The 227,301-nt window shown below is 46.9% G+C and overlaps 6 protein-coding genes, 1 non-coding gene and 3 pseudogenes across 13 annotated transcripts; 6 read left to right on the top strand and 4 right to left on the bottom strand.

Moving 5' to 3' along the window:
• Positions 1–17,835: 17,835 nt before the first annotated feature.
• CTSS (cathepsin S) lies at positions 17,836–39,095 on the top strand. Its single transcript, XM_040998476.1, has 8 exons — positions 17,836–17,952; positions 18,858–18,984; positions 24,924–25,046; positions 27,109–27,258; positions 31,656–31,883; positions 34,502–34,667; positions 36,087–36,189; positions 38,680–39,095. Exons 1-8 carry the CDS (start codon positions 17,927–17,929, stop codon positions 38,777–38,779), a joined length of 1,023 nt encoding a protein of 340 aa, XP_040854410.1. The 5' UTR covers positions 17,836–17,926; the 3' UTR covers positions 38,780–39,095.
• Positions 26,175–26,553, bottom strand: LOC121168682 (annotated as a pseudogene).
• Positions 39,096–44,380: 5,285 nt separating the features above from the next.
• HORMAD1 (HORMA domain containing 1) lies at positions 44,381–75,020 on the top strand. The gene is made up of 14 exons (XM_040999062.1): positions 44,381–44,464; positions 46,516–46,660; positions 49,197–49,260; positions 49,987–50,023; positions 51,896–51,916; positions 52,148–52,174; positions 56,132–56,199; positions 56,635–56,786; positions 63,341–63,600; positions 68,553–68,619; positions 68,698–68,774; positions 69,343–69,426; positions 72,390–72,458; positions 74,329–75,020. The coding sequence occupies exons 1-14, from the start codon at positions 44,381–44,383 to the stop codon at positions 74,404–74,406; spliced, it is 1,233 nt and encodes a 410-aa protein (XP_040854996.1). The 3' UTR covers positions 74,407–75,020.
• Positions 45,946–46,017, bottom strand: LOC121168902 (annotated as a pseudogene).
• A 758-nt stretch (positions 75,021–75,778) lies between the features above and the next one.
• On the top strand, positions 75,779–115,202 carry GOLPH3L (golgi phosphoprotein 3 like). Of its 2 annotated transcripts, XM_040998828.1 has the most exons (5): positions 75,779–75,953; positions 77,249–77,444; positions 103,217–103,348; positions 104,678–104,792; positions 114,774–115,202. In XM_040998828.1, exons 2-5 carry the CDS (start codon positions 77,262–77,264, stop codon positions 115,199–115,201), a joined length of 858 nt encoding a protein of 285 aa, XP_040854762.1. In that variant the 5' UTR covers positions 75,779–75,953; positions 77,249–77,261; the 3' UTR covers position 115,202. The 2 variants fall into 2 exon arrangements, with proteins under 2 accessions (XP_040854762.1, XP_040854763.1); XM_040998829.1 differs by lacking the exon at positions 103,217–103,348.
• Positions 111,468–111,574, top strand: LOC121168956. The gene has a single exon (XR_005885808.1). It is a non-coding gene; the product is annotated as a U6 spliceosomal RNA (small nuclear RNA).
• A 17,900-nt stretch (positions 115,203–133,102) lies between the features above and the next one.
• ENSA (endosulfine alpha) lies at positions 133,103–140,055 on the top strand. Its single transcript, XM_040998567.1, has 4 exons — positions 133,103–133,300; positions 134,843–134,968; positions 136,104–136,270; positions 138,954–140,055. Exons 1-4 carry the CDS (start codon positions 133,244–133,246, stop codon positions 138,967–138,969), a joined length of 366 nt encoding a protein of 121 aa, XP_040854501.1. The 5' UTR covers positions 133,103–133,243; the 3' UTR covers positions 138,970–140,055.
• A 1,499-nt stretch (positions 140,056–141,554) lies between these two features.
• LOC121168754 lies at positions 141,555–164,326 on the bottom strand (annotated as a pseudogene).
• A 5,701-nt stretch (positions 164,327–170,027) lies between these two features.
• On the top strand, positions 170,028–175,216 carry MCL1 (MCL1 apoptosis regulator, BCL2 family member). Of its 3 annotated transcripts, XM_040999322.1 has the most exons (4): positions 170,035–170,269; positions 170,717–170,837; positions 171,146–171,393; positions 172,056–175,216. In XM_040999322.1, the coding sequence occupies exons 1-4, from the start codon at positions 170,156–170,158 to the stop codon at positions 172,170–172,172; spliced, it is 600 nt and encodes a 199-aa protein (XP_040855256.1). In that variant the 5' UTR covers positions 170,035–170,155; the 3' UTR covers positions 172,173–175,216. The 3 variants fall into 3 exon arrangements, with proteins under 3 accessions (XP_040855255.1, XP_040855254.1, XP_040855256.1); XM_040999320.1 differs by having other exon boundaries at positions 170,034–170,837; XM_040999321.1 differs by lacking the exon at positions 171,146–171,393 and having other exon boundaries at positions 170,028–170,837.
• Positions 175,217–183,815: 8,599 nt separating this feature from the next.
• On the bottom strand, positions 183,816–193,577 carry ADAMTSL4 (ADAMTS like 4). Of its 4 annotated transcripts, XM_040998484.1 has the most exons (18): positions 193,492–193,577; positions 191,255–191,361; positions 191,039–191,093; positions 190,471–190,814; positions 189,713–190,265; positions 189,470–189,572; positions 188,228–188,364; positions 187,792–187,996; positions 187,442–187,614; positions 187,195–187,306; positions 186,922–187,107; positions 186,671–186,800; positions 186,231–186,435; positions 185,794–185,970; positions 185,365–185,568; positions 185,094–185,273; positions 184,699–184,843; positions 183,816–184,578 (listed from the first exon to the last, which is right to left on the bottom strand). In XM_040998484.1, the coding sequence occupies exons 2-18, from the start codon at positions 191,269–191,271 to the stop codon at positions 184,442–184,444; spliced, it is 3,063 nt and encodes a 1,020-aa protein (XP_040854418.1). In that variant the 5' UTR covers positions 191,272–191,361; positions 193,492–193,577; the 3' UTR covers positions 183,816–184,441. The 4 variants fall into 4 exon arrangements, with proteins under 4 accessions (XP_040854418.1, XP_040854415.1, XP_040854416.1 ...); XM_040998481.1 differs by having other exon boundaries at positions 187,195–187,614; XM_040998482.1 differs by lacking the exon at positions 193,492–193,577 and having other exon boundaries at positions 187,195–187,614; positions 191,255–193,453.
• Positions 193,578–227,301: the final 33,724 nt, after the last annotated feature.

Raw genomic sequence — 227,301 nt, 5'->3', positions numbered from 1 at the left:
TGGTGGAATAAAGAATGAACAAAAAAAGTCAAAAACAAAATGAAGACATAAGAGATTGGAGTGAAACAACATCTAGGAAGCATTGCACACACCCTCTTGGCTCTCAATCACCAGAATTTACTTAAAGCTTGGATTCGGTGAGTTTGGCAAATGAAGAAGGTAGGAAATGGTATTCCAGTACAACAAATAGTGTACTCACATGTGCAGGCACGCAAAAGTATGTGCATTCAGTAATCACACATTTAACATTTTTATGTATTTGAGAGAGAAAGACAGAGCACAGAGAGTTCCACCTGCTCATGGACTCCATAAATGGTCATGTTGGTTGGGTCACGGTCAAGAGCCAGCGACTTAATCGAGGTCTCCCTAGTGGGCAACAAAAGCCAAACCACATGAGCGTGAGCTGTCACTGCTGCTTGCAGAGTCCGGATTAGCAGGAAAGTGGACTCGAGCCCCAGGCGAGAATGGGTCCCAGGCATTTCACTGGTTCGCAGGATCTTACCCACTAGGCCAAACACCTGCTCCTACAGCAGGCAAATCTACAAGGAGTTCTGTTACTTTGATAGGGACTTTTTCCCTTCTGCCTAGAAGGATTTATTTTTGTTTGTATATGACAGCAACAGATTGACCCTATTCCTAAATGTATTTTGGATTTATTTCTCGGTTTATGATTCTAGTCCATCAATATGTACTTGACTAGTATCACATATAATTAGTGGAGCTTCATGAAGTTTTTTTTTTTTTTTTTTTTTTTGCTTTCCCTATAGTCCAGTTTTTTGTTATTTTTAAAAGATGGATTTATTTTTATTGCCAAGTCAGATACACAGAGAGGAGGAGAGACAGAGAGGAAGATCTTCCATCTGATGATTCACTCCCCAACTGGCTGCAACAGCTGAAGCTGCGCCAATCCAAAACCAGGAGCCAGGAGCTTCTTCCAGGTGTCTCACACGGGTTCAGGGTCCCAAGGCTTTGGGCCATCCTCAACTGCTTTCCCAGGCCACAAGCAGGGAGCTGGATGGGAAGTGGGGCTGCCAGAACATGAACCAGTGTCATATGGTATCCTGGTGTGTACAAGGCGAGGACTTTAGCCACTAGGCTACTACATCAGGCCCTCCTTTCCAGTTTTTGCTTCAATTTCTATCTCACCCATCTATTTTTCTTATTGTTTTACTTATTTGAAAATCAGAGCTACAGAGAAGTAGACAGAAAAAGATCTTCCATCTGATAGCTGCTGTTGTTAGAATTGAGCCAGGCTGAAGCCAAGAGCTCATTTGGGTCTCCCACACGCGTGGCATGGGCCCAAGTACCTGGACCATCTTCCACTGCCTTACTGGGCCCCAGCAAGGAAAATGCGGCCACAGGGAGTTGAACTGGTCCCCATCCCGGATGCAGGATCACCAGCAGTGGCTTGACTTGCTACGGTACAGCAGTTGCCCTGATTCTTGTCTATTTGTGTTAGTTAAGTCTTCCAAAACGATCCTGACGAAGACACTTGATTATTTTCATAGAGGGATTCAATTCTGTATGAACATGTAATTGATTTATCTAGTCCCCAATCAATGTACATGCTGTTTTCAGTGTTTTTTTTGTTTCCACAAGTCATAGTGTAGTTAGTGATGGGCATTTTGACATACATAGAAAAGATTTCAGTGATTTTACAATAAACGGTTTTAAGTCTCTTTGTAATAGCAAAATTGGCTTGCATGTTGAGTTTGCTAGGCAGCTTGCACTGTGTTAGTGCTATTCATTCTAGACCCTAGGATCCCCGCTTGAAAGCTTCCCCTTTCTACTACTAGCTCGTGGCTGAGCCATCACTCCTACCTGTTCATGTGCGTCTAAATAGCATGTTGAGCTTTCTTGGAGACTATTTCACACGCATCAGACAGAGAGGAATACTATGGAGCCACTGTCCTCATCCTCCCACAGCACCTGCTAACTTTGGCTAGTATTTTTTTCATGTATTCTGCTTCTACTTTTTTTAAAAAAAAAAGTACTTTAAAGCAAATCTCAGGTATTATTCTTAAGTACTTCATTATACATATTGTTAGCTGAATGAACTTTTATCTAAGTACAGTGTTCTTCGCACATGTAACAATCAACAGCTGTTTCTCAATATCATTTAGTATATAACCTGCTTCTCCAGTTGTTTAAAGTTGGCTTTTTCACTGTTAACTCAAACCGGAACCCAGTTGTACACGTTGCGTTTGGCTGTTGTTTAGCAGTAGCTTCCTTTGAACACCCTGCCCCCTGTCACTAACTGTGGATTCACTGGACTTTGTGTCCAGCAGCACGGCCACACTCTGGGATTGGCTCATTGCTTCCTCTTTCTGGATACAAGGTTCTAGTGTTCTAGTGTGATAAACTTTATTACTGCCATTCCTTTGCAAGAGAAAGAAGTGGAAACATACAAGTGCTAGCCCCACAGCGCCACAGGTGGAGAGCTAAAACCGCAGCAGTTTTATGCTGTGACACTGTATCCTTTGGGCTGCTTTGTGAGGATCTGCCATGGGGAGCCGTGAGCAGGGTGTGTGATACAATCAGGGTTTATCAAGCACTACAAGGACCTGGTACATCATCGCTAGTTCTTTCATAGCCTTAGATTATGGTTTCCTGAGACTCTCTGAGAATAGATTGGACCGAGGTGCTGAGCTTTTGCAGATGACCAGCTCTTAAACAGGGTACTGCAGAAAATTCTTGGAAGATAATTTAAAAGACAAGTTTATTTTGATGTAAAAGCAATTGAAATCCATGAATTGTTCTTTTGTAAGAGGCATTTGCCCGGAGCTATTAGAACACTTCGTGTATGGGTGATTCTGATGTATCCTTCAGTGTAGATGAACCTTGAAAACAACTGAAATAAGCAAAATGCAAAGGACAAACTACTTCCCTGTACTCACAGCATTTAGAATAGGCAAATGCATAGAAACAGGATGTATGGCTCAGGTCACCGGGAACATGGGAGGGTGGGGTGGATGTAGAGACATTGCTTCATGGTGCAGAGACGCTCTGGGAGGTGAGAGAAAGAGAAGCTTGGGTGTGTGGCAAGGAATACATTGAAACTGTAGCATCTCCTCAATTTTATTGTGAATCTAAAACTTCTCCAAGAAAGCATTCTGGAAATAGGGGTGATGGTTATACAGTATTTAAATATACTTACTGTACTGGATTATATACTTAAAATGGTTAAAATGCTGAAATTTACCACAAATAAAACATCATAAAATGAGAAATACCAGTGACTCTTTAAAGTTCTGCGTTTCATTCTGTGATTTAAATTAAACATTGCTCTATCCCTGTTTTGTTATTTGGGCTTTTATTTCCCTATAGGGTCCAGATTAGTAAATTCTCTCTCTCTCCCACTTCAAAGTATATGACGCTTGCCACTTCTGTCCACCTCCCCAAGAGCAGCCAGTTAGGTGCCCATCGTTTCCAGCCTGAGCTAGTGCAATAGCCGCCTACCATTCCCTGCAGCTCCATGCTGCACTCCACGCTGGAGTCTTCTCTGTATGGCGCCTCACCCCTCCGCACAAAGCCCTGCCACCACCTATTCATGTAACACACCGGAAGCCTCTGCTGAATGCTAGGAACATCAACAGTGACAAAATGCAGAATCTAGAGGCTTTATTTTAGTGAATTTGGGATGTAATGAAATTCCCAAGTGGCAAACAAGCATGGCCTGGTCCCAGCCTACTGCTCTGACTTCAGTGATAGCTCATGGTTCTACGGGGAGTGGTTACACAAGCAAAATTATAATTCTGTAGGAAAGGAAGAGGAGAATGATCGTGAATTTTTTTAAATGTTTATGCCATATAGAGGAATAGTTAACCAACGTCCCCTCCCCAGTGAGACAACCTAGGAGTCGATGTGGTTGCTGTGTTTAGACCAGAGTGCCTGATTGATGCAGTCTTCCTCCTTGGGTGTGGTTCCTTAAGGTCTGGGAAACTATGGCTAACTTATTTGTATCTGACATACGTAAGTGATTCTAGAATGGGGGTGATGAAAATATCACATCGTTATTGGGGATCTATAGCATAAACTGTGTTCAGCTTGAAGGGAATGTGGAGGTAAGTTCTTAGCAGAACTCTGGGCAGACAGTTCCTCGGGTGGCTGTCTGGGAGCCCCCAAAGTTGCTAAATTTGGCCCCGCAAGTCTAATCTCACACCGGGGTGGGCTTGTGATCCATGTGCAAAATAATAGGCAGCACATGGTTTTATCATTCCCTCTCCGGCCAGGAGGCCTCACTGCCTTCTGCCCTACCTCTCCCAGTCAGCTGATTCTGCATTGTAGAGTCTTTACTTGTGTCCCAAATGGACTTGTTGGCAACAAAGAGCGTGTGATGCAGGCGCTGCAGGGTATAACTGTGTCACACACTCATTTCTGAAGTAGTCTTTGTGACAAGAGAGATGCAAAACTTTGAGAGGTTAACCTTAGTACCCCCAAAGCTGTGGGTACAGCTGCTTTTTTTTTTTTTTAAGATTTTTATTTCTTTTTATTGGAAAGGCAGATTTACAGAGAGGAGAAACAGAGAGGAAGATCTTCCATCCGATGATTCACTTCCTAAGTGGCCGCTGAACTGGTCCAAAGCCAGGAGCCAGGAGCCTCTTCCAGGTCTCCCACGTGAGTGCAGGGTCCCAGAGCTTTGGACCGTCCTCAACTGCTTTCCTAGACCACAAGCAGGGGGAGCTGGGTGGGAAGTGGGGGCTGCTGGGCACCCATATGGTATTCTGGTGTGTACAAGGCGAGGACTTTAGCCACTAGGCTGCCGTGCTTGGCCTGGTTCAGCTGTGTTTATCTTAAGCCAGGAGTGTGTGTTTATGGGGAGGGTCCTTCATTTTAAAATCTGGGTGCTACTACCACAAGAAAGGGAAATGGAAGCCAGGTTGCAAAAACACTGCCCATTCCAGAGGTCCCTTAGTTCTCCACTTGCCCCAGTACTGGAGAGAACACAGATGTTTTTCAGATTCGTGGCCCATTTTTATGAACACACTCAGAATTATATGTATCTCCTCTATTGGAAAGCACACAACAAGGATCACCCAAATTACTCTAATTAACTCTTAAATATGTCCCTTGCAAATATTGATAATTTAATGTTAGTAACATGCCGGATGATAAAGGTGATCTTGGTTCTTAAAAAATTTTTTTTTAATTTATTATTTGAAAAGCAAAATGAGAGAGACCAAGAGGAGAGATAGGTGTCTTCCATCTGCTGGTTCACTCCCCAGACAGCAGCATTAGCTAGAGCTAGGCTGATCCAAAGCTAGGGGCCAGGAACTGCTTCCAGGTCTCCCACATGCGTGATGGAAGCCCAAGCACCTATCTCATATTCTGCTGTTTTCTCAGGCAAATTTGTAGGGATTTGGATCAGGAGTGGAGCAGCCAGGAGTCAAACCAGCATCCGTATGGGATGCCAGCATCACAAGCTACAGTTTTACCCACTACAGAGCAGTGCTGTACCCAGCTATCTCATTCTTGTCTCACATCCAAGAATTTCCACGTTGACAGGGACAGTGAGGAAAGAGATTTATGGAAAATAAGGAACCTCCTGCTGCAGCAGTCAGGAGGAGACTCCAAGGGAGGAGCTGGCGGAGGAGCTTGCCCTGGCTGGCCCTTTCATACACAAAGTGGCTCTCTGGTCCCTTTATGAAAAAGTTGAAAACCATTTTAGAGCAATCACCAATCAGGAGACCACAGTAATAACCAGTGAGAAGACAAGAATAAGAACCAATCAGTGAATGGGAACTTTATGCTAATAAGGGATGCGACATGAGTCAATCAGGGAACTGACACTGGAGTAGCCGATTTTACCCAAAGTCAATCAGGCCATTCTGCAACACTTGAACCTTGCATAGTTGCCTTCCCCACCATCACCACCTCTGCTCTCCAGCCTGCTGCTCCCTAGGGGTCGCTAAAGAGCTAACACACGTTTTTGTTTTGGACACGTTTTTCCTTCTCTTTCCTCTTATTTACCTTGTTCTAGAGTGCAGCTCCAGCCAGGTTCGGAGCTCGAGAAGGGTGCATGAAGTCGGCGATAAGAAAAGACATGAGCACTGTCACTTGGTGCCCTCTTGCTGCAGCTCAAGAAGAAGCTGTCCTTTTTGTTTACTTAGACACATCACAAGCCTCTGCACAAACGTTTCATTTTACTGTCTAACTTTAGAACTAAGCTAGCATGCACAGATGTTCAATTAATTTTTACTTCATGGTCAACCAGGTGCTCCTTAAGATAATTCTGTAAGTTATTATAATCAGTTTCTTTAAAGCAAGCCATTATTCATTTTTCAGAAGTGACCATTAGGTGACAGCCAGAACTCCAAGGCCAAAGCACAGATGGTTACCTACTAATCAGTAAAGCATTCCTACTACATTTTATTTTCACAACTTATCTATCACTTAGTGGGAGAAATACAACAAAAGAGAAAAAAACATAAAGATCCAAGACAAAAAGTTTCAAACATTAAATCCCCCTACAACTGCAGGCTCTACAGCCTCATAAACAATCAAACAATAATCCAAAGTATATCTCTATGATGTTAATAGAATCACCCTATATTTCCTCTAGTTAAAAAATATATGGGTCAGTTAAAAGCCCCAACAAGGCCTCAGTATCAATATACAACATTATGGAATTAATTATGGTTATGCAACAAGGTGGAGGAATCCACCATGGGGGGAGGGGTATGGGAGGGGAGGGGAGAATCCCCAGCGCCTATAAAACTGTACTACATAATACAATGTAAGCAACAATAAATTAAAAAAAATATATATATGGGGCCCGGCGCGGTGGCACAAGTGGTTAAAGGTCCTCGCCTTGCACGCCCGGGATCCCATATGGGCGCCGGTTCTAATCCCGGCAGCCCCGCTTCCCTTCCAGCTCCCTGCCTGTGGCCTGGGAAAGCAGTGGAGGATGGCCCAAAGCCTTGGGAACCTGCACCCGCGTGGGAGACCCAGAAGAGGCTCCTGGCTTCGGATCGGCATAGTATCTGCCCGTTGCGCTCACTTGGGGAGTGAATCATCGGACGGAAGATCTTCCTCTCTGTCTCTCCTCTCTGTATATCCGCCTTTCCAATAAAAAAATAAATCTTTAAAAAAAAATTATATGAAAGCAGGGCCCGGCGGCGTGGCCTAGCGGCTAAAAGTCCTCGCCTTGAATGTGCCAGGATCCCATATGGGCGCTGGTTCTAATCCCAGCAGCTCCACTTCCCATCCAGCTCCCTGCTTGTGGCCTGGGAAAGCAGTCAAGGACAGCCTTGGGACCCTGTACCCACGTGGGAGACCTGGAAGAAGTTCCTGGATCCTGGCTTCAGATCGGCACAGCACCGGCCGTTGTGGCTCACTTGGGGAGTGAATCATCAGACGGAAGATCTTCCTCTCTGTCTTTCCGCCTCTCTGTATATCTGTCTTTGTAATAAAATAAATAAATAAATATTTTTAAAAAACTATGAAAGCAGCTAAAACAACTACATTTTCTATGCTCTAAAGAGTTGCAAGGACAGGCTAACCTTTAAGGTCACAGTAACTGTATTTTTTGCTATAGCAGTTTCCGCTCATACTCCCATCACTTCCGTTACTTTGTAAAATTCTTATCAAGCCATTTCCCAGAAGGCATGCTGTATGTCTGGGCCCGATTTCAGGGCAATGGGTAAGCACACAATAAGGTGTCCAGAAGCGACATGGGTTTAATTGTACTCCTGTGCGCAGTTAAAGACATTATCAGTAACATTAACTCTCAACCTCAAGTTGGTTGCGAAAGCCATCTCACAGGGGCAAACAATGTCTCAACAGATTTCGAAATTCTTAGTGGGGTGGCTGAGTATCCATTCGAAATGGGGTGAAATTGTGTCAAGGTGGTCAGAGAGATATCCACCCTAGCCCTGACTAACAGCTGGAAGCTCTCTGGACCCTGCCAAGCAGGGAGCTGTTCTCTTCACACCTTTGTGTCATCCACACTTACTGCACGGACCCCAGCAACCTTGCAATTGATTTTTATACATCAAACATGTCACAAGCATAGTACACTCATCTTTTTGCTGTAAGGTGAGGGGCCTTTGGCTTTCCAAGTACTCCCTAGTGTGTTTGATTTCAGTGTCGTAGTAAAATCAGACTTCCTGCTTCAAGCACCTGTTCTCTCGACAGAGCATCCATGATAATGAAGGATGTCTACTGAGACCAAATATTTCCAGCAAATAATACACTAAGCAGATCATCTATAAGGGACTATTAGAAATACCATATGTTCAATTTAGAACATTTCTCCTTTTCCTAATTACTCAAAACTAACCTTTCCTTCCTTCTTTCTTTTCTTTCTCTTTCCTTTCCTTTCCTTTCTTTTCCTTTCTCTTTCCTTTCCTTTTCAGAAATTTGTAGGATCAACCTATTGCTTCATGCTTAGGATGCCTAAATCCCACATCAAAACACTGGGCTTTGATCCCTGGCTCAGGCTGTGACTCCCAACTAAGTGCTAATGCTAACCCCCAAAGGCAGCGATGATGGCCCAGACAACTGGGCTCCTGCCGCCCCTGTGGGAAATCTGGACAAAGGTCCAGCCTCTCAGCTTTGGCCACCTCCTCCCCGCCGCCACCTTGGGTTGTGTGGACATTTGGAAAATGAACTAGCAGGTGTCTCATGATGAGTAGAAATTAAAAGGGAGTGGAGGAGGAAAATGCTACCTGGGATTCTTTTTCCCAGTTTACTCCCTATGTGTTACTCTTTCAGTCCTCTGCCCCATTCTCCTATGAAGTGAGCTATTTTATCATGAAGATGCTAAGTTCCCAACACATATGGTTAAATGAACACGGTATAAAACTAACGTGAACATCATGCTAAAATTCAGAGTTCTTTAAGTAAAACAGCTCCTTAGAGAAGCCTAAAGCAGCTCGCCCTTCCGGGGACATTAAGACGGAGATGGTGATCCCCAAAGTTGCAGAAAGGGACCAACGTGGCCCAGCGTGTTAAGCCACCCCTGTGATGCCGGCATCCCAAATCAGAACACCGGTTCAAGTCTGTGTTGCTCTGTTTCCAGTCCTGCTCCCTGCTGACACTCCTGGGAGGGGAGTGACCTGGGCCTTGGGTCCCTGACACCCACGTGGAAGACCCACATGGGAGACCTGGGTGGAGCTCCTAACTCCTGGTTTCCACCTGGGCTAGGTTTGGCTTGTTTTGGCCATTAGGAGATTCATATTCTCTCTCTCTCCCCTTTCCTCCCTTGCTCTCTCTGTCTCTTTGAAAGACCACTATGCCTTTCAAATAGATCTGTATTTTAAAAGATCTTACAAAAAAAAAAAAAAACCCAACCCTCTAGAAGCTGCAGAAGACACAACCATACCAAGAAAGCACGTGGCTTCCTTATTCTGCTTTCATTTCTTCTTTCCCAGTTCACTGGGGGGAAATGTGTTTTGTTTTGTTTTCAATCTCCAGTTAGAAAGAACAGCAAATGTTTCAGGGGCCCTTACTCTGTAGCTTTTGTTTGTTGAAGGATGATTCTTAATTTTGTTTATTTTAATTTTAGAATGTTTATTTATTTGAGAGGTAGAGCTCCCACCAACTAGTTCACTCCCCATAATACTACAGCGACCTCTGGCTGGAGCTGAAACCAGGAGCTAAAACCCCATGCAGGTCTTTGTGGCGTGTGACAGGAACCCAGTATCTTAAGTCATCGCTGTGGCTTCCTGGAATACACACCAGAAGGAATCTGGAATTAGAAGCAGGGCTCCAGATCATACTCAGGTTTGGGGTGCAAACTTTTTTTATGGCAAATTTTTATTATTGTACATTCTTTTTGTTTGTTTTTAGTACACATTTTCTTTTTCTTCTTTCTGTATCTGGAGGAAGGGAGGATACAGAGAGAGAGATTATGGTCAGCCTCCCCAGTACCTGTTGTTCTCAGGGTTTCACTCAAGTGGTTTCGATAGTTCTGAGATGTTGTTAATATCACTGCTCCAAGGATGAGGAAATCCTTCCAAGTTCAATTGGCTGACATAGTCCACCTCACAGTCTCCATTCACCCAGAAGTTTGCTGTTGAGTTTCTCTGGGGTGGCTGATCAAGTTGTTCTGCTCTCCTGCTCTGCAAACCAAGTCAGAGTGACCCCCCCAATAACTCCTACTGGACTGGCTACCCACTCTGGTTCCTATGTCTGCCAGCAGGTGCATTGGACTGGTCTGTCCCACATCCCATTGAAATTTCATCTACATCATTGGGCATTGAGGTCTACCCCAATCCAACCTACTCCACCCTCTAGCCCACACTCATGCCAGCGAGTACCACTGCCTGTCTAGGTAGGTCCACCCCTAGTCCCGGTTCTCATGCTCACCAAGTGGGAATTGCAGCCCATCAGAGAGGTGCCCACAGTTTTCCTACTCTGCCCACTCCCTGCCCCAGATCTTACACATTCTAGGTGATTCTGTAGTCTAGTTTGGCAGGACTTGCCCCCATTCTGAACACTTGCCAGCTGATGTGATGCTATGGCAAAGCTCAACTGGCATACCCCTATTCTGGCTCATGCCTGTGCCAGTAGATGCAGTCGGATACTCCAGCCTGGCTCTCACACTAACCCAGTTCACATGTAGGCCAACTGTATTGTAGCCCTGCCCAGTCTGGTCTGTTTCTAGTCCCAGCTGTCATACTCACCAGCAGCAGCAGTGGTCCAGCAGGGGAGTACTTCCTATTCTCTTACCAGACTTGCACACCTCCCCCAATCTCACATGTGCGTGCTGTGGCCCAGTCTGGCATGGCCCATCTTACCTCTGAATTTGCCAGTGGGTGCTGTAGCTTGTCCTGGCCCGGTCTGCCCTTGTTCTAGCTCACACTGGCAGGTACTGCCACCCACCTGGCATAATCAGCCCTAGTGTCAGCTGTAATATGAGCTGGCTGGTGATGCAGTCAGAACCAGCTTGTTCTGCACCCCCTCCTGGTTCTCAGATCTGCCAGTGAGTGTTATGAACTGGCACAGCCTGGATGGCCCCCAGACCTGAGCCACATATATGCTGGCAGGTACTGTAACCCAGTCTGGTTTGGCCTACTCCTTGCCTTGGTTCTTGCACTCACCTGCAGAGACGGGGTGCAAACATCTTTTACAAGATTTCTTTATTATTCTTCTTTTTTAAAGAGATATTTATTTTTATTGCAAAGTCAGATATACAGAGAGGAGGAAAGACAGAGAGGATTCACTCCTCAAGTGGCTGCAATAGCTGGAGCTGCGCTGATCTGAAGCCGTGAGCCCAGATCCCCTTCCAGATCTCCCACTCAGGGTCCCAAGGTTTTGGGCTGTCCTTGACTGCCTTGCTAGTCCACAAACAGGGAGCTGGATGGGAAGTGGGGCCACAGGGATTAGAGTGGCGCCCAAATAGGATTCCTAGTGGGTGCAAAGCAAGGACTTTAGTTGCTAGGTTACCGTGCTGGGCCCTATATTGTTATTATTTTGGAGAGGCAGAGTTACAGACAGAGGAGAGACAGAGAAAGATCTTCCATACACTGATTCGCTCCCCAGAAGGCTGCAAGGGCCAGGGCAGAGCCCACCCAAAGCCAAGAGTCAGAAAACACTGGGAAAGGTGAGCACCTTGTGGCAATGAGCCAGACACTGTTTGGCATACCTGCATCTCACATCCAAGAATGGGGGTTTGATTTCTAGTTCTGCTACCAAGTCCGGCTTCCTGCTGGTGCACCCCTGAGAGGAGAGAGAGGCTCAAGTCCCCACAGGGAGGAGATCTGAAGCAGGGTTAAGGCCCCTTACTACAGCCTGGTCCAGGCCTTTGGCTAAGGGTATTTGGAAAGTGAATCAATGGATGAAAAATCTCTCTCTCTAGCTTTCAAATAGTAAATTTGAAATAGTGAAGAATTTTTTAAAAGAAAAGCAAAATATTTTGAGCTAAGCAGTAACAGAAATATATCAAAGTATGTGGGAATTCTATATCCTGAAAGGACTCCATTAGATTGTTTAGCAAAGAGAAGTTAGAAATCACTGAAACCACAAAATCTTGGTACCTCAGACCCAGCATGATGGCTCGGTGGCTAACCCTCACTTTGCAGGTGCCAGAATCCTATAAGGGCGTTAATTCATGTCCTGACTGCTCCACTTCCCATCCAGCTCCTTGCTTGTGGCCTGAGAGGGCAGCCGAGGATGGGCCAAAGCTTTGGGACCCATGTGGGAAACCCGAAAGAAGATCCTGGCCCCTGGCTTCAGATCAGCTCAGCTCCAACCATAGTGGGCATTTGGTGAGTGAGCCAGAGGATGGAAGATCTTTCTGTCTCTCTGCCTTTTCAATAAAAACAATCTTTAAAAAAAAAAGTCTTACCACTTCATAGAGAGGTGTTAGAATTACATTGTCCTGCTGTGTCCTCCCTTGTTTAGCTGCCAATAATCCAATATTGCTGAAGTACTGGACGCCTTGCTCACCATGGCTGTGTTAACTTACTTAGAAATGATTGCCTATAAGGCTCAGGGCCTTAAAAACAGCAGGTGGGTGGCAGAAACAGTACAAACGTCAAAGTTTGTAAAGTTGTTTTCTTTAATTGGATCACGTGACAACAGAGGAAATCAGAAGCGTTCAATAGTCACTCGTTCTTCTCCCCAGCTGCATGTACGCAGCCTGCCATCAGCGAACTCACACCTGTGCAGTCGTCAGATGTCCTCTACATCAAAGTGAAATCAGTGTAGCCTCCGCTTAATTCTAGAGTCTCAGGCAGGAGGAGGTGAAGTAGGGCAGTCCTGGAAAGGTCTGATTCTGAAACCAACTTCATTTCAAGAGAAATCTGAAACTCATCTATAGATTAAGAAAACGAACACGGGGAAGGTGTGGAAACAGCAGTTGCTGGGGCCGGTGTTGTGGTGTAGTGGGTTGAGCCATGACTTAGGATGCCACATCAAACTGTTGGGTTGTGCTTACGTGCCCTGCTTCTTACCCAGCACTTTGTTAATGTGCCTGGGAAAGCAGTAGAAGACAGTCCAGGGCCCAGTCACCCCCGCAGGAATCCTGGAGGCAGCTCCTGGCACAGATCTGGCTTCTGGAGGCACTTGGGGAGTGTGCCAGCAGATGTAAGCGCTCCCACTCTCTTTGGTGCTCTACCTTTCATAAAAATAGCTCTTTAAAAACAATCAGGAGGCGCTGCTCTGAAAGCTGCTTAGAGCACCGTCAGATAACGCAAATAACCAATCCCTGATGTTGTTTGGTAGAGGATTATCCAAAACAGAACACTTGCAGTGGGGCTGGCATTATGGCATGTGGGTTAACCCCTCTGCCAGTGGCAACAGCATATGATACAGCTGTGTTGGTTGAAGACATGGCTGATGTATTTGTTCTGATCCGACTCCCTGATGATGTGCCTAGGAAAGCAGTGAAAGATTATCCAAGTGTTTGAATCCCTAATGTACCAGTGGGAGATCCAGAAGACGCTCCTGGATCCTGTCTTCGGATCAGCTCAGCTCTGGCCATCATAGCCATTTGGGATTGAACCAAAAGATGGAAGATGGTTAAATTTATTTGGTAGTGATAAGAGGATAAGAATGAGCTGTAGAAGGATGAAGGAGTAGATGAGGAAATGAACCAATTAGCAGCTGGGGACCACATTCCTGGGCGTATTCTAAAACCTTGACTGAACCCTTCTGCAGCAGAACACCCCACCCCGCCACAGCCCCCAGCCAAGCCAGAAGCTCCCTGCTTTGCCCTCCCTGGGCCCACTCACCCACGGCCAAGGCAGGTGCCTATCGCAGCTCATGCTTTCCTTTCTCAAATATTCATAATAAAAAATGCTCGTGGGAGGTTGGGTGTTAGGATGCCTGTGCTCCACACTCGAGTCCTAGGTTTAACTTTGAACCCCAGCAGCGGGTTCTAGCCTGCCGATCAGGCAGACCCTGGAAGGCGGCAATGAAGGCTCAAGTAGGTGGGTTGGCTGGATTCCTCCCACCTATGTGGGAGACGTGCGTGGAGCTCCTAGCTCCCTGATTGTGGCAGCGTTTATTGTGGAAGAGATCTCTCACTCACACTCTCTCACCTCTTAAATGAAAATAAATTTTTTGTTATAATGCTGTCATGTTGGGGTGGGCCTTGTGATGCAGTGGCTTAGGCTGCCACTTGGCATGCTGGCATCTCATAACAGAGTGCCCGGGATGCAGTCCTACCTCTGCTTCCAAATCACACCCCTGTGAATGCCCATCTTGGGAAGTAGCGGATAGTGAATGGCTTGAGTATTTGGGTCTCTGTCCCATGCGGAAGAGAGCCGGATGGAGTTTCTGGCTGCTAGCTCGGGCTTGGCTAACTCCAGCTATTGTGAGCATTTGCAGAGTGAACCAGAATATGGAAGATTCCCTCTCTCTTTCTGTTTCTCCTTCTCTCTCTGTAACTCTGCCTTTCAAATAAATAAAACTTTTCTTAAAAAAAAAAAACTTATATGGTACTGAAGTAACAATAGGTAAAAAGAACAGTTCAGTCAACTTAGAAACTGACCCATGTATAAATTGGTTATTTGAAAGAAGTGGCATCCAAATGGCAAAACTAGGGCGAGCCAGCACTGTGACATATCAGGTTGGACTCCCACCTGAAGCGCTGGCATTCTATATGGGTGACAGTTCAAGTCTCAGCTGCTCCACTTTCAACCCTGCTCCTTGCTAACGCTCCTGAGAAATAAACAGAGAATGCACCAAGTGCCTCGGCCGATGGAGAGAGACTCAGAAGAAGTTCCAGTTTCCTGGATTCAGACGAATCCAACTCCAGCTGCTGAGCCGTGTGGAGAGTGAACCACAGGATGAAAGACCTCTACGTGTGTCTGTTTCTCTCTCTTCCTGTGTGTAATTCTGATTTCCAAATAAATAACTTACAAAATTACAAAATGAGTAAAATATGCTCCCTACTTACTCCATGAACAAAACTGCATTTCAGGTGGCCTAAAGAGGTGGATCTCTGCTCCAGCAGCCCGAGACGCCAAGGGCAGAGAAGGTCAAGGGGAAAGGTGTCCTCGGCCACTGCTGCCAGGAAGAAGCAGAGTAGAAGGTGGTGAATCCTGTTTGTGAAAACTAATTTTGGCATTAAGGGGCCAGCAGTATGGCTCAGCAGGCTGATTTTCCACCCTGTGGTGCCAGCCTCCCATATGGGCACTACTTGGGCCCCAGTTGCTCCATTCCCATCCAGCTCCCAGGGAAAACAGCAGATGATGACTCAGCTCCTTGGGCCACTCCACCCACGTGGAAGACTTAGAGGAAGCTTCTGGCCCTTGGCTTCAGATTGGCTTTTGTGGCCCTTTGGGAAGTGATCCAGCAGATGAAAGACCTGTCTGTCTCTCCTTCTCTCTGTAAATCTGCTTTTCAAATAAGATTAATAAACAAATCTTAAAAACACACAAACAAATTTTGGCACTGGACAGGACATCCAACCCAGAAGAGGCCTCACTCATTTTGTCACATGACCCTCCTACATTGTGCTACACAGTCAAGGGCCACCCTCCCTAAGTGGCTGAGAGTGCCTCCTGCCTTTGCCCAGCTCACCCAGGCCCTGAACCACCCAGTAGCTGCTCAGCTCTGCAAGGTGGACTGCAAGTTCAAGTCTGTGACCCGGAGAGGAAGCAAGAGAAGGCAGCAGAGGCTGCTGGTCCAAACCAAGGAGAAAGCTCCTCTCTCAGCAAGTTTAAGTCCTGTCACCACCATGATGGAGAATAAAAAGCCTTGGTGACGGTGATGATGACTGCGAAGGCCATGTGTCTCTACAAGCTGACTGTGTTCCTGCCTGCCCTGTGTCACAAGATGGTGGGTCCCTTGTTGCATCATCCAGGGAAAGGCCTGGCTGCAGTATGGGGTCCACAGAAAGACCTACACCACCTTCACCTTCACCCCAGGGGAGCCTTTGGAAAACAAAGGTGCTTGGCCTGAGCTGGTGAAGCTGCAGAACCAACTACAGCAATGGAGCTGATGAGCCCAGCCCACCCTGGAGAGACCGCATGCTGCATCCAACATGTCCACTTTTTTTTTTTTTAAGTTTTTTAAAATTTTATTTTATATCATTTTATGACACAGTTTCATAGGCTCTGGGATTCCCTTAGCCTCCTCCCTAAGCACTCTCCTCCATATTGAATTCCTCCGTATTATTACAGTAGTACAGTTCATATCCAGTCATGATTCCTTCATTGCGGGTATGCAACATGTCCACTTTCAAATCTGAGGGTCACATGGCCAGTCTGGACCTGGCCAAGGTCAAGACCGAGGAGCTCAGCATGAAGCTTGGGTAAATGCACAGAGTTTGAGTGTTCTGTGCCAACTGAAGATTCTCCCTCAAAAACATAGAAACAGAAAAAGAATAAAACTAATATATCTTTTATTTTTTTACCTCGGATAAAGAAAATTTTCTTTTTAAAAAATTTTACATCTTTTTATTTTTATCATTATATGATAGAGTTCCATAGGCCCTGGGATTTTCCTTATCCCCTCCCCAATTCTCTCCCCCATCACTGAGTTCCCCCATATAATTACTATAGTATAGTTCTTCATACACATTCATGTGTCCATCATTGCGGGCATGGACAATGGCAGAGAGTCCAGCATCCTATTGTCAACATATAAAACAGTTTCATTGGGAATCCATCTTTGTCTGGAAGTAGAGATGCAGACTGCATTGTATCCTCACATCTGGATATGATAGTCTCCATTACACAGTTACTATACATCCCCTTAAATGAAAAGCCACAAAACAAAATCAACAACAGGAAGAAAAAAAAAAGAAATTAACAGCACCATGAAGTTAAATAACATGTGTCGCTGAAGAAATGAAAAAGAAAATCAGGAACCTTTTTGAAGAAAATGTTGCTTCTGTATGATCTATGAGTCATTGAAGAATTTAATCAGAAGAAAGTGTTTTAAAGAGATGAAATAACAAAAAAACATAAAAATCCATGAGATATAGTTTCTGCTGATCTTTGTTGGTGAAATGTTTCTCCTGTAGGCAATAAATAGATGCTTTTTTAATCCAATCTATTAATCTAAGGTGTTTGATTGATGAGTTTAAGCCATTTACATTAATATGAATGGGTGATAATTTGGTCCTGTCATTTTAGCAATGGGCTGTTCATTGATTTAGTCTTCTGTTGTTCTTTTACTGGAATGTTCTTTGCATTTGCCTTTGGTTTTGGTGGGTGCTATTCCCTTTCTCTGTCAACAGAATATCCGTAAGCATCATTTGTAGGCCAGGTTTGGAAGAGGCATATTATTTTAACTTTTCTTGATTATGCAATGGCCAGAGCAAGGAACTCGGAGTCTCCTCCAGGTCGCCCATACAGGTGCAGGGTTCCAAGGCTTTGAGCCATCTTCGACTGCTTTCCCGGGCCACAAGCAGGGAGCTGGAAGGGAAGTGGAGCAGCCTGTATATGAACAGGTGCCCATATAGGATCCTGGCACGTGTAAGGCAATGACTTTAGCCACTAGGCTACTGCACCAGGCCCTCAATAAACTTTAAAAAAATCTTTTCATGCATGGCAATAACCTTGAATAAAGATTAAATTACACTTCCCCCCTTTTGTAGATAATGAATGAATTGTGCTAAAAGCAAGAGATGGTGTTCTTCCCTTTGAAATCCTAAGTCACTCAGATTTCAGTTCGATCTTTGTCTCTTCAAACCTTTTTCCATCTCAGAATGGTGTTTCTAATAAACATTTAGCAGATGATAATGCGTTTTAACAGTAAACTTGTACTGCCCTTACTTGCTGGGTCCATCCTGTTTTTCTCCACCAGGGACTCACTACACTCACGTTGTCCCCCTCGCCATAAGAAGTGCACTACAGGTAGCTAACTTAGTCAGATTTTAAATGAAACTGAAATGAAAGTTCACTTCCTCATTGTTGGAGGCCTCATGTGACAAGTTCCAATTTCTTTTTACAGTCAGTTCAGTTGGAAATCTCCGCGCTGCCCTTGAGATCTTTGAAGAAAGTCCAGCAAGCCAAGGACTCCAGCAATGGAGACACCTGCTCATTCTAGTGTGTAAGTATTATCGGTTTTGTTATTATTATTTTTGGTCCTTAAACACTCTTTGTTTATACTTTCAGCATGTTTGCCTACCAGGTTTTTAATCTTCGGTTTCAGGAAGCTAACTCAACAAGCATGCCATTCGGCTCGTTTGGCATAAAATGAATCGATTTTTGAAAAGTTAATGTGGGAGCGTCTGAGCTTGAGGCAGAAGCACTATATGTTGAAGGTTTTCTTGGTGAAAATTCCAGCTGTTTTTAGACATGGGAAAGAAATTACAATTTCATTGGTGGAAGTTCGTTACTGAATTTTTGTTAATAACTCTTTGTAGAGGCGGTGTTTGAAACAGCAATCACCTTCTTTGCAATAGATATTTGAGCCGTGAATAAAAAGGTTTAAAAAAGGAACGTGACCCAAGGATGCTAAGGCGGTGTGAGGGGCAGGGGTGTCTTCTAACCATCTCTAAAAACTGTGCACGTTTAGGATAATGAAAAAGAATTTGTGTGTTCAGAATTGAGGAAAGAAATGGATTTTTGAGAGTTTGTCCTCTTCCTGGAGAGTCTTTTTTCTTCTTTGAAAGGAGGAAAGTGGATTTCTCGGGATTTGATGGTTAGCCACGTCTGGGAAGTCCCTGCTTTTCCAACCTCCGAGATAGGTTTGGTTTGCCAGATACTGGAAAATCTCTGAAAAATCACTTTTTCGGAAAGGGTAACTGGGTGTTGAGAACAGTGTTTCAGACACAGCTGTGCAGCTTTGCCTTCCGGCTGTGCAGTGCAGACACCTGCCTGCAGAATTCTGCTTTACAGCCTCGTGTCCCCTTGGATGGCTTGGCAGCGCTGTTTCCTGTTATGAACCTGTGACTCTGGGGTCGTGATCCATGCAGCTGATTGCTGTGCCTTCCATTGCCTTGTCTCAAACAGAATCAAGTGGCTGCTTTGGGTACTCCTAGTGTGCTTCTCCAGCACGGCACAGCTGCACAAAGACCCCAGCCTGGACCGCCACTGGCATCTCTGGAAGAAGACCTACAGCAAACAGTACAAGGAAAAGGTACCCCGGGCTGCTCTGAAGCCACACACTTTCACGTCACCACCCTGCGTCCTCCTGCTCAACATGCTGACAAGTAGTGCTTTCAGTAAACACGGTATCCTTGTTTCTTGCCAAATCCTTGCTTGGTACTGTATGGCAGGACACAAAGTCCTTGGCAGGTGTTTATATCAGTGAAGGAGAAAAAAAAGAGATGTATATACAGACAAGCAGACATAGCACAGTAACCATGGCAGAGACGAACAGAGCAAGGCACAGAGCGGGAGAAGTGAGGAGCTGGCACGTGCGTGAGGTGGTCAGAGAAGGCCCCACCACTCAGGCGACCTTCTTGGAGAAGAGAGTCAAAAAGAGCCAGGCAGGGAGGTCACAGGCGGAAGAAAATGAGCGTGACATTGTGAGGAAATTGCCTACTTGGTTTATCAGAGGAACAGAACGCCTTTTCTAGTCCCTGGCCCATGGTAGGGCCACTGTACAGTCTTTCTTCTCTCTCACTTCCTACTTTCTGCTTTGTGTTTATTACAAAGTGCCCTCTTTTTAGACCTTAACTCTATGCTTCAAATGACTGAGTTTAATAACTATACGCTATTTCTCTGTTTATCAATCAGCATCATGTATCTATTTGGTGTTTTTTTTAAAAAGATTTATTTATTTTTATTGGAAAGTTAGGTATACAGAGAGGAGGAGAGACAGAGAGGAAGATCTTCCATCCATTGATTCACTCCCCAAGTGACCACAATGGCTGGTGCTGTGCTGATCATGCAGGCCTCCCACACGGGTGCAGGGTCCCCGGGCTTTGGGTCGTCCAACTGCCTTCCCAGGCCACAAGCAGGGCGCTGGATGGGAAGTGGAGTTGCCAGGATTAGAACCGGTGCCCATATGAGATCCAATTGCATTCAAGGTGAGAACTTTAGGCGCTAGGCTACGCTGCCAGGCCCTTGGCATTTTTGTATAAAAATGACACATAGCGGGTTATGCACTCCAAGTTTTCTGCTTCTTTGCGTATTCATTGTGAACAAATAAGGATATATATTGATGGGGTGCAATGCCATTTTATGCTACATATATGCATTGTGGGATGGTTAACTCAACCCAATCCACATATCTATCACTGTGCACACTTTTCTTGGTGTGTGTTTAGAAATCTACTCTTTTAGACTTTTGAAATACGCATTATTTTGGCTGTAGTTCACCTCTGTTGTTCAAGCATCACTAAAATTTGTGGATCAGTGGTTGCCACAACCTAGCCCAGCTTCTCCCACATCCACCCTGGCTCTTGTAAGCCACGCCCAGTGTGGCTCACTGCCAGACTGTCCCCACACACATGCGGAGGGATGCTGCAGCTGTGTTCTATCAGGTCCACCCCTATTCTGAGGCTCAACAGTGGGAACCGCAACCCAGCAGGGGCATCCCCTTAGCTCCCCTATGACATCTGCTCCCAGCCACAAATCTTGCACGTGCTGTAATTACTTGACCCATCTTGGCCTTTGCTATGGATTCTGCAACCTGGTCTGACCTGGCCTGCCCAGTTCCCAGTCCCAATTCTAGCTGGGGGATGCTGCAGCCTAACCCTTCCCAGCCCACCACAATCCCTGTCTTTCATGCAAATCAATAGGTGTAATAGCCTAGCCCAGCATGGTCCACACTCCATCCTGGCTCCTGAACATGCCAGTGTGCTATGGTTTGTCCTAGCCTTGCCTGGTCCACCCCTCTAGCCAGCTCACACACCTGCCGAGAAGTGGATCAGCCTTGTTGGCCTGACCCACACCCAACCTTGGCTCACCAGTGGGAGCTAATGCCCAGGAGGAGAGTTCCCTAAGTTCTCCCACCAAGCCCACTCCTGGTCCTAGGTCTCATGGATGCCAGCAGGTGCTAGCCCCCTACCTGAACTAGTGTGTCCCACAGTCCCAGCCTTTGTGTGTGCTTATGGATGTTGCAGCCCAACCTGCCCCACATCTAATTCTTAGGTGTGCCTATGGTTGTTGCAGTCTGGGCCAGCCCAGCCTGTTCCCAACCTCAGTTCCCATGAGTGTTGGCCCATCGCCACCCCAGCTCTTGTGCAAACTAGCTCACCCTCTGCAATCCTACAAGGGTGGGCCAACAAATCCCCCACAGACCTGATTTTCCCGTGTGCCAGTTAGTGTCATGGCGCAACCTAACAAGACCCTTTCACACGTCACTTACTGGTGGGTACTGTGGGCTAGCCCTGCCGGGCAGACCCTTCAGCCCTAGCTTTTGTGTGTGCCAGTGGGTGGTGGTCGATGCTAATTAGCCAAGTTCATGTCTCCCACATGGGTGGGTGTATTGATCTGACCCAGAAAGGTGCTCTAGTTTCCTTCCTCCAGATTACCCAGCCTCAGCCCGCTCATTTACCTGCAAGTACAGTGGCCTGGTCAGTCACTTTAAAAAAAGGGGGGGGGGAGAGAAGGAGCCATGCTGGCATACTGGTACAGTTAGCACAGAGTTGGCATGAACCAGGCCCAGGATGCCCACCAGCTATCGGTTACTTTTCTCCCAGCAGTGTAACACTTACCTAGGTACAAGGCAGCCTAGGCAGTTGCCTACGACTGGGAGAAACATTCTATTTTTAATTTGTTAAATTTGTTTTTCATCATGAAAGTAGGTAGAATTTTGTCAAATGCTCGTCTCACAAACTGGTATTGCAATGACCATACGGTTTTCTTGGTAGTGACAGACTTCAAGCTCACCCATCCTTTTTAGGGTTAGATGGGCAGTTAGCAACACCACCAGCCTTAGTGAATGTTGTCAGTCCTTGGCAACTCCAAAATCCAAGAAGAAGGAACAAGATTTTTAAACATCTATTTAGTTGTTTATTTGAGAGAGAACTCACGTGTTGCCATTCACTGGTACCCTTCCCACATGCTTACAGTGGTCAAAGTGGTCGGCAGCTGAAGTCAGAAACCTCCATCCAGATGGGAACTTTGTTACTTGAGCCGGCCATCCATGTCACCACTGCTTCCCAGGGTCTGTGCTGGCAGGAAGCTGAAAACAGGAACTGGGGATTGAACCCAGATGCTCTGCTCTGGGATGTGGGTGACTAACCGCCACCCCAATCAGAAGCTTTGTTTTCAGTTAGAAATTTTCTTTCTTTTTCTTTTCTTTTCTTTCTTTTTTTTTATTAGAAAGACAGATGTACAGAGAGGAGGAGAGACAGAGAGGGAGATCTTCCTTCCGATGGTTCTCTCCCCAAGTGACCGCAGTGGTCGGTGCTGTGCTGATCTGAAGCCAGGAGCCAAGAACTTGTTTCTGGGTCTCCCACACGGGTGCAGGGTCCCAAGGCTTTGGGTCGTCCTCGACTGCTTTCCCAGGCCACAGGCAGGGAGCTGGATGGGAAGCGGAGCTGCCGGGATTAGAACCGGAGCCTATATGGGATCCTGGCGCGGTCAAGGCGAGGACCTTAACTGCTATGCTATAGCGCCAGGCCCTTCTTGTGATTTCTAATCAAAAGGCAAAGAGAGACAGGGAAGACACACAGAGCTCTCTCCCCTGCTGGTTTGTTCCCCAGAAGCCTACAACCTCAGGGACTGGGCAGGAACCAAGAACTCAGTTCAGGTTTCCTGCCTGGTGCCAGGGACCCAGGTGCTTGAGCCATCACTGCTGCTCTCCAGGGCTTTCGTGGACAGGATGCTGGCATTGGGAGCTGGAGCTGGGACTCGAACCCAGGCACTCTAGTACATGATGCACGCATCTAGCATAAATGCCTGCCCTGAGCAGGGCTTTGGATAAGTATTCCTCCATTGTAATGTATCCTAAAGTTCACTTTTTTCCCCTGCCTAGCATAAAAGGTCTTTAAAAGGGCCATGGAAATGCATATCATAAAAAAGGATGTATAAATTGACAAATATTTTCCAAATAACTTTATCTTTGAATTTCATTTTTCTATGAACTTTTTGAAGGACTCCTGTACTTGACTGAACTTTTCTTTATTCTGTTTTTTTTTCCTTTCCAGTGGTTTAGAAGTGTGTGAACAGGCATGCCATTATGTGCACCCCTGGAATAACAGCAAAACCTTGTTCCAAGGGAGATGGACTTGCCTGCATACTTGTGCCCTAGAACCAGGCTCTGGGCCTGGGCTAACTCAGGCAGAGAAGAGGCAATGTAAAGCTGGTAACTTGTGCCCTGGAGTCACAGTTTACAGGAAACTCTGGCTTCAGTAGTGATGGGATAGGCTTTCAGCTATTCTACAAGACATCCATGCGCATTGTAGTCTATGCAAACTCATCACCTAAAGGACACACACACACACACACACGTCAGCAGCCAGCCCATGAAGTCACTGTGGTAAAATGAAAACAGTATAATTAAAAGTGATTTTCAGAGCTTTGGAGGAAGAAAAAAAAATCACCCACATTGATGAACAAAAAATTGCAAAAGTCGAAAATGGAAAGTATGGTCATTGAAATCAAAACACATTCAGGAGGTTAAACTCCAGAGTGGAAACAGTTGGATGCCACCAATAATCTGAAAAACAGAGTCATCTACTCTGAATGTAGTACACAGAAATAAAAATAAAAATCTATGCAAATGTATGTAAGAGAAACGAGAGAGTTTGAGGTTCTAAAACACATTTGGTTGGAATTTCTGATGAAGAGATTTAGTTGGAATTGTGAAGAAGTAATATGCAACTGCATATACTGGTAAAAATATTTTCCACATAGGGGCCTAGCACAATGGCTCCACTGGCTAATCTTCCCCTTGGTGCCAGTTCATATCCCAGCTGTTCCACTTCCAATCCAGCTCCATGATTGGGGCCTGGGTAAGTGGAAGAGGCCTTGGGACCCTGTACCTATGCAGTAGACACTGGCTCCTGGATTCAGATTGGCTCAGCTCTGGCCATTGCAGCCACTTGGGGAGTGAACCAGCAGATAGAAGATCTTTCTCTCTGTCTCCCCTTCTCTGTGTAAATCTAACTTTCTAATAAAAAAAAATCTTAAAGAATTTTCCAGATAGAAGAGATTCCAAGTCATCCTATCAAAAATCTGTAACAGAAGGTAAAGAAAAAACACCAGACCCTTGCAAATGAAATTCCAAAACATGCAAGAAAAAGAGAACATCACTAAAGCTGCTAGAGTGAAGAATGTGAGGCAGGGCTTGGGCTGACGGCAGACCGCTCATCTGCAACAACAGGTGCCATAAGAAATGCAGAAATATTTTCAAACAGCTGAAGAGAAATAGCAATGTATAATCAGCTTAACCCTTTTTCAAGAGTAAGGGTGAAAACACATCATATGAAGGTCTATAAAGTGAGTTTCCCATCTATAAAGAATACAGCTCAACAAGCAACAGGTTTTTATTTTTAAGTATATTCTTAAGTTTTTATTTTTAAGTATTTTTTAGTATAGTAAGGTGGAATTTTATTATCTATATTATAAACTGATTCTAATAACTATCAAAACAATTGAGTACAAGATTAAGAAAAACATCTGGGCTGGCGTAATAACCTAGCAGCTAAAGTCCTCGCCTTAAACACACCAGGATCCCATAAGGGCGCCAGTTGGTGTCCCAGTGGCCCCGCTTCCCATCCAGCTCTCTGCTTGTGGCCTGGGAAAGCAGTTGAGGATGACCCAAAGCCCGGGGACCCTGCACCTATGTGGGAGACCCAGAAGAGGCTCTTGACTCCTGGCTTCAGATAAGCACAGCACCAGCCATTGCAGCCACTTGGGGAGTGAATCAATGGCTGGAAGATCTTCCTCTCTGTCTCTCCTCCTCTCTGTATATCTGGCTTTCCATTATGGATAAATAAATCTTAAAAAAAAAGAATAACATCTGATTTTAACAGTTATATTGGACATATTCATTTATTTCCATTCTCCTGGACAGACTCATTTCTATTTTTGAATGTTTCCTAAAACTATTTTTGTCGTTACATATCAATTTGTCCAGGACACAATGTAACTATATTTTTCTTTCACTTGATACTTGAGAATGAAGAGGCTGCCCGGCGTCTTATCTGGGAAAAGAATCTGAAGTTGGTGACACTTCACAACCTGGAGTACTCAATGGGAATGCATTCATATGATCTCAGCATGAACCACCTGGCCGACATGGTAAGCACATCCCTAAGAAGCCTACTTCCGTGTCTAGGAAAGTGTGATTTCCACCCCACTCCTCACCCCTAGCCCAGGCTCAAAACAATTCAAAGTAACCAACACCACCAACAACGGAGGGCAAAGTTAAATGTGTGCTGAGTTAGAAAGCCAGTAGAATTTAGGCATACACAAATTTGTAAGGAAATTTCTGTTAGTATCATGTGCCTCATTGTAAAAATTATTGTTGGAAAGGCAGATATACAGAAAAGGAAAGACACAAAGAGAAAGATATTCCATCTGCTGGTTTACTCCCCCAGTGGCCACCATGACCACAGCTGAGCTCATCCAAAGGCAAGAGGGTCTCCCATGCAGGTGCAGAGTCCCAAGGCTTTGCACCATCCTCTTCTGCCTTCCCAGGCCATAAGCAGGGAAGTTGGTTGGAAGTGAAGCAGATGGGACACAAATCGGGACTCATACGGGATGCCAGAACTTGCAAGGGGAAGATTAGCCAACTGAGATATCATGCCATGCCAGACCCAGATCACTTTCTTACTCTTTTAAACTTATTTTATTTTTCATGATACCATTCCATAGGCGCAGGAATTTCCCTTCCACCCTCACCATTTTGCCTGTCTGCACTGATTTCCCCTATATACTATACAATAGTGTAGTCCTGCAATAACAATCACGAGTCCATTATTCTGCTATTTAATTGCATCCTGACATTGTAGGCATAGACAATGGTTGAAAATCCAGTATCCTATTGCAAACAGTTTCACTGGGAATCCATCTTTGATCTGGAAGTAGAGATGCATGGTGCAATGTATCTTCACTTCTTGGTATGACAGTCTGTATTATACAGTTCTTCTAGATGAATACATGTAAGTGCATGTTTACCTATGTATCTAGTTACCTTATGTTTTGCCAGATAACTTATGAGTTATAGCGAAATGGTAAACCCGTATACATTATTGCATTATTTATTCATATTTTCGGAAACCTAAAGAAAATGTCTGGAGTTTTATAGTAAATCAGCAAACTTACCTAAGTCTAAGTAGACATTTGCATGCATAATTCACTCTTAAGGCAAGGATATAGCTTTTTTATTTTTTCACAAGCTTTTCTTTTTATTGAAGAAAAACTGACCTAGTCAAAAAACCCAAAGCCCATGTCGACATCAGACTGGTTAGATTCTTCCTCTTTGGCTTCCACTTTCTTCTTCTTGGCTGGAGCAGCAGCAAGGGGGTGGGGGGGCAGCACCTGCTGCGGGAGCGGTTCCACCAGCCCCGACGTTGCAGATGAGGCTCCCAATGTTGACACTGGCCAGGGCCTTGGCAAACAAGCTAGGCCGGAAGGGCTCCACGTTGATGCCAGCTGCCTTAATGAGGGAGTTGATCTTGTCCTCCGTGAAGGTCATCTCGTCCTTGTGCAGGATGAGGGCTGAGTAGTTGCAAGTGAGCTCGGAGACAGAGGCCAAGGCGCTGCCCAGCGCGGTGCTCGTGGCTGGATAAACTGAGGGCCTCATCCCAGCGCGGCCTTAGCTTCCTCAGAAGGACTGAGCACCTTGGCAGCAGCTGTGGGAAAGGGCATAACTTTTCAAAACCATAATCTACTATGAATTTATAGACTCCATCCTATCTCACTAAACTTTACCACTGTGACCAAAGCTTAGAACCATAGTCCTTTTTGGAAGAGAACATCCTTGCAGAATTCCTCCTTAACTGTAGGGGTTGGTTTCTTTTGTAATTCTTTCCCACCAAGGAAACCAGTTTGGCCTCCTATCTTAACAACCATTTAGAAAATTCTACCTCATTGTAAACCAACCATTGGCTTCCTTGTAACTTCTGGTTGTCACCATTTTCTTTTTCTCTGTCCCAGTGAGATTGCCTAACTGGGAAGCTAATGCCAAGTGCATGACTATGGGAAACCCACGCTTTGCCCAACCAGATGGACAAGGGTGCCTACCACAGTCACAACCACAATTGGCTTTTCTAGATCCTAAAATATATTCACCATGATAGACATTGGGCTATAAAGAAAAGAAGACCCTAATTGAAAGGGCTGTGTATTTGCCTTGTAGACCAGTGAAGAAGTGTTGTCTTCGATGACTTCTCTGAGAATTCCCAGCCAATGGTCGAGCAATGTCACTTTCAAGTCAAACTCTAGTAAGAAGTTGCCAGATTCAGTGGACTGGAGAAAGAGCGGTTGCGTTACTGATGTGAAATATCAAGTGAGTAACCCAAATCTCTGTCCCTAGGGGATCCCCTGTCCCAGATGCTTAATCTAGTGACCAATTTCATGGGAAATCTCACAGTCCCTTCCTTAGCTATGGAATCAACTTTCTTTTTTTTTAATATCTTTTATTTATTTATTTACTTATTTGAATCAACTTTCATTATCCTCCTCTTCTTAAAGAAATTGTAAATGCCCATAGGGCAAGGATCACCTATTACACTTCACAGATAATCTCCCCAGGGCTTAGGAGCACCTGTGCCTGGGAGCTGCCTTTCACCAATGTGTGCACTGAGCCACCGGGGCTCTCAGATGAATTTTCAGGGCAGTGCTTTATTTTAGCTATTGGCTGAATTGATCTCCCATCAAGCCACTTTCCCCAAAAGGAGTGTCTGGCATGTGAGGAGCCTGCGTAAGAAGTTTCTCCATTCTCACTTGTAAATGTCAAGGCTAAAGGAGAAGAAACAGAACTTGGTGGTGGCTATCCATTGGACCGGAGAAGCACACAGGAGGCTAGGCTTGTGTGAACAGAGCAGGGATTGTGTGTTTTGTAAAATGGCTGCTCCTATATTGTCATTTAATTTTCTTACATTTTAAATTTTTTAAAAAAGATTTATTTATTTATTTTATTGGGAAGGCAGATATATAGAGAAAAGGAGAAACAGAGAGGAAGATCTTCCATCGCTGATTCACTCCCCAAGTATCCTCAATGGCCAGATCTGAGCTGGTCTGACACCAGAAACCAGAATCCACGCGGGGCAGGATCCCAAGGCTTTGGGCTGTCCTTAACTGTTTTCCCAGGCCACAAACAGGGAGCTGAATGAAAAGTGGAATTACCAGGATATAAATTGGTATCCATATGGATCTTGGTGGATGCAAGGCAAGGGTTTAGCTACTAGGTTATTGTGCTGGGTCCTAATTTTTAATTTTTAAAAATTAATTTAAAGTTTTTAAAAATTCATTTGTGACTGTTGCTATGGCACAGGGGGTGAAGCTGCCGTCTCCAATGCCATCTCATATAAGCACTAGTATGAGTCCCACCTGTTCCAATTCTAATCCATTTTTCTGCAAATATGCCTGGGAAAGCAGCAAAGGATGACCCAAGAACTTGAACCCATGCACCTACCTTTAAAATAAATAACAAAGAGAAGTCAAAAATGCAATTTAAAAAAATCTGAGAGGGCCCGGTGCCATGGCCTAGTGGCTAAGGTCCTTGCCTTGAACATACCAGGATCCCATATGGATACCGGTTTTAATCCCGGTAGCTCCACTTCCCATCCAGTTCCTTACTTGTGGTCTGGGAAAGCAGTCGAGCATGGCCTAAAGCCTTGGGACCTTGTGCCCACATGGGAGACCTGGAAGAGCTCCTGGCTCTTGGTTCAGATCGGCGCAGCACCAGTCTGTGAATCATTGGATGGAAGATCTTTCTCTCAGTCTCTCCTTCTCTCTGTATATCTGACTTTGCAATAAAAATAAATAAATCTTTTTTAAAAAATCCGAGGGCAAAAGGATGTATTTGTTTATTTAAATGTCAGAGTTATAGAGAGAGGGAGAGATCTTCCATCCACCGGGTCACTTCCCAAATGGCCACAATCGTCAGGGCAGGACACAGCTAAAGGTTTTACTGGTACCCCGAAGGTGTCAATACAAGCACTTGGGCCATCTTCTGCTGCTTTTCTCAGGCTGTTAGCGGGGAGCTGGATAGGAAGTGCAGCTGCTAGTATTTGAATCAGCACTCATATGTGATGCTGTCATGACAGGTGGCGACCCCACCTGCCATACCACAATGCCAGCCCTGGTTTGCTTGCTATGAAAAAGCTACCAAACTCCTCATTTTCTTAGAGATAACTAAGGGTAAAGCACATGTGAAACCTCAGAGGCAAGGGAGAAGAACCATAGCATTTGGAACAGCTGCCCCAGCTGTAGCCAAAGAAGAAGCAGAAATGTTCCAAAAATTGCATGATAAGTCTAATCTCTTACTGTTTACATCCTTTTAAATTTTTATTCTAATATAATTTTCTCTTTTTAAAAATATTTATTTTTTTGAAAGGCAGAGTTACAAAGAAAGGGAGAGACAGATCTGCCATCCATTGGTTTACTCCCAAAATGTTCACAGCATCCAAGGCTGGGCAAGGGCTGGGTCAGGCTGAAGCCAGGAGCCTGGAACTCCCACTGGGTCTCCCACGTCAGAGGGAGATGGGTCAGACATGGAACAGCTGAGACTCAAACCCGTGCCTATATGGGCTGCTAACGTTACAGGTGGCAGCTTAACCTCCTGCATCACAATGCTAATCCCATTCCTACCTATTTATTTTGTTTTCAACTACTCTTCGGTTTCTTACCCAAACTTCCATAATATAAAAGTTAGGAAGGCTCTCTATATAGTCAGATGTTAACTCAGTAATTTAGTGAGCTTGTGTCCCTGATTGTTTGAATTTTTAAAATTTGTATTGTTTGATTTATTTGAGTAGTAAAGAGAGGGAGAGACAGAGTTTTCTTCTGTTACACACACACACACACACACACACACACATAATTGTTGATGATCTACGTAGTTGAGAAGGATGCATTCCCATGCAGTCCCCCTTCCCACACACCCCCAAGCCCGCCTCCCAGGACAAACCACATGCACTGCGTCTGTAGCCAAGTCAGGCTCCGGGCCTGGTCTTCCCTCCTTGTGCGGAGTATGCCTCCTGGGGTCTGCCACCCCTACCCACTGTTTTACTCCCCAAATACTTAGAATTATCACGTTGGGCCAGGACCAAAGCTGGAAGCTAGGAACTTAATCTAGGTCTCTCATATGGGCAGCAAGAACATAATTACTTAAACTTTCAGCTGCTGCCTTCAGGGTATGTGTTAGCAGGAAGCAGAGCCAGGATGAACCCAGGAACTCCAATGTGAGATGTGCCGGGCATGTCAGTCAACATCTTATTTGCTAGGCTCAACTAGGCCAAGCACCTGCTCTCGCTTGCATTTTAATGGAAAATCTTTAACCAATAGCAGCTTGCTTTCTTTGGGAAAGGCAAAAGGAAGGGAAAAAGGAGAGAAGAAAAATTGTTGTGATGGTCATTCTACATCTTTTAAACTAAAGCGGATTAAAAGTTTTCTGTTTGTACCTTCTTGTAAAATGACATTTGATCACATCTCCAAGGATAACTGTATATGGAAAATGCTGAATTGGGGCCAGTGTTTGTCATAGTGGGTTGCAACACCAACATCTTATAAGGGGACTGATTTGAATCCCAGCAGTTCCACTTCCAGGCCAGCTTGCTGCTAATGTGCCTGGGAAACCAGCAGCGAATGGTCCAAGTACTTGGGCCGTTGGAACCCAAATGGGGCACCCAGATTGAGCTCTTATCTCCTTGCTTTGACCTGGCCCAGTCCCAGCCATTGAGGCCATTTGGGGAATGAATCAGTAGATGGAAAATATCTCCATCTCGGTGTCTGGGTATGTCTGTAAGATCTCTCTCTCTCTTTCTCACTCTCTCTCTTACTCTGTGCGTGCGTGCGTGTGTGTGTGTGTGTGTGTGTGTGTGTGCATGTCTTTCCTTTTTTTTTTTTTTGGTAACTCTGCCTTTCAAATAAACAAATAAATCTTTTTTTTAAAGGAAGGATTCCTATTCTTTTAAATTAAAATAAAATGCTTATTTGAAGTTAAACCTTTTATGTTCCAGATGCCACATGGGGGCATGGAAAGTATGTTAGGGCAAGGAGATCATCCCTCTCCACTTTAAAGTCACGTTATTGTAAGCATCTAGCCCCCTTACTTACGAGTGAAGACAGGAAGGACTTGAACATGTTCAGTGAATATTGTTTCTCAATATATTTTAATATGTCCCTTAGACTTTGAGCTCAGTCACTTGCAGGTCTTTTATGATGCTTCAAATTTATTTAAGAGGCAGGGGGATACACATGAAGAAACAGGGGAGACAGAGAGAGAGCATGTGCAAGCGAGTTCTAAGCTGGTGGTTGATTCATACCCCCAAATGTCAACAATGGTCATGGCTAGGGCTGAGCAGGGCCTAAAGTGAGAGCCAGTACCTCAGTGCAGGTTCCCCACATGCGTGACCTCAACTGAGGTCACCAGGGCTTACACTGGAGGCAAGAGACAATAGGTAGAGTCAGTGGTTATCTAACCCAGGAGCTATAAGATGCATCAAAGGCCTCTTAACTGGTGCCTAACCACTAGGCTAAATGTCACCATTTGCAAGCCTTCACCAAGGCTAGACCTTGTCCGGAGAACAAGTATTTGGTCTCCATTCCCATAGTCTAAGAGAAAAGGCAATAGTAACAGGACAGCTTTTCCTGGGAACTAGGCCAGCAAGTCCCCACGTGATGTTCTTGATTGTCAAACCTTGCTGATGCCTTGCCTTTGTGACCTGGTTTCTGTTTCAGGGTTCCTGCGGGTCCTGCTGGGCCTTCAGTGCCGTTGGGGCCCTGGAAGCGCAGCTGAAGCTGAAAACGGGCAAGCTGGTGTCTCTCAGTGCTCAAAATTTAGTGGATTGCTCAACGGCGAAATATGGGAACTTAGGCTGTGAAGGTGGCTTCATGACACGGGCTTTCCAATACATCATCGACAATAATGGCATCGATTCAGACGCCTCCTACCCCTACATAGCCAAGGTGCGTCACAGGCAATGGTGAGGCACCATGTCATGCCTGTCTCACCACCAAACCAATGGCTTGGGAAAGTGTGTGTGAGAGAACCCCATCAGGAATTCTGAAATTCCCGAGTTCTTAGACCTTTTCAATTTATCAATGGAATAATGTCCTTTTTTTTTTTTTCTAAGATTTGTTTGTTTATTTTAGAGTTACAGAGGAATGGCTTACTTCCATCTGCTGGTTCATCCCCCTAGATACTTACAACAGCTAGGACTGGGCCAGGCCAAAATCAGGAGCCAGGAATTCCAACAAGGTCTCCATGTTGGTGGCAAGGGCCCAAAAACACATGAGCCATTTTCCGCTGCTGGATCAGAAGTGGAATATCTGAGACTGAAACTGACACTCCGATATGAGATCTAGGCATTGAAAGCAGCAGCTTGAGGCTTGCATGACAGCTCAACTGGCTAATCTTCCACACAGGAGGTTAAGCCGCTGTCTGCAGTGCCATCCCATATGGGTGCTGGGTGGTGTCCAAGCTGCTCTACTTCCAATCCAGCTCCCTATTTATGACCTAGAAGGTAGCAGATGATGGCTGAAAGCATTAGGACACTGCACCCACTTGGGAAATCCACAAGAAGCTCTGGCTCCTGGCTACAGATAGGTTCAGCTCTGATTGTTGAGACCATTTGAGGAGTGAATCAGCGCATGGAAGATCTCTCGCTTTCTCTCTGTATCTTCTCTCTGTAATTTCACTTTCCAATAAAAACACATAAGTCATTTTTTAAAATTAAAAAAGAAGTAACAGCTTAACTTGCTATGCCATTGCACCTGCCCTAGAATCATAGTTTTAAACAAGTCGTATGTTTTCAAACAAACTTTAAGCAAAACATCCTTGAAAGTCTTTCTGTATGTCCACCTCATTTTTAAATGTTTTTTTTTTTGTTTTGAAGAATTGTTCATTTATTTTAAAGACAGAGTTAGAAACAGAAAGAGAAAGAAAGCTCTTTACCCATAAGTTCACTCGCTGGAAGGCTACATTTGCCAGAAGCTGAGCCAGGTTGAAGCCAAGAACCAAGAACTACATCCATGTGTGCAGTTGGCAGGGGCACAAACACTTGGGTCATCTTCTACTGCTTTGCCCAGGCCATTGGCAGGGACCTGAGTCAGAAGTGGAGCCCATCAGCAGATGCCAGTCTCACAGGCAGAATCTTTACCTGTAGTACAATAGTGCCAGCCCCAATGATTAAACTTGCCTGTACTGCAATGGTGCTAAACTTCACTTTCAGATCAGCAAGTATATCACTCTTCCCTTCCCCTCCTCTGCCTCACATGTCCATTACAAATGTGCCCATATTGCAGAAATATTTAGAAAAGAGGAAAATATCAATCAAAAAGCCTACCTCAGCCATGATTAATTTGGTTTATTTCTTTCAAACTCTTCTCCTGTTGTATATTTTAAAAAGCATTCCTGTATATACAATAATCATGAATTTGTACCTTCCCTTTGCCCAGTTAAAGTCTGTTTTCCATATTACACATCTATATAAACCAACATTTAAAGTGCAGATCATAAGGAATCCATCAGGCAAATTGGGATGTATAGTGGTAGAGTAATGGAGACTACCATATCCAGATGTGAAGGCACAATGCAACAAGCATCTCTGCTTCCAAACAAAAGATGGACTCCCAATGAAGGTGTTGGATGTATCTAGACAATGGAATGATGGACTGTCTGACATTGTCTGTACCAGCAATGTCGGGCACACTTAAATAGACTGATGAAAATGTAACTCCTTATAAAGAGTTGTTACATTATGGGAAAAATCAACTGGGGGGGTGGAAATTGGAGGGAGGGGGAATTCCAGACTATACAGAATTGTATGATAAATTTCAAAATTAATTAATTGATTAACAGCAGGTCTTGCAGGCATCACCTCATCAAAAAGATTTTAAAGCTCTAGAGTTTGTGGCCTTTGTGTTGGATTCCCTTGCATGATATCTCAGAAAAGACATTGTCCTAAGAAGTCCTGAATGGATGGAAATATTCATAATGTACACCAGTAGAATGACTCTGTCTTTCCTGTTATTGGTAAAATCCAGAATCGTTAAGACATGGAAGATCCGGGCCTGGCATGGAAGCCTGATGGCTAATGTCCTCGCCTTGCACCCGCTGATCCCATATGGAAGCTGGTTCTAATCCCAGCGGCCCCATTTCCCATCCAGCTCCTCCTGCATGTTGCCTGGTAAAGCAGTCGAGAATGGCCCAAAGCCTTGGGACCCTGCACCCAAGAGGGAAACCAGAAAGAGGCTCCTGGTTCCTGCCTTAGAATTGGTGCAGCTCCGGCAATTGCGGCCACTTGGGGAGTGAATCAATGGGCAGAAAATCTTCCTCTCTGTCTTTCCTCCTCTCTGTATATCTGCCTTTCCAATAAAAATAAATAAATCTTAAAAGAAAAAAAAAAGACATGGAAGATCCAATTTTTTTCTTTAAAAGGTAGGAGATCTAGACATTTGAAGAGTAAAGTGAAGGAAGAACTGTATTTCAGATCCAGACTCTGGATACTGGTGATTTACAAAGGAAGTTCAAGTATATTTCCTTATCTGATTCATATTTTATTTTATTGTTTTGTTTTGTACAGGCTGGACAGTGCAAGTATGACTCAAAAAACCGTGCTGCCACGTGCTCCGGATACGTTGAACTTCCCTCGGGCAGCGAAGAGGCCTTGAAAGAAGCTGTGGCCAATAAAGGACCTGTGTCTGTTGCTATCGATGCAAGTCATTCTTCTTTCTTCCTCTACCGAAGTGGTAAAGACTCACTTGGATCATTCTCTTATGATACCCTGCTCTCACACTGTACAAAAGAATATTTTCCTTTGCCGTCACTCTATACTCCTCCAGTTCACGTGTATTTTCAATCCAGTGACACTTAGCCGAGCTTCCTGATCTACATGCCAGGTGCTACACCACATGGTTTACCTGCTATATCTCACTTAAGCCTCACAATAATTGTAAGTCTTAAAAGATTTATTTATTTTTATTTGAAAGGCAAATACGGAGAGCTCTTCCATCCACTGGTTCACTCCCCAAATGGCTGCAATGGTAGGAGCTGAGCTGAGCCAGGAGCCACTTCCGATCCCCCACACAGGTGCAGGGGCCCAAGGATTTGAACCATCCTCCACTGCCTTCTCAGGCCACAAAGATGGAGTTATATTGGAAATAGAGCAGCTGGAACTAGAACCAGCACCCATACGGGATGCCAGCACTGCAGGAGAAAGATTAGCATGCTACGCCATTGTGCTGACCCCACAATAACTGTATTTTACAGATGAAAACATAACCAGAGGAGTTAATTTGCCTGAATTCATACAGGATAAAAGTGGTTGAGCTAGGACTGAAATGATATGACTAGACTACCGAGCTTGCCCACTGAGACTTTACAGTGTAGGCGTAGCGTAACAGGGTATAATATAACTATGCTAAACTGAATGGCATATTTTTAATCTAACCACTAAAGCTGCCATGGTGTTAGACTAAGTTGAAGGTTACAACTGTATGTGTTTTAAGATTTATTTATTTATTGGAAAAGCAGATTTACTGAGAGAAAAGAAACAGAATGAGGTTTTTCATCCACTAGTTCACTCTCCAAATGGCTGCAACAACTAGAGCTCTGCCAGTCTGAAGTCAAGAGCCAGAAGTTTCTTCTGGATCTCCCACGTGGGTACAGAGACCCAAAGCTTTGAGCTGGATTGGAAGTGAATGTGACAGGACTTGAACCAGTGCCCATATGGGATGCTGGTGGCACAGGCAGAGGTTCAGCCTATATGCCATGGAGCCTGCCCTGAAATATATATATATATATATATATATATTTTAATTTCACCTTAGAGAGCACTTACTTTAGGTAAGAGTGAAATGTGTGGAACAATTTAAAAATATATGCAAAAAAGCACAATAACTGTATAGAAGTTAAAATAATTAGAGAAAAGTGGTATATTATCAAAGAAGGCTTTTGAGGGTACTAAACTGATATGACTACAAGAAAATTGACAAATACAGCTTTAAGGCAAAGAATTTTAAACACGAAAGGGTTTGCGAGTTTATGTTCTTAACATAATTAACTTTGCCATATATACAAAAGAGTGTAATAAAAGTAGTAACATTGTCAAATGTGCTTAATTGCCATATAGCATTTAGCCTTCTTGCCCGCCCACGTTTCATTTGCAGGTGTCTACTATGAACCGAACTGCACTCAGGAGGTGAATCATGGAGTACTAGCGATTGGCTATGGTAACGCTGACGGGAAAGACTACTGGCTTGTGAAAAACAGGTAATCATTTGAATAATAACGTGGGGCTTTTTTTTTTCATTATTGGAAAGTCAGACATAAACAGAGGAGGAGGAAAGAGAGAAAAATCTTCCGTCCATTGATTCACTCCCCAAGTGGCCGCAACTGAGCTGATCCGAAGCCAAGAGACTCTTGTGGGTCTCCCACATGGGTGCAGGGTCCCAAGCCTTTGGGCTGTCCTTGACTGCTTTCCCAGACCACAGGCAGGGAGCTGGGGCTGCCAGGATTAGAATTGGCACCTGTGTAGGGTCCTGGCATGTGCAAGGCGAGGACTTTAGCTGCTAGGCTATAGCGCCGGTCCCCAATAATGGGTTTTTAATTAAACCAGGGATTCACAGTACACTGAATCAGTGCTCTCTTGTGATTATGGTAACGAAGCTTATATCAGCAATGCTAAACACTTTTACTTCCCATATAAAGTGACATTTCAAGTCATTCAGATTCCTCATTTCTTCACTTTTTATTTGACCTTCATATCTTTGTTTCCATGATTTATCTTGTGCAGTATTTCTCTAATTGTTCTTTTCTAGTCTCCCTTGTGAATACTTATTCTACTTCGTCCCTAAATGTTGATACTTCCCAGGGCTTTGTCCTCTGCTGATGGCTCCTCTAATTCTCCCTTTTCCTTGGGGATCATCATCTGTCCTTATGCCTCTAACTGTAACCTACCTATGCAAATGCAACAGCAAGTAGCACAGTTACCCAATAAAACAATGTGGAGCTATTCTGGATCCTTCCAGGTACAACCAAGCAACAAGTCAAACACATTGCACCTCCTATCTGTCCTTGATTCCATTCCTCTTCCACTTGTTTCTATTACTGATTAAATTCGGACACTCCTCGTCACTGTGTAGCCAGACTCCTGTACTCTCAGGCTCGATTTTATTGTTGCCGAAGTGCTGTGGCTCAGATATGAATGTGTCTGGCTTATAATTCTTTTGTTCCTTACTAGAGCATGTGTCTTCTATGTTATAGGTCTGATATTATGATATAATGCCTGATGAGAAAAGTCTTGCTGTCAGTTTAGGCAACCCTTCTCTTGCTCAATCCATATATTCCTGCCCACCCAGACTCTGAATCACGTGTTACGTGTACTTTCTGTTTTCCATCCCCAGTAGCCTTCCTGTAATTCTACATAGCTATGGCGAAATCCTAAAATACAGGGCATGCCAAACTGTGCTCAAAACTTCTCAAAAGTTCATCATTGTCATTAAAATAAAGTCTGAATTCCTGGCCAGGTAGCCAAAGCTTCTCCATTATCTAGTTCCCAACATAGTTTTCTAGACATTCCTTCTACTATATTCTCTTATATCACATTCACTCTGGCCGCAGTGAACTATAAGCTCCGTTATTCCTTAAATTCACAAATGTTAGCTGTCTCTGTTTCTTTATGTACATTCTTTCACCCTTCTAATGTCCTTGAAGACCATTGTCGCCTCCAGAAATTCCATTTGTTGAGGACCAAGGGAGTACTGTCATATATTCTAGCAGGAGAAGAAATGATTCGATTTATTCCTGAAAACAATGTGATATTGTAAAAAAAAAAAACACACACACATTTTAAATGTTTAAATTCTTTGTCCTGTCATTTTCATACTTGGATTTTATGTGAATAAAATCTAGGGAGTAAATCATCAGATGGAAGATCTTTCTGTCTGCCTCTCCTTCTCTCCATAAATCTGATCCAATAAAAATAAATAAATCTTAAAAAACACACACACATAGTCTCGGCGTGGCAGCTTAGTAGCGGTTAAGGTCCTTGCCCTGCATGTGCAGGGATTCCATACGGGTGCTGGTTCACGTCCCAGCGGCCCCATTTCCCGTCCAGCTCCCTGCTTGTGACCTGGGAAAGCAGTCGAGGACAGCCTGAAGCCTTAGGACCCTGTATCCACGCGGGAGACCTGGAGGAAGTTCCTGGCTCTTGGCTTCAGATCAGCTCAGCTCTAGCCATTGCAACCACTTGGGAAGAGAATTAGTGGATAGAAGATCTTCCTGTCTCTCCTCCTCTCTGTATATATAACTTTCCAATAAATAAATCTTTAAAAGCACACATATGCATACATAGAGCAAAATAAGATCTGAGAAGTATTCAGAGAGGGCTGACACACAGAATAGTTAAGGCCTCTAAAGCACATCTCCTTTAAATGATGTCACATGTCTTCCAAAGCAAACACATTTTCTCCACTGCTTGGGAAAACACAACTTCCCTTTGGGCCATGAGCTAACATGTGCACGGACTTCCTTCTCTCTGTGAAACTGATGTCAGCATTTCTTCAGCCCCAAACCAACTTCCTGTCCTTGTTCCTCATTGTGCCTCTCAGGATACCCAGCTTTCCTTTCCACTCAGTATCCTGCTGCTCACCCAACTCAGCAGTCATTGTTCTGAATGTCACACTTTTAATTGTATCCAACTCGATGCACTTCCCCAGATCTGCCCATTGTCACTTGTAACTTTGTGCTCTTTTTCTGAAGCTGGGGCCTCTACTTTGGTGAAAAAGGATATATTCGGATGGCAAGAAATCATGGAAATCATTGTGGGATTGCCAGTTACTGCTCTTACCCAGAAATCTAAGAGAATCTCTCTGCATAATCACTAAGCAAGAATGACAGAGCACTTCCTTTGTTTTTCATGCTGCATCCAGAAAAAAGAAGTTCCATGATCAACAAGCGTACTAATCAGAAAATGTAGCTTGATTCTTCACTTCTTATACTTAGTGGAACAAACTTTGCTAAGTCACTAATGATATACTACAGAGAAAACTGCATGAGGATTGTAAGGCAATACGCTGTATTTGTCCTTGTTTTATTTTGCACTCTTTAAGTCCCCTAACAGTCTTTTGTAACTTAATAGCTGAAAAATGTTTAATAAATGTGTCATTTTAAACTTCTATCATTGGCCTAGTTTTCTTATTCTAAGGTAACTGTCAAACTCTTATGAGAATATTCATGGTGATAGGTTGGTTGTGGCTAAGGCAACTTTGGTGGAAGAAAATATTAAATTGATAAATATTCTGAGGGCTGATATAACATATTTGCACATAAAAGGAATGAATGTTTTTCAATGAGAAGATGTATACAAGTCCTTAAAAGACTGTTTTTTCAAGCACTCTGGAAGCATTGGCTTGATGATTGACAGTATTTGACCTGGTCCTGGGTGAGCAGCAGTGAACATCCAACGGACATCTGTTATCCATCTTCTTGCATCCAGTCTTTTAGCCAAGAAGAGTGACAAGCCAGATATACACACACACTCATCCTTTGGTGGAAACTATCCAGCAACAGAAAGAGTCCGTTCCAACATCATAAAATAGGAGTTCCAGACCCAATGCAACAGCTCAATTGACTAATCATCCCCCTTGCAACTGCCAGGATCCCATATGGGCGCTGGTTCATGTCCCAGCTGCTCCACTTCCCATCCAGTTCACTGCTTTAGCCTGGGAAAGCAGTAAAGATGACCCTGGACCCATGTGGGAGACCTGAAAGAAGCTCCTGGCTCCTGGCTTTGGATAAGCTCAGCTCTGGCCATTTCAGCCATTTGGGGAGTGAACCGGTAGATAGATCTTTCTCTCTTTCCTTCTGTTTGTATATCTGCCTTTCCAGTAAAAATAAATAAACATTAAAGAAAAAATTAAAATTAAAAGAAAAAATGAGGAGCTCCTCCCCCCAAGAGCAAATGTCAACATGGGCTTCTCTGTAAATCTATGCCTTGACAGAGATTTTAGGTATCTTCTAATTTCTTGTCACCTATATTCCCTTGCAGAGAGCTCAGGACTATATCTTGCTTCCTTAAGTTCATTTTTAAATTTCCCATTGATACCCTAATTTCAAATAGCCCATGCTATCCGTGTCACCATGAATAACCTCTGTGTGTGTATATCCTTGACCCCTTTAAGATAAACCAGTTTGAACTTTCTATAATGGATGCTTCTACTGTATCACCATTTTCAGGAAGTTGCATAATTTGACAGCTTCTCATGGTTTATTTTCATTTCTTATACAATAGTAAAATTCTAACTCTAAGTATTATTTGAAAAAAAGATCAATGATATACTACTTAGTTAAAATTATTTTTAAGTAGTCACCTATAAGTCGACCAGAACCCTTTTAGAAAAAATAACTGAACTAACTTGAATAAAACACAACTGCAATTCTTTTTAAATATTTAATTAGACTTTTATTTTTCATTATTTGAGAGAAAAACAAACTAAAGCAAGAGACATCTGTGTGAGTGCTCCCACTCACTCTTTCACCTTGCAAAAGCCTGCAAGGCCAGGGCTGCGCCAGCCAAGAGAAGGAGCTGGGAACTCAATCCGAGTAGTTCACAGGGGTGGCAGGAACACCAGGCACTTGAGCCACCGCTGCACTGTCACCCAGGCTTTGCAGTAGCAGGGAGTTAAGGAGTCAGCAGCTGGAGATGAGTGTCAAACCCACACACAGTAATACAGCTCACGCACACCATGACCCCTAGGCCAAACCCCTCTGCACACTACTGCTCGTATTTCTATCAAATTCAGTTGAACCTTCATCACAACTTCTCTGGATTAGAAAGCTGGTTCTGAACAAGCAGCAGGAACTATTTTAAAATTTTATACCTATGTCATGAAAAAAGCATGTGGGATGTCATTAAGATGTCCTAAACTGATGAAACTAACCCCACTGTCTCTGGTTTCTTTTTCAGAAAGTACATTCTTTTATTATTATTATTATTATTATTATTTTAAGATTTGTTAATATTTTTTGAAAGGCAGAGTTCCAAAGAGGAGAGACAGAAAGATCTGTCCATTCCCCAAATGGCCACAACAGCTGGAGCTGAGCCCACCCAAAGCCAGGAGCCAGGAGCTTCTTCCTGGTCTCCCACATAAGTACAGGGTCCCAAGGCTTTGGGCCTTTGGAATGTGAGGAAGGTAAAAGGAATGTTTATTAGACTAAGGTTTTTGCTATCTTTGAGACTGAAGACAAAGAACTGCTAACTGAGAGCCTGTTGGCTGCTGGTGGGTGCCAGGCCGGGACAGTCTGCATGCTCAGAGCCCCGATTCCAGCCACTGCATCCTTGTGGTGACCTGTCTCTGGGCGGCTAGTGTGCCATTTGGCACCAGGCCCCCCTGCTGGCTGCCTGGGCGGCTAGCTCTGGGGTTTTGGGGCTTTGAATTGCTGTTTAGGTAGCTCCATGTTAAGCCCACTGTACATCTGAGATGTCAATCAATCCTAAAGACTCCCAATGACAGAGTAACTTTTCCTTTGAAGGTAAGGGAGGGTAATGAGACCTAGTAGGTTGGAGGAGAGGGACCACATGATCTTTATGGATAAGACTGATATACCTAACTCCTTTAAATCTACTATAGTATTTGCAATCACTGAACAATGATGACCACCAAATACCAGTCCATGCAAAAGCTAAGGCTTGGGACTTGTCTAGCAGGATCATATCCTATTACCTGTCATGACGAAGAATCAGGAAATGGATCATATTAGACAGGGCTATGACATTAACTAGCACAGGAGAGAACCACATCCGGGGGTAGATGCTGTGGGGGTATGTGGGCCAAACCCTGTGGAAATACTAGACCCACTGGTTAGCTCAAGAGTTGAAGGGGTGATGGCTAAACTAGGTGTGACCAAGGAGCTTGCCATCAATCACAGGTAAAGGAACCCACAACAGTCTGGACTGGTCAAGGCAGCAGCACCCAAATGTACATTCTGAATAGGGTGTGGGGTGGGCCAGGCTGCAATGTTCACCAGCTCAAACAAGGCCAATTGGAAGGCCAGACTTCGCCAGAACCTGGCCTAAACCCAGGGGAGAACTGGGTCTGGGAGTGGGTCAAGTGGAAGAACTTGAGAAACTCCCCTGGCTGGTCACATCTCCCGCTGGTGAACACATGGTCCAGACCTGGGGGTCGGACAAGCTGGGCAAAGTAGCAAAAAAGCCAGGCTGGGCTGATTGTTCCTACTGGCGCAAACAAAAATCAGAGTGAGTGAGGGTTGGTTGGGCTTAGTCACAGCACCAGTTGGCAGAAGCTGGCACTGCGGGCTAATTCTGTCAGGTTAAACCACAGAACCACTTGGAGAGTGCATGATTCAGGAGTGGGAGTGACCTAGGAGGGAAATAATGGGCTCCTCCCTCTTGGGTTACTACTCCCACTAGAGGACATGAAAACCAGGACAGGGGCTGAGGTGGCTAAACAGAGAGGCACCCAACAAAATCTGTGTGGGCTGGATAGTGGAGCAGGTTAGATGGACCTAAGCTTCAATACCATTGACATGTTTGAGAGCTGAATGGGATGTGGGACAGACTGGACTAATCTACTGCACATACTGGCAAACCAGGGTAGGGGGCGGGCCTGGTGGGGTTATTGTGGGTCGCTATGACTAGGCTGCAGCTCCCACTGGTTTATGTGAGGGTTGAGTGTGAACTGGGCAGAACCAGGCTGGACCGCAACACCCATTGGTTCCAGTGGAAGATAGTGCTGGAGACAGATTTGACCCAGCAGTTGCAGCCACCAGCTGATCAGGGCGATGGACTGTGCTGAACCCTATACTTGCTAGTAAACACAAGAATCTTGTCTGGGAACAAATCAGACAAAGTTTCTTTTGGGATCTCCCCAATCGAACTGCCAGACTCAGAACCCTAACCGTGAAGAGACAGAGGACAGAGCAAGTCAACCACCTCAGCCATATGTTCGCAGTGCAAAACAGGGCAAACAGAGACTCTAAGATGGACTATGTCAATCAGTGGATTCTTCAACGACTTCATTGTGCTTGGAGTGGCAAGACTGGCAGCAATTCATAGCTGTTGAACTGTCAAAACCACTTGAGCAAGAACCTTGGAGCATACCCTACATCAGGGACCTGGGATGGATGGGAAATTGGGTTGGGCTTCTCCCTTAAAACCCCCTTTTCCTCAGATACATGAAGGAAACAATGTAGAAATAATAGTCTTACTTGTTTTCCTGTAGCCCTTGAACCTTTTTACCCTAATTAACTATGTAAATATTGTCAAAAATATAATTTAAAAAATGGAAAAAGAACTGCTAACTGAATGATGCTGACAAATTTTTTTCACATTTAGGGTTGCCATTTTCTCCGCAAGGAAGATAAGGAAGATGCACCAAAGTTTGTTAATATGTGAATAAAATGAATGCAAGTTATTTGGATAATTAGCAATATGTAAATTAAAACTTATACCATTTGGCAATCTCCAACTATGTTGGTTCATTCCCCTGATGGCTGCAGCTGCTGGAATGAGGCTGAAGTCAGGAGCCAGGGGCTTCTCTTGGGTCTCCCATGTTAGGAATAGCAGGGGAATAAACACTTAGGCCATCTTCTGCTGCTTTCTCATGCCATCAACAGGAAGTTGGATGGGAACTGGAGTAGCTGGGACTCGAACTTATGTCCATCTGGGATTCTGGTGCCGGCAGCTACCTTTTTTTTTTCTTTTAAAGATTTATTTATTTTTACTGGCAATGTGGATTTACAGAGAGGGAGAACAAAGATCTTCTGTCTGCTGGCTTACTCTCCAAGGGACCACAATGGACAGAGCTGAGCTGTTTTGAAGCCAGAAGCCAGGAGCCTCTTCAGGTTCTCCTGCATGGTTGCAAGGTTCCAAGGCTTTGGGCCATCCTTTACCGCATTCCCAGGCCACGGGCAGGTTGCGGATGGGTAGTGGACTAACCGGGACACAAACTGGTGCCCATTACTTGCAAGGAGAGAATTTAGCCACTAGGCTACCATGCCGGGTCCTATGTTACTTTTAAATGAAGCATAATTTACTTTCAGAGTAACTCATGGACCTCACAGATCTAACAGAGCATCTAAGGAGGAGACTGCAGCTTGTATAGTAATGAAGACCTTGGAAGCCAGAATATCAGGTTGCAGTATGTGGTAGAACCACAAATCTTCACTAAAAAGAGAGAAAAAAAAAAAAAGCAAAGAATTGTCTATTGGCATGACGAGGTGCATGGCACCTAAGGTCACTAGATGACTGCGAGACGGCCCTGTGTAAGCAGGCTTCAGCCACGCGCTACTGGCGGGGCGCTTTTCTGTGACAAAACCTCCCCTCCCCGCGGCGTCCGGGGCTCCCAGCAGGCCTCGCGCCGCTTTTGGCGGGAAATGCCGCCTGGACGGCGCGTCAGGCGACGCAGACTCGCCAGGCCCGGCAACCGTTGAGGAGGCGCGCATGCGCACAGCGCCTCACGCCGCCTGGATCCGCCTCGCGCCGCCTCGCGCTGCTGCTCGCTGGCGCTGCTCCCTGAAGCCTTACGTAATATATATTTCTGGGGTTTTACCGCTTCATCTGTCTCGTTGTAGCGCTTTCTGTCTACTTTACAATTTCTTAAGGGCTAAATGATGGCACAGCGGGGCAGGAGAGGGCGGCGGAATATGTAACTGTTTTCCACGAAGGGTTCCTCAGGTTCGCTCTCTCAGCTAGTCCAAGCTTTATGAGGAGAGAGAAGCGAAAATGTTTCTGGTGAATCTCTTTTGTGGATTCTTCTAGTTTAATTTTCTACGTAGAAAAAAAAAATGTAATTAGAATAGAAGAAAAAAAGGCAGGGGGTACCTCTCAAAGTTACATGACTGGATCCCATCCGGCGCCCTGCTTGCGGCCCGGGGAAGCAGTGGCAGTTAGGCCAAGGGCTGCCGGCCCCGCCACTGGAGACCCAGAGGAGGCTCCCGGCTCCCGGCTGCCGGCTCCCGGCTCAGCCCCGGACATTGTGGACATCGTGGAGTGAACCAGCAGATGGAACATTCTCATTCTCTCTCTCTTTCCCTCCCTCCCCTTTTCTCCCTCTCTCTCCCGCTCCCATCCTCCCTCTATTCCTCTTTCGCTCCCTCCCTCCCTCCCTCTCTCAGTCTCTTTTCTGTAACTCTGCGTTTCCAATAAAATTGATTAGTTTATGAGGGATATGCTTGAGAAATAGAATTGGGCATAAAAATAATTTCTGTGGCCTTTTTATGGCCATTTCATGTTGGAGACAATATTTATATCTAGAGCCATGTGTAAAGTTCTGTGTAAGCAAAGCTGCCAGATTCATTTATTTTGAAACTTAAAAGAAAAAAAATCATTCAGGGAGTGGGAATTGGGAGGAAGGGAATCCCAGACTATATCAAACTGTACCATAAAATTCAAAATTTAAAATAAAAATTACCAAAAAAACCAAAAAAAAAAAAAAAACAAAACACCTTTTTTGGAGGGGGGGGAAAACTTTGGGGAGTTTAAAGAGTTGACCATGAACAATTTTCATTACTTTCTACCCAAGATGTTCTCATTCCTTGGATTCTGTGTAACGGAGAAAACTAGGAAGGTGGTGCTTTCTTTACAAGTTCTTTTGAAGCTCCGTTTGTGGGGCTTACAGTGAGGACCTCACTGGAAATAGTTGGACAGCAATATGGATCGCTCAGTCTCTGAAGGTCCCATTTTAAGAAACAAAAACAAAACACTCAAATGTGCTCATAGAACTGTTTTACTTTGCAGGTGCTGCAGTAGACTGTTAGAGATATTTACAAATCAGATTGGAAGGTAAAGCTTTTACTTGCGTCACAGGGGTGAATTGAAGAAAATACCCTATCAGAAGATGGCCACTGCCCAGTTGCGGAGGACTGCTGCCACGACTGCCGCCGCCGCTGCCATGGTACTTTGTGTAGTTGACAGTGGATCTGAGTCTATGCTCTTGATGTCTCAGCTACCTCCTGTTAGGAAGTTGTAGTCAAGTGTTTGAGGCCTGAGTGATAGTCAGCAAACCCCCTTGCACAGGGGCCATGCTAATCTTCACTGTGTCATTCCAATTTTAGTATATGTGCTGCCGAAGCGAGCACAGTCAGGAAACTCCATGTTTTGTGAAATGAAGATATTTGCAGAGCTTTTGAAGTAATGGAGATTTCTACTGGGTATTTAATATATTGTATTAATTTGCTGATTCGAGTTCTGCAATGGGTAATTCATGAATGCTGCTTTGTTATTTTGATAAAGTTGTGTATCAAGTGGACCCACAGGTGGTGAATGTCTGTGATCCTCTAAGGTAAAATTGTTACCTTTGCATAGGATTGTAACTAAGAAGAGATACAACAAATGATGACAATGAACAACAAATCTGCAGGAACATTGTTAAGATTTGTAATGCTTCAGGCATGTTATCTTCAGGCTCTTACCCTAGAAACAACTCACATTTTAGATGTCACCCTGACTTTCTGGGCATTTCTAACCACTTTGAGGCAGGATAGTGCTAAACATATGTAAAATTGGATCTTCTTTCTATCCAAAGGAAATTTATTTTTGATCGGCACAAATAATATGTTTTAATTCTTGATTTTTAGAGTACAGCAATATTTCCTAATAAGATATCAAATGAACAGGAATCTTTGACATTGGTGAAGCGGCTCCTAGCAGTTTCAATATCCTGCATCACCTATTTGAGAGGAATATTTCCAGAATATGCCTATGGAACAAGATATCTAGATGGTAATACACATTTATTTTAAAACCTAAAAAAATCTTAACTTTATTTTGACTTAAAGATTTTGCACTTAAGTAGTAGTTTTTTTCTGAATGTCTTCAATATTTTAATAGGGATTGTGGTGAATCTGTAAATTTTTTGTTGTTGTTGTTGTTGTTGCAAAGTCAGATATACAGAGAGGAGAGACAGGGAGAAAGATATTCTGCCTAATTCTTCGCTCCCCAAGTGGCCGCAATGGCCAGAGCTGTGCCAGTCCGAAGCAAGGAGCTTGGAGCCTCCTCCAGGTCTCCCACTTGGGTACAGGATCCCAAAGCTTCGGGAAGTCCTTGACAGCTTTCCCAGGCCACAAACAGGGAGCTGGATGGGAAGCGGGACCACCGAGATTAAATCAGTGACTATATGGGATCCTGGCGCATTCAAGGCAAGGACTTTAGCCTCTAGGCTACTGTGCTGTACCCCTTTAGTAGCAGTTTATGTATAATTCATGTATCTGATAATCCACTTCCTTATAGTGTACAATGTTTCAAATTTATTCACAGAATTGTGCCACTGTTATCACACTTTTAGAATACAGTGTCACTTTGCAGTGAAATCCCATATCCTTTACTATCCATTCTCCATCCCAATCTTACTAGGCAACTATTAATATTTTTCTCTCTGGCTGTTTTACATACAAGAGTCATAAAATATGTGATCCTTTGTGACTGGCCTCTAATTATCATAGCATTTTCAAGGTTTCTCCAAGTTATACTACAGATTAATATTTTCCTTTTGTTGCCACATAAAGTCCATTCAATGGCTGCACCACATTTTATGTATTTATTTATCAGCTGATGAACATTTAGGTTATTTCCTCTCCTTGGCTATTATGTAGAATGCCACATTTAATGTACTCATTTTTGTTTGTACATACAATCTTTTCCTGAGAAGATTAAAGGGAGAGACTTAGCCAGCCAGCCAGAGAGCTCTTACCTGCAGGCCCAATCCCCAGATGCCCACCAGAGGTGGGGTTAAGCCAGGCAAGGTGGAGAGCCAAGAGCTTGGTCTGGTTTACCCAAGCAGGTTGCTTGGTAGCTTAGCCACGCCCTCCTGCCTCCCAGAGTGTAGAGTGCATGTCATCGGGCTGTGATCAGGAATAGAGCTGTTATTCCCATCCAGACATCCCAAGTGGCACCTTAACTGCTAAGCCAAACATTTGCCTTGAGATTTTTTTGTTTTGTTTTGTTTTGGGTTTTTTTTTTTTTTTTGCCTATAAGTCTGTTCAGTACTTTTGAAAGTACTTAGAAGACTGTCGCTCAGTTTCTTAAGTAAATTTTACCTTATATTACACGATGAAGAAAATATGTAAAAATAATCTGTTCTTTATAACTGGACTGTGCTTGTGTATGCTTTTGTGCTACTTAAGGAAATGCAAAAATAATACAGTTTATATTATATTTCCAGAAATATAATCTGCACAACAGTATGTGCCAACTATATGCTGGGAGAAATGTTATACATTATGTTATGTAGAGTGCCTTGTTAATTTCATGTTGCAGTTATGTAAAGCAGGTGTTAGCCCTGTTTTTCAAATAATGACTCTAAAAAAAACAACTACAACAAAAAAAATAATAGTGATTCTGAGGCAGAGATGCTCTTGTCCTTCTCATTATTTTACATTTTGCTTCTTTGAAAAGATTTTGTCTATGATAGCCACATCTAACTTCTTGTCCTTTTATATTTATTTTATATGTATATTTTGTATTTTGAATATTTTGAATATTTTATTAAAATTTTTATTTAAAAATATTTAATATTATACACATTTTACATAAATATTATGCATATTCTAATACTTATTTCCTCTTAACACTTTTGGGTAGTCAGCAGGAAGCTGGAATTGGAAACAGAGCAGATGCTTGAACCAAGGCACTGTGACAGTGGGGTTCAGGTGTTCCGAGCAGTAGTTTCACACTGGACCCAATTTTATATGCCATAAATTTTTTTAAAAAGATTTATTTTTATTATGTTCTTATTGGAAAGGCAGATATACAGAGAGGAGAGACAGAGAGGAAGATCTTCCGTCCGATGATTCACTCCCCAAGTGAGCGCAACGGCCAATGCTATGCCGATCCGAAGCCAGGAGCCTCTTCTAGGTCTCCCACGCGGGTGCAGGGTCCCAAAGCTTTGGGCTGTCCTCTGCTGCTTTCCCAGGCCACAGGCAGGGAGCTGGATGGGAAGCGGGGCTGCCGGGATTAGAACCGGCACCCATATGGAATCCTGGGCGTGCAAGGCGAGGATTTAATCACTTGTGCCACTGTGCTGGGCCCTATGCCATAAATTTTTTTAAATAAATGTTTTCTTACTCACTAACTTGCATCTTAATCATTATGATGGCATTTTATAATAAAAAAGACTATTTCCAAATAGCTTTTTCTCTTTAATTAAGAATACCTATAATCTATAGCTTCATTGCCATAAAAAATTAGAAGAGGAAAATAATCTTGTAAACTTTCTAGTTTCTGTTTTTGAGTATGGTTATGTTAATCTTTTTGTATTTAGATCTTTGTGTCAAAATTCTGAGAGATGACAAACATTGCCCAGGAGCTTCACAACTAGTGAAGTGGTAAGTTAAAGAACACCTAAAGATAGAAATATTTAATCACATTTGTAGTATATTATATACTTTTCAATGTATAATCAACTTTTAAGGATTCATCCTTGAATACTGAATATCATTTTTCATAGGTTATGAGTTTTTACATTAAAATTTTTCTTTTTTCTGTGCGGTATGTGAGCACATTTCATTGATCTATTATTACTTACCATTAGTAAGCCTCCATATTTTTTCTTTCACCTCCTATCACTAGTTTATATTTTTAAAATATTTATTTTACTTATTTGAAAGTAGAGTAATAGAGAAAAATCTTCTATTTGCTGTTCATATCTACAGGACCAGTGCTGGGCCACGCCAAAGCCAGGAGCTAAGAGTTTAATCAAGGCACCCAAATATGAGGCAGGTTCCAAGTATTTGGGCTGTCTTCCACTGCCTTCCCAGGCACATTAGCAGGGAGCTAGATTGGAAGTGAAGAAGCTAGGACTCAAATTAATGCTCTGATAAGACTTATCAGCATTGCAGACTGCAAATTAAGTCTCTGTACCACAGTTCTGACCTCATCATTTTCTATTTCTTTCATATCCTTTTTATTTTGATGTAGTTAGTGATAAGGGAAATCTAATAAAAAATCTCATAGGAAAATCTAATAATAAGCAATGTGAAATGTGTAGATTTAGGAAATGATTTATTTTCTGAGCATTCTTTCAGTCTAAAAATATGTTCTATTTTTTTTAGGATGTTAGGGTGCTATGATGCTTTAAAGAAGAAATATGTAAGTTTTTGAAATATCACTTTGTTCTTTTTTTCCATTGTTTCTGTTGTTCAAACCTAAAAATAGTTACCATGTAATAAAACATGAACTTAGTAAACTAACTTGAGCATAAAGTTAGTCTTAGTTACTAAAACATACTAATATGAGAATATATTTTAAACCCTAATCTTCATTTAAAATTAAAACAATTAAGACTAAGCAGATTTTTTTCAAGTCATTGTTGGTTATTTAGCATTCATTTGTATTAATAGTATGTGTTGGGGCCAGTGTGATGGCTCAGTGGCTAAATCCTTACCTTTCGAACACTGGGATTCCAAAGGGTGCCAGTTTGTATCCTGGCTGCTCCATTTCTCATCCAGCTCCTTGCTTGTGGCCTGGAAACAAAGTAGAGAACAGCTCAAAGCCTGGGGACCCTGCACCCTCATAGGAGACACAGAAGAAAAGTCCTGGCTATGAGTCAACTCAGCAACAGCCACTGCAGCCACTTGGGGAGGAAACTAGCAATGGAAGATCTTTCCGTAAAATTTGCGTTTGCAATAAAAATACATCTTTAAAAAAAAGAAACAAATACATCTTTAAAAATACATACTAACATGAAAATTAAAATTGTTTTTTAAAGATATATTTATTTTTATTGGAAAGGCAGATTTACAGATAGGAGAGAGAGACAGAAAGATCTGTCTACTACTGGTTCACTCCCTGGAGTTGAGTCAATCCAAAGCCAGGAGCCAGGAGCTTCTTCCAGGTCTCCCATGTGGGTGCGGGTCTCAAGGCTTTAAGCCATCCTTGATTGCCTTCCCAGGCCACAAGCAGGAAGCTAGATGGGAAGTAGAGCAGCCAGGACATGAACTTGCACCCGTATGGGATCCCAGCATGTGAAAGACAAGGATTTAGTCACTGATCCATCACACCAGTCCCTAAATTTTAAAAACATTTTCAAAAATTAATGAGTTGAAAAGTTTTATAAAATAGCATTTTTAGTTTCACGTGCCTTTTATAATTTTAGGGTATAGTGTTAATGCTGATAATTAGTTTTTATTTGAGAGGCATAGCTCCCACTGACTGTTTCACTCCCCAAATACCTGCGCTGGCTGGAGCTCGGCTAGGGCTGGAGATCATAGATGGGAACATAATCCAGGTCTCCCTAATGGCTGGCCAGGGCCGTTACCTGAGCTCTTACTGCTGCTTCCCAGGATTGAAAGGTGGAGTCTGGAGCCACAGCGAAGAACCACTAGGCACTCTAATACAGGATGGAGGAGGCTAGAAAAATAGCTCTTAGGCCACTATTGTGATTCTGTTGGGAAATAACTGTGGCTCAGATCAGGATAGCAGAGGAGTTTCAGGCTAGATTTGGCAATAGAACAGTTTGTGTTTGTTCATGGATTGGTTATGCAGAATGAGGAAGAGATCACAATCCAGGGTAACTCCTGTTTTTCGTGTATCACTTAAGTCAAAGGCTTTGTTTCGTTTTGTTTCGTTTCTGGTTTCTGTAGTCTCCAAAGCCTCTTGCCTTTGTTAAACACATAGCCTCAAACACTATACTTTTTCTCTTTGCATATTGGCAAATTTTAGTGTGTTATTTAACAATATGTATTTACCTTGCAACTGGCAGTAATGTCCTGTTTGACCAAGTCAGGTAAGTAAAATTCTGGCATAAGTTTCAGCCATCAGTAAGTCCAGTGCAAATAGTTGTTTGGGAGAATATGTAGGCATAGTTAAGCTTTTGCCTTAAAGGCATGATTGCATTCTACAATGATTATTTGTTATTAGACATAGATGTTGAAATAGGACAAGAAATTCTTATGATCCATCATAAAAACCCATTTTATAGCATACAACTAAGTAAGATTTTTGCTCTTTGTTGTATTTCAGCTAAGGATGATTATTCTAGCGGTAAGTAACTCACTTGGCATTTCTTGCTTAAATAAAATGACACCATCCATTGTCACTGTATTCAAACAACTGACAACTGCTGGGGGAGAGGGGAGAAATAATAAGCTAACATTTCAGGGGTAGTTTTATTCTTTGTTATGTTTTACTGAGTTGTTTAAGCTTGAATGTAAACACCTAATTTAGTTTTTCTTGAGCACTTAGATAATTCAATTCTAAATTACTTTAAAATAGGTATACAGCAATCCAGAAGACCCACAGGTGAGTGTACTTTGGTTAATAGAGAAACATAAAACTTCTAATGTCAAAAATAACATAGAGGCATACTAATATTTGATCAGTGAATGGCATATATTTTCATGTCTGAATCTCCAGAAAAGGCTTCTGAGGTAAAGCAAATTTTATGTCTTGGAACAGATTAATACAATCACAATGAGAGATTTTGGGACTGATACTAGGCAGAAAAACTTACAAACTATTAGAAATAACCTGAATCACTTCACTGCTGGCTTTTACAATATTCTTTATCCAGAATTATGAAAGAGGGGGAGTTTAGGGAAAATGACAACCTCATCCTTGGTCTTTGAATATTCCTCCCAATGCAGTCACATCCACCTTGTTTACTGGCAATTATAGCAGGTAGAGAGGACCAGAAAAGAAAGAGAAACTCAGACAGTGTTCTATGTCAGGGTTCACTGTTTGGTACTTTTTTAATATTTTTATTACTATATATTCATCAGAACCATTCTAAAGTAAATAGCATTATCACTGCTATTGCACAGGTTAGAATATCTAGATACAGGATTTTTTGATCAAAGTCCAGAGGTGCAAATGTGGTAGAACTAGCATTTGAAATTAGGAGACATCACATTACAGTTATGGAGATGCAGAAGGAGAGGGGGAGTGCTGCTAAGGGCCATCTCCATGTAAGCACTGAAATGTAAAGGAAGCAATTCCCGAGGGTGGCAGTGTGGCTTTCCTGAGGTCCTCAACACCTGTGCTAATGCTTAATACACACGCACGGTCACAGAGATCGTTTGGGCAAAGGCTTTGAAGTCATTTATTGTTCTTAAAACTGATTATTTAGAAAAATGTTCATTTATTCAGAAATTTTTTCATTTTTAAATACATTTTATAGTTATTCATTTTGTCCTAACAGTAAATGAACAACCTTAATGATACACTGATAGTACTTATTGAATGTTTGCTGTGTGTCAGGCACTTTCAGTACTCTGTGTAAATTACCCTATCTGATAAATATTTATTTCTACTAATGAAATAGATACTGCTTTCAACTTTTTTAAACTGGGGAAATAGAAGACTTACAAGGCTTATGTGTGGTTGCAATGTAGCAAAAATTTAAGCCTTTATGCTTATATTTTCTGTTGGCTACAATTAAATACCAGGGACTGGCTATTTATACATAAAGGTCTATTCATCTCATGGTTCTAAGACTGGGAGGTTCAAGGTTGGAGACTGCATCTGGTGAGGGACCTCTGGCTGATGGCAGCTGCTAGTCTTGAGGCAACGCAGGGCATGACATAGTGAGAGGGGATGCGCACAAGAGGAGAGCCAAACTGACTTGTGAAAGACTCACTCTTGAGATAACCTGTTAATTCTATAATCCATGAGAGAAAGTAGAGAAATGATCAATTCTTAAAGGGATAAATTTATCCCACTTCTAGTCTCTCGCAATCATGATGCAAGAAATATCTTTTTAAAAGATTTATTTATTTATTTGAAAGATTTATGGCTTGGCACAATGGCTTGATTGGCTAATCCTCTGCTTTTCAATGCCAGGATCTTTCTGTTTCTCCTTCTCACTATAAATCTGCCTTTCAAATAAAAATAAATATTTTTAAATATGTATTTGCAGAGAAAGGGAGAAACAGAGAGATTTCCATCTGCTGCTTCACTCCCCACTTGGCTACAATGACGAGACCAAAGCCAGCGGCCAGGAACTTCTTCCTTGTGTCCCACATGGACACAGGGGCCCAAATTGTTGGGCCATCTGCCATTATTTTCTAAGGCACATTAACAGCTTGATCAGAAGAGGAGCAGCTGGAAATCAAACTGGAATCTGTATTCCAGGTGGTAAACTGGAATAGCTGTGCCACAATGCCCTGAAACTGTAACAGTATCTTTTTCAAAAGGGGGGTGGGGGTGGCAACATTGTGGTTCAGTAGATTAAGTTTCTGCCTGCAACAGTGGCATCCCATGTAAGCTCTGGTTCCAATTCCAGCTTTTCCACTAGCAATCCAGCTTCCTACTAACATACCTGGCAAAGCCCCTGCTACCCATGTGGGAAATTCACATGGAGTTCCAGGCTTTGGCCTGGCCCATTGTGGCCATTTGGACAGTGAACAAGTGAATGGAAAATCCCTTCGTATACTTCTCCTCTCCATAACTATACCTTTCAAATAAATCTTTTTTAATGTATTGATTCTTTAAATACTTATTTTGTATATTTGGAAGGCAAGTTTAGAGAGGGAGGTATAGAGAGATCTTCCATCTGCTGTGTCACTCCCCACATGGCTGCAATGGCTGGGACTGGGATGTCCAGGACAAAGTCAGGAGCCATGAGCTTCTTCCAGGTCTTCCATGTGGCTGGCAGGATCCATCCTCCTGCTTTACCAGGCATATTATCATAGAGTTCAACTTATTATTTTGATAAAAATGTTATCAAAAGTGGTCATCTACTGGCTCACACCCAGATGCCAGCCTCAGCTGGGGTTGGACACTGAGGCCAAATTGGGAGTTAGAAAAAGAAAATCAATCCACGTCACCCCATGGGTGGCATGAACTGAATTGCTTCAGTTCCCTCCACAGCCCCCCAGGGTCTGCAGGAAGCTGGAGGCAGGAGGTAGATCTGGTACTTAGATGCAGGAGAGGGCGTTTTATTCAATGCCTTAAGCACCAGTCTAAATGTCACTAGCCATAGTAATGTCTTTAATTTGTCTTGTGCTCCTTTAACAACCAAGTACTGAATGAAAGACAAAAATGTATTTATTACAATTCTAGAGGCTACACATTCAACACCACAAGGCTGCCAGTAACTGGTGAGAGCCTTCTGGTGTCATAGGGTAGAAACCAGAAGGGTGTATGCTCTGGTCTGTGAACTGAGGGAGGGGCAGCCTCTGAACTAGCTTTGGGATCTTCATACCTTGCCTTGTTAGCACATTTCTGTCTTACTTGATCTTATAATTCTCTAATAATAGCTAATGGGGCCCAGCATGGTAGCCTAACGGCTAAAGTCCTCACCTTGAATGTGCCGGGATCCCATATGGGTGCCATTTCTTATCCCAGCAGCCCAGCTTCCCATCCAGCTTCCTGCCTGTGGCCTGGGAAGGCAGTCGAGGACGGCCCAAAGCCTTGGGACCCTGCACCCACATGGGAGACCTGGAGGAAGTTCCTGGCTCCTGGCTTCAGATCATCTCTGCTCTAGCCGTTGTGGCTGCTTGGGGAGTGAATTAGCAGATGGAAGATCTTCCTCTCTGTCTCTCCTCCTCTCTGTATATCTGACTTTGCAATAAAAAGTAAATAAATCTTTAAATATACATATAATAATAGCCATGTATAATAGCTGGGTAATTTTTAAAGGAGACACATTTGTTTGTTAGAATCACAAAGACTGCAAAGTCCAAGATCGCATCTGTAACATCTGGTAGTTATTGTGTTCATTCGATGGGGAAAGGGGGAAGGCAGGAGAGCACCAGAGGTGGGAAGAAAAGAAGGGAAAAGTCCTGAACTCAACCTTTTCTCAGGTTCCCACTCCTACAGTAATTACACTATCCTGTGGTAATAACCAGCTCCCATAACAGCAGGATCAATTCAGTCATGACCACAATGCCCTCATGGTCAGGTCCCTTCCTAAAGGTCCTGCCTCACTTCTTGCACTGGGAATTAACTTTGTAGGACATGTTCAAACCGCAGCACTGCGGCACTCAGGGAAGTGTGCTGCACCTTTTACCTGCTTACTAAGGAGTTCTGTATCTGGTGTACAGAACATATATTGCCATGAGTCGGGGAATGCATTTCTGTCCATGGCTGAAGTCCCAAATTCCAGACCGTGGGAACTAACTATAAGGATTTGAAAGTGTCTATGGGGAAAAAAAACTATTGACACATATTAAGAATTACACAAAACCAGCATATAATTATTTGATAACCAGTACTATATAATCAGGTTTATAACTGCATTGTTTTTTTTATTAAAAGACAGTTTCAGAATGTTACCAATTTAAATTCAAGTATACTGGTGATGGACCCATTATGGATTTTGTAAGGTATTGTTCTCTTTGTGTTGCAGATAAATGGTTATATAGCAAAAATTTGGGATAAATTCTGAAAATTCTCAAATATCCCTAAATAGCCACAGAAACGTATCTGTCCAAAATATAGAGTGGTGGCTTGCAGAAGCTGCAAGATGGAATTCTGCGGCTAATTACATACTGTTTTACTGTAGAAACAAAGTTTTGATGACTAGAAACATAAGTTAAATCCATTTGATTCCTTTAAAATATTGCATAAAATTCATATTTTATTTATGTAAAGTATGTTTTGGTTTATAATGCTAATATTAATCATCCAAATTTTTATAATAATGATGTAAAAACACAAGTTAATGTTATAAAAAGAATAATACAAATACTTGAAACATGAAGTTATAATATTAAAATCAAAAGGTTTTAGGAAAGACATAAATGTTTATTCTTTTCTAGTAAAAATCAAAGCAATAGATCTAGCATGTCGTCTGCTGACACCAAGAAAGCAAGTATTCTTCTCATTCGGAAGATTTATGTTCTAATGCAAAATCTTGGACCATTACCTAATGACGTTTGTTTGACCATGAAACTATTTTACTATGATGAAGGTATGTCTTGTTTCAGTTGGTATCATTATGCTTTATTATTATTGAAATAATTTGTTTCCATTCCAAATGTTTCCAGCACCAAAACTTGTATACTTTTTTTGGGGAAAAATTACATTTAATACAATATTTGAAAAAAATTACAAAAATAGACTTAAAAAAAACAGCTATTTTATTTTTATTGGAAAGTCAGATATATAGAGAGGAGGAGAAACAGAGGAATATGTTCCATCCATTGATTTACTCCCCAAGTGGCTACAACAGCCAGAGCTGAGCCAATCTGAAGCCAGGAGCCAGGAGCCTCTTCCATGTCTCCCATGCAGTTACAGGTGCTAAGGCTTTGGGGTGTCCTCAATTGCTTTCCAAGGCCACAAGCATGGAGCTGGATGGGAAGTAGAGCTGCTGGGATCAGAACTGGAGCCAATACAGGATCCTGGCACATCAAGGCGAGGAGCTTAGTCATTAGGCTACTGCTCTGGGCCCAAAAATAGACTTTAAAATATACACTTGTCTGATTGAAGTGGAGTTGTCTTCTTGGAACATGTGTCTTTGGAATGCATGAAATATATTTTCTTTAAATTAATTTAAAAATATTAAAAGAATACCCTCTGTGGGCCCCGCACAGTAGCCTAACGGCTAAAGACCTCACCTTGCACGTTCCTAGATCCCTTATGGGTGTCAGTTCTAATCTGGGTGGTCCTACTTCCAATCCACTTCCCTGCTTGTGTCCTAAGAAAGCAGTCCAGAATGGCCCAAAATCTTGGGACCCTGCACCCGTGTGGAAGACCCAGAGGAGGCTCCTGGCTCCTGATCAGTGTGACTCCAGCCATCGTAGCTACTTAGGGAGTGAGTCAACAGATGGAAGATCTTCCTCTGTGTTTCTCCTCCTCTCTGTATATCTGACTGTCCAATAAAAAATTAAAAATAAATCTTTAAGGAAAAAAAGAATACACTTTGCACTCCACATAACAGAAATGTAAAAAGTGAACAATGTGGATATTCATATATAATCATAATCTAGTAAAAAGTAGTTAGGATTACTAAACTCCCCCATCATAAATGTTCTGGAATATTATCCTTCGTTTGTAATAGCAGATACAGTGAAATACTTTATAAGGCAAAGCACTTGTGGTTAGATGATGTGGTTTTATTTTACGCAAATCTTTGTAATTTGGTAATTTGTATATAATCTCCATGATAAGAGAATAGAACACTGGATTAACCTGAACACTGCATTTACTGACTATACCACATAACAGTTTACCAGACGTATGGCACCCAGTAGTATAAATGTACAAGAGGAGCATGGCTTTTCTGCAAAACATTGATTGTATTCTCGTTCTATTTCATGAACCTTCATGAACTGTTGAGGCTCTTTGTTCATGTTTTAGTTCCCTGTCCACCAGATTAGTCTGAATGGAACCTATTCAAATATAAATGTATGTTGAATTAAAATTTTTACACTAGGGCCTAATGCAATGGCCTTGTGGCTAAATCTTCACCTTGCAAGTGCCAGGATCCTGTATGGGCACCAGTTCATATCCCGGCTGCTCCACTTCCATCCAGCTCCCTGATTGTGACCTGGGAAGCAATAGAAGATGGCCTAGAGTCTTAGGATCCTGCACCTGCGTGGAGACCTGGAGGAAGCTCCTGGATCCTGGTTTGGATCTGCTAAACTCCAGCTGTTGTGGCCACTTTGGAAGTGAACCAGCAGATGGAGGGTTTTACTCTCTGAATCTCCTTCTCTCTGTAAATCTGCCTTTCTAATAAAAATAAGATACCTATAAAAATAATTTACACTAACAAAATATATACACTTGTCATTGATATGAACATATCCATGTGAAATATAACTTCTCTCATAATTAAAGAAATAAAGCAGTGAGATAAAAGTTTTCACCACCCGAATGGTAAAACTTGTAACTTGCACATTATTCACAAGGATGTAGGGATATGGGGAAGTATAAGTATATGTTGCTTATTTATTTGAATGGCAGAGTTAGAGAGAGATCTTCCATTCACGGTTCACTCCCCAAATGGCTGTGAATAGTAAGGACTGAGACAGGCCAAAACCCAGAGCCTGGACCTCCACTTGACTCTCCCAAATGGGTGGTAAGGGCCCAAACCAAGCACTTGAGCTGTTTTCAATGCTTTCATTAACAGGGAGCTGGATTGGAAGTAGAGTACTTGAAAAGATGTATTTGTTTTTATTGGAAAGGCAGATTTACAGAAAAGGAGATATAGAGAGAAAGATCTGATTCACTCCCCAAGTGGCCACAGCACCCAGAGCTGAGCTGATCAGAGTCTAGGAACCAAGAGCTTCTTCTGGTCTCCCATGTGGGTGCAGGGTCCCAAGGCTTTGGGCCATCCCTTATTGTTTTCCCAGGCCACAGGCAAGGAGCTGGATAAGAAGCAGAGCAGTTGGAACAAAAACCGGTGCCCATATGGGATCCTAGCACATACAAGGTGAGGATTTAGCCATTGGGTCAAGTTGCTAGATCCTATAAATTCATTTTTAAGGGATTTATTTCTTTCTTTCATAAGCAGAGAGAAAGAAAGATTGATCTTTCATTTACCAGTTCACTCCCCAAATGGTCACAGTGGCTGGGGCTGTGCCAAGCCAAAGCCAGAAGTCAGGAGCTTCTTTTGGATCTTGCATATGGTTTAGAGTCCCAAGTACTTGAGCCATCTTCTGCTGCATTCCCAGGTGTATTGGCAGGGAACTGAATTGGAAGTGGAGCAGCTGGGATTCAAATAGGTGCCTGTATAGGATATCAACGTTAGAGGTGGTGACAACCAGCTATGCCACAATACTAGCTGCAAATTTAGATATTCCGTTGCTAGAAAAATAAAATATACTTGCACAAATATATAAGGTTAAATATAACAGTTTTCATTATAGCATTTGCTAAAATGGGAATGAACAGAAAATGTGAGTGGCATGCACTGAGGATTGAGTAAATAAGTTATGGAGCATCTTGTATAACAATACTGTGCAAGCTCTTCGGAAGAATGGACTGATAAATATTCTAAGAGGTAGAAAAAGTAGCTAGGTACAAAGCAGTTTGATCTCATTTATGTTATAAAGGCTATGCAGAGGAAGGTAGGAGATTTCCTAAAATCCTTTTATTATATAAGTAATGTCTCCTGGAGATCCTAAAACAGTGAAAATAACAACATTTCTCAAATGCTCAGTGCTCTATTGTGAATATTTTACAATGCTTTAAGTCATTTAATACCCAACGTGATCTTATGAGGGAGAATACAATTATTTTCTTTGTTTAATGAATGATGAAACCAAATCAGGGCTCCCGGCTTCTGGTGGGTCTCAGGACGGGGCGTCTCATGCCTGGCTCCCAGACGACAGCCACCATGTGCACGTGGTGAGCTGTCCCCGGGCGGCCAATGTGCCATTTGATGCCAGGCTTCACTTGCTGGCCGCCCGGCCAGGGAGCTCTAGGATTTTGGTTCTTTGAGTCGCTGCTTAGGTAGCTCCAAGTTGAACCTACTGTGCTTCTAGGAAGTGAAGCATTTGTAAAGATTCCCAATGACAGTAACTCTTCCTTTGAAAAACTTGTAATCACTGAACAATGCTGACCACCAAATACCAGTCCATGCAGAAGCTATGGCTTGGGGCTTGTCCAGCAAATTATATCCTGTTACCTGACATGATGATGGATCAGGAGAAGGGTCACATTAAGCAGGCCATTACATTAACTAGCACTCGAGAACCATAACCGGGGTAAATTCTGTGAGGGAAGTGTGGGCCACACCTGGTGGAAATTCTAGCCCCGCTGGTTATCTCAAGAGTTGGGGTGGTGATGGACTAAGCTAGATGTGACCAAGGAGCCTGCCATCAATCACAGGTAAAGGAACCCCAATAGTCTGGACTGGTCAGGGCAGCAGCACCCAAATGTGCATCCTGATTAGGGTGTGGGGTGGGCCGGGCTGCAACATTCACCAGCTCATACAAGACTAAATGGAAAGCCAGACTTTGGCAGAACCTGGCCTAAACCCAATGGCATGTATGAGAACTGGGTCTGGGAATGGATTAAGTGGAAGAACTTGGGAAAATCCCTTGGCGAGTCATAGCTCCCGCTGGTGAACATGTGGTCCAGACCTGGGGGTCGAACAAGCTGGGCAAAGTAGCTCCAACAGCTGGCAAATGTGTCAATGGTAATGGAACAGGGTGGGCCGGGCAGGACTGAGCAAACCTTAGCCCACAAGCAAAACTAGAGACCAGGAGGGAGCACAGGTCATGCCAAGCTAGGCTCTTGCACCTACTGGTCTGCATGAGCCAGGAATGCTAAGCCACAATGTCTAAGGCAGAGGTCAGGACAGGAGAGGGACTGAGCCAAGCTGAGTCAGAGCAACCACTGGCATGCACATGATCAATGGCTGGGAATAGGTCCGGTTGGGGAGCTAAGGGGACACCCTAACTGGATTAAGGCTACCACCAAGGAGCGCATGTGGCCTGGAATGGGGGCTGCGTTCTGATCAGGAAACAGTCGAGATCTCCCTTGGCACAAGTGTGGACTGGGATTGGATGCACCGAGCCGGGCCAGACTCCAACACCGTCTGTTGTCCTGGAGGCCCAGGACAGATGTGCGATGGACTAGGCAAGGTCTCAAACCCCTACTGAGCCATGTGTGAGCCATATGTGGGTATGAACAAGCTATGGCTGGGCTGAAATATCCAACAGCAAGAACCAGATTGGGTTGAAGGCCAGTCAGGAAAAGCCACTGTTCCTGCTAGACAGGAGGTGAACTGAGTAGGGCTGGCTCATGGACCCAGTGGTATGCGTGAAGCCTGGCATTGGGAGAGGTTCTGATGGAGGAGCCTGGGCAACTCCTCTAGCAGGACACAGACCCGGCAGGTAAGAGCAAGAAACGTGATAGGAAACAGCCCAGAACAGGCCATGGAAAGTTACCCACTGGCATACATTTGTCAGGGGTTGGGGGAAGACCAGGCTGAATCTGTCCACGTCATCCACTGGCAAATCCAAGCGCCAGAACAGTGTGGGTCGAGTCAGGTTCGGGCGCAACAAAGATTAGTGCACAAAACGAAATGCCAAGGTGAGGTTGCCTGTACCGGAAAGGACCGTAGTGCCCAACCAGCATGCGTGAGAACAAGGAAGGGAAGGGGCAGAGCTGGCAGGGGAATAAGGGGTGGTTCCTTTGCTGGACAGCTCCTCCCACTGGAGAGCATCAGCTGGGATGGGGGCAGAACAGACTAAGCACAGCTACAATACCTATACGCCTCATGTGGACTAGATCAGGGAAAAGCCAGGCTGAGCTGATTACTCCTACTGGTGCAACAAAATTAGAGTGGGTGAGGGTTGTTTGGGCTTAGCCACAGCATCAGCTGGCAGAAGCTGGCACTGGGGGCTAGTTCTGTCAAGTCAAACCACAGAACTACCTTTAGAGTGCATAATCTGGGAGTGGGAGAGGCCTGGGAGGGAAATAGTGGGCTCATCCCTCTTGGGTTACCACTTCCACGGGATGGCATAAAACTAGGACAGCAGCTGGGGTGGAAAGGGGTGTGGGACAGACTGGACTACTGCTACACATACTGGCAAACCAGGGTAGGGGGTGGGCCTGGTGGGGGTTATTGTGGGTCGCTCCAACTAGGCTGCAGCTCCCACTTGATTATGCGAGAGCCAAGTATGTGCTGGGCAGAACCAGGCTGGACTGCAACACCCATTGGTTCCAGTGGAAGTCAGGACTGAAAACAGAACCAACCCAGCAATTGCAACCACCAGCTGATGGGGTGATGAACTGTGCCAGGCCCTGTACTTGCTAGCACATACAAGAATCTGGTTTGAGAACACCTCAGACAAAGTTTCTTTGGAGATCTCCCCATCAAAATGCTGGACTCAGAACCCTAACCAAGAAAAGAGAAGACAGAACAGGTCAACCAACCAACTCAGCTATGTGTTAGCAGTGAAATACGGGTTAAACGGAGACTCTATGATGGACTAAGTCAATCAGTGGATTCTTCAAAGACTTCACAGTGCTTGGAGTGGCAAGATTGGCAGCGATTCATAACTGTTGAAATATGAAAACCACTTGAGCAAGAACCTCAGAGCATATCCTACATGTGGGACCTGGGGAGGGTGGGAAATTGGGTGGGCCTTTTCCCTTAATACCCACCTTTAAACATGAAGGAAACTATATGGAAATAAAAATAAATTTAAAAAAATAACAAACAAAAAAGAAAATACACAGATAGAAAAGCACTTGATAAATATCTGAAATTAGTGTCATCAAATTCAGTGCATTTAAAATAAAGTTCATTACCTTTCAAAAATTAAATAAATAAATAAACCAAATCAGGGCTGAAAACAATTTTGCCTAAGTTCACACAGCCGGTCAAATAAAGAAAGCAAAGGTTACCTACAAGAATAAATTGGGGAGTTGGAAATAATAGGAGGGTGATCTTAACTTTGCAGTTTATATTTCTCTATACTATATTTGAAGCTTCTTTGATCTACATGTACTTTTATGATATTACATTTTCTTCAATTTATTAGCATCACAGTTTACACTTTTTTGTAGTTACACCCACAGATTATCAGCCTCCTGGTTTTAAGGATGGTGACTGTGAAGAAATGACATTTGAAGGGGAGCCTACATACTTAAACGTGGGAGATGTTCCAACACCTTTTCATGGCTTCAGAGTAAAAGTCACCACTGAGAAAGAACGAATGGAAAATATTAGTGCAATTCTGCTATCACCAAAACAAGTAAAAATACCATTTCACAAAATCCTGATGGACATAGATGACCTAGAAGATGAACGAGAACAGTCTATGAGTGTGAGTATACTTGAACAGCTAGAAGCTATAATAGTAACATGTTTGATTCCATTCTGAGAACGTTAGAGCTCTCACTGATATGGGAAAGGATTTTAATAGTAAAGTCTGATACTGTGGTTTTAAAACTTTTTACCTTCTTCTAAGTGATATACTTGGAAATTAAAAGTATAACTATTACTTTTTTCTAATTTTAATTTTAGGTTTTTTAAAAGATGTATTTTTTTAAGATTTATTTATTTATTGGAAAGTCAGATATACAGAGAGGAGGACAGACAGAGAGGAAGATCGTCCCTCTGTCGATTCACTCCCCAAACAGCCACAGTGGCCAGAGCTGAGTTGATCCAAAGCCAGGAGCCAGGAGTTTCTTCTGGGTCTATCTCGTGGGTGCAGGGTCCCAAGGCTTTGGGCCATCCTAGGCTGATTTCCCAGGCCACAAGCAGGGAGCTGGATGGGAAGTGGAGCTGCCGGGATTAGAACCAGTGCCCATATGGGATCCCGGTGCGTTCAAAGCAAGGACTTTAGCCGCTAGGCCATGCAGCCGGGCCCAATTTTAGTTTTTTAACATTTATTTTGCTTGAAAGAGTCAGAGAGAGAGAAGGAGAGAAAGAGATTCCATCTGTTCATTCACTCCTCATATGGTTGCAATGACTGGAGCTGAGCCGATCTGAAGTCAGGAGCCATGGGCTTCTTCCGGATCTCCCATATGGGTTCAGGTCCCAGTGTCTTGGCCCATCCTCTGCTGTTTTCCCAGGACATAGGCAGGGAACTGGATTGGAAGAGGAGTGGCTTTCTGTCAATATCTTCATCAGTAGAAAACGTAATCAATGTTTAGTGAGTTCCATCAGAAAATCTTTTCCTGACATCTAAATCACACTGATATTTTTGTAGCATTTTAAGGAATATTTAAGTTTCACCCCAATTGTAGATAAATGCCTAGGCTGCCTTGTTTGTACCTAGGCAAGTGTTACACTGCTGGGAGAAAAGCAGCTAATAAATAAATAAAAGCAGCAGGCATTCAGGGCCTGGTTAATGCCAAATTTGTGTTAACTCTAACAGTGTACCAGCACAGTTACCTATTCTTTCTCTTTCTCTCCCTCTCTCTTTTTTTTTTTTTTTTAAGATTGATGGAGAGCAAATGCCTGCATGCTAGCAGACAGGGTCTGGGAATTCACATGCAAGTACACATAGGCCCTGGGTAAGCAGGCAGGGCCCCAGGATGGCACAGCACACTGCTGGAGGGCCAGGCTTAGGGATGTACGTGCTCATGGTGAAGGAATGGGGAGTTGTGGGTTGCTCAGTAAAGGGGGCCTGGGAATGTGTGGGAGGGAGGACTGCTGAGGGAGAATGTGACAGATGAAGAGTGACTTCTGGAGGACTCCCACCAACCAGGCTACTGAACTTCCAGGTAAATGAGGGGGCTGAGATTGGTTGGTTTGGAGAAAGGAAACGAGGACCTTTCATGGCCAAACCAATACACCTGCCCACATGGGAGACGTGAGATGGGATTGTTGGTCTCAGCCACCACTTCCTGGCACACAAATCCATGGCTGGGGAGCTCAATCACAGCAACCGCCAGTGAGTGTTGGGGCAGTGGGTGGATCATGTTAGGCTGAGACATGACACTAACCAGCTCACAAGAGAACTAAGTCTGGGAGCAGATTCTTGGGGGGGTTGTGGGCTCTCCCCTGTTGGACTGCCATACCAGCTGGTTTGCTCGAGGGCTGGGGGTGGTGACAGGCTGAGCTAGGCATGACATGGAACTTAACAACAATCATGGGTACTGGGATTGGGAACAGACCGGGCTGGTTTAGACCACAGCACCCATAGGTGCACATAAGAGTTCAGTGTGGGTCAAGCCAGGTTACGACATTCATCAGCACACACAAAGGCTGAGACTGGGGGACAGGTTGTGTCAGGTAGGGGGCTAGCACCCACTGGCATGCATGAGACTCAGGACTGGGAGTAAGCTTGGTGGGGGAAATTCGGGAACTCCCCTGGTGGGCCATATTTTCTGCTAATAAGCATATTAGTCAGCTGGGTATTGGTCAGGCTGAGCAGAGCTGCTTCACTTATCAGCAGGTACATAGGTTGATTCCAGTGGGGGAAGAGAGAGGTTGCAAACAAGGCAAGGTAGACAAGGCCAGGAAAAAAAACATAACACACTGGCATGTGTAGGAACCAGGATGGGATCTAGACCATGCTGGGCTGGGCTGGGCTGGACTATCATACCTACTAGTTTGCATGAATTTGCCAAGGATGAGGGCAGACAGGATAGGGCTAGGCTGCAGCAGCCAGTGGCAAAGGCCAACCCAGGGGATGGGTTATGCCAGGTTGGTCAGAGGAACCACCAGTGGATACAAGATCTGTAATTGGGAATAGGCTTGGTCGGGGAGCTAAGGGGATGCCCTGGCTGGGCTGTGGTTCTGACTTGTGAGTGCAAGAGCTGTAATGGGGTCAATGAACTGGGCTGGACATGGCTGTAGCATCCCTCAACATGGGAGTGTGCATTGGGTCTGGGGTATGGCATACTAGGCTATGTTCTAGCACCCTTTATTTCTCACAGGAGCCAGGCTGGGTAAAGGACATGCTAGGCTAGGTCTCGGCACCCACTGAACTGTGTGAGCATTGGAAGCTGGTTCTGGGGGTGGGCCAAACATGGTTGGGCTGTAGCACCCAACAGTAAAAGCTAGAATGAGTGTGGGCTGGTCAGGCAAGGCTGCTGTACCTGCCAGGACAGGAGGTGGGCCAAGACAGGCTAGGCCAAGAACCCACTGGCATGCATGAGATCAACCTGATAGAGGAACTTGGAGAACTCTTATGTCAGTATGCAGGCCCTGCAGGTGGGCACAAGAACCAAGACTGGGAGCAGCCCAGGCCAGGAACGTTACAGCTGACATATGTGTGGGTCAGGTCTGGGTCAGTTCATAATACCCACTGGCAAATGTGAGAGCCAGGACGGAGTGCAGGACAGGCCGAGTTCGGCCACGGCACCAGCCGGTTCACTGGAACTGGGGAGCAATCCCAGTACCCATCAGCATGAGTTCAGATTGGAGGCAGACAGGGCCAAGCCAGGCTGCAGTACCCACTGATGAATGCCAAGGTGAGGCGAGCCATGCCAATCTGAACTGCAGCACCAACCAGCACATGTAAGACCCATGATGGGGGGCAAGCCCAATAGGAGGGCTACGGGGGCTCCCCTGCTGGCCCACTGCTCCCAGTGGTGAGTGTGAAAGCTGGAACTGGGGGGCAGACTAGGCCTACATGTAAGCTGGGTTATGGGGAGAGCCATACTGAGCTAAGTGACCATATCCACTGGTTTATGCATGAGCCAGAGTATGTGTTCCAGGGGCTGCAACCACCAGGGTGTATATACCCTGATATGGGTGATGGATTAAGCAGGACCCCATACTGGCTGGCACACACAGGAGTTTAGTCTGGGGTCACCGCTGGGCAAGGTTTCTTTGGGGACTTCTCCTCAATTGGACCACTGAACTCCAACCACAGGGAAAATCACAGCATTTGTGGTATGACAGTGGAGTGCATGTGTCAGAACTAGGTCTCATAAGTTGTTAAAGCCTGTGCAGTGGAAGGCATACCAAGATGCGTGACAGCCAGTTCATTGGGCCCTACAGAGGACATCTAGTAAGTACCATAGTAGAGGGTGGAGGGCAGAACAAATCGAACAGCTCTCCCAGCCAAGCTTTGACGAGTATCTGGGCAAATCAAGACTTTAAGGTGCACCATGTCAGCCAGTGGACCTTAGAAGGATTTCCTCAACACTGGAGCAAGGTAATCAACAGGATCTTATAACTACCAACACCACTTAAGCTGTACCCTCGGAACATGCTCTGCATCGGGGACACTAGGGAGACATAGTGTGGCCATCCCCCATCCCCAGGTACTGATGCAGTTGAGCTGCTGGGAGCAGCCCTCTCCCTTCTCTTCCAACTTTCTCCAGATACAGGAAGATAAAAGGAGATTAGAGGTAGTTGTCTTACCCACTTTCCCCATCCCACAATCCTCCCCACCCTAATCAGTGGTCCACATGGGCATGTATCCTTTTTTAACTTCTTAAAATGTAAACACTGTCAAAATAAATTTATAATAAAAAATGTTTAAGTCTCAGAACCAGCACTGTGGTGTTGCATGCTAAGCTTCTGCCTGTGGTGCTGGCATTCCTATATGGGCCCTGTTGAGCCACAGCTGTTCCAATTCCAATCTAGCTCCTTGTTAATGCACTTGAGAAACAGCCGAGGATGGCTCAAGTCCGTGCCTGCATGTGGAAAATCAAAAGCAGCTCCTGGATCCTGGCTTTGGACAGGCCCCACTCTGGCTGTTGTACTCATCTGGGGAGTGAAACCGCAGATGCAAGACCTCTTTGTTTCTCTCTCTGTAAATCTACCTTTAAGTTTAAAAAAAGAAAGTTGAAAAATATTTTTTCACAAACATTGCAAAAGGACTAGTATTTATAAAGTTGGCACTGCTGTTTTCATATCACCATAACTGAGTTTATCCTTCATCAGCTCCCTCAAGAGAGTTGGGGCATATTTAGATTGTAGGTTAAGATCTATGTGGAGATTCCAGAATTATACAAATTATAGCTTGTGTGAGCATGTTTAATTCAGTGCCCTCAAATAACAATGACGTCTAAAGGTTTTTGGAATCATCATCCATTTTTTAAAAATTGCATATTCATGTCATTTGTCTTTAAAGCAGTTCAAAAAAGAAAATGGTATTTTTGACTTTTCTTGGATAAATAAATTCGTGTTATGGTCATTTGTGATGGTAAGTTGTGTTATGATGCTAATTGTAGGAGCATTTTTTTAGGAAGCATAAAAGTAGCTCTAGTTTTATTTTATATGTAGCCTTCATATAAAGGAAATTTGTTAATAAGTACTGCTGTTTCCATTTCTTTTTTGAAATGTATTCATTTTTTTATGCATAATCATCAGGATGATTTTGACACTGAAGCTAAAATTGAAGAACAGGAAAAACTCTCTGGATTACCTGACTCTGGAGGTAAGATATGAATGAATACAAAGACTAACTTCTAATTAAATTTAATGCCATTTTAACTTATTTTTTTTTTTTTGGCAGAACCAAATTTGATTTGTGAGGAGGGAGAAATCATGAGTTGTAAACAAAGTCCAGATCTTTCTGTTTCTCATAATCAGGTACAAACTTGATGCTTCCATCACATTTATAATTTGTTCCTCAGATTTTCTTATTGTCTGTTTCTTAAAATAGACTTAGGTGTTTAGGACCTGGCACAATGGTTAGATTGGCTAATTCTCTCCTTTAAAGGGCCAGGATCTCATATGGGCACCTGTTAGTGTCCCGGCTGTTCACTTCCCATCCGACTCCCTGCTTAATGGCCTGGGAAAGCAGTGGAGGACAGCCCAAGGCCTTGGGATCCTGCATCCACATGGTAGATCCATAAGAACCTTCTGGCTTCTGGCTTTGGATCAGCTCAGCTACAGCTGTTGCGCTCACTTGGGGAATGAACCAGCAGATGGAAGTGCTTATTCTCAGATTCTCCTTCTCTCTGTAGATCTGCCTTTAAATTTCTTTCTTTTTTTATTGGAAACTCAGATCTACAGAGAAGGAGAACCAGAGAGAAAGAACCAACTCAAAGTTGCTGATTGTTATTAGTGCAATATGATGAGACTAAATTTTATGTTATTAAATTTTTATTAAGAATTTTATTGTTATATGTTTTTGTGTAATTCTTTCCTTCTCTAGGTTGAGCAGTTAGTCAATAAAACATCTGAACTTGAGGTGTCTGAAAGCAAAACAAGAAGTGGAAAAATATTTCAGAATAAAACGGTAAATATCTCCTTAGATTTATTTTCCATTCTAACTTTATAATTTCCCCTCACATGTGTTCATTTTGACACCTTGTTTATTGAGCCTATGTTTATTTAATATCTACTATCTATCAGATATTTCACTGAGTGCTAGGGATATAACCTGAAAAACACGTTGTTCCTGATCATATCTAAAATTTTAGTAACTAAAGGTAAACAAGCAATGTATACAGGCCTACTTGACAAGTCTGAATAATCTGATTGAAGCACCCAGAAGAAATGGTTAATTTGACTTAAGGGACACTGAGAGTAAAGTCTAAGAAGGGCTTTGAAAAGTGTTGCTATTAGCCAGACTCCCTTTGGAAATGTATTTCAATGCCAGAAAATCTCATGTTATATATAATAAAACATCACAAATTTAACTTTAGTATAGATCTTGTAGAAAGAGAATTTCATGTTCTTAAGCAAAAAAGGAAAGAAAAAACTCCCCTCATTTTTTGGGTTTGCATTATGCAAATTAGGATGTCATGCTGCATTTACAGTATTCTCAAAGGTTCAGAGGTAAAGAAAAAGTATTCTGGAAAATATGGCATAAAAATGTTGTACCCAGGCCCAGCGCGATGGCGCAGTGGTTAAGGTCCTCGCCTTGCACGCCCGGGATCCCATATGGGCGCTGGTTCTAATCCCGGCAGCCCCGCTTCCCTTCCAGCTCCCTGCCTGTGGCCTGGGAAAGCAGTCAAGGACAGCCCAAAGCTTTGGGACCCTGCACCCGCGTGGGAGACCGGGAAGAGGCTTCTTGTGCTCACTTAGGGAGTGAATCATCGGACGGAAGCTCTTCCTCTCTGTCTCTCCTCTCTGTATATCCGCCTTTCCAATAAAAATAAATAAATAAATAAATCTTAAAAAAAAATGTTGTACCCAAGCTTAGAGAGCAAACAGCTTGCTTTGTCAGTGGAGGGCTACGATATTTCTTCTCAATCTCCCATTCAGTGATGTCCTTGCTGTTGTTTGAAATTGAACAAGGTGGTAATATTCACATCTGGAAACCAGAAAACACCCAAGGCTTTGTTTCTGTTACAGAACTTGTTAAATATTTACCAGAGTAAGCACTGATTATAGTGAGGCATTCAGGGTGCTTTCCTTCCCTTCACTTTCTCAATGGAGGTTAGAACAGTTGAAATCAATATTCAAACTACTGTGCTGATGAAAGCAAAAGATAATAGAAAGTAAAAGATTTACAACTTTTATTAACAAAATGTTCTACTTAGCTGGTTTCTGTTTAGGATGAATATATTTAATAGCATATAAGGAGAAAGAGAACCATTTAAAATTATTAAACAAGGCTTCCTTGTAATTTAACATTTAGCAAGTTTATGAATGCAAATTCATTTGCACCCAGTGTGATAGCCTAGTGGCTAAATCCTCGCCTTGCATGCACCATGATCCCATATTGGCACTGGTTCATGTCCTGGCTGCTCCACTGCCCACTCAGCTCCCTGCTTACAGTCTGGGAAAGCAGCAGAGGACAGCACAAGAGCCTTGGGATCCGGTACCTGCATGGGAGACCCAAAAGAAGCTTCTGGCTCCTGGCTTCAGATCAGCTCAGCTCCAGCCATAATAGCCAATTGGGGAGTGAACCAGCAGATGGAAGATCTTTCTCTCCTCTCTGTAAATCTGCCTTTTAAAATAAATAAGTAAGAATAAGTAAATAATAAAATGTAAAAATAAATTAAATAAATAAATAGATAATAAAACAAATTCATTTATGAAATTACACATGGTTTTGGATATGAATTTCCTGATTTTGAGAATCATGACTGACTTACAGTTAGGAAAGGGCATTGTTAAGCATGAGAAAATAAGTATGTTCTTTTGAAAATAATATGATAGATAATTGTTATTTTCAAGATTAATATTTTTTTAAAGATTTTATTTTATTTTTATTGGAAAGGTAGATGTACAGAGAGGAGGAGAGACCAAAAGGAAGAGCTTCCATCCGATGATTCACTCCCCAAGTGGCTGCAACGGCCGGTGCTGCGCCGAGCCGAAGCCAGGAGCCAGGAACTTCTTTCTGGGTCTCCCACGTGGGTGCAGAGTCCAAAGGCCCTGGGTCGTCCTCAACTGCCCTCCCAGTCCACAAGCAGGAAGCTGGGTGGGAAGTGGGGCTGCTGGAATTAGAACCAGCACCTATATGGGATCCTGGCGCGTTCAAGGCGAGGACCTTAATCACTACACTATCGTACTGGGCCCAAGATTAATATTTTAACTGCATATATGACCTATTCACAATAGTGGAAAGGTGGGCAAAAGCTAAGTGTTCATTAACAGATGAACACTGATATAATTATACAGTTATATATTATTCAACCATAAAAATGAATGAAGCACCAATATATGCTACAAATTGAATAAACCATGAGAATATGCTGATTAAAACAAACCAATCACAAAAGTTTGCGTGCTACATGATTCCACTCATAGGAAAATCAGACTTGGAAAAGCTATTGAGACAGGAAGTCTTTTTTTTTTTTTTAAGATTTATTTATTGGAAAGTCAGATATACAGGGAGGAGGAGAGACAGAGAGGGAGATCTTCCTTCCGATGATTCACTCCCCAAGTGAGCCGCAATGGGATCCCGGGCGTTCAAGGCGAGGACTTTAGCCGCTAGGCCACGCCGCCGGGCCCTGAGACAGGAAGTCTTAAGGATAGTGGAGAATGAAAGGATATCAGAGTGACAATAAAGGGTTTGAAGCTTTTTGGAATGATGGAAGTATTCTAAAATTGTCTCTGGAGACAATTGCACAACTCAGTAAATGTACTTAAATTCATTGTTTTGTACACTTTGGGATAGATGATTCACACAATATCAGAATCTTTAGAAACCTGTTTTTAAAAAATTGTGTAGTTGCATTTAAGGTTGAAAAATTAAGTGGTGATTCTAATTAGAGAAATAACCAATTAGTAATTATTCTGTTTATGGAGGTAAATGGAAATGAACCAGAAAAATCTTCTAAAGAAAATCGGAAGAGAAACAAACAACCTAAGAAAACAGTAAGTTAAACTTAAGATAATGTATAAGTGGAATAAATGGATAAATAGCATTACTGTAAAATTCAAAATGAAATAATTTGATAATGTCCTTCTATATGTCTTGGAGTTCTGTTACTCAAATCTTAAATTATTTCCTTCCGAAACAACAGGCTGGGCAGGTGTTCGGGGCAGCAGTTAAGTTGTGCGGCCTGTTCTGCTACTTACTGATCCTGACTTTCAGCTCCAACACTCGGGCCCCTGTTACCCACGTGGGAGCCATTCATTTTGAGTTCTAGGCTCCCAGCTCTGACTAACCCCAGCCCCTGTGATTTGAGTCATTTGGGAAATGACCCAGAGGTTTGCAGATAATCTTTTCCTTTCTCTCCCTCATCTTCTTCCCTCTCTGTTGTTCATATATATATTGTTGTTCATATATATATGTGTGTGTGTGTGTATATATACATATATATACATAAATAAAATTCCCAAAAATTAAAAAAATGAAGTGATTTTGAAGATGCAATATATTAATTTTTTCTGTTTATCTTCTGTCTTGTTTCACAAATGATAATAATTAGATAAATTCATAAAATAGAAACCAAAGTTTAAAAAAATTGGTAGAATGAGAATGTTCAGCCCATTTTTTATATTCAACTGAAATTGGGCCTGAAATCTTATCTAAGCTGTCAATAGGCCACAAGTAAAGTAAAAATAAATTTGCAAATACATGTGTTTTCTAAAAATTGCATTTCCTGCTGACCTAAGACCTATAGTTATTTTATATTTGTAACCTTGTTTTACTAAAACAGATGATGTATTTGACATTTTTTGAGATAATTACTCATATTTTTCCAATTAAAATTTTTATTAGTAGTAGGTTGAAATTAGACAACTGAAAACTTAAGATTATTTTGTTAAAAATCAGATATTAAGATGACAATCTCAAAAATATATTTGGTTAATATTGCTGTATATTTATAGAATTTAAGAAGCAAATAGAATTATCTGATGTTACATTGCTACGTTACATTCTTCAATTTTCCCATTGTATTAAGTCTTGATTTTTTTCTATAAAATCATTATTTGTTATTTTCAACGAGTTTAATTTTCTCCAACAAACTAAAGTTTAGTAACTCAGAAATCTTTTTAGGAAGTCCCTGAATCATCATCCTTTTATTTATTATGAAATGTGCATTTGATGTCTGTTGTCAGGCACTGCTAAGTACCAGGATTATAAAAATTGAGACGTAAGTTAGGAGCTTGGCACCATGATGTACAGGCTGAATCTGCCTGAGATGTCAGCAGTCCATATAGGCGCTTTTCCAGGTTGAGTCCTGGCTGCTGCACTTCCAACCCAGCTCCCTGCTAATGTGTGTGGGAAAGCAGCAGTTGATGGTCCAGGTCCCTCCTGCGGGACCTGCAACCTGCAAGAAGCTCCTGGCTCCCAAGCCCTGGCCGTAGTGCCATTTGAGCCAGCAGATGAGCAGATGGAAAATTCTTTCTCTCTCTCTCTCTTCCTCTCTCCTGTCTCTGTAACTCTGTCTCTGAAATCAAACTAAGTAAATCTTTTTTAAAAAATTACTTCCACCATTTTTTTTCACTTCCACTGTGTAGAAAAAATAGAAGATTTATGCTTCCATAGTATCAGGGGAAGATATGTTTCTATATGTAATTCAATTCACAATCTCTTCCCCTTATTTGAGTATTTCGAGGATATAATGTAAAAATCTATCCTACTTCCAACCCCACAAGAGCTCTAAATGCAGACCTTAACTTTGAAATTGTGCATGTGGATGTACACCTTGAGCAGCCATTAGAAGTAATAAATTATTTTATCCTATATTTAAAGAATGCATGTATCCCGTTCTCAGTAGTTATTTTCTTTTGACAGGTACTCCATCACTTTGACTCTTCTAGCCAAGAGTCAGTCCCAAAAAGGAGAAAGTTTAGTGAACCAAAGGAACATTAGTAATTATTTCTTCTATGCATTTGGAAAGTTTCTCAACATTTAAACTGAAGGACACTGTATTACCATGTTAAGGTGTATTTTCCCTCCCTCTGAAAATGTGTGCATAGTTTTAAGCAGTTCTAACATGAAGTTTTTAACTATCATATTGTAATCCTTAATTTTGTGTCAGCTGAGTTGAAGAGAATTTTGTATACAACCAAAAATACAGCTGTCATAATTGATTTCACTCATTATCTACTCAATATTGATCTATCTTCCATTTGTGGTCACTTCATTTAAATATGTATTAATTTTTAAGATCCTCAATTCATTTTTGAAGTAAATAATGTTTTTGTATTAAAATATTGTAGAGGCTCACATCTTACATATGTTTAAACTATACAATTTAACTGGTTGTGTTTGTCATTTTGTTATAGAAATGTTCTTCAATTCTTTGATATAATAATATGATGTATAGGTGAAAATGGGTGCCTTATTTTTTTGCTTGTTCTTACAGTTTTTTTTTACTACAGATCAAAAATATGATTGATTTTGAAGGCCTAGCATTTGTAACAGAATAAAGTGTTTAATATGTGACTTCTTTGCTGGCTTCTAATTTTTATTTATTTTCATTTTGATAGATAGTATTTTACAGTAGCTAAGCACACTTCCTGGAACTCATGAAAGATATTGTGAAAGATATTGTGCTTTTAATGAGAAACATAGGAGCTAACTGCAGTCTTGCTGCTTTCCTTTGTCTTCAAGAAGGAAAACTTAAAACTTGGTGTTTATCTCGTGCTGTTTTTCAGCAGCCATTTCCTCAAAACATACATTATGCATAGACTTGTCAGTAACAAGAGATTATAGGGAATGTTGATAAATATACGAAAGACATGCACCTGTCCTTTGTGTAAACCAGATAGTTCCAGCCAGATCAGGTTTTTCTGGAACTCAGGTTGGGCATAAGATTACTGTCAAAACACTAATTTTAAAATGTTTATTTATTCTTACTTATTGCCTGGATCCCAGCACTTACCAACTCATTGTCTCAGTAAAAGAGTGGCACAGTAACACCTGCTACGTTGAAATTGACCAGCAGAAACTCCACTAGATTAGCAGTCCTCGTTAGCTCACTGGCTGCTTTGATTGGCCGTTTTGAGGGGGTGGAGAGCGCGGCCCTCCTTCCTCTCTTCCACCAAGGTTTCTCCATTGGATTGACCAGCTGTCAGGTTGAACCCAAACCTGCCTCCTTTCGGTTGTGTTTGTCTGGATCGCAACACAATAGCCGAGAGGGAGAGCCTCCCCTTGCAAGCTGTGATTGGCTGGACTCAACCGAGGGGGTTTCTGATTGGTCCAATGAAGAAACACCAAGGTAGGTTGCCTAGTGATTCTTAGGAAGCTGATGTGTTATTCCTTCTTCGCATCGAAGGATCAGGAAGTTTGTGTTCTCTCCGTGGCTAAGAAGTTGTTCACCTCCTAAGACAGGGGTGGGGGAGAGGGAACAGGTGCCCTCCTAAAAAGAGCGCGAACGACCGCCCTCGTGCAGCATAACCCAGGATTCCTATCAGGTAAGCAATGGCAAAATTACATTTCCCAACAAAAAACTCCTTTTTATTTCAGTTTTATGGGGAGAGGGAGATTTTCGTGTGTTTTGTGCCCTTTTAAATTAGATTTTTAACTGCTAAATGTCCAGTGAGTTCCTCAAAGGAGATGCCCCTCTATTGTTTTCCCAGAAGGTTTAAAGTTTCTTGGATTGGGTTAGGAAGCAGTCCCCATTCACGGTGCCAGATAAACTTAGTGCCCTGAAGCATTCATTTCATGGTTCTCTTCTTTCTTCCTTCTTTTCTTGCCTCCCACCAAAAGTGATTTTAAATATACCCTTTTGCAGATTATGTTCTGTAAGTCGCTTCATTTGTATTTCTAGTTTCAATGTTCAGTGCATTTGTCACTCATTTTAACCAGTATATATTTATTGAGCAGTTATAATGATTAAGATGCTAATTGGCTATGGAGAACATAAAAACCCAAGAAGACAGTGTGCCTCCCCTCAAGAAGTTTACAGTTGAGAGAGAGCCATACCAAAAGGACTCTAGTAAATACTTAAAGGAAGCACGTATAGATGAAGTTCTGTGAAAGTACAGGTGAGGGCGAGTTTAATTCTGGCCCATGAACATAGGAGAGAAGATTCACTTAAAGGCTCACAAAAGGTCTTCAGGGGCCCTGGAAAAACAGGTAGAATGGAGAGGAAGAGAAAAGGGAGAAAGCTACAGGAAGGACCAAGGGGCAGAGGCAGGAACAGCGCAGGGCATAGGTATTTGAGAGAGGTTGGATGACAGTATTTACAGGGAGAAAAAGGAAATACTGCCAGGCGGTAGAACTGGTTCCAATTATAGAGGCTCTTAAATATTGTTCTTTGTTTAAAAAGAAAAGATTTTCCATATGCAGTTGCAGCTTGAAAATTTTTGTTGTATGTCATTCTTAAAAATTAGCATCTAGATGTGTATAAAAGCTGATAACTTTAAGCTTTATCGCAGATGATTTAATGCAGTTTCTTTTAACAAAATTTCTTAAACTATGGCCCCTGGTATAAAAAGGCATTGGTGTTTTGCTTTTGTAATTGAGGAAGAATTTGTTATAGTTTAATATTGGCTTTCTGGTTGTGTTTGTTATCAACTGTTATGCAAAGTCTACAGGCTAGCCAGTCGCGACTGGGGGCACCGGGTTTGCTGACCGTGGAATCGCGGTGCATGATTTTCTGAATGTTGTGCTTTAGACAGGTGATCTCCAAATTGAATGTGTAATACGAGTCATTAGTCATTACACAAGCACACATACAGATTTAACTTTTCACCACTCCCTCTAGGAAACAGGTGAGAATGACCACTTTAACTCACCGGACTCGTCGCGCTGAAGTAAGCAAGAACTTTGAAAAGAAGGTAGAAAGTGAGGAAGACTTTTATCCAGAAAGGAAACCAGATGTAGAAGACCCTGGGGATTCTAAGGATATACGCCTCACCCTGATGGAAGAAGTACTGCTCCTGGGGCTAAAAGATAAAGAGGTAATGCTACTAAGTTTGCTGGGCTATCTCGAAGATTCAGATATTAGTACATTTTATGAAGTACCCTGAAGAAATATTTTTGTTAATGCTAAGTTGGCCTTATTGTGTACAATCATCTGGGAGAAGAGTTTGGGAGGGAGGGTGGTATTTTGAAATTAAAGTCCTGAGGTAGAATGATATGAAGTATAATTAGATTTTTATTTGTTTATTTGAAGGGTAAGGAAAGGGTTAGAAAAACAGAGAGTTCCTATCTAGTGGTTCGCTGCCCAAATGCCTGCAACAGCCAGCCCCAGACCAAAGCCAGAGCCCAGAATTCATTCTGGATCTCTCACATGTAAGTGCCAGAACCGCAGTTATTGAGCCATCACTTGCTGCCATACAAAGAGTACACAAAAGGCAGGAAGTTGGAATTGAAAAATGGAGTCAAGGCTCAAATCAAGGGACTCTGATAGGGGATTGCACTTCACCAAATGCTCATTTCTGAAGTGCAATTTAATTCAAAAATTACTCCAGGATTTTAGGAGATACAGATGAGAATAATATACTGTGTCATTTTAGTGCTTGTAGCCTCCCAAGTCGGTTTGATGGTGAAATAATAACTGCTTGCTTAAAAAAGAAACAGGGCCCACAAGTTGAAGTTGTTTTGAGCTTTGGAGAGAAAAAGTCTTAAATAAAAAGACAAGTAACAAGTGTGACTAGCTGTCTTACAGAAATAAATGATGGATAGATTTTTGTAATAAAACAAACAATTTTTTTAATTCTCAAAGATCTTTAAAAAAGTAAATGGCAATTTTAGAAATAAGAATGGTTAAATAGCTCCAGCTTAACATTTTCCCCCTTAATTTTACCTGTATTCCTTGAACATTTGGTTTATAGTAGAATTGGTCTTGAGGAGGTACGTCCTGTCACATAACCAAATATCTTCTGGTTTTTCTATTAATAGTTATCATCCCTTATTTGTTATTTAACTTTCTACTCTATTTTCCTGTCTGTGTTTTTTTCACATGAAGTAAAGAAGACATAGAGATATAATATTTTAAACATGTGGATGTAATATTTTAATTTTCCTTTCTAAGAAATTCTTTAATAAATAGATGTATACTTATTATTAACTTCAGTAGGGAAAACTTATAAAAAGTTAGCTTATATAAAAAAAAAAACCAGATTTGGTTTCCATTATTGTCCTTAGCTAGAAATGAATTGTCTACAAAACTCTAGTAATATATTTTTTTTCTACATTGATTCCTCAGATTTGCATTTTCATTAAATATTTTCCCTTTTTAATTTTTTTATCATGTCAGATTGCTAACCTGAATAAAACTTAAAGGGACTGTTGCAGTTTGTGCATTATTAAAATTAATTTTGGAGACATTTCCTTATGAACTTGACCAAGATAGTGTAATAGACTATTTTCATTCATGCATATGAGGAGTTTCCAAAAAGTTCATGAAAATGCACTTTGTGAAAGAATTGTAGATTTCATAATTTTTTTACCAAAACATTTAATTTCATTTTCCTTTGAACTTCTTACAGTACCCTTCTGTTAGGAAATCTTACCCAGAAGTATATTTTCCTCTTTGAAAATTGATAAGGCTTCAGTTTTATAAAAGGCAAGTAAATGAAAAGCAAACCAACTCTGCAGGAGAATGTCAGCATACCACCATAGATTAGATGGTATAAAACCTGTTTTGAGATGCTTACACAATGCTTGGGGAACATTCCCTGACAGTGGGACACTATAGTAGGACTGAAAGCTACTTGATTTTAGTTTTGAATAGCTAATTTTGATTAATGTCCCAAGGACCTGAACCAGACACTAGAAATATTGCTTCTTTGCTGTAGAGAAATTACCTTTTGACTTGCCTTTGTGTATTTATAAATTTATAATAGTTAATAATTAATACAGTTTTTAGGAAGTAAAAGAACCTAAGGTCTATGGCCATAATGAGTAATACTCAGCATATTGATGATATGTAATATAGAATGGGAAGGTAAAAGTTGTTTTATTTTAGAAGATAGTTGACAGATTTTTAGCTTTTGTTTGCCTCAGAAGGAATGAAATGATAAATCCTTAGATGTAAATAAATGACACATGTAGCCTTCTGGTTTATTTTAGTAGTAGTAGTAGTTACAAAATGTTAGTTACATAACCATATCTAAAAAATACCAAACTGATTTTCAAATCTTTCTCTTTTCCTCTATCAAACTTTTGCATATTTTTGTAATCAATATTTAGTACCATTGGGAACACCCATTTTGTGTTTATTACATCAAAAATTTAAATATAGGGTCCAGTGCAGTAGCTCAGCAGCTTAAGTTCTCGCTCTGAATGCATCAGGATCCCATATGGGCACCAGTTCTAATCTCGGCAGCCTTGCTTCCTATCCAGCTCCCTGCTTGTGGCCTTCCCAGGCAGTGGAGGACAGCCCAAGGCATTAGGACCCTGCATCCACTTGAGAGACCTGAAAGAGGCTCCTGGCTCCTGGCTTCAAATTGGCTCAGCTCCGGCCATTGCAGCTGCTTGGAGAGTGAATCATCGGACGGAAGATCTTCCTCTCTGTCTCTCCTCCTCTCTGTATATCTTCCTTTCCAAGAAAAATAAATAAATCTTTAAAAAATTTAAATATAAAATAGTATATACAGTTGTTGCCCTCAAAAAACTTGCATTGTAACTAAGGAGACAGCAGATTTCTTTTTAAAAGATTTGTTTATTTTAAAGTCAGAGCTACAAGGGGAGAGATAAACAAAGATCTTCCATCCACTGGTTCACTTAATGAATGGCTGCAACAGCCAAAGCTGAGCCAGTCCGAAGACAGGAGCTGGGAGCTTCTACCATGTCTCCCATGTGGAGGAAGGACCCCAAACACTTGGACCACCTTCCACTGCTTTTCCCAGGCCATTAGCAGAGAGCTGGATGGGAAATGGAGAAGCCACAACAGGAACCGGTAACCATAGAGGGTACTGGCATCACAGGTCGTGGCTTTAGCTACTACACCACGATGCTGCCCCAGGATACATTCTTTTTACTTGTAAGCCAAAGACCCATCAACAACAGGGACATGAAAAGAATTGCCCATATATTTAAATGAACATAAATATGTTTCCTGCGTAGAAGAGAATATGCTGCTATACAAACTATGTATTCTCACATAATATTTAATAAAGTGAGGCAGAAACAAATATACATTTTGTGATGGTAAAACTATAAAGAGCAAAGAAGGGGTTACTGTGGTCATTAGGATAGTGATTACTTTTATAAGGAGGAAAGGGGAAGGTAGGGGGTGTTAAAGATTAGAAATTAATTTTTGCATATTTTCTGTTTCTGGATCTGGAATAAGTTTCATAGATCACAATTTTGTTTTGGGCAACAATAAACTCTCTCTCTCCCTCTCTCTTTCCCTCCCTCCCTCCCTCCCTTCCATCATGTCTCCCATTCACTTAACCCTTCCACCATCCCTCCCTTTCGCTTAAAGCAAGGCAAGCCATCATCTGCTGCCTCCCAGTGTGCCTGATAGCTGGCGGAGGATCTGTGAATTGAATTTGATTCGCAAATTCAGGCATTCCAAGCAGGGTCTTTAAAAACATTATTTATTTATTTATTTAGTGATAGTTTCATTAAGTGATAGTTTCATAAGCTCTGGGATTTCCCCTCTCCAAAATCCCTCCCCCACTGATTTGCCCTTTATCATTACAATAGTATAGTCCTTCAAAAACAATCGTAAGGATGGACTGTCTGACATTGTCTGTACCAGCAATATTGGGGAACACTTAAATAGCAGACTGATGGAATTGTAACTCCTTATGAAGAGTTGTGACATGGGAAAAATCAATCGGGGGTGGAAATTGGAGGGAGGGGGTTCCCAGACTATACAAAATTGTATGATAAATTTTTTAAAAAACAGTCATCAGTCCATCGTTCTGCTATTTAAGTGTATCCTGACATTGTAGGCATGGATATGGCAAAGAATCCAGCATTCTATTGTCAAGATATATTTAACAGTTTCACTGGGAGTCCATCTTTTATTTGGTTTTGTTTTTTTTGTTTTTTAAAGATTTATTTATTTTTTATTACAAAGTCAAATATACAGAGAGGAGGAGAGACAGAGAGGAAGATCTTCCGTCCAGTGATTCACTCCCCAAGTGAGCCGCAACGGCCGGTGCTGTGCCAATCCGACGCCGGGAGCCAGGAACTTCTTCCAGGTCTCCCACACGGGTGCAGAGTCCCAAAGCTTTGGGCTGTCCTCCACTGCTTTCCCAGGCCACAAGCAGGGAGCTGGATGGGAAGTGGAGTCACTGGGTTAGAACCGGCGTCCATCTGGGATCCCGGTGCGTTCAAGGCGAGGACTTTAGCCACTAGATCACGCCACCGGGCCCCATCTTTTATTTGGAAGTAGAGATACATACTGCATTGTATCTTCACATCTCGATGTGATGGTCTCTATTATACAGTTCTTCTAGATGACTATATACATGGATGTTTACCTATATATCTATATATGTATTTTGCATGAAGATTGCCTTGTATCAGAGAGAACATATGCTATATGTCCTTTGGAATTGGCTTGTTTCACTGAGCATAATGGTCTCTAGTAGGAACCATTTTGTTGCAAATGGTAGAATTTCGTTTTTTTTTAGTGACTGAATGGTATTCCTTAGAGTACATGTACCACAGCTTCTTTATCCATTCCTCTTTCAATGGGCATCTGGGTTGTTTCCATGTCTTTGCTATTGTAGATTGTCCAAGCAGTGTCATAACCCTTACTACATTAAGTAAGTTATTATTAATATCTTTCAAGTCCTTTTATGCAAGTTCTTTGAACATAAGTAAATGTTTCTCTTCTTTCTAGCTCCATCATATCTATCTACCCTTATCTCTCATTGCTCAGTAGACTTACCACAGTCTCATTTTTTTAAGATTTTATTTTTATTTTAAAGACAGGATGTATAGAGAAAGAAAGGTAAGAAAGAGTGTGGTCTTCCATCAGCTGGTTTACTCCTCCAGTGCCTACGATGGCTGGAACTGAGCCAATACAAAACTAGGAGTCTCGGGCCTGGCGCGATGGCTCAGTAGTTAAGGTCCTCGCCTTGCACGCCCGGGATCCCATATGGGCGCCGTTTCTGGTCCCGGCAGCCCCGCTTCCCTTCCAGCTCCCTGTTTGTGGCCTGGGAAAACAGTCGGGAGACCCGGAAGAGACTCCTGACTTCGGATTGGCTCAGCTCCAGCCGTTGTGGCCACCTGGGGAGTGAATCATTGGACGGAAGATCTTCCTCTCTGTCTATCCGCCTTTCCAATTAAAAAAAAAAAAAAAAAAAAAAACTAGGAGTCTCCTCTGGGTCTCCCATGGGGGTGCAGGGACCTATGGACTTGAGTTGTGGTGTATCAGGTAGAGCCACTTTCTGCGGTGCTAACATCCCATAAAGAGCTGAATCAGAAGTGGAGCATCCGGACCTCAAGCCAGGGGCTCATATGAGATGCCATAGTTGTAGGCAGCAGCTTCACCTACTATATAAAAATGCTAGGCCCCTTTAAAAAATGTATTTGGCAATATTACCTCTCCTATAGTTTAAAAAGTCTTTTAAAAAAATATTTATTTGAAAGGCAGAGATACAGAGAGAGTCAGAAAAAGGTCTTTCATCCACTGACTCATTCCCTAAATAGCCACAGCAGCCAGGACTGGACTGGGCCAAAACCAGGAGCCATGAGCTTTGTCCAGGTCTCCCACATGAGTGCAGAATCCTAACCTCTTGGGTCAACTTCTGCTTTTTCAAGTGCATTAGCAGGAGCTACATCAGAAGTAGAACAACTAGGACTCAAACTGTATGAAATACAAGTGTTGTAGGTGGTGGCTTACTCTGCAACACCTGGCCCCATATTCTTAATTGAAATTATGCATTCCCTTTTAAACCCTTCACAAAATCAATACTAAAATATCCATTCTCTGAATTTCTTTTCATTTGTCATACCATTCAGTATATTTAGTTATTTATCACCTTTTATTTCCTAATATTTTTTAGTAAATAAGGCTTGGGAATCATATATTTACAATCAAGATTCATGTCTACCATTTACCAACTATATGACTTATCCTTAGCTTCCATAACTTTTTCTTTATCCTTTTTTAAAGAAAAAAAAATTTTTGTTCAAAAGACAGAGGGAGATAAAAAGGGATTTTTCATCCATTGGTTGATTCCCCAAACGTCTGCCAAGCCAGGAACCTGGAACTCAGTTTGAGTCCTCTGTGTGTATAGGAAACAGGGATCGGAATATTTGAACCATCATCTGTTCTTTCCCAGGGTGTACATTAGCAGGAAGCTGAAATTGGAAACAGAGGTAGAACTTGAACCCAGGCACTTTGATTCAATAAGTACTAACCATTATTACTATATTTTTGTTGTTTAAACTGTTAGCGTTGACACTCGATTATATGGTAATGTTCTTGTGAGCAAAGAAATCTTAGTTGCATGTTGGGCATAAATGTTCAATTTTGTTCTTTTTTTTGTTAAATTTTTATTTTGAATTTTTGAATTTTATGGTACAATTTTGTGTAGACTGGGATTCCCTCCTGAATTGCCACCCCTGACAGATTTTCCCCATGTTGCTACAATAGTATAGTCCTTCATAAGGAGTCGTAATTCCATCAGCCTGTTATTTAAGCGTGCCCCGACATTGCTGGTACAGACAGTGTCAGACAGTCCAGCATCCCATTGTCTACACATTTCCAGCAGTTTCACTGGGAGTCCTTCTTTGATTTTGAAGCAAGGATGCATATTGCACTGTATCCCAACATCTGGATGTGGCAGTCTCTATTACTCCATCACTATACATTCCCATAAATGAGAAGTCATGGAATAAGGTCAACAACCGATATGAATTAGAACAACAGCAACAACGACAAAATTATAGCACCATGAAAAAACGTGCCATTGAGTAACCAACACATGGTTACTTTTAATTGTATGTTGGGCATAAATGTTCAATTTTGTTCTTTAAAAACCTACCGGATAGAGGGAAGTTTTCAAAGTAGTTTTTTCTCATTTATCAGACTTTGAAATGATCACTTGCCTCAACTCTTACAAAGCAACCAGTAGCCTTTCTTCATCAGAATAGAACAATGTTGGAAAATGTTTCCTGGAAGACTTCCCAACCTAGTCTTCTTAAGTAATTTTTGACTTACAGATTTCTTCATACATAGTATGAAAAAATTGAAAATAACATCATTCACCATTTATACACACAAATACATATATGTAAAACATGTGCATATTTATACTTTTTAAATATATATATATATTTTTTTTGGAAGGCAGGTTTTGTAGAGAGGAAAAGAAACAGAGATAAAGATTGCCCATGTGCTGATTCACTCCCCAAACAGCTGCAATGGCCAGAGCTGAGCTCATCTGAAGCTGGGAGCTTCTTCCAGATCTCCCACATCTTTCGCTGTTTTCTTACTCGATGATGTACTGTTCTGCAGAGCAACTTTAAATTCCTTACGGATGTATCTGAGATTGAAAACCAACTTTGATAACTGGATTAGTTCTGTGTGGCTCATAGAAATTTTTGATGAATTAATGAAAAGGAAAAAGAAGAGAAAGTTTGTTTTGTTTTTGTTTGCCTCCCAGGGTTGGGTACTGATGACATCCAGATCTGGATTTTTATTCTCTTTGCTTTGGTTCTCTCCTTTCCTTTCCGTTTCCATTCTTGGTTTTTTTTTTTTTTTTAACTTTGTTACCTCTTAGCTAAACTATTTAATAAACAACTTTTTGAATCCCACCACTTCTGGATTTTGCTAATTAATTTGAGGTGTCTTCTACCTCTAAACTTCATCAGAAATAGATTAAATGAAAATATCCATCAGTCTGCCTGAATATTTCTAGCCAGCTTTTTAAATTTTAGATAGTTAACTTTAAAAGAAAATAACTAATTTGTTTCAAAGAGAAACAAAGAGACAGCGAGAGACCGAAAAAGGAGAGAGCTTCTGTTTACTGGTTTACGCCCCAGCCGGCCACAGCAGCTTGATCTGGGCCATGCTGAAGGTAAGAATGCCATTCTGTTCTCCCACATGGTGTATCAGGGGCCCCAGTAGTTGGGCCATTCCCCCACTGTCTTCCAAGCACATCAAGAGAGAGCTGGATTCAAAGTAAAGTAGCCAGGACTCAAAATCAGCATGCCAGTCTGAGATGCTGACGTTGAAAGGAATGGCTTTTAACCGACCATACTACACCAATAGCACCAGTAGTTTAGCTTTTGTGATAAAACTTGTGGCTGCTTAAAATTAAGTTTAATAGGGCTGACGTTTGAGCTACTGGTTAGGATTCCCCATGTGCCACATTGCAGTACCTAAATTCTAGTCTCAGCTCTGCCTTCTCATTCAAGCTTTCTCCTGCTGCACAAAAACCTGACAGGCTGGTGGTGATGGCTGAAATAGTTGGGGCCCTACTCCCCAGATGGGTGACCTGGATTAAGTCCCAGCTCTTAACTTCTGCCTGCACAGTTCCAGCTTTTGTGGGTTTGCAGGGAGTGGAATAATAAAAGTTCAGAGTTATGTTATAGACTCTTTTGTTGTGATACTGAGTGAGAAATTTAGATGTCTCCCCATAAGACCAAATTTCTTTGATTTTGTTGCAACTTTAATCTGGAATTCCTCAGTAGAACAGTGAGAAAAGTGTGCTCTTGTCTCAGAGCCTCTGCTTTGGGTGGTGCTTAGGGGTAGCCAAGGAGAATATTGAAGTACTTCCGCTAGTTCTGGGTGGGCATCTAGCTGCACTGATAAAAATCTTTCCCAATACTGTTACTCTTTGCTGTTAGAAGTATTGCTGTTAACATATTCACTTCATTTGTAAAGATAATCTAAAAAAATGGTGCAGGCCGTGAAATTGTAGAAATTCACACTTATTTTCTTTCTTTTTTTTTAATTTTTATTGACAATCTTTACATAGTTAATTAGGGTAAAAAGGTTCAAGGGCTACAGGAAAGTGGGTAAGACTTATTTTTTCCATATTGTTTCCTTCATGTTTAAAGGTGGGTATTAAGGGAAAAGGCCCACCCAATTTCCCACCCTCCCCAGGTCCCACATGTAGGGTATGCTCTGAGGTTCTTGCTCCAGTGGTTTTCATATTTCAACAGTTATGAATCATTGCCAATCTTGCCACTCCAAGCACTGTGAGGTCTTTGAAGAATCCACTGGTTGACATAGAGTCTCTGTTTAACCCGTATTTCGCTGCCAAGATATAGCTGAGATGGTTGGTTGACCTGTTCTGTCTTCTCTCTTTTCTTGGTTAGGGTTCTGAGTCCAGCATTTTGATGGGGAGATCTCCAAAGAAACTTTGTCTGAGGTGTTCTCAAACCAGATTCTTGTATGTGCTAGCAAGTACAGGGCCTGGCACAGTTCATCACCCCATCAGCTGGTGGTTGCAATTGCTGGGTTGGTTCTGTTTTCAGTCCTGACTTCCACTGGAACCAATGGGTGTTGCAGTCCAGCCTGGTTCTGCCCAGCACATACTTGGCCCTCACATAAACAAGTGGGAGCTACAGCCTAGTCGGAGTGACCCGCAATAACCCCCACCAGGCCCGCCCCCTACCCTGGTTTGCCAGTATGTGTAGCAGTAGTCCAGTCTGTCCCACACCCCTTTCCACCCCAGCTGCTGTCCTAGTTTTATGCCATCCCGTGGAAGTGGTAACCCAAGAGGGAGGAGCCCGGGAGGGGAGGGGGGGAATCCCAGTGCCTGTAAAACTGAAAATTCACACTTAGTTTCCCTTGTATGTTTTGGGAGGAAAACATAAAAATATAGTACATGCTGTTCATACAGAAGAAAAGCAATAGAAGTATAATTAAGTAAATAAGTCTTCTTTTCTAGAGATATTGTCAGGCAAATTTTAGTGTCAAACTTTTGCTTTCTCAAAATTATGACTAATTCTTGTGTTTTTATATGCATGTTTATAAATGTATAAAAATAGTATAATGAATTCTATGTAACCCACATCAAGCTGTCTCAGCATACATTCCGATAAGATGAAGTATAGTGAATTATGGTTATAAAGTAAAATATATATATCGTAACTTGAAATCATAATTTAAAAATTGGAAGTATGACAGAAAATGTTTGGGAGGGGTAAGTTTGTTTGAAAAGCAGAGTGACAGGTTGGGAGAAACAGAAAGACCTTCCATCTGCTGTTTCACTCTTCCAAATTCCTGTGACAGCCAAGGCTGGGCCCAACTGAGACCAGGTGTCAGGGGCTACATCTTTGTCTCCTACAGAGACGTAAGAACCCTCATGAGCCATCATTGTAAGTTGGATCCAGAGCAGAGGTGGGAGGCGATCATAGGGTCTCTATTATGGGATGTGTGTGTTCCAAATGGTGACTTAACCCACTGATCCCAGAGCCATCTGCAACTTTTATGTTTCATAGCCAGAAGTCAATTAGATAATGTCTAAAAGGAAAACATTTCCTTAAAAAAATGACCAGCACAGTAGCCTAGCGGCCTAAGTCCTCACTGGGATCCCATATGGGTACTGGTTCTAATCCATGCAGCCCCACTTCCTTGCCTGTGGCCTGGGAAAGCAGTTGGGGACTATCCAAAGCCTTGGGACCCTGTACCCACATGGGAGACCCAGAAGAAGTTCCTGGCTCCTGGCTCCTGACTTCAGATCAGCGCAGCTTGTGGAGTGAATCAACAGACATTTAAATCTTTCCTAATATTTGGGGAGTGAATCATCAGATGAAAGATCTTCCTCTCTGTCTTGCCTTCTTTCTGTGTATATGACTTTCCAATGAAAATAAAATAAACCTTTAAAAAATGGCCCCAACTTTGTAATAATCTCTGTTCTTAACCTTAGAAAAGAATATTTTAGGGAATATCTCTACTAACAAATGCTTAAAATTCAGTAATTCCTTCCATTTCACTTTGTTTTCTTTTATTAACTGTAAATTAAAATCTATTTATTACATTTTACTTTAGAAATTGCACGTGTAGGGACAGACCTTTGGAATAGTGGTTAAGACACCACTTGGGACACCCGTATTCCATATCACAGTTCCTGGGTTGGAGCTCTAGCTCGGCTTCTAGTTCCAGCATCCCGCTAATGTGTCTCGGAAGGAACCTGGCTATGGCTGCAGTGCTTGGGACCCTGCTATCCAATGGGGGATAATGACTGAGTTCCTGCCTCCTGACTTTGCTTTGCCTGTCCCTGGCTGTTCCAGGTATTTGTAGAATGAACTAGCAGATGGGAGATCGTCTTCATTCTCACTTTCTGCCTTTCAGTTAAAACAAATTAATAAAATTTAAAGATTTATTTTTATTATTTTTTCATTGGAAAGGCAGATATACAGAGAGGAGAGACAGAGAGGAAGATCTTCCGTCCGATGATTCACTCCCCAAGTGAGCGCAACGCCCGATACTATGCCGATCCAAAGCCAGGAGCCTCTTCCGGGTCTCCCGCGCGGGTGCAGGTTCCTAAAGCTTTGGGCCATCCTCGACTGCTTTCCCAGGCCACAGGCAGGGAGCTGGAAGGGAAGCGGGGCTGCCGGGATTAGAACCGGCGCCCATATGGGATCCCGGGCGTGCAAGGCGAGGACCTTTAACCACTTGCGCCACCGCGCCAGGCCCTAAATTAATAAAATTTTTAAAAAAAAGAAATGAGAAAGAATAAATGGCTACTGTTACCAACCATAAAAAATGTGCATGTAAGTTATCCATACATCTTGTCACTCTGTTGATCACTTGAATGTATGTAAAACCAGATTTTTTTCTATTCATCAAATATATATATTCTGTCCTCTAGCTACCTGTTTTCTTATCTGCTTCTCTTCTAACTCCAATTCTATGTAGAGAAAAGTATGGTTTTACATATACTCATAAAAATAGGGAAATGAAATTTATGGATGATTTTTATTTTAGTTTTATTTTTTTTCCTAAATTTTCTTCAACTTTGTAATCACAGAGGAAAATAATGTGATAAAAGTAATTTTACTTGAATTTGAAATAAAAAGAAAACATTAAACAATATTAATTTGCTTCATCACAAGATATCACTTTAAAACTAAGTGTAAGAGGGCATGGTGCAGTAGCCTAGTAGTTGAAGTCCTTTCCTTGCATGCGGATCTCATATGAGGATTGGTTCATGTCCCGGCCACTCCACTTCCCATCCAGCTCCCTGCTTGTGGCCTGGGAAAGCAGTGGAGGACGGCCCAAAGCCTTGCAACCCTGCACCTGCATGGGAGACCCGGAAGAAGCTCCTGGTTTCAGATCAGTTCAGCTTTGGCCATTGCAGCCCACTTCTCTCTGTAAATCTGACTTTCCAATAAAAATAAATAAATCTTTATTTTTTTTTAAAAAAAAAAAGGTAAGATTAAGAAAGAGCTTACATGACTGGCATTGTGGCACAGAGCTAAGTTGCCACCTGCCACACCAGCTTGCCATATGGGCAATGGCCTGAGTCCTGGCTGCTCCACTTTCCATTAATAAATAATTTTTTAAAAGAGAGAAGAAAAGAAACAGAAGATAATGTGTGGCCTTAATTCAAACAGACCAACTGTGAATAAAATAGTTTGACTTTTAAAAAAATATATTTATTTATTTGAAAAAGTAGACTGACAGGCCAGAGGAAGGATAGGGGAAGAGACCTCCCATCTGCTGCTTCGCTCCCCAAATGCCTGCACCTACCAGGGCTGGGCCGTGCCGAACCCAGGAGCCAGCAACTCCATCCTGCTTTCCCATGTGCGTAGCAGGACCCAGGCACTTGGAGACATCAGCTGCTGCCTTTGCAGGCAAGTTAGAGGAGACTGGCTCAGAAGTGGAGCAGCCAGGGCTTGATCTGGTACTTGCATGGGATACTGGCATTGAAGATGATGGCTTAACTTGTTACACCAGAACACACTACAGTATTTATTAAATAATGGAAGGAACATGAAGATTTACTGAATGCTTAATGTTATATTAGTTTGTATTCATTTTGTTAAAGTTTGATATTGGTATTACATTTTTTGAAAATTAAGTCCTCCTACTGTAAGCAGAAAGCAATAATATTTTATGAATAGAGTGATGTGTATAATAGCTGGTGATTACACAGCAATAGTCTGGGTTAAGACTGGCACTATGGGCCTGGCGGCATGGCCTAGTAGCTAAAGTCCTCGCCTTGAATGCGCTGGGATCCCATAATGGGCGCCAGTTCTAATCCCAGCAGATCTACTTCCTATCCAGCTCCCTGCTTATGGCCTGGGAAAGCAGTTGAGGATGGCCCAAAGCCTTGGGACCCTGCACCCTATGGGAGACCTGGAGGAAGTTCCTGGCTTCTGGCTCCACATCAGCACAGCACTGGCCATTGTGCTCCCTTGGGGAGTGAATCGTCAGATGGAAGATCTTCCTCTCTTTCTCTCCTCCTCTCTGTGTATCTGACTTTGCAATAAAAAAAAATCTTTAAAAAAAGAAAAAAAAGACTGGCACTATGACATAACAAGCTAAGCCTCTGCCTGGAACACCAGCGTTCTAGGTGGACTCTGGGTTGAGACACAGCTGCTCCTTTTTTGATCTAGCTCCCTGTTAATGCACCTGGGAAAGCAATGGAAGATGGCCCACATGCTTGGGGCTCTACACCCATGTGGGAAACTTGGAGGAAGCCCCGGGCTCCTGGCTTTGGTCTGATCCATTTCCAGCTGTTGTGACAATTTACAAGTAGGAAATTGGTGTCACTCTCTCGCCTTCTCTCTCTGTAACTCTGCCCTTCAAGTAAAAAATTAACATTTTTAAAAAATAGAATTCAAGAATGGAAACATAGGAAAAGTCTAACAGATAACAGTACTTTTGGTAGCTCTGTGGAAAAACATGTGAAAGGGAGTGCAGGTGTGCTGTGAGGTTAGCTTACCCAACAGTGTTCAATGTCATCCCTTTCAGAGGTGGGGAACTGTTTTCTGTCAGAAGTCATACAGAAACCAAAAAAAAAAAAAGAAGAAGAAGAAGAAAAAAAAAGAACATAAGAAAGGAAAAATTTTTAAAAGAACAAAAAAAAACAAAGAAAAAATTTAAAAAGCTGCACAGATCCTTACAGCAGCATTCATAGGTCATATAAAATTGTCAGCCTAAAAAGTAGCCCTCTGTGTGTGTGTGTGTGTGTGTGTGTGTGTGTTGGTTTTCTCACGAGGATGTTTCTCACCCTTGATATTCTCTGCAGGTGTAGGGGGGTACCTGGGACCAAGTTGAACTGCCTGTTCCCTTGCCTTTTTTAGGAATTGCCATGGCATCAGGTACCTGACGTGAATTGGAGCATCAGTCTTGTTCATTTGACTAGTACAGTTAGCTCTGGGTCATTGTAGTCAGTTACCATGTTGGTTATTTTTGGCTGGTACTGGTTCTAAACTGTGATTTTCCACAATTCAAAAGATGAAGTGAGGGGGGTACCTGGGGGAGTAGACAGAATCATAGGGGAGCCCCAGGGATCTCAGCTCTTCTTTGTTAGTTCCTTCTTGTGCATGTCACAACTACTTGAGCTCCCATGGTGTGCAGTAACAGGAAGCTGAAATCAGAAGTGAAGCCAGGATCTGAGCTCAGTTCAGTTAGGTGGTGCAAGTGTTTCAAGTGGAGTCTTAATCACTGTCCCAAGTGCTCACCCTTCTTTGGACAATACATAGCAATGAAACTGATTGTTTCTCATAACAGATTTGGGGGAAGTGGGAGAAGTATAGAAATTACTGGTTTGGGATCCTGAACTCATATTTAAATTTTTGAAAGTAAAATTTGGGGATGTCTTTACTGACCAAGTAAGATTTAAAGTTTACACAGTAGTACTTAGACATTATCATTTGCTTTTCTCTTCATTTTACTTCCTTTTCACTGCCAGGGCATTACTATGTCATTTTTATTTTCTGAACTTTTTTAAAGATCTGTTTACTTTAATTGAAAAGTCAGATTTACACAGAGAAGGAGAGACAAAGAAAGATCTTCTATCTGCTGGTTCACTCCCCAAGTGGCCACAACTGCCGGAGTTGAGCTGATCTAAAGCCAGGAATCAAGAGCTTCTTCAGGTCTCCAACATGGGTGCAGGGTCCCAAGGCTTTGGGCCATCTTCCACTGCCTTCCCAGGCATAAGCAGGAAGCTGGATTAGAAGTAGAGCAGCTGGGACATGAACTGGTGTCCATATGGGGTCCCAGCACTTGCAGACATAGGATTAGCCAGTGAGCCATCACACTGGCCCCAGAAAACCACATTTTATAGTAGACTTTAGGGGCCAGGGTGTGACTTGCAGGTTAAGCCAGCTCCTGAAATGCTAGCTTCCCAAGTAGGCATGAGTTTGAGTCCTGGCTGCTTCACTTCTGATCCAGCTCCCTGCTAATGACCTGGGAAAGCCATGGAAAATGGCACTAGTCCTTGCGCCCTTGACGCCCACATGAGTGACTTGAATGGGCCTATTGGCTTCTGGCTGCTGCCTGGCTCAGTCCCAGCTGTTGCGGCCATTTGAGGAGTGAACCAGCATGTATCTCCTTCTTTCTCTTTCAATATCTCTGTAATTCTTCCTTTCAAATAAAAATAAATCTTTTTTAGAAATATGTGTTAATTTTTGTCTACTTCAAAGGCAGAATGAGAGCTCAGCACAGTAGCCTAGAAGCGGCTAAAGTCCTCACCTTAAACTCGCCGGGATCCCATATAGGCACCGGTTCTAATCCCAGCAGCCCCACTTCTCATCCAGCTCCCTGTTTGTGGCCTGGGAAGGCAGTTGAGGATGGCGCAAAGCCTTGGGACCCTGCACCCACACAAGAGACCCAGAAGAGGCTCCGGGCTCCTGGCTTCAGATCGGTGCAGTTCCGGTCAATGTGGCCTCTTGGGGAATGAATCATCGGGCAGAAGATCTTCCTCTCTGTCTCTCCTTCTCTCTGTATATCTGACTTTCAAATAAAAGTATAAATTAAAAAAAAAAAGGCAGAAAGAGAGAAACATAGAAATATATTTCTTTTATTTTCATTGGAAAGTCAGATATAAAGAGGAGGAGACAGACAGAGAGGAAGATCTTCCGTCCACTAATTCACTCTCCAAGTAGCTGCAGTGGCCAGAGCTGAGCTGATCCAAAGCCAGGAGCCAGGAGCCTCTTCCACGCACGGTTTTAAGACCTTGGGCTGTCCTCAATTGCTTTCCCAGGCCATAAGCAGGGAGCTGGATGGGAAGTGGAGCTGCCTGGATTAGAACCGGTGCCCATATGGGATACTGGTGCGTTCAAGGCGAGGTCCTTAACCACTACACTATCGTGCCGGGCCCATGTTCCTCTTTTTTTAATTCAAGCAGGCAACTTTAAGACCTTTTACCTTCATAGTTGTCTTAAGGTGTGTCTTCAGGGAAGTTTAAATAAGGAAGGGCACTTTGAATCCTTGAGTAAACAGAAATTCAACATAAAGTGTTGACTGAAAAGTTGGCATAAAATGTTGCCATGTAAATTTATTGAACTTCCTTTGCCCAACCTTTGCAAGGGCAAAATCACATCATAAATTTTTTAAATGTATAAATCTTTCACCTCAGATTTTCTCCTAGGAACTTACTCCACAGAAATACGTAACCAAGTGAATCTTTTTACGGCATGGCTTTGTAATAGCAAAAAATTATAGCAAAGTAAGTGGACATTGGTAGGGATTGGGTAGTTGAATTATAGTGCACCTAAAATGCAATCCAGTGCAGTGAGAGTACTTTCAATGAGTGAGAGTATCTGTATTTACTGAAGTGAGGAGATATCCAAAATAGTGAGTGAAAAGTGTTTTTACTCAATGTAGTCTTTTTTTTTTCTCCAAAGATTTATTTATTTGAAAGGCAGAATGACAGAGAGGGAGACCAAAAGAGATATTCCATCTAGTTTACTTCCCAAATGTCTTGAACAGCCAGGGCTGGTCCAGGCTGAAACCAAGTGCTCGGAGCTCCATCCAGCTCTCCCAGAGTGACGGAGATCTCAAGTATTTGAATTGACACAGGCACATTATCCTGGAATTAGGCTGGGATCAGAACTGCCAGGACTCAAAGTAGCATTCAAATATGGCACACCAGTGTCCCACAGAGTGGCTTAGTCCACCATGCCATAGTGCCATCTCAACAGTGTCATCTCTTTTTATATTAACAAATATAAACTTGTAATAGACTGTGTATATAAAAATCTAGAAACAATATTCCCTGAGCTATTAATAGTGGTCATCTAGAAGGAATAAAATTACACTTTCTCAATTATACATTTCTGTAATGTAATTTTCCACCATTTTTTTACAGTCAAATATATTTCTAGCAAAGACAAAATAAAATTCACTACCCAAAAGAAAAAACTCATTCTCTCAATTCTAGAAGACTCTCCACTGATCATAAGACAGAGTGCAGTTTGATCTGTTTCTAATTTGTTCTCGAATTTTCTTTTTCCTTATATGTGTACCTCACACTGATTAAATGTAGTGTTTGAATGAATGGTTACATCTTCCTTCTCAGATATACCAAAGCATTGTCCCTTAATCTTTTTGTGGACGGTTGAGCATTTACTAAGGACCTTAAAAATGCAAAACACCCTCCTTTATCCCCAAGCTATTCTATGCCTGGATTGGTGTTGTAAATGTATTCTATTCTACAGCATAACCACAGACGATAAAATCATAACCTGTTTTAGTCATCTGTGCCTAAAGGACACGGAGGACATGTATGGTTACCTCCTTTTTTTCAGTGACTTTTCTTTCTTGTCTTTTCTTTGTACTATACAGTTATTCATTTTATAATGGTTTTCAAAAAATTGTATGTGTGTGCTTATAAATATTTTATTAGTGCATAATACTCAATAAAATGAAGTTTGAAAGCTCATTTAGAAAGTCTTATGTGTTTTGAAATGCTGTGATAAGCAAGGGCACAATTCAAAGTCACAATTTTTATATCCCACACTCCATGATAGCTTTATGTAAAGTACTTCTCATTTATAGTCCTGGTAACCGTCTGACCTCACTGTTACCGAAACAGACATTATATGGTCAGGAAGAAATGAAAACAAACACGGAAAACTTTCCTCCCCTTGCTTTAGTACTGGCTGAAAAGTTTACACACCTGCTGAAATGTATAATCACTTGAATTATGTGTAAGTTACATGTAAATAAGTTACACGTTCTGAAGTAAGTTATAGTTTAACTTTCATTGAGCAGCTAATTTATATCAAAATTAAATATTAATCTGAAAAAATTAGCCTGTCCCTTCCTGAATGAAGAGTTATAAATGTGACTCTTGGAGTAGCCATGAGGCAGTCTAGGCAGTAAACTAATCCCAATGTTGGGTTGCAGACCAGAGAAATTTGGAGCTGTCTAAGGGATATTGATGGCTTAGCCTGTACTTTTACCAAGTTAATGTGTATTTACTTTAAATCATATGTTTATGCTTTTAAGGAATGTTTATTGAGCAGATACTATTTCATAGGGGATATGCTAAAGAAATTTAAAATCAAGTGAGGACAGTTGATTGCAATGTAATATTCTGAAAGATTGAAGCGTATTTAGGCACACCTAGATGGGGAACCTGACCCAGAAGGTGGAGTGTAAGAGAAAATCATGGTAAGGGTGATTATATGGAAGATATGACCCTTGTACTGAATCCGGGAAGCACAGGAGCAGTTGGGAAAGGAAGAATATTTGCTCTTCCAGAGAACAGTGTGTGCAGAACCCAACACACTAAAATGATATATTGAGAGAACTTAAAATAGCTCAGATAGCCAGATTGTTCTAGGAAAAAGAAGCCAAAGGAAACAGCTGCTTGGTTTGGGTGCTCTAAGATCTTAAAGACTGAGAAGGATATTTGAAAGATTGTTAAGTAATTACACTGGAGCTCAAAGAGTATCTTGGCTAGAGTGGGGAAAATGGAATTGAAGGCAGTGTGGTACTCAGACTTTTTTTTTAAGATTTATTTTTATTGGAAAGACAGATTTACAGAGAGAGAAAGATCTTCCATCTGCTGGTTCATTCCCCAATGTCCACAGTGGCGGGAGTTGAGCTGATCCGAAGCCAGGAGCTTCTTCTGGGTCTCCCATGCCAGTGCAGGGTCCCAAGGCTTTGGGGCATCCTCAACTGTTTTCTTAGTGCACAAGCAGGGAGCTGGATAGGAAGTGAAGCAGCTGGGACATAAACCAACACCCATATGGAATCCATATGGGATTGCAAGGAGAAGACTGGCCAATTAAGCTATCATGCTGGACCCATGATCAGACTTCTTAAGAAGTTTTTTTAGGCTTATTTGAAAGAGAAAGGCATTTGAAGCAGTTCCATCCGTTGATTGCAGTGCTAAGCCAGCCTGAAGCCAGAAGATGGGAACTCAGTCCATATCTTCAGGATGGGAGAGTGGCAGGGACCTAATCCCTTGAGCCCTCACTGCGGCTTCCAAAGGTCTGCAGAAGCAGGAAGCAGGAGTGGCCCCAGAGCCTGGCACTGAACTTGCATGCTCCAATATGCATATCTTAGCTACTGAGCTAAACACCTGCCCTGCTGATCAGATTTTAAATCTTGAATAAGCTTAATTATAAGATATTGGATGGCAGGGATAATCCCCAAAAGCCCCCAAACACCAAAAATAAAAATATAAAATGAGTAATAAACTAGCATGGAAAAGATTACTCTAGGACAATTTAGCAAATCAGTCCTAAGATTTAGAAATTGGGTGATTAGGAATAACTCATAGATGAGATAATGTGAGGAACCAGGCTGGTATATATTCCCAGTTGTGTAACATTTTCTTTACTTTAAAAAAAAAAAAGATTTTTTGTTTTTACAGATAGAAGGAGAGACAGAAAGATCTTCCATCTGCTGGTTCACTCCCCAAGTGGCCGCAGTGGCCAGAGCGGAACCAATCTGAAGCCAGGAGCTTTTTGCAGGTCTCCCACATGAGTGTAAGATCTTAAGGCTTTGGGCTGTCCTCCACTGTTTTACCAGGCGATAAGCAGGGAGTCAAATGAGAAGTGGAGCAGCCGGGACATGAGTCATTGACTATATGGATCCCAGTGCTTCCAAGGTGAGAATTTAGCCATAGAGCCATTGCACCATGCCCTGTGTGGCATTTTCTGTTCTGCTCAGTAGAAGTAAATGCAGATCTTCCTCTCTGGAGGAAGATAATCTCAAAATATCATAGATTCATAGAAAATTAAATATGAACCCCTTAATTAAAGATTATCAGAAAAAAATCAGCAGAAATAACAAATACGTATCTCAACAAGTATTTAATACTCTGTGGGATAAGATGGTGACCAAAATCTGCTTTCTGCTCCTGTGGCCCTTGCCTTCGATTCCTCATGTGTGGCCAACAGTGCATCTCCATCCATATCACTGCCAAGTCACCAGACCATGAGAAGTGGAGATGACTCCTGTTCCATCTTCTTCCGTGGGAGCAGCAGTGACAGCTCTGCTTAGGACTGCGTGTTTGGAACTGGAATGCACTGTCATGGATGCAGGTCATGGAGGTGGCACTGACACCTGTAGCCACCTCTTCCATCTTGTGCAGCCCACCACAAGCAAGGAAGATGCTGCCAGTAACTATACATACAGACGCTACACCATTGTCAGGGAGATCATCAAACCTGTCTTATACCAAATGTATAAACCTGCCAACTGCTTCACAAGCTTGCAGGGCTTCTTGGTTTTCTACAGGTTGGTGGGGGAACTGGTACTGGGTTTACCTTCCTTCTGATAGAATGTAATGTTTTACATACCCAGCCCTGCGGGGTTCCACCTGTGGAGGCACTCTGCAACTCCATCCTCACCACGCACAGCACCCTGAAGTACTCTGCTTGTACCTTCAGAGTAAACAGTGAGGCCAGCTGCGACATCTGTCATAGAAAGTTCCATATGGAGACTCCAACCTCCATGTATATATAGCCAGGTTGTGTCCTGCATCCCTGCTTTCCTGAATGTTGACACAACAATTCCAGACCAACAAGGTTCCCCTGTCACCACATCCACCCATCTATGCCCCCATCACCTCTGCTGAGGAAACCTACGAACAGCTTTCTGTTGCAGACTGAACTAGCCAGTGTTTGCTTTGAGCTGGCCAATTACATGGTGACCTGTGACTCTCAGACATAGATTGTTGTCTACTGTACTGTGGTGCCATGGTTCCCAAAAATGTTAATGCTGCTATTGCCAGCACCAGGACCAAACAGCATTAATTTTGGGGAATTTTTCTCTACTGGCTTCAAGGTTGGCATTAATTATAAGCCTCCCACTGTGGTACCTAGTGGAGACCTTGGTAGGGTCTGGTGAGCCATATGTGAGCTTAGCCATACCACAGCCATTGCTGAGACCTGAGCTCTCCTGACCTGATATTTGCCGAGCATGCCTTTGTTCACTGGTGTGTGGGTGAGGGGATGGAAAAAGGAGACTTTTTCTAAGACTCATGAGGACATGACTGCATTAGAAAAGGTTTATGAGGAAGTTGATACAGATTCTTTGAGGGATAGGCTGGGGGAAAAAGGAAGGGAATACTATTTTTTCATTCCTTTCAGCACTATAGCATGTTATACTCCCTGAACTTCAGCTTCAGCGTTACTGACAGCCAATACGGATTTCCAGTTAGATTGTCTTCACTCATCTTCAGTCATATCTGTCTTTTCTACGTGTGCTCATAAAATTTTTCTATCGTTTCAGAAAGTAAAATGTGAAGAAAAAAAAAAGTCCTCAGGTAAATTCAAATTCTAAAGTAATCATAAAATAGTTGTGACATTTAAAAGGAATACAAAAAGTTTTAGCATGGACAGCAAAAAGCACTTATCACAAATAATTAGGATAATACAAAAAATAACTCAATAGAACTTTTACAAAAGAACTGTTGAAATCGAAATCACAGGATTTAGTTGAACCTGTTATATACAGATGAAGAAACCATTGATAAACTAGAAGCCAGACAGGAAATAACACTCCAAAAAGCAACAAAAGAGCAGGCAAACAGGGCCCAGCACAGTAGCCTAGTGACTGAAGTCCTTGCCTTGCATGCGTCAGGATTCCATATGATCGCCAGCCCCACTTTCCCTACTAGAAGCTTAGGAAAGCAGTCGAGGACGGCCTTAGGTCTTGGGACCCTGCACCTATGTTGGCCACCCAGAAAAAAATCCAGGCTCTTGGCTTCAAATTGGCCCAGCCCTGGATATGGCAGCCACTTTGGGTAGTGAATCAGCAGACAGAAGATCTTTCTCCCTTTATATATGACTTGCCAATTAAAAAAAAATTAAGGGAGACTAAATGAAAGACTAAAATCTCAGGACAAAAAAATAAAACAGATGAAACCCAAAAGTCTTAGAGATGAAAGCTGAGAACTTTTGAGAACTAAAAATAAATCCATATATGCAGAAAACACAGCATATCCCAATCAAGGTAAGTAGCTTCACATGCAATCATATTGTCATTGAACTGCAAAACACCAAGAGAGAAGGTCTTAGCAGAAGTGGGAGCACTGAGCCGTAAGATCCACTGAATATTTAGTCTAGCTCTGCCAGGGCAGCCTCAGGAGGGACTTGAAAAGTAGTAAATCTAAAACTCGCTACTTTTTTAAAAATATATTTATTTATTTTTATTGGAAAGTTGGATATTACAGAGAGAAAGATCTTCCATTCGCTGATTCACTCCCCAAGCTGCCTCACAGCCAGATCTGAGCCAGTCAGGAGCCAGGAGCCTCTTTGGGGTCTCCCATGCCAGTGCAGGGTCCCAAGGCTTTGGGCCGTCCTTGACCACTTTCCAAGCCACAAGCAGGGAGCTGGATGGCAATTGGAGCAGCAGGACACAAACTGGCACCCATATTGGATCCCAGTGCATGCAAGGAGAGAACTTTAGTCACTAGGCTATTGCTCCAGGCCCTGAAGCTGACTACCTCTTAAGCTGATAATTTTCTATGGCCTGTGAATATTGTTAGAAATATCCAAATGCTCCATTGAGAACCCTAGGATGACACTGAGTGACTGTCCCACATCCTCTGGTACTGGTGTGGTGGGCTGCTGGGAGTGGCTCTCTCCCCCTCTTTCTCCACTTCCTCCAAATACGGGAAGAATAAAAAGGAAGATTGGAAGCAGTTGTATCATCCACTTTCCCCCATTCCTTGATCCTTCCTACCTTAATCAGTGGTCCACATGGGCATGCATCCTTCTCAACTGTGTAAACATCATCAAACATAAAATAAATCCATTATGGAAAAAAAAAAAAAAGATTCCCCATCCCTGTACCAGAGGAGGGAAAATTGACAGCTCACCTAAGTGTTGGTGATAGATTGCTCCACTGCAGCAGTGGGAGCTAGAAGAGAACACAGTGCCCTCAATGCAGTTAAACTAATTTCATGTCCAGCGGCCCGGCGGCGTGGCCTAGTGGCTAACGTCCTCGCCTTGAACGTGCCAGGATACCATATGGGCGCCAGTTCTAATCCCAGCAGCTCCCACTTCCCATCCAGCTCCCTGCTTGTGGCCTGGGAAAGCAGTCGAGGATGGCCCAAAACTTTGGGACCCTGCACCCGTGCGGGACACCCAGAAGAGGTTCCTAGATCCTGGCTTTGGATTGGCATAGCATCGGCTGTTGCACTCACTTGGGGAGTGAATCATCGGACAGAAGATCTTTCTCTCTGTCTCTCTGTATATCCGAGTTTGCAATGAAAATAAATAAATCTTTAAAAAAAAAAAAAGAAAGAATTTCATGTCCGGAGAAACTATGATGGTAAGATAAAAGCATTTTGGATTAATCAAATAGATGCCTCAAAAACTTGCCTCCCACAAGTTTTCATTTAAAGAAATTCTGCTTTAGGATGAAGGAAAATAATACCAGAAAGGAGACCTAAGATGCAAGAAAGAATGGTGAGCAGATTGGTAAGCATCTGAACGAAACATGCCAGCTGGGTAAAATGATAACCATCATTGAAGTGTAATTCCTAACTTTCAAAAAAAATATTGGACAACTAGGATAGTGGTAACATTTTAATTTTTAAAATTTAGATTTTTGTCTTCATTTTCATTTGGTGATCATGCATGTTGCAATTAGCAAGGATAACTCCTGAATAAGTGTGTCACTTAGAATCCAATGAGTAGGAAAAAGTATAATTAAAAAATTTTTTAAGATTTTATTTATTTTTATTGGGAAGGCAGATATTCATAGAGGAGAGACAGAGGAAGATCTTCCGTCCTATGATTCACTCCCCAAGCGGCCACAATGGCCGGAGCTGCACCAATCCAAACCCAGGAGCCTGGTTCCTCTTCCAGGTCTCCTTCGCAGGTGCGGGGTCCCAAGGCTTTGGGCCATCCTGGACTGCTTTCACAGACCACAAGCAGGAGCTGGTTGGGAAGTGGAGCTGCCGGGATCAGAACCGGCGCCCATATGGGATCCTGGTGCGTGAAAGGTGAGAACTTTGGCCACTAGGCCACCACACTGGGCCCTAATTAAAAATGTTTGAATAAAAAATTCTTTGTTATTGTGACTTCTAATATGCTAGATAACCTTTGTAAAGCTTCATTTCATCATCTTTAACCTGTAGTAGTAGTAGTAGTAGCAGTAGAATTTCCTTTATAATGATGTTGTGAATGTACAAAACTGTGTTAGAACCTCCCTGCTGTGTCACTATGACGTCTAATGTTAGATGACCTTTGTAAAGCTTAGCCTGTAGTAGTAGTAGAATCTTCTTTATAGTGTTCCTTTGAGTGTACAAAACTATGTTAGAACCTCCCTGTCGTCCCTGTCAGTCTCTCTCGGCTCCTGTCTTCAGAGAGTCATACTAAAGCCAAATATAGCCTCAGAGCACTGGACAGTTCTGATCATTCCAGATCTTCCTTGATTTCATCATAATAAGTCCTTGTGCCAAACCTTCAGGATTCAAAGTGTGAATACCTCTCCTCACAGCCTGTCCCCCGCTCCGCTTGATATCACAGTCTCTCTTGAAGCCCTTGAATTGCATCTGCACAAACAGTTCTGAGTTCTCCCTCCTTGTCACGTTCGTTTAGAATTACCTTTCAGAGACTAGGTAGGTGCTGGATGATTCCCTTCTTCTGGAAGTCCCTACCTATTCTTTAAACGCCCACTCAAGTTACATAAAACATTTGTGCCTACTCTACCATCCCAACCAAACTTGTAAATCATTTATGCATATCTCTTCTGCTTCTTCAGTTGAGCTTTAAATAATATGCTACAGAATTCTCCTGAAGTTTATTTGTCACTCCCAACTAAGTCTTCAGTACCTAAGACAGTGGCTGTGTCTCATATGCTGTGCTAAAAGGAAACTTTCATGAAAGTGAATTCTGTATTCCAAACACTGTACTAAATGCTTTCTCTTGTGTTTCATCTCCTCACAACAACTCATGGAGACAGATACTGTCTCACTATGGTACGAATGAGGGCATTGCATTCTGGAAGGCTAAGTAATGTATCCTGAACACTTAACTAGTCAGTGACCAACGGGTTCTATAATACTTCCCATCAAAATAATTCACAAATGTCTTGAAGGAATAAAAGGCTTAGTTTATACTGTTTATTACATGTCTTATTCACATCCTGCTCAAATTTAAAATATTATGAAAATCAATTTGAAAAAAGCTAAGTTTCTTCTGAAAATTTTGACATGCCAGTGATTGTCAACCAAATCAGAGCAGATTAAAGTCAGCGACTCATTCTTGGAGGGCTTAGATGAGGGGTATTAAGGAGACATTGTACTCTCCCAATTCCATGCTTTGAATTCATGCAATGTGAAACAATTCCTAACAAAGTGACCCATTCTTAGGGTGCTGACTGGAAGTCAGTATCCCTTTCAGAACATTCTCTCTCTTCTATTTTCCCCTTTCCTAGGGTTACACATCTTTCTGGAATGACTGCATATCATCTGGCCTGCGAGGGGGCATCCTGATAGAGCTGGCAATGCGGGGTCGAATCTATCTGGAACCCCCCACCATGCGTAAGAAGCGACTGCTAGACAGAAAGGTACAGCATCCTCTCCGGGAGCATCCTCTGTGGAAGGGCAGGTGCCATAGTACATTTCAGAAGGGAAAGATTTGAGTCATGAGACAAGTCAATATCACTGACTCATGGTCCCATAATCTAAACAGACTGAATTTTAACCATAACTGTATGAAATAGAACATTATTTAGGGAGGAGGAAATACATGAGTCATGTTGGTCTTTGTTTAAACCTGGCTGTACTCGGACAGCTCTTCAGTTTCTCTCTTACATGAACCAATCCTTTCCACCATGTGCACTGCGCCCTTGTGTCCATTTTTGTACCAAATGTTTCTATTCACACCTTCTCAGCAACTTGTCTACTTCTCTAAGCACTGCACTGTCAGGCATCACCAGCTTCTTTTCAGTCTTCAGTTTATTTTGCTCTTTTAGCCTTTGTGGCACTTGACACTTTTGACTGCCTCTACTTGAAACTTTGTCCGTTCTTGCTCTTTGTTATATTCTCTGAGTGTCCTCTGTTTCCTTTCCTCCTCCATGCCTTCATAGCCGAGTCTCAATCTGCCCTCCCTTTGCATGCATTTCTGTCCTTTCGCAGCTCTCATTTACCTTAGCAGCTTGCTCTGTCACTTTTGTGAGATTGACTCCTGCAGTTCTAGCCATGTCTTCTTTTTCCACCTTCAGAAGTATATTTAACTGTAACCAGATATTCCATCTTGGTTATCTCATACAAGTTAGAGTGAAACCAACTTTTCTGAAAAACTGGCTTTCTCTCCTAACTTTCCTGCTTTTTTGTTTCAATTTTTTGTTCCTTTATTTGCAAACAGACAGCTCATACCCACTGATTCACTCCAAAAACACTCCATGGCCATACCCAGTCAGGTACAGGAACTAGGAACCAGGAACATAAGCCAAGTCTCTCTATGGTTTTTTGGCAAGAATACAATTACTTCAGCCATCACTGCTGCCTTCCAGGGTGTGCAGTAGTGAGAAAACTGGAGGTGGGAATTGAATCTTGGCATTCTGATGTGTTTTTTTGGCATGTTAACCACTAGAGTAGATGTCTCCTCCCGCCTGCCTTCATTAACGGTCTCACAAGCTTATTGCCCAAACTCACAAAAGAATTGTTATCGAATTTTTTCTCCGGTGACATTTATATTCAGTTGTCACTAGCACCTCCTTTCAAAATTATTTTTATCTTCTCACTGCCACGGTGTACTGGATTTTAAACTTCCTGAAGACAAGGATGCTTCCTTCCATTCCTGCAACACATAACCAGAAATATGCATGTGGTGTGTTGAAAGATTTTAACCTGAGTGAAGGCAGTGAAATCCTTTGTTTCTTCCTTCCTCCAAGGTATTACTCAAGTCAGACAGCCCAACAGGTGACGTTTTACTGGATGAAACCCTCAAACACATCAAAGCGACTGAACCCACAGAAACCGTGCAGACATGGATAGAGCTGCTCACCGGTAAGATGACTCTCGCCATTGCGCAAATGGCACACTTGTTATCTTTACACAGGAATTCAGTGTGCTAGATAAGATACCCATACCCCACTATTTAAGTGGACTGATGACAGAATAAGTATTGACAAACCAATACCTATTCTAAAATTTCACATTGTCTTCTGCATCCCCTACCCTGAAAGCCCTTTAATGGCATTCTTCTCAAAAACATTCTAAAAGTGTTTGTCATCCATTTCCAAGGCGGAATGACAGATCTCTTATACACTAGTTCTTCCGAATGCCTACGATGGCCAGGCTTAAGGCCAAGCCAAAGCCAGAAGTCCAAAACTCAATCTGGGCCTCCCATACAGGTGATAGGAACCCCAACACTTGAGCCCTGGTTAGCTGCCTCCCAGGTACATTACCAGGAAGTTAAATTGGAAGTGGGAGGGGTTGGGACTCCAGCCAGGACTCCTATATGGAATATGGATGTCCCGAGTGGAGTCTTAACCTACTGTGCCAAAATATCCACTCCCACAACGAACTCTTTTTGAAGACTTGTTGAAGCCAGCGCAGTGGCATTTCAGGCTAATCCTCTGTCTGTGACCCTGACATCCCCTATCCTCTGGTTCATATCCTGGCTCCACTTCTGATCCATCTCTCTACTTAGGGCCTGGGAAAGTAGAGGAGGATGGCTCACGTTCCTGGGCCCCTGTACTCATGTGGGAGATCCAGAAGGAGCTCCTGACTCCCAGTTTCAGACCAGCCCAGCTCTGGCCATGGTGACTATTTGGGGAAATGTACTGGATGGATGTAAGATGTCTCTCTCTTTCTCTTTCTTTGTCTTTCTCGCTCTGTCTCTGTAATTCTGACTTACATATAAAATAAATAAATATTTTCTTAAAAAAAAAAAAGCACGTATTTGTTATTTGAAAAGAGAGTGACCCACAAGAGCGAAATTGATCTTCCATCCACTGGTTCTCTTCCCAAATGGCCACATCAGCCAGATCTAGGCTGAAGCCAGGAGCCAGAACTTCCAACCTCCTGCAGGGTGGAAGCTCTTGGGCTGCTGCTAGCCTCCCAGGTACATTAGTAAGAAGCTGAATAAGAAGCAGAGTAGCCAGGACTCCACCTGGCACTTTGATATGGCGTGCTGGTGTCACAATCGTAGCTTAACCCCACAATTCTTGGCCCCTCACAGGAGACTTTTTTAGCATGTTTATTGAGATGACAGCCAAGATATGAACACTAATATAATCTACCTATCTTGTTAGAACTTCCAAGTTTTTACTTAACTTCGTTGCAAATAATATTTCATTATATGGATGTGTCACATTTGTGGCGTATCATCTGTTAATGGACATTTGGATTATTTTACTTTTTGTGAAAAATTGCTACCATGAAAATTGGTGTATATGTGTGTTTATGTTTCATATGTGCTTATATATGTGTTTTTCAAGTCCCTGCTTTCAGTTCTTTTGGCTATTGACTTAGGAATAGAATTACAGTCTTATGATAGTTTTATGGTTATTTTTTTCCAATTTATTATGTTGCATTATGTGATACAGCTTTTTAGGCACTGGAATTCTCCCCTCTCCTCCCCTAGTCCTCCCCACATGGTGGATCCATCCACCTTGTTGCGTGTCCACAGTTCAAGTTCAGTTGAGATTCCTTCCCTGTGAGCATATATCTAGCATAGAGTCCAGCATCTCATCGTCCAGATAAGTTCAACAGCTTCTTGGGGAGACCCTCTCTGGTCCAATGTTAGAGCCAGCAAAGTAAAATCTGGGTCAGTTACAAGCCTAAACATAACATCAGCAACAATATACAATTTTGTGGAACTAATTGACGTAGTATCGAGTAAGCAAGTTCTTAACCACATCCTGTGACTACTTGGATGACATTTCAACAATTGAGGTGCGAGACAGTTTAGGAGGGGTGGTGTGCAGAGAAATTCTCGATACCTTGCTGAGGAGTACGTAATCTTCATGTCTTCCCTAGTGAGGTGTGTATGAGTTTATGCTGATCAGGCTTTCCCTTTTGTTCTCTGCCTATCTGTTCTAACTTGTGTGTGTGTGTTTGGAGGGGGAGCTCTGGAGCAACCCCATTGGTCATTGCAGAGAGGGTGAGGACCCAAAGCTGGAACCAAGCAAGGGCCAGAGAAAGCTCGTCTCCCCAATTCCAAAGGAGGTTTACTGTTCTTCTGGTTCTGAGGACCACTCAGGGTTCCTGTCTGTTGTTCCAGTGGCTTCAGTCCCGCGATGAAGGGCTCGGGCTTCTTCCATCCCGTATGGTAGGTCCAGAGGGCAGGGGGAATGTCCTCTGAGTTCTCGGCCTCTGAAGGCATTCCAGTTCCCCGTGGTCTCTTTGGCAGTTGGGATGCAGTCCTTGGAGCCCGTACTGACAGTCTTTGGTGGGGATCCGGGAGTCTCCCGGTTTGGGACACGAGCCTCCTCCTGTTCACCTGCTCCACTCTGGGTGCCTTCCCTGCTCTGTGCATGTGACCACCTGTTAATAGGTTGCTAGGATTGCTTTTGATTCCCCCTGTATGTCTTTGTGTTTTTACCATTGTCTAATTCTGTTCTGAGTCTATTGTCTATAGGTTACCTGCTATGTTCCTGATAGGTTACACTACATGTCTTCCTCACACCTTCAAGGGGAATAGAAGACTTCCCTGCTCTCCCGCTCCATTTCTGAGTAGCACAAAGTTTTGACAGTGTATTAGGTATTGCAATTTTTCACAGCACTTGGTTAGAAACAGTATTAATTACAGGTACATTTGAGGAAGATTAACTGTCATTGGGATCGTTAGGATTGATTCACGTTCACAAAGCACCGAGAGTTCGAAATGGAGCTATCTAAGCAGCAATCAAAGAACCAGATTCCCAGAGCTCCCTGGCCAGGCGGCCAGCAGGCAAAGCCTCGCGCCAAATGGCATGCTGGCCGCCCCGGTGGCAGCTCACCACTTGCACGTGGCATCCACCTTGTGCGATCCAGGCGTGAGACTTAGCTAGGGGCCCTGGGATCTCTCAGCCGCCTTGCGGCCACCGAGAAACCATCATCCCTGGCCCTAGTCCCGCCCCTTCCTCGGATAAACTTTTTTCCACAGAGGTTGTACCACTTAACAGTCCCACCAGCAATATAGCAGCATTCCAATTTTTCTACCTCCTTGTCAATGCTTTTTGTTGTTGTTGTTTTAAGTATAGCTATTGAACTATGGATTTAGCTAGTTTATATCTCATTATGGATTTAATTTATATTTACCAAGTAACTAATTATATTGAGGATCTTTTAATGGTTTTGTCATTTGTATATCCTTTTTGAAGAAATGTCTGTTCATGTCCCTTTCTCATTGAAAAAAAAAAGTATTTATGGGGATAGCAGTGTGGCACAGTTGGTAGAACCACTACCTATGGGTGCTAACATCTCATACAGTCCCAGCAACTCCTCTTCCAATCCAGCTCCCTAGTAAAGTGCCTGGGAAGAGCAGTAGAGGATGGCCCAAGTCCTTGGGCCCCTGGACTCACATGGGAGACCTGGAAGAAGCCCCTGGCTTCAGACTGACCTAGCTCCAGCCTTTGCTGCCATTTGGGAAGTTAAGACGAGACTAGAAGATTCTCTCTCCATTTGTCTCTCTGTGTAACTGCCTTTAAAACAAATAAGCTTTTAAAACAAAAAAGTTATTTGTTTGAAAAACAGAATTACAGAGAAGGAGCACAAACCAGGAAGAAAGAGAAATAGGGAGACAGAGAAAGACAGATCTTCCATCCGCTGATTCACTCCCAAGATAGCTGCTATGACTAGGGCTGACCCAAGCTGAAACCAGGAGCCAGGACCCTCTTCTGGGTCTCTCATATGGGGTGGGAACCCTTTACCAGGCCATTAGCAAGGAGCTGAATCTGAAGTGGAATAGCCGGGTCTCTAACCTCTGACCTTGGAATTCCAGCACTGCAAGAGGCGGGGCTTAACCTGCTATACCTCAGTGCTAGGCCAACCCCAAATACTTTTTTTTTATTTTATTTTTATTGGAAAGTCAGATTTATAGAGAGAAGGAGAGACAAAGAGAAAGATCTTCCATCTGCTAGTTCACTCCCCAAGTGGCCAAAACGGTCAGAGTTGAGCTCATCCAGAGCCAGGAGCTTCTTCCAGGTCTGCCACATGGGTGCAGAGTCCAAAGACCTGGGGCCGTCCTCCACTTTCCCAGGCCGGGAATGCGCTGGGATCCCATATGGGCACCGGTTCTAATCCCGGCAGCTTCACTTCCCATCCAGCTCCCTGCTTGTGGCCTGGGAAAACAGTCAAGGACGGCCCAAAGCCTTGGGACCCTGCACCTAAGTAGGATACCAGGAAGAAGCTCCCGGCTCCTGGCTTGGAATTGGCACAGCACCAGCCGTTGCAGTCACTTGGGGAGTGAATCATCAGACGGAAGATATTTCTCCCTGTCTCTCCATATATATATGATTTTGCAATACAAATAAATAAATCTTTTAAAAATATATATATACATTTTTATGTGAAGAGCAGAGTAACAAAGGGAAAAAGAGAGGAAAAGATTGTCTTCTGCCTCTTTCCCTGCGATGATCAGGGCTGGCCCAGGCCAAAGCCACAGACTCCGTATGAGTTTCCCACATGAGCGGCTAGGGCCAGGTGCTTGGGCTCTTCTGCTTTCCTCAGACACGTTAGCAGGGGGCTGGATAGGAAATGGAGCACACTCAGAATGTGCCAGCATCACAGACCACTTGTTAACGCACTGCGCTACCACGAGCCTCCCAAAGCTTTCAGTCTTTCATCGCTGAGCATAATGTTAGCTACAGATCTTTATCTTATTAATAAACTTGCCTGTTGTGTCTAGTTTCCTTTCTTTTTTTTTTTTTTTTTTTTTTTGGCCAATCAAGAAAGGATGTTATGGGGCCTCTGTGGTTGTACAATGGATTAAAGCATAAACTGTGACACTGGCATCGCGAGTGAGCACTGGTTCAAGTCCTGGCTGCTCCTCTTGTGAGCCCACTCCCTGCTAATGCACCTGGGAGACCAATGGAAGATTGTACAGTGACTTGGGTCTTGGCCACCCCCACGGGAGACACCCGCGGAACTCCAGGCTCCTGGCTTCAGCCTGGCCCAGCTCAGCTGTTGTGGTCGTCCGCCGCTGCCGTCACTGGGGGATGAACTCGAGGGTAGATGATCTCTCCCAATTTTACCTCTGTCTCTGCGTGTGTTTTCTCTCCTTCTGCCTCCAAGTAAAATACATATTTTTTTCTAGAAAAAGACAAACAGATGTTGGTTTTTATGGTTTTTTTCTTTCATTCTATTAAGGTAACATATTACATCAGGTTTTTTATCATTTCTATTTGTTCTATATTGATCTATAATTTTATTTTCTTGTAGCTTTGGGCTTAGGGTAACTGGTTCCACAGAATAAGCTAGAAACTATCCCCTCTTCAGTGTTTCAGAGTTTGAAAAAAAATTGGTGTTAGTTCTTTATGTATTAGGTAGAATTTCCTGAGAAACTCATCTGGTCCAGAATTTTTTAATGTTGGGAGATTTTGGACTGCTCCTTTAATCTTTTTTACCTATTGTTGCTGTTATTAATCTGTTAATATCTTCCATTTCTTCTTGAGACACCTTAATTTTCAAGACATTCACACTTTTCTACCAGGCTTTCTGATTTGTTGGCAATGGTTGTTGATAATATTCTTTTTATGTCTGTAAGGTTAATGGGATTGTCAACACTTTCGTTTTTTACCTCAGCCCACACGATGTGAGCCAAGGTGAAAAGGAAGAGGATGCGCAACTACAGCTAAGGAAGCAACAGAGACAAAGTAAAGATTATAAAAGCCGGACATGGGGGGAGAGCAGAGGCTTCCTCCCTACTGAGCTCTTCCCAGCAGTTTTTATTTTCTTAGAGTATCAAATTTCTGTACTGACCTGGCAATAGCCTAAGGTCACATCCCCACTCCCACTGGTCACTAGCCACTGAGACCTCAGGAGCTCAGCCTGCACCAGAGGAAGGAGGAGAACAGGATTCCTCCTGAGCACACAAGCTCCCTTAGCTCAGTCTTACACCGCCACCTGCAGCTGAGGCCTTGACTGCTGCCTTGCAGGCGGAACGCCCTAGCAGAGTTTGTTCCCAGAACTCTCAGCTCAGAACTGTCTCCCTCCTTCTCCCACTGCTGATGTCTACCCTGAATGGTCTATGTCAGTTTCTGAATTTAATTATTTGCATCTTCCCCCTTTATCAGTGTAGCTCATCGTTTCTTAATTTTGATGATCTTTTAAAAGAGCCTTTTTGTTTTCATTTATTTCCTGTTGCTTTTCTTTCTTTTGTTTTTTTTTCCCCCACTGTAATTTTTATTACTTCCCCACTTTAATAACTGAAAAGCTTGGTTATTTACTTGAAATCTTTGTTAATGTAGACAATCAAAGCTATGAATTCCTCTTGGAAAATTACTTTTACTCTATCTCATACATTTGGGTAATTTTTAAAAGTTTTATTTATTAATTCAAAAAGCAGAGTTAGAGAGAGAGATACACATATGTATATAAAGATCTTCCATCTACTGGTTCACTCTGCAAATGGCCACAACAGCTGGGACTGAGCCAGGCAAAAGCCAGGAGCCTGGGGCCCAGGGATATGGACTGTCTGCTGCTGCTTTCCCAGGCTGTTTAACATGGACCTGGACCAAAACTGGAGCAGCCTTTGTGCTCGATTCAGCAACACATATACTAAAATTAGAATGATACAGAGAAGATTAGCATGGCCCCTGAGCAAGGATGACACACAAATTCTTGAAGCGTTCCATATTTAAAAAAAAAAAAAAAAAAAACTGGAGCAGCCAGGACTGTGTTGGCACCCACATGGGCTACCAGCATTACAGGTAGCGGCTTATCCTGTTATGCCACATGCTGGGCCCTAAAGTCTACTTTAAAATGTGGTTTTCTAATCTTTCCAAATTATCCACAGTGAAAAACACCAATAAGAAAAACTTCAGAAAGAAATAACATTTCTCAGCCAAATGGCTGGGATAGCCAGGGCTGGGCTCCATCGAAACCGGAGGCCTGGACCTCCATCTAGGTCTCCAAAATGAGTGCCAGGGTCCAAGCATTCAAAGCATCCTCTGATGCCTTCCCAGACACGGTTACAAGGAGCAGAGCAGAAGCAGAGCAGCTGAAACTCAACGGGACACTGGGAGATGGGATGCTGTTGTCCCAGGTGGTAGCCTAACCCACTGTGTCACAATGCGGGCCTCACTCTTTGAACATCTTTATCACCATTGAGGCTTCCCAACTTGTATAGATGCCATTGGTGCAGGGTCCCAAAGCTTGGGCCATCCTCAACTGCTTTCCCAGGTCACAGGCAGGGAGCTGGATGGGAAGCAGGGCCACTAGGACATGAAACAGTGCCCATATGGGATCCTGGCGCGTGCAAGGCGAAGACTTTAGCCACGAGGCTACTGTGCCAGGCCTTCCTTTGATTTATTATGTGCCTTTGAATAAGCCACACTCTCCCAATCCTTGTTGTATGCCTATTGATTTTCTTCATGAAAACTGGATATTTGAAGCTCATAATGCTGCAACTCTGGAACTGTGGTAACTCAGTTTCTCTCCCTTCACTAGGGTGAAGGTTCCTTTATTGTTCTATAGGGTCTGTGTGTGCAGGGAATCCATCTGGGCTGAAAGCGTTAGGCCTTGCATTTTTTCTGAGGCTTCATCCTTTTTAGAAACCACACAGAAGGCCTACGCAACAGCTCAGCTTGCTAAATCCTCACCTTGCAAGCCCCAAGATCACATATGGATACTGCTTCATGTCCTGGCTGCTTCATTTCCCATTCATCTTGCTGCTTGTGGCCTTGGAAGACAGCAGAGGATGGCCCAAAGCCTTGGGACATGAAACCATGTGGGAAACCCAGAAGAGGCTCCTGGCTCCTGGCTTCGGATCAGCTCAGCCCCAGCTGTTGCAGCCGCTTAGGGAGTAAATTATCAGATCTTCCTCTCTGTCTCTACTTCTCTGTAAATCTGACTCTCCAATAAAAATAATAAACATTTTATAAATAAGTATATATAGAAATAAATAAAACCAAGGTCACTAATTTGAAATTTCAAAATAAGAAAAGCACCAGTACATAGAATAGCTCTCTTTTTTTCTCCCTCTCTATAACTCTTTTAAATAAGTAAACGCATCTTTTTTTTAAAAAAGTATTTGAGGGCCTGGCGCGGTGGCGCAAGTGGTTAGGGTCCTCGCCTTGCACGCCCGGGATCCCATGTGGGCGCCGGTTCTAATCCCGGCAGCCCCGCTTCCCTTCCAGCTCCCTGCCTGTGGCCCGGGAAAGCAGTCGAGGACGGCCCAAAGCTTTGGGACCCTGTACCCGCGTGGGAGACCCGGAAGAGGCTCCTGGCTTCGGATCGGCATAGTATCGGCCCGTTGCGCTCACTTGGGGAGTGAATCATCGGACGGAGGATCTTCCTCTCTGTCTCTCCTCTCTGTATATCCGCCTTTCCAATGAAAAAAATAATAAAAAATAAATCTTAAAAAAAAAAAAAAAAAAGTATTTGAGCAGACTGTTGCTTTGGCAGGCTAAGCCTCTGTCTGCAATGCCGACATTCCACTTGGGCACCAGTTCAAGTCCTGGCTGCTCCACCTCTGATGCAGCTCCCTGTTAATACATCTGGGAAAGCAGCTCAAGTCCTTGGGGCCTGAACCCCCTCAGGAGACTGAGAAGCTCTTGGCTTCTGGCCCCATCATTGTGACGTGACCATTGGAAGAATAACCAGCCAATGAACGACCTTTCTCTCTCTCTCTCTCTCTCTCTTTAACTCTCAGTGAGTAAATTCAGTGTGTAAATACATCTTTTATTGAGCCAATTTCTAAATATCTTATTCTTTTGGATGCTGTTATAAATGGAATTATATTTTCATTTCATTCTCAGGTTGCTTAGTGCTAATGTATGGAGGCTCACTTGGGTTTCACTTGTTAATCTTACATGCTTCGGGCCCGGCGCAGTGGCCTAGCAGCTAAAAAATCCTCACCTTGAACGCGCCAGGATCCTATATTGGTGCATTCAAGATGAGAATTTTAGCCGTTAAGCCACTGCGCCAGGCCCTGAAGGAGAACTTCCAAGCTACTAGTCCCTTGATAATTGTAGGGAAAAACGTGAATTCTCTGAACGGGGAGCTCTGGGCCTGAACCCCTAACAGTCCAGGGTAGAAATCTGATCGGTAAAGGGGCTTAGGCATGATTTTGACTAGTAAGTGCCTTAGGACAACCTGACACAGCAGCACGTAGGGAGTTCAGTTAAAAGGATAAAGACATAATAAGGGCCCGGTGGCATGGCCTAGCAGCTAAAGTCCTCATAGCACCCTTCAGAGTAGACTTCTCCACTCTGTGTTCCATATACAGACCCAAGGCAAAGCAGTGGGGCTCCTCCTCATTCAAGTCTGCTCTACCTCCAGACTCAACGTCTGCCTTACATGCAGGTGGGGTCAGTGGCCCACATCTCTGCCATGCACGTAGCCACTGGGGACAGACGTTGTAAGCTGTAAGCCACAGTGGGCAGCTGGGGTCCCAGGACAGCCAACCCATCCTGTCTTATAAAGAAGGGAGAGTGAAACTCGGGGCTCCCAGTCTACATAGCACCTCCTGGGTTGGGGTAGAAATCACCCCGGAGAGATGGATGTGTGGAAGAGCATTTCCAAAGTCCACAGAAAGAATGTGAATGTGAGTGAGAATGGAAATAGGATCCAGATCCAGAAGCATTAATAATGGGAGTCCTTGATAAGGGGTTTTTCTTTGTTTTTTTTTTTTGTTTGTTTTTAATGTGTCTCAACAGGTGAAATAGAGTTGGAGTCCAAACCACAATGTGAAGGACAAAAGGTTAAGTAAATTGGGAAATGAACAGAAATTATGCTTTTAAATTATGCTGTGGAACCGCTCAAGGTTCCACAGAGCTAGTTTCCATTTTTATTTGAGTTCTTCCCCTCTTGGTGATGTGTTCCTTCTTTTCCCCATAGGTGAGACCTGGAACCCCTTCAAATTACAGTACCAGCTGAGAAATGTGCGAGAGCGACTTGCCAAGAACCTGGTAGAGAAGGGGATTCTAACCACTGAGAAGCAGAATTTCCTCCTGTTCGACATGACCACTCATCCCGTGACCAACATGACTGAGAAACAGAGACTAGTGAAAAAACTCCAAGACAGTGTTCTGGAGCGCTGGGTCAATGACCCTCAGCGCATGGACAAGCGGACGCTGGCGCTCCTGGTGCTCGCCCACTCCTCCGACGTGCTGGAGAACGTCTTCTCCTCCCTGACAGATGACAGGTACGACGTGGCGATGAATCGAGCCAAGGACATAGTAGAACTGGACCCTGAGGTCGAGGGGACAAAGCACAGTGCCACCGAGATGATCTGGGCTGTGTTGGCAGCCTTCAATAAATCCTAAAGCCAGTAGGCAGGGCTTTCCTTCACCCTCCCTGGCCGCTGACTGGCAGAGACCCCATACTGAGCTTTGTGTGATGAGCTGTCTTCACCACTCGCCCCAGCCCCTTCTCTCAGACGCATGATCTGAGGAGAGGAACTTCAGGTCTTCTGCACACACTTCAGCCATTCTCAGCAGGTTCCGCTTCTCCCTGTACTTCCACTCCATAGGTGAATAAACAGGGTGACTCCATACACACCCAGCAAACACTCTCTTCCGTTTCTTGGCTTAGTTTCATCCACTGTGCTTTCTGAGAAATAGGAATATTTAAGCAAGATTTGGGATACTCCAGCAGAATGTGACTGAGATGATAAAGAGCAAACCATTTATTATAGTATTGTTTTTTCTGTCTTTTTTTTTTTTAGGATTTATTTATTTTTCTTGGAAAGGCAGATTTTACAAAGAAAGAGAAAGAGAGAGATCCTCCATCTACTGATTCATTCCCCAAATGGCCAGAGCTGAGCCAATCCAGAGCCAGGAGTTTCCGCTGGGTCTCCCACACAGGTGCAGAGTCTCAAAGCTTTGGGTCATCCTTGCTGCTCTCCCAGGCCACAAGCAGGGAGCTGGGCACCAATAGGGGATCCCAGCGCTTGCAAGGGGAGGATTAGCCAATGGAGTTGTCTGCCAGACCCTGCTTTCTTTTTTTTTAAGTGATGATGTTTACATAGTTGATCAGGGTGAGAAGGGTTGAGCTTTCTGTCTTAAATAGGTGTCTGCTGAATAATATAGTTTATTGAAATAACTGTTGGGGCAGGCATTTAGCTCAGTAGTTAAGAGGCCAGTTAGAACAATTGGCAGAGTAACTGGTTTGAGACCCAGCTCTGGCTCCTCACCCCCGGTTCCAGTTAACACAGACCCAGGCAGACAGTAATTATAGCTCGATTAACTGGCTTTCTGCCACCCACACGGGGAAACGTGGATTGAATTCCCAGCTTCCAGCTTTGGCCAGACCCATAAGGAGAGAAAGAAGGGAAGAAGGAAGAAAGGAGAAAAAAAATATCTTTGGATGAAGGTCTGTGGAAACAAAACTAATTTTTGTGTAAATGACCCTCCTGGTGATTTTCTCTTCTTTTCTAATCTAATGAAAAAGTCGCATATTTGATTGCCTACATCTCATACTTCTAATGCCAGAATACTTCCTCTTTAAGATAAAAGCCTAATTTTTAAAAAAATGATCTCACCCACCTGCTTCATGTAATCCACACTAGAGTTAGTAAAGGAGGCAGGTGGCCTGACCACCCATCCTTCAGCCCATCCTTCAGCACCTGAGTGCTCTGTTTCCTGTTTACTATTACAAACCTGCCCGCCCTGATTGGATTAAAGTCTCCGTTGCCTAATAGCGCCTCTTTGAGTTAAAACAGTATATGGTAGATGTTGGCTCCATTTCTACTTATTCCTGGGAGTTTACTTTTTTTTTGTTTTTGCTTCTTTTACAAATGGATAAATCCTGGGGTTCTGGAAGTTTCTATATAATCCACAGATCATCTCTTCATCATCAGTCTTGCTTCAACACAATTATCTCTCTGAGCCAACAAATAGTCAACTTGAGTAGCGAGGGGAGGGGACAGAGAAACCTTATTAAAGCTGACCTTGTGTGGAGGGACAGCGTGGCACCATGAAGGCCAACACTGCAAGACCAACACAGGCAGTGAGTTGCGCTCATGATGCATCAGTTACGCTTTCACGCTGCCTGTTGACCATTGTAGAGAGGCAGGCCACGAAAGGGCAGTCACAGCTGACCCAGAAGGCCATCCAGCCCCTCAGGAGTAGTCAGACGCATACAGCTGTGCCTACCCTAAGCCTCTCTAACACCACTGTGACATTACCAACTTAACATTTTTAAATTTTTCACTTCAAGCGTCTGTGAGGTGACTAGACACACATGTTTGTGAAGCACAGTCTGAATGTGAGGGGGAGCCCAGTGGTAGTCTGGCTCCCTGAACAGGCAAAAATCAGTGTATGTGTGATCGCCGTGTGACCTGGCTTTTCTGCCAATTTGAATAATTTGTCATGAGTTGAAACCAGGTTTTCCTACGGAAAGTTTCGGCTTGACTAGGGATAGAGGTGAGTTCCGTCTTGCAACTCTTAGTGGTCAACGCTGCATCGATAGTAAGAGGAGGATGTCTCGTTTGGAACTGGATAATGTTCACTGCCAAACACCTCCTCACATGCATTGCTTTCACGTTTCTATATGATAAAGATCAGTGGTTACTTCTCTGGTTCCTCTGTGCACAGTCGAATAACTTCATTTGTTCTGTTTAGAAGCACTTTTTATGCAATGCTAGTAACGCCTCCCCCTTGACACGAGTATGTCAACATCTGTTTTGTGCTGTGTGGAAAATAATGGATATAAAAAGTTTGTATTGAAGCACGTATAGGCTGGGGAAACCCAGCCCATCAGGACTGACCTGAAGACCAGCTAAGATAAAGTCTGAAAAGGATCCCCATCTTGGTGATGGTAATTACCCAATGACACATCAGCACCCCAAAGACAAGGAGTACACTCCGTTCCACTACTATCCGCTTGCAAGTGACACCCAAGTTCATCAAAAGGCTAAAAGCTTTGGGTTCCAAATGTGGCTGGCTCGTCTTCCTTCCTATACAATAGGACAGCAAGAATTTTATCAGAACGGTTTATACTTTTCTGTTATTTTTAAAGGCAAGGCACTGTTGCTATAGTCATACTTCAAGCAGTGTACCGTGAAATGCATTAGAAAAGCCACTGCACGACATGCACATACACAGGGATACCTTGCTAAAACGTAGGTTTCTAATAAGTCGGTCTCAGGTTAGTGCTTCAGGAAGCTTCATTGTAAACAAGCTCTTTAGAAGCTTGCATGTTAAAATTTGAGTGCCTATAGTATCATTCAAAAAAAAAAAAATCAAGAACTTAGAAAATGACTGACTCTTGCCAGGGAGTTGAGATAAAAAGTTCAACATACACTTCCAGCCCTCAAGAATGCATATTTAAAAGAGTAGCAAAGATGTTTTGTGAAAAATGGTCAAGGAAAAGGATCAACTTAGTATTTGGACAGAAAAAACTTTGTTCTTGAGACTATTAGGACAGATATAGAGGAGTTATGTTTTGTTAAGGTGGCGATCATATATTGAACACACTGGTTGTCAGGTATGCTAATTGCTTCATATTTTACAGTATCATTTATTCCTCACAGCCCATTAAAAAACACTTCAAGTTGCTTTTTTTTTTTAATTTATTTATTTTTATTGGAAAGTCAGAATTACAGAAAAAAGAAAACAGAGAGATGTTCCCTCCACTGGTTCACTCCCAAGTAGCTGCAATGGCCGGAGCTCAGTTGATCTGAAGCCAGGAGCCAAGAGGCTCTTCTGGGTCTCCCACGCAGGTGCAGGGTTCCAAAGCTTTGGGCTGTCCTCTATTGCTTTCCCAGGCTACAAGCAGTGGGCTACAAGGGAAGCAGAGCAGCTGGGATATGATCCAGCACCCATATGGGATCCGGGTTATGCAAGCGAGGACTTTAGCCACTAGGCTGTCACGCTGAGCCCCTACAAGTTGCTTTTAAAGAAAACTTGAGAAGCCAGCACATTGCCTCAACTAGTAACAGAGATTTTCCATCTGTTAGTTGAAGACTTTCCATCTTTTAGTTGACTCCCCAAGTGCCAGAAAGGTCAGGGCTGCTCCAGGCCAGAACTAGGAGCCTGGAGCAGGCTTGGGCTGCACATGGGATATGCTGAGCTGGGTCAGACCAACCACCTGGTTGGTGAGTTGAGGGAATACCTCGACTAGGTTGTGGTTCCCATTGGTAAGCATAAGAATCAGAATGGGGGCAGCGATCTGGGCTGGACATGACTGCAGTGTCCCTTGACATGGGTGTAGACTAGATCTGGGGTGTGCCAGACTGGGTTAGATTCCAACACCCACTGGTGTTCATGAGAGCCAGGGTGGATGTAGAACAGGCGAGGCTAGGTCTCGGCACCAACTGAACCACGTAAGAGCTGGGTTTGGGGATGGACCAGGCATGGCTGGGCTGTAGCACCCAATAGTAAGAATAAGAATGGGTGTGGGCTGATCTGACAAGGCCACTGTACCTGCCAAGACAGGAGGTGGGCTAAGTCAGGCTGGGCCAAGAACCCACCATTGTGTACAAGATCTGCCAGTAGGAGGAGACCTGAAGTCCCGGCAGGTGAGTGCAAGATCCAAGGCTGGGAGCAGCCCAGATCAGGCCTTCTGGTTACATTACCTTCTGGTAGATGCTGAAGTAAGGCCAGCAATGCCAGAATGGGCCTCAGATTCCGCCCTCCCTATGGGAAATTGCCCCTAGATCTCTGCCTATTTGGCCTATGTGGGAGGCCATAGGCACACAGCACACTGTGTTCCTGGGGGTGGGGGAACCCCCTGACAGTGGTCTTGGCTCACCAAGACCTCAACGTGGCCTGATCACTGGCCATACAGGTGAGAACAGTAGACTGCACCCCACTCTCTCTTCTCTGTCCTTGGACTAGCTGTGCTGGAACTTCCTTGATAAGCAACTCTGAGAAGTCAAGTGCAACCCAAAGCCCACCTGCCAGCCAAAGGTGGTGAATGTGACCTGTGGCATACCTGCCAGCAATGCATGCTGTATATGACCTGTGACATGATTGGAGGGTCCAGAGAGATAGACATGCCTTCTAGCCAATTACAGTGTCATTGTTGGGTGAGAGTACTATCAGGAGACACCCTTCTGTCTTCCCCTTTCTTAATTTAAGTTTGTAAGAACCTTACAATAAACGGACATGCTCAACCAGACTGTCTCCAGTGGTTGCTGCTAAATGAGGAATACCACTGCCGCCTCACCCCTGCAGTGGTTGAAGGGAGCCTACTGGTCAGGAACCCCCTGAGACATCCCAGTAGCACAAGTAGATAGGGGCAGCAAGGACCTCCTGCTGAGCAACTGCTCCCACCAGCGAGCATGAGGCCAGGCAGAACTCCAACACTCGTTGGCCTGCTTGTGAGCAGATTTAGGGCAAGAGCAGGGCTGAGAGAGCCAATTGTATCCTCTGGCACCTGCATGAATAAGTGCGAGCTGGTCAGGCTTTGCTGAAAAATCAGCTGGCAAGAACTGGGAATGGGAGCAAGTCCTGTCAAGCTAGACTGCAGAACCACCTGGAAAATGCAATATCCAGGGCTGGGAATGGGCCTTTTAGGGAAACTATGGGCATCTCTCTGATTGGGCTGCAGCTCCCACCAGTGAGCATGAGAGCAAGGGCTGGGGGTGAACCTGGCTGGACAAGCAGCAGCATCTGCTAGCATAAGTATGGGCTGCATAGTGGGATGAGTTGGGTTAAGCTAGCCTGGAGCACCATTGGTGTGAACAAAAGCTGAATGGGATGCAGGACAGTCTGGACCAATCTGCTGCACTTACCAGCACACGCAAGAACCAGGGCTAGGAGAGGACCTGGTAGGGGTTACTGGAGCTCACTCCAACAAAGCTGCAATTCCCTCTGGTGTACCTGAGGGTGAAGTGTGCGTGCGGTGGGCAAGGTATAGACTAGGTGGTAGCATCCATTGGTTTGCATAAGAGATGGGGCTGGAGACAGCAATGACCCAGCAACTGTAACCACCCCTGTGTGCATAGGCTGATGCAGGTGATGGACTGAACTGGACCCAGTACTGGCTAGCACACACAAGAGTCAGGCCTGGGGCCACCTCAGATGAGGTTTCTTTCAAAACCTTCCCAAATGAACCATTGGACTCAGAACTCTGACTATGGGCAGAATCACAGGACCTGTGGTCTGATTGTGGAGTACATGTGTCAGAACTGGGCCTTCTCAGTTGCTAAGATTGAACAGTGGACGGCATGCCCAGATGCTCATGGGAGATAATGGTGGTTCATTGGGGCCTGCAGAGGACATCTAGTACAATAGCAGAGGATAGAAGGCAGAACAAATTAGACAGCTCTCCAGGCCAAGCACTAACAGGAAGTATCTGCGCAAATGGAAACTCTAAGGCAGATTGCCAGCCAATGGACCTTGAAAGGACTTCCTCATCCTTGGAGCAACAAAATCAACAACATTTCAGAGATATCGAAACCATCTGAGCAAAAGCTTCAGTGCATGCTCCACACTGGGGACCCCAGGATGACATTGTGTGGCCTCTCCCCATCCCTGGTACTGATGTGGTTAGGATGCTGGGTGCGGCTTCTCCCTTTTTCTCCCCACCTCCCCAGATACATGAAGAAGAAGAAGAAAAGTGAAAACAATGGTCTCGTTCACTTTCCCCTAATCCTTGACCCTTCCCACCCTAATCAGTAGTCCACATGGGCATGCTTACTTCTCAACTATAAACATCAAAAATAAATTTTTAAATATTTATTTTTATTGCAAAGTCAGATACACAGAGAGGAGGAGAGACAGAGAGGAAGATCTTCCATCCGATGGTTCATTCCCCAATTGACCTCAACGACTGGAGCTCAGCCAATCTGAAGCCAAGAGCCAGGAGCTTTTTCCAGGTCTCCTACATGGGTGCAAGGTGGTCCTAAGCCTTTGGGCCATCCTCAACTCCTTTCCCATGCCACTAGCAGGGAGCTGGATGGGAAGCTGGGCCGCGGGAACTAGAACCAGCACCATATGGGATCCCGGTGTGTTCAAGGAGAGGACTTTAACCACTACGCCATCGTGCCAGGCCCCCAAAAAATAAAAAAAATAAAAAATTTTAAAGCTGAAACAAGTTAAGTGGCATGCATTTTGCTATTTTCCTATTACCTATTACACTTGTGTATGTATCTTGTTTCTGTGATGTAGCACTCAAGGTCATGGTCTACTAGCTTCATGAGTTGCAGTTTTTCTGCATAATTTGGGAAGATCCAGACCAAACTATCTTTTTTGTTGTTGTTGTTCAATTTCATTTGCATAGTTGAGAGGGATCCATGTCAATGTAGGCCTCTGCTTAGGGTGGCAGGGTCAAGTATGGAGGAAGGTAGATGGGACAAATGTCTCCATTTTCCTCTCCTATGTCTTCAGGGCGGGGAGAGGACCACTTCTTACTGTCAGACTCTATCTGCACCTGGTGGTGAAGAGACAGTCATTCGATGTCATCTTAGAGACCTCAGTGTGGGAAAGAGCGTAGCAAGGGTATTACTTGAGTGGATTTGATAATTCTGAGACATTGTCTGCTTCATTGCTCCAGGGTTGAGAAAATCTTTTCCAAGGTCCATTGGCTGACCAAGTCCACCTTAGTGCATCCACAGGCTCAGGAACATGGGGTAAAGCTTGGCCAGGAGAGTGGTACAAGCTGTCCTGTTTTCTATTCTCTGGTGAGGAACTCAACGTCCTCGCTGGCCTACACGAGCTGGCTGTCATGTCCCCATGTGCATCTGGACATGCTGTCTACTGCACAGGCATCAGCAACTGAGCAGGCCCAGTCACAACATATGCACTACAGGAGACCAGATTACATATTCTGTGATTTTCCCTGTGGCCAAGGTTCGAGTCCAATGGTCTAGTTGGGGAGCCTCCCAAGAAACCTCGCCCAGGGTGACGTTAGGCTTGACTCGTGTGCACAGCCAGTGCAGGGTCAGGTGCAGTCTGTCACCTCCACCAGCCAACACTCATGCCTGTAGATGCAGCTGCCTGGTCAGTTCTGCCCCAGCCCCATCTCTCATGTGACCTGTTGAGTGCTATGGCCCAACACAGCCAGCCTGCCACAGGTCTGCTTCTCACACATACCACAAGGGGTCAGGACACCCCTCCAAAACACCCACCAGACTTCTGTGCATGCCAGCCTCTACCATGGCCTAGTCCAGCCCAGCCTATATGCCAGCTGGCTCTCATACACTCCCATGCCTGGTATGGCTTAGATCAACCTGACCCACCCCCGGCCCAGCCCACACATATGCCAATGAGTAGTTTCTACCTTGTCCAGCCAACCTTCCCTCCTCCCCCACCTTGTCCTAGCCCTGGTTCTCACGCTCACCAGTGGATACCAGGCAGCACAGCAGGGGAGTGCCCACATTTCTATCAGGCCTCCTCCAAGATCTGAATCTTGTGCACTCCAACAGTGCTAGAGCCCAGCCTGACATGACCAGCCCCAAGTCCTGGCCCACACCCATTCCTGCTCTCAGCAGGCAATGCTACAGCCTGGCTCAGCCTGGCCCACCGTCAAATCCACCTCTCACATTACCTAAGGGTGCCACGGCCTGCCCCCATCCTGATTTGTGAGAGCTACAGCTTAGCAGGGCAGTCCCACAATTCCCCTACTAGGTCTGTTCCCAGTCCCATAGCTTGTGCAAGTTGGCAGGTACTTTGACCCAGACTGGCAGGGCCTGCCCACAGTCTTGACCTTTCACTGATGTGTATTACAGCCTAGTCTGCCAGGCACAGCCCACATCATCCTGGATCTCTGAATGTGCCAATGAGTGCTGCTGCCTGGCCCAGCCCAGCCTGCCCCAGCTCTGGTTCATCAAATGCTGAGAAATGCTGCACTTGCCTGACCTGACTCTTGTGCTCCCCAGCAGGAGCTACAGCCCTGCTTGGCCCCGGTCTGCCCTCAATCTTGACCCTTGCTGGCCGGACCTACCTGACTTCCTCCCAGCTCCTGTGAGAGTCAGGGGAGTTTCCATCAGGTGAGTTCTGTGATCCAGCCTGGCTCGGCCTGTCACCATCCTATTATTTTCATAAACCAACAGGTGCTGCAGTTCCACAGAGGCAAGCCCACAAGTGCCCTACAGAATCTGCCCCAATACACAGTTCTCTCACATTCTGGTGAGTGCAATGGCCCACCGTGACATGGCCCACCCTTGTTCCAACACACACGAGTGGGTACCGCAGCCCAGCCCAACTAGGCAGCTCCCCAGCCCCAGCTTTCACATCTACCAGTGGGTGGTGGGTGATTGATCCGACCAGCAGATCCAGTAACTGTGGACACTGCGAAGGTCTGGGGAAGAGGCACCGACAGGAGATCAGTGATGGTGGAAGTCTCTCTGAAGCCTCCCTTTATTACTCCTTATATACTCTTTCCCCGGAAGCCCTTTAGCTAAACAATAGGATGCCAACAGTCCATTAGACCAGGTGCTTTTAGCCGCAAGCCCATTTCCTGTAGTGCTCAGCTTAACCAGTGCTAATCAACTCCTGAGCCCACAACAGGTGATGCTACTTAGCTCAGTCCAGGTCTCCCACATGGGTGGGTGCCTTGACCTGACCCAGAAGTGCCCCTTCAGTCCCCTGCTCCCGCCTGTAAACCACCCCATCTCTCTCACCTGCCTGCGAGTGCAGCAGCACAGTTCATGGAAGACCCAGAAGTCATTCCTTCCCCGCAAAACATGCCCTCAGCCACTCCCACTTAACTCCCATTCCTAATACATCCCCAGACTGCCTTCGCAGGCAATCTACAGCTTCGCATGCCTCCTTCTGGGGGCAAGGTGATGTGGCCCAGCACAGCATTCCCTGTCTTTGCCAATTACCTTTTTTATTGGAAAGGCAGATTTACAGAGAGGAGAGAAACATTTTTTATAATATATTTTTTTAATTGGAAAGGCAGATATACAGAGAGGAGGAGAGACAGAGAGGAAGATCTTCTGTCCAATGGTTCACTCCCCAAGTGGCCCAATGGCCAGTGCTGCACCAATCCAAAGCCAGGAGCCAGGAGCTTCTTCCAGGTTTCGCACATGGGTGCAGGGTCCCAAGGCTTTGGGCCGTCTTCAACTGCCTTCCCAAGCCACAAGCAGGGAGCTGGATGGGAACCAGTGCTGCCGAGATTAGAATCTATGCCTACATGGGATCCCGGCGCATTCAAGGAGAAGATTTTAACATCAGGCTCGAAAAAGATCTTTCATCCCCTGGTTCACTCCCCAAATGGCTACAATGGCTGCAGCTGAGCCTATCTGAAGCCAGGAGCCAGGAGCTTCTTCCGGGTCTCCCACATGAATGCAGGGTCCCAAGGCTTGGGCCGTCCTCCACTGCTTTCCCAGGCCACAAGCAGGGAGCTGGATGGGAAGTGGAGCTGCCAGGACATGAACTGGTACCCAAATGGGATGCGAACACTTGAAAGTGGAGATTAGCCAATTGAGCCATTTCTCCTTTACTTAAACTTTTCTTTTTTTAAGATTTATTTATTTTCATTGGAAAGTCAGATTTACAGAGATAAAGAGATACAGAGAGAAAGATCTTCTGTCCACTGGTTCACTCCCCAAGTGGCTGCAGTGGCCAGAGCTGAGTCGGTTCAAAGCTAGGAGTCAGGAGCCTCTTCTAGGTCTCCCACGTGAGTGCAGGGTCCCAAAGCTTTGGGCCGTCCTCAACTGCTTTCCCAGGCCACAAGCAGGGAGCTGGATGGGAAATGGAGCAGCTGGAACACAAACCAGAGCTTATATGGGATTTTAGCACATGCAAGGTGAGGTCTTTAGCTGCTAGGCTACTGCCAGGTGCCCTTTCCTTAAACTTTTAAAAATGTATTTTATTTGAAAGGCAGAGGAGTTACAGAGAGAGAGGGAAAGAGAGATGTCACATCCTATGGTTTAATCCCCAAGTGGCTTTAATGGCCCGGGCTGGGTCAGACTGAAGTGAGAAACCAGAACGTCTTCCGAGTCCCCACACAGTTGCAGGGTCCCAAATACCTGGGCCATCCTCTGCTGCTTTCCCAGGCCGTCAGCAGGGAACCTAATTTCAGAGCACAGGTTCACGCTGAGCCCCAAGTCTGAATCAATGAACTATTACTATTTTCTGTGATGGTGCTTTAACTTTACGGAAATGGACTTCATATGTGAACTGTGGGGACTTCCTGTATACCCTCAAATACATATACTGCCTTTGCACATATGCATTTGTGCACACGTGCTCTTGGGGGATGAAGACATGCGCTTCCATCAGCGTCTCAGGCTGGATTTCCATATTTGGAAGAATTAGTGGAAATACATGCTAAAACAAACATAATCCAATCCTTGACTTTGACCTCCCCTCGCCAAAAACAGACACTCCTGTGATCAAGAAGCTATTGCTAAACAGAAACACATAATTATTTGGTTGACTGAGATATTGTGGCTACTGCTTCATTCTTCAAATGCCTGCAATAGCTGCGTTGGTCCAGACAGAAGCCAGAATCCCAACATGCCATCCAGGGATTTTATTTGGCTGGCAGGGGCCCAAGTATTTGGGCCATCTTCCAGTGCCTTCCCAGACACCAGTGGGAGCTGGATTGAAAGTGGAGCAATGCCATAAGGTTGTAAATGGTTGTTGATGTTATGTCGGGGCTTTTAATTGATTGGGATGATACTTTGCTGGCTTTACCTTCAGATCAGAGATGGTCTCACCAAGAAATCATTGAGCCCACTAGGATAAGAAGACGCTGGACTTTATGCTTGGTAAATACTTCCAATGAAAGAATCTCAACTGAATTTGAACTGTGGTAATGCAGCAAGGTGGAGAAATCCACCATGGGGAGAGGGTTCGGGGAGGGGTGGGGGGAATCCCAGTGCCCATAACACTGTGTCACATAATGCAATGTAATTAATAAAAAACAAAAAAGAAAGAAAGAAAGAAAGTGGAGCAGCCAGGCTCAAAACGCATTCTGGTACAGAATTTTAGCATCTCAAGCAGCAGTTTAACATACTATACCACACACTAGCCTCTCTCTTTTCTCCATGTAACGCAGCTAAAACATCATCAGCTTTCTTTTATCCCTTTCTTGTATCCAGTGGAGCCATACATTGAACTGGCTACCAGCTGTGGTCGGTCTCCCCACATCCTGTGCCACTGCACTGCCATTTCCACCTTCCCTTGTCACTAAGCCAAAACATGAGTCAACAGATGTTGGAAAAAGGAGCAAAAGTTGGTGATTCTGTGCAAAATTATGATCATATTTTACATTGCTTATGCCCCATTACTTTGTTTGGTTTCATTACTGTTTTAACCTAAACCACTTATTGAAATATAATTTTATCTTAAACCATCTATGGTTTTAACTTGAACCTCTTATCAAAATATAACATAGAATAGTACACTTGTTACTAGTGTGCAGCTTGATTTTCACACTCTGAAAACAGCCATGTAAATCAGTACTAAGATTAAGACACAGCGTTACAGGGCCAGCACCATGACGCAGCAGGGAAAGCCAGTATCTGAGACGCTGCCATCTCATGTGGGTGCCAGTTCAAGTCCCAGCTGCTCCCCTTCCAATCCAGCTCCCTGCTCAAGCACTTGGGAAAACAGTGGAAGATCATCCAGCTACTCGGGCTCTTCCCACCCACCTGGTAAACCCGAATGAAGCTTCGGGTTCCTGAGTTTATCCTGGCTGTTGCAGCCATTTGGAGAGTGAACCAGCAGATGGGACATCCTCTATCTCTGATTTTCTTCAAATAAATACATCTTGAAAAAAGGGAAAAGGGCCCAGCGCCGTGGCCTAGCGGCTAAAGTCCTCGCCTTGAATGCGCCAGGATCCCATAAGGGCACCAGTTCTAATCCCAGCAGCTCCACTTCCCATCCAGCTCCCTGCCTGTGGCCTGGGAAGACAGTCGAGGACGGCCCAAGACTTTGGGACCCTGCACCTGTGTGGGAATCCCAGAGGAGGCTCCTGGTTCCCGGCTTTGGATCGTCATAGCACTGGCCATTGCAGTCACTTGGGGAGTCAATCATCGGATGGAAGATCTTCCTCTCAGTCTCTCTTCCTCTCTGTATATATATCTGCCTTTCTAATTAAAAAAAAATAAAAGTAAAAATAAAATTTTTAAAAGGAAAAAAGGGAAAGAAGAGAGATATAGAGTAAGGAAGAAAAGAGAAGAAAGAAAAGAAAAAGAAAAGAAAAGGCACACCTTTACAAGTCCTTCAGAAAGCATCCCCGGCCTCGCTCGCCTCTGAGGGTCACAGCTCTCCGGACTTCTGCCAGCGCTGGCTGGTTGTTCTGCAGAAGATAAACAGAACAGGCATAGGAGAACGTTTGAAGGAAAGCTCTTAGAAGGTTGAAAGGAAAAAGAAAAGAAATTGGGAAGAGGAGGTCTAGAGAATCTGAAAGAAGGAAGAGAGGGCGAGGGGAAAGTGGGAGGGACGGAGAGCGGAGAGAGGAAACCCAGGTTGGAAGACAGATCACGCACCTGTCGGCTGCCCAAGAAACCCAGCTGCAGTGTCAGCTAGGCTGGTCCTCCCATCCCCGCCTCCTCCTCCCTCTGGGCTAACATGAAAGTCTTTGTGCTAACGCTGCTCCCCAAGTCTCCACAGGCCACGTTCAGTGTCATTAGTGACCGGCCCTTTGTGTCCCGAGTGACTCCTCTCTGGCCAACTGTCTTTTAATACAGCCCTTGTCACCCTGGCTACTCACCACAGATGCTAAGTGGATTTCTTCCTTTCCCTGTCTGGGATTTTTCTCCAGAGCCCTCAGTGGACTCTTACGTCACAGTGTGGCTGCTAATTAAAGCGCATCTGATTACTTCTGAGTTTAATACCACAGTGGATCTTGTTGCTTTTCTCAGTAGAGATTTGTGGTTTTAACTTGGAACATCAGTGCAGTCTGAGGCAGAGTGAGATGCTGATAAGAAAGGCTTTTCTGTTCTCAGGGGGAAAATTTGTAAGACTTTGATGTGGGCCAAACACTGGAGAGAGGAGTCTTTGAAATTATCTGACCTGTCCCTTTCAGCATCTTTGAAGTATTCCACAACTCTGTAAATTCAAAAAACTGATGGCCGTGCCAATGACTCCATACAGATACCAGTGAACTGTCAAATGCGATACAATTGATTTCTACCCTTTGAAAGAGATGATCCCAATCATTAAAATTATATCCTGTGAAGATGGACCAATTTTATATGCATTTGCCAATTCATTTCAGCATTCAGGATTCAAATTACCTATAGTACGCGTCTTAGATTCTCTTTTGAATTCCTTTAACATCTTACTAGTTCCCTCGATTTTACGAGCTGTGCTTTTCTCTTTGAGAAAGTCCTGCGTTCTTTCACAGGACAATTCTGGCCACACAGACAACTACATCCTTAGGCCACACTTACAGCCAGCCCTGAGCGTACAAACTTGTAAAGGAGACAGGACAGGGTTGCTTCATTTCCCAGCATTCTCAGTCATGCCCATCAGAGGGCGCTACTGCTACGCGTTTTAAATCCAGTTATCACTGTAGTCTTTTTTTTTTAAGTAAAAGGACAGAAAGAATTGCCATCTGCTGGTTCACACCCCAGATGGAAGGTCAGGACCATGTTAGCCAAAGTTGTTTACCAGGAGCTCAGTTTAGGTCTTCCACGCGGGTGCCAGGGACCCAAGTGCTTAATCACCTGCTGGCTTCCAGTGTAACAGTACTTACAGGGAACTGGGGCTTGAACTTAAGCACTCTGATTGGGAAAAGCCTCTTTTGCTTTTAATTCTTATATTAATATTAGCTTTTGTATTTCCCCATCTAATGACTTTTTTGTTTACAAATGTTTTTTATTATCATTTTATGATAGTTCCATAGGCCTTGGGATTTCCCTTATCCCCACACCAAGTCAGCTCCCACAACTGAGCTCCTTTAACATTATTACTATAGCACAGTTCTTCATAAAGTCATAAACACAAGCATAATTTTAAAAAATATATTTTTTTTTATTTGAATGGTGGAGTTACACCAAGAGAAGGGGAGACAGAAACAGAGATCCTCCACCTGCAGGTTCACCTCCCAAACGGTTACAATGGTCAGCGCTTCCTCCAGGTCCCCCATGTGTACACAGGCGTCCAAGAACCTGGGCCATCCCTGCTGCTTTCCGATAGGAAGTGGAGCAGCTGGGACTTGAACCAGTGTCCATATGGGATGTTATAGGCAGAGGCTTATGCTACTCCATGGTGCTGGCCCTGAGACAGGCATCTTAAGCATCATTGAACAGCCAGACCAAACATTCACCTCGACATTTTCTTTAATAGTTGCTCTTCTATAGAATGCTGCTTTAATTTTATATTTCATCTGATATCCTGGAAGGATTTACGCTTTAACTAAATGAATTCAGAAATAAAAATACAGACCAAAAGACTGAATATAAAAGTTTAGGTCTTCTCTCACTGTTTAACCTCTTCATCCCATGTTGGACCTGTTTTTTGTATTTCAGTAAACAATATCGCCCTTCTCACACAGTAATTTAAGATTCAGCCTTGGTTCTCTCCTCACATGTACCGCCCATTTGCAATATCATTTGTCTGTGCAGACATCTCTCACACATGGTCTGCCTTTGAAAAGGCTCTTTCTTTCTTTCTCTCTCCTTTTAATTTGAAAGATAGAATGAAAGAGACAAGATTCATTGATTCACTCCCTAAGTGCCTGCGATAGCCAGGACTGGGACACGCCAAAGCAGGAACACTGAACCCAGGCCAGGTCTCCATAGTGTGTGGCAAAAATCCAGGTACAGGGCCTGGCGCACTAGCATAGCAGCTAAGTCCTTATCTTGCATGCGTTGGGATCCCCTATGGGTACCGGTTCTAAGCCAGTGGCCCTGCTTCCCATCCAGCTCCCTGCTTGTGGCCTGGGAAAGCAGTGGAGGACAGCCCAAGGCCCTGGGACCCTGCACCCTAGTGGGAGAGCTCGAAGAGCTCCTGGTTCCTGACTTCGAATTGGCTCAGCTCCAGCCATTAAAGTCACTTGGGGAGTGAACCATTGGACAAAAGATCTTCCTCTCTGTCTCTCCTCCTCTCTGTATATCTGACTTTGCAATAAAAATAAAATAAATCTTAAAAAAAAAAACCAAAAGTACTTATTAAGCCGCCCCAACTAGGCTACAGTTCCCACTAATGTGCATTAAGGGGCAGATCCATGGCACTCCACACATGGCTGCAATTGTCACAGCTGAGCTGATCTGGAACCAGGAGCTTCTTCCAGGTCTCCCACACTGGTGCAGGGTTCCAAGGCTTTGGGCCATCCTCGACTGCTTTCCCAGGCCACAAGCAGAGAGCTGGAAGGGAAGTGGGGTTGCTGGGATTAGAACTGGCATCTGTATGGGATCCCGGCACGTTCAAGGTGAGGACTTCAGCCGTTAGGCCACTATGCCAGGCCTGAGGCCTCTTCTTTACTGCCTACCGGCACACAGGCTCTCTCAGCCAGGCGTGGGCTGTCTTCAACCCTCACAGGTGTCTCCAGTGACCAGCAGGTCTCTAGTCTTCACTAGCACGGTTGTTAAGTAAAACCCCAAGAAAGTTTTCTGCGGAACTGCAGCTGGACTATCCAGCTCTGGGGTCTCTCTGCTTAGAATTCTCAGTGCTCACTTGCTGATAATATTTACCTTCTGGAAGAACAGTGATCTGACACTTTCAGGCCTAAAACCCTTCAAGGTTTTTCGCTGATTATTGAGCTATTCACAAACCCTTTACCTGTCATTCAAAGCCCTTCATCCACTGGCCTCAGATCAACTTTCCTAGACTCCGTGCAATGCCTATGACCTTTATACCTTACTGGCTTTCATCTTTCCCTAGAAAACTCCCAAGTCCTTTAAAGTTCACTTCAAATATCAATTTTGCTGTGAAGATTATTTTTACATCCTAAACTGAGGACAACCCTTCCTTTGAACCCCTAAAAAAGGCACTTTCCTTTTGAATCTTTCCTGATTTCACAGTATGTGGGAATCACTTTCTAGGTGTACCTCCGTGGGCCAGCATTGTGGCATAGCAAGCTGCCACTTGGAAGACCCACAAATCCTATCGCAGCACCTGGTCGAGTCCCAACTGCTCTCGGCTTCAGATCCAGCACTCTGTTAACACACCGGGGAGGCAGAAAATGGGCTAAACTCCTGACTTGCTTGTGGCTAGCTGGGGGAATGAATCATAGAATGAAAGATCTCTGTCTCCTCCTTTCTCACTCCCTCTCTTTCTGTTTCTCAAGACTGATTTTTTTTTTTCCTGGAAAGACAGATTTACAGGAAAGAGAGACATAGAAAGCTCTTCTATTCGCTGGTTCACTCCCCCAAGAGGCTGCAACAGCTGGAACCGAGCTGATCCAAAGCCAGGAGCCAGGAGCTTCTCCAGAGTCTCCCATGTGTGTGGAGGGTCCTGCTTTTCCAGGCCGTAAGTAGAGAACTGGATGGGAAGTGGAGCAGCCAGGGCACTTGAACCAGAGCCCAGATAGGATACCAGCGAGTGGAAGGAGAGGATCAGCCAATTGAGCCATCCCACTAGACCCACCTCAAATAAAATCTTATAAAATGAAACTGAAAACAAACAAACAAACAAACAAAAAACCAAGCCTGTGTTGTCAGTTTTAAGATCAGGGCTCGGCTCAATCGCCTAGTGGTTAAAATCCTCGCCTTGCATGATGCACTGGGATCCCATATGGGTGCCAGTTCTAATCCCAGCAGCCCTGCTTCCCATCCAGCTCCCTGCTTGTGGCCTGGGAAAGCAGTCGAGGATGGCCCAAAGCCATCCTGCACCTGTGTGGGAGACCTGGAAGAAGCTCCTGGCTCCTGGCTTCAGACGGGCTCAGTTCCAGCCTCTGTGGCCACTTGGGAAATGAATCAGCAGACGGAAGATCTTTCTGTCTTTCCTCTTCTCTGTATATCCGCCTGCCCAATAAAAATAAATAAAATCTTTAAAAGAGCCTATATGGCAAGTCCTTAAGATATATGTATACCAGAGCTCTCGTAAGGTTTAAAACACGCAGCACAAACGGCGTCCCACACAGCACTGTGGGGCTGGGACCCACGTCCTCCTGTCACGACGCCTGCAACGTCTGCAAAACGCGGGCGGTGGAACCCACTAAAGCAGCAAAAGATACCCTCGCTAGACGTCCCGCCCTCAGAATCCCCCGCAAGCTTCCGATTGGCCCCAGCGCCTCACTCTCTTTCCCGGTTGGTGTTTCCGGCTTGTCCGTCTCCTCCCTAGAGCCCGCCTTTAGCCAGCCACTATTGGTAGACAGTTACGTCATGGCCCCGCTCTCCCGCATTCCCATTGGCTGCTCCAGGCGGCCGCAACGTCACGGGCAAGGCCGCCATTTTGGCTGAGCAGCCCTAGTGACAGGAGCCGAAGCAGCAGCGCAGGCTGCCCCGTTCCCCTCCCCCTTCCCTTCTCTGGTCGCTCTCCCGGGCCCCCCCTGCACTCTGCAGCCCCGGCCCCGCCATGTCCCAGAAACAAGAAGAAGAGAACCCTGCGGAGGAGACCGGCGAGGAGAAGCAGGTGAAATGGAGGGGGTGCGGGCGGGCGAGCCGGGGGCGACCGCGGGGGCGGGAGACGGTCTCTCACCGGTGCGGATTGGTCGCCATGGTCTCAGGCTCTGCAGGGGTTGGCGGTTTCTGGCGTCACGCAGGGCGAGCGTCGGCACGGCACGGGTGCTCCGGCACTGATTAGTTGAGTTGGTTGTCAGTTAGTGCCGGGCCCTTCTTGATTGGCCAGTGGACCTACTGCTCAAACCCTGGAAGCTGCGCTGTGATTGGCTTAGCAGGGGTTTGGGGCGGGTGTTTGGAAAGACGAGGTGAATGAAAGGGGCTGGTGGGCCTAGCGGGTCAGGGGTTAGTGGAGGTTAATGATCCCGGTGTTCGGCTGGGGCTGCGCGTCCTCCTGCAGCGGGAAGGTACAAGCCGACGTAAAGATGTCTACGAAAGACCAGCATTAGGGGAGGAGAAGAGAGTCATAAAGGTGGCTAGCTCAAGGCAGCAACTTTGTCAAAAGGGACCTTATTTAGATTGTTTGAGGTGGTCTATAGTTCGCCCTGTGTCAGGACCGAGCTGATTGAGCAGGATTAGAGTTACAAGTATCACAGAAGTTAGGCCCGGACAGGAGACCGCAGACACCCCGGCTTCTTCCCCCAGACTTCAAGGCAGTGGGGCTTGGGTTCACCTGCCATTCTGTGATGAAAACACAGGCACCAAGTAAACCTTTGGGGTTTGTATCTCACTTCCAGCGTTCAGTACCGGATGCGAGGACTCAGGAAATGATGACGTTGCGTGGATGCCTTGTTTTAAGGGGAGAGAATGAAATGTCACTGCAAAGAGCCACCCCTAGATTGCAGGTCGTTCTAGAAAAAAAAAAAAAATTGCCTGGGACTCGGCAGCGGGCAGCAAGCCAGTCCAGCTCTTGGCATGTCTCCAGGCTCCGTCATTTTCCCCCCTTGGGGTGGCTATGCGTGAAAAATGATAGGAAAAGACTAATAAACATGGGGCGTCTCTGAATTCATTTTCCCCCGGAGCATTCTCATCCCTGTCACCTTTCCACCACAGTCCTTAGGGAAATATGGCCTTGCAGGTGCTTGGGGAAGGCCACCCAGGGAGCCTGCCCAGCTGGCTTGATAAGGCTCAGCTGACTTAGCCTTTTCCCATTGGCCTGTGGGGCAGCCTGGCAAACCTGCTGCTCATCTTGTGTCACGAGCAGTCCCAGTCAGCTCTTAATTATTACTCTAATTCGTGTCTCTCCCGGAGTCTGTGCTGTGTGAGCCGGGACCGCCCCGTGACTGTGGTGTTCAGTGATTACCTTTAACTCGGTGCTGCCATGTCACTGGGAGGTGGCTGCCTGGACAAAGGGTGAGAAGCAGTGTGTCTTTGGGTTCTCATTAGATAGACAGTCATGTTGGACTTTGGGGATTTGAGCAAAGGTCTGGCCATCAGGGCAGCTGGGCTAGCAGGGTGTACCAGTGAGTGGATGGGTTTCCAGTGAAAGTGATCGGGTCCTGTAAGCATTTGTTTCTGGGCCTCTAATTCTGTTTGGTCCATTTGTCTCTTCCAGGACACACAAGAGAAGGAAGGTATTCTCCCTGAAAGGGCAGAGGAAGCAAAGCTAAAGGCCAAATACCCCAGCCTGGGACAAAAGCCGGGCGGCTCGGACTTCCTCATGAAGAGACTCCAGAAAGGGGTAGGACACGGCTCTGCCCCATATTCCTCAGGGCTGGAGTAGACCCTGGAGATCCTGTGCTGGATGCTTTGTTACACAGTGGCAGGAATTAGAAACTTGGCAAGAGCAAGGCATATTTCTGTAAATCCCTGATGACTGTAGCAGTCGTCGACTGCTTTCCCATCTAGGATGCTAAGACTTTGTGGGGGGGCATTTGGATATGTGAGGCAAGCCTGGGGTGCAGACAGCGCTGCAGGTGGTTTCCCTGTTTGGGGCGTGAGCTTCTTGAGTGGAGGTAAACATGAAGGGCTGCCTATAAGGAAGAGGGGGAATTGTCTGGGAACCCTCAGCTTGAGGTGAGTGGGTTTCTTCCGACCCTCCAGTAGACACCCTCAGGAGGCTGGCTGTTCCTGCCCACATACACAGCCCCAAGGAGCAGCAGGAGGCAGCAGCGGGAACTGTATGTCCTTAAACTCGAGTGGGCACTTTGGGTGGGAGCCGTGAGGAGTTCAATCTGGCCTGAATCTTAGTCATAGAGGAGAACGCATTTGCTGCTTACCTTGCTGCAGGCAAGACAGGCGTGGGCAGGCTGTCCAGGCTGTGGGGTGGGTGTGGGAGTGGCAGGAGGCGGCATGTGACACACACCCGCCCCAGCAAGCCTAGTTTCTATTTCTAGGCTAAGAGCAGGATTTTTTTTTTTTTAAGTTGCGGGCTTTAATTCAGTGTGTCAAAGGCTAGGCTAGCCTCCTTCCTGTCCATCTTAATTAATTTGTGTTTCCTTAGCACCAGTCTTTGACTTTGTACTCTAGTAAGGTCTTCAGTAAGCCTTTAAGAGTGAAGTAACTTTGGATGAACCTGGGAGGGTAACCCAGGATGTAGGGGTTATCTCTGGATTCTGGGGGAAAAAATACATATATATGTATATACATATACACACGCACACACCGCTAGGAGTCTGCCTACATGCCTCAGAAGGCCAGAGGAGAGAAGACATTCCGCCTGCGTAATGCGTGGTAAACTCCGCCTGTGGGAGGTTAAGCAAAGGCGACCTCCTGGGCCAGTGTGTGTTTGGGTTCTTTGTATCTGGTTCTGTCTTCTTGCCTTGGAGGATGCCCAGGGCCGCGCTCTCACCTCTGTCTTCCTGCTTCTCTCTTAGCAAAAGTACTTTGACTCAGGAGACTACAACATGGCCAAAGCCAAGATGAAGAATAAGCAGCTGCCAAGCGCAGGACCGGACAAGAACCTGGTTACCGGCGACCACATCCCCACCCCACAGGATCTGCCCCAGAGAAAGTCCTCGCTCGTCACCAGCAAGCTCGCGGGGTAACCTGGTCCATCCTCCCTCCCCTTCCTCACCCACTGGACTTTGTATATTGTAGGCAGAGATGGAATTGGGCAGCTAGTCAGTTCCTCCCAGCTTGTTAACCCAAAAGTGCTATTGCTGCTGCTGCTGCTGGGGGCCGCTGCGAAGGGAATGTGGGTTGAAGAGGGCCTCTGGGGTTCACGTCTTTGGTTCATTCGAGACTTCCACACCCTCCATGTAGCCCAGGTGGGGCCTGAAAACAGGCAAGACCAGGATGGGATAGGATAAGGCTTGCAAGCTCTCTCTCTCTCGTGAGAAACTGGAAGAGAGGTGCCTTCTTTTGGAAGACACTACCGTAGCAGTGCTCCAGCTGCTCCCTGGGAGTCATAGATGGCAGGTTGGACAGCGCAGGCCACGCAGCGTGCTTGGGAAAGGGGTGTGTTTTCTGTGCTTCTGAGTGTTTTGTCTTGGGCTGCTATGGCTTCGTGTGTTCATTATGGGCAGGAGGACCGAGTGATCTGCCTGGAGCTGCAGTGCCCACCTCACCTTAGGGTCGCCCACAGATGGCCCTGGCTCTCGTAGAACGGCAAGACAAGGTGGACGTCATGGACTGAAAATGGGCACGTTCTCTCTTTCCTCTTTCCTGCTGCTTTTGAAAGTGCCCTGGGGTAGTGCAAAGAGCACTGATTTAGGAGTCTAGACAGTGGGAGGGAAGGGGCCCTGGTTCCCCTGGGGCCTCAGCAGTTCAGGGTTCATCCATGGTCAAGTCCCGTTACCTCTGTGGAGTCCCATTGCCTCATCTGTATGAAGAGTTATTAAATATATGTAACATTGATCCTGACTTCTCTTAAGCCTGGAGCCTCCAGCAGAGGACTGCAGTGTTGCAGTGAGAAAGGCTGGTGGGTGAGCCCATGCCCCCTAACACTATGGATGCCCAGAGGGGAGCTACAGAGGGTTCCATGAGGGTGGAGGATGTTGCCAAGTCAGGGTTATAAATTGAGGCAGCAGCACATCACAGCCTTGGGCGTCAGGTTCTTCAGGAGCTGGCCGTGGAGCCCTCCTGCTGCCTGCCCACAGACCCCAGCTGGACCTTGGCTGCCTGAGAACTGCTCTGGTGGCCAAGTGCTTGGCCTGCGGGAAAGCACACTGGCCCCTGTTCACGTGGAGAGCTGGTGTCCACTGCAGTTGGGCTGCCTGTCAGGGAGAGAGAACGGAAAGGGTTCAGCTGAGCTAGCCCCCCTGACCCCCTGGGTTTAGGGCCACGGGCCACAGCGGGGCGGCAGCAGCAGGCTTTAGGAGGTGGTTCACGGTGGAGGAAGCCGAGGAGAGTGGCTGTGGGGAGGAAGGGGAAGACAGAAATCCCGACCTGCTGTAGAACTCTCCTGCAGGAAGGAGGGGAGGCCGATGCGACTTCCTGCGCAGGTGGAGGAAAGGGGGCTTCAGGTGAGCAGCATCTTCGGCCTCGTGGCTGAATCTTGTTACTGCCACCTGCTTGCAAGAAGGCCAGGGTGAGAACTAACCATTGGGAAGAAAACGTAAGATTCGTGCTCTCTTGCCCCTTGACGTCACAAATTCTGAAATGCCAAGTATTTGGCCCAGCGGGGAAGGAGACCTGGTGTATATGAGGGAGGTGCGTGCGCACGCTGCTCGCCTGTCTGGCCAGTTGGCTTGATCAGGCTGTGTCGGTGAGAGACGCCCAGAGCGAGCAGGCTCCCTGACGCCCAAGTCCCTCGACTGTCCCTTGTAAGTGTATATATAATGTGTGTGTTTCTTGCTCCATTTCCTCATGCTGTCATCCTGAATCGAAAGTCCGTGTGGGAAGGGGAAAATGCTGAACCTCATTGTATAGTTTTCCTTGACTGTCCCAACCATGTTGTACATAAATATGTCATGTTATTATATATATAAATATATATATAATTTTGTACGTTTTCTTCATCTCTGATCTTCTCGAATTCTGTACTTTTTTTTTTCTATTTTTTTTTTTTCTTGTGTCGGCTACCTGCTGTATCCGTCTGTTTTGAGTCCTCAAGATTTACAGGCACACACGATAAGTCTGATGTTAGCAAAGGAGCAGGGGGACCTTTGCTCTCACTCTGGTCTCTAGTCATCTTCAAGGCTAAGACTACGTTGCCACCCCCTGCCTGCTGTCTCTGCCTCCTTCTGCCCCTCCCTACCCCGCCTGTTTGCCTAATATCCTTAGGGAGGAAGGGTCTTTGTACACATCCAAATGCTGAACCCTTTGATGAGGCCTAAATGACTAAATGCACTCAGAATACCTTGTCTGTGGTCTGGCCTCGGCCTCCGGTGCAGTGAGCACCACCTCACGGTGCCGCCCCGTCAGCCTCCGTGCTGTGAGTGGGCATGGCCACAGCTGGCCTCGCCTAGAGACCTCCAGGAATTTGGATCTTGTCTGAAGAGTTGCTTGTCTGTGTTTGTTTTCCACGCATCGTTCCAAAATGCAGAAAACGCTGTCTTGTGGGTAGAAAAAGACTAAAATATTTTAGGTGGTTATTTTTGTTTTTAATTTTTTTTGTTTGCTTTTTGTTGTTTTTATCTTTTGCAACTTCATTATGCCAGGTAACCTAGAGGTGATCAAGAGGTCATGGGTTAGTCTGGGATGGAATTCAGGGCTTTTCCCCTATTACTTGACCTGTTTGTTTTGTTTGTTTGTTCTTTTCTTTCTTCTCTGTTTGTCCACAGTGGCCAAGTGGAGTGATGCTGCCCCAGGCTCCACCAGATGCTGAGACGTGGCCCCCCAACCCCAGGTCCAGCGCTGGCTCCCGTCCCCTCTCTGCCTTTGCAGCCAGGGACCCGGAGGTGGCCCAGGGGCGGGCTGCAGAGGCAGAAGCCCCTGCCTGTTGCTGTCTCGCGCATGGAGCCCCTGGGGCCGAGCCCCAAGACCTTGAACCCTTTTTTGTTTCACCTTTTTTTTTTTCCTAAATAATTTGGGGGAAAAAAATCTCAGTGAAATTCTGGGAATGGAATGGGGTGGGAGATTCCGGGGGAATATGAGCTATGGCTGGGAAGTTGATGAAAACGTTTCTGACTTTCCTCCCTCTTGACGCTGCAGCAGCTGGTGTGGGGTGGTTTATGAGGGGGGAGGCGGATGGACTGGGGGCACGGGGCTCTAGTTCAGCCCTGTAGAAACATGCCTGCTCTGGCTGTGGCTGGAGACACCGTGTCCTGTGAAGGAAGCTGTCGACACACCCGTGCAGACAGCTCCTCCACTCGGGCAGAGCTAGCCGAGGTCGGCGGTGTTAACTGGGCCATTGAGAAAAGTGCTACTCTCCTGGAAGTCTGTTACGGGGACAAGGGAGTATGTGGTGGGGGAAAAGAGCCGTGAGCATGCGGAACCCCACAGAGGCCAGTGGACTTTTTCAGCATTTGAAATAATAATAATAATAATAATAATAAAGACCCACCAAAAGAAAAAAACCCAACCTGGAAATCCTCCAAAGCAATTGGTGTGTTTTATTGGGGTTTTGGGCAAGGGAAGAAAAACCATACTGAAAGCACCTAGTGTGTCCAGGCTCTGCACTCTGTCCCTTAGGGAGAGGTTCTTACAGCTACCACTGGGATGCAGCCACCTCAGGGTGTGGCTCCCCAAGTGAGCGACTGAAGGACTTGGGTGCGGACGGCTTACTGACACCTGACAAAGCTTACTACAAGCTCAGCAAACAAACAAAAGCCAGTGCTTTATTTCCCTCTCAGTCTCCTGTTCCTGGGTAGGTTTCCCTGTGGGTGAAGGACAAACAGGACCCTTTAGTAATAGACCCTAAGACACTGAGGTTGTTCTGCTTATGGCCAGCAGGAGGCAGAGTGACCTCTCTGTGACTGGCGTCCGGGCCTCGCCTGCCAGAGCCAGTGCAGGGGCTGAAAGGCATAAAAGCTGTTAATGTGTTACCAAAGGACAAACAGCCTACAAAAGCAGCCCTACCCCACCCTGCCCACCATTCACCCCTGGCAGGCTGCAGCTACCTGCTGGCTTAGCCCTACTGCGATTAATGAGCATGCTCTACTCCGCAGCGGGACTGACTGCTCAAAGGAGTGTGCTTCAAGGAAACAGCTATTCAAAAACCCTGTTGTACTGGGCGGGGTGGAGGGACTACCTCTAACTGCAGAGGGAACGTTGCCCTTGGTGTGCAACTCATCAGTTCCTCCCTCCCTAGTGTAAAACCCTCCTTCCAAATAAAATTCCACCTCTTTGGGGCTGTGCTCATTTGCGCTCTCCTGATTTAGCCAGGGGATTCCCTAGCATCCTAACCATTTTTAATTTTTTTTTAATTATTTGAGAGGTTGAGACTAGATAGCTCCAGTTGGCTGGCTTGCCCACTCCCCAAATGCCCACAGCTGGATGGAGAGCCAGGCAAAAAGTTGGCAAAGCTGGGAGCCAGGAACTTAATCCAAGTCTCCCACCTGGATGGCAGGACCCTGACCACTGGGGTGCTCACAACCACCCCAGCTTCTCTGTTGGCAGAAAGCTGGACTCAAACTGGAGGCTTGGCAAACCCCAGGTGCTTCATCTTGGGGTTCTGGTGTCCCCAAGAGCCTCTCACCTGCAGGACCAAATGCACACTCCTCCACTTGGAGTGGAGCCATGTAACTGGGAACACGGTGTGATATTTGTGGTGGGTTAGTGAGCTTTTTGTTTTGTTTTTTTCCTTTTATTTAGGATTATTTGAAAAGCAGAGCAGCAGGGTTGGGAGGTTTTCCATCCTCTGGTTCACTTTCTAGATGACTATAGGAGTCAGGAACTTCATCTGGGTCTCCCACATGGGTGGCAGGGACCCAGCACTTGGGCCATTAGCCACTGCCTTCCAGGGTGCATTCTCAGGGAGCTGCATCCAAATGAATAACCAGGACTCTTAACAGTGCCCCTATGGGATGCCCATGTTGTTCTTGGCTCCCAGCCTGACCGTTGTGGCCATCTGGGGAAGTGAACCAGCACATGGAAGATGTTTCTCTAACTCCTTCACTCGTGGGGCCAGTGGCCGGGCTAATCCTCTGTCTGCAGCACCAGCATTCCCGTATAGGTGCTGGCTTGTGTCCCTGCTGCTCCACTTCTAATTCAGCTCTCTGCAAATATATCTCCTTCTATCAGTCTACCTTCCAAATCAAAATAAAACTTTTTCTTAAAATTGCCACTCATTGCCCTTCACACCTGTACTGTAGAGCTTAGCAAGCAGACAACTCTTTCAGCAATGCTTTAAATAGCTCTTCTTGCTCATTGTCGTAGCCGTGTGTTGTATTTTGTTTTGGCGGGCAGAGTGGCTTTATTAGCGCGAGGACTGCGAGGGTACCCTAGGAGTTGGCATTGGGACCTTTCTTGCCGAAGGTGGGCACCACGTTGACGAAGTGCCGGTTGTACTGCACGCTCCGCATGGCCCGGCCCGTCATCGTCTTCTCCTGCTTTGCCACCATCAGAGCCTGACCTCACACATTTCCCCGTGGAGCCATGGACTTTACCCACCCACCCCCAGCATGTGTCCAGCCACCTCTAGCGTGCTTAGGGCCTACACCCCACACTGGGTCTAGACACCCTCATCCTCCAACGGGGTGCCCATGAGCAACACAGCCTGGTCCTCCAGGGCGATGCCCTCCAGGGAGGCCACGTGAGCTTTGACCTGGGCCACAGTCTCCTGGCTGGTCACCTCAAGGGTGTGGAGCTCCTGCGGGCAGACAAACAGCTGCGTATTAGCAGCTGACCCGTGGCACCTCCTCGCTGCTGCTACAAGATGGAGCCCAGAAAGAAGAGGTGAGGGCATGCACACACTCTTCATGTGTTTTGTTTTTGTTGCCTTTTGGTTTCTTTAGATTTATTTTTTGAAAGACAAAGTTACAGAGCGAGAAAAAGAGACAAAGAGAGGTCTTCCATGTGCTGGTTCGCTCCCCAAATGACCACAACAGCTGGAGCTGGGCCAGTCTGAAGGCAGGAGCCAGAAGCTTCTTCCAAGTCTCCCATGTGGGTGCAGGGGCCCAAGTAATTGGGCCATCCTCCTCTGCTTTCCCAAGTGTATTAGCAGGTAGTGGGATCAGAAGTGAAACAAACGGGACTCTAATTGGTGCTGGCCTTGCTGGTGGAGCAATTGGAGCCAGTTCCAGTAGCTATGCATTCTCTAAAAGCTTTCTGTCCCAAAGAATTGAGTGGGCCATTTAGGGAATGAACCCATAAGTGAAAGGTTCTCTCTGTCTCTGCCTGCCTTTCTCAAAATCCTGCCTTTCAAAGAATTAAGTACATCTCTTAAAATTTTTTTTAAATTGTTAAATATTTTGAAGACTATGCTTGTTTTACATGCTCTCATTTAATCCTCATAGCTCTATGAAATCTTAACCATCCTTATTACACAAATGAGAAAGCTGAGGGAGGCAAAAGAAGATGTTAGAAAAAAAAAAAACACTAGAGCAAAAAAACTTTGCTAAAACCCCAAGTCACAGAGAATAGAGAATAGAGGCAGGGTTCGCCCCATGGACGGCCAAGGATGGGGAAACAAGTTGGGAAGTTTTATGAAATAAATTCCAAAAAATGAATAGAATGGCTCCAGGAAAGCAGGGTGGAGAAGGAAGCACACTCGGAGGAGGGTGAGGGTGTTTGCCGTAGCTGGTCAGGTGTGTCCTGGACAATGGCTGGAAGCCATGCCAGGAAGGCAGGCAGGGCTAGCAACCACTAGGGACTGCAAAGAACAGATCTAGGCAGAGCAAATGGATTCAGGGGAGGACAGGTTCCAGTCACTAGGCTGCCTGGTTTTAAATCGTTTTGATAATTCTGGACAAGTTGGGTCTTGCCTGCTTGACTGCCAGTCCAGCTCCCAGTTAATGCATTTGGGAAAGGCAATGGAGGATGGCCCAGGTACTTAGGGCCCTGCCATCCATGTACAAGGCTCAGATGGAGTTCTTGTTCCTGGTTTTAGCCCGGCTCAGACTGGGCATTGTGATCACTAGGAAGAAAACCAGTGGATAAAATAGTCTCTCTGTTACTCTGCCTTTGAAATAAATCAGCCTTTAGAAAAAGTTATACAACCCTCTTTCCATCTTATCTGCAACATGCAAACATAAAGGGCTGTAATGATTAAACAGAGGCATTTACTACAGGGACTAAATAGCACATAAAATATGGTCTCTGTCCTCTGAGAGCGTGTAACCTGTGTGAGGGCAGTTAGAATCCAGGGGTTCAGTGCTAAGAGGGGGGTTTTGAAATGCCCTGAAGCACCGAATAGGGACACCCATCCAGTTTAAAGGGGTGGTGGAGAAAAGAGGAAAATCCTTTCACTGAAAGTAGCCTCAAAGCTGAAATCTGAGGAGTCAGATCTGTTCTGCAAGACGGGGTGAAAGGGCTCCTGGGGGAGAAGACCCCCTATGCAAAAAGACTCCAAAAAGAGGGGTTACACTGTAGCAGCTGAAGGAGTAGCCTGGCAAGCATGCAAGGGGTGAGGCCAGAGAGAGGAAGAAGGAAGCCAGAGCTCAGCAAACAGGCCCTTTGGACTCTATCCTGCAGGCAGGAAGAAGCTGCTGCTGATTTTTTTCCACGGAATAGTATGATCAAATAGGCTGTATAGGTTCATCTTCCTCACTGTATACAGTGTGCGGATGAGATCGCAGCAGTAAAATGTATGTAGTTAGTTGAGCTGATAATGAGATGGAAAACTTGAGAGGGAGTTTGGTTGTGTGATAAGAAAGATGAGTTCAGTTTGGAACAAAGTAGGTTTGGAGTAAGAATAAAATCCCTGGGTGGAGGAATCTGTTCAACATTCCACCTAGCTGGTTGGATGCACAGCAAGACAGTTTATCATGCTGTCAAAATCATTGTGAATAAGAAAGGACTAGGACCTGGGTAACGACCAGGAAGAGAGTGAACAGATCCAAGAGGCAAACTCTGAATACAGTCAGTTGTGGAATGTGGGGCTTGGGAGAAGAAAGGAGTCCGGTTAGAAACTAGCTCTCCGGTTTGTGTTGCTAGATGCCAATGCTATGTCCCAGGAAAGAACAAATCTGCAAGAAAGATGATGCATTGGATTTTTGCAGAAAGCTCAATTCAAGGTGTCCCCTAGGACACCCAGGACTAGCTGACTAATAGGTTGCTGGATTCAGGAGTTGAGTTAGAGCAGAAATCAAGATAGACATGCATGATCTTGGTAGGTTAAAGAGCCTCCTGCAACACTGGTGTCCCATACGAGCACCGATTCAAGCCAGCTTCCTGATAATCTGTCTAGGAAAGCAGCAAAAGGTAGCCCAACTTGGGCCCCTGCCACGCCACGTGGATGACTCGGATAGAGTTTCAGACTTTGGCCTGGCCAAGCCCAGCCAATGAAGGGTGAACAAGTGGATGGAATCTGCCACTCCCTATAACTCTTTCAAATTAGTAAATCGGAAAAAAAAAAAAAAAAAAAGATTCTGGGCGTCTTCAAGACATAGTAACAAACCCGTGAAGTGAAATAGCTAGAACAGAAACAGCTGACCTTAACGAAGGCTAACATCTAAAAGGGAGTGGAGCCGCAAGTTAAGCTGCTGCCTGCAATGCGTTGCTGGCACCCATAGGCGCACCAGGAGGACTCCTGGCCCCAGCCTGGTCCCACCCCAGCCATTACAGACAATGGAGAGAGTGAATCAGCACTAGACACAGGAAGTGCGCTGACAAAGGAGCCAACGGATGGAGGTGCTGGTGAATGATGGCCCAAGGAATCCACCTAATTCAGGCCAGATAAGAAAGTAGACCAATAAACTCAGCCTAAGAAAAGTCTTACGGGCTTGCTGTGGCATAAAGAATAAAGCCACTACCTGCAGTGCCAGCATCCCAGAGGGGCACCACAAGTTCAAGTCCCACCTGCTCCATTTTCAGTCCAGCTCCCTGCTAGTGTGCCTGGGGAAGTGAGAGGGGATGGCCAGGTGCTCGGGTCCCTATGCCCACCAGGTGAGGCTTGGAGGAAGCTCCTGGCTCCTGGCTTCAGATCAGCTCAGCTCTGGCCTTTGTGGCCGCTTGGAGAGTGAATCAGCAAACAGAAGTACATTCTTTCTGTCTCGCCTCCTCTCTATATCTGCCTTTCCAATATAAGTAAATAAATAAATAACATAGTGGATTAAAGCTGCCCCTTGTAATGCTGACATCCTGTATGGGTGTCGGTCCGTGTCCCTGCTGCTCCACTTCTGATTCAGCTTCCTGCCAAAAGCGTGGGAAAAGCAGCAGAGGATGACTCAAGTTCTTGGGCCCCTGCTACCCACATGGGAGGCCTAGGTGAAACACCTGACTCCACCTGGCCATTGTGGTCGGCTGGGAGAGTCAACCAGCAGATAAAGATTTCTATTTCTCCCTCTCTCTTTCATAACTGACTTCCAAATAAATACTTAAAAAAAAAAAGATTTATCTTTATTGGAAAGTCAGATTCACAGAGAAGGAGAGACAGAGAAAGGTCTTCCATCTGCTGGTTAACTGTGCAAGCAGCTGCAACAGCCAGAGTTGAGCCAATTCAAAGCCAGGAGCCAGGAGCTTCTTCCGGGTCTCCCATGCAGGTGCAGAGTCCCAAAACTTTGGGCCGTCCTCTACTGCTTTTCCAGGCCACAAGCAGGGAGCTGGATGGGAAGTGGGGCAGTCGGGACGTGAACTGGTGCCCATAAGGAATTCCTGTGCATGCAAGGCGAAGACTTTAGCCACTTGGCTACCATGCTGGGTCCCAAATAAATATTTTTTAAAAGTCTTTATAAGGTCAAAGAGCAGATGATTTAGAAGTAAAGCATGTGAGTAATGTGAAGGCCAGAACTTTACAGTCAGAATGATGTTGGGGTTTATAAGATTGTGGAGTTAGGATTCTTCCTGTGTAATGGCAAGGACAATGGGGCGGTGAAGTGGAGGGAAAGTAAGAGCCACTAAGAACTAAGGGAGTTCCCACATCCAGCAACGAAGAGGGTGGGACATGTTTTTACAAGCTTTGTTCTTTTGACTTCTTGTTTTAAAAAGTCAGCTGTATTTTTGCATTTTTGTTTGTTTATTAGAGAGGCAGAAAAAGACACAGAACCAGAGGGGTCTCCCATCTGCTAGTTCACTCCCTAAATGTTTGCAGCAGCCAAGATCAGACAGCTGCAGCCAGGAGCCAGGTTCTCAGTCCAGGCAGGAATCCAGCCGCTGAACCGTCAGCACGGTTCCCCAGGACCTGCATCAGCCGGCAGCTGGAGTCAGGACCCAGAGCTGAAACTCAGACCCCGACACTGCAAAGAGCCGCATGAGCATCCTAACTGGCATCCTCAGCACCGTGCCAAAGACCCGCCATCCTTAATAAAGCTCCATCTTAGCCGGAAAAAAAGTATAGGCCTTGGAGAGTTAAATCAGTAAGTCAGTATGTGTTTAACTTGAATCAGGATAATTTAGAATTAAGGAGAGGCCCAGCAGGGTGGCATAGCGGGTTAAAGTCCTCGCCTTGAACATGCTGGGATCCCATATGGGCGCCAGTTCTAATCCCAGCAGCTCTCCGCTTCCCGTCCAGCTCCCTGCTTGTGGCCTGGGAAAGCAGTTGAGGACAACTCAAAGCCTTGGGACCCTGCACCCACGTGGGAGACCTGGAGGAGTTTCCTGGCTCCTGGCTTTGGATCGGCGCAGCACTGGCCATTGCAGTCACTTGAGGAATGAATCATTGGACTGAAGATCCTCCTCTCTGTGTATCTGACTTTCTAATAAAAATAAGTAAATCTTTAAAATATATATATAGAGAGAGAATTAGTAGAAGATGAAAGCCAGTGGCAGTGGTGGTGTAACAGTGATCAAGTATGGGCCCGGTGCGGTAGCCTAGCAGCTAAAGTCCTTGCCTTGAATGTGCTGGGATCCCATATGGGCGCCAGTTCTAGTCCTGGCAGCTCCACTTCCCATCCAGCTCCCTGCTTGTGACCTAGGAAAGTAGTCGAGGATGGGCCAAAGCTTTGGGACCCTGCACCTGTATGGGACACCTGGAAGAGGCTCCTGGCTCCTGGCTTCAGATGGGCTTAGCTCCGGCCATTGCAACCACTTGGGGAGTAAACCAGTGGACAGAGAATCTTCCTCTCTTTCCTCCTCTCTGACTTCCCAGTAAAAATAAAGAAATAAAGCCTAAAAAAAAGAAAGAGTGACCGGGCATAAAAAATGTGAGAAAAGATTTAACTAATGGGATGAGCAGAACTCACACCCTGGCAGTGATGGGGTGTGGGCTTTCCATGCAATAACTGCTGCTTCCAAATATCCAGCCCCATCATGTATTTATCATGGGTAGATGCTAGAAATGCATGTATGCTGTGAACTCGGTTATTGTGTAGTAGATTGAAGAGACTGAATAGAATTTACAGAGCACATGATCTTTGTTCCAATTATTCCATGTACTAACTGCTGTGACTACACACCCGTTAGTATACATCACTCCTGGTTAAGAACAACTACCTGGGCCCGGCACGGCGGCGCAGTGGTTAAGGTCCTCGCCTTGCACGCCCGGGATCCCATATGGGCACCGGTTCTATCCCAGCAGCCCCGCTTCCCTTCCAGCTCCCTGCCTGTGGCCCGGGAAAGCAGTTGAGGACGGCCCAAAGCCTTTGGGACCCTGCACCCGTGTGGGAGACCCGGAAGAGGCTCTTGGGAGTGAATCATCGGACGGATGATCTTCCCCTCTGTCTCTCCTCTCTGTATATCCTCCTTTCCAATAAAAATAAAATAAATCTTTAAAAAAAAAAAAAAAAGAACAACTACCTGCCTTTAGTCTTTAACTGCCTTTAACTGGAGACAGAAGTTTCATGGTAGATTTTCAAAAATACCCAAGAGGAAACGTGAGTTTCAGCAGCAGCTTACCAGAAGCCATGCTGTGTGGATACCACTTGCACAGACACGTAAGGGGAAAACCCTGGTGTTATTCAGTGATCATGCGTCTCGGGTTGACACGAAGACCTGGGGCTGAAGTGACTTTTATGAGTAGGAAAGTCTGTGTCACCCTCAGACTTCCTGCATTGCATTTCTGAATCATTTCTTCACTAAGTCAAACTAGCTACTGCTGCTTACAAGCACTTAACAGGCATTTTGGTATAAAAGAAGTAGTCAAGGTCACTGAGCTTGGCCCAGTCCCTAAAGTCCTTGCCTTGCATGCGCTGGGATCCCGTGTGGGCGTCAGTCGTATCCATTCTGCTCCACTTCCCATCCAGCTTCCTGCCTATGGTCTGGGAAAGCAGTGGAGAACAGCCCAAAACCTTGGAACTCAGCATCTGTGTGATGCTGAAGAAGAAGGGGCTCCTGGCTTCGAATTTAATCAGTTCAGCTCTGGCCGTTGCAATGCTTAGGATCAGTGGATGGGAGACACTTCTGTCTCTCCTTCTCTGTATGTATCTGCCTTGCCAATTAAATAAACAAATATTTAAGAAGAAAATGTTAAGATCACCAAGTTCAGATGACCAAGTGTTCACATGACATCTTGGTGTGGTTGCAAGGTCCTGAGCAGGCAGCTCCTCTGTAGTCTTCTTCTCTGGAAGCAGCTTATTTCACAGCACATTTGGACTCCCTCTGACATTTATTTTTGTGGGAAGTCAACAAAAATGCTTCCCTTGCAGGTTGGGCTAGGGAACAAGCAGGCTTCTCTGGCACACTGTTCAGGTAGCTCACCTCACACCAGGGCCCCTGAAGTGGACCAAGGAGAGGCCTCGTGTGATGGGCCCGCGTCTCCTCAGGTGGGGTTTGTCTGTCTTGGAATACTTACTGTTTTACATCAGAATAGTTCTGAGTTATTGAGGGGACTGTGTTGTGCATTTCAGGATATTTCTATGACTTCTCAGTGCTCTGCATACTAATTGCTTCATCCGGACAATGAAAAAAAAAAAATCCCCCCATGGGGGATTCCCTAGCTGAGAATGATTTTGGTGATTTAAGGGAGGATCCCAAGTATCTCTGGCCGGGGTCCACTGAGCGCTCGCAGCTGCTCTCTCTGCTTGCTCTTGCAGCCTTGCTCCGGGCTTCTCTTCTTGCCTTCGCGACTGGGGCTGCCCCACCTGCATCCACTGAGCGCCTTCACCATCTAGCTTCTTTCGACCCCTCACTTGGCTCCGAAAGTGGCACCTGGGTGAAAAAATAGGAAGCAAAAGCTTCTGCTTTTCCCCTCTCGCACTAAGGGGATCCCCCAGTTGGACAGGAATTTGCATAATTAGTAAAAAAAAAAAAAAAGACGTGTGCAGGGCTCAGCTCTCAGCTGTGACCACTGTGAATCAAGGAAAATGTGAGGCCTTGAGCCCCTTCTTGTCTTGAGGCTGTGCTGGCGAGGGAACTGAGGGCACACCACGGAAATCTGCCTTTTCGGCACAATTTGCCCTTGACTCAGCGGTCCCACTTCTGCTCAGCACACATTATCAACAATGTTCGTATTTAGCCTGCAAGCCTTTGTTGTCATAGAAAGATATGGTAGCTATGGTGACTTGCTTAAACAGTCTAGAACCTGGCCCAATCTCAGTTGGGGAGAATGACTAGCAATTTTTGTGGGGCCCTGGGCTTTCCTTCCTCTTATTCTACCATTCCTCCTATCTCTTCTATTCTCCCCACGTAGTCATGCTTCTCACTTCTGCACCCAGATGCTTCCTCCCACTCGCCAGCACTGTCCTTACACTTACTTCTCCTTTGCCTCAGCGAGTCCCAGTTTGACAGCAGAGCTATTATCAGGTGGGCATTGTGGCACTGTGGGCTGAGCTTCTGCTTGGAATGTTCACATCTTATATTGGACACTGATCCAAGTCCTGGCTCTCCTGCCCTTCTGACCCAGCTTCCTGCTAATGCACCGGGAAGGCAGCAGTTACTGGCTCAAGCACTTGAGTTCTGCCACCCACGTGGGAGACTCAGATGGAATTCTTGGCTCCTAGTTTCAGCCTGGCCTAGCCCTGGCTGCTATAGGTTTCTGGGGGAATGAACCAATAGATGGTGTTAGAGTCCGGGCTAAAGCTCCCGGACGTCAGGGTGCGAGCTAGTCAACCCCCAGAGAACAATAAAGAGTCTTGCTGGTAATGCAAACAGCAAACAGAGTTTATTGCGCCAGCATGCTGGGGCCAGACCGCACTTGGGGCACACAGGCCAGCCAAGCGGGGCAGTCGGACCCCAAACAGCCCAAGGCAGAAGCTTATATAGGCCCTTTTGGGCTGGGAAATACATCAAAAGTAACAACCTTAGACATGTTCATTTTTATGGCCTTCAGGCACAGGCAGCCTGTTCTGTTCCCATACCCATTATCTGTATGGCTCATCCCATTCTCACACCCTTATCTTCCTCCTGTTCCTGAGACTGGAGAAGAATTGTGCCCTTGCCCCCCTGCACCTGGGTTCACAAAGTTGCAGGACAGCAAAGAACAGATTTATCACTAAAGCGGAATCCTCCCAAAGTCCAGGCGCCTCCTCGCCTGGCAAACTAGCAGTTTTCTCTACACAAAGGAACCTCACACTGCCCAACAATAGCATTTTACCCACACTCTAACAATGGAAGGGCTTTCTTTTTTTTTTTTTTTTCTCACTCTCTTCCTCTCTCTGATGCTCCCTTTTGAATAAAAAGAACATAAATCTTAAAATACCAAAGTAACACAAGAAAACCCCAGAATTATTAAGCTTTGAGCTTCAGACCTTTCATTATAATGTGGTCAGAATGATAATACAAATCTTTATGGCATATGAATTTCAGAGTGAAACTAGAGACATGAAAGTCTCATCATGACTGGCAAAGCATCAATACTCAATAAATGACATGTTTGCTAAAACAAACTCCGACTCCAGGCCACCTAGAACCAGCCACTTGGGAGCCCAACCTTTTGCTTCCCCCCTCACAGGAGGAAAGAGCTGCTTGGTGGGTTGTTCTTGGTCCTATGCAGTGATGGGCGGGTGACATTGCGGAGGAGGGATCTTGCTTTTGTTTGTCCATCATACTTTGCTGAAAAGCTATTTTGGGAAAGAATCCAGGCATATGATCTCGTAATTTTTGCAATTTGAAAGAACGCCAGAGGGAACAGAAAGCACAAGATACAACATCATCCTTGCCTGGCTAAAATGAAAGAGGAAAAGGAAGTGGCCTGCTGTCTAGGCGTTGGCCTCTGCTGCTCTCCTCCAGCACGAGGGGACCCCAGCAGGTGCTTGTGCAGAATCTGCGTGGCATGGCTGTGGAGTTGTAGGGAAAAACAGAACCAACAATCCTTCTATTTTTCTGAGATTGAAGAGAGAGCTGGTCACTCCTTTCCTCAAAAAAGCTTGAATTTAGTGTCGAGCTATTTTCCTGCTGTGGATCTCAGCTGCTGTTAACACATGGAGGTGCTCAAAAGGAAGAAAACGTTATCCGCGTCACAGCTCACCTTTGTTCTTTTCTTGAAATATTATTGTCCCACTTTACAGTTCACATTAAAAAAAGTCAAACAGATGAAATTGAAAAAAGGTCTTGAAGAAGAAATACAAAATTGAGAATGGCAGTTGCTTCTAGGGAGAGTTAGGCAAGCGGAATTGGAGGTGGAAACCAAAGGAAATTGAATCTTACCATATGTTTTACTTTTCTACAAAAAGAATAAATATTTATGTGCTAATCCTGTGACTGAAAGTGAAGTTCCAGGAGCAGACAGACATTGGGCTGTCTGGTTGGGATGGCCACCTCCCCTGAGTGCATGGGATGGATTCTCTGTCCACTGTCAGCTGCTGACTGGCTCAGGCTCAGTCCTGGCTGCTGTAGGCTTATCAGGCAAGGAACCAGCAGATGAGTGTGGTCACTTAATCGACCTCTCAAAAACAAACATCAACAAAAACTTGGCTTTCAGTACATTTTCAAATTGCAGAAAAGGTAGTTTACTTAAGAATTATTTGGTAAATGACAAGTTCCAAAGCACAGGACTGGCTCTTTCAAGCCACACCCTCTGGATGCACTCTCAGAAGAAGCTAGGTATGGAGACCAGGAGTCCCGACAGATCTCACTCTGGGGCTGTGGCCTGGGCTTTCGTGTCATGACATGAGAGCATGAACAGATCATGTTGAACCAGCTTGATGACTAACCTCTGACTTGGCCTGCACATATGACTAAACCACAGAGTACAGATAAGCACCATGAGAGCAGTGTTGATACAGGACATGATCTTGTATGCTTAGGATGTTTAGGCCGGCGGGACCAGGGTTTTGCAGAGAGGAAATGTCAAAGTTTGCAGGCAGAATTTGGAAAGCAACTACCAAGGACCCATCCCACAACTTTTAAGTTGTATTTATTTTTACTGGAAAGATTTACAGAGAGAAGGAGAGACAGAGAAATATCTTCCATCTGCTGGTTCACTCTACAAGTGGCCGCAACAGAACTGAGCTGATCCAAAGCCAGGAGCTGGGTCTCCCATGTGGGTGCAGGGTCCCAAGGCTTTGGGCCGTCCTCGACTGCTTTCCCAGGCCACAAGCAGGGAGCTGGATGGGAAGTAGAACTGCTGGGATTAGAACCGGCGCCCATATGGGCTCCCGGCACGTTCAAGGCGAGGACCTTAACCACTACACTACCATGCTGGGCCAGAAAATTAAAAATCTTAAAAAAAAAAAAGTGGGGACAGTTTATATAGAATCGCTTTCTTCCAAGAAAGCTACTGCCATGTGTGTGCCCCATCCAATCCCAAAAACAAGAAATTGGGCAGGGGGGTTCCCTCTTAAGCCTCGGAAGAGGGGCTTCAAGGTGGGGGTGGAGGGCAAGGCTTCTCACCAAGGACCAAAGCCACGTCAAGCATTGTGGCTTATCAAGTTAACCTACAATGTGCAACTGTGATATCCATAATGGGAGCACTCATTTAGGTCCTGGCATCTCAGTTTCCAATACAGCTCCTCTACTAAGCACCTAGGAAGGCACTGGATGATATCCCAAATCCTTGGGTCCTTGATTCCCATGTGGGAAAAGAGGATGGATTCCTGGGCTCAGACGTGGCCGCGGGAGCCAATAGGGAGTGAACCAGCAGACAGAGGATATCTCTCTCTCACTCTGCCTTTCAAATAAACCTTTAAAAAGAAAAGCTTCGGGTCCAAGGCAGTAGCCTAGTGGCTAAAATCCTCACCTTGCATGTGCAGGGATTCCTTATGGGCACCAGTTTGTGTCCCTGCAGCCCTGTTTCCCATCTAGCCCCTTGCTTATGGCCTGAGAAAGCAATAGAGGATGGCCCAGAGTCTTGGGACCCTACCACCCACATGGGAGACCCAGAGGAGGCTCCTGGTTCCTGGCTTCGGATTGGCTCAGCTCCAGCCATTGCAGCTGCTTGGGGAGTGAATCATCGGACTAAAGATCTTCCTCTCTGTCTTTCCTCTTCTCTGTATATCTGCCTTTGCAATATAAATAAGTACACAGGGCCCGGTGCAGTGGCCTAGCGGCTAAAGTCCTCAGCTTGAACACACCAAGATCCCATATGGGCACTGGTTCTAATCCCGTCAGCCCTGCTTCCCATCCAGCTCCCTGCCTGTGGCCTGGGAAAGCAGTTGAGGATGGCCCAAAGCCTTGGGACCCTGCACCCACGTGGGAGACCTGGGAGGAAGTTCCTGGCTCCTGGCTTTGGATCAGCTCAGCACTGGCCGTTGTGGTTGCTGGGGGAGTGAATCAGCAGACGGAAGATCTTCCTCTCTGTCTCTCCTCTCTGTATATCTGACTTTCCAATAAAAATAAATAAAATATGCTGTGGTCCGTGCAGTAGGTGTGGATTGCATGAAGGTGTGAAGAGAACAGCTCTCCTGCTTGGCAGGGCCCGGGAGCTTCCAGCTGTTTGGCAGGGCCCGGCAGATGTGTCTCTGACCACCATTTGCATGGACACTCAAGCACCCCACTAAGAATTCTGTAATTTATTGAGGCATTGTTGTTTGCCCCTGTGAGATGGTTTTTGCAACCGATGAGAGCTTGAGAGTTAATGTTATTGATAATGTCTTTAACTGCGCACAGGAGTACAATTAAACCCATGCCATTTCTGGACACCTTATTGTGTGCCTACCCATTGCCCTGAAATCGGGCCCAGACATACAGCATGCCTTCTGGGAAATGGCTTGATAAGAATTTTACAAAGTAATGGAAGTGATGGGAGTATGAGCGGAAACTGCTATGACAAAAAATACAGTTACTGTGACCTTAAAGGTTGGCCTGTCCTTGCAACTCTTTAGAGCATAGAAAAGGCAGCTGTTTTAGCTGCTTTCATAATTTTTTTTAAGATTTATTTTTATTATTTTTTCATTGGAAAGGCGGATATACAGAGAGGAAGATCTTCCATCCGATGATTCACTCCCCAAGTGAGCGCAACGGGCCGGTGCTATGCCGATCCGAAGCCAGGAACCTCCTCCGGGTCTCCCAAGTGGGCACAGGGTCCCAAAGCTTTGGGCCGTCCTCGACTGCTTTCCCAGGCCACAAGCGGGGAGCTGGATGGGAAGAGGGGCCGCCGGGATTAGAACCAGTGCCCATATGGGATCCCGGGCGTGCAAGGCGAGGACCTTAACCACTTGTGCCACCGCGCCGGGCCCCGCTTTCATAATTTTTAACTAGAGGAAATATAGGGTGATTCTATTAACATCATAGAGATATACTTTGGATTATTGTTTGATTGTTTATGAGGCTGTAGAGCCTGCAGTTGTAGGGGAATTTAATGTTTGAAACTTTTTGTCTTAGATCCGTATGTTTTTTCTCTTTTGTTGTATTTCTCCCACTAAGTGATGGATAAATTGTGAAAATAAAATGTAGTAGGAATATTTTACTGATTAGTAGGCAACCATCTGTGCCTTGGCCTTGGAGTCCTGGCTGTCACCTAATGGTTACTTCTGAAGAATGAATAACAGCTTGCTTTAAAGAAACTGATTATAGTAACTTACAGAATTATCTTTAAGAGCACCTGGTTGACCATGAAGTAAAAGAAATAATTGAACATCTGTGCATGCTGTCTTAGTTCTAAAGTTAAAGATAAAAAAAAAAATCAAATGTTTGTGCAGAGGCTTGTGATGTGTCTAAGTAAATAAAAAGGACAGCTTCTTCTTGAGCAAAAAAAAAAAGCAGCAAGAAGGCACCAAGTGACAGTGCCTGTGTCTTTCTTTATCGGCAACTCCATGCACCCTTCTCGAGCTCCGAACTCAGCTGGGGCTGGACTCCAGCAAAAATATTTTTTATAATAAAAATAAATAAATAAATAAATCTTAAAAAGAAAAGCTTCATAAAGCTTGGAGAGTACGTGTGGAGCTAGTATAACTGCTGCTTAGGAGAACTGCCCGAAACGGTAGGGAAGTCCTTGATGATGACCACCGCGCTGCTGTCCGTCAGTCCCCTCCAGGAGCGGCCACTGCCACGGGAGAGGGAAATGTGATGGGCGCCTTCCACTGCCCACGCCACGGTCCGACTCCAGGTCAGCCAGGCCCGGAGGCAGGAGGCCACGAACAGCCTTCCTCCCGCCCCATCCTGCTCTGTGTCGGCGTCAGGGAGGGGAGGAGGCAGTGAGGAAAAGGAGAGGAGAAAGCCGCCATCCTCTTCCACGACCCTCGCCGTGGGGTGGGGGATTCTGAAGTGTGCTGAGGACCTGAGATGTTGACACAGAGTGTGTTTTAAACTGATTGCAGTTGCTTTCACCTGAAGGCGGTAACGCTGGAATGTTCATGAACGCTGCTGCATGTCCCACTGAAATGCCGCCGAGGCTGAGGAAGACAAAAGCGAACTTGGGGGTGTCCTGCATCCCTTCAGTCAGTACTTGGCGCCGTGTCCTCTGGGCCGTTTGGCACTCGTGGAGTGAAGACCTTTCTTCACGTGGACTGTGCTGAAGCAGGTCTCAGTAGACCTCCTCTCCATAAAATCAAAAGATAAGAGTGTTCGGGGTTAGGGCTTGGCAGGCAGGGCTGAGGCTTAGGAAACTGATGAAATAGTTAGTTGTGAGGGCCGGTGCAGTAGTGCAGCACGCCAGTCCTCCATCAGGACTGACATTTCCTATGGATGCTGATTTGTGACCTGGCTCTTTCGCTTCCAATTCAGTTCCCTTTGTATGACCTGGGAAACCAGCTCCTTGGACCCCTGCACCCATACGGGAGACCCAAAAACAGGTCCGTGGTCTCCTGGCTTTGGATGAGCTCAGCTCTGGCCATTAAGATTATTTGGGGAATGAACCAACAGATGGAAGACTCTATCTCTCCTTCTCTCTCTTTAAAATCTGCCTTTTAAGTAAAAATAAATCTTTAAAAAAAATGAAGTTGTAACCTTGAAAATCATCTAGGCCCAACTCATGCCTCTCTGGTGAATCTTCATGCCAGCATCGCAAGCAAGCAAACAGCTGGTCAGTAACTCCTGTGTAATTTTTCCAAATATCACTTTCTTCCCCCTCATTAAAACATCAACAAGTTGAAGACCACCTCTCATCACTTCTCGGCCTTTTGGCTAAATCAAGTATGAAGACCACTTCCCTAGGGCCCGGCACGGTGGCGCAAGTGGTTAAGGTTCTCGCCTTGCACGCCCGGGATCCCATATGGGCGCCGGTTCTAATCCCGGCGGCCCCGCTTCCCTTGCAGCTCCCTGCCTGTGGCCTGGGAAAGCAGTCGAGGACGGCCCAAAGCTTTGGGACCCTGCACCCGCAGGAAGAGGCTCCTGGCTTCGGATCGACCCGTTGCGCTCACTTCCGCCTTTCCCCCCCCTCCCCCCCCCCCCCCCCCCCCGTTGCGCTCACTTCCGCCTTTCCCCCGTTGCGCTCACTTGGGGAGTGAATCATCGGACGGAAGATCATCTTCTCTGTCTCTCCTCTCTGTATATCCGCCTTTCCAATGAAAAAATAATAAAAATAAATCTTTAAAAAAAAAAAAAAGAAGACCACTTCCCTGATAACTAATTATAATTTATTTGTGAGGCCAAGAGAGACATAATTAAACAAATAAAACTCCCATCCACTGTTTAGGGTCAAAGACTGAGGCAGCTGAGAGTCAGGAACAAGGAATTCAGTCCGGGAGCCAAGAGCCTTTGGAGTTCTCCCGCAGGTGCACTGGAGCCCAAGCACTTAGGCCATCTTCCATGGCTCTCCCAGGTGTATTGGCAGGAGCTAGGTCAGAGGAGCAACTGGTACTTGAACTAGTGTCTTTATGGTAGGGGAACACTGCAGGCAGCAGTTTAACCAACTACAGCACAACACTGGTGCCACAGTGGTTTTTGTTTTTGAGATTGATCTATTTTGAAAGCCAGAGTATTAGAAAGGGAGAGGCAGAGACCTTCCATCCACTGGTTCACTCCCTAAATGGCTGCAATGGCTGGGGCTGGGGCCCATCCACAGCCAGGAGCCAGGAGCTCCTGGGTCTCCCACGTGCACGCAGGGGTGCTGCCGCTTCCCGAGGCCATTAGCAGGGAGTGGATCTCAAGCAGAGCAGCTGGGGCTCAAGCTGGATCCCATCTGGACTGCCAGTGCTGATTTTGTCTGTTTTTCTTTAAAATTCATTCATTTGAAAAAATACAAAGACCCACGTGCTGATTTACTTCCCAAATGTCCCCAGCAACCAAGACAGGGTGAGGCAGACTGGAAGGCAAAACTCTCCAGGTCACCATGTGGGTGGCAGTGACCCAACCACTTGAATCATCACGAGCTGCATGTCAGGATCCACGTTACTCAGCAGCTGACTCCAGGGCAATGAGGACCGAAACCCAGACGCTATGGTACGGATGTGGACATCCCAACCAGCAGCCTGCCAGGTCAGATGCCCACCCATCCTCCATGTTTCAATTGCCTGTCTTTCTGTAGAGTCTTCTCATTAATATTTAAAACATATTAGGCCCAGCACAGTGACCTAGTGACTAAGGTCCTCGCCTTACACACACCGGGATCCCATATGGGAGCTGGTTCTAATCCCGGAACCCCTGAATCCCTGTCCAACATTCTGCTTGTGACCTGGGAAAGCAGTCAAGAATGGCCCAAAACCTTGGAATCCTGCACTTAAGTGGGCGACCTGGAAGAAGTTCCCGGCTCCTAGCTTCAGATCAGCTCAGTGGCAGCCGTTGCGGTCACTTGGGGAGTGAGTCATCAGACAGAAGATCTTCCTCTCTGTCTCTCTTCCTCTATTTCTGATTTTGCAATAAAAAATAAATAAATATTGGGCCTGGCATGGTATCCTAGCAGCTAAAGTGCTCACCTTGAACACGCCAGGATCCCATATGGGTGCTGGTTCTAATGCCGGCTACTCCACTTCCCATCCAGCTTCCTGCTTGTGGCCTGGGAAAGCACCCTGAAGCGACCACAATGGCCAGAGCTGAGACAATCTGAAGCCAGGAGCCCAGAGCTTCCTTCAGGTCTCCCATGTGGGTGCAGGATCCCAAAGTCTTGAGCCGTCCTCAATTGCATTCCCAGGCCACAAGCAGGAAGCTGGATGGGAAGCGGGGCTGCTGGGATTAGAACCGAAGCCTAAACAGGATCCTGGCGTGTCTAAGGCAAGGACCTTAGTCACTAGGCCACTGTGCTGGGCCCCCATCCTGCCTGTATTCTGACTCTGCTGTTTAACATAGTCACTGTCTTCCCACATCCTTGATACTTAGAAAGTTTCTCAGCTGTCAGCGTTGTTCTTAGCTGAGCACCCTGAAGGACGGCACCTGGATTAGAGCCTGGTAGCACGCACTGACAGCGCCTACTGTGACTCCATGGTTAGTAACAGAGGTCTCTGTATTACACACATGGCCTGCTCAGCCTGGAGCATCGGGAGCCCAGAGCTGTAAGCCCCAGAACAGGCCTCATGGAAGTGAAGTCCTCATTTTGTGTCCTGGGCCAAGAGGAGGAAAAGAAACATTGAGGGTAGTAAGACGAGTGCTTCCTGGGCTTCTGCTCTCTGGGCCAATGTTCTGTGAAGGAACTCTTTCATTTCAAAACACACAAAATTTTTCTGAAAAATAAATAAATACGGGCCTTGCAGCGTGGCCTAGTGGCGAAGGGCCTTGGCTTGAATGCACCGGGATCCCATATGGCCGTCAGTTCTAATCATGGCAGCTCTACTTGCTCTCTATCTCTCCTCCTCTCTGTATATCTGACTTTGTAATAAAAATAAAATAAATCTTTTTTTTAAAAAATTAAATAAATAAATAAATAAATACATTGTTGGGGCTGATGTTGTTGCATAGCACGTAGAGCTGCTGCCTGCAGTGCTGGCATCCTATATTGGCACCAGTTCAAGTCTTAGCTACTCCACTTCCAATCCAGCTCCCTGCCTAATCACCTGCAAAGCAGTGGAGGATGGTACAAGTGCTTGGACCCCCGAATATGAACCTGAAGAAGCTTCTTGGCCCCCAGCTTTGGATCATCCCAGCTCCAGTCATTGTGGTCATTTGTGGGGGTGAACCGGTGGATGAAGATCTCTGTCTAACCCCCACTCTCTATAACTCCCCCTTTCAAATAAAAATAACTAAGTCCCAAGAAATACTTGTATATACATCCTCATCTACCACAGTTGCAGCCCACTATGTTCTTTCTGGCATGACTTCTCTCCCTGTCCATTTTAGAAGCCAAGGGCAATGAACTCCACACCTTCACCACACCCTCCGTTACCTTTGTCTTTTTGTTCTTTGGTCCCAACTATGTCGCCACTTCCCAGGTCTGCCTCAGTATAACCTTTATGTTTATGCAACAGGCCTGACTGTTGCAGGGCTCAAGGCTGAAGATGTGTTTTCTCTCGTCTAACAGGCTGGCTGCTGCTTTAGGGAAAGCCTGATTTGATTACCAGGTGGACGTGCACCAATTGTGATTTCCAGCCTTAACATTCGTCATGGGGAGCCACGGCCTTGTGACTTTTTCACACCCACTCTACCTAGTCCCAGCCTTTGTCTTTTCTGTTGAGATTCATTTATTTGAAAGGGAAAGCCACTGAGATTCTCTACCGTCCATCTGTTGCTGCCCTCCCCAAATAGCAATACCTACAACAGCCCAGTCTGGGCTGAACTGAAGCCAGTGCCAGGGGCTCCTTCCTGGTCAGTCAGCCATGTGTGTGCCAGGGACCTGAGCACCCGGGCCATCCTCCCCAGCCTTCCTGGGCACATTAGCGGGAAGCTGGATGGGAAGAGGAGCAGCCAGGATGTAACTAGCACTCATGTACCTGCTGCTCTACAACATGGGTCCCTTGGGTGTCTGGCAAAATAAATTACACTTCCCCACGCTCCTGCCATCCTATGACCTCTTGAACCCACAGGCACTATGCTTTTGTCTTCGTTACTTTACTAAAATTAAAATGACACCAACTCCCAAATGTAATGGCCTGTCTTTACTATCTCAAGTTTTCCTCTTTTGCCTTCCTGAGAGCTGATTTTCCCTTTGTCTTCATACATTCAATCAATCTGTCATTTCTGGTGACTTTCTGTGGGTCAGGCAGAGTGCTTGCGCTGGGAAAACAGCAGTGAACAAGGTCCCCACAGTGAGGGGCCATGGGGGTACAGACCTCCGACTCCCATAGTCCCCACAGTGAGGGGCCATGGGGGTACAGACCTCTGACTCCCACAGTCCCCACAGTGAGGGGCCATGGGGGTACAGACCTCTGACTCCCACAGTCCCCACAGTGAGGGGCCATGGGGGTACAGACCTCCAGCAAAGAATCAGACTCCACGTCCACCAGTGCAGCAGAACCCTGAGTCATGATTCCACCGCAGAACGCTCAAGAATACTTGCTTACAAATGAAAAAAAAAAAATGTGTGTATCCAAAAATCTAAGGCTAAAGTTAGTGGCAGCTCTAGAGCTATGTGCCCAACCCCCAGGGGCAGGCTTTCACCCTCAGCAGCTCCTCCGGGCACCACGGACAGAGCCTGCAGCGTGAGCAGGTAAGCAGCTAGATGGGACCCACAGCTAGGATTCCTATGGGCTCTGCAGGAAAACGCAAAGCAGAAAGTCCACTTGTCGTGAAGACGTGGATACTGGCCGGCCGGCCAGGTCAATCTCTGAGTCAGGGCAGCATTCCTCCCCTGGGTATTCACGAGCTCCTCCCCTCACAAGTTTATAGCCTGAATTCACTACACCCCACTTGGCAGACCTCAAGGTTGGAATGTGTAAAGTCAGTCACAGTAGGTAGAATTCCCATAACAGATGCAAACCCCTGGGAAGCCGGCATTTGGCATAGTGGTTAAAATGCCTGCATTCCACAACCAAGTGCCTGCTTCCATCCTTGACTCTGCCTCCAGACGACGGATTGCCCGCCAGCTCAGACCCTGGGAGGCAGCATGGACAGCTCAGGTAGTTGGGGGTCCTCCCTCCATGGGGAGACCTCTTGTAAGATCTTAGTGCCTGCCTTCTCTTTTCTCCAGTCTCCACCCGAATTGCAGTTATTTGGGGAAAGAAACCACTGGATGGTGTATGAGTCTCAAAATTTAGTGCTAGTTTATAAATCCTAATTTTTAAAAAAGATTTATTTTTATTGGAAAGGCAGTATACAGAGAGAGGAGAGACAGAGAGGAAGATCTTCCATCCAATGATTCACTCCCCAAGTAGCTGCAATGGCCGGAGCAGAGACAATTTGAAGCCAGAAGGCAGGACCCTCCTCCAGGTCTCCCACATGGGTGCAGGGTCCCAAGGCTTTGGGCTGTCCTCTACTGCTTTCCCAGGCCACAAGCAGGGAGCTGGATGGGAAGCGTGGCTGCCAGGATTAGAACCAGCACCCATATGGTATCCCGGCCCATGCAAAGTAAGGATTTTAGCCACAATGTTACTGCAACAGGCCCATAAATCGTAAAATGTTTAAAATTACTTTAAAAAGGGCCAGCACAGTAGCCTAGCAGCTAAAGACCTCGCCTTGAATGTGCTGGTGTTGGGGTCCGTGCAGTAGATGTGGGGGATATGAGGGGGTGAAGAGTGTTCCATTGCAAGGAACTTCCCGCTGTTTCGGCAGGGCCCACCCGGCGGATGTCTCTACAACCACTTGAATGCAGCTCCACCTTCTTTTGCATGGACACTGGACCACCCTGCGGAAGAATTTTAATCCATCCTGGCATTTGCTACTGCGAGGTTAACTTTTTGCTCAGCCTGAGGTTGGAGGTCAATATCTTGCAAAAAGGGCCCTTTATCATTCCTACTGTCTTGGCTGTCCCCATTGAACCTGTGCTAATCAAAGGACCTGTATTTAGGCTTTCATTCTTTCCTTGATCTTTAAGTTCTCCTTTTCTTTGTGATACAAGATTGAATTGTAGCATAAGAATTGTAGCAGGAACTTCTAGGTACTGGCAGCAGGAACTTCTATTGTTTCTAGGTAAAACTAATGGCAGAATTATCCTTAGAAACACCCACTTGTTCATGACGTAAAAAGTCTGAGCCAGAATTTGACTGATTTTGTATAAATCAAGCGGACAGCTTTTGTGCATCGTCCATTATGATCATGAAGTCCTAGTGGTCCGTCTCTTTCTTTCTTTGCGCCTCATTCATGCACCCTTCGCGAGTTCCGAGCTCAGCTGGAGCTGGACTCTGGCATGCAGGGATCCCATATGGGCACCGGTTCTAATCCCGGCAGATCCACTTCCCATTCACCTCTCTGCTTGTAGCCTGGGAAAGCAGTTGAAGATGGCCCAAAGCCTTGGGACCCTGCACCCACGTGGGAGACCTGGAGGAAGTTCCTGGCTCCTGGCTCCAGATTAGCACAGCACGGGCTGTTGCGCTCACTTGGGGAGTGGATTATTGGACAGAAGATCATCTTCTCTGTCTCTCCTCCTCTCTGTATATCTGACTTTGTAATAAAAATAAATCTTTAAAAAAATTACTTTAAAAGGCATCATTACTGAGACAGACAGCAGGAGAGAAAGAAATTCCCTCTGTTGGTTCACTTCCCAAATTAGAAATCAGATGATTCTTCAAGGTCTCCCACTTGTTGGGTACAGGTGCTCAATGGGTTATGTGCCATCAATCTTGGACTTGTAGCTTCCGGAGATGCAAGAAAATAAATTTCTATTGGTTAAGCCACTCCATGTAAAGCCCTAATGAAAGATCTATTTCCAGTTCTTCGATGATTTCTTTTTTCCTATCCACTGTGTTTTCCAGGGTCCTATTTTGTGCTCTTTTTACCTTCTGTAGTCTTTCTGGATAAGGATGGGCTCTAAAATTGGAACAGAATTTAAAGGGCACCTAACACTTAGAAGTTGATTGTAGATAAGTTCCTGAAACTACACGTGGTTTGCTTTTCTATAAAAACACAGGCAATAATGTGGTAGGCACTCCTCTCAATGAATAAGATCCTGTTAAGGAAGCCAGTATCACATATCACAATGCCTGGGTTCCAGTCCTGGTTCTGCATTATATCCAACTTCCTGCCAATGTGCAGGTGATGGCTCAAGTACTTTGGTGCTTGTTGTCTATATGGGAGACCTGCTATGAACTCTAGGCTCCTAGCCTTGACCAGGTCCAGCCCTAGTTATTGCAGCATTTGGTGAATGAGCCAGTACTTGTAATATTCTCTCTCTGCCTTTCAAAATGAATTTGGCCTGGCGAGATAGTATAGCAGTTAAAGTCCTTGCCTTGAACACGCCTGGATCCCATATGGTTGCCGGTTCTAATTCTGGGAGTTCCACTTCCCATGCAGCTCCCTGCTTGTGGCCTGGAAAAGCAGTCAAAGATGGCCCAAAGCCTTGGGACCCTGCACTCATGTGCGATATCTGGAAGAAGCTCCTGGGTCTTGGCTTCAGATTGGCTCAGCTCCAGCTGTTGCAGTAGCTTGGGGATTGAACCATTGGATGGAAGATCTTCCTCTCTGTCTCTCCTCCTCTCTGTATATCTGCCTTTCCAATAAATAAATCTTAAAATAAATAAAACATAGTTGGAAAGCCAAAAGGCCGTAGTAGCCAAGACATCCTTGAAAGAAGCAAGAAAGGGAAAAAATAATATGTGCTAAGGGGCTGGTGGTACTAGACATGCTGGACCGCATGACTTTCACAGCCATAGAAAAAAATGACACTGTGATATCAGCTGGGAAAGACAGCTGGAGGGCCCGGTGCAATGACTCAGCTGCTGATCCTTGCCTGGGATCCCATATGGACAGTAGTTCGTGTCCAGGCTGCTCTGCTTCCCATCCTGCTCCCTGTTTGTGGCCTGGGAAGGCAGTTGAGGACGGCTCAACACGTTGGACTTTGCACCCACGTGGGAGACCCGAAAGAAGCTCTTTGCTCCCAGCCTGATATCAACTCACCTCCGGCCATTGAGGCCACCTGGAGAGTGACTCAGAGGATAAAAGATCTCACCTCTCTGGAAATCTGCCTTTCCAACAACAACAAGAAAACAATTTTAAATATCTTTAAAAATGAAAATGACAGCTAGAACCATGCAACAGAATAATGTGATTCACAAATAGACATATGGGCATGAAACATGATAGCAGAGGCAGCTTTGCAGATGAACAGGAAAAGGGATTGCTTTGCATATGGAGCCAGGACAACTATTTATATGGAGAAAGTAGAATGATATTTTCTTCATATTAAACATAAAGTACAAATTCCAGATGGACTGAAAACTTTCGAATTATATATGGGAAAATGCAGTTAAGAAAGAAATCTTAAGATATAAAAAGCATGGGCCCAGTGTGGTAGTCTAATGGCTAAAGTCCGCGCCTTGAAAGTGTAGGGATTCTTATGGGCACCAGTTCTAATCCTGGTGGCCTCACTTCCCATCCAGCTCCCTGCTTGTGGCCTGGGAAAGCAGTAGAGGATGGCCCAAAGCCTTGGGACCCTGCACCCACATGGGAGACCTGGAAGAAGCTTCTGGCTCCTGGCTTCAGATTGGCTCAGCTCCAGCCATTATAGCCGCTTGGGGAGTGAACCACTGGATGGAAGATCTTCCTCTCTGTCTCTCTTCCTCTCTGTATATCTGACTTTGCAATAAAAATAAATAAATCTTGGGGCCCGGCGGCATGGCCTAGCGGCTAAAGTCCTCGGCATGAACACACCAGGATCCCATATGGGCACCGGTTCTAATCCCAGCAGATCCACTTCCCATCCAGCTCCCTGCTTGTGGCCTGGGAAAGCAGCTGAGGACGGCCCAGAGCATAGGGATCCTGCACCTGTGTGGGAGACGCAGAAGAAGTTCCTGAATCCTGGCTTCGGATCCATCAGCGCAGCATCAGCCGTTGTGGCCCCTTGGGGAGTGAATCATTGGACGGAAGATCTTCCTCTCTGTCTTTCTTCCTCTCTGTATATCTGACTTTGTAATAAAGAAAATAAAAAATCTTAAAAAAAAATTTTAAGTATTAACACACAAGCAAATCAAGTATATAAGAGGTTATCTTAGTCTGATGTTAGACTTGTGAAAAATACAAAACTATTTGGAATAAAGTATGTCATTTATATCAACCTGTAATTTCTTTACATAATTCTTTAGTTTCTCATTGTAATTTATAACAAATAGTGATAGATATAACCTTACCTAAACATAAGCTTTTTGGCATCCTTAATATTTTTGTTTAAAGAATTTATTCATTTGAAAGGCACATTTAGAGAGATGGGTAGTCAGAGATAGACTCTTCCACCTCTGGGTTCATTCCCCAGCTGGCTGTAATGGCCAGGATCAAGTCAGGCCGAAGCCGAGAGCCAGGAGCGTCATCCTAGCTGCCACAAGGCCGAAAGGGGGCCAGAACTCTTGGATAATCCTCTGCTGCTTTCCCAGGATGTTAGGGAGCTGGATCAGAAATGAAGCAGGCTGCACCCAGACCAGTGTGCGTGTGGGAAGCCAGTGGTGCAGGCTGTGGCTTTACTTGTTATACTACAACACTGCAATAATGATTTTTAAAGACTCAATTTTTTTCTTGGAACAGCAAATCTACAGATAGGAGAGATAGAGAGATGTTCTGTCTGCTGGCTCACTCCCCAAATGGCTGCAACAGCCTGAGCTTAGTGGATCCGAATCCAGGAGCTTCTTCCAGTCTCCCACGTGAGTATATGGTCTCAAGCCTTTGGGCTGTCCTGGACTGCTTTCCCAGGCTGGAAACTGGATTGGAAGTGGAGTAGCCAGGATAAGAACCAGCACCCATATGGGATCCCGGCATGTGCAAGGCGAGGACTTTTGCTACTTGGCTATCGCACCAGGCCCCACTGATAGGATTTTAAATGCGATGACTTGGCTGAATTTCCCATCTTAGTTCAGAGCTTGTTCTTGGGAATCTCTCTGGGAAGCTGCAGCTTGTTCGGGAAAGTTTTTTTCAAGGATTTGAATTAATTTGTCAAGAATTAAAAAGGAGGAGAACTAGATTGAAGAAAGCTTTCTCAAAGCAGAATCAACAGGACTTTATACCCGGGGTGCGCGTGTCAAAGGAACCTAGGAAATTTTCCAAGTTTCCCACATGGGAGACTGGGTAACCAGCCTCACTGTGAGTTGAAATAGAGGCTCGCAGATGCTGTTTAAAATGGGATTACATCCTGATAAACCCATTACAGATGCAGGATATCACCATAAAGCTCTCAACAACTCTTTCAAATAAATAAATCTTTTTTTAAAAAAAATTATATTTCTCTTAGTTGCTGTTATCGAAGTGCATTTGGGCCCAGTGTTGTGGTGCCTGCACAGCCAGGATCCCACATGGGTTCTGATTCAGCTCCCTGCTAATACATCAGGGAAAGCAGTAGAAGGTGGCCCAGGCCATGGGCCTCTGTACTCATAGGGAGACAGGGAGGAAGCTCCTGACTCCTGGTTTCTGCCTGGCCCCACTCTAACTATTGTAGCCATTTAGGGAGTGAGCTGGAAGATGGAAAATTCTTTCCCTCCCTGGATCTCCCTCTCTCTGTAACTCTGCTTTGCAGAAAAATATTTTTTAAAAGTATATTTAAATATTATATCTTGTAACAACTAACCTTAGTGAGCTTCCTTGTATGTTTTAGCAATTTTAATTTAAAAAATTATTCATTTTTATTGGAGAGACAGGTTTATTTACTTACTTTTTAAAGATTTATTTATTTTTATTACAAAGTCACATAAACAGAGAAGAGGAGAGATAGAAAGATCTTCCGTCTGATGATTCACTCCCCAAGGGAGCGCAACAGCCGATGCTATGCCGATCTGAACCAAGGATCCAGGAACCTCTTCCACATGGGTGCAGGGTCCCAAGGCTTTGGGCTGCCCTTAACTACTTTCCCAGGCAAAAAGCAGGAAGCTGGATGGGAAGTGGAGCTGCCGGGATCAGAACCAGCACCCATATGGGATCCTGGCGCGTTCAAGGTGAGGACTCTAGCCGCTAGGCCATGGTGCTGGGCCCAGAGAGACAGATTTATAGAGAGAGAAGATGAGACAGAAACAGAGGTCTTCTGTCTGCTGCTTCTCTTGCCAAATGGCCACAACAGTCAGAAGTGAGCCAATCCAGAACCAGGAGCCCGGAGCTTCTTCCACGTCTTGCATGCAGTTACAGGGTTCCAAGGCTTTATGCCATTCTCCACTGCTTTCCCATTCTATGTGCAGGGAGCTGGATCAGAAGTGGAGCAGATGGACCTGATGTGATGGCCTAGCGGCTAAAGTCTGTGCCTTGCCTGGGCTGGGATCCCATATGGGTGCCAGTTCTAATCCTGGCTACCCTACTTCCCATCCAACTTCATGCTTGTAGCCTGGGAAAGCAGTAGAGGATGGCCCAAAGCCTAGGGACCCTGTACCTGCGTGGGAGACTGGAGTAGGCTCCTGGCTCCTGGCTTTGGATCAGCTCCACTCTGGCCATTGCGGCCATTTGGGGAGTGAATCAGTAGACAGAAGATGTTCCTCTCTGTCTCTCCTCCTCTTTGTATATCTGGCTTTGCAATACAAATAAATAAATCTTTAATGAAATAAAAAAAAGAAGTGGAGCAGATGGGACACGAATCAGCACCCCTATGAGATGTCAGCACTGCAGACAGAAGATGAGCTTGCTATGCCAACTGTGCCAGCCCCAGCTCATTTTCAAAGGGTGGCATAATTAAAAGAAGAAGCAGGGATAACAGCAAAGACTGCTAATTAGAAGAGGAAAAGTAACATGAAGTATTAGGTATATCCAGCCTGAGGCCTCATCAGGACTAGAATACAAGGCTATCAGATATGTATTAGGTCTAACATGGGAAAGCAGCTTTTCCCCCTCCCCCAGCATATTTTGAAAGCAGTGATGTCAATGAGTTCCCGAAACAAAAGCACATTTGAGGAGGAAATGTGCTCATAGTTCTGGAACGTTTCAAAGGACTCCGTGCATGCCTGGGAGAGAGACTGCATGGTCAACATGTTTGTTTTCTTTTAAGATTTGGGACTGCGGCCAGTATATTTAACGCTAAAGTCTTACGGCCATTCTGGGTACAGAGTGTGGACAAACACAGAGTTTTCTGGACAACAGTAAGGACCAGGTGTCCTTGAAAGCCCCGAGGACACCCTCCCAGCGGCCGGTCACAGCAGCAGGGTCCCAGTCTCCAGAGGCGGCCAGGAACTTACATCCTGTGCAATGCGGCTACGCCCCTACAGACCATGACTCGCTCTGTCACCCGCAGGCTCCATCACTTCTGCTCTAACCCATTCGGAAAGCTGCAACAAATGCAAGCTCAGCTTGTATCACAGAACTCCAGTGATTCCCCAGTGCTTAGAAAAGTTCCGTGCTTTGTCAGGGACTCTGCAAGCCTTCATCCTTCTGCCCCATCCTACTTCCCTGGCCTTGCATATCCCATGTCAGTTAATACTCAGATCCATCCTTTGAATAGTGCATTATCTGCCTTGGTCCACCCTAAGCTTACCATTCCCCACCCTCGCCCCCAGGCCAATGCGCCTTATTCTTTTAAAATTTTATTTGGGGGTCCGGCATCGTAACCTAGCAGCTAAAGTCCTCACCTTGAACACACCGGGATCCCATATGGGCTCCAGTTCTAACCCAGCTTGTGGGCTGGGAAAGCAGTTGAAGACAGCCCAACGCCTCAGGACCCTGCACCTGTGTGGGAGACCTGGAAGAAGCTCCGGGCTCCTGGCTTCGGATTGCTACCAGCAATCCAGCTTCAGCCATGCAGGCTACTTGGGAAGTGAACCATCGGATGGAAGATCTTCCTCTGTGTCTTTCCTCCTCTCTGTATACCTGCCTTTCCAGTAAAAATAAAGAAATGTTAAAAAAAAAAAAAAAGATTTTATTTGGGAGACAAGAGTGACAGAGCTCTTCCATCCTGTGAACAGCTGCAACAGCCAGCTGTAGACCAGGCTGAACCCAGGAGCTAGAAACTCCCGCCGACTTTCCCCACACAGGTGGCAGGGGTCCCAAGGACTTGTGCCATCTTGGACCACCTACCTAGGTGCAGCATTAACAAGGAGCCGGATGGAAAGTGGCACAGCCGGGACTCAAAACCAGTACACCCGGCAAGGACTGCCACAATGTACAAAACAGTGTGGAGCGCTCAAAGAAGGGGTGCCACTGGGGGCTGGAGAGAGATGGGAATGCAAGAAGGGAAGCTAGAACCAAGTGTGTTTTCCAGCGCATTGCTGAATCAATCTGTCTATATAGTATACAGACTCAGTATAAATGTGAAATACATATACTATCTATATATATAACAATAATAACATAATATAACATAATATAATATAATCTAATATACTATTTCACTTCTTTAAGTCAGACCATGGAGTGTCCCCATTTCCAAAAAGGCTGCACCGGGGTGGGGGTGGCGATTCTGACTGGTTTTGTGACACACAGCCCAGCCTGGGCCTGAGGGCGGCCGCGCGATGCACGGCGTGCGGGGTCCGCCCCGAGCCCCGCGGCCCGGGGACCCCAAAACGGCCGTTACGTGACCGGCGTCCGGTGACTCGCCGGCCGGAAGGCGCCGCCCCCCTCCGGGAGCCGTGCGCAGCTCCGGAAGCTCCCGCCCCTTTTCTCCTTTTACGGGACCAGGAAGGCTTTTTTTTTCTCGTTTTTCTTTCTCGAGTTTGCGAACGGCACCGCCTAAGAAATCGAGATCTTAAAGCCGGCGAGCCCGCGGCCGCCCGCAGTCTCATCGCCCGAGGATCCGCACGGGATCCACCGGCCTGCCCGCCCCCCCCAGCAGCCGCCATCTCTGAAAATGTTGAGTCTGAGAAGGAAGGCGGTCCTCGGGCTGAATATGTGCTGCGGGAGCGCCGGGCTGGGAGCCGGCGGCGGCGGCGGCGGCGTCTCCCCCTCGGGCGAGCGGCTCCTGGCCGCCGAGAAGGAGGCCCCGGGCCGGCGGGAGGCAGGGGGAGGGGAGGCCGGCGCGGCCATGGGCGGAAGTCCCGGCGCGAGCCCCGCGGCCGCCCGGAGGGTCTCGCGGCCCGCGCCCATTGGCGCCGAGCGGTCGGACGTCAGCGCGACCCCCACGAGGCTGCTGTGCTGGGCGCACACCCGCCGCGCGACGCCGCTCGACGAGATGGAAGCCGGCGCCGCCATCATGTCGCCCGAGGAGGAACTGGACGGCTACGAGCCCGAGCCTCTGGGCAAGCGGCCGCCCGTCCTGCCCCGGCTGGAGCTGGTGGGGGAGGCCGGTAAGGCCCCTAGCACGGACGGCTCCCTGCCCTCGACGCCGCCTCCCGCGGACGAGGAGGAAGAGGGGGAGGACGAGTTGTACCGGCAGTCGCTGGACATTATCGCTCGCTACCTCCGGGAGCAGGCCACCGGCGCCAAGGACGCCAAGCCCCTGGGCCGGGCGGGCACGACCAGCCGGAAGGCGCTGGAGACCCTGCGGCGGGTGGGGGACGGCGTGCAACGCAACCACGAGACGGCCTTCCAAGGTAAAGGAGCGCGGGGCTCGGGGTCGCTCCTTGGACCCGCCCTGCCCGGGGGTTTGGGTGGAAAACGAAAGCGAGTCGGTGTAGCCGAGCTCCGCGTGTTCGGCCCATGAGTCATGGTTTCCGCCGCCCTCGATCCTTTGGGAAATGGCAGCGCGGCTCCAAGAGCGGAAGGGGTGGGATGGCTGCTCTGCAGTGGGGGTGGGCTCCAGGTCCGCGGGGGGCCCCCGCCGTGGGTGGGCCGGCGAGCAGAGGCCGGGCTGTGCAGACAAAGGCGGCGGGGACCCTGCGAGCCTCTCTCTCCTCCTCAGGCATGTTGCGGAAACTGGACATCAAAAACGAAAACGATGTCAAATCTCTGTCGCGAGTGATGGTTCACGTGTTCAGCGACGGTGTGACCAACTGGGGCCGGATTGTGACTCTCATTTCTTTCGGGGCTTTTGTAGCCAAACACTTAAAGAGCATAAATCAAGAAAGTTGCATCGAACCCTTAGCGGAAAGTATCACCGATGTGTTGGTCAGGACGAAACGGGACTGGCTGGTTAAACAAAGAGGCTGGGTAAGTGGGCCTGGTGGTGGGATGGCCTGGGGGGTGGGGGTCCCGAGTAGGAGGGGAGGGCCGCTGACCGCTTCCTGCGGGCTTCAGTCGTGAGCACCCAGGAGCAGAGTGGGTGGCAGGCTTGAAAGCCCCGTGTTGTAATGCAGTTGGATGAGCCTGTTACCAGTCCCTCGGCCCCGAGGGGAGCTGGGCGTCACCTGGGGGCCCTCTGCGCGGCCCCCTCCCTCACGCGGGTGGACTAGATTCGGGGCGAGCCTGCGTCCTGACACACACCCTGCCTGTCTTGTTGCATGATGTGTTTAATTGCATTGAGAAATGCTGAGCACTTGAGGTCCTAGGCAGTTAGACTGTTAAGAGCAAGGGTTTTGTTTGTATAATTTTTTTTCCTTTGAAATCTTTGCCGTGTTTAGAGTGCCCTGCTAGGAGCATGATGGCTTTAGTGGCCAAGTCGAGCTGTTTACTGCTCCCAGTACTCGCTTGGTGAGCAACTCTGGGAATGTGTGTCTGGAACTTCCCTGAGGAGGATACAAACGGGTCCATCTCAGCTCCAGGGGCACCTCAGATGTGTTTATTAATCTTTGTATGCCGTGCTTGCTTTTTTTTTTTTTTAAGAACGTGGAAACTCAGGCTTGAAAACCTGCTTTTCTTTTTGTGTTTTCTAGGATGGGTTTGTGGAGTTCTTTCACGTAGAGGACCTAGAAGGCGGCATCAGAAATGTGCTGCTGGCCTTTGCAGGTGTGGCTGGAGTGGGAGCGGGTTTGGCATATCTGATAAGATAGCCTTCCAAGTGCAGTAGTTGACCCTTAACCAGCTCCGGCCACCAAAAAGGACACACTTCCGTGAATAAACACATGGGAAAGTTGTGTCCCTGAAGACTCACTCACTGACCGAAGGCACGTTTCGGCAGCCAGCAAACGGGGGAGCCGGGAGGAGAACTTGTAGATGGAGTCAGCGGGGCAGAGTGGAAGGACCTGAGCTTCCCTGTTGAGGACCCGTTAGTGACCGCTTGCCAGTCTCGTCAGGATTCATTAAATCTGCCCAGTGAATATGTTAATTTCCTGTAGTGTTGAAAAGAAAGCACTAACAATGCCTGTGACCTGTGCAGAATGAATTTCGGTTACACGCAGTAGAAGTATAACACGACACCTCAGTACTGTCGCAGTGTGTGAGGGGCTGCCCCCCCCCCCCCCCCCCCCCCGTGTGCTTAAAGAACAGAGTCCCAGTTAAGAATTCCATGCCTGTTCCATTTGGCTTTGTTTGAATGATTCTAAATTTGTTACTCTAGTAATGGCAAGAATACTTGACTGTGAAAGTTTAGAAATTAGTTACAAATATAGGAAATTTTTAAAACTTGTACATGTATTTGTAAAAATGTATATATTTTTATCAAAAATTATCTTTGTAATATAAAGGGGAATATCTAGTTGGCATTAGTTTTTTCTCATACCCTCTTAAAATTTGCTACTTCTAGTTAGCAAACTTTCTTACAGCTTTTCTATTCTAAATTTTGTCCCAATTCTAGAGTGTATTACAGAACCAGTTGTAATTGTATCAAACCTGGTTCAGTGGAACAAATCTGATTCATAACTATGCAGCTTTTTAATTTTTCCTATCTGATTTAGGTATGTATTCCTTAGGTAGGTTTTTCTTTGAAAACCTGGGATTGAGAGTTTGGGAAATGGAAAGAAGTCCTTTCACTTTGTTAAATGTAGCTTTTCAGTAATTGGATCAAAGTGTTTTTTTTTTTAAGGTTTGGGAATGGGGTGAGGCTTAGGGCTTACAAATTATGGGCTCTGATTGGGCAGCTACTCATTTGAGTTCCTTGCATTTGACCTAATTTAACTGGTGAAATTTAAACTGAGTTCATGAGCTCATCTTTAAGGCTAAAATGTTTTCAGCTGTTCCGCACAGAACTTATTAGTGTGTGTATAAAAAGACCACATCAGATGGAGGGAGGAGACACATTTGATCCCTTGTTTGCTTAATAAATTGTAAAATGATGGTTTGGAAAAGCCAGCTAATCTAGCCATGGTGCTATTATCAGGCTTGGTTGTTAAATAGAGACCAAACCTGGTATGTCAATAAAACAAATATTTGTTCCTGTTGGTTCCCAAGCTTTGTTTCAGGTTTGTGCATTTGCATCTTTCTGGATTTCAGACTCAATGTTGTCTCACGTTTACCTTTTCCTGCCCTTCCTTGTAGTATTTACCGTTCATTTCTATTACGAACCCCTAACAGGTAACTAGGTAATATCCCTCCCCCAACCCCAGCAAGCCCAGGAGTCAGCAGCTGGGCATATGTAATGAATTTGCTATCACATTTGGAAGTGTGATGTTGGGGTGCTGTAGCAGCAAAGGCAAGGGGTGGGAGACCGTGGGACAGTGTCTTTTCAGTTACTGCTGTTTATCCTGTCTTGGGGAAATTTCAAAAATCTCCTTGGGAGTTTTCAGAAGGAACATCTTTGTGGCTTTCTCTGGTTTCCTTTGCATTTCAATGTGCTCACTTGAGTTTGTAGCAAGAGGTGGGCTCTGTCCAAACCCAGAGGCAGAAAGGCTGCTGGAGAGTGAAGAAAGCTTCAGCCTTTGACCCTGACCTTTAGTCTGGACTCCAGATAAAAACAGGTGTGAATAGAATGACTAAGAATGTAGTGGGGAAAGGTCCCTGCCTGCTGCCCAGGAGTCACAAGGTCACCTCTAGAGCTGTTTTTACCTGTGTTATTTATCCTTCTTGATCCTAAACCACTTATTTATATCATGTCTCCCTAAACACCTAAAAGCACTTTATGTAGTTTTTAATGAATCTTGAGGAGAAGTGGTTAAGAAGGTAACTTAAGGCCTGTCCCCCACTAACCAATTATGGAAGTAAGTGCAGAAGTGTCAGCTGGTGTGGAGGAGCCCCACTTGTTGATGGCTCACTAGCTAGGACTGCCAGAGTGCAGAGGAGGCCCTCCTTGGCATTCAGGTCCTCAAGAGCCCCAGTGGGGAAGGGAGGTCTGGTGTCTGACCTGGGGTCTCCGGTGCAAATCCCCCCACAGGGGAAAGGAGGGGACTGCTTGGAAGGATGTCTCTCCATGAAATCTATTTGTCTTTATGCTTCTCTCAGGGAAAACCACACAGTCCTATAGGGTGGTCCCCTCTGGCGTTGTGCATGTGCGTTGTATGGGGTGTGACCACCTTAGTTCTGGTTACACAGCTGGTGCTTTGGACAGCCAGGAAGCATTAGGACCAACTGCAGATTAATGTTGTAAAATAAAATTTCCTGTTCTGATAAATAAATTTTTATTCAAATGTAAGGTGTGGTGTGGGTCCTTTCTAATCAGCACTGTCCTCCCTCCCCCCAGGCAAGCCCTTGCCAGCTGAGAAAATAGGTGCAGGTGGATCAGCAAGCCAGGTCCACAAAGCTGCTCCATCTTAGCACAAGGGCAGTTTTTCGTCCAGGTTAGGGGTGTTGATTTTTAATGTGTTACTACTGTAGTTAAGAATAGTCACTGTACACTTGAATACAGCAGTCAAAGTGCCTGTCTTGATTTTCCTGTGACTAACCAAGTGTTGGGAAAGCTGTCAGGCCAGGCGGCTTGCTATCTTTTAAGTTTCTAGTTTCTTAACCTTTTGAAATGGAGCATGGAAAATTACACCTCAACTTAAGCTGGACTTCTTGGGACAAGGTGCTTACTGATGAGTCCACCTCTGGAACCTGAAACTGCCTTTATTTTCAGTGACCTAAAGGGAAGCTGAATCACCATGGAAATGTGCAAATCTAAGGTTTGCATACTTGTTTTCAGCTCTGAGCACCATTTGCTCATCATGCAAACAGGATTCTATAGCTTCCCTCATTCGGTTTTGTTTAAAAGTCAGAAACCCCTCTTTGTAGCCAAACAGAAACTAGCAAGTTTGTGGCTTTTTTTGGTTTTAACCATTACCAAATGATCTGCTTTATTATAAAAGTGCTCTCGGCGTTGGGGGGAGAGAATGGCAAACACAAAGAATGCCAGAGCTGCTTCAGTGGCAGTGCTCTGCACAGTAAGCCTCGGGTCAAACAGTAACCAGGAGAGTCCCAGTAATCAACACCTTTTTTAAAAAACTCTTCAGTTCCTGTTTTGTGACTTTAGAGTCAGATCTTGCTTCACACTGTTTTCTTTAAGAGTTGACATGAGTTGTCTAGAAATTAAAGTTGGTGTGTAGTGTGTATCCGGCCAGATGGATAAAACATAGACGGTAAACTTGTACAGTTGAAGGTAATCCACAAATTAGCCTGGCTTGCTGCTTCATTCATATATGCAGTGATTACAGAACTTTTTCACCCTGCCATGCTCCAGCTGCTTCCGAGTGAGAAGGCTGGAAAGCCTCCCCCTTCTCCTTAGAGTTGCTACAGTGTTGTCTCAGTTTTGTGAAACATCCAGACAGGAACATGTGAATAAAGGGTCAAATGCTACAGGAAAGTGGGTAAGACCATTGTTCCCACATTTCTCTTTCTGGGGGAAGGGGAGATAAAAGGAGAAGCTCCACCCTGCCTGTTTTTTTTTTTTTTTTAATTTATTTTTATTGGAAAGGCGGATATACAGAGAGGAAGATCTTCCGTCCGATGATTCACTCCCCAAGTGAGTGCAACGGTCGACGCTATGCCAATCCAAAGCCAGGAGCCTCTTCCGGGTCTCCCACGCAGGTGCAGGGTCCCAAAGCTTTGGGCCGTCCTCGACTGCTTTCCCAGGCCACAGGCAGGGAGCTGGATGGGAAGAGGGGCCGCCGGGATTACAACCGGCGCCCATATGGGATCCCTGGCATGCAAGGCAAGGATCTTAACCACTTGCGCCACCACGCTGGGCCTACCCTGCCTGTTTCTAATAGGCAGTTCCTTTCTTCATGGAATAGTAGTTTGTGGTCATTAGGAAGTAGCATTGACCCTTTGTAAGAGCCTTTGGTCTTGATGCACTGTGGTTCAGCTAAAATGACCTGAGCCTGTGCTCGTGAAGGCAGTGGCCGGCAGGAGAGGCTGTACTTGGCGTTTCCTCTTTCTGGGCTAGCAGTAAGGTGTACACTCTGTCCCTGCTCAGGCACACTTGGCACAGGAGCACAGTGCTAAGCAATGATGTTCAGTAGGTGGGGTGCATTTAAGTGTGCTTTTGCGAGATGTTTGTAATGTGTTTATTGGGATTTTTAAAGATTTACTTAATTTTTATTGGAAAGGCAGATTCAGAGAGGGAAAAATCTTCCTTCTGGTTCACATCTCAACTGGCTGCAACGGCCAGAGCTGGGTCTCCTGTGCAGGTACAGGGTCCCAACACTGGGCCATCCTTGGCTGCTTTCCCAGGCCACAAGCAGGAAGCTGGATGGGAGGTGGGACAGCCAGGACATGCCCATGTGCGTGTGTAGTATTTGCGGTGGGGGATTGATTGAGAGAGGTTTGCTCTCCATATACCTGCAGGAGCCAGGGCTGGGCCAGTGGAAGCCAGGAGCACCCTCTGGGAGCCAGCCACACAGGTGATTGAGACCCAAGTACTTAAACCTGCACTTGCTGAGGTTACATTGTTGGGTATGGTAATGTCCTTGTTCTTAGATACATGCTGAAGAATTTATGGATCCTGAATACAAAAAAAAGTGGCCACCTATACTTCATGGCTTAGAGTAATAGGAATGAACAAAAACACAATGCACAAAGCCATAAGAAGGAGTGGGACAAAGCAGGGTGACAGCTGGAAGTAGATGGTATTAAGAAGGCTTCAGAGGGCCCAGCACGGTAGCCATGTGGCTAATCCTCACTTTGCATGCATCAGCATCCGGTATGAGTGCAGCTTCATATCCTGGCTGCTCCACGTTCTCATCAAGTTCCCTTTTTGTGGCCTGGGAAAGCTGTAAAAGTCGGCCCAAAGCCTTGGGACCCTGCAGCCATGTGGGAGACCCAGAAGAAACTCCTGGCTCCTGGCGTCAGATCTGCTCAGCTCCAGCTGTTGTGGCTCCTTGGGGAGTGAACCAGTGGATAGATCTATCTACTATGTCAATTGCCTTTCAAATTAAAAGAAAAAACTACAGAAGTAAATTGGTGGTTGAGCTTTAAAGAGGACTGGAGCTTATTTTTTTTAAGATTTACTTTATTTTTATTGGAAAATCAAGTACACAGGAGGAGAGCCAGTGGGGAAGATCTTCCATGAATTATTTACTCCCCAAATGGCCACAACAGCCAGAGCTGAGCCAATCTGAAGCCAGGAGCCTGGAGACTCTTCCAGGTCTCCCATGCGGGTGCGCAGTCCCAAGGCTTTGGGCCATTCTTGACTGCTTTCCCAGGTCACAGGCAGGGAGCTGGATGGGAAGCAGGGCCACTGGGATTAGAACCAGCGCCTGAATAGGATCTTGGTGTGTGCAAGGTGAGGACTTTAGCTGCTAGGCCGCCACGCTGGGCTCTCTGACTTTCAAATAAATTAGGAATCAAAACAAAGTAGACAAGTTCCTAGATCCTGTGCTTCCCACATGATGGGGATTTGAGTTTTGGCCTCACTTCAGTCTGGCTTGGCACTGTTTAATAGGTAGGCATTTGGAATTAACCAAAGAACGGAACCTCTCACAGCCTCCCTTTCCCCATCAAATGGAAATAAAGATTTTGTTTTGTTTTGTAGGAAATGTGGATGGTGATTGTGAGCGTCTCTCACTTAGCCTTCCCTCCCTCCCCCTTGTCACACGTGGTCTGTGCGTGAGTGGATCTTCTCTCCCATTTAGGGCCTTATATAACAATGTCAGAAAACTGCTAGGATACAAAGATAACCTCTGTCATAGGATTGTGAATATGGTGGTTAATGAAATAGAACCCAATGGATTGTGTTTATTTTAGGAAACGAAAAAGTTTCCATTCTTTCCTCTAATATGCTGAAGTGGTGACCCTAAACATACATTCTTAGAATTGTAAATAACCATCCTAGGCTCCAGATTGGAGAGGCAGGTGCCGGTAGGCATGCTTTGAATAAAGTGCCCCGATTATGTAAGTGTTTTTAGAGCTCCGGTTTGCACTGGGTTCCCTCAGATGTCTGCATCTCACGAACAAAGCTCAATTCTCTTAACATGGTGGTAAGATCCCAGGCCCTTGCACCATGGCCGCGCCTGGCAGAGTCTGCATTAGCACCATGCTGGAGCTCACCAGGAGTCTAACCCAGGCTCGCAGATGAGGGGACCAAACAGCACCTTGAAGTAGCCCTTGGATCACTCAGCCACACACACATTTTACCAGTGGTCGGCTCTCTCACCCTCTAGGCTGCTTAGCCAAGGAGAGGAGCATGCGTTAACTACTAAGCAGAATTTTATTAAGCAACAGTTCTTGAAAGTTCTATAACTGGACCCCAAAATGCTGAATGGCAGCTTCCCCCTCCCCCATCCTGTTCTCGTGGGAGACTGAATTACTGCTATTCCCATCCTGATTTAAAAAAAAAAAAAAAAACCGCGTTTGCTCTGGCGGCCCGACTTCCCCACAGGCTGCATTCTCGCCCGTGAGCTCATTGTTTTGGCTTCTTCGCCTGCATAAATCCGCAGGCCGCGCCAGAGGTCTTGGACCAGAGGCCCCCGGACTGGCTGGGGCTGCATTCCATTGAGAATCTCACCCCCACTTGATGTTCTTCCCACCCCGTGTGGTCACGTGGATGTTTATTCAAGTTAGCCTGGGACAAGGTGTGCTGGGAAAGACGGCCAAGGAGACAAGGAAAAGAACGCTCAACTGTTGTTTCACCTTGGATTTGACCGACTTTCAGATGTATGTTCTAAAACTTAGCTTTCTTGCCTAAAAGGAGCTGGTTCTAAAAAATGCTGCCATTTCTCTCACAGTGGCCCATACTTAGCTGGTTGACTGCGGTTTCCGAATTGGTGGCTTTGCAGCGCTGAGTGCCCTGGGTGCCGGCCTTACCCTTCCGCTGCCCACATCTCCATCTGTTGGGTTGCCTGGAGCGACTCCCACCAACTGGATCCTTGGTGGAAATGGGGGCAGAGACAGCTGGGCTCTGGCGAGGGAGCAGCTGTCACTGCTGTCTTGTTTATTTCCTTTTGACCCTGGAAGCCCCGTCTAAGGAAAGGTGGGGCCGGCCTCAGGTGCGGCTGGGGAAGGGGGTGGGGTGTGTGTGAAGTTTGGATTACCACCATATGCTCAAATGCTGTGCTTTCCCCCCCACCTCCTCCTCAGCATTAAAAAAAAAAAAGAAAAGAAAAAACCAAAAACAAAACTACAAATAAGGCTGTGGGAAGTGGCTTATTTTTCATTTCTCAGAAATCCCTCATGAAGCAGAGAAACAGAAAGAAGGAAACGTGTCGAAATCGAAGTGAGGTTGGCTGCCGTGTGAGGGTGGGGTGCTGTGTGTGTGACCTGCTTTCAGCTGCAGCCTGCAGAGGAGCCTGGAGGGGGTGGGGAGCGCACGGCAACCTGGCAGTTGGAATGGGCTCTAAAACCGGTTGAGCCCGTGAAGCATCTGTCGATAGTATTCATTGGGACTGGGAGGGTATGCTATAAAGATTTGGTAAGAATTCCCAACACCAGTTTGTGGAAACACATTCTTTTTGATTTCAAGTGCATGCTAACATAGCACACAACTTTGTGTCTGTCCTGAGGGGCTGGAGAAAGAAAATGCTCTGAATCCACAGTGCGAATTGCTTAGGGTTCTATAGGGAATCCCGTAGGACAGTGTGTCTTAGGTCAGATATACTGTCATTATTTGCACGGAACCAGTGATTGCATTTGAAAGGATGAATTTCTTGACGATAAACTGAAGTGTCAGGTTGAAAACTAAAGTTTAGAAAAGATCTTCCTGAAATGCTGAAAAGTCATGAAAAAATAATTGAAAACAACAATTAAAACCATCCCAGGGTTGGGTCGCTGTAGCCGAAATTACTGAGCATTTTGATAGCAAGGTACCCTGCAGGGGTGAACCAAACATTCAGGTAGAACTTTTAACAAGCTCTTCTCCTCTTCCCCATAAATAGGATTTAACAACACTAAAAAATATTTTAGTTTAAAAGATATTTTCATTATCACTTTTACCTTAAAGCCCTGTACAAATGTAAGGAAGTGCAATAAGAGTAACCCTAAGGGGGCAGCCATTTGGGCCTAGAGGGTTGGGCACTGCTTTGTGGTCCAGCTCCCCCAATGGTGTGCACGCTGAGGAAGCAGAGGAAGACTGCTCGGCCCCCTGCCACCAGGCCCAGGCTCCTGACCCAGTGCTGCCCCTGGCAGGCATTTGGGGTGTGTGTGGGGGCGGTGAGCCGGATGAAGAGTCCTCCCTGTCTACCCTAGAGAAAAAGTTTGTTCAGCTAGAGCTAGGGAGGAATCATCCTTTCCTGACGAAAAGAGGCAATCCACAGGTGGTGGGCCGGCGACAGGGGAGCAGAGGTGGGGGAGAGGCTGCCTTGCTCCCTTCCTGCTCCCAGGACAGGCTGAGTACAGGCAATCCCTGGAAAAGCACCAGCTGCCTTCTCTGCATTCCTCCTCTTCTGCCCTCCTTGGTCTTTCTCATCATTCACAAGTCTGCGGCTCTGGCTCTTAGATCCGGGTGAGCCAGAGGAGAGGCCAGCACAGCCCCGGCCCAGCGCAGTTCGCCGGCATCTTGTTCCAAATCATCTTTGGATGGATGTGGCCCAAGGTTCCCTAGACAGGTCTGCCTGCCATGTTTCCTGCCTACCTCCTGGGGACTAGACTGGTATGTTCTTCCCCTCAAATCCTTGCCAGGTTCAGGCCTTGGCCCCAAAATACCCAGTCTCCTAGGAGGCCAAAGAATCCAAATCAGACTGAGGGTTTGTGCTAACTGGGTTTGAGATTAACCCAGCCTGTTTATCTCTGGTTGACAGTTAGGTACTTTCCTGAGCTGTACTTCCTGTAGAAGGTGCCTCCTGGCCTTTAAAGCTGATACCTCTGCCTAGCAGTGTGCCACTTCCACTGGAACTGGTCTACCCAGCTGCTTGCTAGCACCTGAGGTGGGGGGGGGGGGGTGCGTGGCAGGAAGGAGGGTGGGAGCACCTTCCTCACATACCCCGCCCCCTAGCCACAACTGTCCATGAAAGTTGAGAGGCTTCCCTGGGTCAACATGCTCGGAGGGTGGAAGAAAAAGCTCTGAGTCTCTGGTTTGTAAGAGAGAAGCAGACAGCGAGGCACAAAAGAGGATGTGGACGGTCTCCCACGTGGGTGCAGGGTCCCAAGGCTTTGGGCCGTCCTCGACTGCTTTCCCAGGCCACAGGCAGGGAGCTGGAAGGGAAGTGGAGCAGCTGGGAAACGAACTGGTGCTCATGTGGGATGCTGACTCTTGCAGGTGGAGGACTAGTCAGCTGAGCCATAGCCCTTAGCCCTGCTGCATACCCGTTTACCTGGACCTGCAGCCAGTTTTCCCAGCCCTGAGACCCATGTACTGGGGTCAGGATTGGGGTCCCTAGTCCCTACTTCACCCCTATTGCCAGAAATCTTGAATGAGTAGAGATGACAGGAATGTCCAAACTCGCCACCAGGCCCACCCTGCAGCTGCGCACACCTGCTGAGGGGAGGCCTAGGGGTTGGGGAAGTCTAGCAGCTAAATTTAGTGCACAGGCTGCAGCTTACTCTGGTGGGTATTTACCCTGGGGAAGCTGGGGGGGAGGGGGAGAGGGAGGGCCCAGGATTCCTGACCCAGCTGACTTGCAAGCCCTCCAGGGTCACCCCTGAGTGCTCTGCTGCCGAAGCCCCGCCCTCTCCCTCCCCCAGCAGGTGCAGGTGCTTAAGAACCAGCAGCACGGTGCTTTCCCTGGTCCGGTGTCCACTGAGATGGTTCCCATCCCCACCCACCCGGTCTCAATGCTCAGGGGTCCACTTCCTCCCTGTCCTTCCGTAAATTCTCCCCAGTGCACCAAACCCAGGGGCCCCCTGCCACCACATGGCCTTGCCCTGGGCTTGCAGCTTCCTCTCCCCCAAGGTCCTCTGGGGGTTTCACAGGTCAACAGAGGGGCAGGGCTGGGCCAGGGGCTTGCCCCGCGTCACCATCTGCCTCCTGAGATTTCCCACACGAACTCCCCAGAAGATCGGAACTCTGGAGGGACTGCCCTGGAGCCTACCCCTTAAGGAAAAGACCAGGAGACAACCACCCCCCCAGATGAACCCACCAACCAGGAAACAGGCCCCTGGCTGGCCCAGAGACGGTTTGTGGGCTGTGAGAACCCGGAAGGAGGCCTTCCTAGGGCTGCCCCGGCTGCACCCGACATCTGGGATTGGTTCTTAGGCTCAGGCCAAACCTCAAAGCTGCCCAGCAACAGGCAACAGCCCACCCAAAGAGGCGTGTGGAGGGAGGGAGGGACGGTGATGCAGGGAACCAGCAGAGTTGGTGCCTCCGCCCAGCACTCAGCTTCCAGGAATGGCTGGGAGGGCCCCGGGCGGTGGCCACCACCCACACTGGGTCAGAGGACCTTCAGCCTAGTGTTTCCCCAGGGTGGCCCAGCATCGTCAACCACCTTGAGCCCTGGCCCTCCTGGCACCCAGGCTTCTACTCCCTGCCCAGGACACACAGTTTTCCTTTCCCTTCCACACTGCCTCTGCTCTTCAAAATAGCCTGTTGTGACCTTGCCCAGCCACGTGGGATGGCTGCAGAAGGAAGTGCAAGAGTTAGCTGGTGTGGAGCGTGGTGTCTCTGCAGGCCACTCTGGTGGCTTCCCCAGGTCCAGCTGAGAGGGACAGGGGTGGTGCCCCCCTCCCCCCTGGCCTGGGACGGCTGGCTTCCCATGGGGATGCAGGGCCCAGGCCATAGGGGCCAGGGAAGGAGTCTGTCGTGTCTCACACCACGTCTGCAAGTTGTGCACCTCCAGAGAAGGGACGGGCAAGGCAGCAGGGAGGAGGGTGGGGTGAGCCATGCCTCAGGAATGCGTCCCTGGCAGAACATCCAGTACAGCCGTGTCCCTGCCCACACCACCCCAATTCCCCTCCAGCCAGGCCTGGTTCCTCTTCCTCCAGCCATTTCCACCAATGGAGAGATGGGAGCCGAGTCACTTCCCTTTCCCTGTCCCCCTCCCCCCAAAAGCAATAAACCGAGAGCTTCAATGGGGAAATGGGTAATAGCCAACAGGAAGATGGGGGAGGTGGGAAGGCAGGGCCAAAAAAAGGGAACAGGAAGACGACTCCCGACAAGACGGCCGCCATCTGCTCGGACCCAAACCCAAACGAGCACTGGTGAGTTCCAAGGACCTTTACAGATAAAAACCCTAGCCTGCCAGGAAGCCCATCACCCCCGCCAACCCTCTGCTCACTCTACGCTGAACCGGGAGCACTGGCGGCCTCTAGTGGTCATGGTGCGACCTGCAGGGCTGGGGGCTGGCCGGATTTTCTTCATCTCAGGTGCTCTGGATGCACTCCAGCATCCAGCTGATGCCCCCTGGCCAACACATTCTGCCCTCGCACTGCTTAGGTGGCTCTTACGGCCGTATGCCCACGAGGACAAGGAAGAGCACACGTGTCATAACCATCTTTAATAAAAATAAATTATTTCTTGGGTGGGGACCGTTTTCGGTGGGGCAGGGGCCCCGAGTGTCTTATGCTAGCATTTCTCTTTTCCACCTTCTGTCGAGCTGCTCCTGCTCCAGGCAGGCAGGCCTTCCTCTTGTGATAAGGCAGGACAGGCAGTGGTTACCCCCAACCGCCCCCTCCTCCCCTCATTCCTAACTAGTTAGGGAGGCAACAGAGAGGAGAGTCAGAGGGTGGCTGGGAAGAGGTGTGGTCTGAACAGAAGTGAGGCTTAGGGCACCAGGCTGGAGCAGAGGGGGAACCGGTTGAGAAAGAACTGCAAGCTTGCCTTCCGCTCAGCCTAGCCGGGTCTCAGGAGATGGCGCCTTCGTGATCTGCGCCACTAGGCTTTGAGGAGTGATATACATATGAGCGCACACACACCCACGCAAAGCCCAGAAACATGCCAGGGCAGACACGCACACCGCCAGCACACCACACACACCCAAGCCTGGGTCTTGACCGTCCTTGTCCCTGGAGGACATCTCTGGTGAGACTTGGGCAGGTCGGAGAGCCAGGGCGTTACAGAGTGGGTGGCACGAGAAAACCAGGAGGACAGTTGCCTCCCAGACCCTTTTCAGGCAGGCTCCAGCGGGGGCCGCTCCAGGAGATGGGCGCAAGAACGGCAGCAGGTGGCTGTGTAATACGGGTAGACGCAGAGCCGGGCCTGCACCACCAGGGGGCAGTGTGGAGAGCTGTCCTTACACTGATCATCTGGGGACAGAGGCCCAAGACCACTCAGATCCAGCGGCCTGGGGGGTGTCTATCGCCCCCCCACCTGGTCCCTGCTCTCCCACCGCGTTTCAGTTCTTGAGGGGAGAGGGGCCTCTTTACCGGGGCGTTGGTTACAGGGCTGGCTGTTGCAAGATCGTTTCCTGGAGGGTCGCAGATGAGGAGGACATCTGGCGCTGAGGGTTTGATTGGCGCTTAGGCACTGGACCTCCCTTGTCTGCGTGCCCCCCTGGCAGGAACGGGAACACTGGGGAAGACCCCAGCTATGCAGTCAGACTTTTGCCGCGTCCTGGGGGGGGTCCCTCCTGCACCCCTCGTCTCTCTGGGAGGTGGTGGGGGGGGTCCTACCCTAGGAGCTAAGGACATCCCAGATGGACAGGCCGTGCTTGTGCTCCACGCCTGTGGGGACTGGAGCATGCTGAAACCCAGCCGGATTATCCCAGGGCACAGACAGGCATGGGGTGCGGTGAGAGGAGCCTTATGAGCCACGCACTCACCGGGCCCCAGGGTGTAGAAAACCATCGGTCCTGGCAGGCCGGTCCCTGGCAGGGCTGCAGGGTGGGGGGCTTGGGCAGGTGCGAGCAGTCGCCAGGAGAAGTCACGTTGAACTCAGTGCCCAGTTTGGATACACAGATGACATTCCGATGCTGCGTGCCCGAGCCACACTCCGAGGAGCACTGACGGTGAGTCAAGGGACAACAGGGCTCACCCCCAGGTCACCCCCCCCCCGCCCCCCCCCCCCCCCCCCAGGCAGGCAGGTCAGCTCACCTCGGTCCAGGGCCCTGTGTACCAACGCTGCATCCTCTCACAGGGCCCCATGCTGCAGGCACGCATGTCAGCAGGGCGACTGCCCGGACAGCTCTGCCCACTGTTCTGGGCTCCTGCTTCCTCCTGACCAGCCTTGAGGGTGTCCCCGCTGCCCAGGCAGACCACGGAACGCCGCTGGATCCCCGTACCGCACTCAGCGGAGCACTGTCGGGGAGCAGAGCGCATGTGTGCAGCCTATGTGAAGGGCACCCACCTGCGAGCGGAAGGGAGTCGGGGAGGAAGGGGCAGGGCCTGGGGTCCCAATCACAGGGTTCACGTGTGCCGGGGGGATGCCAGGCGATGGCTGAGCACACAGGGTGGGAGTGTGCTTATTGAGCTGTGCTGGATGCCCTAGGGCACAAGGCTGGGGGAAGGGCAGTAGTGGCCCACCTTGGGGCTCCAGTCGCTGTGGAACCAGGCCGTGGTACAGGGCCCCATGTCACAGGCCTCTCTGCTGGGCGGCTTGGGCTGCCCTGAGGCGCACTCCCGCTCGCTCACTGCATCACCGTTGCTTCCAACACAGCGGACCTGCCGGCTTCTATGGCCTCGCCCACATCGCACGGAGCACTGAACCAAGGAAAAGGCCGTCAGCCCCACACTCCCCCCCCCCCCCCCAGTGCACCTGAGCCTGCCCTCCGCTGTCCCGCCTGAGACTACATGCACCCAACCCCCACTTCAGTTTCTTATCTGACTGCTATATTGGGGCATGAAATCTTGTTTATGGAAAGCTTCTGCTGATGGGAAAAAAAAAGGTTGAAAAAAAAAAACACCACTGCTCTGATTCATGGACACCTTAGGAGAGCTGGTCTTGCCCCTGGCCCACTCACCTGGCTCCAGGGGGAGCTGACCTCCCAGTGGCCACAGAGGCGCAGCTGACAAGGCTGGGTGGTGTTGGGCCGGGGGAGGTGCCCGCAGCGCTCCGGGGACACAGAGGAGCCGCCCCCTCCAAACTCCTGACGGCAGTGCAGCTGGCGGTGCTGGGTGCCCGGGCCACAGGAGCGGCTGCAGGATGTCCACTCGCCAGCCTCCCAGCTGCAAGTGGGGCAAAGGTGGAGGGGGGGATGGGACAGTTGGGGGGGGCGGGGTATGCACTTGGCGTCTGGGTCCCTCGTGGGGGCCCTGGCTGCCTGTGGACTGCCACGCCCTCTAACCTCACCCTGCAGCCAGGAGCACAGGGTGCAGATAAGGTCCCGGACAGCCAGGGTGTCGCCCAGGGAGGGTGGAGGAACATCTGCTTACCCCATCCCTCCCCATGGGCCATACTCACTATGGAGGGCAGGGGGGGCCGTGGCAAGGTTCCAGGGAGGCCGGGGGTTTGGCCCCCACGGCACAGCTGTGCTCTTCTAATGCCTCTCCTGACTCACGAGAGACACAGAGGAAAATAGGGCGCCAGCTACCTGGGGGACCAGACGAGAGGACAAGATGGGGGAGGGGACAGCCTCAGTCAAGGCCCATCCCTGCCTGTGGTTGGGCCCTCTGCCAGGGAGGGGCTGTCGGGAGAGAGGGGTGCAGCCTCACCTTTCCCACAGGATGCAGAACACTCTGAGTAGCCCACTCGCTTCCAGTACCCGGCTGAAGACCCCACAGACGTCCGGTGCTGTGGTGGGCCAGACACCTGGGGGATCCGCACCTGCCGCTGCCTGGTGCCCGGCATCCGGGCCGCACGGGGCGCCACAGCAGCTGGAGGCTCCCGCCTGGGCATCTCTGGGCAGAAGGGAGGTCAGGCCAGGTCACCGGCATCCCCTTGGCCTCTCCCTCCTCTTCCCACCTGCCTGGAGCCCAGTGTCTTACCAGCCCAGAGCTGGTGATTGGCAGGCTCTGAGGTGGGGCTCTCGATGGTGGGAGGGGGTGATGAGATGACATACTGGTAAGCAACGCCTGGGTTTTCCTCCTGGAAGATCATCTGGGGAGAAGGGTGGAGGTGGGAGTTGGGCGTAGCGGGAGGGTCAGCGCAAGCCACCCCCACACCTGTCATGCCCACAGGTTCACCCTTAACCAGAGCGGCCCCACCTCCCAGCTTGCCCCCACCCAGGCTCACGTAGACATCCACAGGCTCTGTGGTGGGGCCCGCAGCCCACAGACTCTCGCCCTTGCCCTCCTCCCGTGGGGGGCGGCTGTAGTGGAAGACGGTCCCCCCAGCTGGGTAGGAGCCAGGGGGGTCCACGGCCCAGTTCCCGTTGATGATGGAGCGGCCGCCGGGGCCCCGGAGTGCTAGAAGGGGGAGATGAGGGGATTTGAGTGTAGTCACCCTTGCTTTCTCTCACCACTCGCTCTGACTCCCACCCATGCCAGCTCCTGCCCGGCAGATTGCAGGAGGCCAGGCCACAGCAGGGACTAGGCAAGGGTGGGGGCATAGGCGGGATGGAGGTGGAGAGCCAGGGTGCTCACCAAGGTAGTTTGCGCTTGGCCGGAGTTGAGCAATGTGGAGCCGGAAAGCGCCCGCGGGAATCCACAGGATCTTCTGATAGCCCAGGGGACCGCCTCGCTCGGTGAGGTTCCCCGAAACGAAACGACAGGTGGAATCGTCACCCCCGCACACCCCACAGCCATCTGGACGCCTGCCAGAGCCAAGGATCCCATCACAGCCGGGGCTCTGGGGAGAGTGAGGTAAGGCAGGGGCCACAGGAAAGCCACACACCCCTCACAGCCCACCCGGGGGTCTCCGTCCCACTCATTGCGAGAGGAGAGGAATATGGTGGCGTCACCCTCCCACCAGCCAGGCCTAGGGAACTGTCACTCCGGCACTTGGCCTCTTGGTGCCCCGCGGGCCAGCCTGGCAGGTGAGAGGGTCCCCCTTGGCCACTGTGTGTGTGCATGCTCTTACCAGACAGCGCCCCGCCACGCAGATGTCTGGGGCTCCCGGCTGACACAGGGTCCCATCCTGGACCTTCTCCGTGTGACGGACGTAGAAGCGGAAGCCACGGGGACGGCAGTTCAGCTCACAGCGCTGGGAGCCCTGAACTGTGGAGGCAGAAGGGTCGTCAGTGGCGTCTCATCAGGAGGGTCCCCAGGGCCCCAACAGAAGTTTTGCTGAGGACAAAGCTGCTGGGAGAATGGAAGTGAAGAGATCTGTGGGGGTGCGAAACATTTTCAAATCCACACGTAGGCGGGATCCTCACAGAGTTCAGGGTGGAGGGAGTTGTGGCACAGCAAATAAAGCTGCCGTCTGAGGTACCAACATCCCATGCGGGCTCTGTGTCCCTGGCTGCTCCACTTCCTTTCCAGCTCCCTGGTAACGCACTAGGAAAGCAGTGGAAGATGGCCCAGTGCTTGGGTCCTCTGCCAGTCACATGGGAGAGCTGGATGGAGTGCCAGGCTCTTGGCTTCAGTCTGGCCCAGCCCCAACCATTGTGGCTCTTTGGGGGAGTGAACCAGCAGATGAGAAAATCTCCCTTTCTCTGTAATTCTTTCCAAAAAGTAAATAAATCTTCAAGGAAAAAACAAGTTCATGAGAAATGTGCATTTGGAAAAAAAACATGCATGAAGTTTAGAATCTCTGTCCCAAAGTAATCATCTTTGGATTTCATTTTCCCACTAACTAGCTCTTTGGAGTCTGCCCATGTCAGCTCCAGCGTGCCCTGAGGCTGCCCGGCTCCTTGGCTCAGTGCCCAGATCACCAAGGTCACTGAGGTCACGGAGGCCATCAAGGAATGATCCTGAAACCTGTGGGTGTGTGGCCAGCAGACATGCACATACAAGCAAGGGACAAGACAAGGTGACACCGGGGTTCCTTGCACACCCCAGCCGGGGGCACAAGCTCCCGTGTCATGTCCACCTTGTTCATCCTGGAAAAGGCCAAGTACACCTCTTTGCCCGCTCCCTCCCCCAGCCCCTGCTGACCCTCCTTCACCAACTGACAGCTCAAGCACCTGGCAGGAAGCCCCACCCCTTTCCAGTCCCAGACTAAATCTCCTGGTCTCAGACCTGGGGAGTGAGAAAGAAGGGATGAGCCAGAGGAGTGGGAGTTAGGATGCAGATCTCCCAGAGCTGTGGGTGGGTGAATATTCTGCCCATCCCATCACTCGCAACCCCAGGTGCCTTCCCCTAGCCCTTGCCAAGCACTCACCTTGGGTGAAGGGCTCCCACTCATACAGCTGGCCCATGAACTCCTGGGAGTCGAAAGCTGCGCACTGCAGGGCCCGGGGATCTGGCTGCTCCGGGGGACAGGGCTGAGGGTGGGGGCAAAGTGGTCAGAGCCTTGAGGGGCAAAGGAGGTGGTCTACAGGGGAGTACCAAGGCACCTTCGCAGAGCCTGTGTCCAGCACGCAGAGTACCCTGGGGAGCTGGGGTGAGGGTGGCAGGCACTTACCGCCTGGCTGCAGGCTCTCAGCTGCTCCGTCTCCCCAGAGCACCACGGGACGGGGTTGCTGGGGGCAAAGAGGCTCCAGAGGGGGCTGTCCGGAGGGCTGTCACTCAGCAGGGGCAGCCAGGTGCCTGGCTCCATGGGAGACCCTTGCAGGCTGCCCCGAGGGAAAGACTCCGGGTGTCTCCCTGCTCCCCGGGGACGGGGACCGGCCCAGCCCTGGATACTCGGCATCCATGGCTGGGGGGAAAGAGGTGAGGGGCTCCTCTGCCCCAAGAGGGTGGATGAGAGGGACTCTGTGCGGGGGGCAGCCCTGGCCCTGGACCCCTCAGTGTTTGCTAGGAGGGCAGAGGTGCGGGCTGGCAGCTCCGTGGGTGGGACCGTGGTGGGTAGCTCAGCATGAGGAGACAGGGCTGATGGCAGGGGTGCCCCTGGCACCCCAGAAGCAGCAGCCCGGGGTGGCCGCTGGGGGTGTCTGCGGTGGCGATGCAGCGGCAAGGCAAATGGCACCCTCCCGTAGCCGAACATTCCAGGCTTGATGGGCTCTCGGACCCGAGATCTGCGGAGGTGTGGCAACTATGAGTCAGCAAGGTGAGTCACGGACAGTGCGGTCTGCACCGGCTCCAGCTCCGGCTCCCCAGACTACTTCCTGATCCACAAGTCATGTGTGGACGTGGCCTTTGCTCCCCTTCCCTCCACGACAGCGGCAAGCCTGGCCCCTTGGGGGCCCCAGCCCACCCCTACCCCTACCCTCCCAGCCTCACCTCCTAGCCCCTGCCATCTCCTGGGTCTCCTCTCTGCCCAGCTGGGCGGCAGGGCCTCGAAGGGGGCCGCCTCTTCCCCGAGGTGGAGGCCTGTATAGAGGGTGGGTTTCTCCAGAGACCTGGGGTCTGGGACCCTGGCCAGCCCGGGGCAGGAGGGCTTCGGGGTGTCGCGGGGGCCGGGGAGGGAGGGCCAGGTCCTGGCGGAGCTGGCACGTGCGGCTCCTGCGCTGCACCCCGGCTCCGCAGGGCTGGGAACAAGAGGACCAGTGGTTCCAAGGACCCCATGACCCCTCGGGCCCCTGGGCCTCATCTGGGGGCATTTGTGCTGAATGTCCAGATGGCACCTAGAGGGAGAGAGACAGAAAGATCACAGAGGACAGGGTGACTTCAGAGGGCCACCCAGGAGTCTCAGTGGCTTAAGGTCATGGTCAGTGACGAGGCAATACCAGAACCCAGGCCCTCTTGACCTCAGTGGATGTGGGGGTGGCCAGGGGAGACCGGGTGGGAGTGAGGGGGCCAGGAGGATGCTAGGCAGGCCACTGGGGCTGCTCCGTCAGGCAGAGCTCACCTCCTGATCCAGGCAGGGATGGGGAAGAGCCAGAAGCAGCAGACACAACCAGGACCTGCAGACCCAAGGCGGGAGGGGCTGTCATTCCTGGCAGGGGCTCCCCACAGCCCGCCCCCCAAGGGCTCAGGAAGCAGAAGTGACTCCTCGCTTCCGCCCCCTCTTGCCCAATGATTTCCCCTCCCTCACAAAGCCAGTTCTCCCTCCCCCTCCTCTTACCAGCCTGCCCACTTCATCTCTCAGCCCTCGACTGAGAGCAGGGGCCTGGAGGGGGCTCTACTCAGACATCAGGGCGCCGGGGGGGGGGGGGGGACGCGGGTTGCTGTCTGCAGAAACACAAGCCCAGCCATCACCACCAACACCCACCTTCATGGTGTGGAGGGTCTGGCTGCAGGGCGGGGGCCTGACCTCAGCCTCCCCTCCCACTCTCCCTTGGCCCTGCAGGAACTTTTCAGCCCCTCCCTGAGTCCCCTCTAGGGGCTGTTTGGAGGCCAGTAACTTGGGATGCTTACCATCTGGCCCCTCTCCCCTGCCCATACATACAGAGGCACCTGCAAAGCTGAGACTCAGACCCCATCCGCCCGAGCCCACGACACTGGGGCCTTCGTGAGAGGATCCCTTTCCCAGCCACCTCTGCTTGCTACCGGCCTCCCAGCTTCGTCTTCCCTCCTCGACTAAGCTCCTTATGGAGCAGTTGGGCACAGCCCTGCCGCCTCAGACGCTTCTGGGCCAAGGGATAAACTAAGTGGGTTGGTGGTTTAATCATCATAAAGCAGAAGCAGGTGACTTAACCTCCCCTCTGGGGGCTGCCGTCCATCCACCCTAAAGGCCTCCTTTCCACAGCGCTGCACTGGCTAGGGAGACCTAGCAAAGGAGAGATGGCAGCCACCATTGCCCTTGTTGCTCTCCCATCCCCAGCCCCCCAACTCCTGGCAGGCTTTGGGAAGTTCACCCTGAAGTCTAGCTTGCCCTCTGAGCTTGACACTCCCCACCCTTCAGACTTGCAGCCCTTCCCGCCCCCACTCCTAATCCTGCTCTTAGCTCTGCTTTCCAGGAAAAAAAAAACCAAAAACGTGTTTCTGTTGGATCCAAAAGGCACCCGGGAAAAGGTTCCAAGGAGCCACTTGTGAGGTGGGCCAGCTCCGGGGCAGGAGAACAGCGGTGGGAAGGGGGTACACTCTGGGGCCCCCTTGTCCTCCCTGAGACCTGCAGCGGGCAGGCTCGCTCTGCTGCCCAGAGCTGGGAAGGGGCTGCTGATGGCCGGACTGACCACTGAGGTCAGCAGCTCCGCCCTGCTGAGAGCCCATGTTCTACCCAAACCTTCAGCCTGTTGACCCTTGATTGGATGCATGCCGACCACCACGCCATGGGCTGCCTTCTCCCTGCGGGGTCCCCCTCCGTGTCTGCTTCACCCCTGCTCCACTCCATGGGTCTACCCAGGACACATAATCCCAGCCCAAGCTGGGTTTGGCTTTGGCAGCTCCCTGGAGAAGTGAGGGGTGGGGGGGCGGTGACGCGAGCGCCAAGGGCCACCCGCCAGGCCTGGCTCCCTCTCTGGAAAAGTCCCACCCTGCCCTCCCCTGCCCTGCAGCTGGGCAGGGGGCCGATCCCCCCCCCCCCAAAACAGACACACATTTGTGCTTCCACCCTGTCCATGCCCTTCTCCTGGTGTATTTGGGTGAGGACAGGAGAGGGCAGAGGTGGTCACTTCGGTGCCAGGCTGGATCCTGACCTGGAAAAATCTGGGCTCCTGCTGGCCACATCTCTCCACGTTGGACAGTGAAGGTCCCGGCATGGGACCTGCAGGGCTAACCCCTTTACATTGCTGGACTCACCTCTGGGAAACAGGTCATTGCAGTGGGAGTGGATGGGGCTGGGCAGTCTGCTTCAGCAGCGGCGGGGGCGGGGGGGGGTGCAGTCTCTATCCTGGGCTTGAATCCCTTGTTCCCACCCTCTCCTCTGTCCTGGAACCAGGGGGCGTCGGGAGGAGGGAGCAGAGCCATCGCAACAGGTGTATCTTTTGCCACCGGCTGCGCCTGCTGTTATCAGGGCCCCACCCACCAGCATCCCTCCCAGGAACCCTACCCCAAGCTGCAAGAGTGAGGGGGAATCAGCGGGACGCGTCCCCCGAGAGCAGCAAGGACAGGCGCAGGGAGGTCTTGGGTATGTTTTCCAACTGCACTATGTGACTTAGTAGGAATTTTGGCTCATTCCCCGAGAGGGTGGTGGGGCCAGAATTCCACCAGATCAGACCCCCTCCCCAGGAATCCGACCCCAGGGAACTAGAAGAGCTTCCGAGACCTTCTGAACCGGCGCCGGGCCGGGGTCGCGGCGGGGGGCGCGACGGCGCGGAGCAAGGGGCTGGGGCGCTGCGGGCTTGGCGCGCGGGCCGGGTGCTCTAACGGGACCGGTGGGCAGGGGACGGCCGGGGCCGCGGGCTCAGGGACGGTCTCTACCTGCTCAGCGCGCCCCCGGAGGCACGGTGACCCTTCTGCGCCCTGGCGCTCCCTCGGGGCAGCCTGGCTCGGCGGCGGCCACTCCAGCCCCGGAGCCGGGCGCGGGACACTGCCGCCTCGGGCCGCGGCTCCGCCCCGCGCCGCCCCGCCCCGCCGGCGCCCCGCCCCGTGCCCGCCACGCGCCCGGGCCCGCGGGGCCGGGGTGGGGACGGCCGACCCCACGGCCTCGGCGCGTGCGCCCCGGGCGCGACCCTGGAGCTGCGGCGGCCGCCCCTCCGGCACCCCGACGGCTCTAGGCGGCGGCTGGTCCCGCGCGGCGTCCCTGTGCCCTCCTGGGGCTGGCAGAGCAGGGGCACCTGGAGGGGCGCTCAGGACGCAGGTGACGCCGGGACCGGAGCGACTGGGGCGAGGAAGCAGCAGCTCTGCTGGCTCCCAGGTCCGCAGTCACCCGTGCCTTTCCGCTCTTGGGCAGCGAACCGGCGGCTGTGGTTGCTTGGGACCTCCGGAAGCCTCCGGTTCTTCCACCGACTTGTATACACGCGGCGTAGCGGGAGGAGCGCGCGTCGACCGATCAGAGACCGATCGGAGACCGACTTGGTCTGGAGTGTCAGTGTCCGCACCTGCCGGCTCCTTGGGCGCCTCCACCTGCTTACGGCAGATGCCTCGTGGGTAATCGAGGCCTGGCGGGCGTATGTGACAGGCCTAGAGGTGGCTGTGTGTCCCCGCGCATCTCGCGTTTTTACAACACAGCAGCTGTGACGACCCTGGGGAAGAGCAGCGAGTTTTCACAGTTCATGCTCTGTGTGTCGTTTGGATCGCTGAGGCGTCATCCCTGTGTTATGTTAGAAAAAAATCACTGATGTAAAATGACTTCCAGGGTGTGATGATAAATGGTCACTAGTATCAAAAAAAGTTTAAAAAACTTTTATTTGCTACTCATGAACTGCATTTTAATTTTTAAAAATATTTTTACTGAAAAGAAAGATTTTACAGAGAGGAGAAACAGAGAAATAGTCTTCCCTTCGGGTCATTCCCCAAATGACTGCAGCAGCCAGAGCTGAGCAGATTCCAAACCAGGAACTAGGTCTCCCACGCGGGTGCAGGGTCCCAAGGCTTTGGGCCGTCCGACTGCCTTCCCAGGCCACAAGCAGGGAGCTGGAAGGGAAGTGGAGCAGCTGGGACGTGAGCAGGTGTCTCTGTGGGATGCTGACACTGCGGGGGCCCTGCTCTGTCTTTGCAGTTGCTTCAGTGGGGCTGGTGTGGGGACATATGAGGTGAAGCTGCTGCCTCCAACGCATCCCATATGGGCACCAGTTTCTGTTCTGGCTGCTCTAATGCCATTCTATCTCCCTGTTAATCGCCAGAGTGTCTGGACCCCCAATGCCCTTTTGAGAGACCCAGATGAAGCTCCTGCCTTCTGGCTTCCGCTTGGCCCAGCCCTGACCACTGCCGCCTTCTCCAGCGGAATGAGCAGGTAGAAGAACCTTTTCTCTTCCCCCTCTCAGTAACTCTGACCTTCAGATCATAAATCCATGTTTTTAAGAAGGCAAGCTGATCTGAGAGTGTGTGTATTCTCTTCCACTGAATCATTCTCTATATGTTAGCAACCGATGGTGCTGGGACTGGGTGGGAGCCAGGACCTGGGGACTCTGTCTAGCAGTCTGAGCTGGGCCTTGGGGATCCAACTATGTGAACATCCCCTGCTGTTTCCCAGGGTCCACATGAGTCAGCAGCAGGAACAGGAATTGAACCCAGGCCCTCTGATGTGAGATGCAAGCTTCCTATTTGGATCTTTGCTGGGCCAAACACCTCCTGCACCCTGGCGTGTTAAAGCTGCTTTAGGGGGGTGGTGGGGGGAGAAGGGCTGGCACAATAGACTAAGTTGCCACCTGCTATGTGGGCATTCCTTGTGAGTGCTGTCCCAGTCTGGGTTGCTCTATTTCCAATCCAGCTCCCTGCTGATGAGCCTGCGAAGGCAGCAGATACTGGCTCGAATGCTTGGGGGCTCTGCGACCCACAGATAGATCAAGGTGCAGTTCCAGGCTCCTAGCTTCAGCCTGGCCCAGCCCTGGCCATTGCAGCCATTTGGAGAGTCAACCAGCAGATGGAAGATCTTGCTCTCTCTGTCTCTATCCCACTCTCTCTGTAACTGTGCTTTTCAAATAAGTAATTTTTAAAAAGAAAATGTGGAGCCCAGTGTAGTAGCCCAATGGTTAAAGTCCTTACCTTGCACACGCTGGGGCCTCATATGGCCTCCAAGGCCCCACTTCCCATCTAGCTTCCTGCTTGTGGCCTGGGAAAGTAGTAGAGGACGGTCCAAAGCCTTGCACCCATGTAAGAGACCTGGAAGAAGCTTCTGGCTCCTGGCTTAGGATCAGCTCAGCTCCAGCCATTGCAGCCGCTTGGGGAGTGAATCAGCAGACAGAAGATCTTTGCCGTCTTCTCTGTATATCTACCTTTCCAATAAAAGTGAATAAATCTTAAAAAAAAAAAAAAAAAGAAAATGTTTCTGAACCAATACATTTTATAAAAGTTCCATCAAAAAGAGAGACCACAAAAGTATCGGCTCTCACAAAAATTGTCCTTCATCCCCACAAAATCCCAGATGCTTTTGGTGTTCCCACGTAACATTCCTTAGGCCACCTTTGCACCTGGTGTTGAGGGCACACAGAGAGGACAGTCACTGACCTCAAGAGTTGGTCTAGCTGGGACTGGGCATCACAGGGAACGCGCCCACTGGCTGCGCAGCCGAAGTCATCTCAAAGATGTTGGATGTGAAAAGACAGAGTGAGTGTAAATATAAGAACTGTGTCCTCAGCATCAGCTGGCAGAAGCTGGCACTGGGGGCTAGTTCTGTCAAGTCAAACCACAGAACTATCTGGAGAGTGCATAATCTGGAGTGGGAGAGGCCTGGGAGGGAAATAGTGGGCTCATTCCTCTTGGGTTACCACTTCCACAGGAGGGCAGCGGCTGGGGCGGAATGGGGTGTGGGACAGACTGGATTACTGCTACACATACTGGCAAACCATAGGGGGCGGGCCTGGCGGGGGTTATTGTGGGTCGCTCCAACTAGGTTGCAGCTCCCACTTGTTTATGTGAGGGCTGAGTTTGTGCTGGGCAGTACCAGGCTGTACTGCAACACACATTGGTTCCAGTGGAAGTCAGGACTGAAAACAGAACCAACCCAGCGATCGCAACCACCAGCTGATCAGGGTGATGGACCATGCCAGGCCCTGTACTTGCTAGCACATACAAGAATCTGATTTGAGAACACCTCAGACAAAGTTTCTTTGGAGATCTCCCCATCAAAATGCTGGACTCAGAACCCTAACCAAGAAAAGAGAGAAGACAGAACAGGTCAACCAATCAACTCAGCTATATGTTAGCAGTGCAATACGGGGCAAATGGAGACTCTGTGATGGACTAAGTCAATCAGTGGATTCTTCAAAGACCTCATAGTGCCTGGAGTGTCAAGATTGGCAGCGATTCATAACTGTTGAAATATCAAAACCACTTGAGCAAGAACCTCAGAGCATACCCTACATCCGGGACCTGGGGAGGGTGGGAAATTGGGTGGGCTTTCCCTTAATATCCACCTTTAAACATGAAGGAAACAATATGGAAAAAATAATAGTCATACCCACTAAAAAAAAAAAAAAAAAAAAAAAAGAAAGAAAGAAAGAACTGTGTCCTTGGGGCCGGTGCAATGGCCTAGCAGGGTCATGCCACTGCCTGCAATGCAGCATCCCCTAGGGTACCGGTTTGAGTCCCAGCTGCTCCACTTCCAATTGAACTCACTGCCAGTACGTCTGGGAAAGCAGTGGAGGATGGCCCGAGTGCTTGGGCCTCTCCTGCCTGCAGGAGACCTGGAAGAAGCTCCTGGCTTCTGGCGTTGGCCTGGTGAGATCTCCTTGTTGTAGCCATTTGGGGAGTGAAGCAGCAGATGGAAGACCTCGCTCTCTTCCTCCCTCCTTCACTCCTTCTCTGGAAGTGCCTTTCAAATAAATGAATAGAACTTTAAACAAATAAACAAAAAATAAGAAAGCTATGTCCTTACCTGAAGTTTAACACATGTAATTTTTTTTAAAGATTTATTTTTATTATTTTTTTATTGGAAAGGTGGATATACAGAGAGGAGAGACAGAGAGAAAGATCTTCCGTCCGATGATTCACTCCCCAAGTGAGCGCAACGGGCCGATACTATGCCAATCCGAAGCCAGGAGCCTCTTCCGGGTCTCCCACACGGGTGCAGGGTCCCAAAGCTTTGGGCCGTCCTGGACTGCTTTCCCAAGCCACAGGCAGGGAGCTGGATGGGAAGCGGGGCTGCCGGGATTAGAACTGGTGCCCATATGGGATCCCTGGCGTGCAAGGCGAGGACCTTTAACCACTTGCACCACCGCGCCGGGCCCCAACACATGTAATTTTTTAAAGACATATTTGTCTATTTGAAGGGCAGAATTACAGAGAGCAAGAGACATCTTCCACCCACTAATCACTCCCCTGGTGATTGCAGGAGCCAGGAACTTCATCCAGGTCTCCCACGTGATGGAGCAGCTGGGAGTCACAATGGCATCTGTCTGGGAGGCTGATGTAGGTGGCAGCTTTGCCGACTATGCCACATCCCTGGCCTCTGTCATTTGTTTTCTAATAAATCTCCACTTCTTCTGGGACAAGAGTCATTTATTCTTCCCTTTGTCATAAGTGTGTTTCTGTTTCCTGCATGTGTATTTTATGATTTGGGTTTGTAGGGTCACAGAAAGTGTATTAACTGAAATGTCGGGGAGCAGGTGGTGGAGTCCTGGGTCCCCAGGCCTGCCCTCTTGGCTTTCACAACCAAACTCCCAAGTCCAGGCAGACAGGAAAACTGGCAGAGGACTTCTGTGGCCCCTGTTGCTTTGTGGGGTGCGGTGTTTTTGTTCTTCAAAGAAAAGTTGTGAAGTACCCTGATGTAAGGGACCAGCCTTGTGGTGTAATGGGTTAAGCTGCTGTTAATGATATTCGCAATGGGATGCTGGTTCAAATCCCAGCTCTTCTGTTTCCAATCCCGCTCCCTGCGAACGTGCCTGGGAAAGCAGTAAACGATGGCCCAAGTGCCTGAGCCCCTGCCACTCACATGGGAGAACTGAATGGAGTTCCAGGCTCCTGGCTTCGACCTGATTTAGCCCCAGCTGTTGTGGCCATTTGCTGAGTGAATCAGTGGATGGAAGATCTCTCCCTCTCCTTCTGTGTCACTCTGCCTTTCAAATAACATCATAGAGTGCACCAACGCCAAGACCACAGCTCAGGTTTAGCTTCTGGGCCCCACTTGGCACATCCTGGTTCTCTGCTTCCACGGAGGTGGAGTTACTGTCCCCTTCCCACGAGGGACAGTCCATCCAGGGACTCCTGGTGACAGAGGCCTATTTATAGTGCTGGGTTGGAAGGGGAAGCCCCTTGGCCCAGACCTCAGAGGACCATGCAGGCAGTGACAGGTGCAGCTGGAGGGCAGAGAAAGGTACCTTAGGACGGGCAGGCACTGCCCCTGGTTCAGCTACAGGCCATGGGCAGGGCCGGGAGCATAGCCAGGGATCCTGGGAGCGGCCACAGGGTCCAGCCCTGACATTTGTCACTGCCCAGAACTCAAGGTCAGAAATAGTCCTTTCCATTAAGAGATGGCTGCGGACCAAAGTGTCACGAGATGTCCCACAGCTGTCACACCCCATGGCTCGGTGGTCTGAAGACACCAGGGCTCCCTGGGCCTCGGCAGCTCGGACAGCACTGGATCTCACGTCTCAGGCTGAAAGCAGGTTGTTTTTAGGAGATGAAGCTCCATGCAGGCAGATACTCCCCCTGCGGATGCACTGGTGGCTTTGGGCTCAAGGTAATGACTCAACAGTGATAACGCCGCGTGTTAAGAATGCTGTGATAAATATCACACTCACAGTTGGCACCAGGAGATAATCTCCCCACGCGTCACCTTCATTCTGTTTATTTGCCCGTAGACTGGTCAAGACACAAAGACAAAACCCAGTTAATGAAGCACGAGAGAGCCAGCGTTCTAGTTGGACACTGCCCAGGTTCTGTGCAAATGCAAAGCTAGAGAGATCTGGCTGAGTGAATGCACTGTCTTTCCCGTCACTAGAAGGAAGTCGTGTGTGTGTGTGTGTGTGTGTGTGTGTGTAGTGAAATAAGAACTGTATCCACCAAGGCCCTGTGTGTGACTGTGTCCTCTTCAAGGATCCTGCGATGCTGACGTGAGCGCATGCAGTCAGGGCCTAAACGCAGAGCTGCGAGTTTGCAGTTTTTTTCCGCCAAACCTTGGCATTGGCTTTTCGGGACCATGGCATTCTCCACTCCTTTTTTTTTTTTTTTTTTAAGATTTATTTATTTTGGGCCTGGCGGTGTGGCCTAGTGGCTAAAGTCCTCACCTTGAATGCACCTTAAACGCATCAGGATCCCATATGGGCACCAGTTCTAATCCCGGCAGCTCCACTTCCCATCCAGCTCCCTGCTTGTGGCCTGGGAAAGCAATCGAGGACGGCCCAAAGCTTTGGGACCCTGCACCCGCGTGGGAGATCCGGAAGAGGTTATTGGTCCTGGCTTTGGATCGGCATAGCATCGGCCATTGCGCTCACTTGGGGAGTGAATCATCTTCCTCTCTGTCTCTCCTCCTCTCTGTATATCTGACTTTGTAATAAAAATAAATATTTAAAAAAAGAGATTTATTTATTTTTATTGGAAAGGCAGGTCAGATTTACAGAGACAAGGAGATACAGAGAGAAAGATCCTTCATCCACTGGTTCACTCCCCAAGGCCTCAATAGCCTCAATAGCCAGACTGAGCTGATTCGAAGCCAGGAGCCAGAAGCTTCTTCCAGGTCTTCCACGTGGGGGCAGGGTCCCAAGGCTTTGCGCCATCCTGGACTGCTTTCCCAGGCCACAAGCAGGGAGCTGGATGGGAAGCAGGACAGCTGGGACATGCACTGGTGCCCATAGGGGATGGCAGCGCTTGTAAGGCAAGGGTTTAGTGACAGAGCCGCTGTGCCCGGCCCCGCTCCTTTGTTCTGAAAACGTTCCATTCCGGAACCACTGTCCTAACCCATCCCATTGTCCCTCACTGCTATTTTGTTCCTCCCGGGTGCTATTCTTGGCCTTTGGGGCCAGGGCGTGGTCCTGTTGGCGCCTGTCCCCCTCCTTTCTACTTCCTTACCGGGAATCTAGGAGCAGGACCATGCTGCCATATTTGTCTTGGTCCCCACCACTCCCCCTTGTGCATAGCAGACACATAATAGATGCTTCTAGAATGAGCCCACACACAAAAAGAGGTATGCGCTGTGTTAGCTCCGGCCACCCTCTGACACTTTCTGATATCCTCCTGCCCCTACATGTCCCAAATGGCTTTAGGATGACAACATGATGAAGAAACAGCAATGTGACCCGCTTGGTAAGACCAGTACAGAGACGTGGATGGGGTGTTCTGGTCTCCCAGTCATGGCTCTGTAGACTCCATTGGTGAAATGTGCATGCTTCCTTGCTAGGTCCAGCATTGTGGCATAACAAGTTGAGCTGCTGGGCCCAGTACGGTAGCCTAGCAGCTAAAGTCCTCACCTTGATTGTGCTACGATCCCATATGAGTACTGGTTCTAATCCCAATGGCACCACTTCCCATCCAGCTCCCTGCTTGTGGCCTGGGAAAGCAGTCGAGGATGGCCCAAAGCCTTGGGTCTCTGCACCCACGTGGGAGACTTGGAAAAAGTTCCTGGCTCCTGGCTTCAGATCAGTATAGCTGCAGCCGTTCAGTCACTTGGGGAGTGAATCATTGGACAGAATATCTTCCTCTGTCTTTCCTCCTCTCTGTATATCTACCTTTCCAACATAAATAAATAAATCTTAAAAACAAAACAAAACAGAACAAAACAAAAAGTTGAGCTGCGGCCTGTAATGCCAGCATCCCTTATGGGTGCCGGTTCATGTCCCAGCTGCTCCACTTCCATGTCAGTGTGCCTGGAAAAGCAGCTGGGAATGATCCAAGTGTGTGGCCTCTGCGTTCACATGGGAGACCTCGGAGATGCGCCTGAATCTTGGCTTTGGCCTGGACCAACGTCAGACATTGCAGCTATTTGGGGAGTGGATGGAGGAGTCTCTTCTTCTGCAACTCTATCTTAAAATAAATAAAATACGTATTAAAAAAAAAAGTGCTTTGTCTCTGCTAGCCATGTGGGAGATGTGGCTGGTTTGGGTTCCTGGCACCTGGCTTTAGCTGGCTCTGCCCTGGCTGTTACAGACACCTGTGGGGTGAATCAGCAAATGGAAGATTGATATCTCTTTCCCTCTTTCTCTCTCTCTGTCTTTATACCTTTGAAATAAGAATTCAATAGACACTTAAAAATAAGTAACAGTGCTGTGTTCTGCCATGTCCCAGCTGGTGCACTTGCCATTCAGCTCCCTGCTTTGGCCTGGGAAAGCAGCAGAGAATGGCCTAAGTGCTTGGGCCCCTGCACCTGCTGCATGGGAGACCCAATGAAGCTCCTGGTTTGTCGCTGGTCCTGAGGTCCTTAGGGAGAGATGCTGGTGCTGCCCTGGGGCTGTGCATTGGTCTGTTGACTGGCAATCCAACAACAGGAAGTGTTCCTAAATGTTTACAAATTAAATGACTTGATCAGACATGACCTTGGCAGTCATTAGGGTACAAAGTCAGCACTACCAGGACAGCTATGCTAAGTGGTTGCAATTCCCACAGCTGGGCTTGGGAAATGGGGCCTCAGGGTGCTTGGCGCTGGCCATATGAGGACCCACAAGCCCTGCTCAGCCATGGCCTCAGGCTGGAGCACTTCAGGTTAGCTTGGGGAGCCCTTGGGGTTCGTTTCTGGAGCCGTGGAGCCAGGGGCCCTGAGCCTGAGCCATAGGCAGGCCGTGGCCCCGCCTTGTGGACTGGCTGAGCTTCAGCCTTCAAACTTGGACTAACAATGGGACCCAGCTTATCTGCTTCGTGAGTTATCATAAATACTGAAATAAAATTGACAGCATGCATGTGCGCAGGCAGCCACGTGCAGCCGTGTCCCTGGGACCCGTGCTGATCACGCGGCTTGTGTCCTGGGCTGATGGAGCCCCTGCGTGAGGTGCAGATGGTACTGCCCTATGGGGACGTCCTGAGCCTTTGGCCAGTTCATGTAGTTTCACTTCCCAAATGCTGTAATGGCTGGAGACTGGGCTAGGCTGAAGCCAGGAACCAGGAGCCTCCTTAGGGTCTCCTGGGTGGGTACAGGATTCCCAAGAACTTTAGACTGCTGCTTTCCCAGGCCGTAAGCAGGGAACTGGATGGGAAGTGGAGCAGCTGGGACTCGAAGTGGTGCCTGTATGGAATACCAGCAAACATTCCCCAGATTCCGTCTTCTTGACTTGGGATCCAGCCGTAGCCAGGCCTGGCAGGACTGAGTCCTGGGAGTCCCAGGACCACAGTGTGAGGTGGTTGTAGGCTTGGGGAACGGCATACCCCAGTCCCTAAGAACAGATGCTCTGGACAGAGGACGAGGTCACCGAAGGACACGGCCCAGCAGAGAGGGAGGGAAGCATGAGGCCAGAGGAGGCCCCACATTTTGAGCAAACAGAGCAACCTATTGTTTCATCGCTGCGTCTGGAATTGCACTTAATGTACTGACCACACGGAGTGCCGTGACCAATTCCCAGATCAACTGCAGATGCTGAATAAAGAGCAGGAAATTATGCTTTTTGTCTAGGGATTGAAATCCATCTGCCAGGGTTTGGTGGTATGGTATAGTAGGCTAAGCCTCAGCCTGTGGTACAGCATCTCATAAGGATTCTAGTTCCAGTCCCGGTTGCTACACTTCACATCCAACTCTGTTTAATGGCCTGGGAAAGCAATGGAGGACGGCCTAAGTCCTTTGGCCCCTAAATCCACATGGGTGACCCAGGAGAAGCTCCTGGCTTTGAATCAGCTTAGCTCCAGCTGTTATGGCCATTTGGAGAGTGGACCAGAAGATGGGAGATTTCTTTCTCTGTCTCTCCTTCTCTCTCAGTGGCTCTATCTTTCAAATAATGAGATCTTAAAAAAAATGCACCCCAAAGAGGCACCTAACAGACTGTGAGTGTCCCACACAGAGCAGTGTCCCTGGTGGGTGCTGGGCTCCCCAGTTTTGCCCGACCGGAGCCTGAAGACAGGGCTTCTCTTTGTGGCAGGTGTCATGGGTCTGGGACTCCAGGGCTGCCTTAAGTGAAAGAGCCATGGCAATTTTCTCTGGTGCCTGGAAGTTCCCTTGCCTTGCCAGAGAAAAGCCGCATGGTTTTGATGTCAAATGAATCTTGACAGATTGTGCTGCAAGCCTAGCAAAGGCAGACATAAAAGGGTAGGAAGAAGGGCACAAAACTCGTAAGCTCGGCCAGCGAGGCGGGCAGAGCAGCCAAAGGAGGGGCCAGAATGTCGGACATACCAAGGACCTGATGTCAGAGCCAAAGGGTGGGCCCAGGGTGCAGAAAGCACGGGTCGGGGCAGGAGTAGTGCACACAGCCCCTCCAGCCACAGGCCCTGGCCCGTCCCAATGGACGGACAGTGAGGGAAGAGGGGCGGGGAAGGCTCCCCCACCTCTGCCCACAGCCTTGCCTGCCCTGGCAGCTCCAGGCTTGACTTCCAGCACAAGAGGCCTTTGCCCTCGGCCTGCCTCACTCACCTCACACTGCAGCCAGCGCCTGCGTGCCCACCTGTCTCTTGAAGGGAGCAGGCAGCTCCTGCTGGGCTTGTCCCTGCCCCTACTTTTTGCCAGCCCAATCCCCGGGGCAGATCTGTCTACCACAAAGGTGCCAGGGGTGGGCATTTGGGGGTAGTGGCTTAAGTTGCTGCTTGGGATGCAGCACAGACTCAAGTCCTGACTGCTTCACATCCTGTTTCCTGCTAATGCACCTGTGAGACGACAGATGATGCCAGCTGTGTCCAGGTGGGAGAGCTTGGCAGAGTGCTGGTCTCCTGGTTTTGGCTTGGCCCAGGGCCAGCTATTGTGTGCACTTGGGCTGTGAACCAGCAGATGGAAAATTTCTCTCTCTTTCATCTTTCTTTCTCTCTCCATCACTCTTTCAAATAAGTTTAAAAAGAGGAAAGTGAGGTGCTGGGACCCAACTTCTGGATCATCTTGTCTGTGAACTCAACAGGGAGCTTCTGCACTCCCCAGGGTGCGGATTGCCAGTTGGAGCCTGTGAGCTGCGAATCAGGGGGCTAGTCGGGGCCCCCAGAGGTACCAGGAACTAGGCTTTAATTTCTCTCCCAACCACAGCTTCCTTTCTATTGCCAGGTTCCTTTCCCGGAGGGCGATGGAACGGAATGGTGAATTCAGGGCGCTCCCCCTGCTGGCACCCCAGTGCTACTGCAGCCAGAGGTGGCGGCGGGTGAGGCTTTGTTGCCCACCCCTCCAACCGATGCCCCACGCCAGGAAAAAAGCCACTGACCCTCTGGGGCGCTTCGGGGAGAAGACAGGCAGCATGTGCCCTCGCGTGGCTAGTAGGAGATCAGCTTGAGGCCGTGGCCACCGGAACGCGGTGCAGGCAAGGGCACCGAAGAGTTCCTCAAGTCACCACACACTCAAATCTTCTCTCCCCAGGCCTGCCCCAGCTTGTGCCCGCGCTCTCTTCATTCTAGAATAGTAAGGCAGCATACAGGTCATCTTGTCCAGAACCTTAATTCTGCAGGTGAAGAAGCCGTAATGTAATGCAGGGAAGAGACAGCACTCCTGGGCTGAGGCAAGCACAGGGTGGGACTCCACAGGGGGCAGGCCCCATCGGACTGAGCTTGCCTTACCACCCGTGTGGATGACAATGACCCAGGCCAACATGTGACTCTCCACTCGCAGCATCCACGGGATACCTTCCTGATCCTACCATCCCTTCACGCACCATATGGCTCCAGTGCCACCTCCCTCAAGTCGCGCGAGCCGGGAACGCAGCACGGCCCTCACAGCTGCGCTCCTGGCTGGTGATGCGCAGGCTCCAGCTGTGTCATCAATACCGCAGTAATTGGGTTACTAATCCCCAAATGCAGTAGCCTCAGTTTCCCCTGTAAGGCTGGGTATGGAGGACAATGTGATGGCATTGTGGTCTTCTCTCACACAGTGCTTACCATGGAGCACAAAATGCTTAGAAATGTCCTCTGAGCCCATGGCCCAAGTGAGCCAGTGAGACATTCCAAGCAGGAGAGGAAGAACAGATATATTTATTTTTGGTTATTTGACAGAGGGATAGAGACACAGAGCCCGCCTATCAGCCACCAGTTCACTCCCCAAATGACTCCCGAGGTCTGCATTAGCCGGAAGCTCTTGTCAGGAGCTGCAGCCGGGCAAGGGTACCTAACCCAGTGCTTGAACTACTTAGGCTAAATGCCTGTCTGTCATTTGATTGCCCCCCCCCCGCAAATTTTATAGAATGGGAAATGGGCGGGGAGACATGATTTCCATCTTTCAGACAAGAACAGATGAAATGTGAACTGGGAATTGCTGACTGTGCGAAGGGCATGGGGAGGGCAGAGATGGGGTACCAGGCGCTCCGGGGGCTGGGAGGTTCAAGCCAGGCTTTCCTGGAAACAGAGTCCCAGCAGGAGCCGGCCGGGGATGTCACTTGCCCAACCCGCCTTACAGGTGACCGGAAGAGGCGGAACCGGAGCGCAGAGGACGCCACCTCGGAGGTCCAGGGCCTTCCGAGGCATCCTGGCGTGGAGAGTGCTTCTCAGCCCCACGCCCTGTGCTCCCAGCGGCACCTGCAGGGCACCCAGGCCGCAAACTGCATCCAACCCCCTTGCGGGCCCCTTGGAGGAGGGCCTTGGCGTAGGGCACGAGTTTGCAAGCACACTGCACCGTGGTCCCGGGCCAGTCAAGTTTCTCTGCAAGATGATCCGCCTTGCTCGTCTGGGACCCAGGGGACGCTGCCGAGCCGCCTGTGTCCTCCCCAGGACTGGGAGGGAAGGGCCGTCCTTGGGCCTGACAGAGCCACCCCTGGCGCCCAGCTGTGTGGTGCCAGGGGGCTCCGTGCGCTCTGCGTCCTATGGGGGACCTAGGTCCTCGTAGACAGCCGCCTCCATCCCCCCGCTGGTGGCCCCAGCGCCTGTGTGCGGCCAAGCCAGGCAAATCCTGGGTAGGCCTCTGGATGAGCTGAGCGCCCCTTCTGTATCTCAGGTCCCCGTGCTGGGGGGAAGCGCCCGCCTGCGACACCACGTGAGCTTGCCCAGGAGGACAATGGCCTCAGTGACCAGGGCAGGGGACATGAGCCTCCCAGGCCAGCCCATCCGCGCTACCACAGCCTTCCTCACAGCCGCTCAGCCGCTCACACGGAGGAGCCGGCGTGTTCTGAACCGCCCTGGTCACTCTGTCCTTGTCTCAGCTTCCTTTGATCGCTGGTGCCAGCCCAGGCTCTGATTCTGGCTTTCTTAACAGCCCTGCCCCACCTCTGCCCCTGAAATCGCTGGGGGTCTCGACAAGCCCACCTCAAAGTAGTTCCTCTTTGGCCTTGGGAAAGCCCATGACGGCAGGCCTACCACGCCATGCCTCCTGTCAACCACTGCTAACTGGGTTTAAATAAGATGACACATCAGCTCCTGACAGGAACTGGAAGGCCCCGGATGCAGGGTCTGGCCTGAGGTTCCTCCCAGGATGCTGTGCACCCCTGTCGCCCCCTGGCCTTTGCTGGACATGTCAGACCAGGTCCTACCTCAGGGCCCTTGCCTGGAAGGTGAGTTTCTCCATAGCTGCCTTGCTGGTTCCTTCTGCAGTGGTCGGTGCAGCGCCATGCCTCGGGGTGGCTGTCCCCAGTCACATTTCCTAGAGCTGTTGTCCACCCCCAGCCACCCAGGACTGCCTGTTGTACCTCCAGGCACATGAGTGCTTGTAAACGCCCTGTTTGTGGCCATGTACTACCCATCCACACCATCAGGGGGCAAGCTCCCGGAAGTCCACTACAGGCCTGCCGCATCCCGGCTGTGGACAAGCCAGGCGGTCAGCAACTACCTGAGTTTGCTGCATCCTGAATCCAGATGGGCTAGAGAAGGATTTCAAGTCGCAGGCAGGCGGCCATCCCTGGCTCCGGTTCGAGGAGAGCTCCCGGCCTCACCTCTCTAAGTTGCTGGCTGTCCTGCCCTTTCCCCAGTTCTCTCCAGCCACTCCCACTCGGCGTCTCACAAAAACCCTTTTGTGATTTGCTGCCTGGGGAATTTCATCTGAGTCAATTGGCTCCTCCGGCTCCAGCCAGGCTGAGTCCAAAGGCCTGCTCAGCATTTCCAGCAGCACAGCCAAGGGCCCTGTGGTCGCTCCACCCCTGGGGGGCTGGAGGAGGCTTCTCCCCAGCATGCCCCAGCGAGGGAGCTGCGTTTTGGCAGAGGGGCAGGCACCAAGGGCGGAGGCTTCAGGCTGCCGGCCTGGACCCGTTGCAGGTGGTCTCGGTCGTGTGGCGGATGTGGCTCTCTCTGGCAGGTCCTAAATGGCAAGTAGGGACGCGTTATGAATCAGGGCCTAGCCGAGGCCCAGCCACGTGGGGCCAGCTGCTGCAGGAGCTTGCCTTGAGCTTCCTGCAGCTGAGTGACAGCCTGCGGGCTGGACTCTGCAGGTGGGGCTCAGGGCCCGGACTGGGCTGTGTCTCAGACAGGTAGCCATTTGTTGGGGATCAGAGTTGTTTGTTTTCTCCAAGATTTTTAGCTTGCCTTTTTATTTGAAGGGTAGAGTGATATGGCCACTGGAGAGGTGGGGGGGAAATTGAGGGAGGGACCGAGAAGAAAAAGAGAGAAAATCTTCCATTGATTGGTGCACCCCCCCATATGCCTGCAAAAGCCAAGACTGCCGAGATCAGAGCCAGGCGCCAGGGATTCCATGCAGGTGTCCCACAAGGGGGCAGGACCCTAGGCGCCTGCCTGGCATGTGCTGCCCCTCCCCGACTGTGCAGAGCAGAGGTGCTGCACTTGAACCCATGCTTGGCTGTGGGGTGCCGGCTTCTCAAGTGGGGTCTTAACCGCTGGCCTGCAACACCTGTCCCAGAGCTCCATGGTTTGTTTTAATTAGCAACTCTTGCTTGTCTTTGAAAAAAAAAATCTACTGGGGCCCAGCACAGTGGCCTAGTGGCTGGAGTCCTCACCTTGAATGTGCCAGGATCCTATATGGACACTGGTTCTAATCCCGATGATCCAGTTTCCCATCCAGCTCCCTGCCTGTGGCCTGGGAAAGCAGTCGAGGACGGCCCAAAGCCTTGGGACCCTGCACTTGCATAGGAGACCTGGATGAAGCTCCTGGCTCCTGGCTTTGGATCAGTGCAGCTCCAGCCGTTGCGGTCACTTGAGGCTTAACTCAAAGGATGGAAGATCTTCCTCTCTGTCTCTCCTCCTCTCTGTATATCTGACTTTGCAATACAAAATTAAATAAACTTAAAAAAAAACCTATTGGGCCCAGCACAATAGTTCAACTGGTTACTCCTCCACCTCCAAGCACCAGGATCCCATATGGGCATCAGCTCGTGTCCTGGCTGCTCCATTTCACTTCCAGCTCCCTGCTTATGGCTTGGGAAAGCAGTCAAGGATGGTCCAAAGCCTTGGAACCCTGCACCCACGTGCGAGACCCAGAAGAAACTCTTGACTCCTGACTTCAAATCAGCTCAGTTTCAGCTGTGACGGCCCTTTGGGGAGTGCACCAGTGGATGGAAGATCTTTCTTACTGTCTCTGCTCTCTGTAAACCTGCCTTTCCAATAAAAATAAATAAATCCTTCAAATATAGATGTATTTGAACAGTAGAGTAAGGGAGAGAGATCTTCCACATGCTGGTTCACCAGGCCGGAGTAGGAGCCTGGAACTCCATCTGTGTCACCCAGGTGGGTGTAGGGGCCCAAGGACTTCAGCCATCCTACAATGCTTTCCCAGGAGCATTACCAGGGATCTGGACTGAAAGTGGAGCAGCAGGGACTCAATATGGGTGCCCATATGGGGTGCTGGTGTCCACGGGCAGGGGGTTGACCCTCTGCACCCTGACATCAGCTCCTGTGAGTTCCTGAGCGTGTGTCGCACTGCCTCCCTGGGAAGGGCCAGGCAGGACCAGCATCTGCAGTCTTCATTCATGTTCTCTTTGTAACAGTTCGCTGAAATGATGACTGCTGCGCTCACGTCCATTTTCTAGAAGGTCATGCTGCCAAGCTAAGGAGCTGCCCCAGCACGGTGAAACTCTGTTAGGCTGCACCAACAAGCAGGGATGGGGCTGCCCAGGAGCCAAGCCGGGCGGGTCCAGTCACCACCCCTCTAATGGAGAAGCTCGGAGACCCTCCCCTCCGGGTCTTCCCAGGGGCCTCCACTGGGCAAGCAGGCTGCGAGGGAGGCTCCAGAGCGAGGAGTGCCCAAGTCTAGGGGCGGAAAGAGTTGTATTTTTAATAACTGCAATGAAAACTCAAGGCCATCTCTCACTCCCCTGAGCTCACAGGAAGAAAGGGCAGACAGCCGCCTGCTCAGCAGGATCCCGGTCTCTGAGCTGGAGCAGTTAGGCCCTTTGCCACACCCAGACACCTGAACACGGCAGGCAGGAGAGGCTCTTGGTTCTGCTGACCTATGCCAATTTTCTTTTACAGGCTTCTAATCTCAGCTTGGTCTTCAACACCACTTGGCAACTCTTACTTGTACCAGATAAACACACCCAGCTAGAACAACGGCCATTCCAAACCCCCCCTTAATGTCTCATTAAGCTTTAGTGATTTTCTTGCCATTAAAAAAAAAAAAAAAGTATTTGCAAGACAGAGGGAGCTCTCATCTCTTGGCTCACTCCTCAGTAGCTTGAGCTAGAATCCAGGTCTCCCTCGTGGGTGGCACAGACCCAACTACTTGAGCCAGCACCTGTTGCCTCCCAGGGTCTCACAATCATGATGGAGAAAAGAGCTTCGACTTGAATTCAGGTACCATGACATGCACATGGGTGTCCAAACTGATGTCTCTTAAACAGAAGTGTCTGTTTCTTTTTTTTTTTTGCAGGCCACGGGTGGTGGGTTGGGCACCAGGGATATACTGCACCTCACTAGGCAGTCCTAAGTCAGGCTTTTAAGGGACACTGGGACGGCAGGCGGTCCTGCTGGCTCGGGCAGCCCCAGGTGGGCCCTGGGGGCTGTCCCGTTAGACTCACCTCCACTTTGAGTGGAGCCTGGGCCTCTCAGTGAGAGTCGAAGGTGATGCTTAGAGTGAGAAGGTACAAGACCTCTCTCAAACTGCCTTAAGGAAAAAAGAAAAAAAAAAATTGGGGGTGGGGCAGCCCAGCCCTGGACCATCCCCCCAGCACCCTCTCCCACCAGCCCCAGGCGGTACAGACCCTGTTCTGGTGCTCAAGGCCCCGTCTGAGAGAGCATTGTGGTCCAGTGTGTTCAACAGGTGCCCGTGTCTCTGGCACCCTATGTAGGCACCAGTTGGAGTCCCGGTGGCTCCACATCCATCCATCTCTCTGCTGATGTCCCTGGGGGAGCAGCAGAGGACGGCCCACGGCCTGGTCCCTGCACCCACGTGAGAGTTCCTGGCTCTTCCTGCTCAGCACCCTGTGGTCATTTGGAGAGTGGACCAAAGGATTAAAGATATCTCTCGCTCTCTCCTTTCTCTCCATTTCTCTTTGTAATTCTTTAAAATTTTCAAATAACTAGGCAAATCTTTAAAAAAAAAAAAGCCGAGACAGGACTCACCCAGGCACCGTGATGCCGTTACACAGGATGTGGGTTTCCACGCCTATATCAAACACCTGCCTTCATTTTTATTCTGTTTCTCCCTCCACTTATATTCTTTTTCTCCCACCTGTATTTTTTTATGATGTATTTCTTTTACTTGAAATAGTTGCAGAGAAAGGGAAAGGGGTCTTCCATCCACTGATTTGCAACCCAAATGGCTGCAACAACAAAGCTGATCTGGTTTGAGGCTGGGAGCCAGTAGTTCTTCTGGGTCTCCCACTGGTGTGCAGGGGTCAAGACCTTGGGCCACCCTCTGCTGCTTTCCCAGGCCATTAGCAGGCAACTGGATTGAAAGTGGAGCAGCTTGGGGCCCGGCGGCATGGCCTAGCGGCTAAAATCCTTGCCTTGAATGCACCGGGATCCCATATAGGTGCAAGTTCTAATCCCAGCAGCTCCACTTCCCATCCAGCTCCCTGCTTGTGGCCTGGGAAAGCAGTCGAGGACAGCCCAAAGCCTTGGGATCCTGCACCTGTGTAGGATACCCAGAAGAAGTTCCTGGATCCTGGCTTCGGATTGACATAGCATTGGTCATTGCGCTCACTTGGGGAGTGAATCATCAGGGGGAAGATCTTCCTCTCTGTCTCTTCTCCTCTCTGTATATCTGACTTTCCAATAAATATATAAAATCTTAAAAAAAAAAAAAAAGAAAGAAAATGAAGCAGCTGAGAAAGGAACAGGTGTCCCTATGGGGTACCAGTGCCACAGGGCACAGGATTAACTGTGCCAACCCTTCCTATATTTTTGATCCTTCTACTCATTCTTGACATTTCTATTTTATTTTTTTAAAACATAAAGTAATAGGAAGGGAGAAAGAAATGAAGAACAAGAGAGAGAAAGAGAGCTCATCCATCTGCCAGCATATTCCTCAAATGGTGGCAAGAGCCAGTGCTAAGCCAGGCCAAAGCCAGGAGCCAGGTGCTCCATCGGGTATCCACGTGGTTGGTAAGACCTCCAAGCCCACTAAAATCTGTCAAGTTCAGGGGAAAACCTTGTGAGGCCATTCTCCCTGGCCACCATCTCACAGCCCCATGTTCGCACGTACTGTGAGCGTTAGCAAACAGGACAGTGTTTAATTCCTGAGACATCTGGCACCTCAGCAAGAAGGAAAACTTGCCAGGAAATCACACTTTCAAATGGGCAGCACAGGAATTGCAAAGCCATTTCCTAATTGGTTGAGACCTCTCCAAGGGAGAAGGTCTTCCTCGTGGGTTCCTGTCCGAGTAAGAATAAGGAAAGACTTAAAAAACCCAGGACTTTTCCTAGAACCCCAACGTGTCTCCCTCTCTGTTTTAGAGGCACCCCATCTCCCACATCCCTCCTGGGAGATGCTTTCCCCTTCCTTCTTTTCACACTCACCTGTTCACTTCACAATTAAAACTTCCCAGTCTGTAATCAATTCCTGGCTTTTGATTGCTGTGCTAAGCTGGAAGACCTGACTGAGCTTTGCCGGTAACTGCTGGCAAGTGCCCGAGGCCTTGGGCCAGTTTCTGTTGCCTTCTCAGAGGCATGAGTGGGTAGCTGGAAGTGGACCAGCCAGGACTTGAACCAGCGCTATAATAAGGGAGGCTGCCATGGCAAGTGGCAGCTTAACTTTGTGTGCCACAACACTGGCCCTGACTTGGTATCTTTCTGGGGTTTACTTAGAGGTTCTATGCCCAGCAGCAGACCGGAGAGTCTGCAGCCCAGGGAGAGCTCACACCGGCCATCATGAGTAGGATGAGAGCCCAGTGTGACGGAGCACGGTCATGAGGGTTCAGGGTCACCTGGACATGAGACTTAAAGCTGAGAGTTTCCATTTTTTTTTATTTCCTTATTTGTACATTTATAAAACAGAATTACAGGAAAGGACAGGCAAGACAGAGGGGAGATTTTTCATTACTGGTTCACTCCCCAGATGACCACCATGAGCTCATTTAAAACCTGGAACCACGAGCTTCTCGAGGCCACGTCTGCCACGTGGGTGCAGGTGCCCAGGCACTTGAACCATCCTCTGCTGCTTTCCCAGGCACATGAGCAGGGAGGAAAGCTGAGTGTTAAGGGATGACGTCAGTTGGCAACGCTTGGGGTTACGCATAACAGAAAATCTGACAAACACTGAACCCATAAAGATGTTTATTGTTTCCTCAAAAAGCCTGCAAGCAAAGGGTTCCAGGGTTTCTCAGTGACTCAACAATATCAACGGACGTGTCTGCAATCGCCTCGGCTTCGCCTTCAGCTACGAGAGTTGCTACAAACACAGTGTGACTTCCTTACGTAACATCACCTCAGGCAGCGAGAACTGGAAAGGCCCTGGCTCCTGGGCTACCGAGGGCTTCCATAAATAATATTGCAAAAGCAGTTCCAGCACACACTGACACTTCGAGGGCAGAAGAGGGTACAAATAACAGGCAGACAGGGTAACAAAACAGCCTCGGGTACGGAAGTCATTGCCACAAAATGTAGACAAGCTATACTGTTACATTCAAGAATAAAATCTAAAATGAAAAAATTGGGAACCAGACATTTTTTTTTTTAGTGATAGAATTGATTTAAACAAGGGAAAAATTTAAATTCTGGAACTGAAATTTACAGGAGTCGGTGGTTGTGCTATAGTGAGTAAATCTACCCAAGATGCTGGTATACCCCTTGTGACCCCATATTGTGTCCCAGCTGCTCCACGTTCAATCTAGTGTGGATGATGGCCCAAGGGCTTGGGTCCCTGCACCCACATGGGAGACCTAGAGGAAGCTGCTGGCTCCAGTCTGGCCCAACTCAGGCCATTACAGCCATTCGGGGGAGTGAACCAGCAGGTGGAAGAGCTTGCTATCCCTCCCTTTGTCCCTGCAGGTCAGACTTTCAGATACACACAGTTTAAAAACAAATGAAAATCATACTACGCAAAATTAAGAGCTAAGATAGGACATGCTGGCAGCACTTTAGACACAGCAAAAGATCAAATAAATGGAGCAAAACACAAGTGAGAAACATTCAGAGTGAAGTACAGTGGGGTTGAAAAAGGAAATTTAGGGGCCAATACTGTGGTGTAGTAGGTAAAGCCTCTGGTTGTGGTGCTGACATCCCATATGGACGCCAGTTCTAATCCCGGCTGCTCCACTTCCCATCCAGCTCCCTGCTAATGGCCTGGGAAAGCAACACAGGATAGCACAATTGCTTGGGGCCCTGCACCCACATGGGAGACTCAGATGAAATTCCAGGCTCCAGGCTTCCAGCTGGCCCAGCTTTGCTCATTGTGGTAAATTTGAGGAATGGACCAGTAGGTTCGGTCTCTGTGTCTTCTCCCTCTATAAATCTGCCTTTCAAATAAAATGAAATATATCTTTTTTAAAAATCCAGGAGAGAAAAGGATGTCACATTGGAAGGAAATAGAGACCCTCAAGGAGAGAAACAGTGGACATAAGAATATTTGAAGAAATGGGTGAAAATTTTTGAAAACTTGATGGCATATTCAATTTATAAAGATGAAGCAAAGAAACTCCAGAAGGGATAAAAGAGACTTGCTGGGGCTGCGTTGTAATGTAGCAGGCTAAGTGCTGCCCACAATACGGTCTTCTCATATGGGCACCAGTGTGCAAGTCCTGGCTGTTCCACTTCTGATCCACCACCTGCAAAGAGTCCAGCAAGGCAGCAGAGGATGGCTGGGGGCTTGGGCCCCTGAACCCACTCGGGAGACCCAGAAGCAGCTCCTGGCTTCAACATGGCCCAGCACTGGTTGCTGCAGCTAGCTGGGGAGCGAATCAATGGATGGAAGATTCTCAGATTATCGGATTCTCTCTCTGTAACTGATTTCACAAATAAATAAGTAAGTCTTTTTTTTTTAAAGATTTATTTTTATTATTTATTTTTATTGGAAAGGCGGATATGCAGAGAGGAGAGACAGAGAGGAAGATCTTCTGTCCGATGATTCACTCCCCAAGTGAGCTGCAACGGCCGATACTATGCCGATCCGAAGCCAGGAGCCTCTTCCGGGTCTCCCACGCGGGTGCAGGGTCCCAAAGCCTTGGGCCGTCCTCAACTGCTTTCCCGGGCCACAAGCAGGGAGCTGGAACGGAAGAGGGGCCGCCGGGATTAGAACCTGCGCCCATATGGGATCCCGGGCGTGCAAGGCGAGGACCTTAACCACTGCGCCACCGCGCCGGGCCTAATAAGTAAGTCTTAAAAGAAAAAAGAAAAGAAAGAAAATGGATATTCAATTCAAGTGCTTGCAAAATGGTTTAATGAGCTAATTCTCCTTCTTCAGGTGCCAGGATCCCATATGGTGCCAGTTCATTTCCCGGTAGCTCCACTTCCCATCGAGCTCCCTGCTTGTGGCCTGGGAAAGCAGTGGAGGATGGCTCAGAGCCGTGGGACCCTGTACCATGTGGGGGACCCAGAAAGGCTTCTGGCTCCTGGGTTCAGATAGACTCAGCTCTGGGTGCTAGGGCCATCTCAAATGTGAACCAGTGGATGCAGTATCTTTCTGTCCCTCCTCTTTATAACTTGTTTTTTTTTTTTAATTAAAATAAAATAAATCTTAAAAAAAATAAAAATTAAAAAGCTGAAAAAATTCATGATTGGAAATTAAATAATATGCTTTTAAATAATCCATGAATCAAATAAGTTATAAAATACATATAGTCTTAACTAAGCAATTTAAAAATAATACACTTTGGGGCCCAGTGTGGCTAAAGTCCTTGTCTTAAATGTGCTGAGATCCCATGTGGGCATCGGTTCTAATCCCGGTAGCCCCGCTTCCCATCCAGCTCCCTGCTTGTGGCCTGGGAAAGCAGTTGAGGACAGCCCAAAGCTTTGGGATCCTGCACCTATGTGGGAGACCTGGAAGAAGCTCCTGGTTCTTGGCTTTGGATCAGCGCAGCTCTGGACATTGTGGTCACTTAGGGAGTTAATCATTGGACAGAAGATCTTTCTCCTCTCTGTATATCAGACTTTGTAATTAAAAAATAAATAAGTAAATAATTTTTTAAAGACAACTGAGGGAAAATGTGACATATATATATGATACTACACAGTAATAATTGTGAAACTCAAATTAGTCTTTGAAAGGAACTTTACAGTTTTACATAAAGAAGAAGACTACAAATGACTGACTGGGGCCATCGCCTGCACTGCCAGTATCCCATATTGGCTCCCGTTGGAGTCCCTGCCACTCCACTTCCTATCCAGCTTCCTGCTAACACAGCTGAGAAAGCAGCAGAAGATGGTCCAAGTCCTTAGCGCCTGCAAATCACCTAGGAGACCTGAAAGAGGGGCCTGACTCCCTTCTTCAAATTGGCCCAGTTCTAGATATTGTGACTGTTTGGAGAGTGAACCCGTGGATGAAAGATCTCTCTGTCTCTCCCTTTGTCTTTGTAACTCAGTCTTAGTTCTTTACCAAATAATGAATTAAATGTTTCAGAAAACTGAAAGAAACCAATAAATCGAGCTTGATGAAATTAAGAAATAATAAAGAGATTAAAATCATACAGTAAAAAATAAATCACTGGTTGGAACTTTGAGAAGACTAAGGAAACGTCATCTTTTATTGTGATGAAAAGAGAAAAGGTAGAAGGGACCCCTAACAGAAGTAAACCACAGGACTTTACCAATCCCTGCAGAGCTGCCATGACACCAGTGGACCTCTGAGAACTTTATGCAAAGTTTATGAAGTGGAAGGGAAAAAAGTACTCACCAATTTACCCTAGAACAGGAGTTCTGAATAGACCACGAGAGACCGGGCAATGCTTTCCCACTAAGCATGTTTCAGGGCCTTTTGGGCTCAGCAGTAACTTCTGTCACTCACGTGTGGAAGGAAGATCAACATTATGCCAACTCGTCCAGAAAATAGTGGCGGCTGCACTCACCAACTCATCTTGAGGTCAGAACAACATCACTCTGAAAAAAAAAAAATAACAAGAGCATGTCAGGAAGAAAGACTGTGGGCGAAGTTCACTCATGAATGATGACACAAACCTTTTCAACAATTCGTGGGAAGTGAATGTGACAGCACATCATTAAATACTCAGTGGGTGTAGAGACTGGTTTCATAGACAGGCAAGGGCAGAAGTAAGCAGAAATAAAAGGCCAACATATGTATGTGGATGGATGGATATTCAGCGTAGTGATTAAGACAGCAGTGGTCAGGTTTGTGTGCCTCGTTGAACACGGCTCCAGCTCCTGCTGACAGAGACCCTGGGAGCCACAGTGAGGGCTCAGGTCATTGGGTCCTGTAACTCCCTAGGACAACTAGACTGAATTCCTGGCTCCTGGTTTGACCTGGCCCAGTTCAGGCCATTTCCAGGGTTTGGGAAAAGTTCCAGTGGGTTAGTCATTTGTTTTCTTTCTTTCTTTTTTTTTTAGGATTTACTTATTTTTATTGCAAAGTCTGATATACAGAGAGGAGGAGAGACAGAGAGGAAGATCTTCTGTCTAAGATTCAAACCCCATGCAGCAGCAATAGCTGGAGCTGAGCCAATCTGAAGCCAGGAGCCCCACGCCTCTTTCGGGTATCCCATGCGGCTGCAGGGTCCCAAGGCTTTGGGCCATCCTCAACTGCTTTCCCAGGCCACAAGCAGGGAGCTGGATGGGAAGTGCAGCTGTTGGGATTAGAACCGGGACCCATATGGGATCCCAGCGTTCAAGGCGAAGACTTTAACCCACTACGCCACCACGCCAGGCCTAGATTGGTCATTTCAAAATTTTGTAAGGCCAGAGCATGGAGAAGAACTGTAGACACAAGTGAGTAGTGACCATCAGGCACCCTTGTTAGGCTAGATTTCCTGAATGAGGATGAAACAGACAGAATCACTGCCAACCCAGCCTGGACTGAGGGATTTGGCTGTTGTACTCACATCCTGGCTTCTCGGGACAACTGAGCTTGGCAAAGTGGAACTTCGGTGTGAGTGCCCACCCTGCTCCCTTTTGAATTTTGTCCTGGTCAGTTGGGGCCTAGTGAACCAACCTAGTTCAGATCAATGTTCTCCTGTAATTTGAAAAAAAGATGTATTTTATTTTTATTCGAAAAGAAAGAGTTACAAAGAGAAGGAAAGACACAGAGATATCTTAATGTCTTCTGGTTCATTCCCTAAGTGGCCACAGTGTGTACAACTGAGGTGACCCAAGGTCAGGAGCTTCTTCTGGGTCGTCCATGTGGGTGCAGGGGCACAAGGACTCGAGCCATTCTCTGCTGCTCTCCCAGGCCACAAGCAGGGAACTGGATGGGAAGTAGAGCAGTCGGGACACGAACCAGCATCCACATGGGAAACTGGCACCCTACACTAAGGTTTAGCCTATTACACCATTGCAATGGCTCCTATAATTCTTATTTAACAGAATATTAGTATTTTTAAAAATTATGTATTTATTTGGAAGACAGACGACAGAGAGGAAGAAACAGAATGAGAAAGAAAAAAGAACAGGCTCTGGGCAGGAAGATGCAATGTTGCTTACTGCTGACTGCAGTCTCTGTCCTGAATGGGACTTGTTCTGCACAAGCACTGCTGGCTTCCCCAGGGCTAGTGTCACTGAGACCAGGGAGGCACTGAGGGACAGGTGGGAGAGCTACAGGAAACATGTCTCCATCATGACCCTTAGGGTTGCTTCTAAAACTGCTGCAAAGCTGATGACCCCAAATCACCATGGTAGGGGAGCTTCTGACCTGAATCCGGCAGCATCCTTTGGTGCTTTCCCAGATGCCGTAGCAGGGAGCTGGATCAGAAGTGGAGCAGCTGGACAGGCACTCACATGGGAGGCTGACATTGAATGTGGTGACCTAACAAGCTTTGTCGTAATGCCAGCCCCAGGAGAAAGCCTTCTTCCTCTCCACTACACACCACCTGCGACCCTGCAACCACGACAAGGAGATGGTCACCAGGACCAACAAGCTGGATCAACAAGCTAACCCTCCATCCTGTGGTGCCAGCACCCCCTCTAGGCACCTGTTCATGTCCTGGTGGCTCCACTTCCATCCAGCTCCCTGCTTGTGACCTGGGAAAGCAGTCGAGCATAGCCCAAAGCCTTGGGACCCTGCACCCGCGTGGGATACCCGGAAGAGGCTCCTGACTTCTGGCTTCAGATCAAATTATCTCTGGCTGTTGCGGCCACTTGGGGAATGAACTAGCAGATGGAAGATCTTCTCTCTCTATCTCTGCTTAACTCTATAAATCCACCTTTTAATAAAAATAAATTAATCTTTTAAAATTTATTTTTTACTTTTAAAAACGATTTATTTATTTTTATTGGGAAGTCAGATTTACACAGAGAAGGAGCTACAGGGAGGAAGATCTTCTATCTGATGATTCACTCCTCAAGTGACCACAACGGCCAGTGCTGAGCCGATCCCAAGCCAGGAACCAGGAGCTCTTGAGGGTCTCCCACTCGGGTGCAGGGTCCCAAGGCTTTGGTCCATCCTTGACTGCTTTCCCAGGCCACAGCCGAGAGCTGGGTGGGAAGTGGGGCTGCCAGGATTAGAACTGGTGCCCATATGGGAGCTCAGTGTGTCAAGGTGAGGACTTTAGCTGCAGGGCCACCGTGCATGGGTCCCTAATCGTTTTTTTTATAAAGACCACCTGCAAATCAGCATCCAAGCCCACCAGGACCTTGACCTTTGACTGTCATGATACCAGAGCCATGGGCAATGCATTTCTGTTATTTAAATCTCCTCATCTGATACTTTTGTTACAGCAGCCTGAAGTGGGACAATGCACAAATTCTGGTGAAATGGGAAGACTAAACCAATGATAATATGGAATAATCAGGTATTTAATATACTTTGCACATTTCAATAAGTCATTTTTCCACAGTTCAAAAACAACTTTATTAAGAGACATTTTGAGTAACATACATTTCATTCTTTTTAAGCATGTAATTCAATTTTTTTTTCAGTAAATTTGCCAAGTTATGTAATCACCAGCATAAATGAGTCTAAAATAAAGTGTGGGGTCAGCACTGTGGCGCTGTGTTAAGCCACTGCCTGTGCTGCTCACATTCCAAATGGGCATGGGTTTGAGTCCCTACTGAACCACTCCCCAGCCAGCTCCCTGCTAATGTGCCTGGGAAAGCAGTGGAGGACGGCCCAAGCGCTGGGGCCCTGCTACTTCTGCGGAGACTCAGGCAGTTCCAGGCTTTTGGTTTGGCCTAGAAACTGAGGACATTTGGAGAGTGAATAAGCAGAAAAACTGTTTCTTTCCCTCTGTTTGTAACTTGATCTTACAAATACATTTTTAAAGGATGTATTTATTTTTATTGGGAAGTCAGATTTACACAGAGAGGAAGATGTTCCCTCTGCTAGTCCACTCCCTAAGTGGCCACAATAGCTGAAACTGAGCCATCAGAAGCCAGGAGCCAGGAGTTTCTTCTGGGTCTCCCATTGCTGGTACAGAATCCCAAGGCTTCAGGGTGTCCTTACTGCTTTCCCAGGCCACAGTCAGGGAGCTGGAAGAGAAAGGGAGCAGCCATGACACGAACGAGTGTCCATAGGAGATGGCGGTGCTTGAAAGTACCATGGAGGATTAATCTTTTTCTTTCTTTCTTTATTTTTTTTTAAAGATTTATTTATTTTTATTGGAAGGGCAAATATACAGAGAGGAGGAGAGACAGAGAGGAAGATCTTCCATCTGATGATTCACTCCCCAAGCAGCCGCAATGGCTGGAGCTGAGCCAAACTGAAGCCAGGAGCCAGGAACTTCTTTCCAGGTCTCCCATATAGGTGCAGGGTCCCAAGGCTTTGGGCTGTCCTCGATTGCTTTCCCAGGCCACAAGAAGGGAGCTGGAGGGAAAGCAGGGCTGCCAAGATTAGAACCAGCATCCATATGGGATCCCAGTGTGTCCAAGGTGAGAACTTCAACCACTACGCTACTGGGCCGGGCCCAGGATTTATTTATTTTTATCAGAAAGTCAAATTTACAGAGTGAAGGAGATACAGAGAGAAAGAAGGAAATAGAGCAGCCAGGATATGAACCAGCACCCACATGGAATCCTGGCACATGTAAGATGAGGACTTTTGCCACCCTGCTACCACATGAGGCCCAAATAAAATTATTTTTCAAAAATTTAAAAATTAAGGGCCCGGCGTGATGGCGCAGTGGTTAAGGTTTTCCCCTTGCATGCCCCGGATCCCATATGGGCGCTGGTTCTAATCCCGGAAGCCCCGCTTCCCTTCCAGCTCCCTGCCTGTGGCCTGGGAAAGCAGTCGAGGACGGCCCAAAGCTTTGGGAACCTGCACCCGCATGGGAGATCCAGAAGAGGCTCCTGGCTTCGGATCAGCATAGCATCGACCGTTGTGCTCACTTGGGGAGTGAATCATCGGACGGAAGAGCTTCCTCTCTGTCTCTCCTCTCTGTATATCCGCCTTTCCAATGAAAAAATAATAAAAATAAATCTTTAAAAAAAAAATAAAAAAAAAATTAAAAAAATTTAAAAATTAAGTATAGGAGACAATAGAGAACTATCCAGCAGCTCAAAGGAACAAACTATGGCTGAATTTCAAAGTTGTTATGCTCAGTAAAAGAATTCAGACACAGAAGACAAATGTACTATATGATTTATATATATATGAAATTTTCAGAAAGTAAAGCTATAGAGACAATAGGTGGATAATTTTTGTGGTGGAAGGAACAATGATTTTTTTTTTTTTGATTTGAAAAGTTATTTGAAATGGAGCCAGCATGATAGTTCAACAGACTAATCAGGCCTGGCACAGTAGCTGAGCAGCTAAAGTCCTCACCTTGCACGCACTGGGATCCCCATGAGTACCAGCTTGTATCACGGTGGCTTCTTCTGGGTGCAGGGTCCCAAAGCCTTGGGCCGTCCTCAACTGCTTTCCCGGGCCACAAGCAGGGAGCTGGATGGGAAGTGGAGCTGCCGGGACTCTAACCAGCCTCCACTAGGGAGGTGGAGGCTTCACCATCATACTTCAGTGCAGGCCCAGCATCTCCTCTGCCTGTTCTCCAGTGATAGACATTCACATGTCTCCAGTGTAGTTTCCATTTTGGTCATGATAGACAGCCATGCTAAGAACATTTGTTTGTCTTTCTATGGATGTATTTTCTTTTGGGTGGATACTAAAGAGTGGAATTCCTGACTGATGCAGTAAACCCGTATTTAAGTGTTGCACAAACTACCAGCTTTCCAAAGTGACAGCACCAGCTTTGGTTCCCACCAGTGGCATCTAATAATTCTCATCTCCCCCACCTTGACAATGTCCATCACTGCTTTTACACAAACTGCCATCTTAGTGGGTGTGCGTGGTCCCTCCCTGATCCTGCAGGCCTCAGCTATCTTCTTAGTTGCTGTTTGTTAGCAAGCTCGGCATCTTCTTTACATACGACACTACTCAAATTTTTTTTTGCCCAATTTTGATTGTTTCGTCTTACTATTAAGGTGTGAGAAATTTGGACATTATGCATTTACATTCACGGGTTTTTTTTTCTCATACAAAGCTGTATCTTTCTATGAAATGGCTAAAATGACATATTTTATCTATATTTTATTACATTTAAAATGTATCATGTAACACACACTGAACTATATTCTGGTTATCAAACGGTAAGGTATGTGAATTATATATATATTTTAAAGATACATTTATTTTTATTGGAAAGGTGGATATACAGAGAGAAGAACAGAGAGGAAGATCTTCTGTCTCATGATTCACTCCCCAAGTGAGCACAACAGCTGGAACTGAGCCAATCCAAAGCCAGGAGCCAGGAGCTCTTCCAGGTCTCCCACACGGGTGCAGAGTCCCAAGGCTTTGGGCCGTCCTCGACTGCTTTCCCGGGCCACAAGCAGGGAGCTGGATGGGAAGCAGGGCCACCAGGATTAGAACCAGTGCCCATATGGGATCCCAGCGTGTGCAAGGTGAAGACTTTAGCCACTAGACTACTGCATCGGGCAAAAAAATAAATCTTTAAAAAGATAATAAAGATAAAAAATTTAAATTTAAAAATTAAAGAGAAGAAAGGAAAAGAAAGCAAACCTTACGTGATGATTATTTGAGAGAAGATTGAGAGATGTGCACATATTCCCCTCTACTGCTTCACTCCCTTAATGCCATAGTGGGGATGGGGCAAACACAGGCACAGACTCAAGCCAGGAACCCAGCTGAACCCTCAATGCCATCTTCCAGGAGCTCAGGCTCAGGGAGCTGGAGTCTGAGCCAGAGGCGGGAATCAAACTCAAGTACCTTGAAGTGGGATCATCCTATATTGACTTAGAAACCTAACCCTAAGGCATCCCTGGGGTCCACTGCAGCGAGGGGCTGCACACTGCCTGGGGAAGGGGGTTTGGGACTGTATGGGAGTGGGGGTCACCAAGGGAGTCACTTGACAGGTGTGGAATGACTTTGAGGGTTTCCCCGGACCAGGCCACTGCACTTGAAGGTAAATGAGGGAGCTGAGATAGGGTGGTTGAGAAATGGGAAACCAGAGCATGCCTGGGCCTGATCAAGGCACCTGCACCTGGGCTGGGTTAAGTAGCATTACCTGCTGCCTTCCACCCCTCCCATGGGAAAGCTAGGGCTGAGGGGGCCTGTCTGGTAGAGCGAGGCCACAGTACCCACAAATGAATGTCGGACCAGGGATTGAGATATTTGAGATTGGACCATGGCACCAACAGCCATGTAAGAGAATCAGGTCTGGGGGCAGATTCTGTAGTGGAATTGTGGGCTCACCCCTGTGGGACTGCAGTGCTTGCTGGTTTGTGCAAGAGCTGTGGGTGGTGACAGGCCGACCCAGCACAACCACCAACACTCATTGGATCTGGGGTTGGGAGCAGGCTGAACTGGACCAGGCTGTAGCACCCATTAGCAGACCTGAGAACTAGTTCCAGGGGCAGGCCTAGCCAAGCCACAGCACCTGCTAGCACATGCAAAGGGCCGGGGCTGGGAGTGGGCTGGGACAAGTCAGGCTGCAGTATCCCTTGACAAGTGCTGAGACTGGGGGTGGCCATGCCAGGCTGGGTCAGAGTCACCACTGGTATGTGCAAGATTCAGGGTTGGGAGCAGGCCAGGTAAGGAAATGTATACACTCCCCTGCTGGCTACAGCTCCTGATGGTGAGCGTAAGAGCCAGGGCTAGGGGTGTGCCAGGCTGGACAAGGTGGTAGCAACTGTCGCATACATGTAGGCTGGGTATGGGGGTGGATGAGGTAAGTTAAGCTATGCCACCCACGAGTACGCACAGGAGCCAGATGCGATATAGAAAAAGCTAGATTGCAGCACATGCCAACACATGCAAAATCAAGGGCTAAGGGCAGGCCTGGTGGGAGTTATTGGGGGCCACCCCAACTAGACTGCAGTACCCACTGGTGTGGGTGAGGGCTGGGTCTGTGGCAGACGGTTTGAGCAAGGCTACAGCACTCACTGGTTTGTGTGAGATATGGGGCTGGAGACAGAACTGACCAGGCAGCTGCATCCATCAGTAAGTGTTGGCTGGTGCAGGCAATGGACTGACTCTGACACTGCACTTGCTGGAACACACGAGTCAAGTTGGGGTCACCCCAGGTGAGTCTTGGGGGACTCGCCAACTAAGCCATTGGACTCAAACAGGGAAAATCACAATGTACGTGGTCTGATCATGGAGTGCCTGCCCTAGGACTGGCCCTCCTCAGTTGCTGACGGCCATGCAGTAGACAGCATGTCCAGATGCACACAGAGGATATGACGGCCAGCTCATCTAGGCCAGCAGGGGAGGTTGACTGCCTTGTCATAAGATGTGAAGCAGAACAGGTTGGACCACTCTCCTGGCCAAGCCTTGCGGCAAGTGTCTGAGTCTGTGATACACCAAGGTGGACTTGGTCAGTCAATAGACCTTGGACAGATTGTCTCAACCCTGGCGTATCTCAGAATTATCAAAACTACTCAAGTAAGACTCTTGGAACATTCTTGCCCACATTGGGGTCTCTAAAGTATCATCAAATGACTGTCCCCTGTCCCTGGATACTGATGTAGTCTGACAGCAAGGAGTGGCATCTTCCCCTTACGCCCCCTGCAGATACAGGAAAAAAAAAAAAAGAAGTTGAAACATTTGTCCTACCCACCTTGCTCGTATCTCTCCTCCCCACGCTAGCCAGAGGTCCACATGGATGTTTATCCCTCTTAAGTATGTAAACAATATTAAAAATAAAATAAAAACGCTAAAATGAAACCTAAAGCCTCATAAAGTGTGGCTCCACTGTCGATGGCTTCAAAGTATTTAGGAGACTTGGTGTTGACTGAAATAGAAATGAGAAGAAGAGGGATCAGGCCTGGCGCAACAACCTAGTGGCTAAAGTCCTCACTTTTCATGTGCCTGGCTCCCACATGGATCCCGGTTCTAATCCTGGCAGCCCCGCTTCCCTTCCAGCTCCCTGCCTGTGGCCTGGGAAAGCAGTCGAGGACGAACCAAAGCCTTGGGACCCTGCACCTGTGTGGGAGACCCAAAAGAGGCTTGGGGCTCCTGGCTTCGGATTGGCTCAGTTCCAGCTGTTGTGGCTGCTTGGGGGAGTGAACCATCGGACGGAAGATCTTCCTCTCTGTCTCTCCTCCTCTCTGTATATCTGACTTCAAAATAAATCTTTTAAAGAAAAAGTTCGATTAGGAAAAATATCTTAAAAAAAAGAAGAAGAAGAGGGATTAATGAGGGATACCCCCAAGCCAACAGCCCTGCTATTTTCCAGCCTAAAGCCCTGGGTGGGCAGTGCTTCTACTTTTGAGGTAGGGCCCAACGGAAGGGAAATACTTGGGAAATAAAGAGACTGAATCAATGCTTTTTCCTAATTATTTCATAATGAAAACATTCAGACTTCCGAGTCAGCTGTGTTCACTAAAAAGATTTTTTTAAGATTTATTTTTAACGTCAGATATACAGAGAAGAGAACAGAAGAGACGTGGAGGAAGATCTTCCATCCAACAATTCATGCAGCTGCAGTGGCTGGAGCTGCACCGAACTTAAGCCAGGAGCCAGGAGCCTCTTCCAGGTCTCCCACATGGGTGCAGGGTCCCAAGGCTTTGGGCTGTCCTCGGCTGTCTTCCCAGAACACAAGCAGGTAGCTGGATGGGAAGCGGGGGGTGCCGGGATACAGCGCCCATATGGGATCCTGGCGCGTTCAAGGCAAGGACTTCAGCCACTAGGCTACTGCGCTGGGCCCCACTAAAAATTTTTTTTTAAGATATTAATTCATTTTATTTATTCCAAAGGCAAAAACAGCCAGAGTCGGGGGTTTTCTTGCCAGCAGCCCCTCCAAAACCACCAAGGTGGTGAGGCAATGGTGCTCTTTGGCCACAAGAACCACCAGAGAAGTCTGGTCGAGCAAGCCCATTTATTGCAATACAAGCACAAACTTACATAGACTAAGCAAAGGGAAGGCGGGGGGCATTTCCTGCCAGTCTTCCTGCTCAGCATCAGCACTGTAATTGGCACATCTATTTCTCTGGACCATCCAATCATGCCACAGTCCTGTGCAACACTCACAGCTAGCAGGCAGGCTGTGGGTCACACACATCAGGTAGCAGGCAGAGATCCGGGGCAATCTCCCACACTCAGAGAGCTCCCATCGGCTGGTTTCTCCTCAAATGCCTGTCACAGCCCTGTGCAGCTGGACTGGGCCAAAGCCAGGAGCTGGCCCTCCATCGGGGTTTCACATGAGCGGCAGGGATCTGAGTATTGGGCCATGGTCTGCTGCCTCCAGCCACATCAAGAAGCTGGAACAGAGAAACAGAGCCTGGACTTGAAGCCGGGTACTGTGATATGGGATGCATGTAGCTCAGCATATATATAGTTTAAAAAGTATTTTATTTGTTTGAAAGGCAGAGTGACAGAGAAAAGGAGAAACACACAGATTCTCCTTCTGCTAGCTTACTCCCCAGATGGGCACAACAGCTGGGGCTGTGCCCAGCTGAACCCAGGAGCCAGGAATGCCATCTGGTTCTTCCGTGTGGGTGGCAGCAGCTCACACACTTGGGTGGCCTTCCAAGGCTTTCTCAGGTGGCACTTCAATTGCAGCATCAAATGCCCACCCTAAATGTCTTCATTTTTTTTTTTTTTTAAGATTTATTTTTGTTGGGAAGGCAGCTATACAGAATGGAGGAGAAACAGAGAAAAAGATCTTCCATCTGCTGGTTCACTCCCCAAATGGCTGTAATGGAGCTGAACCAATCTGAAGCCAGGAG

Source organism: Ochotona curzoniae, unplaced genomic scaffold (genome assembly GCF_017591425.1).
Source record: "Ochotona curzoniae isolate NIBS_2020 unplaced genomic scaffold, NIBS_Ocur_1.0 scaffold_1037, whole genome shotgun sequence".
NCBI lineage: Eukaryota > Metazoa > Chordata > Mammalia > Lagomorpha > Ochotonidae > Ochotona > Ochotona curzoniae.
The sequence above is the reverse complement of the archived record's forward strand: the minus strand, read 5'-3'. Positions and strand labels throughout refer to the sequence as shown.

Coding starts and splice junctions, on each gene's coding strand:
- CTSS (XM_040998476.1), top strand. CDS start 17,927: ATGGAGACACCTGCTCATTCTAGTGT. Junction 18,985..24,923: donor GCAAACAGTACAAGGAAAAG/GTACCCCGGGCT, acceptor TTGATACTTGAG/AATGAAGAGGCTGCCCGGCG. Junction 31,884..34,501: donor CCTACCCCTACATAGCCAAG/GTGCGTCACAGG, acceptor TGTTTTGTACAG/GCTGGACAGTGCAAGTATGA.
- HORMAD1 (XM_040999062.1), top strand. CDS start 44,381: ATGCGCACAGCGCCTCACGCCGCCTGGATCCGCCTCGCGCCGCCTCGC. Junction 56,787..63,340: donor ACTATTTTACTATGATGAAG/GTATGTCTTGTT, acceptor ACTTTTTTGTAG/TTACACCCACAGATTATCAG. Junction 68,775..69,342: donor TTTCTGTTTCTCATAATCAG/GTACAAACTTGA, acceptor TTCCTTCTCTAG/GTTGAGCAGTTAGTCAATAA.
- GOLPH3L (XM_040998828.1), top strand. CDS start 77,262: ATGACCACTTTAACTCACCGGACTCGTCGCGCTGAAGTAAGCAAGAAC. Junction 77,445..103,216: donor TGGGGCTAAAAGATAAAGAG/GTAATGCTACTA, acceptor CCCCTTTCCTAG/GGTTACACATCTTTCTGGAA. Junction 104,793..114,773: donor ATGGATAGAGCTGCTCACCG/GTAAGATGACTC, acceptor TTTTCCCCATAG/GTGAGACCTGGAACCCCTTC.
- ENSA (XM_040998567.1), top strand. CDS start 133,244: ATGTCCCAGAAACAAGAAGAAGAGAACCCTGCGGAGGAGACCGGCGAG. Junction 133,301..134,842: donor AGACCGGCGAGGAGAAGCAG/GTGAAATGGAGG, acceptor TGTCTCTTCCAG/GACACACAAGAGAAGGAAGG. Junction 134,969..136,103: donor TGAAGAGACTCCAGAAAGGG/GTAGGACACGGC, acceptor CTTCTCTCTTAG/CAAAAGTACTTTGACTCAGG.
- MCL1 (XM_040999320.1), top strand. CDS start 170,156: ATGTTGAGTCTGAGAAGGAAGGCGGTCCTCGGGCTGAATATGTGCTGC. Junction 170,838..171,145: donor CCACGAGACGGCCTTCCAAG/GTAAAGGAGCGC, acceptor TCTCCTCCTCAG/GCATGTTGCGGAAACTGGAC. Junction 171,394..172,055: donor TGGTTAAACAAAGAGGCTGG/GTAAGTGGGCCT, acceptor TGTGTTTTCTAG/GATGGGTTTGTGGAGTTCTT.
- ADAMTSL4 (XM_040998481.1), bottom strand. Junction 187,615..187,791: donor GCCAAGCGCAAACTACCTTG/GTGAGCACCCTG, acceptor TCCCCCTTCTAG/CACTCCGGGGCCCCGGCGGC. Junction 187,108..187,194: donor CAATCACCAGCTCTGGGCTG/GTAAGACACTGG, acceptor CCTTCTGCCCAG/AGATGCCCAGGCGGGAGCCT.